The sequence below is a fragment of the Callionymus lyra genome, chromosome 10, assembly GCF_982586985.1.
Source record: "Callionymus lyra chromosome 10, fCalLyr1.hap1.1, whole genome shotgun sequence".
NCBI lineage: Eukaryota > Metazoa > Chordata > Actinopteri > Syngnathiformes > Callionymidae > Callionymus > Callionymus lyra.
The window spans coordinates 20,200,363-20,449,528 of NC_141827.1; the positions used below are offsets into that span (position 1 = coordinate 20,200,363).

General features: G+C 39.0%; 5 protein-coding genes across 8 annotated transcripts; 1 reads left to right on the forward strand and 4 right to left on the reverse strand.

Moving 5' to 3' along the window:
• Positions 1-4,147: 4,147 nt before the first annotated feature.
• dyrk3 (dual specificity tyrosine phosphorylation regulated kinase 3) lies at positions 4,148-13,981 on the reverse strand. Of its 3 annotated transcripts, none has more exons than XM_087800942.1 (6): positions 13,401-13,981; positions 9,822-9,931; positions 7,496-7,611; positions 7,122-7,425; positions 6,611-7,027; positions 4,148-6,278 (listed from the first exon to the last, which is right to left on the reverse strand). In XM_087800942.1, exons 1-6 carry the CDS (start codon positions 13,441-13,443, stop codon positions 5,553-5,555), a joined length of 1,716 nt encoding a protein of 571 aa, XP_087657068.1. In that variant the 5' UTR covers positions 13,444-13,981; the 3' UTR covers positions 4,148-5,552. The 3 variants fall into 3 exon arrangements, with proteins under 3 accessions (XP_087657068.1, XP_087657067.1, XP_087657069.1); XM_087800941.1 differs by having other exon boundaries at positions 7,496-7,659; XM_087800943.1 differs by lacking the exon at positions 13,401-13,981 and adding an exon at positions 12,639-12,669 and having other exon boundaries at positions 4,149-6,278; positions 7,496-7,659.
• A 3,428-nt stretch (positions 13,982-17,409) lies between these two features.
• On the reverse strand, positions 17,410-48,899 carry rassf5 (Ras association domain family member 5). Its single transcript, XM_087801264.1, has 6 exons — positions 48,233-48,899; positions 32,885-33,006; positions 20,706-20,819; positions 20,313-20,634; positions 20,128-20,243; positions 17,410-19,113 (listed from the first exon to the last, which is right to left on the reverse strand). Exons 1-6 carry the CDS (start codon positions 48,831-48,833, stop codon positions 18,970-18,972), a joined length of 1,419 nt encoding a protein of 472 aa, XP_087657390.1. The 5' UTR covers positions 48,834-48,899; the 3' UTR covers positions 17,410-18,969.
• A 2,509-nt stretch (positions 48,900-51,408) lies between these two features.
• On the reverse strand, positions 51,409-64,332 carry ikbke (inhibitor of nuclear factor kappa B kinase subunit epsilon). The gene is made up of 21 exons (XM_087801660.1): positions 64,192-64,332; positions 61,773-61,933; positions 61,570-61,707; positions 60,166-60,295; positions 59,912-60,093; positions 57,542-57,702; positions 57,329-57,439; positions 57,082-57,261; positions 55,897-56,093; positions 55,776-55,834; positions 55,621-55,712; positions 55,437-55,538; positions 54,404-54,458; positions 53,956-54,068; positions 53,819-53,895; positions 53,714-53,753; positions 53,516-53,617; positions 52,106-52,202; positions 51,915-52,006; positions 51,781-51,852; positions 51,409-51,716 (listed from the first exon to the last, which is right to left on the reverse strand). Exons 2-21 carry the CDS (start codon positions 61,860-61,862, stop codon positions 51,665-51,667), a joined length of 2,142 nt encoding a protein of 713 aa, XP_087657786.1. The 5' UTR covers positions 61,863-61,933; positions 64,192-64,332; the 3' UTR covers positions 51,409-51,664.
• A 678-nt stretch (positions 64,333-65,010) lies between these two features.
• srgap2 (SLIT-ROBO Rho GTPase activating protein 2) lies at positions 65,011-116,252 on the reverse strand. 2 transcript variants are annotated; one of them, XM_087801659.1, is made up of 23 exons: positions 115,802-116,252; positions 86,373-86,565; positions 81,783-81,945; positions 79,515-79,577; positions 77,728-77,943; positions 77,360-77,488; positions 75,947-76,168; positions 75,765-75,866; positions 74,826-75,023; positions 74,656-74,740; positions 74,343-74,370; positions 74,132-74,162; positions 72,882-72,942; positions 72,727-72,804; positions 72,518-72,652; positions 72,351-72,456; positions 72,039-72,263; positions 71,229-71,308; positions 70,834-71,014; positions 69,086-69,223; positions 68,804-69,011; positions 68,619-68,729; positions 65,011-67,475 (listed from the first exon to the last, which is right to left on the reverse strand). In XM_087801659.1, the coding sequence occupies exons 1-23, from the start codon at positions 115,866-115,868 to the stop codon at positions 66,933-66,935; spliced, it is 3,363 nt and encodes a 1,120-aa protein (XP_087657785.1). In that variant the 5' UTR covers positions 115,869-116,252; the 3' UTR covers positions 65,011-66,932. The 2 variants fall into 2 exon arrangements, with proteins under 2 accessions (XP_087657785.1, XP_087657784.1); XM_087801658.1 differs by having other exon boundaries at positions 70,834-71,032.
• Positions 116,253-117,341: 1,089 nt separating this feature from the next.
• On the forward strand, positions 117,342-120,901 carry LOC148070917 (protein FAM72A). The gene is made up of 4 exons (XM_087801498.1): positions 117,342-117,866; positions 118,168-118,245; positions 118,577-118,701; positions 119,213-120,901. The coding sequence occupies exons 1-4, from the start codon at positions 117,715-117,717 to the stop codon at positions 119,302-119,304; spliced, it is 447 nt and encodes a 148-aa protein (XP_087657624.1). The 5' UTR covers positions 117,342-117,714; the 3' UTR covers positions 119,305-120,901.
• Positions 120,902-249,166: the final 128,265 nt, after the last annotated feature.

Genomic DNA, 249,166 nt, shown 5'->3' on the forward strand with positions numbered 1-249,166 from the left:
GCAAGAGAAAGCATAAAGTTATCAGCGACAAGTTCTAGTTTCAAACCTCAAGCTGTGATCAAAACGCGATGAATTTCCTGTTTATTGAGGAGCGTCTTCATCCAGGAGAGACTCAGAGTAGAACACAAGGACATCCTGTCACCGACCTATATATAAAATGTTAAGGTGGTCAAAACTGCCAACGGAAGTGTTGTGAACTACAAGACGCATGTTTGAATGTGAAAATAAATCTATATTTTTGTCCTTAACTCCAAGAATATTCCTAATTTCCTCACTTCTGGAAGTTCCCACAAATATTGAATGTATTCGAAAATCTCATTTTATGAATAAAAGACACCTGTTCTGGCTCTCCCAAAGACACTGTTTCTTTGGGCTACACTACTCAAATCCTTGCAGGAGCCAAGGCCCAATCCCATTTACCCACTAAACCCTCAACCTTCGAGCTCGACCCTCAATCTAAACTCACCCTCAAAACCAACTTGGACTTGGAAATGTGACACTCTTAGAAAAAATGTACATCATCAGCAGTCGCCCACATCAGTCGATGTGGAATTATGTCATGTTTGGCAACAACAGAACCGGCCACTTGTATTGATGTCATGATCTATGTTTTAAAGTGGAGTAGAGTTTTTCAACACAGAGCCAAACTTCTGGATCAAAAGCAGGTTTGTGGAAGACACAGCAAACACATATTATTTTAGGTTAGCTTGCCTCCAACGGTAAAACAATAAAATTATATTTAATCATTAGTCATAAGGTCTTTAATTAAGCGAACATTGACTTATTTATGTTTTTTGACCTACAGTAAGTTTAGGTTTTAAATAATATGGTACAGATGCATAGTTTAAAACGTTAAACGTTTGGTAAGTTTGTGTTGAAAACGTAGATGCAGTATTGGTTTATGTGCTTTTATTTGTTATTTGTCTCAAGTCCTAACATTCTTTCATATGATTTATTAGCTGTTTTTGGTAGTAAGATATGCTCTGTACATACAAAACATACAGTACACATATTAAAAATACTTAAACGACAAACATAAATAACAATAATTATAGACAACAATAGTTAATAAATTTAAACCATAATAATAAAATTAAAATAAAAAAGTATAATAAATACTTATACCAGTTTAGAAGTGTGTGTGTGGAGGAGTGCGGGGGAAGACCATCTGTAATGGGTTTACTTCAGGAACTCCGGTTTCCTCCCACAGTCTAAAAACATGCAGAGATTAATAGAGCATTGCAACCTGTTGGGTGTGAGTGTGCATTAACATTTGTTTGAGTGTCTTGTGGTAAGCCAAGTAAAGCTGTCCTCTGCCTCTCACCCTTATTAGCTGGGACAGGTTCCATCCCCTCCACGGCCCTGAAAAAAGGATCAAGAAGCAGTGAATTCAATAGAATTTCATTGAAAACCTTTAAATAGAAGACATTTTAATACACAGTTTATATTCTATGTTAGTGCATCAACAAGAATGCCGGCTTCAGTCACATTTACAGTTCATTCACTTTTCTCCCCCGTCTTGTAAACGTAGCGAGGAAGGAAGAGGCATTAGAAGTTCAGAGCAGAGTGAAGCTTAGACTCGAGCGAGAGTGTCTTTGTGTCTAACAGGATTAGTGTAATCGTCTTTAACATTGATGGAGAAGAATGGAGGCTTTGTTAGCGAGTGTAAGACAATTACGATGGGGGTCATAGTAAGGATGTCTCAGGTCCAAACACCGTAGAAAACATGTGTACATCTGATATAATTGCTGCTTTGTTTCTCCATGCCTGGTCGGACCGAGCGACAGGTGGTGTTCATTATCCAGGCAGAAGTGTTGCTCGACTGGTTCCTCCAGCTGATGTGTACTGCAAAACTTTCCTCCCCTCGGGTCACCAGCTCTCAGGTGGTAAACATGGATGACTCACCACAGTTTCGGGATGCGTCACGCCGCGGGAGGATCGTCTTCTCTCTGTTTGTGTCTCCCGTTTGCCTCCCGACTCAGCGTTCTACTGCGCAAATGACATCATGTTCTGAGACGCGTGTTGCGTAACTTCAGGATGTAACACAAACTGTACACAAAGCAACTTTTTTTTCCGTGTCATAAAGTTCAGTTTAATTACTCTGTTGAGTAATATTGTGTTTTCTCTTATTCATCTCTCTCATCCTCACTCTTCATCCAAATATCTGAGTTCTTTAAACCCTGTTTGATCTCGACACAAATCACCGTATCATCAGCAAACAGCATCGTCCACAAAGACTAAAATTCCTCAGTTTTACCCCAATTTAAGTAAGTAAGTAATTTTTTATTTGTATAGCGCTTTTCCAGACCAGGGTCACAAAGCGCTTAAACAATCAAAATATTCAATAAAGTATATACTTTAAAGGTCAAGATAAAACTGATAAGACAACAGAAGTTCCAGAAAATCAAGGAAAAGCCTGAACAAATAAAAACGTCTTAAGATGTTATAATTAGTGGTGTTCTCACTACAATGATCGGTCAAGAAATCAGGAAAAAACAAGAAATCTGATATGTCCTCGAAAACGTTTTGAAAGTCCAAATAAAGATTAACTAAATAATTATTATTGTTATTGTGTATTGTGTGACACAAATCACTTAAATCCAGACCAGGAAAAAGTGTAGCTCTTGGGCCACTCGCACCTATTTACACAGTCTATAAATTAAAATAAATTAAACCTTTATTATTGATCTTGAAGACAGATTTCTGACATTAAACTAACAACTTTATTTTTTAATGATACACAAAAAATGTTACTTTATTTTCGATTATAGATACTTGCTTTTTATTTCTTGTCCGTCTTTGTCTTACTTTCTATTGTCATGTAATGTTTATTGACACCAAATTAATAAATGTATTTTTGTATGACATTTTTCAACCTTATAAGCTACATTACATTAATTAATCTATAAGCCAATAAAAAATGTTTTTATTTCATGTAATAATTAAACTTGATATTAATGCCAGCTTTGATAAAACCAAGTTAAAGGAGTGTTTGTACGTAAGGTCTCGTGACTGAACATCAAACAAGCAGATCTGGCAGCACGTGCTGAAGAGTGGGAGCAATAAAGTTATAAATCAGCTTCTGTACGATCTAACGTCTAAGCTCACGTGTGGACTTCAGACAAACCGAACCCTCGTTTTATTGGTGAAGCTGCCATCTTGTCTACGGTTCTTTAGATGAGCTCATCCGTTGGCGGGATGAAAAACAAGAAGCGTCCTCGGACTTAGAAACGGTGACATTTCCTCTTCAACAGAACGTCAGGCTGGTGTCAGGATCAGATGGACTTGAAGTTGTGTCACAGGCGACTGACGGGCGTCCCGACGCTGACCGAGACCGCCACCTGATCCCAGCATGAAATCCAACTCACTAAATAGTGGTCGAGTGTTGAAAGAGTAGTCGACTGGGGGAGCCATTGTCTGGTAATAAAAAGGCGCTGGGGTCGTATGTCAAAAGCAACACAGCTTACAGCTGGTCGACGACATCGCAGGAGGCTCAGGTGGAGAGATGGACGATTGTGTTTCCGTCCTCGTCCTCCATGCTGGCAGAGACTAGGAGGGTCTAAGATAAATGCTGCCTTTTGTTTTCCATATTGTAATGTATTATACTTATAAGGATCTATTACAAAGACACCGTTTCTTTAAGTGAAAGCAAGATAAGGTCTATCAAGTTCAACCCTAAACCCAATAACGTTTAACAGATATGGAAACCTTTTTTTCTGTTTTGTAAAGCGGTAAAAATGTGTAGTATATATGGTAGCTTAGCTCGTGGATAACAGTGCAAGCCGCAGTTGAAACTTCCCACTCAGTATGTAGTATTTTATAAGATAACATTTCTAATTTAAATGTAATGGTATTTTATGACTGGAAAACAGTGAATGTTTGTAACATTATATGTTTTAGAAATGAGTTTCAAAGTCTCAACAAAGCCAAAGAAAAAAAAAAACATAAATGTTCCAAACTGTGTATAACAGGAGTTTGCCACATTTATAAATGTGAGGTGTAAACGGCAACAACAATGGTACCATTACAATAAAGTTTTACCTTACCTTACCTTTCTATTGAAAAGAAATTCAACTCAAACCACAAATCACTCCATTTTTCATTTTAACTCATTTTTTTTATTTTCTTAGAAAAAAAGATTCTATTACAAGTTCATTTGGTTGCTGAACAATTTCTCCTCGTCACTCAGAGTGATTTTTGATTTCATGCTTGGACACCAAACAGCCTCCTACTATCGCACGTCAATAGTAAAACATAACAGTACACAACTTTCTTCTTTTGCATTTGATATTCTGGAGAGAACAATCAAAACCACTTCTATAAAAAAAATAATAAAAAAAAAATATTGAGATAATAGAAATCCCTGACGTTTTTTTTATTTCTTCAGGAGACAAGGGGCTGGAGGAGCGAGTGTTGTGGTCCATGTATTTCTTAAAGTGATCATCAGAACAGCACCATAACATAATTTAAGTATAAGAGGTCCCCTTGCCCACCAGTGCGGGTGAGGGGCAGTGGGGGGAGGAGAGAGTAATCTGGGTCACATGGTGGAGCGTGGACCATCCATCGCTTGTGTATGGATCTCTCGCTCACTCACTCACTCACTCACGGTGACGGGAAAAAGTGGAACAGAGCGCGATGAAGGGATGTGAGAAGTATGTTTCCCTGAGAAACACCTCTTTACTCGGTACCATCGTTATTTAAGATAAAGGGCTCATGATCAAACGCACTTAATCCCACTGTTCTTCCACTCATCCTCCAGGCGGGCATCTGCTACTTTTGGCCGGACATTCATAGACATATTTACTTTCCAGACATCCTTCTAACCTCCATTGTGAGTATGTGTGGGACGTATTCCCGAGGCTCCCACGTTGCACATTAGTATCAGCATCCACACCTAGGTGATAAGTGGAGCTTCCATTTCTGCTGTTTTCAATTTAGTGACTTTGGAAGAAAGGGGGGGGGGGTTGGTTGTTACTGGGTCATGTTGTACTCGGTCCATGTCTCACAGCGGTACCACAAAGCTTAAAGCAAACATACATACAGATGTCACATACCGAGCCGACATGCAAGCACAGCAGGGGGGGGGGGGGGGGTCGGACAATGGGAGTCGTCGCTCGTAAATGTTTCCCATTTTACAAGGGGGTACTTCTGTCGCGCGAGCACACCGTTTCAATATTTGTCCGCTATACATAAATCTCCGTAGCCCTTTTTTTAGAGTTCCACACCGACGCCTCCCTCCGGAGAGTGAGACAAGTGACAGTGCAGGTGTGCTTGAGTGAGACACTCGCCTGAGGACACACACACAGATTATCAAAAAAAAGAGAAAAAAAAGTCACACAAGTACGATCCAGAGCAAACCTGATCAAAGGCCGTGTTGAAGGAACTTGTTCACTCTTCATTGTTCTGCTAAAAAGCTTGTGGTGATCGACACCGAGTACAAAACAAATCAACCAAACGAGTTTAAAAGCTTTTGATTCATCCTGAACTCTGGCTCCTCCCGAGGAGCAGAGGGTGTCAAAGGAGGAAAGGAGGTTTCTGGACTCTCTCTCTCTCTAGCTGACCAGTTTCGGGAGGGCCGTGCGGTGAGGTATGGTGTCCCCTGTGCTGCCGAGCAAGCTGCTCCTGAGTTTGTTGTTGGCACCTGACGAGCTTAACGTGTTCCCCCCTTTGGCCATGATGGAAGGAAAGGAGGTGGGGTCTTGCTCAGAGTGTCGTTTGACCAGAGACCCCTGCTGGCCTCTTTCGCTTCCCATCGCCGACTTGAGCAGCCGGCGGTACAGCCACGGGTGTCGGAGGGCCTGGCTCGGGGTCAGGCGACTCGCCGGGTCCCACTCCAGACACTTTTTCATGAAGTCAATGAAGGTGGCGTCGACGCAGCCCTTGAGCGCGACCGTCCAGTTCTTGCTGCCGGGCGGGCCCCTGACTTTACCTCGCCGGTAGCGAGTCCCGGTGAGCGCGGGGGCTCCGGTGTTGACCGTGCAGTAGCGAGGCTGGCCCTGGGAGTTGATGAAGTTCTTCGTCCTCTTGCCCTGTTCCAAGATCCTCTGCGGCGGGATACCCAGCAGCTCCATACAACAGGCCAGCTGGTCGCCCTCGTCCTCCCCGGGGAACAGGGGCGCCCCGGTCAGCAGCTCGGCCAGGATGCAGCCGAAGCTCCACATATCTATAGGTAGGCCGTAACGGGAGCCGAGGATGACCTCGGGCGCCCTGTAGAACCGGGACTGGATGTAGGTGTAGACCCGTTGATGTTCGAAGCAGCTGGAGCCGAAATCGATCACCTGGGGAGGAGAAGCATGGTTGGTGTCGGACGAATCTCAAACGTGAATCAGGTAATGACGAAAAAGAAGACGCAATAATGAGTCCTGACAATGTCTCACAAGGAACAATTTAGTCAGAAGAAGAATTTTGACTAGAAACTCTATTGGTTCCGAGGTACCTTAAGGGTATACAATGTAGTTAATTACGATAGGCAGAGGGTTCCCAAGGAGCAGTGGTTAGAATCCAAAATCCAAGTGATATTTTGCGAAATAGAAATGATTCTTAAACTAGTGAACTGTCCATAGATCGACCGGCACAGGCAGAAAATCTCAAAGAGACAAGGGAGGCTCACCTTAATGCCGCTGCGACCCGGTTGTTTCAGCAGGATGTTTTCAGGCTTCAGGTCACAGTGGATGATCCTCTGCTTGGTCAGGCTCTCAAGGCACTGGAGGATGGAGTGAGCGAACTTCCGGACCAGCGGCAGAGTGAAACCCTGGAACTTGTTCCGCTTGATGAGCTCGTAGAGGTTCATGCTGAGCAGCTCGAAGGTCATGCAGATGTGGTTGCGGAAGGTGAAGTGGTCCACGATGTGCACGACGTTCATGGTGCCGTTGGTGTCGTGCTTGCGCAGGTGCTCCAGGATGCGGATCTCCTCCAGCGCCTGACGGTTGAAGCGCTTCTCGTTTCGAACCATCTTCAGAGCCAGGACCAGCTGCAGTTTATGGTCGTACACTTTGGCCACTTGACCGAAGCTGCCTTTACCAATGATCTGTTGGGACAAACCAAAAACCATTTGTTAGGAATTGTTAGGTTACTTGGTCTGGAAGAAATGGTAAAATTAGGGATTCCGGTTGGGTACTTACTTTAAGGAATTCGTAACGGTAGGCCAGGTGGTCGTGTGCAACGTTAATGTAGCCGCCTTGGTCGTCATCGTAGCCGCAGTTGTTCAGACTGGCGGCCACACCGGACCTCTTCTTGGCATTGACGCCGACATAGTAGACGTTGGGGTACGACTGGATCTCCGTCTGCTCCAGTGACGTCAGCTGTGCTCGGTAGAGCCTTATCGCCTGCTCCGGCGTTATAGGGACATACCGCCTTCCCGTACTCCCACAAGTCACGGCGGATTTCTGGCCGGCGGGTTCTTCGGATGGTTTTCCTGAGACGGTGCTGTGACACACAAGAGTGTTATACGGCTATAACTGGAAAAAAAACATACACGTGTGTTTTGGTTTCTTACCCTTCAACAGAGTGCAACTTCACCGGACTGAAATCCAGAGTTGTTCGAGTGGTTTTGGCGGTTGCTGCAGTGGAAGCGTCATTCTTGTTGTCTTCATAGAGGACTTCGATCTTCACCTGAGGACGTGCGAAATGATGATCCCTGATGACAGCCTTTTCTGCAGCCTTGAGGAGGATAAACAGAACAAAGTTATTCAATGGATGCTTGGTTGCTTTGTAAGCTGAAGACAGAATGAAAAGATCTTTATTTAGTTGGCTTGGTTGGTTGTTTAAACCCTTTGTAGTTTCTACTTTCAGGAGACTTTGTGTTCGAATACTAACTAATGTAGAGAAAGGTTGTTTAGTTCTACATCCTGAATCTTTGAATCAGGCAGACCTTATCCAAGTTTGGGCTATTAGGTCTTGGTACCATCTAACATCACTTTTGAGAGTTTCCTGTACCATAAAATGTGTAAACATGATGGCAAACCAAAGTCCCTCTGATTCATTCATCATTCATTCATTATTTCGGTCACAGTGTTTGCACATGGCAATGATAAGAGTTGATGATTTAGGTCCAATAAAGGGGATAAAGAATCATCATTGTTCCTACAGTGTAAAACGTGATCTTGTTTTTAATAATAAAACTTAAACAATCCCTCGTCTGTCAACAAGAAAACCCACGTGTGAAAGTCATTATGTCACTCAGAATAGACGAGTGAAACACTCAGTCCTGCTCTGCAGGTGGTTAGATAACAGTATGATAAGACCTTTTAAATAAATTAAGCATCGTTTCCTTATGGCACGTTATAATCACAAGGATAAACAATGGAAAAACAACAGTCACAACATTTTGTAATAAAAGCCTGATTACACCTTCAATATAACAATATCAACTTCTAAAAATAAGACTTCATGAGATCTAATATAATGCGTCATAAGATTATAATAATGGTCAACAAAGTTTTACTCTCCTCTTCTTTTTAAACCCATTTATCATCCCCCAAGTCATTTTTCCCTAAACTGTACTTAAAGCTTAAAACCACAGGAGATTTTGGAAATCATTGAGGAGCCAATTAAACGTTCAGATGTTAACAGGTTTGCGGGCAGTTGACGGAGATGAATGGCAAAGTCGTGCGACAGACGGATTGTGGGACAGACGGAGTGTAATCTGCTGTCAAAAGTATACCTTTCACCGCTTAAGGTGACGTGGACAGAAGCCTTAAGCAGCGTCTCTCTCTGTCATTCACTGAGGTTATACGCTGACCACAATCTCTCCCGGTCACAGACGACTTTAAAGACTCGTCCGTCGAGTTACACTCAAGACGAAGACGGTACCATGATAGTAACACAAGACTTAAAACAAGTACAAAAGATGAAAGTCCCTCAAGCGCACTGGTGGACGATTACACAGTAGAAGGGGGAGGAGGATGACGATGGGTGGTTTTTTGTGGGTCACATTTTCAAGCCCAGTAAACCTTTACGCTGACGTGAAGCCAACTCTTCCTCCTCGGGAGGCATTAGTGCAGCGTTGCCAAGTGACTTGCAATTGTAGAAGATTGGCCGAGTGCGAGGGGATTAATTGGGATTGAAAAGATTATTGTCAGATATTGGGCATAGTTTAATCAGGATATTGAAACGATGGCCGACAAGTGAGGCTGAACAAATAGTCCAAATCATGGCACAATGGCCAAATCTGGACCACCATGAAATGAAATGAACCTCACATATAATTAGAAATATACATATACATAGGATGGCCTTAAACTTTTGCATCTTGAATGAGTAACCTATTTAAAGACAGGGGACCCCAATACTTCAAGGGTACTACTGTAGATTACAATGGTACACTAGGGAAAATACCTGGAATACGAGTCTAAAACATCCTTGTACATCTAATAATCTATGTTTTTGCTACTTGTAATGAAGGTTATCTACGTGTGGATGAACTCATAACTAGAAACTACCCAAACTAGAAATGTTTGTTTACTTCAGATCACGAAAACATCTTCCCAAACGGATGCCGAAGTGCCTTCCTGTTCATAACAAACAAATGGTTCGCATCAACGGAAATTAGGCCACCTAAATAATCGACTATACTACGACCAAATTTGACCCAGTCATCCGAAAGGACCTCAAAAAACCCTCTGGCGTCAATCAATTCAGTGCACATGCTACTCTGTCTGAACACAGTCTGGTCTCTGTGCTTGTGTTGAAGTGCGGAACAAACAGGAAATGAACAGGAAAACCGCCAGGAAGGAAATAAACCGAGCAACAGATCACCCGAATTAAACGCTATTTAACAAGTGCAGGAGGGAATGAGTGTGTCATTGTGTGTATATACTTACAGTCTGTTTGCCCATCTGTGGCAACCCAGATTGAGTGATTGTATCTGGTTCATCTTTCAGGATGTGGTCCATTCTCAAGTATGAGTCATACAGACCGTCACCATGGCGGGCTGTAGGGACAGATAAAGAGGATCAATGCGTGTGATCGGCTGCAAAGTTTAAAACATCAAAGCGTCTCGTCTGCAACGGGATTGAAACACAGTGCCGACCAGACACCGGCTCATTGATCCGGTCAAATGACCTGATTGGTTTGATTCTCTGGCCGATACCGGGAGTCTGGCAAAAGCACACACTTGGAGAACATGTGTCACACTCGTTGTGCATTAGAGTCGATCAGTTGTGTTGCCAATACTTTTTCAGGGCTCTGACCAGTCCAGCTTAGAGGTGGCTTAGGGTCCCAGATTGCCAGCTCCGAAAGCGGTATTATCGTCCTAATGGGGAGTAACAGACATCGCCATGACGATGGCATCTTCCCCGTCTGCCCATCTGCTCACTCAGACGTCAGGTGTGCCTTCAGAAAGAGCCCACCCGGGCAGCGTGTGTGGTATCTGCTCGATACTTCTACGAGCGCCGCCATGTGCTTGGCGTGTTTTGTTTTTTCCAGCCACCCCGAGAGAGTGTCGTAACCATGTGCAGGTGCGTCAGCGACCGAGTCCCAGGTTAACGCTCACCAGCTCTGGGACAGATTAGACCTGCTGCCCGGATACAGACGCATTAGAGGCGAACAGCGCAGCAAACAGAGGCATTAGTGCTCGACACGAGCGTATTATTGGGCGACCAGTCGCCCATTAGCTCAGTAAAAAAAAAAGACTAATTGCCCGGTGAAAGCCCGGCCGCTTAAGGAGCATCTAATGTGATTGATTTGACATGAAGCACATCAAGTCTGTGTGCTGACGGCAGCACCGCAGAATGTTTACGTTCATGTTGGGAACATCCAGACAAGGAAAGTAATAATAAAAAAATAAAAAAAAAAAAAAAAATAATCCATTTTGGTTTCCTAGTGATCTGCAGTTGGAATACTCTTGCGACAAAGTCATGGCCCAGGGCGGGATAATCCGGCCCAGTAACTCACTTTATGAGGACATACGAAGACAATGTGACAAAAACACAGAGATGCTTCAGGCTAGCATTAGCATTCAAGACTTTGCTTAATCATTTTTAAGACTTGGGGGTGTTTTGCGATGACACTTAAAACAAGCTTTTTAGGCTGAAGCTGGTATTTATATGAATGTATGGATTGGAATGTAAATAAGGTTAAATGCGCATTCCGAAGTTTCTAATAATCGGATACATTTTCACCAATCGTCCTGGTTGATCTGGTTTGTATTTATCCGCTCAGAAGTTTCTATGATACACTTATTTTTTCTGTTTGACTTTCATAGGTTTCCAGGCTGGTTAGAAGGTCACCTTGCAACAGAGCGACATCTCGTCACGAACGAGCGAGAGCCTTCCAAAACCATAACAAGACCTTTGTTGCTTTTCTAGTGTTTTAGATCCTGTCGCTCACAGCGTCTGTGGCCAGAGCCTCCATTAGGCAGAATCAAAGACATCGACGCCCACATCAGGACGAGCGACGACCCCGGCCTGACCCTGTGATCCTCCCCTGACGCCTATGATCCAGATCACCAGCAGATACACGACGAGTATTGCCGATACTCGTGCGGCTGTAAGGTTTCTACACCTCATTCTTGACATCAACAAAAGATATTGATAACTTCTTTTTCGTGAGATTTTTACGTGGTGGTGAAGTGAGCACTGACGTTCACCGTGAAAGATAAAACCATGTTTTTAAATCCATCAAATCAAAGTTTATTAAGTTTTTAATTCTAACGTCTAACAACACAAAACATAGGAATGACAACATACTTCTATGCACCGGTGTTCATGCACATGGTTATTATTATGGGCGCAAGTAAAATATCAATACAATTTTTTCATGATACTGTGTCGATATTTTCAACTGAACTGTATTGATACAGAATCTTTTGGATTCAAGTTTTAATGTCTTCATTTTTTATTTAGCTCTTTCTTCATTGTTTTACATTTTAATAAAGTGTGTGTAAAATAAAAATCGATTTTATTTACAATTAACATGCAAATAGTCACGAAATTTGTTCATTTTTGTGTCGCGATTGAACTTCCGGCCCCTAGATAACAGCAGTCATTACTTCCTGGCTAAGGACGAGAGGATACAGTTGACTCCAGCTGCTTTGAAAGCCAATGTTTGGACAAATAAAGAGTCAAGTGCTTGGGAAAATACTACAAATATATCCTTGTTCCTTCAGTATCCTAATATATTGCAATATATTGTATTGTTGCCCATGTTTCGTGATTTGTATATTATCGCCAGATTCTTGCCAATACACACCCCTAGTTAGAATTTTTTTTTTGTTTCAGGACAGTTTTTTGATGCAGAAAAGTTGTGCCCACCACTGACTTCAAATGACTTTTATATATATATATATTATTGATTTATTTAGTATTCACTGCAGAAGAAATTGATACATTTTCCATGATCTGGTTTTTCTAAACACGTTGACGCCTAAAAAGAAAAAGAGTTGTGTGTATTTGCACAACTCTTAAAGTAGTTTCGGTCATTAAAGCAAACATGTATTGATTTGAGTGATGACTTTACAACACACTTCTACACCTACACCTGTCTCCTGCAGACACTTCAAACTACACTCACGTGCATCATAAAAACGTGTTTGCAAAAAAAAGTCCTTCAGTTGAGGTCAAAGGTTGCACCTCTCTGACGAGGACTCGAATGTAAACACCAGCCACATGTCGCGTTCACGTCATGACAAATAAACTTACTAGTTGGACGTCCAGACTTCAGGACGTTTCACGGACAGCCTTTTAAAAATTAACGCATGGAAGCTCGTGACTGTGCATTTAATAAAAGTTGCGCCTTTAACTCGCGCGCCGCAGTGTTCCGTCACCGACGTGACGTCATCGATAAAGGACATCAAAGCAGACCCTGGTCAAGAGTCAAAACTTACAAAACTGACAGCTGCACGTTTGATTTTGAAGTAAAAAGTGGATTTGATATTATTTTATTAATTTAAATAAATAAGCACCATCTTTAAATGTTTTCGTTTCAAACGTAAAACTATAAACTGAAGTACTCCGTGATCATATCATAAAATAAGATGATAATAACACAAAAAATAACGTTTTAATATCATAAAATAACGTGATAATATCATGAAATAATGTTATAATATCATAGAATAACAGGATAATATAAAAAAAAACAACGTGATAATATCATAAATTACATTATAAATTAACATTTGGAGGAAATAAGCGATTACTCACCTAAAATATATCAAAAATAACTTGTTAACATCATCAAATAATGTGATAATAATTATAAAATAACAGGATAATATCATACAACAACAAATATAAAATATCCATGTATGCATCTATTTTTAATTTCATATTAAGATTTTTTTTTGTTGTTGTCATTTTGTTAGTTTAGCTTGATGCATCACACACACGTCCGAAACTTTGGCCCCTTTGGGAAAAGTTAGTTTAGTTTACGCACTACTAAATAAATCAATCAATAGTTACCTGGTGCGATTGGACCCTCGGGTTTCCTGCTGATGATCATCATAGCTGCACTTCAAGTGTGATGCCAGCATCCAAAAAACAAGAAGATCACGTGACCAAAGTAAAAAAAAAAGAGAAAAGAAACAAACAAAACTTCGATGGAGTTCAAAGGAAACTCCGTTCTGCAGGGTTTAAAAAAATAAATAAAAAAAAGTTTAACTATAAGCTGCAGTGGTCAGTGGTCTGCACTGGGAGTGGAAAAAAAAAGAAAAAAGAGGCGGACCGGGTGGTTTTTGGGGGGTTCGTTTCCCCTCGAGCTAGCCTGCCTGCTAGCTGCGGCTGAAGCACCGCTCCCTCGCCGTGTGTCGGTGCAGAGAGTCGAGCAGGAGCCGCATCACCGGAGCTCCGAGTCAGCAGCTCAAGGCGGGACCAGAACAACTCCGTGGAGCCGCGGAGAGTCGCTTCTCTCCAGGGGGGTCAGCCTGGCTTCTCCTTCTTGAGTGTCCGCGTTATAGTCGCCGAACCCTCGCGGTGCGTGTGTCGGGTGAAGCGGGTCAGTTGTGGTCAGAAGCAACAAAAGCGGCGGTGGTTTGGTGTCTCCGAGTCCACTGCAGGAGTTTCTTATTGGACGAGCGCTCGCCTTGTTGCTATGGACGAGGAGAGGGGAGGAGTGAGGGGGGCGGGGCTTAGGCTCGTTTGCCCCGCTGCGACCACCGGGGGGCGCTCTTTTGTTGTCATTCGGCGTTTTGTCGGTTTTAATAACGTTGGTTTCTTATGTTATGTCCTCGTTCTAATTCAATATTTAAAATGAGATCCTATTATAATGTTATTAATTAAATTAACATTTGGTGAAAATAAGTGATTACTCGCTGTAAATATGGAAGTTAACATTAGCTGTAATGCTAACTAGATTTTATATGGTCATTATCAATTGGACGTTCCTTACTAATAAAATGATATATTTATTATATATATGAGAGGAAAAACAAAATTACTACTTACATTTTTTTTGTTGAATTACAATTTTTCCCTTTTCAAAAGTCATGTTCATATACTGATTTACAAATATCTAACATGCTACTTGTTTGCTACTGATATGAAAGTGATGATTTCATTTAATAGATTTATAATATCACAAAGTATCATGATGATGATATCTTAAGATGACATGATAATATCATGAAATGAAGTGAAATAACGTGATGGGTATCCCAAAATAACAGGATAATATCCTGATATAACGTAGTAATATCCTACCATAACGCAATGATATCATAAAATAACGTTAACATAAAATAACATGGTAATATTACAAAATAACGTGAAAATATAGTCAAATAATGTAATACTATTATGATATAAATGGAAAATATCAGTAAATAACATGATGAATTAACCTGATAATATCATGAAATAACGTGATAATATCATAAATGACATTATAAATAAAGATTTGGAGGAAATCTGTGATTTCTCACTGTGATAATATCATAGATAACAGGATAATATCATAAAATAACATGATAATTTAATGTACAAATGTAAAACTATAAACTGAAGTACTCTGTGATCAAACATAAAGTAAGATGACATAATAGCAAAATAGCGTGTAAGTATCATAAAATGAAGTTATAATATCACAAATAACATGAAAATATGTTAAAAAAAATAACATTATAATATCATAAAATAACGTGATAATATCATGAAATAATGTTATAATATCATAGAATAACAGGATAATGTAAAAAAAACAACTTGATAATATCGTCAAATACATTATAAATTAACATTTGGAGGAAATAACTGTAAACATTACAATATCAAAAAATAACTTGTTAACATCATCAAATAATGTGATAATTATAAAATAACAGGATAATATCATAGAGTAACGAGGAAATATAAAATTTCCATGTATGTATGTATGTATGCATCCGTCCGTCCATCCATCCATCCATCCATCCATCCATGTATCTATCCATCTCTCAATCCATCCATCCATCTCTCAATCCATCCATCCATCTCTCAATCCATCCATCCATCCATCCGTCCGTCCTTTCATCCGTCCATTCATCCGTCCATCCATCCATCCATCCATCCATCCGTCCGTCCGTCCGTCCGTCCATCCATCCATCCAACTATCCATCCATCCGTCCGTCCATTCATCCGTCCATTCATCCGTCCATCCATCCATCCATCCATCCGTCCGTCCGTCCGTCCGTCCATTCATCCGTCCATCCATCCATCCATCCGTCCGTCCGTCCTTCCGTCCATTCATCCGTCCATCCATCCATCCATCCATCCATCCATCCGTCCGTCCGTCCGTCCGTCCGTCCGTCCGTCCGTCCGTCCGTCCGTCCGTCCGTCCGTCCGTCCGTCCGTCCATTCGTCCGTCCATCCATCCATCCATCCATCCATCCATCCATCCATCCGTCCGTCCGTCCGTCCGTCCGTCCGTCCATTCATCCGTCCATCCATCCATCCAAGTTTCCTTTTGTTCTGCAAAGGTGTTGGTTTCACTCCCAGTGTTTCAAATGTTAATGCCAGTGAGAGTGAAAGTCTAGTCTCAGCAAAGTCAGTCTCAACTTTCCAAAAATACTTTTAATGTCTGGAAAACCACATAAATTCCTCCGTGGAAGGAGAACCGTGTCTTCATCTCTCAGACAAACTCCATGAGAATGAAAGTTCAAACGGAGACGTTGAATAAATGTGATGGCGACAGGTTGAACCCTGTTATGGATTCATGGACAGATATAGCGGGGAGAAGCAGTGGGGCTCCGTCTGACCCCAGATGGGGGGGGACAGGCTAAACCGAGAGAGTGATACATGTCCGTCAGAGGGTGACCCTAAACTTAGCTCTTTCTCCGAGGTGAGAAGAGGGGCCCGTCTATATCGGCCGCCATAAATAATCGTCCTGACACACTTGCAGACGACCCCCTGGACCTCGGCCCGGTGTGAAGGCCGCAGCGTCCGTGCGGATTATTCTTAGCCGGAGATGCAGCAGGGCGACAATGACTATTAATTGATCCTCCTGTTGCACTTTCCTCTCTGGAGAATTTCATGTGAGAGTGTGAAGATCTGCTCCCATCACAGGCTGTCAGTTCACAACCAGAGAGGGACCAGGTGCACCCGCAGAACCTTGTTTGGGTTTAGGGGGGTCGAGGGTTCTGTTTGGTGGGTCGTGACGGACGGCGACACCTGACAGCTCAACAACGTGTCACTTTAAAAACACTTCTATCTGTTTAAAACAGGCTTTTTATACTAGTTAGTTAAAAAACTTTTCACAAAAGTTACTGTAGATCTCACGCTTTAGGTGATGTGTCGCCACCTGCTGGTCATTCTGAATCAACAGTTTTTGTTGCCGTTAGTTAGAAATGCCGTTATTTTTGGTGACATTGCGATGCGTTAATATGTATTATGAATGAAATGACTTATTTTAAGAGCACACAAAACCATATCAATTGGAACCAGAATCAGAAAACTATTGCTAGTGTTGTAAGTACAAAACAAGGAATTTGATTTGGTGGCATTAAATAAAAATAGATTAATAAAATACAATAAATAATCAAAATAAAACGACAAAAATATTATCATAAAATGGCGTATCAATAATAATTAATATATAATAATATAATTACATTACATTTAATTAAACAATATTCATGATCCGGAGATCATAGATAGATAGAGATGTTCTGGTCCGTTGTGATCGTGACTTAATTAACATTTATACAACATTCATATATTTATTATTTAGCATTTATAACCAACAACGATATCCTGACGCATGTTTCCAGCAAGCAAAAACTTTAGTAGGCCAAATAATCTACGATAATTATTATTCTTCAAAAGATTAGTGGATCCAGATGGCAATCCAGAAAAACCACCATATTGTCAGTTTGTAACCCTATAAATAATGACTAAAAATATAATCGTAATCCAGTCTCCAACAGACGGACAGACACACAGACACATACTCTCCTTGGCAGAGGTGATGCACAGAAACAGAAACGGACATGATGGAGATCACATTTTTTAATCATGATGTTTTGTACAGTCTATCAATATACGTATGTACACATCTGTACAGATCAAACAAAATATGTCGCTTTAAAGCATTAAATCTCAGCATCTGTAACATCCGGATGGTAAAATAAATAACACACATATCGTGAGAACGATAAAAAGAGGGATCAAGGATGGGAAAAAAAAAAAAAAGTGCACACATGCCACAGTCCATTGAGGCACCTGTGCGCAGAAGAGAGAACACATGAAGTAAAGGCACTGCCAGCAGGCTCCGGGGCGCTCGTGATGGTGGGACACATGCATGTCTCCGCGACCCTACATGTGCGACTGGGATGTGGAACCGCCGTCTCACACGTACACTTTGATCGTCAACCCAGCGAGATAAGGAAGTGCAAATGGCTCACAAACACGATCCAACATTATTGATGCGCACACACACACACCGGCCAGAGAGGGGGAATGCTGCGTCAAAACACCTCCAGTGTCTCCGACACATCATTGGTTCAGATGAGGGCGTCTGTGCAAAACTAACTGGATTCAACTAAACCTTCCAAAGAGACGCGTCTTTGGACGAGTCTGGGACAAGTCTGTGTGGAAGTGAAATCACAGTCGTCGGGAGAAGGCGATCGAGGCGAGGTGGACTGATTGTGTGTGTGTGTGTGTGTGTGTGTGTGTGTGTGTGTGGAACAGAACTCAACGGCACATTTCAAGTTAGAAAATTAAGTTGCTTGAGCTTGTCAGACTCCAGACTTTGACTCTTTGTCTTCATCATCCTTCAAGCCTATCTGTGGACCTACGAATTAAACCTAACATTTTTTAGATTTATATCAACACAATATATTATTTGTGAGGAATTGAGTTGAAATCAATCTTCCTCACTCGGGGGGGCGTCTTTAAAATCCTTTAACAATGCATGGCCCATTAAACTGGCCACAAAAAACATGGTTTTTGATTTAGAGATCATTTCAACCCAGCGCCTCAACTTTCGGTGCAAAATCATCTGGATTTTTCTTTCAATTGCAAATGATTCATTCAGTAACAACACTTTCCAAAAACTCCTCGACTCGCATGTAAAGCTAAGAATGTGAGAAAAGCACAAGATCCTTCATTTCCTCTGAAATAATCCAACTTCCTGTGGGATCGATGGAGAGCTGGAGGAATGAATATGGATGTGATTGTCCGTTCTTGGGGCGACGAAGGTCATCGGGGGGGAGATTGAGCTGAGAGACTCATGCATAAGTAACACTTGCAGTAGCAGCAGCAGAATGAAGGAGATTCTGAAAACACTCCAGTTGAAGGTTCATGTCAAACTAGTACACGGTGATGATGAAACATCAGTCATACCTGGACGTCCACCTCCGTCCTCAGGGTGTGAGTAGATGTGGGAGGGGGAGAAAAAAGGGGGGAGGAGTCTTGAATGCATCCTGAGAAAATAGGAGTTTGTTTGTGTTTGGCTAAGAAAAGTCACCCCTGGCTCCACTCTCCGAATAGATCGGGTTCACGGGTGGATCTAAAGTCGGGTGTTTTCCCTGCGAGGTCTTAAGGTGTTAGGTGACAGGGGTCAGGGGTCAAGTTGTTCCAGAGCCTGCTGTAGCCTCCGTCTGTACGCCGCGTATTTTTGCTCCACTGTCCGCACACGCTCCGCCTCCTCCTTTTCCAGGATGACCAGGAAGTTCTGGAGTTCCGGGACGGAGAACGCGTGCCACTGTTGAGGAGAAGTGTCGCGTTATAACAACACTTTATAAATAGCATTTATTCTGAACTGTTGTATTCTCGGAGGTCATTGTAAACATGCAGACAATGTTGTTTTTAATTCTATTTAAAACAAGTTGAACTGTCCTCTAATGATCCACACAAATTCATGCAGATGCTTAGGATTTTACAATTATTATTATTATTATTGCTTCTATGAAATCATTTTACGCATTTTACTGAAAATATTCATTCCAAAAACATTTTTTACATTTAAATTATTAACTTGAATGTAATTTTACAAGCATGGTAAGCATCGGTGTTGCAAAAATACTGTTCAAGAATTATAACCAGATAGTTATTTAAAGAAGGTAGAGAAAAAACTCGAGACACACAAATCACAACAAAGTTCTATCGTTTTCTATTTTGGAAGCATTTCAAAAAACATTTCTTTGTATTTAACAATTATTTTAGACAAATCATCATTTGTAAAAATGCATGTTTCCTAAATTTTGAAATTACGATAATTATTGTTTTTTCTTCATATTTTCTGTATGATTAGTTGCATTTTGAACAGAGAAAACCGAGGACAACATTGTGGTGCCAACACTAGGGGGAGCAATAAATATTTTCAATATTAAATACTGGGGATTTTATGGTGGGGGCGTTAACCTTTCATTTTACATACATGTTACATGCTTGCTGTGTTTTCGTCATCATGAACATGAACATGATGCTTTAACAACTTATTTTCTGCTCGTAGATTCTAACTACCATTATTAACAAGGTGGAAACAAAGGAAGAAGGTTCTGCACTTATTTAAGAAAAACAAAGCTGAAAACAAACGATTTCCATTCATAGTTTATTACACTTAATTTTAAATATAAATGTGGTTCTTATGCATCTCTTTCTTGACGTTTTCATATTCTTGCAATTTTACTTGTTTGGAAAGTAGGCTTTGATTTAGAACTGATCGTAACCAAATGATGGATGTTGGACTGATGTATTGGACTTGTGACTTCCTCACCTCCACCTCTCCCGTCTCATTCTCCTTCAGGGCGAAGCTGAGCTGCTCTGGATCAGGACCGGCTACGAGGCGCAGAAGAAGAGGGCGCTCACACAGAGGCAGCTTCTGGAAAAGGTCTGTTGGAAGAAACAAAAAGTAAGTACATGTGATGACCTCTAAGGGCGTTTCTATCCAGCTCCACTCGCCTTGTCCGTCGCGGTGCGTCTGTCTGTATAGTGCAAACTTCCGGGGATTGTCTAACACCATGAACTTCTTCAGCAGGCCCTGGATCACCTCCTTGGTCGTGGTCAGAGAGCTGATGTGAAGCTGCTTCACACAGTCACACGGCAGATAGAAGGACGCTCTCTTGTCGTCCTGGACGCCGTCCGAATCTCCCGGACCGTCGGAGGGTTCTAGAGTCTGCTTGGGTGCCCCTTCCGTGTCCCCGGTTCTCACAGCCGGAACCGTCACGGGTCGACTCAGTCTCAGGTGGACTTTAATGAAACCCGTGTACAAGCCATCTGAACCCTGAGGAACATCAAGTATATTATTAAAACGTCCTCGTTTTTTTTAAATTTTAACCAGTAACTGTTACTGACCAGTTTCATTCCATTTTCAGACACGTGAGAATTATATTGCTCTATCCTGGATCGCACATCTTCCTCTGACAGTTCTTTAGTTCCTCCCGCCTCTTCCTCCTTCGTCTCATTTCTCTGCAAATGAAAACAAAAATTCATTAAAGCACACGTGTCAAACTCACAAACCAGGTTACATTTCCAGCCAGTGTAGGCAATGTGGCTCAGAAATTTGCGGAATATGCAAAAACTCAATACTAATTTAAAGTCACCAAATACCTGATCACCTCCAATGCAATGGTTTTACAATCTGAAAACGAAAAATGAGTAAAAAATAAATAATTAACTGTATTAAATTGGGTGGCAAAAGGTAAGCGTTATGGGGTGATACATCAAACTGTGTGGCAGGAATTAACCATTTTCCAGAGCTCAGGAAATAGAATAAAAAAGGTACTAGTTTAATCAAAGTATCATTAATTAACTCTCTTAAAACTCCTAATGTATATATATTTTTTTATAGATATTAGTTTTGTTCATGGTTGTGACCCTGGTCTAGAAAGGCGCTATATAAATAGAGATTATTATTATTATTATTATGATGGGCGAGCGGTATTCGATTCCACCAGCAGGTGGCGCCCTTTCTAACGGTAGCTAGAAGAAGGTAACCGTGAAGACAATGCAGGTATAAATAATGGTAGATGAATACATGTGTAACACATACGTCCACAGACTCCTTGTCTCACTGTCGTTTGCATTAGAAGAACAATTCAATAATCACGTCCGTCAACCACCGAGACAATCTTCTCCTGTGATACTGATGTATGAGCGACAAACACACTCCTGACTTCAAGCCTTATGAATGAATGAGGTAAACAAAGACACGTCATTTTGACATGTGAGAAAAGAGAGGAAGGGGTAAAGAAGGATGAAAGAGTGGTTGCTGAGCCAGCCTTAGCAACACACAGTATGACAGAGTTATTTTTAGTACAGTGGGATGCATCCTCTCCATCTCACAATAGAGTTTTTTTTTCCCTTCTTCTCCGGTTCGTTTGCATTTTCTGGGCCATATGTGTGTGTGGGGGTATGTGTGTGTGTGTGTGTGTGTCTGTGAAATCAAGGGAAACTGACACAGAGAAATCCAGGCCAGGGATGGTATCTGAGGGGAAGTCCTCAGGACGTTTGACGGATTTACTCAAATCGTGTCACGGAAGTGTGTATCCTTGTGAGACTTTTTTAGAAATAAACAAAATGACAGTTGATTTTGAGAGGAAACCAGACGTTGTGACAACAGTTTCGATGTTAGTAAAAAAAAAAAAAAGCTTTGTCTGTCAACGTTTTTGAAACACTGCTTGTACACTCAAGTACTAGACAGGAATCATCTGCAGGTGATGAAAGTGAAACCTTAGAAAGAGGAAACAAAAATGTGGCTACGATGCTAAAATGTCAGTTTGAATTCTATTCTATACAACAAAGTACACAAACATAATCAAGCTGTTGTAATGTAGTATATTAATTTATTTAAGTAATCAAAATTAACTGTCAAATATCGAAGAAACAACTCTGTTCACGCAGCTGAACAAAAAGGTAAAGTTAAACATCAAAGGATTAAGAGCGTCTTCTTTGACTTTTGGTTGTTAAGTTTTGCAAATTAAGAATATTACAACAAAATCTAACCTCAAATTAAAAGGGACACAGTTTACGCTACTGCACAATAATTAACCGGCAAATGATTGTAATAAATTGTAATTAAACAACTAACACAGTTCACACAAGTGAACAAAAATTAACAGTTAAATATCACAGTTAACCATTGAACATCAAAAGAGTAACACATTGTACACTACTTTATGTCAATTGTGATGTCATCTATTGTTTTAATTTAGGGTTGTAGATAAATAGGGGTGTAAGAAAATAATGATATAACGATATTTTGCAATATTATTATTCACAATACTGCATTGATATTCAATAGCAATGTATCGATATTTAAAAAATATATATAAGCAGCGGCTCACTGACAGATACTGGATGTTGCATGTTGTTTGAGATGTTAATGAACATTGTTTATTGTTAATGTAAGTTTACATTTGTCAATATGTTAAGAAGCACTTTCTCTAATCAAATGTGAAAATGAATCTTTAAAAGAAAAATTAAATTTTTGTTACTACAGTATTGCAATATATCGCAATATAGTGTTGTTACTTCAGTATTGCAATATATCGCAATATAGTGTTGTTACTACAATATCGTAATATATTGTATCGTCACACATGTGAGTATCGTATAATTGCCAATACACAGCCCTAATAAATGTTTATCTTCTCCGTTTGACCAGGAATTCTTTTTTTGATTGCTGCTTTTAAATGATTAACCAATTATGTTTGCTGATGATATGTCGATGTGTACTAATATAAAGGGGAGATGTAGGTTTGAGCTAAAAGAGAGAGGAATCACAGGAGAGGTAGAGAAAACAAAAATATTTAAAGTAAATGGAAGTAATGGAGCGATGGGGGAGGTGAAGAGGAGAGTGACATATGCCAGTAAGAGAGGGGAAGTTTCATAGGACAGTCGTTATTGTCATGATGGATATGTAGAAAGATAAAAAACAGAGTTAAAAGTATCAGAGATGAAGATACCAAGGTCATCATTGGGAATGTTGGGAATGGAGATTCCAAGTTGGACTAGTAGTTTTTTCCTTAATAATTTATCAGTACAAGAGGTAGTTGCATTGAAAGCTTTCAAAGGTACTTCCTAAATCTGTTCAATGAGGAAGAGACGTGATACAATCTCGTGTAAAGAATTTCTAACCATTGGCAGTGACTCCGACCACCTTAAATCACTACTAGACAGGAGTAAAAACAATGGAGTGATGATTAAAAGGCTCATTTCGACAGAAAGAAAAAAAAAGCGGACGAGGACCTTTCGAGGAATTCCTGTATTTGTAAATGCACCATAGGCGGTGCCCGGACCTCCCCGTCAACAAACCAGAGAGAGTGTTGGAGCACAATAGAGGGGGACAATAGTGCCGTTTCCTCCCTTTAGGGGCACTCCCTAAAAATCGGACCCACTCAGGATCACACAAGATCAAACAACACGACTCTACACAACTTGAGAGAAAACATCACAAACAACTTGAGAAATAAATAAATTCCAGGTTATATTAACCTTCAAGAAATATCCCCCAAAAAATAACATTTAAACGTGTGGAGAGTTTATGAATTGGACTCAATTGGAAAACATTTAGAGTGTGTGACACTTATATGAGGGAACTGACACATTTTGTGTTGAGGAGATATTCTAGAACCGTTACATAACACGACACACAGGCCTCAGGGCGACACGAGTAGGTGCTGATGCTCTCGCTCAGATGAGATCAGACAGGGAAGGTCCAATGACTGCTAAGTAGCGACACTTCTTGCAGTCGGTTTCAAGCCATTCAGTGTGGTTTTGTGCACGTGTAGTGATAGTTTTTTTTGTCATCTGTCTCTCTGCCTGGTTAAGTGTTTATTTACATCATGTGTATTTGATCTCAGATGTTCCATGTCTTTTGGTCGACTGGAGAAGTAGCTTTTTGGCAGCTGCAGGCCAAAGTGGGGAAAACATATAATCTTTTTTAAATCACACGGGGATGGAAGACTGATTTATGATACGCTGTTTTAGAAGAACCCAATGTAGCACTTGAGAGATTCACTAGTAATAATTTAATTTGGGTATTTATAAATCCATGTGCTAATTGGTACCAGTAAGTATCTGGTATAATAAATGGTCAAGATGTATAAGAGAAAATAAAGTGTTTATGTTAACGCCTGGTCTCGAAAAGCGCTATATAAATAAATATTACTTACTTACTTACTTACTTACTTTATTAAGACTAAAGACAGTTGATGGTTCAAATTGTGGAACGAAAAAACAGCGCGTATTATAGTGTGAATGGTTTAATTCATATTTAAAAAAAAATAGCAAGTGTTATCCTCATAGATGCCGATCCTCTTGGAAAAAGGCCAGCAATGCTTTTCATTATTTGGGCTTTGTAACTTTAGCGTGTGAGCATCAGTCTCAACCTGATCGTCTGTAATGGATCTTAGAGTCTAATGTTACCTGAAGATCATGATGTCAAACGCACACACCTTCCAACAAACGCACACAAACACACGTTCAGGTTGTTGTGTTAAAACCTTTAAGCATTTGTATCCAGGTCACCCGAGTTGATCTTGATTAAGAGGCCGTAAAATGGACTAAAACACGTGCCTAAGATAAACTGTATTCTCTCTAAAAAGAGTTTAAACAGCTAAAGGGTAAAGAACAAGCAACTTTCTCTTAAACGACAGTACTACTGGAGTTGAAACTTTTACAACTTTTAATGTCCCTCCTATATTGAAGCCTCGACATGACATAAAACCTTAAATAAGTCTGTATTTTAAGTTGAGTTTCTCAGTTCCTGCATGATGTCTTTACTCATTGAAACACATTGCAAGTGCAAGATTTAGGCTGCTAGCCTAGCAACGTCGGCTAAAAAAAAAGAAGCTTAAAATAAAAAACTTGTTTGATTTTTTTCTGGAACAATTCCTCTTGTCGAGGCTTACATACAAGATGGATGTTACAGACGAACAGTATGGAGGTATTTGGATGTTTTGGGTGTTTTTAAGTGCATCATTTTTGACGAAGATGAACCTGAGCTCCACCACATTAAAATAGACATACATAGTTTATATATTATATATTATTTTAATCAGACTCCCTCTCAGTGAACTCATCACTGCACTTACTTGCATTCAGCTGAGCTATTACCATCGTTAAGAAAATACATTTCAAATAATTGAAAAGCTCCTCCAGAAATTATTTAAAGTTTCGTGGGGTTGTACAGCCCAAAATAAAAGTTGTATTCAATTATAAGCTAAAGGTTGAATATAATTGAACATTGTCAGACCCATCATGCATTTGAAATTGAATCCCTCCCTGACCTACAACTCTAAAAGCACGTAAAAGGTTTATGTGGAGCAGAAGCCTCAGCCCCGGAAATAATTCAGAATGAAAGGACGTCCCTGAACTCTCCCATTTTCTTCCCCGTGTGCCTTTTCAAGTAACCAGCCGACTTAGCACACTGACACAAATTGAAGGCCTCGTATATAAAGTCCCTCCATTCAGAGCACATCCTGCACATCTTTGCATATCTGCTTTTCATATTCAAACTGGAGGTAAATGGGAGAGCGGCTGCGGGAAGAAGCACCGCAGGGCCGCGTATGAGGGATTCAAGGAAGTTAAAAAGCTCTGGTGTTCTTTAGCGGACAGTTAAATTGAATCTCAGACTATCATCTTTAGTGTGTCAATCACATCTGGAGCTAATCCACTCACCAGTCCTCAGCAGCAACAGTAACTTCCTGTCGTGACAACAGTCTAATGCCAGCATAGTAAAGCTTCTTTTCAAGCGGCGTCAAATCCGTCCGTGTACGACATGATTTCCACTGGACCGTGACTTGATAATTGTGCTTCAGCTTTTTTCTTTTTACTTCAAGAATGTTAGGACCGTTCTCTGAGAATGCATGTCATGAAAATGGATAAAAACACTAGTAAAAGTGTGATCACGGCTCAGACTTACACTCAGAAAAATGTATTTAGATCCTGTCTCTATGGATGCAAATGTTAGCATTTCAACCAAAAACACTAATGGATTCTTAGTTCATGTGTAGAACGGATCCATGTCTGCAAATGCATCTTATAAACGTATGCATGACGGATAAATGACAGGACCTCGAGCCCAGGGCTATTATTTATGAATGATTCCGGCGTACAGTACACTGCAACCAACCGCTTGGAAGTCAGGGTTTGAGACTGTTGCCATGGAAACCAACGGGTTCGCCACAGCTAGTATTCATCTCCACATTTGTGCCAAATTGTTACGGTTGCCGGGATGAAAAAAAACACTCGCAGCAGAAACCAGGTCTCGGTGGGATTAAAACATATTTAAAAAAAACGTGTCTTTGTTTGAGAGGCTGCATCACAGCTGCTAACAAAAAAGATAACAATGAGTTTGTAGGTTGATGGTGCTTAAGCCTTTATAGACCATCCCGTCACATTGATGGGATTTTTTAGGTAAGATAACCAAGTTACAGTCATTCTGAAAATCCCAAGTGAGCGCAGTTGTGTTCCCGCAACCGTAGACCCAAACATAGACAAGCTTCACCTCTACATGCGTCAAGAGTTAGACAGGATTCTAAGGCAAGAACAGCCAAACGGTTGTTGTGATTAAAGACGTTCGTCTTTTATGCCTTTAAAAGCTCAATCATTAAAGGAGCAGAAATGAGGGGAAAAATTCTGCTAAATACACGCAGCTACGGCGATGATTTCACTGAGTGGGAGTGAGATTAAGAGAGAGAGCCGTGTGTCATAGAGCGCATTTGGTAAATCAGTGGGGCGGAGACTTATTCATTTTAATGAGAAGGCTTATTGCTTATTGTATATTAATGACTAAGAGGCTCCGTAAACCAAAGAAATTCAGTTCTCGCTATGGAACAGTTACAAGTCCTATCTCACAAGATAAAAGAAATGCGCAAGTTTGACTAAAAAACTGAATGATGGGAGTGAAAGTTGTTTGAAGGTCAAATGTTAAATGTTTATTTTGCTAATTCATGTAATTATTAGGGTTATTACTATCTTATAAATTTGAAAAAAAGTCATTGTTTACCATGTACTTCTTAATGTTGTAGAGTAAAGCTACAAAACCTTGTGGAGTAATACAACCAACACCTTTTGGAGTAATAGTACCAACTTAAGGTGTTATACTATCAAATCTTGCAGAGAAATACTACAAAACGGTCATTATACAGTCAAATAAAAAGCTAGTCTACCTGCCCGTAAACATAGAAGTATTACACTCATTTCACACATTCACTGCCCACACAAACATCAACACTTCCTGCTGGTACTTCTGCTTTTCTGTTAACCGGTTACTTTTTCCATTTTACTATCCAAAACCAATTGAATCAACACAAATCTATCCCCCAAATCTTCTCCGGTGCTGGGTTCGGTACCTTGACGGCGGGTTTGGGTTTGCGGAAGAACGAGGTCTTGGCGGTGAAGAAGGTGAAGTCTTCGCTCTCGTCGTCCAGGCTGCAGTACCCACTGCTCATGCTGTTACTGCTGGTCATAGAAGGGCTGGACACCGTGCTGACGGTCATGGAGAGGTCCTAGTGTCGCCTTTGAGACTTCAGGAAGTCCTGGCTTGGTGGAGATACGAAGAGCTAACGATTGTCTAATCCAGAGCTATCCTGTGACGATGCTTCCGGAGAGTTTTCCCACCTGTAAGAGTGGACGCAGGTGAACGGAACTCTGACTGTGAAGCTGCCACCAGAGAGCAGACCAGGAAATCTGAGAAAAAGCGCAGACGTGTCACTTCCTCTTGAAGCGCTCGTGTCGCTCTGGTGTCAAGCCATATATGCTCCTGGTCACTCGGCGTCGCACAGGCATACATCCACCTGCCTCGCACACAAACACATGCTGGTGTCAGCGTCAGCTTACAGCCAGGTCTCAGGTTATCCCCGATAACCTGAGAGTACCCGCTAGACCAGCAGAGCGATGCTCAGGAAGGTACGACGGCAAAACCACATCCTGCTTTCTTCTGTTGTCTGTAAGAACTCAGCGTGCAGACAACAAAAAAGGAATGGAACAAAAGCTGCAGGTACAATCGGGCAGCTCAATGATCCTGGTCTGCGAAAGCGTCCGCTCATCCCCAAGAAGCAGAGGAGCTTCAGGCTGCAGCAACAACTCCTCGGCTCTGCTCTGCTCTGCGTTGCTTTGCCGATACCTCCAGAGAGACAGATGCCTCGCTCGCAGCCTCTCTTCCTCTCTCGCTCGCCTTTGCTCAACCATCTGTGGTCGAGTGCGTTATCAGCCGGTAAAAGCTCCCTCCCCCCTTCAGCCTCGCTCTCTCTTCCTGCGAGCGACTGCAGAAAGCTTCCCCTCGCAGAAGCAGAAGAGAGAAACGAGCAGAAAAATCAGACGGAAATGTTGATGAGTGAGTGCAGCGGTGCTGCCTGCTTCACACGCCCATCTTGAACTGTCATTTTAATACATCATTCCGCCTCAGACAGGAAGAGACCACAGGAAAAAATGAGAGCTAGACATGTCGCAAAGTAAATTCTTAAATCCTTTTGTGTCTTGAACACACGTGGTTTTTTCTAATTAAAAGACACTGCAGGGTTTCTCCCCAGCGGACCTTCAGATCTTTGGTGAGGGGCCAAAGCATTTATTACAAACAAAGATTATCTTGTAAATATTAGTTGAGGGAGATGAGTGCAGACAAGAGGCGGAAAAAAAGTTCACTCTTCTTTTCGACCTCTTTATTAAACTAAGATGAACATGTAGGTTAGTAACTAAGTGAAGGTTATTTGTAAAGCGCCTTTCTAGACCAGGGTCACAAAGTGCTTTAACAATCAAATCAATACACAGTTAAAATATATACTTTAAAAGGCCGAGACACGTAAGACAAATACAGTCCCAGAAAACCACGTAAAAGCCCAAGGGTGTGGTCTGGAAAAGCGCTACAGAAATAAAAATTACTCACTTACTTACATATAATACAAGTCAATTATATTGGTTCAAATTAAACTAATAGCTACTACAACTAGAATAACTTGCATGACAATAAGAGGTAAATAAAAAAACAAAATAGTTGGTTGAAAAAGCCACAGTACATGTTTACTAAATCGACAGAATTGCAGAAAATGATTTGGGGAGATGAGGAAGAAAATCTAAAAAGAGGAAATGCCTTGAAAGTTCAGTATTACATAGGTTAGAAAACACATCAAATAGATCAAAATGTTTGATTGGGAATTAATTTTTGGAAGAAAAACAAGGTAAAAAAGCAATATAAAGCTTAAATATAAAGAATACGAATAGAGTTTTTTTTTTTTAGAAAAACACATTATCATTTCCTTCGTAACTTGAATATTTCCACTATATTTATATTATTCAATTTAAAACAAAAATCACTTTTTTCAGAATTTTAATGGAAATATTGTTAGTTCTAACAAAATCAATATTTTGCTAGTTTTTCATCTGTAGTTAAAATCTAGGAATAATGAGGGGCTGCTCTGGATGGAAATTGAAGTGACCTATAACCTCAGATTGACCCGTCAATCTGCTCCCATATAACCCTGTGTGTGACCCCGCATCAAAACCCCCTAACTCTCCCATCTGAGCTGGACTTGATGGATGTGACGCAGGTTTATTGTTGGTACAAAGAGTAAATAATTCTGAATCTAATAATGAAATATTAAACATGAAAATTAATGTTACGGACAGAGCTTGAATCATGAAGTCCTCCATCTCCACCTATTTTCATCCTCCTGTAGTTGCACCTTCTTGTCGTTTCTTGGTATTCACTCTCAACATGTCCGAACCATCTGACCTCCTTATATTGTCTCCAAACTTTTCCATTTAAGCCGTCCCTCAATTTTACCAAAGTGTTCCACCCAGCCTGCAATCTCTTCTTCAACTCCCTTGATAACTTTGGATCGATGGTACTAGACGGTGCGTCAGCAAACTGAATGATTTGAAGTCTCTCGCACAGTTTAACCTTGTTGTGTATGTGAGAGTTGGGTTTTTTTATTCAAAAAATATATATTTATGGCGTTTAAATCACATTAATTTTTTTCCTAGCTCTTTTTAGGTCGATTGTATTAGATTTATTGTGTATAAAATAAATAAATTCGATTTTATTTTTATTTAAAAATAACATTATTCACGGCGTTTATTCATTTTTCTTTTTTAATCAAACTTCCAGCAGTCATTCAATCCTCTGCAGCTGAAGAAACAATGAAATCCTTTAAGATCCTGGCGTTGACTGAGGACGAGAGGGTTTGTATGCAGCCGGCCACAGCTGCTTTTAAAAGCTTATTTTTGGGCATATTCTTGCCATTGGTTCTATTAATACAAGCACAAGAGAGTGGAACAATCAAGATGTCAGCAAAATTCAGCGTCTCCTAAAATTGTGACGAAAATAATGCAAGTATATCGAAATATGTTGTATCTTGAGGTGAATATATTGTATCAAATCGTATCGTGAGATTAGTTTATCGCTAGTTAAGACCCCCTTAATATATATATGGAACAACTCTAATATAGCAAAATACACATGCGTAAATATATATTATTATTCTGTTATAAAAGTGGGTTAATAGAATATAATTTTAAATTATGCATAAACAAACGTTGAAATCTGGAGCCATGTTGTGTCTAAACCCCAGTGGGACTACAAGATGGCCAGACTGTGTGTTGACGTTTCCCCGGGCGTTTCTCTCCACCTTCAGGTTCGTGTCAGCTCAAGAGTGATGGCCTATCTGTGTAATCACTCAGGGGGGAGAGTACAGCCCCACTTGCACACGGAGCAATACTCCTGCTCGCGACCGATCGATGTGAGCGGGTCAGCGGGGAGATCCATGAGCGGTGACTGCGGCACGTATCGGAAAAGGTGATGCTTTTCTGCTGATGCAAACACTAACGGTCTGGTGAGTAAAAACGAGCGTTCTCTCCCACACACACAAATAACTTGCTACACAGAGCGAAAGGGGGGAGACTGCAGGAAACACAACTGTCATCTCTGCTCTCATCTAACGCAACTCATCGCTCGAATAATCTCATAATAGTCTCAGAGCATGCCGGGTGTAAAGAAATCAGCCCTTTGAGTCTTCGAGTCATTATCTCTAAATACTCATTAAGATGCACGGCAATTAAAAACCCTGATGTAGAATCTTCCACTCCGGATATCTTTTGCAAGAGCGTCCACTATGCAACTATCTGCATTAGCACACATTTCTCAGCATGTTGAGTCTCTGAATGACGACTGTACCTGGCATGACACCAAGGTTCTAAATTTGTGTCATCATCCTGCTGGGTGTTGATCCGCTGCCAAACTCTGCAGCTCATATTCATTTCAGCGTGCGTGATGGACGGGCTGCGCGTGGGCGAGCGATGCCAGAAAGCGGCATGTGGGCTCACAGTGCTGCACGCATGACAAAGACAATGAAGATGAGTGGCACAATGTTTTACTACTACGACTACTACTACTACGTTCAATATTTACAGTAACATTGAGCATATATGTCACACAACACTGGGGGAAATACTGTAAATGTTGAACGTCCTCCTGTCATTCTAAAAACTGACCCAAGGTATGATCAGAAATCAGACCCAGGCCTCTCCTGGAAGCAGCCATTTGATCGAAGCTATTATAAATGAATGTCCCATGTCTGCAATGAAGCTGCTTCCAATCGAATAACGAATCCGTACGATAGAAGTATTAAAAGATCATAAAGATCAGGGGGTTGTGGGCCATTTGACTCATGGTGCGACTCTACCACTGGGAAGCTGTTAAACACTGTAGATATTACCATATTTCTAATGGTTAGATGACTCCCACAGACATACTAACAGAAGGCCAGCAAAAACCTTTTAGTCTTGCTGCAGTGCATGCTGGGATGCTTCAACACAAATGCACCACAATAAAATGTGTGCGTCACTGAGGTTATGCTTCCGCTCGCTGGCCATGAGTTTGTTTTTAACCAAGAACCAAAAATGTTCTTAAATCATGTACACCGTTTTGTTGTGTTTTTTAAGTCATAAGAGTTTTGCTTCTTGGTGTTAATTTGGGTTAATTTGTGCTCCTAAAATATAAAACATCATCAAATGGAAATAATGTACTATTACTGTAAGAAAATCAAACAGAGAAAACAATATATTGTCCCCAAATGTATTTAATCAATATCATTCTCAACCTTTTTTGGGGGGTAGGGGACCTTTTCAGAGTGTTGCCTGCCTCTCACCCTAAGTAGCTGGGATAAGCTCCAGCAACAGTGACCCCATTAGGGATCTTGCGGTTTTTTGTAGCATTTGAACTATGGTTATAAAATAACTCAGTCAGACTGCAGGGGGCAGTACAATTTGAAATCTCCCACCATGAAACATGATTTGTGAATACAGATTGTGATCAGGACCAACATTCCTTTACTTTGTTATACCATTCACGCGTTTTTAAATACTATTAATATACTGTTATTTAGCTAAAAGAGGGATTATCACAATTCATAAAAGATGTTTGTTATTTGTTTACCTTGTCAGGACTTCACAGGGGGGAAATGTGTGTGTTTATCGATCAATAATATATATGGTGATGATCTTTAAAAAACAAAATTAAATCAAGGACTCACTCTGCATCTTGTTGTGAAGCAGTGTTTTCTGGGAGATGGAGTCTCGGCGGGCTCTCGGTGCCTGCGGTTGCAGTCCAGCTGAATGTGACTCTCACACTCGAGGTGACACGTGTAGCTGCAGTCTGGGAGACATGAAATCAGAATCAGGTGGGAACATAAGTCAGTGGAGAATAAAAACTTTCAGTGTACTCGGATTCTGACTGACTGTATGAGCAAGCGGCTCCATCTAGTGGCGATAATCAATACCGCGCCGTTGAAAATGGAACACGACAGAATAAATCATGAAATAAACTTAAACAGCTTCATCTGCAACAACAACAAAAATACACAAGTGCAACTCAGAAAGTCTAACTAAAATTCTCCAATGAAAGGACCAGAATAGCTGAACTGTTTTAGTTCACCCCACTCATCATTCTTAGCTTGAACAAATGTAAATACACTTCCCACTATAGTTCACTGACAGTCTTGGCACGTAGACCGGCTTTTAGAGGTTCACTTTATGAAGACACAATGTCCTGAATATTTGGCTCGCTTGCTTGTCTAAAAGAGCCATATTAGTGACATCTAGTGGTGGACAATTTCATCAACGTCACTGTTCATGTTTACATTTCAGAGATAACCAAACTGTGACACAACAGATGAAAGTCTAGTACAAAACAAATATATTTTAATGTTTGTCTTTTTGATCCGTTAGTTTTATAGAACGAATCTTGGAGAGAAAAAGTAAAAAATACTGGTAACTCTGTGGTCAGTATAGAAAACAATAATGATTATTGTCAAAATGTGTATATGTTTTTTGACTGGACTTAAAATTCAAGCACTGCTGCCCACTCATTTAGTCTCAGTCTGAGCAGGTAGTTGCCATGACAACATGCGGCACGATTCGAGAATATACCAATATATATATATATAGTATATATACTGTATATAACATGAACAAAAACATTTATTTTGTCTAGTTTTCTCTTTTTTTTTAATCCAGAATTTTAGAAACCAAGCCGCTGGGAAAGAAGAGCGACACAGATTGAGAGGAAAAATCCTTTCACGCCTTGGGCTGGACTTGACAGACAGATTGCTCTCGGCAAAAAGGAGAGGCTTCGGATTCAGCTCATCAGAGGTTAAGGGTCGCAGCAAGACAGAGAGGAAAAACCAAGAGGAAATGAAGAAAGGAACTCCTTTTCCTGCACTGTTCATCATCAGCCAATTAATCTCTCTTAATCAGACCCAGCGGGACGATTGTTCGTCAGACACCAAGATAAGTTTGTGATCATCTTAAAACATCTGTCGAACATATCTGCACTGGATAGGCGTCGCTGCGTAAAGTGGACACAGTCGATGAGTTTGTTTAATGCCGAGCTCTGACGCTCGTCACAATTCATCTTAACTACACTTTTCTTTTTAAACGTGTGGTGTTGATGGCTGACGGCTAACGTTCGAAACGCCCAGAGGAGGCGACGTTATTGTGAGGATGTGCCGCTGTCAGCGAGTCATGCTTTATTCCCACGGGAACCAGTGAGACGAGTCATTTTTGTCTGGAATATTTTTCAGTTGTGTGTAGACAGTAGTTCTGTGTGCTTCCACACAGCTGAAATTGAGTGAAAGTCATTATGAAATAAAAGTGATGACTACATTTTATTTACTTTTGTCCATAAGTAAAGGATTATGAAGCATGTAATGCCCAAGGAAGCTATTAATGGGTTTTAAACTAGAACTTTAGAGCATTTTAAAGTGATAAGCTTCATTCAACAGATAGAGTAGACAAATTAAAAATGAAATTAACTTAATATAACCTAAAGTAGCCAGGAAAAGTTGCCACAATAAATTAAAAACAAGTATTACACAATTAACCAGATCAATGTCCACTTCAGACTGTGACTATCCCCAACAACTCCTACACACAAAAAGCTACTGCACTGTTGTAGGAGGAATGAAAACAGCTCTAGCAGCAGCTTCGTGTCAGTGTTAAGACCAAAGTTGAGTCGAAATGAAAGAGAAAGTAAGCCGTCATGTGAAATTCTTCAGCGGTAAAAAACAAATTTCTGGATTCCCCCCAAACTTTTCAAGCAGAAGTCAACTCTTGTGTAAACTAAAAAAAAGAGAAAAGATACTGAAACAAAAACGTTGACTGTGATCAATATGATCGCATGAAACCTCCTGACTTTCCATCCTCACATGCAAGAATTACCACTTCCTTAAAAAAGTTGTTTTTGTATAAAACTCTGCTCAAAAGTACCCTTTACTTTTAAGAGCTTGAATCCCAGGATTTTCACTGCAATCACCTGATTTACTATAAATGAAGGCTTGTGGAATTATTTTGAAAATCTGTTTTTATAAGACAGTCTGGTTATATATAAATGTTTGATAGTTCTGAGCAGGACTGCATTTGGAAATTGGATTTTAAGAGGACCAAAAAAAAAGATTACCATGTTTAAGATCAAAACTTCTGTCCAAAAAGTTAGAAATCCATTGTTTATGAATGAAACCCTTTTATTAACAACTCCAGTTAACACATGTTTAAAACCTTTTGCTTGTCCCAAAGAGGCAGGATTTGCTCTTCTTCAGGTGACAGAACCTGTGGCAACTTTCACTTAACATTTAATTTTAATCAAAATAAATGTTTTCAATTAAATAAATATTATAATGAGAAGTGTTTAAATCATTATTCTTGAATAATCTGTCTTGGTTTTAAACATCAGCTTTTAGAATTTTAAGGGTTTTTGATTTCTGAAACACATTTAGAGTTCTTCAAAATGAAAATATTTTTTAGATATTTATAGTTTATGCTTTTGTTCTTTAAAATGTGTTATTTACATACCTTCACCAGTGTCAAAGTGAGTGAAAAAAGGCACAGGGTGTAATAGTATTGGGTCCGTCCCGTGGTGAGATATTATGGACAACACACATTTATATTTTTTACTTGTATTGTCGGAAATTAACATTGTGTTTCAGAGTTCGTATTGTCCATTCAAAATATTAACAAAAATATAGTCACAGACGAAATGGAGACGAAACAGCGAGCACAAATAGAGGTGGCGATTAAGTGATGATACGTTTTTTTCCCATCAACACTCATTCATTAGTGTTGTCTCAACAAGCAAGCAGGCGGTTGTGTTGTGTGTCGTCGTAGTTCACTGACATGGCGTCACAAACGTTCCATTCCAGTCCGACTGCTTCCAATTCGACACCGTCTGAAGACACCGAAGAGTCGGAGGAAGAAACATGGCGAGATACACGAGCCTAGACCAACAGTAGGGGTTGGGGTGCGGGGGGGGGGGCGGGGGGGTTCAATAAGTGGTGGTTTTCTGGACGTCCAGTGCTGCACTCGGGTCGATACCGGACCACCACGAGGGACGGCGGTATAGGAGGAGCTTCGATTTCAGTGAGTTAAATGACTTCAATTGTGCTCCCAGAAGCACGGGAACATTAAGTCTGGAGCAGATCGATCGTTATGTTCGTCTCTGGATGCGTGATTCCACCGGTGGCCAGAGTAATTTCATCGTCTGGAGCGAGCGATGCTCTCACGTGTCGTCAGAACCAGACACAGGGAGACAGAAGCTGGCGGATGTGGGTTGTTGTTTTTTTTTTGTTTTTTTTAGTGCGGGTGAGACATGGGTGGGTAGGAACACAGATTAGCAGTCTTCCTCAGGTCATGGAGGACGTCTGTGCGGAGTCAGATAGAGACATGCTGGGAGACAGCTTGGCAGTTTCCTCCTTATCAAGCCAGGAAGGGATGGGGGGGCAAGGTAGCTATAATTTGGGGTTGAGGATATTAACACGGTGGCTAATGAACCCACCGGGAGCCCTGAGGGGTTTAGAAGGGGATTAAGAGCAGCTTTGGGGGTCTTTGTAGGAACCTTAGTCAGTCCTGATCCTGCATTTAAAGCAGGTATCCATCTCCCGCTAGGAAGCTTCATCAGTATTTTAGTTTTGTCAACTCCTGATGCTTTGGGAATTGTAGCTCTCAGGCAACATCAATGACTACTTGTTGCTGTAGCTACATTTATAACTCCTGTCAGCATCTCCACCTTCCTGGTCGTGACTTCATCTCTCTGGACAAAGACTTAACCAAACAAACTGAGGGGGGTCTTAATTGGTTTTACCGTCCTGAGCTGCGAACGCATGCAGGACATTACACACTTTTTTTTGGACTCGATAGCATCGTTGCTCGACGATTTCATGGTGTAATTTCAGATGAATGCTGAAGTTGGACGTGGGTTGAAGATAGCAGTGATAGAGGGACAGTTTGCTCCAGGGAAGACGAACCAGGGCCGTCATTAAATGTGACATTTATGAGGAAAAAATTAATCCGACTTAAATGTCTGAACATTTATGCATCACTGATATCTTGTATTGTAGTCTTTTGCTCGCACACAAATTATCCCCAAAATGTATACTGACAGAACTACACTTCATGAAGTGCGTTACTATGAAAACACTTTTTTTATTATTCAAAATAACCATTTCAGGCAACATTTAAGCCCTGGTACCATTAAAAAAACAGGTTTGGCAGATATATAACATGAACAAAATCAATCCCTGCATTATTACAAAAGTCTTTGGCCCTTTTTCTCAGAATGCATATTTCATTTTAGTAAATATTCAGAATTATCATTACATACAATCTCAGATTCATACAAAGTAGTCTGTGAAATGGGTAAAGATTTTTGGATACAGATTAAGGTTCTTGTGGGACACATAAACCTGACCTGTTGAGACAAATTGGACCCCTGAGCCTTTAAACCAATTCAACCCATCGATAAGTCTATTAATTCTTAAAAAAACCCCTGATAATCTGAGTTTGGGTCGATTTTATAGTGCACGATAAACTCAAACTTTCTCGTGGGAAAACCAATGAATTCTTAGGTCAACTGCAGCATGTTAGTAAGATTGATATAATGCAATTTATTTACTTGTAATGGAAGACAATTATACTTGAAAAACAAACCTTAAATTAAGATAATCAACGCTGATATCACAGATGTTTTATGAATATGTCACAAACATATTCACCTGACACTAAACTCAAGTTTAATGTGTCGTTTCTGCATTGTTCATCTTCACTCTCGAGTGACGCCGTTGCTGTTAAAAAACCCACAGTCATGCTTCAGAGCAGCTTTTATCTTTCAGGGAATACCACCTAAAAATATCTGCCATCTTTTTTTTTTAACCGCAAGTTTTGTGACGATGCGTCGTGACGCCGCTCCGACTCCTCTGGGACATGATTTCTGTGCTGCTCACGCAAAAAAAACCCTGTGGTTGTCAATCATCGAACAGCTACTGATAATGAGCCATCAGTCTTTGTCCCGATCGATACGTCCGAGTCACTGAGCAATGTCGTTCCCATGTTGCTCCCCTCTTGCTTTCTTCTAATAATAGCACGTCTATTTAAATCCTAACTGTAAAATGCATTAGTGGGTCTTTGGGAAAAAGCTAAAAATCAATGTTTCTCCAGCAGTCAAGCTTGTCTAGGACGGTTTTAAGACTCTTTTTTTTATCTGCCAATTCAATCTTTTTTTTTATCCATTTTGTGTTTGTATCTCTGCTGCTGCACAAACGGTTTACTGGACTTTTCTCACCTTTCATACCACACATGACTTTTCACACAACCTGATGTGACACAAAAAACGCTCGGGACAGATCTGCTGATAGATGGAGAAAGGGAGGGGCGACCCAACAAACAACAAACAGAACTGACGGCGGTGCAATTTAGCTATAGGTGGACACAATGGCTAAATATTTTGGCTCTCATTCAAGAACCAGAGCCAAAACCTGCTTGGCCCGACCCTGGAAAAAAAAACCTCACCATTCGCAACACTTTTTTTTTTTTCTTCCAAAAGTGGCTCCATACCTGATGTGGGTAGCAGTGATCCATTTGAGGAGGAGCGACGGATGATTCTCAGACCGTCACTCCAGGAGCGAGATTTAGGCAACCTCTTCAGCAGCCGACCCAGTCTGCGGGACACCTGTCCGAAGCAGGCGCTGCCCACCTCCCCCTCAGAGTCCCCCTCCAGGTGGTAAGACACGCGTCCGAAGAACGACTCGCTGATCCCGAACGCATCCCTGGTCCCCATTTCGACCCCCTCCTGCACAACAGGTGCTATCTGTGCCACGGACGGGTCATGGCACCATCCTGGGCGCACCGTCCTGTGCACGTTGCCCTCGCTGGTCCTTCTGCTGAAACTCCCCTTCTCCCTGTGGGGGCTGCTCCAGCGCCAGCCTCCCCAGTGTCCCCCCTTGCCATCCCAGCGCAGCCACTCCGCCACTGGCGCCACGCTCCGAGTGAACAGACCCACTTGCTCGGCCACCCCTTCACCTTTGATCCACGACACCTGCTAAAATGCACTTTTCACCGGCGACTGCTGACATGAGTTCTGCTCCGATGCTCGATGGTTCTCGGGTAAATCACTTGCTCTCTCTCTCTCATTCTCCACTGCGGTACCCACACTCGCTGCAGTAAAACCAGGCTTAAAGAGACAGAGACCCCATACGCACCATCCCTGCCTCCCCATTCACAAATCTCCTTTTAGCCGTCTGTTGCCGAAAGTGGTTCATGCGTTCACGCCGAAACCTCAACCAAACAAGTCATAATGACGTTCCCGAACCCACACATCCGTCAACGACACTAAGAGCCCACTTCCAGAGTGACTCATCATGTCTCATCCCACTTCATATTTTTATCGGTACAAGATATCGTTTGTGTGTGTGTGTGAGAGAGAGTGAGAGATACTGGGAGAATATCTTCTGCCCTACTTCCAAAATAACACAGTACTTGTGGAGGAAGTATCGCTCTTCTCTTCTGCCCACGTAAATCATGACCCAACTATATAACACAAGTCTGTTACATAACAGTTGGATCTTAAAAATATTATATTAAATCTCCACAAACAATGACCTGTCATTGCGACCCTCAGCACCTTCCTCTGCAGGCACCATCCACCAAGGGCAAACTAAATATAGCCCACCTTTAAAACCTCCTCTGTGCTGCAGCAAGGCAGTGATGTGTGGTCAGCAATTTGCAGATATATCTTGAATTAAAAGAAATGCATGGTTGCTAATGTTTTTGCCAGCTACTTTGACACGTATACACAGCTTTACAGAAAAAATCCAAGAAGAAGCGGGGAGTCATGGGTGACAATTTAAGTAAGTAAGTAAGTAATTTTTATTTGTATAGCGCTTTTCCAGACCAGGGTCAGAAAGCGCTTAAACAATCAAACAATACTCAATAAAGTATATACTTTAAAGGTCAAGATAAAACTGATAATACAACAGGAGTTCCAGAAAATCAAGGAAAAGCCTGAACAAATAAAAAATAAAAATAAAATAATGTTATAAACAATCTTTGGGGAAATCTGATAATTATCATGTGAAATACATTTTTAATATAATTACCATTTAACACACAAACACATTTAAAAATCGTAAACACAAGTATTTTAAACTCCACGTTAAAAACGTAACATAAGATGTTTCTTAAAGGAGTCAGTAGATCATCAAACATAGAGGGAGAGGAAGATCGTTCCAAAGCTTAGGAGCAACAGCCTGGAAGGATTTCTCTCTTCTGGTCCTGAATCGTGTTCAGGAACCATCAGTAGATTCTGATCCACAGACCTCAGAGCCCGAGCTGGGGTGTAAGGCTGGATCAGATCACTGATGTAAGGAGGAGCCTGACCATGAATAGATCCGAAAGTAAGAACCAGAATTTTAAAAGTTGATCCTGAAAGAAACTGGAAGACAGTAAAGAGTTTTAAGGATCGGAGAAATGTGAGTTCTTCTACTAGAGCAGGTCAGAATTCTCGCTGCAGAGCTTTGAATCTAAAGGTCTTTAAGGTCAGTTTTTCTGCCTTTGGAAGTTGCTATATATTTGTTGAAACTGATAATCTCAGTTTAATGTTGTTGTTTTTTATAAATCCGATTATTACCGTCTGAAAGGTGTTTAGTTTCAAAAACAGATATTCTTTCTTATGTATAATTAGCATGTGACTCTTGATATGACAATACACTAGTTTCAGTCAAGTTGATTAAAAATAAATAAACTAAATAATAAAAACTTGAACTAGGAAAAATCAAATGTTGTGACAACATCTGCTGAGATAATATTGAGTTTCTAACCGAAAAGAGCTTCAAATGGAGAAATCAGCAAAATTTGGTAGAACGAGTAGTTCAGTGAGGCAACTAGTTAATCTTTACCAGAGGTTCTATACAACGGTGGGAAGTTATTGCGTAAAGATCTTTTTTTTCTGAATAAAAACATTGTATAAAAGATGCTTTGGGGAATGATTGCTCTTCCGTGATAAAATAATAAAGATAACTAGATTAACTAGCGGTCAAAAGGTGAACCATCCAAAAACACATTTGTACTTTCCTACCTCAGTCCTTGGATAAAACTTGGAATCAAAAATAAGGTCTGCACTGATCTGGCTCAAAGACAACAGCTCTGGTGTTTTGGAACAAGGAGGTCATGAGCCATTTAACAACAGCCATGTTTTTGTGCTTCATCCAATGCAAAACAGATGAGAAGGCTCTTATGGACTAAAGGAGGAGGAAAAAAGTCTCCTCTGGAGAGAGTTAAGGAATGCTATGGAACATAAATAATACACAAGAAGGGCAAGTGTTGGTCGGTGGTTTGCCTGAGAGTCTGCAGTCATCAGTAGATGACCTCAGTTAGTGGGTGACCTCACGTGGGCTAATGAACGCTTCATGAATCATCTTTTCACGGCTCAGATTGATGATGTTAACACTGTGGATTCACTCCCTTGTGGACCATGTCAAGCATAAAACCTAACTTGTCGGTATAGTTCTAAACCTGCATCGTGGAAAGAATTAAGTTGTGATGATCCCGTCGTTGAAGCGTGACGTCAACTGAACCTCAGAGCAACACGGTTTACATAACATTGTTATGCGTCTACAAACGTACAAAACAATCAAGAAGTACAAAACATCCTGACCAGAACTTCCAAGAATTAAAACAAAATAATTGTTTTATTTTTATGTTTTAATGCTTGTATGCTTTTGGCAGCTATTCATTTCTTTATTCTGATTTTCATATTTTATTGGTTTATATTTCAATACAGTGCGAGTAAAATAAAATAATTTATTTTAATTTTTTATTTACAATTAAAATGCATATATTTACGACATTTGTTCATTTTGTGTTGCAATTAAACTTCTGGTCACTAGTAGTCATTACGTCCTCCACAGCTAAAAGAAGAATGAAATCCGGGCTCCTAGATCTTGGTGATGACTAAGGACGAGAGGATACAATTGACTTCAGCCTCTTTTAAAGGTGATTTCTTTGGTTTTAAAACAAATGAATGTAGTCGAGACTTCGTTAAGAGTCATGTGGTCTGTTAATTCTGCAACTTGAGAGTCAAGTACTCGGACAATACAAATATATCCTTGTTCCTACAGTATCACGATATATTATACTGTTGTATCATGATACGTAATGTATCGCAATCATTTGCCAATACACACCCCTTTTAATGATTGTATCATGGATATCAAAGCACACAAATATGTTGTTTATTATAATTAAATATATAATATACTATCTGTGACAATAGTTTTCTATATCTGATACTAAAATAATCAATTAATCCTCCAACTGTTGATAATTCTCACACACCAGATGCTTGTCATCTATAAAGAGTGTTTGATCCTTTAATGGATTTCATTCAGCTGTTGATACGAGATTAATATTCACATGCAAATGTTTAAAATCCAGACGAGGCTGGGTTAGTGTGTGTTATAAATCTGTAATCTTCAAACACACGATATGAATTGTGTGAATATCAAACGGCAGGCGTGGAATGATGCCAGTGTGTCAGCGCGATGGTGCCACGGCAGCAGGGTGCCTTCAAAGCTTTAATTAAATATAATCTGATGTCTGATCTGTCTGCCAGTCTGTAATCCCAACCTCTAGTTTCCGCAGACATAATCCCTGGCAGGAGACACTCACAGTTTGGATTATGGAGGCGACTGTACTTCCTCTCTGGTGCTCCTTGTGTTGGAGTGTGTTGCAGTGTTATCAGCAGGGAAGTGAAGACAAAACATGGTTTCAGTTATAAATGAAGGTTACATTTGTTTTGCGGTTGTTCAAACTGTATGATCCGTCATTTTTGTGTGTTTGGAATTTTGGCTGTAATGTTGAGTTACCATATGGGTTTTCTTTAAAAAAAACAAAAAAAAACCCATCAAATTTAAGATAAACCACTATTGTAATTAATTAATTATCCTTTTATCTTATAAGGTTGTATTTTTGGTCATTTATGTGCAGTTCTGGAAGTACATCATACATTTGAAAAAGTATTCTAAAGACTTAATTGTGACCAAGTAGGTAGCATTACTCCGCGAGGCTTCTAGCATTACTCCGCGAGGGTAAGTAGTATTACTCTGAAGCCTCTGCAGTATTACTCTGCAAGGTTAAGTAGTATTAGGACGCAAGCCCATGTAGTATTACTCTACAAAGTTCTGTAGTATTAGGACGCAAGCCCATGTAGTATTACTCTACAAAGTTATGTAGTATTAGTACGCAAGCCCCTGTAGTATTAATCTGCAAGGTTCTGTAGTATTAATACGCAAGTCCCTTTAGTATTACTCTGCAAGGTTCTGTAGTATAAATACGCAAGCCCCTTTAATATTACTCTGCAAAGTTCTATAGTATTAGTACGCAAACCCCTGTAGTATTAATCTGCAAGATTCTGTAGTATTAATACGCAAGCCCCTTTAGTATTACTCTGCAAAGTTCTGTAGTATTAGTACGCAAGCCCCTTTAATATCACTCTGCAAAGTTCAGTAGTATTAGTATGCAAGCCCCTGTAGTATTACTCTACAAGGTTCTGTAGTATTAATACGCAAGCCCCTTTAATATTACTCTGCAAAAGTTCTGTAGTATTAGTATGCAAGCCCCTTTAGAATTACTCTGCAAAGTTCAGTAGTATTAGTATGCAAGCCCCTGTAGTATTACTCTACAAGGTTCTGTAGTATTAATACGCAAGCCCCTTTAGTATTACTCTGCAAAGTTCTGTATTATTAGTACGCAAGCCCCTTTAGAATTACTCTGCAAAGTTCTGTAGTAATAGTATGCAGGCCCCTTTAATATTACTCTGCAAAGTTCTGTAGTATTAGTACACAAGCCCCTTTAGTATTACTCTGCAAAGTTCTGTAGTATTAGTACGCAAGCCCCTTAATATTACTCTGCAAAGTTCAGTAGTATTAGTATGCAAGCCCCTTTAATATTACTCTACAAGGTTCTGTAGTATAAATACACAAGCCCCTTTAATATTACTCTGCAAAAGTTCTGTAGTATAAATACGCAAGCCCCTTTAGAATTGCTCTGCAAAGTTCTGTAGCATTAGTACGCAAGCACCTTTAATATTACTCTACAAGGTTCTGTAGTATAAATATGCAAGCCCCTTTAATATTACTCAGCAAAAGTTCTGTAGTATAAATACGCAAGCCCCTTTAGAATTGCTCTGCAAAGTTCTGTAGTATTAGTATGCAAGCACCTTTATAATTACTGTGCAAAGTTCTGCAGTATTAGTACGCAAGCCCCTTTAGAATTACTCTACAAGGTTCTGTAGTATAAATACGCAAGCCCCTTTAATATTACGCTGCAAAAGTTCTGTATTATTAGTATGTGAGCCCCTTTAGAATTGCTCCGCAAAGTTCTGTAGTATTAGTATGCAAGCACCTTTAGAAATACTGTGCAAAGTTATGTAGTATTAGTACGCAAGCCCCTTTAGAATTACTCTGCAAAGTTCTGTAGTATTAGTACGCAAGCCCCTTTAGTATTACTCTGCAAAGTTCTGTAGTATTAGTACGCAAGCCCCTTTAGAATTACTCTGCAAAGTTCTGTAGTATTAGTATGCAGGCCCCTTTAATATTACTCTGCAAAGTTCTGTAGTATTAGTACACAAGCCCCTTTCGTATGCAAAGTTCTATTTGTCTGGATACCTCATGGAGTAATACTACTTATACTACTGTACTTAACAACACCCCTAATGGAAAAAGGTTTCCAGATAAGGAATCAAATCTGCACCACTTAAGTAAAGTGATATTTCAGAGTTTCCAAACATTCCCAAATGTTCAAGCCCTTCTTATTTTACCATGTACAATTATGCAGTCAGCAGCAGCAGCAGTGAGAAGCCATACAATTGAATGACAAAACCGTTCATGTCAAAACTCATCATGTGTTAGTGAAACAGTTGTACCCGTTCATTTCATTTCATTTCAGTGAGTTACTGTGAGAAGAAAGAATCAAACTGATGACAACCAAGCCGGCGTTTATGAGTCACATTAGTTTGCAGGAACTAATCCTACATCAATGACACATGCGGTCTTTGAGGACAATTTTAAAAAAAAGAGAGTAATACTATAAAATGAGTTTTTAAGCTCATAGACTTCTAAACTGTCTGCATGACGACATTAGTATTTTATGAGTCACTGTGTTTGTTTTTATAAGCTACTCTCAACACACTCCAGGGAGCAATAAACAAACAAGGATTTCACACCAAAAAGAGGTTTGATTGACAGCCTGTGTACTAGGATGAGGCATCCTAACATCACCCCCCCACTGAGGCCGAGTCCTCCCAGGGGTGACATAACTGCTGGTCCGACACAGAGCGGGGGGGTGGGGGGTGTAGCGCGAGCGGACAAAAGACATGGAATGATAGCTGTTTACGGTCGCTGCTGCTTTGTTGCTCCCTGTCATTTGCAGGGTGTAGTTGAAAGGAGATTGTTTTCGCTTCTCTATTTCGGTAGTTTTCGGTCGTTTCCGACCACGAGAAAAGGACGGTGGTCAGAGCCGGAGGGCACAGGAGAGCTTGTCCGTGATGTGCCACAAAGAAAAACCCATGACTTGTTCCTTGTGAGAACTGTGCTCCAGTAATCTCGACTCTCGCTCCAGTGGGCTCCAGCTGATAAGTCAGTGAGTCGGACAGCTCCGCAGTGCAGGACCGACTCATGAGCTCTCACCCTTCCATCCCTGCTGCCCTCGCGTGTCACCCCCTCGCTCTTATATCATCCATGCACTTGAGAAAACGTTCAGCTCACAACAAAACTAAGGTTTTTATTGCATTAACGTGTCCTCGGTTTGTTCTTTTGTTCTCTCTCTTCAGCTGCTTTATCGCTCTGGAACCACGGTGACACAATGCCAACTCAGCAACACACACTTGCACACACACATACACACACACACACCGCTTGAACACTCGGCACACAATTAGATTAAGACGCAATAACGGGTTTCAAACACACACACACCGGCCTCAGCTCGCTCGTCCGGCACATACATGTTGACTTTTTTTTGCTTAAGAATCTCAGTCCATGAATATCACTTTCATCCGCTGCCGACAAAAGACGCCTCTGGAGGCGAAGCTGCGAAGACGAGATAATGTGCTTAGCATGATGACTTTTGTTTCTGGAGGAGGAGGTTTTACAACGTCCTTCGCTGTCATTCAGGAAAAAAAAAGGGAACATAATTATGCGAGCAGGACCGTAGCTGAAGGCAATGGAAGACCTCGGAATATGTTAGAGGAATTATGTTTTTAACAATATTTGAGAGCCTTTTTTTAAAAAAAAAAAGATGATTTATTCTGCACAAGGTTTATCTAAATGACAACTGAAGTAAGTAATTGTAATTTATAAAGCGCTTTTTCAGACCAGGGTCACAAAGCGCTTAAACAATCAAAACAATACTCAAAATGATATCTTGAAAAATAAGACAACATTTATTAGGATATTTCCCTTTATTTTCATTCATTTATTTATTTAAAACACTTGGTTATGAAAATATTAAACAAAGTGTTCACAGTGAAGATACAAATTCATATTAAATAGAATAAATATTACGAGTTGGAAAAGTAGGCCAAAATTAAATTGTATATTTAAGTAAGTAAATAAGTAATTTTTATTTGTATAGCGCTTTTCCAGACCAGGGTCACAAAGCGCTTAAACAATCAAAACAATATTCAATAAAATATATATTTTAAAGATCAAGATAAAACTGATAACACAACAGAAGTTCCAGAAAATCAAGGAAAAGCCTGAACAAATAGAAACGTCTTAAGATGTTTTGAAAGGAGTCGGTAGAAAAAGAACAGTTCTGACGAGTCTAAATCCTATATTATCTATTCATTATTTGGCCCAACGTTTTTTAAAACAAAAATTATCTTCCAAGTCTGCTTATCATTTTGAGCGAGACATATAGACGTCCAGATAACACGTACTTGATCATTTGGCCTCGAGTTTTGACACTCTGCCAAAGAAAAGAGCAAAACATGCAAATGATAGTTAACTTGAATACTATGATTATGATCATCTGCTGCGTGACGTCACCTAAAGAAACATGCATTTGTATTAAGAACAGGCCATTATGCAGACTTGTTATAAATAATGATTTTATAAAGCGTTTTATTTTATTTGTTACACGTAGCATCGTATAATGGACATAATTCTACGGTCAAAATATTAAAACTTGGTTTCAAAATATGATAATTGATCGTGAATAATCCTCTATATGACATGAATAAATGGTCTCTTAGTAAAATACTCAAAGGTTTAAGATTTATCTTTAAAAACATAACAAGAGTTATGTCATTTACATTTTAATGGATATTCTTTTCCCATTTTGTACTGCGGACCAGTTATATGTCAACATTATATTCACAGACTTATCTTCAGATAGAAAAAGTGAAACATAAAAATCATAAAACTGGATTAACAAGAGCTGTGGACTGAAGATTTTTGTGTTTCCATCCATGTATATTGGATTGTACACCAACAATGTACCCTATGTGCATCCTAGTTTTCAAGAGACTGTCAGTGTGAGCTCAAGTTTGAGGGTTTTTTTTCATTGTTCATGTGAAATGAGTCTGAAACATGAATTTTGTTTCCAAAGAGTTTGTGTTTTACTCACTTTCACTATTCACAGGTTTATTATTTTTAGTTAAATTGACTGAAAACTTGCTTTTTGATGTGTCAATAGTCACAGGCTATAGTTTTGTCAGAGAAATTCTGTTTTTTTCATAGTAAAACATCATAAAAACATCATAATAATGATCAATAGAACAGAAAATATAGCAATTGTTTAAAAGTATGTGTGGCCTGAAGACGCACAGAACAAACGCCTCACCAGTACCAGTCACTGACACGGGGGCTTTAAAGTACATTTTGACACATTTCAACATTTTAATAAATACTTTTTTAAGTACTGTTAAGCAATAGTACAGTGACATTCAACAGAACTACTACATGTCGTCAGTGAGGGATGCACTAAAACCTTAAATCCCTGATAAAAACACCAGATATACTGTATTTTGGGTGTCATTGAACGCATCATGTACTCACTCTGACACTCCAGCGCCTGTGAGGTGACCAGTCTCCCGCACGCGTCACACCAGTCCTGCGCCACGGGCCTGGCCTCGAACCTGTGACCTTCTCCCGTCTCGCTCCTCACCCGGGGGTCCATCATCGCCCCCCGCGGGAAGATGCTCCAGGCCTCCCGACGGTGCGGCTCGCTGCGCGCCAGCCTCACCACTCCTGTCCTGCCCTGCGTGACTCGCTCCAGCGGAGGACCGCCGAGGTGGTTCTGGTCCAGAACCAGGCCGGACTCGACGCTCTGTTCGCGGCTGAGGAGCGTGTTCCGCTGCCGCCTGTGAGCGCCGGTCGTCCCGGGGGTCTCTCCGCTGCGACCACCTGAGGCGTCTCTGTCCGGTGTCCGTGACGCGACCGGGGTCACCGGAGCCGCGCACGGTACCGGTGCCGCCGTGACGCGCGCTTCCGAGTCTCTCTTGACGTCAGTGGGTCCAGAACCTCTGCGGAACATCATCCTCTCCCAGGAGGACTTCCTCGGCAGCGGGACTTTCTTCCTGCCGCCCGTCGCTTTAAACACCCGCAGTAACGGTTCCGAGTCCAGCCGGTGCGAGCCCACGACACTCACGGACGCCATGGTTCCGTCCAAGCGTGTGTGTGTGTGTGTTTTCGTGTGTGTGAGTGTGTGTGTTGTTGTCGGTCTCGAGCTCGTGCTCCGACTGTAAACTCCGCGCCAACGTGTAGTGGTGACGTCACGAAGCAGCTTTTAAAAGGGCCGCGTGCACGCCGCCCCCCCCTTTCGTGTGCGCGCTGATCCCCCCCCCCCCCGCCCGCTCTGATTTGTGAGCTCGCAGCCAATCACGGACGTTTGTCAAGTTGACAATTACAAATAAAGGTTAAGATGTTGAAACTTTTTTTTTTATATAGTTTTGTTTGAGAGAAAAATCACAGGATAAGAAGGAAAACACGGTTCATGTGAACAAGTTTCATCACGTGTATGAATTTTAGTCAAGAATTAACTAAATAAATACTATTAAAATCATGTTTTTTCTTTTAAAGTACGACTCTGTGCTCATCTTTCTAAACCCTCCAGTAATGATTGATCAGTGCCAGAATAAATGGTGAAGACACAACACAAGTTAATGTATTATTTATTTAATAAAGATATTATTTATTTATAAATAAATACTCGTGGATGGCTTTTAAATTTAATTAAAATTCTCTTAACTCAGTAGCTGGAACTTGAAAGAATGAATGAGAATATGTTTAAATGTTTTTACGAATACTATTTTCTACAATACATTTCAAAGTTTCGTGATTGAATAAACATTTGTTCATGTACGTTTTTCGTCGTTGAAAAAAAAAAGCATCTTAAGATAATTATATTTTTCATGTTGACTGAACTTAAACAACAAACGGACAATAAAGTATATTTATTATACTTTAACTATTTTTTTTATTTACTCACTTAGCAAAGTAAGATACCAATGTATCTATCTTCACTTGTTAAAATAAACCGTTTTAATTAACATAAATGTATAATACATTTTAGAAAAAGGGAAGGTTTTGTTGTGTTTTTGGAGCATATTGATTTAAAAAAGGATATAAATAACTATTTCTAATAAAACTCTCCATTTGTATCAGTACCATTGACGCATATTTATTTTATGATGTAACAAATTGCATCATTATTTGAGTATATTTTTTAGGTCCCTGGTGGAGAAAACTCTTTCTGTCATACATCAAATCTATATTTAAATACGCTTTTGTTGTAAAACTGTAGTTAAAAAAACACCTTTTCATCAAATAAAGCTCTTCTTGAACGACTTAATCAGTGCTTCTGATAACTCCGTCATCTCTGTGGGCTTTTTAAACTTTCCACGAGCACGTCACGGGTGACACTGAACCACAGTGAGAAGAAAACCCATGAGGACGCCCACACCGAGAGAGACCTTTACTCCCTGATCCGGCTCATACGAGACCGTCTGTCTTTTTGGTGAAGAGTGAAAGCTGACATGACATCATCACTGTTGTGATCTAATATTGACAGGAAAGAGTGAATCATACCTTTTTTCTAATGTCACCCACAAGAAGGCGAGAGAATACTGAAGTCAAACATTCCTGCTGCTGTGTTTACCTTGAAGAATCAGAAACTTCTCTTGATTGTATCAGCTGTAAAAACTGACACAATCACTGGCAGGAAACGAAATCAAAAGGTCTGATAAAAGGAAACGCTCTGAAGAAAAGCTTTTCCTCGTTGAAAGAGAAACTAAAACGCTGACTCCCCGTCTGTCGTTTACTGCCGCCATCATTTTTAAAGGCTTTAAAAGCGACATCATTGATGAGGTGTGCACTGAACTGCTGTAATTACACCATCGATCAACCCCTAAAAAAGTGCTGTGGATTCACATCGGACGGCCTTTATCGAAGTGCGACCAGCCAGTGAAAAAACAAGACACTGATGTATAGACACCAGAAGAGTACAAAGATATTTGATAAGTACTCATTAAACGGGGGTTTAAAGGGGGAGGAGCCTATCCCAGTTACCTGGGACGAGAGCCAGGGGACGACCTAGCTTTTTTGTTGCAGGTGAGTCACTGATTCAGGGTTTTAGGGGGCAAAAGATCTGCTCAAGGTCGGCCAAAACACCCTGTGCATCGCTGTGTATTACATGTTATTGAAAGGTGTGTCGGGAGCAGTTACTATACTACTGCTTTTACTATAGTATTTCTATACTGTTAGTTATCCACTGTGTAACTGAAGTTTGAAAAAAATAATTAGACATTGTAAAGATTTCAAAAATCAAATGCAAACTGATGAATTTAATCTTTCAACTATTTTCTAATAACAAACCTTTCCTCTTGGACTTTTTATTTTTTCTGTAAAAAGTTGCTGAATTAAATTTGAAAATAACATTTACTCAAACAAGTTTTTGAGAACTACGAATAAATTAACTCATGTTTTTTCACAGTAAATCAGATTGAAAATGTTCTTTCTGGCTCTGCCTAGTGTCAGAATAGTGTAACTTCAAACCCTCATTTGGCCGTGACTTTTTATTAAGCTAAATAAGCTGCAATTTTATTCTTGTATATACAAGTTTTTTTCAAAACATTTATTCAACTAACTTATATAAACTCGAAAAATTACACACAAAAAGTAAATAAGTGTTATGTTGAAACGTAAATGAATAATAAATACAAAATACATTTGTTATTGCATTAGAACCATTTATACATGATCATACTTTGACATTAGGAGGGCCGCATGAATACAGTCAAAGGGCCGAATTACAGCCTGTACATTTGTTTGCTTCATATGAAAACACTGTCTCTGACTCACAGCTTTAAAGAGGTTTGGTGGTCACATGACAATCGAAGACTCTGTCTACACATGTATTTACATTTTTTCCCTAAACCTGATCATAAACCTCCAATCTGGAAAAGACACAAGACGGTCTGAGGGCGAATGTCAGAGGGTTGAAGGCTGCTCCAGAGATCCTGCCGTCTTGACGGATCCAAAACTACAAAAAAAACAAAAAACAATTGATTAAATGATGCAAGTCCAGTACGAGTCGTTAAACGTACCTCTCTATGAGGCTGTTATTACACTCCAGCTCTTCCGCTAAGATTTCCATCTGCTCTTTAAGATAGTGCATCCTTGAAGAAACGACTAGAATGTAAACACGCCGAGCGTCTCCATGTGACCTACAAACACACACCTGGACACCATCTGCTCCTTGTCCTGCAGGACTCCCCCCTGCTGATGTCCTTTTCCTGGAGGCTGCAGAGCGACCAGGATGCTGTCGAGGTACTGAGACAAGAACACGTCCTCATCATCATCACTATTAATCATAGACATTTAAATATATATATATATATCTTTAAAAAAAAATGAAATTAAAGCACTTACTTTGCTTTGCTGCTGACTGTTGATCTCCAGGTCTGCCAACAACCCAGTGGAGAACAAACTGAAGTCTCTCAGTTTGGTTTGAATTTCCAGAAGTAGACTACAAATGTAGAAGATGACACATTGTTCTTGTTGTGTATTCAAAGTGAATATACTAGAATAAAAATGGCTTTTATATAATCTGTCAGTTGGAGCAGTATTTACAAACATGCCAATCATATATGACGGCTTTAATAGTAGCATTACTCCTTTATTTCTACAGTTGCAATAATTTTCCTAAATTTGGGATCAGTCGTCCAGATTAATGGACGCAGGGACTCGAGGGAGAAAAAGAGGAGAGTGCAGGCAGGGTGGAGGTGATGACCGAGTTCAATAGGACTGCAGTGAGACCTGACTCGATGTTTATCTGCTCCGACACGAAGACAGAGGTCGTCTTCAGGAGTGAGTAGGAAGGACAAGATTAGAAGTTTATTTCGGAGGGACGGCTCTCGCACGATCGGAGGCAGTGAGTGAGTTGAGGATGGATGTGACTCGGGAGGACGAGATCAAGATAAGGAGGAAGAGGCCGACTTGCTTGAGCAGCTTCTGATTCAAAGTTATCAAATATTTCTTGTTACTGTGAAAAAATGTGTATATTAAACGCTCATATCCCATCAGTTATTATAAATGTATAACCAATATGCATGTATAACTAATACAAATAATGTATATAATTATTCAATATGTTGCAGGAAATAACTATTTTTCGTGTTTTTCTTTAACAAACTTGTATTAAAGATAATATTCCAAATAACAGTTTAATCATTTTTATTAGTTGCAAATTAAACAAAGCAGTATGGAGGGAGTAAAAGGGACTTTTGCCATTATAACTTTTAAACATATTCTTTAATATCTCTTTTAATTTAAATAAAGGTATTAGTAGCTACAGAGATGTTGTGTTATTGTAGGTTTTATTAGACAGAAGTTTTTCTCTCTGTCGACTGCAGTGATGAGAAACAAACGGTTCCTGTGCAGAAGCAGGTTCACATAGTGTTTATTGTCATAAACAACTAAAAGTATCCTGTTACTTTATAGTACATTTAAGAAAGTATTAGCATAAACTTCATCTTATTTTCTCCTCTATTCTGTTCACCTATTGAGAAGGATTTATTAATATTTTATATACGTTGCTACCAAAATGTTATCAGATTATTTTGAAATTTCTTTCAGTTACAGGTTTTAAAACAGATCCATTTCCACACCAGATATAATTATATTTGATTCTTGATGTCTGAATGAAAGAGAATATTTATTTGGTTCTCTCAATTCAATCTAATTGTGCATTGTAGCGAGAGAATAATATTACTATTGTAAACGCTCAGATAATTCACATCTGTTGTGCAGAGATTGATTTATGAACGTTCGTTTTCTGACCTGTTCCACGCTCTGGCGGAGTCCACCAGCTCCTTGTACCTCTGGACGCTCTCGTCTCTAAATAGAGACTTGACGCGCTTAATGTCAGAGGACAGGTGGAATCTACGGAGGGGGGGACAGTGAAAAGTGGATTACAGGAGAGCTCAGAATAATCCAACCGGGGCGAGAATGTGGGCCGGGTTAAAGCCGAACACATACTTCTCAAACTTGTGGATTTGCTCATCGTTGTAGGACAATTCTGTGGGAAGAAAGGAAATCAATAGCAATCCAGACATAAAGCAACGAGAGGCGTTTAACACGTACTGCCACTCTGTCTGTCTTTGCGGTAATGCTGGTGAGTTGCTGTGATCTTCTTGGAGAGAAACTGCATTTTCTGACAGCTGTAGAGGAAGAACACCATTGAGAGAAGTTCTAAGGTGACAGAGGGACACGGCATGTACCTTTTGTCACAGGCCAAGCTCTCTGCTAGCTTAGCATGCTCGATCTGCAGCCGGTCCAGGCGCTTCTGGAACTCATAGATGTGTGTTGCAAAGACAGGTAGATGTTGACTCACCTGTTGGAACATGCATACAACAGCCAGATAAACATATCTGTAAGATCTTCTTAAACTTGTTGTGCGTGGTGCAAATGATGTCGAACCCTGACCCGCAATATTTCAACTTGAGCTTCGTGATAAATTAAACATGTTAAAAAAATCAGATAAGGGACTAAAAATAATCATAACTTCTATGTTGTTCAGGTCTTTATATAACGTTCCACCCTTTTTTCTGTAGAGAATATTGAACAAATGTATTGTATGGATAGATGTACGTATAGTATAAAGTATTGTCCATTTTTTAAATTTACTGACATTTAACATCTTAAATCAAAACATGGTGCTTCACTTACAAGTTTCAATTTCTGACTGTTGTCACTGCAGCCATTCTGGGAAGCTTGGCCATGTCTGAGAACCGAAAACACACAATTGTGAACATCCTACATTTCCAACATGTTTTGTTAGACATTCACATCACACAGTATGAGACACACTAACTTCCCACCTTCAATTGTGACACAGCTTTTATTAACCGATATGTTCGTTTGTATATTTTGAAGAGAGAAATTTACTAAACCTCCAACTGAAGAACAAAGTATTATGGGGTGGTAAAATATGTCACCATAGAGTGACTGAAGCTAGCACTGGTAGCTAAGCTAGCAAGTAATAATGGGCTGACGACGCTTCATGAAACCAGTGCTGTGTCTCAAATCGCATACTAGCGTACTCAAAGTTAGTATTTTTAGTGCATAAGTGCGTCTCAATTCTTAGTATGCGAAATTTAGTGCGCCATGCACACTAAATTGGCGTACTAAAATGCCCACAAAACTGAGTATGGTTTGATGGACACTATCTACCCTAAACGGCTCCATTTTAGTGACATTTTAAACAGAAATTACAATATATATATCCATATATTTTCATATACTTACAGGTGCATTTTCAGCAGCAGTAGAAGGATGACACGTCTTCGGTGCTGATACCAGCTTAAATATCTCACTAATATTTCGATTCTGATATTTTTTCTTTATTTCTTTTTCCAAACTTGCAAAACGTGCTGCCAGCAGGTGTCGATAGTGTTCCTACAGCTGGTTGCAACATCGTTAAATAGAAGTAGAAGAAGAAGCTGTCGCGTAATTTCCGGTTAGTGTGTAGCGGCAGTGTTTTATTTGAGACATAGTATCTGTTGAGAATTTGCGTACTAGTTAGTATGCACACTATCCTGATGCATACTAACTTCTAGTATACTAAGAGAAGTATGCGATTTGAGACACAGTACGTGTCATGTTGTTGAGGTCAGTAGGTGGCGCCATCAGTTTAAAAAGGGTGTGATGTTTCATTAGAACAGTTGTTCAAAACAAAAGGTAAAATCTAGTTTTGACTCACAGTGAGTGAAGTTTGTTGTCCATGCTGAGGCATGTCTGTAGTCTGATGGTAATCTTGGAGATACTGTGCACGGCTTCTCCGCACTCCGTGCGTAACCTCATCCTTGAAGTGCAGAGAAGACATGTTTAGACTTGAGAGAATCTATTATGTGATGTTGGGATATTCATAGCCAAGAGTCGGTCACATGAAACTGTAGAATCCATCCAGGAGCAGCTCTCTGTGCGTGTGCAGCGTTTGGATGATTCTGTAATACTGATGGGCCACTCCTACCACCACCTACGGATAACAAAGATTACTATATTACAACAAACGTGAAGATAAACCTGGAAGTTGTACCACCTTAGTAAAGTTGTAGTCCACTATGACATCAAACCTGGGCGGGATCACCGGGATCTCAGCTGCAAGTTGAAGCACATATTAATTAACATGAATTGATAGGATTTAGAAAAGTCTGTCTCACGTTCTCTCAAGGGTGGGTTGATGTGTTCCACGTCTCCGTCACACAGCACGATAAGAGGTCGTTCAGGTGAGGTGTGAGGAAGGTTGATCACCTTCATGCTGCCCTCTAGTGGAAGCGGATGTCCCAGGTACAACAGAAGCTGCTGTGGGATAGGAATGCCAGTTTGAGACGCCAGGTCCTCAAAGAAGACGAGAACTCTGGATGAAACAGAAAGAAAATAACAATAACATTTAAATTAGTTTTACCCTTTAAAGTTTCAATCTGGTTCATTTTGAATTATTGTTGCAGAAAAATGTGCCAAACATGAGTCCAACATAAATGATTTTAATCAATATTTTTGACTATTTCATTTAACAGTTTACATATAAAAAAAAGTTAGAACTCTATAAAGACAAGAACATGAAAACTCACTTGGTTTCATTTAACATTTCAAATGTTGAAACCTTGAATGTTCAAAGCATTGAATTACTTTAAAAAAAAAAAGAAAGAAAATTAATTTCTATTAAACAGTTGAATAGATAATTTTGAAAGGCTGAATAAAAAAAAAATAAAAAAATAAAAGTAATGGAACTTGGAAATTGAAATGTAATTCTAATTTAATAATAAAAAAGGGGTGTTTGCCGCATTTTAAATTCAATATAAACACGTTGGTATAATAGTGCCAACAGACAATACCAAAAGAGTACCAAGCTACTTGAAAAAAAACTTTCAGCCAATCACGGTGATTCTTTTATACCAACAGATTTATATTCTGGTGTAGTAGGACCAGAACCAGTAACAGAAGTAGCCATTACGTTAGCTATATGCGTGATTTCTAATGAGAAACTGTTTTTAAATAAAACCTTTCGTTTTGTAACTGAATCTGAAACTGCTCTGTGTTTTGACAAAAGTGCTGATGCGAGCCTGATGATCACAGAAGATACAATAAACCTTAAAGGAGTTGCAGCAATTTGAAAAGTGCATGTCAAATCCTGTGACGGTCAAGAGGATCTTCACAACAAGAACTATTCGTTCTCCCAAACATCCAATGACACTTTTGAAAATATAGTCAGTTTTTGTTTCTCGAAGTTACAAAGAGTTGTGTCTTTCAACTTCAAGCCCTGGCTCCTTAGCAAACTTTTGTAAGACAGTGATGAAATAATTGAATATTTCATCTAAACATGACCTCGAACACAATGCACTCACGTGTTGTAGTGATGTATGTAAATACACTGAGCCATGACCAGCTGCGGCGCGAACACATGGACCGGATTTCGCTGCATGATGTCCGTGGTGGCCGTAAAGAACTGGTCAAAACCCCAAGACCTCTCCTGGTCTGCCTCCAGTAAACCGGCCAGGATAGGAACCAGCAGCATCCTCAGACCTCTTTTAAGGGGAAACGACTGGTTGAAGATCCACAGAAGGTTTCAAAAGAGTTGAGAAGGTCCCATACTGTGAGAGCTGGCAGCTGTGAGGGAGGTTGTAGCACCACTCTATTGGGCCGTTTTCTACCCGTTGTGCTCCAGCGATGGCACCCATGGGTTTCTCCGTCGTTATTTTGTGCCTACGGAACAAAGACCTCCTTATCTCAGCCTTGTTCAAATACATTTAGACACCATTTTTATAAGAAAACTTAAACTTTTAACTGAAATGTTCAGCAGCTTACATGGTTTTCTGATTCCTGCGAGGACCTCCAAACGGTGTGAAAGGCAGACTCCCCGTCGCAGCATGGTAAAAGGTCACACCTATACTCCAGAGGTCAACGCTAACTCCGTATGACTTCCGATGAGGGTTGCGTAGAACTGCACAGTCATACATGTCTGGATGCTGCACAGAGAGAACAGGAGTTCATCGTTTGCACACTAGAGGGCGGTATTGTTCCGTTGATAATAATATAATAATAATAATAATAATCTCTAATATGACACAAGGTTCCCTCCACAATGATTGTAAATAAAATAAAAAAATATATATATATAGGAATCAAAGTGTCTGAAATATTAGTACATTTATTATTCACACACACACACACACATGCACACGCACACACACACACACACACACACACACACAAATGATTTCCATTTGCTAAATTACTTACTTACGTACTTAAATGCCAGAATTATGACAACAATAATTTTTTAGACATTTTTTTTCTTGAAAGTCATAAGGTTTCTGTGCCTGTAAACCGTTCGGTAAAGCCCTGATGATTATGTCATGTCATAGGAAGCTCCTGATAGGTTTATTAACAACATATGAGTTGATTTGAGTCACACCTGTGGATGCATTTTAAGGCACACCTGAACCTCACTGCTTCTTTGTGAAAATATCATGGGAAACTCAAAAGAAATCAGCCAAGACCTCAGGAAGAGGATTGTGGACTTGCTTCATCCTTGGGCGCCATTTTTAGACGCCTAAAGGTGTCACGTTCATCTGTTCAGACTATTATACGCAAGTATAAACACCATGAGAATGTCCAGCCATCATATCGCTCAGGAAGGAGACGGTTTCTGTGTCCCAGTGACGAACGTGCTTTGGTTTGAAATGTGCAAATCAACCCAAGAACCACAGCAAAAGAAATAAAACCATTACTCCCAGAGAAACAAAAAAAAAAGCCAGAATACAGTTTGCAAATGCACACATCGACAAAGATCTTAATTTTTGGAGACATGTCCTGTGGTCTGTCGAAACAAAAATGTAACCGTTTGGCCATAATGACCAATCGTTATTGGAGGCAAAAGGCGGAAGCTTGCAAGACTGAGAACGCCATCCCAACTGTGAAATACGGGGGTGGCAGCATCATGTTGTGGGGTTGTTTTGCTGCAGGATGGACTGGTGCGCTTCACAAAATAGATGGCATCATGAAAAAAGAACATTATGTTCAAATACTGAAGCAACATCTCAAGACATCAGCCAGGAAGTTGAAGCTTGGGCGCAGATGGGTCTTCCAAATGGACAATGACCCTGAAGCATACTGACAAACTGGTAACAGAGTGGCTTAAGGATCACAACGTCAGTGTTTTGGAGTGTCCATCACAAAGATCTGACATTAACCCTATTATAAATTTATGGGCAGAGTTGAAAAGGCATGTGCGAGCAAGACGGCCTACAAACTTGGCTCAGTTATACCAGTTCTGTCAGGAGGAGTGGGACAAAATTCCTGCTAACTACTGTGAGAAGCTCGTGGAATGATATCAAAAACATACCGTTTAAAGGCAATGGTACCAAATACTTATGACCTTTGAAAAAAACAAATAAAATGGTCTAAAGAAATGATCTTTGTCATTCTGGCATTTAGCAAATAGAAAATATTTTGATGAAACAGGAAACATTTTCGATTACATGTCAAAAACAAAGACAAAAAAAATGTGTATGTGTCTTTTTATACAGTGTATGGAAACTTCTGGTTTCAACTATATATATATATATATATATATATATATATATATATCAATATATATCTTGAGGGAAAGGGGCCATTTATTTAAGATCGTGAATATTTGTTATAAGACATATTTGTTATAAATAAGTAATAACTAGCAGTAGAAGCACAAGATGTTAATGTATAGCCGATATGCAAAAATAACCTTTATGTCAAACCCGGGTGTATAAATTAAAAATGTTATTGCATTATTTGTTGTAAGTCAAATAAATGACTAAAAATATATATTGAAGTTGTCATTTTACTTTCTTGTTGTTTTCAATAGGTGTTAACAAGAGCATGATATTTACACACATTATTGTGTTTGTGGTTTTGTGTGTAAATAAATAAATTACAATAAATCATTATATACACACACTATTGAGATATCTATATACATGATTCCTTTTTTTTTTTTTAGTTTTATTCAATCCAATTATTTTGTTTGAAATAAAAACTATATACAGGTATATATATATATATATATATATATATATATTCTGATTTATCAATTTTTTAAAATATAGAATATATATATTAAAAAAATATATTGACAAAAATATGAATATAAATTTTGAAGCAGTTTTTAATGTCAGGAGACAATAGTTTTCTTACCAGATACTCCTCAGTTCCATAGACTGACACAAACTTCTCATCGTCCTCAAGTTCTCGGGCGGCGCCGAAATCCGTCAGCTTGTAAACAGATTTCCCGTCGTCTCCGAATTGCCGCATAATGTTTCCTGGTTTGATGTCTCTGTGCACGACTCCGTTCTCCCGCAGGTGGTTCATCCCCTGAACTGAAGCGGAACAAATCTATCAGCTGGGCAGTAAAGCTCAGAGTTACAGCGATCAAGTTCTGGCAGGCTCACCCACACACTGCAGAACAGTGAGGAACTCGGGTTCAGAAAGGCCAAACGCATTTTCAGGTTCTTCAAGGAGACTCAGTAAACTTCCACCGGAGCAGTACTCCATCACCAGAACTTTCTGTCGGGAAGGAAGCTAGGGAACATAAGATCAATATTTATAATTGCAGATGGTTATTTTTTCAGCACCAGTGTCAATGAGAACCACATTTTATTGTATGATCACAAATAAATATACGACTCTGCAATGACAATAAAATCTCGTCTTCTCAATTGAGATCCTGTTTTCTTCAGACCTAAACTTTGTGACGCTTCTCCTCCTACAAATTTTATTTTGTTTTATTTGAACCGTTCAAACTTTTATCAATTCAGCTTGTTTCCGAAATGGGGGCTATGTTCTAGCTTTCTTTTATCTCTTCCACTCTTTCTTTTATTCCTCTTTTTCCACCCAATTCATTTCAATGGGGAAAATCTTCAACTCATGTTTCAACTCATTCCACTTTGACCTACTACTTATACTTTTACTACTAATTCCACAACTACTTCTGCTACTACGACTTATACTTTTAATACTAATTCTACTACTAATTTTAATGTTCTACTACTTATACTTTTACTACTAATTCCACTTCTTCTACTTTAACTACTAGTTCCACTTCTTCTACTTTAACTACTAATTCCACTACTACTTGCACAGCAGGGTCAGCATTCACACTGCATTTTCTTCTGGAAATGCACTCTTTCTAGTTTGGCTTCCATTCTCGTTGAAAATACTAAACTAGAAAGAGTGCATTTCCAGAAGAAAATGCAGTGTGAATGCTGACCCTGCTGTGCAAGTAGTAGTGGAATAAGTAGTAAAAGTAGAACAAGTAGAACTAGTAGTAAAGAAAGAGTGGAAGAGATAAAAGAAAGCTAGAACATAGCCCCCATTTCGGAAACAAGCTGAATTGATAAAAGTCCAAATCGGATCAAATTTGTGGGAGGAGAAGCGTCACAGAGTTTAGGTCAGAAGAAAACAGGATCTCAATTGTGGGAAGCATTCACACTAATAAAAGCCTTTAGTGTTGCAAATTAAACTTCACAAGTCTATTTCAGCAGCAGAATTAGATTAAAAAAAATAGTACAAGGTTTTTAGGTGAGGTGTGACGACTTGAAACATTTCCTGAACTGAAAATATATTCCACATTTAACAAAAAAGAAGAGTAGAACCACACTGGCTGTCAGGATCAAGTGTTAAAATGAATGTCAACTAAGATATGACTTTACTTCGTCATCATTCTGATCAAATATAAACCTCAAGGTCAGCCTTGTTTGCGACTTTGCATGTTCAGCAACAAAAGAACAATGCGACAGACACTTCTTGCAGCGATAAAGAGGCAATCAGTTCATGAAACCATGTGGTTTTTCTACCTCCTCCACAGCATGCAGCCTGACAATGTTCTTGTGGTTGAGCTTCCTGAGCATCTCGAACTCTCTCATCTGGACCTCCTGTGGCCGCGTGTAGCTCACGACGTTGAACACCTTGACAGCCACCAGCTCGCCGGTCCTCTTCAAAAACAAAAAACATGCCAGGAGAAAAATCAGGGAGGAATTGATATGGTGTGTGATTTTACCTTGTTTCGAGCCTTGTAAACACTCGCAGTGGCTCCCTGGCCGAGGACATCGTGCATCGACCACAGGTGGTTCGCTGTACTCAAAGTCATCCTTCATGAGATAATGTATGGAGTTTCTCCCCTTTTTCCTGCTGCTCCAATCACCCCTGTCTTCTGTGAAGCTAACAGAAATGCATTGTTGAGATTTTCTACTGACAAAATTAAATTAATCAGAGAAAACTCGCTCCCCTTTTTTTGTGTGGAACCCCTGCTGTCACTGAGCCTGTCTCCACCTTGTGGTCCTCCTTTAAGCTTGTAACTCTGGCTGATATTTCGACACTGGTGAAATACTCCCTACATCCTTCTGTGTTGGTTTTCTATTAAAGTGTTTGATGTTATTGGCCCCTGGGTTATCAAAATAGTAAACCTCTACCTTTCCACAGGGTTTTTTCCCCAATTCATTTAAACATGCGATTGTGGAGCCTTTAATCAAAAAGCCAGGCTAAGACCTGACAGACCTCAGTAATTTATGGCCTAATCTAAGCTTCCATTCTTCAAGATCTTAGAAGGTGGTGTCTGAGGAGTTGTATTTGTTCCTGGATCAGAGCGACATTCATGAGAAGTTTCAGTCTGGCATCCACAAACATCACGCTAGTGACGACATGATGTCGGCTGATTTGGGTCAAAATACTGTTCTGGTTCTCTTGGATCTGTCCTCAGCCTTTGACACAGTTGATCACCAGATCCTGCTGAGAAGACTGAGGGATGAAGTGGGACTGTCTGTGTTACAGTGGTTCTCGTCATACCTTTCTGGGCACAGTTTTAGTGTATCTGTGGTCTGAATCAGCGGACCTGTTGTGTGGAGTTCCTCAAGGTTCTGTTTTGGGTTCTATTATTTTTGCTGTACTTGATTCCCCTCGGTAAAATCATTCAGAGTTCCTGATGTTTTTTACCACATATTTGCTGATGACATCCAGCTCTACTGCTCTTTTGATCCAACTGAGCCCCAGAGGCTGAACAGCTTAGTTAGTTAAGTCAAACAGTCACTAAGTGAAAACACTTTGCAGGTAAATGTGGACAAAACTGAAACTCTGGTGATTTCTCCTGATGATAAGGTTCCAGGGTTGAGTCAGTACTTGGGTGACTTAGGTCAGTCTGTCAAAGTGAGCCTGAGAAACCTGGGTGAAGTATTTGACAAAGACATGTCTCTAGTTCAACACTGCAGAAAACTGACCAGAAACTGTTTCCTTCAACTGAGAAAAATCTCTAAACTTAGGAAAATAATGTCACAACACGATCCGGAGCTTGTAATCCATGCGTTTATGTCTTCTTGTTTAGAAACAGTTGTAACAGTTTATTTTCATGTCTAAAAAAGAAGGAGTTGTCTCGTCCGCAGTTAATACAAAACTCTGCAGCGAGAATTCTGACCCGCTCTACTGTAGTAGAAGAACTCACATTTTCCCGATCCTTAAAACTCTTCACTGGCTGCCAGTTTCTTTCAGGATAAACTTTTAAATTCTGGTTCTTACTTTCAGTCTGATCCAGCCTTACACCCCAGGTTGGGCTCTAAGGGTCAGAATCTACTGATGGTTCCTGAACACGGTTCAGGACCAGAGGAGAGAAATCCTTCCAGGCTGTTGCTCCTAAGCTTTGGAACGATCTTCCTCTCCCTCCGTGTTTGATGATCTACTGACTCCTTCAAGAAACATCTTTAGACATTTTTATTTGTTCAGGCTTTTCCCTGATTTTCTGGGACTCCTGTGTTGGTCTTATGTGTCTTGATCTTTACAGTATATATTTTAACTGTGTATTGTTTTTGATTGTTAAAACACTTTGTAACCCTAACCTTTACTTACTTACTTACATTAGAATACCTTAAAATGCATTTTGTAATTCATGTCAACCACTTTTTTTTATTAAAATTTGCAATGACATTTTCTCAACATTATTTAATTTATCTTAATTCCGAGGTTTATTTGTACAATTAAATTGCGATCGCGCAAATGATTGTCAAATATACAGCATATTTGGTAATGATAGATCTAAAATAAAAGCTTTATTTGACGGTAATGGTCTCGAGAATGACACCATTTAATGATATATTTGTTATTATAATTGACATGTTATTATAATTGTATTTTTATTTAATTTAATAATTTGGCAAGATAGATCCTCAATGGACTGAGACAGGAGCAGGTAGAACAGTAAACAACCCACTTTTATTTATTTCTCAAATATGTCAACTCGCTAATGTTATAATGTGAATTTTTAAGCAAGAAAAATAAGATTTAAGTTAGTTATATAGCTCGTAGTAACACCAGTCTAAACCACTGTCGTACTATATTGATATGAAGCCACTGTTGAGAACACGTTTCTGTCATTTTATCAACTTTAAAGTCTATTTTAGCGATTGCACTTGAACTTCCGAGTCGCTTCATACCTGCACCCTCAGCTCAGGTACATGCGAGACGAAGGTGGACTTTAACTGCTTCAGAACCGGGTCAAGATCCGGAAAGATTTCGAAGAAACTTTCACTCGAGGCTCCATTATTGAGTAAAGTTTGAGGAAGTGTCAGAAAAACTGACTGTCAGCAGCGGAAACACAGCGCGGTGCGGCGTTCAGGTTCACTTCGAACCACGTACGACATATTCAAATATTGGGCGTCACTCATGCTGGAAATATTATTTGTTGAAAAAAAGAGGTAGAAATGATCCTCGTTTTTTTTTTAAATTTACAAATTGCAGGACATATTTGTCGGTGTGTTATTTATTATTTAAACTATTTCCGAATTCCGAGGGAACTGGAACGCACCTCTGAGCAGTGACGGTCAAGTACCCGGATGATAGGTACAGACTCTCGTAAGTACTATTTGTAGAGCGATTTTCTTGTATATATTTCATTGTTTATACATTTAATTAGAAAAATATAATCTAATTCAATTTTCTATTAGTCTTTATATTATTAGGTCGGACTTGTGAAAATGATTTAACATCATAATAATAACGATCTATAAAAATAAATAAATACAAATTTAAATAGTTTTTGTAGTATTATAATATGTATTTTTGACACGTTGAGGTTGGCATGAATTCAGTTAAAGGGCTGTCGAGAGAAGACACATTTTTATCATCATATTAATACAATAATTATTATTTAATCTTTTTCGGGAGAGTAAAATGTGGTTAAAAAAAACACCAACCAATTTAATTTTTGGACAGATAACAGACGGATACAGTTTAGGTAAAACATACTTGGAGACTTTATTGCAAGCAATGTTTATTAAAAAACAGATCAACTACAAGTACTACACATTATACAGTATAAGGCCAATTTGATTAAACATCTATTGCTATTACTGTACAATATTGTACCAAAGAAAAAAAGAGTGTACCTCTGTAATGTACAACATTGTATATACAAAGTACATCTGAACACAGGATTCTCCAGTAATACAGAGACAATTATAAATAGATCTGACATTACAGTCTTGTTTTTTGTTTCGTTTCTTTTCTTCTTTTTTTTTTTAAGTTCTGCCAAATAGACACAAAAATTCATATTTAACATAATAAGTCTGACAAATCATCCCCACACAGTTAGTCCAAGCCACGTTGTTCAAGTGCATGATTATTGATTTGAGATCGAGGAGAAAAAAAAACAAAAAAAAACACACACCCACATCGATAACCGATCCAACACACGATCCCTCCAGTTGTCGTGATGAGGTAAGAGCAACACAAAGAACATCAGGTAATACACAAAAAAATATACAAAAAAAACAACAAAACATTTACAATAATAATCCTGTCATGAAGCACGTGGGAATGTTTTCGTTTTGGATCAATATATTTCTAATCTTTGGGACTTTTCACACCTCACTTCATTGGCACTATTAGTGTTTAGAATTAGTGGGATTTTTCCTTAAAGTAAAACGCGCTCTCATTCATTTCAGAATTCCCTTAACACATACTCAACATGCACACGCATGCATGGATCCTGCAGGACTATAGAAAACAGGAAGTAAACTGGATAAAGAAAAAGCAATAGGTGAGGTGGCTGGTTGTGCTTTACATGAAACACTCCTCTTCCCGTGCTTCCAGCTGTGATTAATAAACATACATTTGAAGTAAAAAGGAGCAAGCTTTTTTTTTCTTTCTTATATATATATATAATGGCCCTTCGCTGGTATATCAGAAATGTAACCTCGTGCTAAGAAACCCTGAAAGGTGTTTAGCTTTGAGGTCAGGCAACTGTAAAAAAAAAAAAGAAGATTTTTGTCCAAATAAAAGTGGAGTTTTTGCACAAATGATCCACAAACAGTGAATCAAAAATGTTTTAGAATTTAATTTAAATGCTTGTTTCCAAGTGAATTAAACCGAAAAATGCAACTAACACGAGGGTCACATGATCTATGGAGCCGAGAGATTTAAACCTTCAAACTTGGAATGCTACGTCACAGCTTCTTTGACATTTTTCTGTCGACTTTGGTGCTTTTTAATCATTGCATCTGGGCTCGATAGATAAGACCTGGGACCCCTGCCTTGTCTTTTTTTTGTAGATCATCTGTGCAAAAAAAAAGCACACAAAAAATCCTGGAAAACACCAACGTCTTTGAACTCATACTTAGCTGCCACAAAAAAAATCCAAGCGCATCATGTAACACGTGTGCAGCTGCAACAGAGCTGCAGGACAAAAAGCCTTGTTTTATTGCTATGGATGAAAATTGGGAGAGTTTGCTGTCGTCGTACAAAAAATTGGATCGTCACACTTTGCTGAAGTGCGTTTGTCTCAACAGTTTCACAGAATCAAACACTCGTTACAGGATCAACTGGAAAAAAAATAAAAAAAATAAAAAAATGAAAGATCTCGTCTACTAGACAGTGATTTTTTTTTTCTTCCCCCCTCACAACATATAGTCTGAAGCTCTTGCAAACCCACTCACAAATGTTTTCACAGTCCTGAGTCATGTTCCCTTGTGAAAGATTTTTTTTTTGTTATAAATCCAGTGATTCGTCGAATCTCTCTCGTGGAATCAATGCCCTTTTGTTTCGGCTGAAAAGTAAACTCAAGACACGCTAAAGGGAACATGTCGCTGTGAGTGAATGCTACACATGAGAAGTGGTAGATTTTTAGAAGAAAAATCAGTGTTAAAGATTTCTATGAAGGGGGGTGGGTGGTGGTGGGTTACGCCGGACAGGATTTGTCGTTAGACTGGGGTTGAGGGGGTGGAGGAGGGGCGTGAGGGAGAGAGTGACCCACGGGGGGCAGCGGAGGCGTCGGCGGGACGGTGGACGTCGGAGACCCCATGGCCGGGCTGCCGCCGCCGCCGCCCTTCGGAAAGACCACGGGCTTGGGTCGTGTGGCGGGCGGGCGCAGCTCCCTGAAGGACGGGACGGAGGAAGACAGGGAGGAGGAGGACAGGGACGGGGAGGTGGCGGACGGCAGGGGGCTGCGGGGCTGGTTCTTGTTGGGCCTGAAGGAGGACGGCACGTCGCTGGCCGACGAGGCGCTGCGCTGGAGCGGGTGGGCGTGGTGGGCGCCGCCCTCGCCGTCCCGGAACAGGCGGGAGTGGAGCGGGCTGGACGGCTCCGACACCCCGCCGCCGCCGCCTCCACCCTTCAGCTGCTCCAGCGTGTCCAGGACCACGTCGGGGGTGTGTTTGGAGGTGCTCTGTCGCTCCAGCTCCCGGAGCTCGCTCAGGGCGGAGCTCATGGCCGCCTCGATGTCCTGCAACGCATCAGCTTTAGACGGTGTATGGTGGGCTTGGGTGCCCCCAAAAAATACTGAACTCCCATGATGCCTTTCTACACATACTGTACGACTCGATGGTCGCTACAATACTATTATTCATTTCTACTTCTATATTTCTACGTCAAAAGTGACAGATGTGGTCGGATGGCTGGGCGGCAAAGCATTCTTTACCAGCTGTTCAGCTCACCGTTACTAAGAGGGTTGTCGCAAGGGACGTTGTAGGTACAAATTCTGTCCCCCCACTTCCTACGTGATGACGTCACACGCGGCATATGCGAACGTCTCTTTAAAATATTTTTTATGGGTTAAAGAAACGTCAACAGAACGTTTACATGATACTTTTTACCACATAAAACATTTATATTGACAAAAAGATGATCTTCGTCAACATAATCACTTTCCGTTCTTTCATTTCCTGGTCTGACGATCATGTGACTTTGACATCAACAGGAAGTGTCCGCGCTACATGTGACGAAGCTGCTGATTGGCTGAAGCTGTTTTACTAATAAAAACGCACAACTCTACAATGCAATACAAACATTCGACATGTACACTTAATAATTGATTTAAATCGTGAAGAAAAAAAATCGAAATGAAAACTAAATAATTACTGAGGTGTTTATGAACAGGTAGAATAAGTTATTGAAAGGGAAATATTCTAAAACGTTTTTGTCATTTGAAAAGCGAGTTTTTCGGAACTCGAATGTTTGTATTGCATTGTACAGTTGTGCTCTATTATTAGTAAAACAGCTTCAGCCAATCAGCAGCTTCGTCACATGTAGCGCGGACACTTCCGTTAGTGTCAAAGTCACATGATCGTCAGACCAGGAAATGAAAGAACGGAAAGTGATTATGTTGACGAAGATCGTCTTCTTGTCAATATAAATGTTTTATGTGGTAAAAAGTATCATGTAAACGTTCTGTTGACGTTTCTTTAACCCATAAAAAATATTTTAAAGAGACGTTCGCATATGCCGCGTGTGACGTCATCACGTAGGAAGTGGGGGGACAGAATTTGTGCCTACAACGGCCCCTCATATTCATATAAACATTGCTAATATAAACAGGTGTAAATTAAACAGTCAATACTTAAGGAGTTGGATGAAGCTGCGGGGTCACCTGTGAGCTGTGCTCCACCTGAGAGAAGACCTCGGGCTCCAGGGGTCGGTGGTTGCTGAAGCTCTTGGAGCGTCCAGCGGGGGTGCTCTTCCGCAACTGAGGACTCTCCACCTGAAACCACAACGACGACGATGTGAGTGACGCCGATTCAAAAGGGTTCAGGAGAGAAAGAAGTGTTTTCGTACTTTGGTCTTGAGGGACGAGTGTCTGGTGACGGAGTTGAGGATGCTGTGAGCGCTGACCGGACGCTTGTCTCCCGTCTCCTTCACCAGAGCGCTTCCGACGGGGAGGGACGCCGCCCTCGCTCCGGCGCCGGCCCCGGGATTGGAACCGTCGCCCTCGGAGCTCCTGAACGCTCTCCTGATGCTGCCGGATTCTGGCCGCTTCCTCATTCTGTTCAACACACACACACATATATAAATATATCATTTAATTTCATGACCTCCCTGAAGTAAAGATCGACGCACTTGTTGAGATTAGCCAAGTAGACGTCGGCAACGTGAGCGCCGGTCGGTGACGCGGCGCTGCCTCTAGTGGAGACTCTCTCCTCCAGGAGCTCCCTGGCGTCCACATCCGGCTTCGGACTTCCTCGACCGGCATCGGTCCTGGAAAAACAAGAAATGAACAGTGACTGATCACATGTTGCACAACAACCGGATGAACTTCAAACAGTCTGAGGACAAGTCTTCACTCGCTTAATCACCTGCGACAGGTTTAGTTAAATACACTTTAGATTCTTAAGAGCGAGAACACATTCAAATACTAATGTTAACATTATAAGCAACAAGGCGTCTTCCTAAATATATTCATCATATATCATCTGATTCTATCATCACTGTTCTTGTGACATTTTGACATTTGACGGTCGATCCGAACAGGAAGTACCGGTTTGTTATAAAAAAGCTGTGGGGATTTCCAACTGATTAAAATGGCAACTCTTGATCAACAGTTGTTTTTTCAAATGAACCTTATAAAGTATCAATATGAGCCTCAACCGGTTCGTCAAGAGTATTCATTTGTCATTTAATCAACAGTTTTAATGTTCCATCTGGTGAGAGTTTTAAACACATCTTTAATTAAAGGAGGATAAAAAGGAGAGAACACAAGCTTGTTTATTTTTGGAACTATTTGCTAATGTTTTTTTTTATCTACAACATGTAGTCGATATTCATGAGTTCAGTCAAGTTCGAATCAATCCCTTTAACATGCACCAAATTCCACTTGTTCGGAATCTATTTTCACAAGTTCTTCACAATCATCATGGAAAAGACACTTAATTAAAGAGACAAAAGGACTGCTAAAGAAAGAACAGTCTTTTTTATAATTTATACGAGCAAATTAAACTTAATGTGGAACTATTTTGATGCAAGTGAAACCATTCTATACACACAACGACAGCGACACAGAACGTGATGTGGCTCCAGAAGGAACGAGACCCGATTGGTTAAACCCTGTGGATTATTATTTTTTAACCTATGATTGTAAATAAAATCAAATCAAATGTTTATCCTCTAATTGAATAAATCCACACGAACAAAATGTAAAAAAGTAGGTCAATGTTGACCTAATTTGAAGAAGCTAAAGGTTAGAGGAACAGGAAGTAGGCAAATGTTGTCCTTGGAAGACCTTGGAACATCTTTATCTTTAGACTTAGATTGTGTCATCTTGTTCTTTCTCTTTATGTTCTTGTTCTTATTTTATTTTGATTTAATTTTATGAAAAATTGCTGTATTTTCTGTGGCTATTGGAAAAAAACAATTTACCTTACTTTACCTTACCTTAAGATTGTCACAGGAACAGTGACCTCACCCAAACTAATATCAACCGAAAAAAGATTATGCCTTGAACTCACCCTAACATGTTTGTCGCTACATACTTTTTGAAACAGAAAGTGACTGAATGTCTTCTGAGAATCTTAGTATTTATTTTGTTTTCATGTTGTCACGAAAATATTATTTTAATAAATGCCTTGTAAGAGAATCCAAGTGTTTTTTTGCCGCAATCTCTTCTTCATGGGGCGACATTACACTTTAATAAAGTTTGTATTTTTTGTCTTATAGTTGACATGAAAATTTGCTGGTAGTTAAAAGTGTCATTGAAATAAAATCAATTTAAAGTGTTAAAAATAAAAAATCCAGCTATACTTATTCTATTAGATACAATTAATTTAGGACAAGGCGGGTTTAAAATAAAAAGTCACATGAAGTGGTCTTACATGTCCTGGACCACGATGTACTGATGGGGTATGAGTCCGTCCACCCCGTTGTGTCGTCCCTCCCACCAGTCGTCGGAGGCTCGCTGGAACAGAAGCAGAGACGCTCCCTTCTTGAACGACAGCTCTCGATTGGTGCGCCCCGAGTAGTCGAAGCGAGCGACGGCCTCGATGGGGTCCGACTCTGAAACAGCGAGCGGGCCTAGGGTTCAGAGGTCGATGCACGGAGGGGGAGGCGGTGCGGGAGCCGCGGGGGAGACAGAGGGGGAGGGAAGCGAAGGTTAGCAAGTTAGTGCGGCTGGGGTGAGCAGCAGAAGCACAGTGAGCACGTTGTTGTTGTCAGGACGGCAGCCGTGGTGTCAGAAGCAGAGGAAGTGTCATCGTGATGTTGAACTCACCATCTTCACTGTTGTTGCGGACGGACACGGTGTCAGGCGCCGGTTCCTCCACTAGGGGGGGCTCACAGTGTGGACTATCACTGCAGTGGACAGAAGAGCAGCTCATTAGATTTTTACATGCTAGGAATCAGAAAAATGGAGGGAAAACTATTATCTGTAAAAAAAACAACAACTTTATTTTATCTTATATATCGACTTATTCATTTTAATATATTTTAGAAAGTTTTTCTTAATGTAACTGAAGTATAATTCCTGTTTTAAACGCTACAAATATATAATATATTTAAAATTGTCATTACCACTTAAATTATTATAGTCAAACATCTGTTACAATTGCGTGTTAGGACACACAAAACCTGTTAAATGTCCCGCAAATCAACAGAAATTACTGAGCGGTATAATCTCTTTCTTAATAATAACAGCCATGAAATCAAAACAGGAAAACACGTATACAAATTGAGTTTCATGGCCTTTTTCCTTCATCAATTCCATTCATAGGGTACATTTGGATTCGATTAAGAAACTGCTCTTGAATAATGTACATTTTTCTCCAAATCTTTTACACTTCTACCTCATGCCTGCTCTGCCCTCTACAGGCTGTTTCAATGGGGTACCTCCTGAGGCGTCAGGTTGTAGAGGGCAGCGCACTCATTTGTAGAACCACGTACTGTAACTGGGATGTTTAATGTGCTAAAGAAAATAATCTTAACACTAAAGTGTATTTGAAATAAAAACAATATTGTAATAATTAGCGTCAAAATGAATTGATATCAAGTGCAATCTCAATACGCTCTTTTATCCGGCTCTCACCAGAAGTCGTCAGCAGCTCCGGGGATCATGTAAACGGGACCCGGGACATCTTGAGGTCCGGGGAAAATGGTGTCGTGGTGGATGATGATGGTTTTGATGAGCTCGTTGACGTGGGCTTGGCAGGAGACCTGGTCGTTTCCCTCCGGAACAGACATCAGGGTGGGGCCAAAACAAATGGCCAGGTTGTACGGGTCCATCATGTTGTCTTCGCTGTACTGGGACAGACTGACGGGGAAAGAAGAACGTTGGAGCGGGAGATGAGTCGTGTCATTTATTGATGGCGGAGATGACGCGTGACCTCAAGACACTCACTGATTAAGGAAGGCGAACAGATATCGCATGATAATCAGGGTTTTGCTGGGCAAAGACTTGAGGACCTTCTTGACGTGGAGCGCCCGCTCCTGAAGACTCTCCATGGCTGGAGAAACAGAAGCTCGTGAGATAACTCAAAACAAACACAGATCAGAAGGAACACTTACAGACACAGGATATGAGGTCATGGAAGACTTCCTTTGGGAAAAGGGCGTGGTCCAGTCCTCTGAAGTAGAGCTTGAGGACACCGGCGATGGAGTCCATGTCGTGGTCGTTTTGGTCTCCGGCCAGAGGGTCCTCACCTAGATCCGTTTTGGGAGGAGGAAGGGTGTGAAAACAAGATTCTATTTTCGTCGCGCCGGATTATAATCTCTACCTCTTTCAAAAGCATTCTTGATGTCATTGACCTCCACCTGAGAGCCGGACACACGGAAGATCCCCTCATGCTGCAGGCCTTTGGAGGGTCCAAGACACGTGACATTAACAGGGGTCTGAGATGAACCCTAATATTCTCAGGGAAATGATCCTCACCGTGGTGGCTGATGAAGCGGATGCAGCTCTCCACCATCAGTGGAATGGTTTCACCTGAGTCCTAAAAAACACGGAGGAGAGGAATCACTTAATATAGTCGAGGACAAACAGGAAGCCGGCGAGGAAATAACAGCCAAGTTAATGTCTGAGGGGTTTACACGCGGATCCGCTCTGACACATCGGAACAGACATCGGGGATGTGGAGAGGGGGCACTACCCTGCTGTTGCTAGGAGACTGAGCTTCTCCTCTTTGTTTGGAGTTCCAGGGGTTTTGAGATGAGAGTGTTACTCACGGTGAAATATTAATGGAGTGATCAAAAGACAAAGGCAAAATTTGACGCCGGTTAAGAAAAAAAACGAAATTATAAATAGGATTAAATGGTGGTGGTGGTGACACGAATCGACCAGAAGGGGGCGCTATAAAGATTAACCCTAGTAAGTAAGTAAGTAAGTAAGTAATATTTATTTATATAGCGCTTTTCGAGACCAAGTACAGAGATTCAGTGTTGCATTCAAGAATGTGCCTAGACTGAAACCTTGCAGGAGCCAGGGTCTTAAGCAGGAAGATTTTTACATGAAATGATACTCTTTTTTTTTAAACTGTACTGTAAAGAAGGGGACGTTTTAAACTGAACAACACACTTGCTAGCTTAGCTTGTCGTTAATAATGCTAACTGCAGTCATTTTAAAGATTATATTTTAAATTTTTTAAATAAAATATTATTCCTTATATCAAATAAGGGACATTTTAATGAAATAATACCATTATATTCAGGCACTAATTGTAAAAAACTAAACAAATAGGTACATAAATGTTTACAAAAATGTTAATACTGGCGTAATAAATAGATTTCATTCTCTTAAAAATGTAGGCATATATACGATGAATACCTAAAAAATGTTTGTCCTTAATATTATCATTAACAGTTTTTACTCAGAAGTTTAGGTGGTTTGATAGGATCATTGTTAGCAATACAATTTTCAATGCGAGAGGAACCCTACAAAATATTTTTGGATCCAGATGGTAAAACAGTTATTTTGAAAACAGACGGACAAACACAAAGCCTCATGGGACTTAAGATGCTTAAATATTATAAAATGTTAATTGTAAATGCATTTTATTAAATACTTAAAAGTGTCTACAATCTGTTGTAGTAAATAAATACTTAAATGTAATGAAAGGCTGTGACTATATTTGCTTGACTTAATAATAAACTCGATCATCAAAGTAAGAATGCAGAGATGATTACCTGCTTCCTGACAGCAGAGTTTCTTCGTCCACTGAAGAAGAAGAAGAAGAGGGAGGAGGGGAGAGAAGTGAAATGCTGTCATTTAGGCACACAAGTGTTTGTAAACACTGACACGCGTGTTGAGAATATCTATAAACATCGACAGGGAAAATACAAGTCCTGGTTGCCGAGAATTCAAACAGTGTGTGTGTGTGTTGAGATGATCTTGTACCTGGCCAGGCAGCAGTCAGTCTTCTGACCTACAGGAGGAAACAGGAAAAGGTTGTAGAAGTTATAGTAGTGGTGGGACATGTGAGGAAACGGGGGGGGGGGGGGGGGGGGTTGCAGGCTCCACACAATTTAAAAGTTACCCGTACAGTTGCATGAACCTTCCCCATTGAGGAAGAACCCCTCCCCCCCTCAACTTCCCGACATCAAAACACACAGCTGCATCCACATATCCTTTTTTTTTAAGAGCTTATTCGAGGTAATTTTGGCGCTCCGGAGTCGAAGGTATGAAAGTTACATTATGCAGCCCCACTCACTCTCTCCCAGGGTCTTCTGGATGAGGTCATGCTTGGCCTCCAGCTTGGTGATCAGGTTCCTGCCTTCCAGAAACTCTTTCAGCTTCTGCGACACACAAATGGTGAACAGAATTTTAATTTCAAGGAAGATTAGACACAATAAAAACGGCTCATTTTTCCCCAAGTCTCACCGTGAAGTAAAACTGCTCCGTCTCCTGCTGATTGGCTCGTCTCTTGGCCAGGCTGGGTTTGCTGAGATAAGACTCGCTGAACGTGGACTTGACCGACTCCATGCTGTTGCTGTGGTGGAAGCACTCGGAGACGTCGTAGTCCTCCACGGTCACCATGTCCTGGATGGTGGACAGTGTTGCCTCCATGGTCTTCTTCACCTGCAAAGATGATGGAAAGGTTATTTGTAACCATCCGGTTTGGTCACAGAGGTGTGGCCAACATTTTGATTTCTTAGATTTATTCATTAGTATCTTTGTTTTTTTGCAACCAGTGTATTGTTTTGGTGAGAACTTGGTCAGAAATGCTGTATTAAAATAATGTCTCGAGGTTTACTCAGCACCAAATATTGACACTTGACCTTGTCCCTCCTTAACCCTTCTGTTATCTCTGGGTCAAAGTGACCCAGATGCCCAAAAACGAATGTGTTTGTGGTATCCCTTGGGTTGCCTCAGTATCAAGGTGAACTACTTACAGTTTTTTTGGGGCATCTATGTGAAAATCATGTCGACAACACAAGACATAAAGAAAAACAAGTAGCCAATAATGTCGCACAAAATGCGGGTCAATTTACCAAGTGTGGTTGTGTCTTGTCTTGTAAAAGTAAATAAGTAGAAAATGGATTTTTAATAATGCAAAAATTGTAGGATAAGACATGTATGATTTGGAAGTTTTTATTAAAAAAATCAAACACATCTTCAGTTGACAAGGTAGAGATAATATGTAGTAAATGATGTCTATCTATCTATCATTGATTGTTGATAAAGTAAGTAAATATTTACCACTAAATTTATAGATTCAAATCATGTCTAATTAGGGTTGACTGGGTGGAAAAACTTCAAATGATAAAGAAAAGATTTTAAAAGAGATCATTCCAGAAATGTAATTCAACAGTTATTTACCTCTTCATTCTCGATCTTAAGTGTCGAGAGGCGAGATTGTAGCTGCTGACCTCTTTGGTTCAGGTCACCTTCCAGTGGCTGCTGTGCACAAACAACTCCCATCTTTTGAAAAAAAAAAAAGGATATTAAAACCCACTGACCTCTGATGTCTTAAGCTAAAAAAAAAGCCCGCAGGACTTTACCGTGTCTCCCATATGGGACTGAAAGTCAAAGCGGGCAGGGGGACAGAAGACGTTGTTGTAGGTCTCCATCAGCTTCTGTTTGTCTCCGTTGGCCTCTAGACTCTCGGAGGCGCCCTCAAGGGTCTCCAGACCCGTGTGCTTGGACGTCTCCACGTTCTGTTCGGCGGACAGATACGTCCGGAGGGCGCGATGTAGGCTGGCATGGTAGCCGAGGTCACAGCACTGGGGAAACAAGACAAGAAATTAATTATTTGAATACATTTTAAGAAGATGTATTATTATAAATAATATATTGCTTTACCGTTTTTTTTAAAGATAAATGATACAGCAATATCGTAAGTCCTCTAAAGTTTAAAATCTAATTTAGATAATAACAAGATCTAATTTTAAAGATCCAGACCTCATATAAATGTCATAAACCTCAGTTGTTGAGATGAGCAAAGAACAAAATGGCTCCAATGATGCAAAACAATAAAACAAATGGCTAAACATACAGAGCTGTATACATCAGTTCACTGAGAGGGGGTGAGTCAGAGGGAGAGACTTGTGATGTGCAGATTGAAGAGCGTTTATTGAGCAATAAAGCTATTTTAATTGCGTTAAAAGGCTAGTTGAGCAGTGTTGTTTCACATGTTTTCAGTGAGTCACATTTGGCATTGAACAACTTCGACACTCAACTACTTTTTTATGGTATCAAGCGAAATAAGAGGCTGAGAAAAAAATGATGAAAGCTTTAGAACTTGTTATATGATTTATAATATATCCTAGGATGCATTTTGACTTTATTCATAGGGTCAGCTGTAACAGGTTTGAAACAATGAATTTCTCTACGGAAATCAAAAAGTATATATATTTTTTTAACGAAAACCGTAAAAAACATAAATAATATAAATATATAATAAATGAATGGAAGAAATGTTTCTTTCCTTTAGTCCTGAGCCATAAAAAGAGGAAATGGAACGGTCGTCATCAAAACTTAAAACATATTAAATTGAAAATTCTGTGTACCATTAAAGTCCTACTTAAACCAAATACCAAGCATCTGCTTTCAATTTTAGATCAGAAAGTATTTCAAGTCCAAACACACCAGCTACAAACACCTAGACATTGACAATTATTTTTTATCATTAAGAAAAGCTAAATAATTAAAAGTTCAGGAGTAGAAGTTTTTCATTCTAAATGTGGAAAAAAAAGAAGAAGTTAATATTAGTTAATTAAGTGCATTTTATCCATTTCATCATATCTAAAACATTTTAGGTTCATAAAATTACACTAAAGCCGGACTTCATGTGGATACTTGTGGTGATAAAAGGGTAAAAATAAGAGAAACAGAGAAAAGCTGCGTTAAAATAAAACGGACTGCACGCAAGGGTCTGCAGTCTGACCACCAACACGAACGACAGCCATACTCACGTCAATGATGTCGGAGAGGTCGTGGATGTAGTACTTGAAGACGCAGCTGTTGGTCGCCTCGAGGGCCAGCAGGTACTCGTTCCTGGCCTTGATGGCCTTCAGCTTGTTTTCCGTGTACTTGGCTTGCCTCTGGGGGAGAGATAACCAACAACAGGACGACTTAACAAGATAGAAAGAGAGGAAGGTTTTTACTCATTAGGGTCAAACGCCTGGTATTGATCACGGACAACAGGAAGCAAAGACAATCTTGCTATGACAGGCCCCGGTGAACAAGGTTAGCCATCATCCTGATAAATCATTCATGAGACGCTCGGGCGTCATAAGTCACCGTTGGCAGGTGGAGCAGTTTGTCTTCTGCAACTCCTCACCTTCTCTTTCATCTTCTCAATTTTCTTGACACTGGAGCGCCGGATGGGTTTCTCGTCAGCTTTGATACTGGCCAGCGTGTCGGGGGAGCGAGGCGTCTGTCGGTCGTCTTGTCGGCTGGAGCGACCCATCTGCTTCTCCTCCTGCTTCTCCGCGTCCTTCAGCTTGGTCTCGGCGTTGATGCTGTCAGTGTTGTACATGTGGTACGTCTTCATCACCTGAGGCGAGGAACGCAAACGAAACTTTCAGCTTTATATTTCCCAGCATTCATCATTCGTGATCATTAGCGGGATTCCACAACATCACAGGAAATGAGTCTCGCACACACACACTGGTAAACGTGGTGGTCCATATTTACCATGATGACTTTAACACATGAAAGGAGTGCATGTGTGCAACGTCAGCCTTATTTCAGTGACCACCATCAGAACCATCATTATACCGACAGAGTCATACCCTCCTTCGACATGTGAGCAAGTCACTCAAACCAGATCTATTTCCATCTCCCACTTTATGCTGTAATTACCGAATAAATCGTGCTTTTATGGACCTGCCTGCAGTGAAGCGGCGCAAAAGTAAAAGTTAGCCACAAACCCAGACAGGAGAAACTGGGCCTCTGTTCCTTTGGCTGCTCAGTGTAACCAAACACTACGACTCCTCTGACAGCGTGAGAAGCCCCGGACAACAGAACTTCATTGAGAGATTTCAATTATGCTACGATAATCTGCGCTTCGACCTCTTAACCTTTGTGTTGCCTCTGGTGTCAAGGTGAACGACCTCTCTGGCTCGAGGCTTCCAGAAATACATACGCAGTGGTGGAGGTCGTTTATCTTGACCCAGAGACAACACAAGGGATAAAACAATTACATTTGTTTTCGGACCTTCAGGTCACCTTGACCCTGAGATAACACAAGCGTTAAATAGCCTCTGATGCTCTGTGACTTAGAAGAAGATTAACATATAATGTTGACATTACAAAACTTTAAATTTGATGTTGCTAAATATATACATCACAATAAAACTGCAATTTTGGCTACAGACACATTTCATTGCAGGGGGCCAAGGCCATTAAAAAACCACAACAATATCATATTTAAACAATAAAAACATAACTTTATTGTGAACTATGTAACAACTGAACATCTATCGATATTTTGTTTACGACTATCCCAACAAAATGTTGGAAAAAATAAAAACAAAATTATAATAACTTGAATGGTTAAATGTTTAGGTTGGGTCACGGGGGGGGGGGGACACAGGTGAGCCAGAGATCATTTTGCAGGGACCATCTGTAGCACCACCATTGACTACAGTTACAATTTGGGTTGTTTTGTATTCTTTATTTTTTTAATTGAGCAAGACTTAATTGAATCTAAGCATTTTGAAAATGTACATTATAAGCAGATTATACATTGTTTTCTTATGCATTTTGTTGAAAGGGTTAAAAAGAATAAATTAATAAGTTAAAATACAAAATCATCGATCAGGACCATGCATTACAACAGCTCAGATTTGAAATAAGCCAGGAAAGGTTTAACCCGATTACATTTCCCTGAAGTCATAAATTGTAAGGAAGATCAAAGGTGTAAAAAGTGCGGTTTATTGACCGGCTAGTTGGCCTGAGCACACACGTGACCTTTGAACACAGCGTCGCTGGATTAACAGAGGAATCATGAATCACATATTTGAGTGATTAAAACATGACACAGGCAGACAAGAGGGAAAGAGCTGGAATAAGGGCATGACTTACGGCTTCATTTTGATTTAAAAAGATAAAAATGAAACTTACCGAGTAAAGTTCATTTAGAACTTTCATCAAGTCCTCTTGCAACTGCACACCGACCTCTTTACTCTAGAGCCGGAAAAGGAAAATGAAGAAGGTTATTTGAAGCAGCACGTACCGTTACTTATTACAACCACGACTATACAGAGTAAAAGAAGACCTAATTGGAGATAAACTAATGCCATTTCTTCTCTTGAAATCTTGTTGATTAAAGAAGGCGTCTGTCCTCTTTGGTTTTCCGAACGAATACATCTTTAAATTAGTGTTTTGAGCAGGTATACACAGAGAAAAGCTCATGTATTTTACCGGTACGGACACAAAGTTTCCCAGCATCAATCAACAACTAGATTATCTACTAGGAAACAAGAAGGGGTGTCCGAGTCCATCAATAATCCTGATTAATGAGGAAGAGACTGAAGCTCACATGATCAATAGTAAGTCACGGAAAAACAACAGCTGTTCGTCAAGACCGTATTGTGGAGACGGACACAGAGATTAAACATTAACACGGAACTGACTGATATCAATATTTTATCAAAGAATCTTCACTCGGTCGTAGCGGATGAGGCAGATGTAGCAAAGGATTGAAAATTGAAAATGTTTGAGGGATAACTTGGCTATTATAATAATATCTAATAAGAAACTTAAACTTACCAAATATCTCTGTCGCTCAAATAATGTTTCAAAAAGCATTAAAAAAAACAATCAAAAAGGGTATAGTTATATTTCTCATCTTCATGATAAACATGTTAAAAGTGTATTTAATTTTTCATTTAATGAAATGTATTTAAAAACATAAAGCACAGATATCTAAAACCTGGTAGACAGGAAATATATTATTAGAATATAATTGCCTCAGAATTAGTGTTGACAAATGTTAACTTTATTTTTATTTTTCTACATTTGACTCAAATGATCCAGACATCAGTTAGCATCATATGAAGGGAGGAGTCTGAAGAAAAACATCATAAAAACTAAAACTTTAGAGCTTCAGGATAATGCTCCATCTCACACAATAAATTGATTCCAGACCAAACCACAGGTATTTAAGTCCAACATCCAGCATGTGTTCATATTGACCTGAAAGCCAAAAAGCAGCAGAGAAAAGTGGAAAAAAATTCACATGTGATAGCATGGACAGTTTGTCACCGCATGTTGAGCATCTGTGCATTTCTTGAAGGACAAGGAAAATGGTAAAAGGTCAAAGGTGACATTTGACTGCATCTGTTACGCACAAGGAAGAAAATCGTTCACAGGTAAAAAGATCACAAGGTTGGATCAGGAAAATGATGAAATATTTTCTTTCTCCGAGACCTTACAAGATTTGAGGTCACTAAATCTGGTCCCTACTGTCGATGAACGACATGAAGGAAGATTTAAAGATGGTAGACATTAAATTCAATCGGTCAGTCATCAGGCGGGGATAACAGATAAATGGACGAAGAGAATCGGCCAGAAGAGAAAACAGATGCCAGGCAGCCACAGAATACTGTAGAAGTAATAAAACTCATCACTTACGTAGTAGGAGAGACATTTTTACAACCAGAAAAATCACTTTAACCTCCGACTTCTCTGACTTAATTGGTTAATGATAAACTCATTTTTAAAACCTATTATTAAAACTCAAAATAACTTTGTCAGTTGAACATCCAGACGATACATGCAAGTAAAAGATGGATTTACCAAACTTAAAATGAAAATAAATTTGCTAAATTATTATTAAGATTTTCTCTAAGAGTGTGTTTCAGCATTTAGATAAATCAACAAAACCAAATACAGTTTCATAAATAAAACAACTATCCTATTCTTACAATTGTTCCATCCATAAAAGATGAGCAACTCAAAAGATGAGTGCATTTAGACGACATTAAAAGTGCAACATGATGACAGAAGTGCAAGATGAAATCATTCGTATCACGGCTGGTGAGCTGAAAGCTTCTCTTGCTAATACAAACGTCATCCTGATGTCATTCCTCTAACTTGATTTCACAAACACTCCTGAACTTCACTGGACTGTAAAAGTGATTTAATAGACCAGAAATTGAATTAAATGCAGGGGAAATTTTATTTTAAAACTGGCACTCGGTTGCAAATTGAAAAGCTGCAAAAATAAAAGTAGGAAATGGGTAAGAAGGAAAAAAAACTGTAACGAATTAAGAAATGAAAGGCTGTTTCCATCAAGCCTTTATTTATTGACATAATGATAACCATTAAAAAAGCAATGTTTGGCCTACATTCATCGTTGCTATAGCTTCTGATGTCTTTGAGTCTTACCTTCTTAAAGAGGCGTCCTGAGTCCTCGCTGATCTGTGCGAAGCGTGGGATGATGTTGTTGAGGTAGAGGTCGGACAGAGTGGCGTGGTCACGGCTCTCTCTCTTGACCTGAAGCAGCAACAGGTTCCAGCAGTTGACCGGAGACAAAAAGTTTTGTTCCTTTCTGCAGAGAGAAAAAAAAAAAAGACAAGGTGTTTTTAGGTTTGCAGGGACATCGAGCAAACTGATACTTTAACAATATAGTGAATGAGAAGTTATAAATAAGCTCAGATGCTTGAAAGTTATATTAAACATAGTACAAATCTTGAATTAAATGTTTTATCTTTGGAAAATGTCCACTACAAATATTTTTTTTGCAAGAGAACCATTGCTAACAAGTGACAAATCAATATGATGATTAGTTTTTCTTAAGATGATCAAGTTTTGATCAAAATGTGGCACGAAAATATGTAAAATAGCTACTAAGTATTTTAATCGGTGCTACAAAAGAAGAAGTTCAGTACCCAGCCCTGTGTATGTAACATGTCCAAATTACACTCCAGAGAAGCTTGTTACATTTAACATAGTTCCAAGATTATCTTTATTTGTGCCATCGATCACAGCTTCTGTCTTAACATGTCTACTGAATTATAATCAAGTGAAAAACTCAACATTAGTATTAGGGTCACTGTTACTCCTCATGAGTCACCCACACACTTTGTGCCGAAAAGAAATGGACTAACAATTGGAAAACAGACTGGAACGGAAGAGTAAACACAACCTTCTCTCTCTGACCTCCTTCACGGCGAAACACAAACACATGATGCAACACAAACCAGGGATTCAGCCAGAGTACAAAACTCAGCGGGGGGAGACGGATACACCCCAATAGAACAGCTGTCACATAAAGGGGAACGATACTTCAGAGAGTGGAGAAAGATCGACTTTAAAGACCGGCTTTATTTATTGAAACAGTTGTTTTTGCTACTACTCTTACAAAGTTCACAGTGACTGGCGTGTCGGGGGGATTTCCTACAATACGTTACTATGGACAGTCCAGTCTTTGATCTCGAGTACTTTAGGTAGAAAGTCTAAGACATGTAAGTGCTCATGAGCACATGAGGTCAAACAGAAAAAGATGGTGTTTGACCTAACGCTGAGGGTGGTGTCTGAGCGCGAGTGGGACCAGATGAGTCACCGTCCATGATGCCAGTACTGACCGTCACTGCTCGGATGGTCACCGACTGAGTAAGAAATGAGGACGATGATGAATACAGGAAGAAAAAATGTGAAGCTGATCAAATCATTCTCAAGTTTATCTTCGCTCTGTCACCATTTCCCCTCTAGTTGCACAACATTGGGCAGAAAAAAAAAACAAGATTGCAGTTCCTCTATTTGTCAAGTCAAGCGTCCTTCATGTGATCACCATGGTACCGGGCACTAGGCAGAATATCCCCCTCTCTGATCTACAGCTATCACAGGGTAAATACTAAAATGTCAACGCTCCATTGAAGGTCACACGGTGCTGACTGGGAACCCAGACTCCACAGGTCAGATGTTACCAGTGCCCTTATGTGGAAGGAAATGCTATACAGTCATTTTCCTGCCACATGACATTAAATGAAACTTTGCGGTCGGCACAAACAACATTGTGCTTGTCAAGATGAGTATCATTTCTTGGTGAGTTTCACACCTTATTTAACATTTGAACATGGTGGTTTTTAATGGCAATATCCAACTTTCATGATTGCCCATTTCATTTATTCAAAAGGATTGACCTCAAGAAACCAGGGACAAGTTCAGTAGTGACCCAGAAACCAAAAGCAGAACAAAACTAGCAGTAAATACATCTAAGAATACTGCATACACAGTTGAATTTGAGGATGGTTTAGAAGTCCTTTTATATTATATGTTTTATACATTCACTTAAATACACTTAGTAGAAATATGTAAATAAAAAATGTTGATTCCTATACAATAGGACTGAACGGAAATAGGCTATATTATTATCACTGATGTCATTTCACTTTAAACAGCAGCACAATACCGAGATAAACAAATATGTGGGGAAATCCAGTCCCTAGCCAAATAGGGCCCCATTATTGGTCTTTAAAGAGCCACACATACCACATCACAGTCGACCAAAAGTGAATGATGAAACACTTTGTGACAAGGCAACAAAATCGTTGAGGTTTGCGGCAATGAAATCCCTTTTTTTGGTGGCTATTTTTAGTTAATTTAAATCTTTTATAATACTGCAACGTAAAAAAGGATACACAACATAATATAAATGCACGTATATACACCAAAAATTGTATTGCCTAATTTTCTGACTCTAGCAACCCAAAAACAAGATCCTTGTGAGATGGAAAGTGATTTATCATACTTATTTAGTTGTATTCTGTTTTATAAGGTAACGTTTTGAATCGTTTACCCTATTTCTATCACCTCTTTGGCAAAGGTAATGACTAGCTGGATGTAGCTCAGATGGTACGAGTAAATCCCAGGGAGAGCAATAACGAAGTTAAGCAACTCCAATTGATTTTTTTATGACTACCGATATGAGATCATGCTTCAACATTAACGACTGCAAGGAGAGCTGCTGATTTTATGAACAGAACCAGGCAGAAGTTTGGTCAAATAGTCTGATATTTTTTTCACTTCTGGGATCATTTTTGAAATGGCAGCATAGCTAGTCAGTTTAAAAACTGCAGTTTAGCACAAATCTTCCTAACCTTCCGACCCCCGGCCGGTGCAACATGGCGTTCTTTAAATAGCAGAAATACTGGGGGTCTCTACGGGATTCCGAGCGACTCGTATGCGCAGTGCAGTGCAACACAAAAAAGGTACACATAACCACCGAATGACTGGAATTCCAACGTGGCAACTGGACTCACAGAGGAAGTAGCGGGAGAGGGACGAGCAAGGAATGATCAAAAGGTGGAAGCAGTTTGGTTAAATTATATCATCTTTCAGGGTGAAAAGACAAATCTAGTACAGCTGGGATGGATAAGCGCTCCCCCCTGTTGGGTTTCAATCTCCCCGATAGAAAGAAAAACTGTCTCTACATCGACCAGAGCTGCAGGGGCTGTGTGTCCTCCTGGCTGGAGCGGGGTTTCGTTTGGAGGACTTATTGATCCTTTTTTTTTTTGGCTTGTTTGTGTGCCCGTCAGCTGCCATGTTCACGAGGAGAGGGAGAAGAGAAGAGTTTCGAGAGGAAAAAAAAAAGAGGAATTGAGAGAACAAGTCTGAAAGAATCCACAAAAAGCAATCCATAAGAAATCACGTGTCCCGTCAATAATCAAACGCCTTCTGGACTGTGAGTAAGCAAGTGTGACAAAACCACAATGGTGGAGAAATGATCCATTATTAATGAGATAAGCAGAGATCACAGACTCTCTCAGTCACTTATCTGAGAGCAGTATTAAAGATGTCTGCACTGCTAACCAGCCACCGGCCTTCATATGGACGCAGTGGAGCGATCAGGGTGACACATCAGAAACAGCCTCTGGGCAAGGTTAGATGAACTTGGCATGACACCGCGGATCAGTCGGAGCACAAAATCACCACCTGGCCTTTTCTGGCTCGAACGCACGCCCGCGATATCATGACCACGAAGACAATGTGGATCAGTTTGTGTAACGTATTATGTCGGAACATAATTGGTGGCCGCAAAATACAATGCAATATCGCTCTTCTAGTCCAACAAATCAAAGAAATATTAAGGTAGTACATTCTTCAGGAAAAAATATTTGGTCTAATAATGTCAGAATATAAATAATGTCCAACACAAAATAAATAAAAGTTATTCTTTTCCATTAGCCACAATAAGAGACGTTCTTTTTTAGGAATAACTAATCAGTAAATTATATAAATAACCTGATGAGATATAGAAGATAAACTGCTATTTACCAGTGGCCACAAACATTTTTTTACAGTCATGTCCTAGGGCCAAATAAATAAATAAAACGCAGAGTAGACGGGTATTATTTTATGAATTACTCGGGTAAACTCAACTCAATTTAGGGGATAAAATAGGGAAGTTGGTTGGTTTTAGGGTTTCTATCCATCTATAATAAATCCATTTCTTAATCACTAAACAATCAACACATTCTCTAAATGGTTAAACAAATATGCACAACACACTATTGTAGGAAGTGCAAATTCCAGTGGTACTATTATTAAATTAGATTTACATATTTGATGCTTTGTTGTAACGTTTGGCAAGAAGTAGTTTCAGACTTTTTAAAACAGCTGTCCGGGTAAGAAAGTGGGAAAAATACTCCAAGATCATGATTCCATTTAAATAATGAAGTAATACATTGATTTATGTATGGATTTACCAGTGAGTCTGGGTTTTATGGAAAAATGAATTTAATCAAAAACTCAGTCCAGATTAGAATTAAGGTTTCAGTTTGCTCAATGGATGTGGTTGTGATTGCAAAATCCAAGTGATGTAATTCTGCTTTGGAATCAAACGTCAGTTTATAGGATGTTACATAACATTACTTTAAATCCAGATTGGTATTATTATTTAGCAATCTGACAAGAAGAAATTTGTAACATAGGGGCAAACGTTAATAAAAAACATTGAGCACCATCACAACTTACTTTAAATGATGGTCCTTGGTACTGCGTGTCTTCGTGAGGAACCTCTCAGCCAGCTTCTCCATGTTGCGGCTGTAGTCCATCTCAATCTCCGCTTTCTTTCTGAAGAAGTCCTGCAGGTCCTGAAGCAGCTGCACCCTCAGCTCGCACTGCTGATCCAGACACTTGAGTTGCTCCACCAGCTGGGCGCGGATCTCTGTCGGAGAAGGAGGTGATTGTTAGTCTTTCCGGAGGGTGCCAAATACCCAATTGATTCGACGACAAAGAGGTGCCATTATTCAGAAGCACAGAAGCCGTTTGCAGTTCACAAACTGTAGAGAGTCGTCTAGTTAGGAGGGAAATCCTTTCTTAACCCAAGTGATGAATAAGAACAGGTGAGACTCACTTGAATAAAACAACCCATGAGTTTAAGTCAGTTAACTTCTAGCCAGACCAAAGGAACTCCCATAAACTTCCTCCGAGTACAAAATAAAACAATGAGTTTTCAATTTGCTCTTCATCTTTGATGTTGGTCTTATTTGTATGCAGTGACCCACAACAGTTTCATTTATTTATTTTATTTAATGCACCAGGCCTTATTATCCATTTTTCGTAGAGCAATTATAATGCTACCTACATGCCTGATGTTCAGTTGTTTTTAGGTAGGACCATCCCGAATACTAATCTTTGCCTGGACAAGGCTATTGTCTCTATAATGGCTTTTCTCGACTTGACTGTACCCGGTTTGGGTTGCATTTTCACCTGCACAGTAAGTTGAAACAGATACTATTGGTTCAAACTTTGGTTCCAAACAAGCTGGTAATATAAGATGACAACGACTGATTCGTCAGTCAGTGTGACTCACAACAAAACAAACTAACCCGCCATTGAAAATTAAACAATGAGGGAAAGACTACCGTATGTCTGTCTGAAAAGTTGTTCTATTGTTTTTGGATGACGACAAGCACTATTTTGAACAAGTGGGGATTGAACAGCGTAGTGAAAAACGACATCAGGCTCTCTTGGTCTGCACTAACTCCTCCTCCCAATTGGAAATCGCCAGCACAAAGTTTCTCTTATGCTAACTAGCATTGCACAACTTTTTTTGATTCAGCGAAACTCTTATCAAGTTACGTAGTACATTAACATGTATTAGAGTTGCTCATCTTACATCTAAACAGAGAAAACGACTCAGGTGCCGCCTGGTGTTTGACATCTTGGGTATCAAGAAGGAGCGTTTGAATCAAATTACTGCAATATTGAATGATAAATAATGCTCATAATGGCTGACATGAAAGACATTCCGGTACTTTCCTGACAGCCACCAGGCAGGCTCCAACTTTGTCTGCCTCTGAAAACCAACTCCCTTTCTCTCTACAGTGCCTTGAGAAACAGCCGTGTGTCTTCAACCACATATTTATGTACAAGTGCGTGCATGACCACCTATCCTCTTTCTCACAGAAAATCTCTGGAGGCGTCCATTTATCCCGGCTTATCACTTTTTGTTTCCCTTCTCTGCTTATCCAACCGGTCTCCCAACTGGTATCAAATTAATAGCGAGTGCACTTAGTGTCGACACTTACGAAACATATTCAATCGCTGGCAATGAAAATATCCTCCGGAGAATATATACATGTACACACATGCATGTACACACCCTCCTGACACAAATACACAAACTAATGATAAACCGTTTCAGTGCCGACAACTGACAGTTGAATGATTTGCCGCTTTTTGAGCGTTCCAAAACCCGCGCCCACGTAAAGAGATGGGGCGCAACACCTTCGAGAAAGTTGTTGTCCTACCTTTGCAATACCTGCTGTAGATAAATCGGATGGTCTTGGCCTCCATCCTGGTTAAAAAGGTGGTTCCAAACCAACTCTTTTTTGAAAGAGAAGCCCACAAAACAGGCTGACAAGAGTCGGGCAGACAGTGACTGTTGATGCTGCTTTTGTGTTTTACAGCTGAGAGTGCAGTTTTCGCGTGACCACAAAGAGAAGTGGGATATCTAAATGTGTCTGCGAGGCCGGCCTGCTCCTCCCACCCACTCCGACATAAACAGTTCTAAACGTTGTGTCACCCCGCCATCGGCCATTCAACTCCCATATTGCTTCTCTTAAACCTCTAATTGGCCACAAACACCTTACGTTTAAGATAATAACCAGTCGTGGATGTTTGCTCCGACAACATGTGCTGTTGTCGTGTCGTTTGTGTGCTAAAGCAATTTGCACAGCATGTTCGTCGGACAACCATGAGTCAGTGTTTTGACCACTTCATCTTTGAGACAAGAGATTTGTCAACACACCTGATGCACAAACACTTGAAAGTAAATACTGTATATCAAACTTAAGGCCCAAAGACCAGATCACTTTAAGTAGGAGTGGTTGTTAAAAATGAAATTCAGTACTAATTTAAAGAGCACTTCAACTAGTGTCTTGGACTATCATAGTACCACAAAGATATTAAAGACTTAATAGTGTACATTTAAAAGGGGACATAATGTCATGTTCTGACTTCCCTCTTCTCTGATACCCCCTCCTCCCCAATCTGTACTTGGGAAATAACCAAGAGGAAGTCAGAATTTCTTGTTTAAAATGACATCAGAGAAGATGTTGGTGCTTCCTGGGTCAAAAATTCAAAAGTCCAAGGAGTATGTTTCCTCCCACATATTATACTGGTATGATTTATTAGTTAGCGCTATCCATTATGTGTTGAGTAAATGTCTGAAAGATAGGGTCAGTATAGCAAAGCCAGCTTGAGTTTTGTCAATTCATGGTAAGGGTTCGCCAACTTCGGTCTTGAAATTAACCAATTCAAGGGGACCTGGAAGGCGTTACTCGAAATTTTCGCCTAAAACTGGACCAGCAACAACAGTCTCCCTGATGTCTCCTGGGTCCACCCCAGGTTTTTTCAGTCACTAACCAAAGTTCATGGCTATGGATTGAGCAGCAACTCTCAGGCTTTCCTTTTGGCTCTGTTCTGCACCGACCCATCTGTAGATCTCACGCTCACTCTTTACCTTACATGTGAACAAGTGCTCCGTGGAACAAAGATCCCCCCCATTGGACGTATCACACATGTATGAGAACCATGGTTCCAGATACAGAGAATGAATTATAGCTGCTTATGTTTTGCTGCATTTACAGCAACAAATTAAATAACTGGATACTGACCAACAAGGGGAGAGACTTTTTCCAATGGTTTTAAACTACACATTTAAAACCCTTATTGATGAAGTTGAATGTTTAAGCTTCGATCAAAAAATATTTGCACAGATATAGCAATAGAAATATCAAAGTCAACAACATCAGTTAAAGTTGATTTTAAAGAGGCTTTTTTTCCCAGAGAAAGAAGTAAACATAATACTAATATTAAACTTCTCTCTGCTATGGTCATCATCTCCTGAGCCAGTGAGAAGTGAACTGGAATGTGACGCCACCACCCCCTCTTAAAAGCCTGGTCACATTTTCCAGGCAGCCGATCTTCAATTCGGGATCTGGAATTTTACTTTAATGATGCTCTTCGCTCTCCTGAACCCTCGGCTTCTTGTCCTCGCTGTTCTATCGTTTCCACCATCACCTGTTTAACCAAAACATCGAGCGAGGATGATATACAAACCCGGAAATCTTTTCCCCTCGTGATCCTTTTTTTTCCTACAACTGCGAACGGTCGAACAGATTGAGGCTGGGAAATATAATCATTTATTGCCTTCACATGATTTCAAAAGCAGGTTGATCTGGATTATCTTTAATATTATTATGAGAGAATAACATCCAGGCTAATAAAATATAATAAGCTGCATCGTGAATGAACTCGGATCAGATATTTTCTCATATCCATGCTGCAAAATAAATGAGCGCGTTTTTTAACCCACGAGAAATGCTTCACCCTGAAATGCCCCCCTTGGTCATCCATTATTGATCAGCTTTCACAAACTGACCCAGACAAAAGAAGGATGGAGATGATGCACGGTGGCACTAGCGCTGTAGGCAATGTTTTCAGTCTCACAAATCTATTCTTAGTTAAATAGTAAACATTAAAGGAATGGGGTTTTTTTTCCTGTAGCATTTGCCAAAATAATCCATTATCCAGGATGGTCCTTTTTGTGAAAAACCACGACACCTTGAGTGACACACGGCTAGAAATGATCTCTCACACACACACACTTTCTAGACAGCAACGTGGCTTGGCACATCCTTTCTGTCACAATGAACCACAGATGTCCAGCTCAGGACGAGACACTTTACCCTAGATCTGTCCTCCAACGTTTATCAACTGCTGGTGATGACACACAGATTGATGTCTAGATATTCTCCTTGACAGTAGACACAGGAAAATGAATCAAAGTGTGCAATATTTCTATCAATATCTTCGCATATTTTAACATATAATTGTTTGCCGGATAAGGAAAGCTTAATGATACATGGATAAATGCAAACTAGCACCTGGGCTTAAGAATGTTAGATTTTAGCCAAGATGACAAGACTTACCAGTTTTGACTTAACATGCATGTATTTGAACCTGATACAGTGCCCATTACTTTGTTTTATCATTTGACTTAGGTTGAAATCTGGAGCTCCAGCTTGAATCTAGGAAAGTTTAACATGACTTGTAGGGCTTGTGTGGATCACAGATACTACACTACAACCATGTGTGTTAATCCATCATTTTGATCAGTCTCTTTAAAAATGTAAAAACATTCATAAATTGGCTTATTTCTTAAATATATTCGATTAAATCAAGTGACATTTAATCATGATTAATCCACAGTAATCCTGTAATCACTGGTAGTTCATCAGCAATCAAATTACAAATATACTATATATATTTATATATCTATATTACTGATGAGAAAATTTACAGTAAGCCAAAAACAATTTTTAATACATGGAAATTGCTTTATCGATTTGTTCCATGTCAGGTTTTTTTTGTTGCAGTTTTAGTTTTTCAAAACATATTTTCTTACAGAAAAGATATCTAATTGAATAAACCAATTCTTATGAAACTCTGTGCATTTATATTTGCCCCACAAGCAATTCCAAATAAATATAAATATAAATAAAGTATTAAAAAGGGGATGTACTGTATAGGCCCAACACAAAAAGCGATATTGGTTAAAAAAAAAGAAAAAAGGTTTGGTTTCCATTTTATCTGCGTCATGCCGCAACCACAGTGTGGATAGGATCATTCAGGCGGGAAATCAGTGATAAAAGTTAAGTGCATCCAAATTACATCATAAAAAAAACTGTTAAAAAACCAGATATCTGGCTTGAAAACAGAGTAGATTGGTGTGTAGCAAACTGAGCTACAACTAAACCTTTTTCTTGCAAGTCATTGAGGGATATTATTAGAAGTCGATCGTTTTATTATTGTCATTTTATTTAAAAATGTAGTATTGGACTGTGGATAAAATACTGCTCAATAAAAACTTTAAAAAGGTTGTATATAAAGAAAGAGGAAATACATTTTAATTGTATTCATATAATTAATGCAGTATTAAAATATATTGAACTTTGCTTGATTACATCAGTTTCTCCAATAAGTATCTTTATTGGCCCATGACTTTTGTCTAGTTTAAACATTTTAACCCAATATTTCACAGATTATAAAAGGTTAAATTAAAAGTGTAGTCCCACATAAAAATAATTGAGTTGCACAGTTAAACATGTAATATGCATTATAAAAGTAGACTAAATGAATACTACAAGTCTAGAGCTGAGGGGGCAACATTTAATATGGCCTATTATTCTACTTCTGCGTGTTTGATAGAGAACTCGCACACAAAGTGTTTATGCAGCACGGTCTGGTCTTTGCAGCTCCGGGGGCTGATACTGCAGTAGAAAGCGTGGAGGAGAGGAGGGGTAGCACCGAGGGGATCTAATGGTTTTGAGTTGTACCACCGAGAGTTAATACTATTGTCCCTCGAGAAAGAAAGAAGCAAAAAGAAAAGGAGAAAGAACAGAGAGTGGCGTTCACGGTGAGTAAAGGGGGTGTGGGGGGGGAGACTGGCTCACTGTGAATAATATGTCTATTCATTCTTGTACACACAGGAAGAGAGGACAGAGAGACAGGAAGTCAGTAGAAGCAGTTCACTGCCAGTAGGGAGCACACAGGAGGGGAGGGTTTTACTAAAACAACGGCAGGAAGCGTGTGTGTGTGAAGATGGAGCGGAGCAGGATGGGGGGTTACTCCGAGGTGGGGGGTTCAACATGGAAGGGGTTCAGAGATACAACCTTAAGAACCCCCCTACAGGGGGGCGAGAGTTTGAGAGACGCGCTAAACGGGTCGTTCAGTCGACACCAGCACTGTTGCAGGTAGTATTTTCAAATAGGATTCTTTAGTAGGGAGGAATTTATTAGTTCCAGACTCGCCGGCCTAATGCTGCTGGACTGTGCAGCACACACACACACAACCGCACACACACTTCTGAGGAAGAGATAGAATTACAGTACTGAACGAGGGAAAAGACATCGGTGGAATGGAAGGATTCCAGCCAATGTCTTTTCCTTGGGTCTGTACCTTTTCCACTAAAAACAAAAACACACACACAGATTTCCTTTTCTCACCCAGAATCTGAAAAATGTCATGAAAAAGGAGCGTCTTCTTCAAGAGGCAGGTCAAAATTCTCAGCTTTAGACATGGAAAACCCAGGAATGACCAAACCACAACTCAACACGGAGGAGGAAAGATATTTGATAGATCTTTTAGGAGTCATTTGTGATTTATTTTCGGTTTTCTGCAACTCAAAACCCCCGAAAAAAGGACAGAACTCTACACTATAAAAGGCAAAAAGTGTCAGAATCGTGGGCCCCGGGGCCAAATAATGAATTAAATGTGGTGCTAAAGAGAGAAGCAAGTGGATATTTTGATCATGAAACTTGATGGGAGGGTATTTTATTGGAAAATGAAGAATCCTTGTATATGTTGAAGTACCAGGGATTGGTTTTATGTAGTCATTATATTCTCAAAACGAACTTAAGGTAAGAACAGTTAAAATAAATCAGTCCATCAGAGTCTATGTTTTACTCACTTTCACTACTTCACAGTTTAATTTTTTTTAGTAAACTGGACGATGCAAGTCTTTGAATTACTTCACTTCACATTTTTTTTCAAAAGAAAACACATTTGAGACAATTACAATCAATACAACAGAAATTATATCAATATTTATTTTCTTTGCAGCACAGAAACAAATGCCTCTCAGACCCGTACTGGTCTATTTTGACTTTTCAAAAACTGATTTTTGACACCTCTGGCTCTGAGGGATTAAAACCAACACATATAGACGGTTAACAAAGACTACGAGTGCAATATTTCAATTCAACAGGCCGTTAAGTTTTACGAGGAATAGACAAATGTTCGGCAGGCTTTTAAAATTTCAATGTGGTTTTCTTACAAAGCGACTAAATAGTTCATCACGAGTGTCAAGTGAAAGAGCGAAATGCCTGGTAAGCCAACACACATGCCAACTTGAACACCCGCTTGTGATTATAGGAGTCTCTTGCTCAAGAGCAGACCCGGGCAAAGTATGGATTAGGGGCCATATATGACTCTTGACCTTTAGTTTTCAGTCCATCATGCGTTCGGTGTGAGGTTTTGAAACGTAATGTCAAATTTTAATTATTCATGAATTAAAAAATTATAATTTTAAAAGTTTTTTTTTTATTGGCAGTTTATAAACCATGTATATATTTAACACATTAATAGAAAATTCCTCTCACATTTACTGAAAAACTTCAAAGAATATTTGTATTAAAATTAAATAACTATTTTTACTCATGTTATGATACAAATGGATAATTACACTAAACAATATCCTTATTTACAGTTTTCATATTGTTTAGTCATCTTGTTATATAAAGGATGTTTCCGTCTTTTTTTTAGTTTTTATTCTCTCTGTCGGGTCTATTGAGCACAGGTATGGTTTCTCTTGATGGTGTGATAGATGAAGATGTGACATGGGCTGACAGGAAGTTATTTACGGGGTCGAAACCTGGCAGGGGTGAATTCCTTTAGAGCTTCTCTTCACCTCTCTGGTCGGATCAAGAGGTCATTAAACCTCTACAATCACTTTATCAGCATGTGAAGGAGTTTAGCGGACAGTAACCTGTAAGATGAGAAGTGTTTTTGGATGGATGTGTGTGTGAGAGCAATGTGGGCCCTCTTAGGACCGCGGGTCAGAGGTTATAAAGCTACTGGAGGAGGCAGGAGTAAAAAACCCTTTAACACACTTTCTTAAGTGACATCAGCAGCCCTTTCTAGGATTTTCATGCTCTGGTTCTTCTCACAGCCAGCGCACGAGGCTGGCAGACTTACACGAGAATGGGGGGCTGGGTGGGTGAGGGGGTTCCCTATGCATAATGAAAAGACTGCTTATCAAAAGTTAACTAGCTATAGCCTGCTTTTGGAACCCGGTTTGTGGTAGGGGGGGAAGGGTTGACTTCAAAAGAGCCAAACAAATAAATTTTGTTTGATTTCCTCTGTATGGTTGAGCCTATCAATTATTTAGACATTTGAACGTCAGATGACATGAAACATGTATGATCAGAGAAGTGGAAGAAGAAAAAAAACACGAGCAAATCTTGTCACAGGGCAAAAGTAAATGAAAGGATCAGTTATCCAAAACATCACTCAAGTGTGGAGTCATTAGTCAGAGATCTAATTGTTCATCAGGAATAAAAAATGGCTCCTTATGTTCTGGTTAAACAACAGCCCTGTCGCAGCATGTGCGCTTCAATTCCGTCTCCCCGCGTGAGAGGAAGTAAAGCCGAGGAGAGATGAAGCTGCTGGAACAGACTGAAGCCCAGATGGCCGTGTCCGGCGGAGACAGGAAATGGAGGTGACACTAGGTGGACCGGTCGCCTTGAGGACGACACACATAATATTTCTAGATGATTTGACTGGTGCCATCTGCCCGAGAATGGTGGCAAAGGGTTGCCAGACAACTGCTTGCATCTGCAGCGTTCAAGCCAGGAATAGCAGGATTTCTCCTCGCCGACCCAGTCTCTGCAAATTCTTCATGCATATCCGTGATTAATCAGATTAGCAGTTGGTTTGGAGAAGTGACTAATCTGCAACACAACCAGAGAGAATCCCGCCAAGTCTGTCTTAGTCAAGGCTTGTTGCCTGCTGCGTTTTACCACCATCCCAAAAACATGAAGCTTGTTAAAGATTAGAGGCACAAATCGCAGTACAAAATTAAACTTGGGATACTTTTGAAAAAAAAGAGTCTGAAAAGTTGTATACTAAATGTTTTGCTTTAGACTTATGCACATCATAGCTACCTTCATGTAAACAGCATCTGTATTGTGAAAGTTATTAGAGTAAATTGCTAAATGGTTGAAACACTGCCGTTGGGTTCATTCAGTGAAGTGATAAACCAGTAATTTGTACATAATGTGAGAGGTGCAATCCCCTTAAAATGTTGTTCACAAAAATGTTCACAGATTATTAGTAATAAACTAGTAATATTAACAAATACTTAAGGTATTCTGAATATAAACTCTACCAACTAATAGTGAAAAACTACTGCTATACCTTGTTACCCTTCCCACATTTGTAATCTTGTACTCATTTTAAAAAAACAACTGTTTGAAAATGATGATGTCATAATAACCCCATCTCGCTTGTTCAGGGGTGCAAAGCTCAATCACAAAAGGGGCCAAGGTATAAAATAGTTGCGGGCCGACCAAAATGGATATGCATCAAACAATCTTTACCAGGAAGTACGAGTCCTATTGCTATCCTTTTATTTCATTCTTGGATGCCCCGTCTATCTTGATCATGTTCCAAATCAATACCTTCTATGATAATTCTACTCTTTGGTGATCTCTTCTTTTCATAGCTTATCTTAAACACTGGCATCTTCACGAGTCAAACCAACAGGTACTTTAATGTACTTATATTTCAAGCCACGTTTTTATCTGCCATTCCTTGCATTTGAAAGTTGTGCTCGTCTTTCGATTTAGAAGTTGTAACTTTATGATGCAGTGGACTACACATTCGAGAACAGCTGTTAAAAACTATTCATATTTGAAGCAAAGTTTTATTTTCTCTATTAATATTGTTGCTATATATCAACAGCAACAGGCTAGGAACTATGAACTATGAAGCCAGGTTGTCTTCTCCATGTCGGATTATAAAACACTATAAATAGGCTCACATTGTTTCCAGCACTTTGTTTTGGCCGTGTTTTTATGAAGCACTTTATTTGTAAATGGCAGGGTTGTCTTCAAGTAGATAAGGCAGTTAAATGTGTCAACTGTAACAAATATGCCCATCTTCATTTACGGCCGACCATTTATCAATATTCCAGTGGTTGCGGTTCCTTCCATCCCTGTTCCTTGATTATACTCATCCATTCCTCTGTCATCGTTTCCTCTACCCAGACCCATCTTCCTGCATCTCTCAGAATTCAATCTCTTAACATCGATGACTCATGGGGACCCTGAATGGTTTAAAAAGAAAAAAGAAAACAACCTTTTTCAGTCCAGTCTCCAGGGGAAGTACTGGTGGTAGAATAGCATCTGTCCGTCATCTGTGCAAAAACATCTTGGATCGCACAGATACAGAGTGAAAGCCCAGTGGGGAGGAGATGCAGAGATGCATGATACGAAACATGTGTACGTGACAACAGAGCTGGTATGCGTCTTCGCACAGTCCGTCGTTATCACCGCATTTCTAGAGACATCAGAGGCGTGCGGTAGGAAAATGGTATGGAGATGCAGATAGAAGATACAGCCTGAGTCGAGGAGGAGAGAGGGCAGCGGCAGGAGTTAAACGGCTGCAACTGCTGACGGCTGCCGATCTTAATCTCGGCACCAGCGACTAGGGGGGGAAATAGTAAGGGGGAATGTGTTGTATCAGACAAAGGATTAGACCCAGAACAGCAGTCAATACCATAAAAGATAAGGTTGTGTCATTGCTTTTTTTTGGGGGTCGGAAATGTACCAAGGTGACGGTAAAAAGGTCTGCGATGGTGTCAGTTTGATAACCAGGTATATGTGTGCTACCTGAATTGAACCTTAACACATTTCTTCTTCTTTATTTATTTTCACACCTCTTTATGCTGTCCTTTTTGCTTCACACATTTATTTTCAATTTCATTTTGTGATATTTTTTCTCTTGTCTTGTTCTCTTGAGATTCTTGTCTCGGACTAGAACTTTTTTTCTCTACCCAAGTTACAATAACTAGCTATAGCTAACACAAGTGTGTGCTATATGTCAGACTAATCACCTAAAAGTACACAATTTGAAACTGGCTCATCCACCTCAATTCATGTTTTGAAGTTTTTCCTTTAAACATTCTTAAACTTTTATATATCTCATAACTTCTAAAATTCCCATTTTACCATCAGTCTGTCTTTTAGTCTGTCTGTATGGTGTCATTGAGTGCTTTAAAGGAACCTTATGAATTAAATAAATTATTAATATTAGTAGTAGTTAAATCCAAAACATTTGACTTGTCATTGGGTTCATTCAGTGAACTGATAATCTGTTGCATGCCATGTTTAAAATGTTAAGACTAACTATAGTCTCTCAAGATGCTCTTGCTAATTAAACAAATTGGAAAATTGGTTAAACCTTGAGTAGCCTAAATGGATTTGGACTTAAGGAACGCAACTGTTTTATAAGACAATTAGGAACGTCATGTCTTTAATCAAAAACATTAATAAAAGCTAAGATTTTTCTTATGAATCCAAGGGGAAATTTCAGATGATGGCGTCTGCAATATTTGTACTATTGTACACTGAATAAAGTTAGACAAAAAGATGACATCATTGTGTACTTAACACTTAACAAGCAAACTACAAGGCATTGTTATTCCAACAAGAGACATTTTAGCATCAAATGAAAAAACAGCTGAGTCAGGAATACGTGGTGTGGATACTGCAGTAACTATGCCCTTTATTCTGGCCTACATTTCACCCCATTCATTCACCTGCTGCAGCAGAGAAGCAGCTTTCGCTCACTAATGCTCATACACGTTCACGTATGCATTTGCAGACGACGGAGAGGCGACCTTGCTGTGTAATGATTCCTGCCGAGGCGCTGAAAGCTGCAGCCATCAAGCCTGTCAATGATCTATGGGTACCATTTGCACCAGTCAGCAGTGGAGCAACCATCCCTGGGCACAGCCGACATCAGACCCATCCAAGGAAAGGATTTCTGGTTTCGCTGGTGTGTGTCCATAACTGGGAATTGCTTTAAAAGCTCACATTGAGGCGGTTTAATTCCTCACACCATCATAGATCGTATATAGAACTGGAGGAAAAAGCGTAAAAAGGGAAAAGTGGGCCAAGCTGCTCATGGCTTGCCCAAGGGATGAGAACAACTCACCACCTCAGCATACTGCAGCTACAATGCATCGCATAAGTAACTCAACTGGGGAAAACTTCCATCACACTCCGTTCCTAAAGCACAGATGGGCTTTCTATTTTCTCACAATAACAACTTCATCGAACCTAAAGATACCTCAAGACATGAATGCTTGGGAATGTACGAGTCGGAAAATACAGCTCAACTTCTTCAAGGATTGGGTTCATGAATTTCTTGCTTTAACTTAATGAACGGTAAAAGTGAAGGTACCTTTATACTGAGGTCGGTTTTGACAGTCGCCTAAGTAATTTGGTTTAGGTGGTGGTTGTGGGTTGATTTTCAAGGTTCATTCAATGAGTCAAAAACTTGGATTTTTAAAACACAGCACACAAGAGAACCGTGAATGTGATTAAAGAATTTGTTCATTTGAGAAACATTGATTGTGGAAATACTTAGCGAGGGATTAGAGGAAAGGAAGCTGGATGATCGTCACTGGTGAGTTCAATTCATGGTCGGGAAAATTGTTTTAAATAATCCAGTTCTTGTATCATGGAAGTTCTTTCATTTATTTCCCCATAAATTGAATGTGGAATGTTCTACTTGGCTCAGGTATGCACTGGTCCTTGGCATTCTTCGATAACAAAGCAAAATCTGTATCCAAATTACCTGAGCTTCAACCGGAATTTAAGCTCCGGCTGTCATTGGATTCATGAACTCCCAACACTGCACAGAAGGATTAATCAGTGTGAAATAGGTTTAATAATTTATTAGAATATTCCTCTCAGTAAGCCCCTTTAGGCACATGACCTACATAAGTAAAAACTATGGGTGATATCAAGTCCCTTTTTCTTCACAAAATACTTTTATTTTAGCTTTACCTTAAAGGATTGCTGCCCTACTACTTAATTCGTTACAACCTGTGTATTCCAATTAACTTTATTCGATTTTGAAATTGGTAAAAAAAAAAACGACAAAGAATGACCATCATGGGAAACAGCGGTTTGACTCATGTTACTAAGCCGAAAACCATCCATAAAAAGCTGATGGCACAACATTGATGTCTCCGAAGGGCGGTCAAAAGAACGGAATGCTGCCTAAGGTTTATGGATTAAAATAAAACGGTGATAAATTGTTTTGCCCGTTACCCGCTGAAACTGAAATCCTTTTTTTGAGGGCTTAGGAATTCAATATGACAAATACGCTACTGCTATATTCACTTAAGGTCTGGAGGATTCATTACTGCGTCTGTGGTTTCTTAATTCAAGTCAATTATTAAGAGAAACGTCATCAGCACTTCTTGTGTCCTATATTTTATCTTGTGCAAAATAACAATCTGAATAAGAAAAATGCATGAGTTGCAAACTGGTTTGTCATTGACTTTGACAAAGGCTCTGGAACTGATTCAGCATCTTGTTACACTCACAGTACACATGTCTTATCTGCTAAACATAATTGGTTTTGGATTGTCATTTTGTTTTTCTTGAGGAGTTTATAATTCAGTCTTGTTCACTTCCAAGTAACTCAAGACCTTCAAAGAAGAGTTAACAGTCGTCAAGCTAGTAGTCAGATCTTAGTTGATTTAATACATTTTAAAAAATTCAAACTGAGGCAATAATTAAGATTTAAAGAGGAAATAGTTTTTTGGTTATTTTCATAGAAGCATGGTGGTCAACGAAGACTGCAAAATCTAAATGCGCTCCATTCGTAAGAGTTAAAGCAGAGATCTAGACTGAATAGAAAAAACAGGGGTTGAACATTTCAATTGAAAATGATGATTCAGAAAGTTTGGATGGATCCCAGAAGAAATTGGACGAGAGACGCGGCAGAAAATAGAACACATTAACAGTGTGTCATGAGATGAAAGTAGAAGTATGTGAGCAGAAAAAAGAAAAATGATATTGAGTAATTGTTGACAAGGTGGTGGTCGATCATTCTTTAACATTGAATGGCTAAAAATGTTGAATTTCATACAGAACCTGGACGAGAGCCTGAAGCAAATCTTTCAAAAATAAAAGTAAAAAGAAAGAAAAGCACATTTGTTACAGTGGGAACTGGATGAAACGACATTCCTGCGAGACGCAAATAGCTTTGAGGATGAATTTGTAAATGAAAGCAAGGTGTGTATCGCAGACATGAGGTTGGACGTGGGGACAGCTTCATCGCATTGATCAAATATTCGTCTGACGATACAATGATTAGGAACAGCAAGTCCTGCACAACACAAACCTTTGGCCTTGTTCGCATGAGAGTACATTTCAATTAGTATTATCTATAAAAGAAAACAACTACTACTATTATTAAGGGGTATTATTCAACAGCCCTGTATCCATTTTTTTTTCTTAATTTCTTGCTAATATTTTAACTTTTCTGTGGTTTACAGTTCAAAATTCTGTGTGTAAAATAAAATAATAATATGCAAACATTTGTTGTTCATTTTTTGTTGCAATTAATTTACCTGCAACTAGATGGAAGCAGTCATTCTGTCCTTCGCTACTAAATTAACATTTTAACCCCACGAGATCCCAACAATGACTGAGGACGAGAGGATACAGTCGACTCAAGCAGCTTCAAAACTGATGCTTAGACATATTTTAATTTTTTTTAATTGATATGACTTCATAAATATTAAAAATACATTGTTGTGCCTAAAGTATCGCAATATATTGTATCATGATACATAGTATCACCAGATTCTTCCTAATACATAGCCCTTATATTATTTTTTTCCGGTAATGCAAAATAAAAATCTTGAAAGCATTTTAATTGGTCAAGTTTAAGGTAAAGGGTAAATCCTACAATGTTTTTTTTTCTACAAAAGTGCAGCACAGCAACTGATCTAATTCATACTGACATGAGAACAAGATGTACACTGACAGTTCAGATTTCCAAGAGGTCAAAAATATAGACTCCAGAAGTATCAGAGGACGAGATAAAAGAGCCAACATTCTCTTGGAAACATAACCCTTAACCCCGGCGAAAACCTGCTCCAGTTCTACCGGACACATAACAATGCTATCTGGAAGACGTAATGGACAGTGGTGATACCATGAGAACACGCCTCTGCAATGAGGGGAGAGTGGAACATAAGGTCACTGACCATTGAGATCTGTGTGTCAAAGAAAGGACTGTGTCAGAGCAACACAATGAGATTGCTCACTGAAGGGGTTGGCCACACCCTTGTTCCCGGCTTCGGCCTCTTTTTTTTTTTTTAACTATCCTGGAGAGGTGAAAGAGATAAAGAAAGAAAAGGAGTGGACGCAACTTTATACAGTATTAAACAGCACCACGACAACAAGCAACACTCAGTGATGACCTGAAGAAAATCTCTATTTTTTGGATAAGTAAACGAGTGAAATACCTCAGAAAGAATGCTCATCTAAAGCCGAGCGCCTTGCTCGATCCTTTTCGACAAGTGCACTAGAACTTATAACACCATCCCTGGACTCTTTATTGTTTTTAAAATGTGTTTTGTGTAGTATAACGACAACTTAACATGAGCTGGAATGTGAACTACAATAACATTCATCTTAGTTGTTCCAAGAGGTTTCGGATAAATGCCTGAATCTGCATATAATAGATGGATAAAGAATATGTAACTTGTTATGTACAAGGCTTTAAAAACAGGTTCTCAAACTGTTCGGTTACGTTCTTATTAAGACTGGGCCGCAGACTGAGGTGGTCTAACTAGCTAGATGTTTTCAGGTACGTCTTGGTCAAAATCTGATTTACAGTTTGTCAGTTTTCTCATTTTGATTTAAGTTAATATTGACAATTTGTGATTAATTTGACTTCGTTTTTATCTAGTATATACTGTAGTCAAAGCTAAATGATTCCAAGTGATTTGATGTGAAGATTGTTACTCCTTAACCAGCTTTATTGTACAAAGATGGAATCTCTTGCTTAGGCATCAAGTAAGTACCAAGATACTTTTACTGGGATGAAGGTTCCAAAACCATGGGTTACCATACAGATGAACTAGGCTGCTACTTCACTTCCAGATATCACAACTTGAGTATAATAGTATTCATTCAAGTCACCATGTCGAGGGTACATGTATATCAAGAGTAAAGAAAGAAACCTAGTGTGTGTTGCTGAATTATTAATAATGCGTCAGTTGAAAACCGAGATTGCACTCAGCACCGTTGTAACGACACACTTGTCTTGTGAGATGTTCATAACGTATTTGTCAAAACTATACGCTAGGATGTCAGCCCACAGCTGCTGGTGGTGATGAGCAGAGGTAGACGTGTGAACCACACCTTCAACTCGACGCTATCCATTTCCAGACGTTTTCTCTCAGAAGGGAGAAATAATTCGGGGAAAAAAAAAGATGGGTGTTGTCATTAGTACAATTTATTGTTATATCCTCTCCTGTGAAGAGAAACAAGAGTGCTCTCTCCATCTATTCCCGCCTGTGTTGTTTTTCCTCCTTTTCCCTTTCTTCTCCGCGGAGGAAGCCTGTTTGATCTGCAAGAGTCCTGCTGTTTGGATTCTTCAGCTCACTGGCCTGAACCCTTTTTCTCCACTTCTTAAACTCTTTCACTGGAAAAAAAAAAGTTCCCTTCTTCTTAGAATCGAGTGTCATCCCCCCTCTTGAAACAAGGACAACAATATAATTCATGGATTCAAAATGGCGGCGATGATGTAGACGCGGTCAGAGGCCAGCTGTGCCGTGTGCATATGGACGATGTAGAACGAAAAGTATGACAGCGATGTGTGACACTCGCTAGGACAGTAGCCATCATTGTTAGCCACAGCAGTCCTCAGGACAACAATGGTGAGAGATACAGCTCGGGACCTGACTCACACATACTGTAATCCTTCTTGGTCATTACGTCCAACAATGAGAAACAATCACCACAAGTGCCAGTGTGTTACGCAGAGATACAATAGCCCCGATAATTAAGGCCAAGCATGCAAACACTGGTGATTTCGTGTTTATCCGTTTTTCAGTAGAAACTGGCTGGATTTAAAATCCCAAAGACAATGTTCACATTAGAAAGAACAATGATGAGCCACAAATGCTAACAGGCAGCCAGGGAAAAGTTTTCACAAAGATACTTAAGTTGCGGTCGTGCCTTGTTGACATGATAAGCACATTTTTTACATCTTTTCTAATTTAAAAAAAAGTGTTGTGTTAACATGAATGATGCACTAAAATTATCGAACAACACATTAGGCCTGTGTATGATGTACGATCAATAATCCTCCAAATCAATACAGTTCTATCCAGCTATTCATTTATCCATCATTATATCGATCTATGTGGCCAACAGTTCAATAGCATGATTATTCCGACCAATCCAGAAGGCATCTGTCCACGTGCGACATGTAAAACAAATATAAGGAACGTTGAAGCATTTGTACTAAAACTGCCACAATTGACGGAATTATCAGCTGAAGTAGCGCATCTTTCTCTTGTATATACAAATGCACATTATATACGTTTGTGTTTTGGTCTTAAACAATGGTGCAACAAGTGTTTGGAAAGAAGACATTTTCTGAATTTGCTCTGGAATTATCCAGATTATGCAGGTTCTAAGATTGTAGATTGTGTGTTTATTTTTAAAAAAGTAAACATGGTTGGAACATTCATTTTTATAAGAATGTCGTCAGATATTGTGCCAAGAAAAACTTGTGGTTTGTTATTCATTGGAATACGATTACGACAGAGAGTTTAAAGATGTTATTGTGATGTGTAGAATGATAAATTATTCAATGATAACTTCACAACGGAGTCTCTCATCTGCAGTCTAGGGTGGGAATGACCCACAGCAACATGAAAGGGTCTCGCTCATACTCCAACAGTGGTGCCACCCACTGCAACCTCAGTGCACAGAAGAAGGCCAGTGGCAAGACAACATTTCACATGTTGCACGGCCAACACAAAGCATGTCATCACAGACAAAGGGAAGAAGACGAGCAGCAAACTGAGGGGGAAAAAATGTTGAAAAGAGGATCTAAAAATATGTCAAAAGAGCCTGCAATCAAAGTGATGAGGTGATTGATGCTAAGCTTCTTTGTGCCAAAGGGCATCCCCCCCCTCTGCCCTTTTCCATTCTCACCGTGTGTCCAAACAAAAAATACTTGTCATCCTCAAGCTCAACACAAGCTACGACAGAAGTCTTTCCCTTAAACATATAAACAATCTGCTCCAGTGTAAGACAAGGCAAGATCCACTTAAACTTGCGCAAACCCCTGTCCCACATGGACCAGTGCACAACAGGAATGAGTATGTGTGTATACGCATGTATGAGGGGAGGGATGTTCCAATTTCCACTCTGTCTGAAGCACATGGACTGAGTCGGAATGTGAAGGGGGAGGGAGGCATCAGAGTAGTAAAGGGAGGAGGCAACGGCCGAAATCTGAGAGGGGTATCCCACAGTGGAGACTAGCACATGGTCCACACACACACACTTTTGTGGGTCCTTTCAAATCATCAACCAAACAAAACCTTTAGTTTGCAAAGAACAAATAAACATCTGAAACAAGAAAAAAAGTATATTTATTCAACCATTAGATAGATACTTTATTCATCTCCTTAGAGAAATTCGCGGTTACACATGTTAGCATGAAAAATGACGATATATGAATAACTGTCTTGATTACAGTCTCTTTTCCATACAAAACATACATAATAAACATGGTCCATGTTTCAAAAGAAACGATTTAAATCTATAATAGGAGTGGATCATATATCTAGCTTCTATTTAAGTATCACGAAAGGTTTTTACACTTTTGATATTGGCATGTATATGGAAAAAGAAAACCCTTTTTGTCACATCTAGTGACTTACCTACACCATGTGCCAAGGCGCTACTATGGCATTGTACCTGAGAATATGACTGCCATCTAATAGAGTGGACAAGAATTATTTGAGCATCCACAGTCTTTTATAAGAGGTACGAGACGCTTAACTAAAAAAAAAAAAAAGTCTATAAACTTGAGAAATATACCTTTGCTTTTCATGACAAACTGTGATGAAAACCCCAACAACAAACTGCATTTATATAAAGATCCAAAAAGTGTTGGTAATCTGGTATAAGTAAATAAGTAAGTTAGTAATATTTGTACTAGATCTTTTAAATAAAAAATAAATAAAAAACAAGTCTTTATTTCTAGATAATCCCACCTCGCTGCTTCAAGTGCATAAAGCAAACTATGTAATCTTAATTCCGAACTAATCATGACCTTTTCTAAAGATTGGACTGCAAAGGGCATTCAGAAACATTTGGTTAAAAAACACAGCATCGATATGAACACTAGAGCTGCAGTTGATCCAACAGAGCTGAGTCAACAGAGCGCCCAGTCCATGTCAACAAAAACTCAAACTTAAGAGTATGATTTATAACATGGTCGAGGAAAACCACTGGACAAATGTCATTTAAGATGTGAGAGCAGCACATTTTTAAGGGGTTGAAATAGGTTGGACGCAGTCAACAGCACCAGGTGAACCACTTGCTGTCACAGAGCTCAAACTATCTCTGGTATTTGAAAATGACAGACTAGAGGATTCGGCAGCCGCAGGACACCCAGACCTGTATCAGAGAAGAAAACAAACCTCGTAAACCTCGTGACAAGGTGTACAAAGGAAAAAGCTGAACCACCTCGGAGATAGGAATCTCGCCTTAGGTATGAGCCGTTGTTTTCAACTGTCACGACCAGTTGAAATAAAGTCTGAGTTTATCAGCATCTCAAACAAACACAAACATACAAGTACATTAAAGACTAGATAAGGACCTACGGTGTGTACCAACGTTAGTTTGACAAAGTGTGCTCTAATCCTCTGTTGGCTTATTTGACCACACTCGTGAGACTCAGCCCTCGGCTTGTCAACACCGATAATCAGGTTAGTACTTTAAGAGCCTCGAGATGAGACATCTAAGAAAGGGATTAAAAAGACTTTCATCTTATCGACTAGTTTTGATAAGCAAAAGAGATTTACTGCATATTTTAACTCCAAGGATCACTACGAAGCAGATATTTAAACACAATAATTGTGCAATGGTTTTTTTCTTAGAGTTGGAAGTGCAAAAGTGGCTTGATTTATATTCTTAAAGGTCCAGTACTATCGTTGGTTAAGAGGGTTTATAGGCACTAGTTTTAAAGTAATTTGGGCAAAGTTTTAAAATACATTTTTATTGGATTTCTTTGTCTATCTCAATCAAGAACAAGAAACTTAAAATGTGAGTCAGTAAGGAATTAAAATACTTAATAGAGATATGGTTCTGTCATCAGCCATCATCTCTTGAGCTCTTGAAATACTTACTTGATCCCACTTCTGACACCAGCGTGACTTATTACAGAATTTGATTTTACTCCATTTAAAAAAAGCAAAAATACATGGTAATTTAATAAGTTGATTGTACGCATTTATCCATAGAAGTGTGCAGCAAACTCAAAATGCTTATTATAAAATAATGATACAATCATTTATTAAATGAATCTGTCCAATTGTGAGTCAGAAACAAAATTAAAAAATATTTTTAAACTTCAATCAGATCGTTTTGTGCTTTAAGATCCTTCTAAAGTCGACAGAACTTCCCTCATTAATTCTCACGTCGCTCTGTATCATTTCCACTTTTGATATGTCACCAGGCAGATATGCTTTACCGGTCATTCAACAAAGCTTCCTGTTTTGTTGCCTCGAAGTCGAGGTGCAACAAGATCCTGATACGCTTTTTAAACGACTATATCTGCAGAACATCAGGAAACATGAACCGACTAAATCTAAGAATGCTTGTACGACACACACGTGTGATGTTTCGGTTTCATGATAAACTATTAGGATTAAGCGTATAGAAGGATAATATTTTCTATGACTTGAAGCATCAGTCAGTGTCGATGCTGCGATCCAGCGATATAGAAGTGGTGCATCCACCTAGCAACCGTGCAGAGAACACGGTGTCCTCACACGCAGGGACACTACTGGCAAAGAGGAAAAACGCTAGATAGTGTGTGTGAACGCACGTGTGATGCAGATCCAGCTGAGAAGAAGTGATGAATGCCTTCATTAAAAGAGCATTAGAGGCGGCGTGAACCTGAACAAGGGGCAGCATGAAGAGATGCACAGCTCCGACGTGAGCGTTTGAGGGAGGATGCAATTAGTCCAGGATTGTGATCCAAATGTTAATTTTCGCACGTTTGATGAACTCAAAATGAACAGCTGCGTGGCGGGATGTCAAAAAATCAACACAACAAGTTGGCGGGTGAACCCGTGAACATTTTCTGAGGAGCCTGGATTCCTGAATTAAAATCGGGGTCAGGAAAAGAACAGGTATGACAGACGAAGAATAAGATTGAAAAGAACATCTCGAACGCGTTTGTGTGTCAGTGTGTGTGTGTGTGTGTATGTGTGTGTGTGATCCGTGGTATGGTAACCTGATTAGCCAGACCCCACAGGGAAGACAAATCTACATTATTATTTCTCATTTTCCCTCCACTCCCCACAAACCCAGAAAAATGGGGCCAATTCAGTAACCCTGGCAACCGACACTGGCGACGAAAGAAAAAAAAAAAGCCGCTGATGGAAAGGGTGAGCGAACGAGAAGAGAGATGCAAACTAAAAAAAGGCTATAGCAAGTGCAAACTCTTGGTATACCTACTGTGCTGAACAGATGGATCAGGCAGCACGAGGTAGCAGGGTTCCTCCTCTGTTTCAGACTCTACCTCTTTCCCTCCCTCCCTCCCTCATCCACACCCCTCCCTTTCTTAGTTGGACTCCTTTCTTTTTTTCCCCCTGCTCTCCGGCCACGTATGAAGGCTGTTCAAACAAAACCTGTTTCCTCTGGCGTCCCTCGAGAACATTGTCCAACCTTTCTACTGTTGCGTTTTCTCTCCTTCCCTTCGCTTCGGCTTCTCCCTCTGTTTATCTACAGCTGGACACCAGCTCGATGGATTGTTTTACAGAGGATATGAGTGGGCTTCTCACTCCGAGTCCTGCTTTATATAGATCCTGCTGTTTTCAAAGTTGTCCTCAACCAACAAACACAAACATCCTCCACCAGATGGTTCGGCTACGAGGCTGCTTAAAATTTCATGATATTCAGTGGAAACATTTAATTCAATAGAAAACACACAGGCTCATATTTTGGACAGTAAATTGGCAAAAAATGTTTTGATTTAAAAATGCACATTTCAAGGGAACAGTTGAATTATGTTAAACCCAACGACTAGAAATCCAAGGTAATGATGCTACATGAGGACACTCGTGGGTGGAGTTACGCCCCTTATGGTTTGTTAAGTGAAGCCTTCACGATTTGGTTAGAAATGGGCTAATCTAGAAGTGACTCCGCTTTCCTTGTTTTTTTTTCTACATTTATGATGGTTCCTCATTTTCACTTGTATGGCTTCTATGCGCTGCTGCTCACAGAGCCAAATCCAATGAGATGTAGCAGTTTGGAAAATTTGTCTTACAATTAAATGACAAAATAAATCAACTATCGTGCCACTATACCTATGAAGTGTGTTTTTAGTGTAGCAGCTAGCATCAATGGTAACATTAGTCCCGCTTTGGAAACTTGGCTTTTAACTCTTGGCAGAGGCATGCTCCGTCAGTGTGCTTTTCTCATACATTAAATAAGTTAAACTCCATGTTGATATGAAGATGTGTGTTGAAACCGTTAGTGTTTAGCATTAATATGAACACACAAAATAAACGATTGGTTCAGTAATAACCCATCCACTTTAAACTCACAATTCATTTCTTTACCTGACTTAGAGAGCTGCCATACATTTCTCAGTTATGACAACTGCAAGCTTTATTTCAGTTGCTACTGAAAGAGAACTGCCAAACTGTTGTAAAGATCCAGATGCCAATGAGCTGCATTACCTCAGTCCAGTCAATGGAAACGGTCATGTTGAAATTTGGTTTTATTTCACTTTAGGAAATATTGCATAAGCGTTACACAAATCTGTAATGGAACCTGCAACACTGTGTCATAGTTCACGGGACGAGTCTCAGAAGGAACAAATGATTGAGTGAAAGGATGAAAAACACCTCATTGGATGCAGGTAGGGGAAAAATAAAAGAATAAAATAAAAGGAAGTGAACAGCATGACACAAAGGATGCAGTCATTGGTTGTCCTGCTGTTGCTGTGTGTGTGTGACAGCTAAAGAAGGTGAAAATTGAATAAAGGAACCCTAAAAGGGGTCATGGCCCCTTTTTATTTCCAGAGGCTCTGGTCAGCCACATTTAAGTCAGGAAATGTGATGCAGATAGATTAGCTCTACCTAAAGAGTATAAATCTTTAACTTTATTGGATAAACAACATCGATTGTGGACGGGGTTTTTTTTTTTACTTCCGGTTACTGTGTGATGCATCAAGACTAAATTGTATTGTGGATTTTTGCAAAAGGGTGACTTTTCAACCAGTTATCACCAAAACCACCAGGTTGAAGACAGAAAAAAAAAATAAGGAAAAAAATCATCAAGAAAAAACAGTGTTCCGAATAATATGATAATAAATGCATTTCAAATCTTTCCTTTCTTTTTGCAATATCCGAAAAAACAATTTCATCCTGGACCAATTTTACAAATCACTTAGATTGTTAACATTTAAGTTTGCCAGATAAGTAGGTTTTGTAAAACAAGGTTTGAGTTAAAACAGTTGAAATAAAACCTACAGTTAATCATGCAAATATCAACCCTACCAATAACTTGCTAAATTAAAATACTTGATCATCATAATCATAATATCCATTAATTTTTTCATGGACTAAAGTAATGTAACTTATTTTTTTAAACAAACTAAGTGATGTGACATTAGCTCCTTGGTGGACGTATGCAAGGTAAAAGTGCTTTATCTAGATGACGATACTTACGGGGAAATTGTTTAAATCTATGTTGTTTGTTTTATCTATGAAGTTAATAATTGTACGTCCCTTGAAACATTAATACCGCGCCTCAGCAATGCCTTTTAGATAATCATGAACAAACTTTTCCACACATTAACACACAAAAATTTCAAGAAGAATCCAAAGCACGAGGAACCATCTGTTGCCCAATCAGAGCATCTGGAACATCTGGCACCAATGACCAGCAGTCATCCAGAAGGTGAACCTTGGCCTCTCCCCTGTGCTACTCTCACCTTGGTTATATATTCATCATCTCTTTTGCCCACACTGTGTTTGTTTTTCCCCACTTCGGTTACACTAATGTACAACAATGAGCGACAAAGAAAATGCTCTTTAACTGTATATCATGAAATCGGATCCATTACGACACGCGTTCCCAGTTTGTCTGAAGATTAAATACTATATTAATTCAAGAAACAGTCAAGCGCTCCTAAATCAAGCCAATGTGTTTCCTCTCAGGTGTCGGAGAAGCCCCGCGGCGACATGTCATGGAGCCGGAGAGGAATCGGCTGAAGCGAAAACAAAAATCAATGGGTTACTCTTGCTGTGTCAGCTTGGTTGCTGATGCAGCAATTGAAGCCGTAAACCCCGACAACGCTGGGATACCGTATCAAAATAGAAGTCGGTAATTTACAATCGAGAGGAAATTTCTCAGGGATTTTGTTGGGCCAGATACAAAAGAAGCAGGATCAGCTAGGAAGTGAACACACTCTCAGGACCCATCGGTGAGTTTAAGCCCGAATACAGAAGCTCGTCCTTCCTGACTGATTACAAAAAAGCCCCGTCAGCGGTTTTAATTCTGCCCGACCACAAAAGCACCACACTCTCGAAACCATCGAGACACAAGTAAATTACATCTTTGCGGGATGGAGCTGTGGTTGGCGACTGCACCACTAGACTCACATCTAATCGACACAGTGTTTAACACGCTCTACAAACGGAGCTCGAAAAAGTCCTTCAATTGATTTGCTTCAAGAGGTCTTTTGCAGCATCTTCTGAGCACATCCGCCAAAGCTGGGTTCAGTTCTGCAATAATGTTGCAAGACTCTTACGCCTTAACTGATTTTTCTCCTCTTTCACAGCAGAAAAGGTCAACCGCATTGTTCGAATAATGGGAACTATATGCATTTACAACGCTCCACTAACAAGATGTCAAACAACTTTTCCAGTTGTTGGAAGTAGAGGTCAACCATGACTGAATATTGTCATCTACAAGCCACTATAATGTAGCAGGGAAGTAGATGAGATGCATCGTGAAAGAATCAAGATAAAAAAAAGCAAGCTAAAATAACTTACATTATATTTTATACAATACCTTTTATTTGCTTCTGATAGTGGAGTTTGGTGTATTTAACAGCTTTAAACAAATAAACTGACAAAAACAAACCTTAATATACTTTATAAACAAATGAATTTACTGAGAAAACAGTATTCTTGAATCTATAACACAACTATACGACCTTTTTTTTGTAACCGTTTGTTTGTCTTATTCATTTCTTACTGTACGTTTATTAACCCGTCATGATGAATTATGGTCTGTGGTATCTTGTTAAAGAAACGAGACTGCTGGGACGAAGCCATATCATTTCTTTTCCAACCGAAGAAATCAATACCAGTTATTCAACACACCAACAGATTGAATTTCTGTACACATCTCTTAAGCCGGCTGATCAGACAGACCATAAAAAAAAAGCCTGATCAATATCATAAACATGGTTAGCAGCACCTACAACATCACATCTACAGTAAAATCATCGCTTGAATAGGGAAATATTTTGCTAGAGAAATAAGTTATACATGTTAAAAAAAGTGTTCTGAGATTCCTGTGCATATAAGCAACAAGTTTATTCATAAGGTGTTTGGCTGCTTTAGGGATGAAGTGGAGTTCAGTTGTGTTAGATATGAAGATTACTCATGGTGTCACGTGAGGACATTTTTTAAATATTAAAGGGACAGGTAATGTGGTGAAACGGTGTCGGTTTGAAGATGGTTTTGATGGCTTGTAGACGACAATATTCATTGGTCATGGTTGTTTCTTCTCGCCTGGACTATTGTAACAATTTGTTTTCATGTCTTAACAAGAAGGAGTTGTCTCGCCTGCAGTTGACTCAGAACTCTGCAGCGATTCTAATTCTAACCCGCTCTAGTAGAAGAACTCACATTTCTCCGATCCTTAAAACTCTTCACTGGCTTCCAGTTTCTTTCAGGATCAACTTTAAAATTCTGGTTCTTACTTTCAGATCTATTCATGGTCAGGCTCCTCCTTACATCACTGATCTGATCCAGCCTTACACCCCAGCTCGGGCTCTGAGGTCTGTGGATCAGAATCTACTGATGGTTCCACGCACACGGTTCAGGACCAGAAGAGAGAAATCTTTTCAGGCTGTTGCTCCTAAGCTTTGGAACGATCTTCCTCTCTCTTTGCGCTTGATGGATCTACTGACTCCTTTAAGAAACATCGTTTTTATTTGTTCAGGCTTTTCCTTGATTTTCTGGAACTCCTGTTGTGTTATCAGTTTTATCTTGATCTTTAAAATATATACTTTATTGAATATTGTTTTGATTGTTTAAGCGCTTTGTGACCCTGGTCTGGAAAAGCGCTATACAAATAAAAATTACTTACTTACTTACTTAAAGAGAAGAGACATTGGATATATATAGTGAAGAGAAATCGGTTAAAAGAAGCCACATTTGGTACAAGATAGGGAGTCTTGATTTGGCCACAAGAAGACAAAAAAGAAGGTATGTATGAGTAATATAATTTTCAAATGAACTGCATCACCAAAGAATGCAGTGGGTTTGCAGCTTCACTGTTGACCTAAACATCCACTACTGATCCTATGGTTGGATCACGAGGGTCAGTCAGCACAGGAAAGGGTGTGACACTCTTTCTCCAAGTCATGGGAGGATTTTATATTATTTTCCCATGTTGCTGCAGTGAGTGATTCAGAATAATGACTCCTTCTCTCTGGACGATTATGACATAATTTGGCCTCTCGCAGATATGAGGAAGCATTACAGACATGCGTACTGCCCGACACCCCCCTATTAGAGAATCACCGTGGAGGCTAATGACAGACTGTCTCGGAGAAGGCAGACTGCTGGGAATGTCACCGCAGACGTACAGCACCTGGAGACATCCCTGCACAGATGGGAAAAAATGCATATGGCTCGCACAGCCATGTGGAAGGGCAGGTTCACCCTTTCATCTGTCGAAGCGGCACTATGGTGTGGACAAATCTGGCTCGGAGGGGAGGGAGGGGATAGAATGTCTGTGTACAAGAGAGTCACTGACAGGAGGAATTGAAGAAGAGGTCAATCGACAAACACTGAGTCCATAATACGACAAACAACTTAGCCAGAACCGACAGAAATGACAGGCAGTGGAAAGTCGTACATAGAAGTAGCACCTTACATTGGTTTGAAATTATTCTTTCTTGACATTTTCCGAGTATTGTTTTGATTGTTTAAGTGCTTTGTGACCCTGGTCTGGAAAAGCGCTATACAAATAAAAATTACTTACTTACTTACAGTTCATCATCTAAACCAGACCTGGTTCTATCAAAACAATAAAATAATAGTTTTTAGCGTGATTTAATGTGTTATAGTGTTTATGTTCCTACATTTTTACATGTCATCCTTAAAGCCAAAACGTTCTGGCTTATCAGTTTCTTTAAATGACATCATAAACGGAAGACGGTATCAATCAAACCCTTGCAGGAGCCAAGGACTCAAGCAGTAAATTACCCACACAATATAATATATTTGCTACTTTTGGTGGCTAGATAGGGTCCATAAAGCACAACCTTTCTAGCCTAGAACAAATGACAGAAATTAAAACGGTTACCTTTTTTGTAATGTAATATAACTGAAGTTTTAGACCTAATGGTAAACTTGCTAGTTTAGCTAATTGATATCAGTGCTAATTACAGTCATTGTACAATGACATTTACATTAAAAAACAAACAAAACAATTACAACAATAGTACGGGTGTTGTTGTTATTTTATTGTTGTTATTTGCAATTAACATGCAAATATTCTCTCCGTTTCTTCATTTTTATGTTACAATTCAACTTTAGGCAGTTGATATGTACTACGCCTGCTAAAGGAACAACAAAATACTGCGTGCTAGGATCGCCTCCAGAAGCTTTTAAAAGCCGATGTTTGGACATATTCTGGTTTTTAAACAAATGAAAGCAGTTACGACTTAGTCAAAGAGTCATGCGGTCTGTCGATTCTGCAACAACAGACTCAAGTACTCGACAATACCACAAATATATCCTTTTTCCTACAGTATCGCAATATATCGTCGCATTGTATGGCCAATTTTTTTTACAATACACACCCCTAAAATATATGTATAGGTCTTGTCCTAGATTATATTTTGTAAAATGTTGAGTTTTATGTTGACATCAGTTTGATTGGTTTGTGCACATGTTTTCTTTTTAGCTCTTTTACATTCCAACCATTCATTTAAAAAAAGGGTAGATCGTTTTATCTCGGGATCAAGAAGACACTGAAGGAATCCTGCTCTAAAGAGGTGTGACAGGGCAGGTACTGGCCCATCTAATCAGGTGATCTGTCACTGCAAAAAGGCTGTGGAAGAAAAAAAACAAAAAAAAAAACATGCTCGAGCTCTTTCACATCCCTCCTTTTTTCCACCCCCCCCCCCCCCCCCCCACCCCACACATACCACATCACCTATAGATCAGATAAGCTGGGGCTGTCACTGTGGAGTACCCCTGCCTGACGACAGGAGCATCCACCAACACACCAATCAGCCTGTTAACCACTGAACGCCCCTTCAGGAAAACCTCCCACACCGGGCGTCCTTCACCATCAACGTGGGTCCAAAAACCTTCTTTTTTTTTAGGTTGATCGCTTTAAAAATTGTAACATTAAGCCCTAGAACACGTTTGCAGCAGGAGAGACACCAGCAGCAGCACAGACACACCGGAGACAGAGTGGGAGAGAAAACGCCCTGCCTTGTTCCAAGTCGAAAACCCTCTCTGACAAATCTGCTCAATAAACACTCTTCTTTCAGTTGCTGGGTCAAATAAAAACATCACCCACGAGTGTGTTTGCAGTCCATACGTGCTGCATTAAAAAAAAAGAAACGATCACACCCCTGGAGATCACGAGAATCCATTTATATTAAATTGGACTATTTTGGCAGCACCGCCGTGGAAATGTATTTAGCTTTTTAAAACAGAATATATGTGACTGATCGCTTCTTTTTTTTATGTAGTGTAAAAAAAGGGGTTTAAAAGTTTTTACCTTTAACTTGAGTTTCATATTCGGCCACTATCTCCTTGTCCTTTCGGAATTTCGCCGGAGACGTCATGGCTGGAGATCAAGCCTTTTTTTCCCCCCTTTTGGTCGCAAGTCTTTTTCAGTGTTTACCGCCAGAAGAAAAAAAAACACCTTGTTAGAGGAGAAGAAGACGAGAGGAAAAATAAAAAATGCTGCTCCTCAGCGTGACCGTGGATGTGTATTGTCCTCGTTCACTCAGGGCGCATTGTGAGTTTGGCGCTGCTGCTGCTTCAAGTCTCCACGCAACTCTTCACCTCCTCCTCCTCCTCCTCCAACAAACCGGTTTGGGAGCAAACAGCTTCCAGGGAAGAGGAATGCATTCCACCTTAAAACGACGATAACTCCACAGAAAGTTCCATGTGTTGTTCGGGGGGCTGCTGGAGTGGTTTCTTCTTCACACACACAGTTGCAGGAGTAACAAAAAAAAAAACTGCGCCCCCTGAATTTGAGCAAAAAGAGGAGGAGAGATGGAGGGGTTGGTCAGCGCCCACTGCGCAGGACAGGGAAGGATGCCCTCATGCTGCAGTCCGAGTTACACCTCCATGTGCCAGAAGTATAAACAAATACAATATTTACACTTACTTTTAAAGTCAAAATAACAACCCTGGATAAATAAACGATACTAAAATGTGTGTGCCTGGAATAATAATTAACACTGAAATAGCTAAACCAAGTTACGGTCAATTTAACTATCTATACATTTAGATAAACAGAAATTAAAAGTACATTTAAGTTGTTGTGAACTTTTTTTTGTTTGTTCTTCGTCTACAGAATAACTTAAATGTAAGTAATAAAATAATCACACGCCACCTGCTGTTTCGGAGTATGTACCGCGGCATCACATATAAGTAAGTGAGTAAGTAAGTCATTTTTATTTATATAGCGCTTTTCCAGACCAGGGTCACAAAGTGCTTAAACAATCAAAACAATATTCAATAAAGTATATAATTTAAAGGTCAAGATAAAATTGATAACACAACAGGAGTTCCAGAAAATCAAGGAAAAGCCTGAACAAATAAAAACGTCTTAAGACATTTTCATGACACCTTTCATAATATCAAATGAATTGTGATTATTGTGAGAAAATAATCATTTGTATTGATAATCATTCTATAGTATATCTTTTTTGACATCTTTCAATAAATAAAACAACTATTACCTCGTGTTCTTGCAGAAGTGATTTTTTTTTTTGGCCAATTGTATTTTAACAACTAGAAGGTCAATAATTATTTGTATTCGTTTTTTTTTTTTAAAATAATTTGTACCCCTTAGTTTTGATATAGAAAAAAAAACTCTTAGACACTCGCGAGGTCTCATTGGACCAACGTTTTAAACTGACATTTTATTCGACGAATAGGGTCTCCTGGGTTGAGTCTTACAGTTGGCCAATTAAAGTTAGCGTTTACGGGCCATTTTACGCCAATGGCGTTGCTTTAAATGTGCGGCTGTCCAATCAGCGTCGAGCCATCGGTCGTTCAAAGATAATTTCAGGAAGTAGCGTTAAATAGCAGGATGTTGTAAACAAAGCTGACAGCTATTCTGTTAGCTGGATGTATAAACGAGTCGAGCGAATTGGTTTAGCGATGCTAGATCGTTTTTGTGGGGATTCTTGCTAATAATTTACCCGTTTGTCGAGTACATTTTACTCCTCGAGGCGTTCCTGGAATTAGCTCATCGGTGTATTTTCGTTCATTTGACAGGAAAGCCTTAGCTGCTACACCGGCTAACTCCTTAGCATTTAGCCTCTAAAGTTTGCATTTATATTCAACAGTTCTTTCTTAAAATAGGCCCTGTAGCATCTATATTTTAACACCACCTCCTGTGTTCGATATCCGACTAGCAAAAAGGAAGATAGGTATATCATAGCGGTGGAAACCATGTCTACATCCAACGCTAATTTCAAAAACAAGTGTGTGAGCCACGTCAACTGTATATTCTGCGACAGTTTGCTCTGCACAAGAGGCATGAAAGCGGTGCTTCTTGCGGATACTGAAATTGAGCTTTATTCGACAGATATTCCCCCAAACAGGTATGTACTGTAAAAAGCTGTTTTAAAACTACTATTTGGTGAAGAAACTCAACAAATAGTCAAAAATATTGGAATGTTTTGGAACTGAATAACTGATTATCTTTAAGATAATATAATAATAATAATTGATATGATCAATATGTTATGTGATATCCATGTTTGTCAGAACTATGTTCACCTGTCAAACCGGCAGAACTTCAATTTGTCTTTGTTGGATTATTAACAACTGTTGTACAATGTAAACCAGGTATAGGTGTTAACCTTTCTCTCTGTTTTCTTTTCCACAAATCTTCTTCCAAAGAACTGTTGACTTTGTAGCCAGCTGCTACTCTACTGAAAGCTGCAAATGCAAACTGAGAGACATCGCTTGTCTCAAGTGGTAAGTAAAGCTCTTTCACCCTCCAGGGTTTGTTTTAGCAACACCATCTGCTGTGCAGAAAGGTTAGTATCAGACGACAGGGAAATGTAGCCTTTGATCCATTTCAACTCTTGGTGTGAGCAACAGTTTAGTTATTGTTATCATGCTTATTTTCAACGCCATTGTCCCAGAACACAAAATGATGCTTTTGTTTTGGTTTGTTTTTACTCTCTTTTGTTTGCTGATGTATACATCTAGTAAACAAACATCTGTTAGATAATAGACCCACAACAGTGAATGTCCTAAAATGCTGACAAATGATTCTTCTTTATTCTCTCTCTCTTTGCCTCAGCGGGAATGTTGTGGGCTATCATGTTGTGGCCCCGTGTAAACCCTGCCTGCTTTCCTGCAACAACGGGCATTTCTGGATGTTCAATAGTGATGCAGTTTACACTCTTAATAGGCTGGATGAAACAGGTGGGTTCCATCTTGTTTATCTCACAACAAGTAATGAAAAACAACAGTTCTGTACATGAAGCCTTGCCCCCTATTTTGGTTTCCATTAGGATTATATTTGCTGTTAATGTCTTTCGTTATGAGCATACGTCAGGTGGAAAAGATGAAAATAAAAGGGATGAATATAGACGTGGAGAGAAGAAGCCGTAATCAACTATTTGGGGTCAATTTTCTTTTGGAGAAATTGAGTGATGCACCTTTTTTCTTTACCAAAAAAGATTAAACAAACATTAACATTGTATCAAGACGCATACAAATGAACAACAAAAACAACAACAATAATATTAAAATATTTATTAAATAATAACTAATTATATTAGATGCATAAATAATCTAATAATAATCTACTCTCATAGTTATTTTATCAATACATTCACCAAACTAATATAAAACCATCACATATTAAAGCATGTCCTCTTAAACAATTTAGTTATGGTCGTCTTTCTTGTAAAGTTTACCATCATGTCCGTAGGTCTGAATCTGCTCCTGTGGGGCGATCTGCCTGAGCTGGACGACAGCGAGAATGAGTCCAGGAGCCCATCAGAGGAGGAGTGCATCAGGTAGAGATGGAAAATGGACAATATAAGAGACCCTGAGCGACACAGAGGGACAGGAAGGACTAGTGGAGCCTGTTGCTGATTCAAGAGAGGCCTTAAGGAATAATTTAACGTTAACTTATGTATGATAAAATTGTACGATGATTTCACAGCTGATGTAGAATATCTGCAGCACTGCTGGACAGACTGGACTTTGAATACACATGCGTGAGCACAGCTATTAACGCCTTCATGAACTATGTTCCCATTGCTTTTAAAATAGAGCTCTCCACTTCACTCCCCACTGTGAGACACTTTCTTTTCTCATGATTTTATTTTACACACAACGATTCTCTGTCAGTTATTTTGGTGGGACTTTGATACTTGGAAAATATATCGTTGTTGAACGATGTTTCGTGTGCTGGAGGTTTGAAAATATTCCGATTTGAATTTTTCTTCCGATGTTGATACAATCCTCATCTTGAACAAGCTGGAGTGACAACGTGTGCTAGAAGTGAACTTTTAATAGCATTTTCTTTTCCTATAATTTGGTGAAATAGCACAACTAATGAATGTTACAATTCCAATCTAAACGGATGGTACATCGAAGCCTCATATTTGTTCCTACTTCATTATACTTGATATCCTTTTTTTTGGATTATAACTGACGCCGATGGTTTGTTAATCATTACCAGTGAACGGTGGCTTGTGAGACATTTGGTTTCCCAGATCTACTTTCTGGACATTTTTATTTTTCCTCAATTGAATTACAAATTTAAACAAAATGAATAATCCGACTTATGCTACTTTCAGCGATATTGTAGCAGCATTCTTGCACAAATTTAATTATGGGAGGCAAATTTCCAAATAATCCTCCCTCCCCCCTACCGTTTATGCTAAAAGTCATTCAGCAAAAATCTATATTTAATCTTTATTTTTGACGGTGACATTGCAAGAATGCTCCCTAGATCACTATCTGTGCCGTTTTGTTGAACATTCTTCTGTCCTTAAATTAATTTAATATATCGTCAAGTCTTAAGATTGAAGTCTTTATTTATTTATTATTATTAGTGACACCCCGTCAGAGACCATCTGGTGCTTTTCTCGACATGCATCATTTATTTATTTAAAAAAAGAATGTTACATATAAGAACATTTACATATTCTTTTCTACACGATTGGCCTGTGAAATATGATTAAATTATTTTTGTGTACCTGAACGTGATGGCCGCCACCACTTGCACAAGAAATTCTCTGGTAACTGAACTATTTATTATTAAAACCAAATGTATAACCGCACCGTTTTATATGGTTTACAAATGTTTCTGTTGGTAGTGTGACGTAGATTTATTTTCTCTTGTAATTCAACTATTCCCTTTTGTGATGTAGTGCTTTTATTTTGAAAAAAACAAAACATTTTTACCTCAAGAAAGGTATCGCTCATGAGCTTCCTCTGGCTAGGATAACTGTAAAAGGATAATCGAGACAGAAAAAAGACACAAGTGGCTGTTTCCGATGTTAAATTAACTGCTGCGTATGTATATTTTTGAATTGCACTGAAACTGCATTGATGATTTTGTTGTTTTGTATGCTTGTTTAAATTAATAAACTTTTTTTTCCAATTACTTTTCCTAAATTATTCTGTATCATTATCATTTCAGAAAAATGATACAAATTGTTATCATTATCATTTCAGAATAATGATAACAATTTGTCTACAGAGTCCGGATGAGGGAGGACTTTAAAGACCGGGTAGAAATTTCAAACGTGTCTTATTTTCATTCCGTTTATTTCCTGATCAGAGTAATGGGGGGGGGGGGGGATCTTGTCCCTTTTCCAGCTGCTTAGGGCGAGTGGCGAGGGACACCCTGGACAGGTTGCCAGCATATTGCAGGGCAAACTCAAACCTGAAGACAATCAACCTCTTTATTTTTCTGTATTGTGGGAGGAAACCAGAGTGTCCAAACCCCAGATACGGAGGACGTACGTTTCCTCAAGTCGGAAGTAAACCTACAACCTTCGTGTCGCTTCTGTCGTAACTAATAAAAGATTATGTCCATCCAACAGGCTTGTATCTGTGCACCATTACTTTGTTATTATTACAGTGTTTAATAGTCTTTCAGTTTGGTAGGGGCGAAAGGAAACTTGACTTTTTGTCAATACAAATATTAGAGGAATATAAACAATAATATATATATATATATATATATATATATATGATTCATGTATGACTGAACAGAAAATAGAATATTATCTCAGTTCAAGGTGAACGACCTCCCTGGCTTCCAGAAATACATCTGCAGTGGTGGAGGTCGTTTCATGGATTTCATATCCGTTATATCAATCACGAGGGATACCACAAACGCATTTGTTTTCGGGCTTTTTTCCAGATTTAAAATGGAACAAGTCGTCATGTTTTGACTGACTGCTGTCTTTAAAGTGTGTTTGTTGACAGTGTTTGTTTGTGTAGAAGATGGACAGACGTGTTGAACAAATGGCTGCCAACAGATACTCCAACAGCTGAATGGTAAATAGTCACACGATGAGCTGGTTTCATGAGATGTTTTAGTGGGTAAGTCTCGTGGTTGGTGTTTGGATTAAAGGTAATTAAAGTCGACTTTAGCTGTGAGCTTCGTAAATAAGATCATTTACAAACGGCTGTGTCTATTGTGACTATTTCTATGATTTATTTTGTTACAAATGATAAAAAATGTTAATTAATGAAAATATAAATCAGACAAAAAGGTGGTTTTGCTCAAGTTGAATGTTTATATTAATCTGGAAATGTAGCTGCTAACTCCCAAGCTATCACTGAACAATAGCCACTACAACTCTCCAGTTAAAATGAAAAATATAACATTGAGAGTGTAAAAGCTTTTAGTCACGAGTTGTGACTTGTATTTGAGTTAAGCGGGTGTGGTAGAAAATGCCTTTGAGCTCGAAAGTCAAACAGTATAAAAGGCACGTCAACATGTGAACATGTTATGTTCTTACTTTCAGATCTATTCATGGTCAGGCTCCTCCTTACATCAGTGATCTGATCCAGCCTTACACCCCAGCTCGGGCTCTGAGGTCTGTGGATCAGAATCTACTGATGGTTCCTTGAACACGGTTCAGGACCAGTGGAGAGAAATCCTTCCAGACTGTTGCTCCTAAGCTTTGGAAAGATCTTCCTCTCTCTCTGTGTTTGATGATCTACTGACTCCTTTAAGAAACTTCTTAAGACATTTTTATTTGTGCAGGTTTTTCCCTGATTTTCTGGGACTCCAAACACTCCTGTGTTTGTCTTATGTGTCTTGATCTTTAAAGTATATATATTAACTGTGTATTGTTGAAGCGCTTTGTGACCCTGGTCTAGAAAGGCGTTTACAAATAACCTTTACTCACTTACTTGTTTAGACTCAGTCAAGAAGGTTTATAAATAATGTTTGAGACATTTTTCACGTTACACAAACACTACATTCGGAGTCAAGTCCGTTATGAAAAAGTAATAAATGGGTAAACTGAATCTCAATAATAGATAAAGAACTATATCTATTCATCCATCTGTATATTGGAAGTAGGTGCAACTAAATGAATCGTACACGACCATGTGGAAAAGTCGCTTGTGACTCTGCTACCCTCTGCTGGTGGTAGTGTGTAAACACAATCAGACAGTATGACGTGAAGTTTTTCTTGTCGCTTCATACGCGAGTGTTGTTCCCTCCTTCTTCCCTGTGTCACTGAGAAATGTTTTATTGTTTAATCGAACATATTCGACTGTTTTTTTTATCACATATTTGTTCAGGTCCATTTAGATTTCAGTATTCGACATTCCGTCTATTTAATGTTTTTAAACCACATAAACGAGAACTTATTTACTGCCTACTACTGGGGTGTGGGTGCTGGACTCTCAAGGAGGGGAAGCTTTAGATAGTGCCAGTATAACATGAAATTAAAAATGGAAATATTGGAATTTGAAAATTACAATGTTGGTTAAAAAACAATAGTGGATTAGAAAATAAAAATGGACATGAAAATAAGATAAAAGATAAAACGGATCGAATAAATATATTTGATTGATCTATTCCTCTATTCCTGGCACATAACGTTCAGACCTCAGTCTCCCTGAATCCAAAACATCTGAAATAGATGTTAGATTTGTCGCTATTTTATTTCTTCCAACAACCAGAATGTTGCATGAAAAACTATAAATTTAGGATTTTCATGACATTTACTTTAAAATCAAGGGATAACCAAATCAAAACCATCAAAACCAACAATGAAAATAACCTATTATTCTTTTAATAATGTACTATTTAATTTAGATTTTAATTATTTATCTGCGATTTTGAAGCTCTGTCTTTAAAACATGTATATTATAAATGTATAATGTATAAACAATTTCCCAAAGGAGACCTCCTGAGGGATCAATAAAGTTTTACCTTACCTTACCTTATATTCGTGTAAATTATTAATTAATTCATTACATTGAATAAAACAGAAATTACACTAGGTGCGGTGCCTTAATAAAAATAAATTAATGTTTGTGGTATTTTTAAAACACGTATAGTTCTTACCATTATTTTTTAATAAATCCGATACTACCACTGCTCAATATTCCTATCATTACTAACACTTGGTCCTGGTAGCTCTTCATACTACTCGGTTGAACTCCATGAACCTCCTTTAGTGACCGCTAGATGTCAGGATTGCACCATTATTATATAGTTCAACTGACGCGTGATGGAAGGTGGATAAATACTGCGATGGATTTCTTCATCTGAAATCACTACCTGTAAATTCAGTTGCTAAATCACAAGCAGTTTTTAACAAACCAGACAATTACGTATGCAATTCCTCTTTTTATCATTATGTTAAAATTACATATTTACACAAAACGTTGTGTTTGTTCATTAAATACATTTTAGGCGTTTTTTTAATTTATATAAATACAAAATATCTAAATGAATTTAAATTCGATTGTGAGCTTTTGTAAATAAACAAATATATTTTCAATAATTCAACAGCATTTTCTTTTTTACTGTGTGACATGAAATGATAATAATTATCATTATGTGTAACTGCCAGAATGACATGTGGATGTCAAACCAGGTCACATTTTCATCATCATCATCATCATCATCATCACAGCAACAGGAGGGTTTTTAAAAATCCTGGTCACCGCAAGTGTCAACACGGCTGCACATCCATTCAAGACGCTTAAATAAACAACCATTTCTTTTCCACATTCATGCTCTTTGATGGCTGTTATCACGCCTGTTTGAAACGAACAATCCTCGCTGTGTTAAATAATTAGACGAATCAATGTAATGTGATCAGTAATCCACAAAAAAGCAAAACAAAAGGTAGGAGAACAATGGCGTCAGAAGATAGCAGGAGTGTTTGAGCAGAGCTGCAGGTGTCGACGGACTCTCTCAGTCCGAGCTTTTCTACTTGTGTGCTGGAGGAACTTCAAACAGGCTTCTTTGTGTTGGACTCTTCTGGGCCCTCTGATTACATGGAGGGATAAGAGTTGTTCCTTCACTGTAAACTAATGTGGAGAATCAGAGAGCACTAATTAAGTCATGAGGGATCTCAGCATCCCCGGCCTGGATCTGCTCCCCGTTGCCCCGGACCACTGGGACTCAAGTTAACAAACCAACAGCAGCATCAAACGTGTTTGTTGTCAGATGTTTGTCCGGTTCGAGGCTGCTGGATCTGTGAGGAGGATGAAGAAAGAGATTATCTCCACCTTTTTTCTCACTTCCTGCCATGAAAGAAGAAATATTTCCTTTTCTGATTTATTTCTTTATTTAGAAAGTATTTAAATTACTGTTGTAATGATGTTTTTCTAAATGATTTACTCAAAGAACAATTCCATTTAAATGAATTATTACTAAAATATTTATTTTCTTTTAAATATAATGTATGTTTAAACAATAATAATCTTTTACGATTTTACATTTGTGAGGTAAAAGTTTACGAATCTTTCTATTTACTCCCTTTTTTTGATGATAATGAATAATTGTTATATCATCATTGTTTTCTTCCACAGTATTTTGTAATATTTTCTTTTCTTAAAACTGATTTGATCAAATATAAAATCAGATAGGTATACTTTTTATCTTCGTTATTATTAAAATGTTTTTTAAAGATAAATATTAAATATTAATCTACAAAGAGACTTTATCTTTCATTTATAATTATTTAAAGAGCAACACTCACGTGTTTCAAATGTTGAAGTCTTCCTCTCCAAGATGCAGTAAGTTTCTCATTATGATGATGTTTTGAAGTAATTACTTTATAAAGATCCCCTCGTCTGAAATCTGGGCGAACGAGAGGTTACGAGAGCGGAGTCCATTCTGATTTAATAATGGTCTTAACTCCTCCTCCAGCCAGTTGTAACCACGCCCCTTTATTGATACAATGAGTCCCCTGGATGTGGAGACTTCCAGGATTGATGACACGTGGTGACAAACCTTGATGCTTGACCTGCACAGCAGATTGGGTGTGGTTATGAAAAACAAGATTTGATCTCCAGGAAAACGTTTTTTCAGTGGGCGGGGCTTAAATTCATTTTCTAATGTATATATTTCAATGAAAAAAGAGTTTTGTACAAACGGACACATACTGATGATACAATAGAGTTCCAACATCTGTTTAAGACACACTTACATCAACAAAATAGTTGCCCTTTAAAATAATAATAACATATTTAATACGATCTTTGTATAAATAAATCTGCAGCTTCTCATATGATTAGGAAAAAACATTCAAGGTCCAAGGTTGAAATAAAAGACTTTAAAAAAACTGTTGATCAACAACGTTATATCAATGATTTTTGTCTGTGTTTTTACAGTTTAAATCAATTTAAAACACTAACAACTCTCATGTAGCATGGATAGGAAAAAGTGTTTGTGTTGAATTGAAGCTTCTAATTAAGTCAACACGCGGGTGTGTTTAGCTGCTATGGTTGGACTTGAAACAGTTCCTGAGTGATACCCAAAAATGTACCCAAAAAATACCATAAAATACAACTTGCCATCTAACTTAAAAAAAAACTTTTCTAACCCTTTTTTTTTTAAATCCATGAACTCTAAAATTGAGTCCAGGGTCGCACTCTTTCAACTCTAGACGTCCCATGATGCCACTATAACACTTCCAGCCCAGAGTGATCTTCACAACAGTTGCTCGCTCACTCTCCTTCTACTCTTCTGGACCATAGAAACCATCGCACTCAGGTGTGCGTCTCTTGCTGACACACACCTCACCTGTTACTTATATTTTAAAACATACAGTTTGTATTTCAGGTTCTGGAAAAAAAACAGATTGCTTTGTTTGAAGGTATTTGTGGTGACAAGTGTCGACTCAGATCACATTATGATAATAAGTTAAACGTGTCTGATCTTTTTCCCCATTTCCCGAATTTCACCCTAAACATCTACAATCACATTACACTGCCCAAATAACAATCAGTCAAATTTAAAAATCTTGCTCGAGACAACTCAAAAATGGACAGAACCAAGGTTTGTTTGTGGCACTCCAGTTTCCTCCCACTGTACAAAGACATACAAAATTCAAGTGACCTGATATGTCATTGGGATTGTGTCTGATTAGGCTTTCTACAGCTGGTTCAGACTGGTTTTAAGGGTCGTATCTCACCGCCCGACTGCCGAACAGATAAGTGGCCGTGGCTGGGAGACTTCAAATTGACGACTACTAGAGACGTTACAAAAACTACAAAGACGTCTCAAGCAAATCTCAGTGAAGTCGCGGCGACTTCTGCAGAGGCGTCGCTCTGGTTTCCGAGTCGTTGCGACTGCCGTGGCAGATCGGTCTCTGTGATCTCGCCGTTGGTGACATCGTGGAGACATGGTCTCAGGAAGCTTGTGGAGAGATCTTTCGAGACCTGATGGAGACTTGAAACATCTCCCTGCAACCCCCACATGACTTGACAGGTCGGTAAGATAGGCCCTTAAGACTCTTAAACTTTGGAAACCAGGGGCCTCATGTACTAAGGGCTCGTACGCACGAAAAAACATATTTTTCCACGTCAAAGTTCATATGTATCAATAAGGAAAAGAAGGTCGCGTACATACTTATTTACTCCTCAGATGCATGTCAGCCTCACTAGTCACGATGAGATGTTCACATCAGAGTTACATTAACGATCAATATTAAATAAAAAATGAACACACACACAAGTGTTTGTAGTTACACAAGTGGATATTAAATTATTCACAAACGTACAAATACGTTCTCGTTCACCAAACGGATGATCTGTATTTATTAAGACAACATCAATCATTCTATACTGAATATTATATTCTCCTATTTTACGCTATTCAGATAGAATTTAAAGGAATTTTAAGCTTGTTTTCATAATATAACGAACAAAATGATCAGCGTCTGATCGCTTCAAGTCTTTCTCCACGAGAGTCACAGACGTTCTTGTGAAACAACATCACGTCAGATTGATCGAAGTGAAGCTGCAGAAAGAAAGCAGCTGAAGCCGGTTCTCCTCATGTGACCGTCACCGTCTCATGATTTGTTCATTTGTTTTATGTTCAGTTCATAAATGAAATAAGAACTTGTGTGTGAAGCTGAGACGATCAGACCATCTTGACAAATCATCTTTCAAACAAGACCCTGATCATCTCTGCAGATAAAGTATTCGCGTTAATAACCATGTATGTGAAAAATAAACATTTAAACCGGAGCTTGCCTGCACTCATTTAAATTTATGTATGTAATCCATATCAGAAATGTTTTAAAGGAACATTGAAATATGATTTAAATATGCAAATGAGGGCGTAGAATGGGACGAACGAGTCTGCGATTAATTCCAAGTTTATTGGAATGTACAGAGGAAAGTTTGTGTGCAGATTCATACATCCGAATATTTTTGTACTTGCACCATTTTCTGGATTTGAATGTGCGACCGTTTCTAGTAGAAAATCCACGAACTTCTTTTGTAGGATAGAGTAGATAGTAAAGGCTATGTGGCATGTCTTTTTCTTGTATTTTGCAAGAAAAAAAAAGTTTTTTCTTGCACCTGATCAGTCTATGAATGGTATTTTTTGTCTTTTCTTGAAGTAACTTCAGTGCGTCTTGTGACCAAAGAAAACCTTTCTTCTTACATGACTTTAAGAGGAACGCCAAAGAAAAAAAGGAACGTTCTAGATGTCCAGGTATAAAAGATGCTTGGATAATAAATGCATAAGAAGATTTTGGGGTTACTAAAAGAGAGGAAAAGGGGGGTTGACGGACAGTGGTGCCCCATAGAAAAGGTTGATCAGAGCCTTCATGCAACTGGGAGGTTTAGTAGGAACCTACTGGTCCATATAAACCAGTGGAAACAGCCATTCAAAAATAGTTGTCATTGATAGGAACGGTTCTTCTCTCTTAATTTGGACAAGATCTCAAATGTATTCTGTGAAGGACGGGTGACCTGTCCAGGGTGTCCCCTGCCTCTGTGAGGGGAATAAGCAGCACAAAAATGAATGGGAGACAAGAACGCTATTGGATTCTATTGATGAAGGTCAAAATAATCTCTCATGGTTAAATCCAAAGTTAAGTTTCCGCGGTTATATTTTCAAATGGAACAAACATTTGCTTCTTCTCTCACGACCTGAGCTCACGGGTAGAGCTGTGAGTAAAACATCTAACCTCATGTTCATTCGGATTTATGTGCTTTTTAATTGATGATCAAATGATTTGACGGCTGCCACTCGTGGAGGTCAGAACTTGCTCAACGGTGTCACATCTCAAGAGAAGTGAAAACATGTGACCAAAAATATGCCTTAATGACATAGTTATTAAATATCATATTTTGAATTTGTGCTAATATTTAACCCCAACCCATTGAATATTCAAGTATTCACATTTTTGTTGCATCTCTTTTAAAACATGCATGAATCAGGTCAACATACTTACATTAATATTATCCGAAACAAAATTACATCTGCTTATTGCTATTTGTATTTTTTTTATTAAAACTCTATTAACCGGTGAAAGAAGCTTTAGAATTTGACACAGAATGTGAAACTCAGAAGAATTTGAACTCGCGGCGCAGGCCAGTGTTCCGTCTTGTTATTTCACATGTAAACCCATGAATGGAGACGTTGAAGTGGAATATTGTATAGTTGCTGATCAGGACTCTGAAAAGAAACCGCTGAAGCATCATCACTCTTGTTTGTTCTCTGACCTCCGCTCACTATGAAGAGACAGAACTTAGTGGTGTTTGTGTGTGTGTGTGTGCAGAGAGATTTGAAAAGCGTTGTAAGTTGTGTGTATGGGATTGTGTTTTGGTAAAGCCTCTCTGAATGGGCACCGATGATTGCGATAATTGACCAAACACGTGCTTAACACGCTTTTTTTTTCTGTGACTCGTTTTTTTTGTAACTTGTCCTTGTGATCACCTTCTCTTATAATTACCGACTTTTTTTTCTGACGTTTTATTCATCGCTTTGTAAATGCATAAACTTAAACACTTCACCCAGAAAAGACTGTTTAAACTTGCTTTAACTAGGTTATTTTGTTTGTATCATTAAAAACAATGTATTTTAAACATGAAAGAACCAGTTAACGCTTTTTTTAATTTAACATTTAAAGAGTTCAGACTGTGTCCCTTTAAGTCATGCCGTGTGTGTGTTGTATGTGTGTTTGTGTGTTTGTCGGCGTGTGTGCATGTCGGGGGAAGGGAGAGTCTGGTAGAAACCTTTAATCCGGGTGCTGTCAGGCCCAAACCCGGCTTGACGTCCCATTGATGTGGAACAGAACAAAACACAGGGCCCCTTGCTAAGCTCCCACTGACACACACACACACACACACACATGAAGACGCACACACATGCACAAACACAAACACACACAGGGCCTCCTTCTGCAACCCCTCGCCTGGGCCCCCACTCAAACTTAGGCAGGCATTCCACAACCTATGGCGAAGTAACACACAAGCAGAAACACTGACCCAACACAAACCATCCTTATATCACAATTGTGCGTCACTCCATGTAGGACGTGTGTGTCTTCTTGTTACCATGGAGCAGCTTATATTTAAATATACAATCGGAATAGAAGTCTAATTGACTCCATTCATGCGCATAACTTGTCAAAAGTTAACGAACTAGCCGCGATCACGATGAACTACAATGAGTTCATTAAGTGAGTCACTCACAAATTGCTTCTTGTGCATTTTCAACGCGCTTTTGGACAAAGTTCATGAGCCCCTTATGAAGCATTAGCAAGGAGCTTCCATGCACTGTGACATCATGAACCCTTCCTTAACTAGCTTGTCCAGTCACATTAAAATATGCTTGATTAGATAGATGGATGGATGGATAGATAGATATGAAGGTATGGTAGGAAGGTAGGTTGGTATGTAGGTTGGTAGGAAGGTCGGTAGGTAGGTAGGTAGGTAGGTAGGTAGGTAGGTAGTTAGGTAGGTAGGTAGGTAGGTAGGTAGGGAGGAAGGTAGGTAGGAAGGTAGGTAGGTAGGGAGGGAGGGAGGTAGGTAGGTAGGTAGGTAGGTAGGTAGGTAGGTAGGTAGGTAGGTAGGTAGGTAGGTAGGTAGATACTGTAGGTAGGTAGGGAGGAAGGTAGGTAGGTAGGGAGGAAGGTAGGAAGGTAGGAAGGTAGGCAGGTAGGAAGGTAGGAAGGTAGGAAGGTAGGAAGGTAGGTAGGTAGGTAGGGAGGGAGGAAGGTAGGGATGTAGGAAGGTAGAAAGTAAGGTAGGTAGGGAGGAGGGAGGTAGGAAGGTAGGAAGGTAGGAAGGTAGGAAGGTAGGAAGGTAGGAAGGTAGGTAGGTAGGTAGGGAGGGAGGAAGGTAGGGATGTAGGAAGGTAGAAAGTAAGGTAGGTAGGGAGGGAGGGAGGTAGGAAGGTAGGAAGGTAGGAAGGTAGGAAGGTAGGAAGGTAGGTAGGTAGGTAGGGAGGGAGGGAGGAAGGTATGAAGGTAGGTAGGTAAGGAGGGAGGTAGGAAGGTAGGAAGGTAGGTACTAGGGAGGAAGGTAGGAAGGTAGGTAGGTAGGTAGGGAGGAAGGTAGGTAGGTAGGTTGTTAGGTAGATAGGTAGGAATGTAGGTAGGTAGGTAGGTAGGTAGGTAGGAAGGTAGGTAGGAAGGTAGGTAGGTAGGTAGGTAGGTAGGTAGGTAGGTAATAAACACCCTGGTACGTTGAGTACATAAGAATTGTGATATTTGTATCAAACAAACTTTGTGGCAGTTGTCGTGGACAGAGAGTGAAAGAATTTCCCACTAAAGTTGAACTTTTTTCTCGTAAAGTTTGTCGCCAAAAAGGTGCAGGATGTGACTGTCACACTGTGAGTGTGTATAAGATGGGAGATGCTGGAACAAAAGTTAACAGAAGCCAGATGCTTCTGTGTGCTTTGGCAGTAATGAAAGTGTGTATCTGTGGTGACAACAAACTGTTATTATTGTCCTGCCGTTTGGACGGATCCCAACCCGCAGCGACTCTGTTTACTGTTAGCAGAGGAACAGAATAGTGTCTGGTGGAGACGTGGAAATCTAAGGCAGCTCTTTGCAGTGCGGCTGTTCTCTCAGAGGCCTACAGATGGGGCTGTGGGCGGCAGATCCTGCAGGACCACCTGACCCACTTTTGACCTCATGTTGGACTTCCCTGGTGAACGAGATAAAAGCTTCAGGAATTCACAGGTTTTGACTTTCTTCGGACAACTGCGTCTTTTGAAAACCATACGAAACAAAAAGGTCAAAAGATTATTTTTTTCTGGGATTTTAAATATCAATATAAGTTCGGAAAGTGTGGTTTGGGGAAGGCAACAGTCCTGGGAGGCCTCAGCAATCCCAACCAAAATGTTTTTTTTATTGACGGGAAAGAGCAGTCGGGCCGACAGCAGCGATTGGCTGTAATTGGTCGGCAAGTCAGCGGCGTGTTTGAAATACCCCACATAAAGTAGCAGCTTTTTACAGAGCACACACAGAACCGTGCTCGGCGCTGTTTCTTCCTCCCACCGACTTAAGAGAAGCCAGATGGGCCACGGGGAAGCAATCACCCCTCTATTTGTCTTGGTGCTGATCAGGTTAGTGAAGTGTTCTCGATCCCGGCCAGCAGTCTGCACACTGCTGCCTGTCGTCCCCGCGGCTCGCTGCACTACATGGACTCCGGCCAAGCAGCCGCTCAGAGCTCTCTTTTGGAATGTCAATATGGTAAACAGCAGCACAGTTGGATGGAAGAAATGTTTTATGGTCTTTAATAAAGAACAATCATTAGGAATTCCAAACCGTCAGCGTCTTATTCCGCTCGTTTCCCACCAGCTGCACCAGCGATCCGTCTCGTCTTTTTTAAGTGAATAGGATTTATTTTTATTCTGACTCGGATAAAAACAGTCATGGATTATTCTAACCGTCCGCAGGTGTGCGAGTCTACATTTGTCTATCTGTGTGATCTCATTTACAGTAGTGGAGATGCTTCATGAAGGATTGCCTCAGTTTACAGGTGCAGTAGATGGCGCTGTTGGCTAAAAAAATGACTGCTGCTAAAAGCGATCTACATTGATAAAGGATAGCATCTCACGGCTGATACAGGGGTCCTACATGGATCTTGTTGTGCAGACATGAACTGCTTGACTAATGATGGTCTGATGAAGCTTCATGAAGCAGTGTCATTATTTTCAGTGTCCACTAGATGGCAGACTCTGCACTTATCCTTTGTTTTGAAATGTTCCAATGAAACACCTCATAATTTTTAAACTGAAGGCGCCACCTACTGACCTCTTAACAACATGACACTGCTTCGTGAAGCTTCATCAGCCTGTCGCTACTCTTTTTGGTGGTAAAATAGGGCCTTTCTACTAAGTTGTATGCTTGCTAGCTCAGCTAGTCGATGACAGTGTTACTTTCTCTTTTGTGCTTCAAAATGTAGCAAATGTTCAATAAAATAGCATAATTCAGAATTTTCTTAATAACAATATAGGTTTTATGAAATTAAAACATTGATCAAACTGATGGCGCCACCTACTGATGTTTAAACAACATGACACTGTTTCATGAAGCTTCATCAGACCATCACTAGCTCAGACTAAGCCTGATTTTTAGTTTTTAGCCTTATTCATCCGCAAAAGTGACAAAGGCAGAAAAAATGGTCTTGGGCAAACAACTCCCTCATTATGTGCTTTGTAGCTTAAAAAAATAATAAGAAAGTTACAGCCTTTTTAAAATGCCCACTATTAGCCCTTGGCCTCTTCCTTGACAGTGTTCACAATCTATTACAATTAGGCATAAATAATGCTAGCAACCTGTTAAGTTCATGGAAGCATGTTTAAGGGACAAAACAATATGTAAAACTGAATAACATGAATTTTTAAATTAAAAGTATTTGTTGTGGTTTTGTGTCTTGTAAATACAACAACAGAGATTATGCAACAGGGGTAATATTCTAGTGGTCCCTGAAGCTTTATCAGCATCACTCATTTCCAACTTCTTTCCTTTCTTTATCTACAGTATAGTCACATCGATCTTCCTCATATAATCCTTCATCCATGAACGTCGTTTTTTTTTTTTTTTTTACTTCTCCACCTCCAACCTCCAAAAATGTCTCTCTTCGCCACGGGTCCAAACCATCTGTTAGTTTGCTCTCTCTCTCTATATATATATTTGAATCATCATCTTATTCAATCACAGATAAAACACTGTTGTTAATCTGGAATGAACAATGACTACACGTTTGTTATACTATAGTTAAATGGAAACTTATATTTTAATAATTTATATCTTTTTTATTCAAGTTTTTTTCATGTGAGAAGCAATACAAGTGCCTGAGAGTTCCTTCAAAAAACGTCATAAATCAAGATAAAACTACACAAAATAAACAAACATTTAATCTTCGGTAGACAGACAGACAGGCAAACAGATAAATGGCAGTGATCATGTTACCTCCATTGCGAGGTAATACAAGTTTAAACAGTAAACAGTTTATTAAAGTTGTTGATGTACCTGAATATTTTTTATGTCTGAACTGATACTTTGTTGTTTAATCTCTTTACTGTGGGAGCTTCACCGCTGGTGACTGGGTCAATGGATGGAAGGTGTGAGGGAAGCGAGACGTGTGCGTGGGGTTGAACATTCCTCCCACTGAACATGCAGATGGTTTGGATTAGAGCAAACGAAATGAGCACCAGACACGGAACAGTGACAGTGAACGAAAACCTCAATGATGCACAAACACACACCGACACAAACACACGGCGTCTCGACAGCGAGGGTTAATGGAATGACGGAATCCAGAAGGAATTCTCTGAAGGACAAAGAGAGTGCACTGTTTAGGTAGCCTCTTAAGTTCCCTGAAGGTACTTAAGGATTTTTTTTTTTCCTTTTGTAGATCAGTTTTAGCGAAAGGGAGAAATGGATCCGTGTGAATATACACGATTAAAATTCATCTTAAAAAACATGAAGCTGGAATTTATGGTCGGCCGGCCCTTCGGTGAACCCGAACCGATGACCTTGTCTGGGGCTCGTGACCTTGAATGAGGCGCTGGCTGAGAGCTGTCTCCACCCAGATGCTCGTCTTTGCTCACTCGTTCTCGGCTTTTTCCTCGGCAGTCCGAGCCGTTTGCAGCGAGAGTGGGCTGGCGGGGAGGGGACGGCGAGCACAAATGTCAGCGAGACATTAAACAGAGCGCGTCTGTGTGCGCTCTCACAGGCCAACCTGTCGGATTTCCCGCTCCTTCGTCCCTCCACCCTCGCTTTATTCGTTTCTCCACAGACCAATAAATTCATCCTCCACCCATCATTTAGTGTTTTCTCTATCAACTCCGCTGTCTCGCGATCTGTCAGTGGGAACTAAATAGTTTTGAATTCAAAAACTAAAAATGTTTTACCTCTTTTCAGGTCAACAAAAAAAAAAGAAAAGTTTGAATAGAGGTTGATTGAAAAGATTTCTCAAGGGAACAAACTCAACCGACAACAGGAAAATAGATGAAAGGTAAAATAAATAGTTAGACATGTACTCAGGAGATGTATAAATATGGTTCTGAATGCGGGGTATTCAGGCGGCGGGTCAGAATAAAACAAGCATGTTTTGCAATTTTCAAGCAAATCCATGGTCACTACCTGGTGAATGAAACCAGCGTCTCATTCAGGGGAGGAGGAGGAGTGAAGCTTCAGAACCGTCCTTGTGCCAGTCAATAACATGTTTGGTTCAAAAGTCTTGATTGAGATGATATAAAAAAAAGAAAATGTTTTTAAGATGATTTCTATAAACATAAACGAAGCTCATAATTAGTTGATTTTCAGGTGGGAAAAAAACAAACTGTATGTGTGCAAACCTCTGCTTCTAATCCAACAATATTCAACATTTCAAAGTTATTTTATGATCATACTGTCTGAAATTTTGAACACTTTTGACTTATATGTTGTATAAGATCTTTTAAGCTGGAATTTTAACAACGTTATTCAGTACATAACGTTCGGTATTTTGTACCAGACCCTTATTAGTGTTCCGTTAGTATAATTTTGGAGCTAGAATCTGGGCGATACTATACGTATCAAGATACACAATGAAACCATTTATTGCGGCTCTGTAGGTACAGTTTATTTATTTGTAGTATTGTCTGAGTACTTGACTATGGTGTTGTAAGATTCACAGACCTCTTGACGAGAGTTCTACCTTATTTTATTTGTTTTGAACCTTAAATAGTACCAACACATGAACTTTAAAAGCTGTCAGCTGTATCCTCTCAACCTCAGTCATCTGCGCAATTTCATTGTCCCTTTAGCTGCGGAGGATGTACAGACTGCCTCCATCTAGTGGCCAGAATTTTATTGGCAACACAAAATTATACAAAAGCTGTGAATAATTGCATCTTAATTGTAAATAAAACCAAACAAGCCCAAAAAAATTTTTTTTTTCACATTTTTAAAATTGATAAAAGCTTTTTTCACCTTTTCTTTTAATCGATACAATGCTATCGAATATTGATATAGTATTGTGTGTGATATATCACTTTATTGTTCAGTCAATATTATATTATTTATCACGTTTGGTATTTATAATTTAGACAAAGACGTAGCAATAAAGTTAAATCAAACCAAAACCAGAATAAGGAGGGATATCTGCATCGCTCTTCAGTCTGGTTACGTCAGAAACGATGCGTATCGTTACTCATCCCTCGAGACTTGAGATGGAAATCATTATCAGCAGATAGTCCTGGCTGTGACGTCACTATCGGCCATGAAAAATCCATCCGAACGTTCGAGCACTTAACGTGCGAAGATGAAAAGACGTGAACGCGTCAAACTAGCATCCATTGTGTTCAGGTGTGTGTTGCAGTGATCCGCTGCACCTCACCAACCACACCTGTGATCACAAGTGTGTGCAAACATGCGCCACTGACAGCCTCGCACAGAAGTCCCCGAGCAGAACATGGCAGCACACTAGTGTTTATTTTATTGGATGTTTACTTGGCTCTGTAAAACATGCCACTCAGGAACCTTTTGTAGACTGATGTGCCCCAACCCTCTCTCCTCCCTTGCTTCCCTTTTTTCTTCTCCCTCGCTGTAAACAGCGTGTATTTATGTGAGCATTTCCTTCACTGGATGTGTAATCCATCCAGTCAAACACTGTAAACAACATCTCTGCATGTTTATAAGCACTGCTCAAGCACTCTAATGAATTTACGGTAATGCCTTGTTCTGCTGCTCCTGCACTGTGTACGCGGGTGTCAGCTACGACACCAACTCTTTCTTTTTTTCCTGCGTCGCGGACACAACATCATCGTAATCACGGTACATGAAGAAAGAAAACAGCCACATTTAACTCGTAAAAAAAAATAAACCTTTTCTTCCCTCGATGGTTTCAAACAGCTTGAAAAAGTTCTGACAGACGGCGGAGAAACAACGTGCCGCCGCCGCGAGGTCCATTAGCGTTCTGTTCCACATGCCGGTGCCACAGCAGATGTCTTCATATTCAGGATTATATTCTCATGTTAATGCTAATAATGGCGGTGATTAACTCGCTGCCATCAAGGCGGCCACTTATTAAAACTCCTCATTGTATAGCTCCTTCCGCTAATGAAGACAAAACTCTTTCATCGCTGCAATTAGCTCGGATCACTCGGAGATACAGCCCCGTGGACTTTTATTGCACTACAACGTATGCTTTTTTTTTTTCAATCTTCTTTCAATTTTCCTGTCAATCATGGCATCATCTCCCGCTGGCGTCTCAATTCATGAAGCCTATAAAAGCGACCTGACTTTTATTTTTTGTTTTTTGACATTTGCTCTAGTGTTTCAATGTTAAATAGCAGAGCTGTACAGTTTTATCGCTCCTCGTGTCCCTCTAGAGTCGTGAAATGTAAGTGATTTTCCGTTTACGGTGCAGGACCCGCTTTAAAAAACAACACAAAAGTTGTCAGCGCACATCCTGTAGCTGCAACAGACATGAACAACTTGGAAAGATGGGACTTAGATGAAGCTTAAAATAGTGTTTGGTTGCTTTTATTCTTATCATTTCGTCATAAAAATGTCTGACATTTGCTTTCAACTTTCACAAACTGTTAAAGTAAATTTGCTCTCATTTCAATGTCAGGCTACTGTCTTTCCGAGCAACAGGGTCACACAGTTGTAGTTCTTATGTCGACTGTAACAAAGTATATTAAAATAATGAATATCTTTTCATATTCATTCTTGCCTATAACTTAAGTGTGATATATTTCACATACACAACAGTAAGTAAGTTAGTAAGTAAGTAATAGTTATTTGTAAACTGCTTTCTAGACCAGGGTCACATAGCGCTTGAACAATCTAAAGCAATACACAGTTACAAATACATACAAATTAAAAAACACTAGAGTTTAAAGGCCAAGACAACATAGAGACAAACTCAGAAGTCCCAGGAGATTAGAAAAAGCCTGCACAAATAAAAAGGTCTTAAGATGTTTTTAAAGGAGTCAGATGTAAATATGTTTCCTTAAGTTTGACTCCATCAAACACAGAGAGAGAGGAAGATAATTCCAAAGCTTAGGAGCAACAGTCTGGAAGGATTTCTCTCCTCTGGTCCTGAACCGTGTGCGAGGAACCATCAGTAGATTCTGATCCACAGACCTCAGAGCCCGAGCTGGGGTGTAAGGCTGGATCAGATCACTGATGTAAGGAGGAGCCTGACCATGAACAGATCTGAAAGTAAGAACCAGAATTTTAGAGTTGATCCTGAAAGAAACAGTGAAGAGTTTAAGGATCGGGGAAATGTGAGTTCTTCTACTAGAGCGGGTCAGAATTCCTCGCCGAGATTTGAATTAACTGCAGGCGAGACAACTACATGAAAATAAACTATTGCAATAGTCCAAACGAGAAGACACAAAGAAAAAAGGTTTGAACCCCCCTCCAAGGAATCAACAAATAATGCAGAAGATGGGTAACGCTAAATCTATTGCTAGCAAAAAGCAGGTCACACTGTATTCGCATTCCTGTCTTCCCCTTGACTCAAATGATATTAGATGCTTTTTGAAAACTGGAGTGTGTTAATACATATGTCACTTAGAATGCTTTTTTAAAGTATAGTATTAAACTAAAAACAAATGAGCTAGAGCACAATATACCAAATAAAAAATTACAAAACATAAAAAATCCTGACAAATGAAGAAAGATTTAAAGAGAGCAGACGAGCTAGAGGGATGACTGTGAATACTGTAGATAAGAGGAGATGGTCTGGCAGAGCCCATGACTTCTTCCCCCCCCCCAAAAAAAAGGAAGTAGCTCATCCGTGTGTACATGTTACCTAATTTGACTTTTTATTTCCATGATAAATTGGAAATACTATACTGAAAATACATTATAATAATAATAATTGAAATATGATATATTTTGATCTTGTCAATTTTCTTTTAAATAAAAACCAAAACATATATAGAACTCCTATTGTACAGAGAGAGTGAATCTTCAGCGGACTCCCTGAAATTATTAGTTAATGTATTTACAGAACTCTAGGCTCCACAGGTGGATACATTTTTCATTTTTCATCTATTAGCCCATTTGATTTTTTGATTGGCACAAATCAAGATGTGGAGAGTATTTTAAGCAATATAACACAGTATTTCTAAGCTATATAAAGCATACAATTTTACCTCCAAGCGTATTTATAATTGAAAAACTTTTCAGACACTCCCCCAGCGTAACTTTCCCATCTGCCCTAGCATTAATTTCTGCTGCTTTGAGTCTTTTGAAAGTTTTCCCGTGACCTCCTGTCACGAACGTTGGTGCTGGTCCGAGCATACATTAATACATCTACATAAAGAACAGCATCAGTTGACTGTACCCTAATGAAACAGAGCAACAGTTTCTACATCAGCTAATCTAAAGCATGTTTGCACTGTTGCGAGGACTTTTTTTTTTGTTCCTCGCGTTTGGTTGATTTAATTATTTTTCATGCCCGTGTGTGTGTGTGTGTGTGTGTGCGTCTGAGACGATGCCATCATAGCAGCCTCTCATCAGCGTGGACAGGTGTTATTACATTGAAATGAGAGCAGTGATGTATGCATCTGTAATGTGGACCAGTTCTCTTCCGCTTGATGGAACCCGACGCTCCTCATTATCTTGACGTGTCCGGGGAAAGAACAAAAGCAGCAACATTTTCACTTTAAGTGCGGCTCGTCACGCTATAGAGACGTTGACAGCTAGTGACGTGTTCATTTTTTTTTTATAAATGATTCTTTGAATTCAGACAAATGGATTCAGTTGAGAACAAATAAAAGTGGTAAACATTTTTTCCCCGGATCAAAAATGGACGCATCAGTTGAGATCAAGGGAATGACAAATTGAGTTTGTTCACCGAGGAAACAATGTAGTGCACATACTAGGCAGCTGCATGCCATGGAAGAAGGTGTTACACATGCTTCATGCGTCCTGATCTATACCGTCAACCGCAGTGGTACCAGACCACCAGACAGTACCGATCAGTGACGCATTTGATCTGGAGCTACACAGAAAGAAAACATAATGTGTCTAATTTATATTGTTTTAAAACTGTCTGAAAGGCCTTTTATTTTATTCAGAATGTATCTAAAGTACCATCAGTTTATGACTCTATACAGCACTTGTTGCAGAGAAACCAGCTGATTCAGCATTATGGAAAGATTCAATTCAATTCAATTCAATTGTCTTATCATAACGAAGTTATCTCAAGACACTATACAGTTGAAATAAGACTATAGTTGATTAAGGAAAAATAGATCCCAGCAATTCAACAAAGAGCAAGAAGCGAAACACTGTACAGTGAACTATGGCGAGGAAAAACTTCCTTTTAGAAGGCAGAAACCTCGAGCGGAACCAGACTCATTGTTGACGGCCTGCCGCTTTGACCGGCTGGGAGGAAGGATGGGGGGGTAGACAGATGGATAAGGAGAGGAGTAAGGGAAATTATAGTGAGAAAAAAAGAGGAGAGTGTAGGAGAGTCCATGGAGGTGCTGGAGAGAACTCGGGATCTGATGACGTGGTGAAGATCCTGGATCAGCAGCAGCTCTGGAGGTGGAGCCCTGGGGCTCCGGGAGAGAAATAAAAAGGTGTGGGTTTAAACTGCACAGGTGATGAATGTAATGCAGAATAGAAGGATATACAGAGTTCGGTGTCTAAAACTCCTCCAGCATTCTCAGCCTATAGCAGCTAAGATAAACAGTTAAGTTAGTTATAGCAGCTAATGATAAACAGTTAAGTTAGTTATAGGCTTTATCGAAAAGTAAGATTTTAAGATCGTTTTAAACATAGAGAGGGTGTCTGCCCTCCGGACTGAAGCCGGTAGTTGGTTCCACAGCAGAGGGGCTTGAAAACTGAAGGCCCTGGCTCCAAATCTGCATTTATTACCTTTCTTTTTTTGCATGTAATACTTTTTATTTTTTATTTTTAATTAGCTGTTATTATCTGAAGTCCAGTTTGTAAAATATTGTCGACATTAAAACAGCTAACGCAGCATAAAGGGTTTGGGCGCCATGAGCTACAGAAAAACACAATCAAAATGTACAATAAGTACGTTGTGTGTAGATATTTGCAAAAACCTCGAAGTCTGCTCCATAGAAAAGTCTGTATAAAGTCTATTGTTTGCCACTGTATTTGAAAAATGTAAGTCTTTCGGGCTATAAGAGGTGGCTCTACAATATGTTTAAAAAAAAAAATGTAGTCAACTTTAAACATTTACCAACAAGCAGTAACCAAAACATCAGTTTCATAAAAATATAATTGACACCGTCTTATTTTTAGGGGGTAAATATTGATCTAATTACTACTTATTATTATTATTTATTTCATTTATTTGCTTATTTGTGGCTTTCTGGAAAACATTTTTATTATGTTTAGGCACTTGCAATTGACACTTTTTTTTACGAACTGACCCCGGTCCCATCAGAGAAGAGAAAAATGATGTGGCCCTTACAGGAAAGAAGTTAGGGGACCCCTAACCAAAAGCATCGTGATGACTCTCTTCCTCATATAACATCATGCTCAGAGTGATGCTTTGATAATATCTAATGGGAAAGAGTTAATCGAACTTCAATATCTTAAGATTTAAGGGTTCAAGGGTTTCGATGAAATGGTGGCGTGGCTAAGGTGGTGGAATAGTTCGTCAATAATCGGTTGTAGTGCCCCTCGGCAAGACATCTTACACAACTTTCTCCAAGATCACGGTGGGTTGTTTGGTATAGTGGCAGCCACACTTAGGTCAGTCTACTTGGGACTTGACACCACAATGGTTAATGTCGAGAACAATAGATCATGAAAGAAAACCATTATTATATGAGTTCAAGTAAAGATCATACTCAATATCCTCAACAATCTGCAACCAACCGTTCTAACCTTAAACAAGCAAACACAGTAAGAAATGACAGACCTCAAGTACCTCAGAAGTAGAAGGTAGCTACACCAGATAGCATCGGGAAAAGCTACATTAGTTTGAGACTCTCAGAAGTCGCTTTACAACTATGAGATCTATTGCTACTTGACGCAGTCTTGGTTCAAAGTGGAATCATGGCAACTGCATGGGGAAACCAGATGGCAGTCATGGCGCTTTGGACATATGAATAAAAGTCCCCCCCAGTTAGTCTAGACAAAGATCTTAGAGTAGAACAACATTAAACACGCAAGGCGGAAAAGGACCATCTAGATCAGGGGTGCCCACACTTTTTCGATACCAGAGCTACTTTTAAGTACTAGTTCCAGGTACTTTCCAAACTGTGTGGACAAGACAGCTGGACGACCCCAGACCACCTCATGCATTTATTCAAAATATGTAAGTAATTTGTACCAGTGAAGGTTTTTTTTTATCTTAATGGTATCGAACATATTTCTAGTATCGGGTGTTTTCCCGATTATTGGTATCAAATTTAACATTTTAGAATTGTGAAATTCTTTGGAGAAACAACCTCAGTTCCCAGAACCTTATTCGGAATTAAACCATTAAAGTGTCCATTTGCACAACAGGAACTAAATCTAGGAACTCAAGTGGTTCATGGAAATGTTGCTGCAGCTAAATAGTGTGATAGTGTTTTTTGACAAGGCGTAAGTTTTGAAGAAACAGTTGACATGGATGATCAACTTCATTCAAAGTGGCCAAACTTAAAAACAATACAAATCAATTCAGACACCGCATTAGAGATTCTTTGTGCAATTTTAACTCAACAAAAATCTGCTGAAAAGTAGAAATAGTAGCTCTTTCTCTATGGTGATAAAACTAAGCGACAAATATTTATTGTTTACAGCATCAGCTCCAGGTCTTATCCAGTCCACAGGTCCCTGCTGCTGATTTGTGGAACAAAAGTATTAATTATGCTTTTATATGATGTTTTCCCACCCAGCGTTTTTGTCGGGGCCATGGAGACTCTGATCGCAGACAACAAGCAATGATAGAAAGAAAAGGAAAAGAATAAAGAGAGGCTTTTGTCACGTAAATAGACGGAGGAAAACAAAGAGATGCACAAACCTTTACAAAGGCGTTTCAATCCAGGAGAAGTTTGTTCCTGAGGGAGTCACTTTGCTTCGGCTCAATTATTCCTGTGTCGCTCGAGACGCCGTGTTGTTCACCTGTTTGTTCTTGTTTTGTTTACTCCTTCTCTTCCCACTTCCATGACATTTTTGGTTCATAATCTCAATGACTTATTCAGTCGGTCGTTTATTTTCGCTCCCTGGTGAAGACTTGGAAAGATCTGAAGCTTGACAAAGAAGAAAATAAGAAGGTTGCAGGTTCTCATCCAGCGTGTGACCTTGCTGTGTGGAGTTTGTCCAAAAACATTCAGAGATGGATTGAATATTATAAAGTGTGTGTGGTTGTGTGTCTTCTTTATTATGCACTATGATCACTCTAGTGCAGGGTTTCCCCTGCCGCTTCCCCTTGGTAGCTGGGATAACCGTTTGTCATATAGTGTCATCAATCCCAGAAGTCGTCACCTACAAGGGACTTGTATAAACAAAGCGGGCATGATTACAGCTGGCTGGAAGAGTGAAGACCATTATTATGTCATAATGGACTCTCGTAACCTCTTATTCGCTTAGATTTCAGGCGTGGGAGAAATTTATAAAGTACTACCTTTAAAACATGGTCATGGCGCAAATTATGTAAAATGATCTCCTAAATCACATGTTTCAAATGTCCTTTTCAAGATGCAGTAAGTCCCGCATCATGACCATGTTTTGAACTTATTACTTTAGAAAGTTCCGCCGTCTAAAATCTCAGCGAACGAGAGGTTATGAGAGTGAAGTCCCTTCACTCCTCCTGAAGCCAGCTGAATCACAACCCGCTTTTTTTGATTGATGACACAACCTCGATGTTTGACCAATCACAGCAGAGGTGGTGTGGTTTTGGTAAATACAATTTTAGCTAAAAAAGAAAAAAGAAAAGTGTTTTCAGTGGGCGGGGCTTAAGACCATTTTCTAATGTAAATATTTCAATAAAAAGAGAGTTTTGTACAAATAGACACATACTGATGATACAATAGAGTCCAAGATCTATTTAAGACACACTTAAATCAACACAATAGTTCCCCTTTAAAAAACTAACAAACAAAAAAGTTTAAATGTGATTAAAAAAATTAACTTTGAACATGTATCCTTTGCCATTTGTTCTGTCAGTTATTATTTTTGAGGCTTAACTTTTTGTGATGATGTGGGTGCATGAGATACTTTGAATCACTGTCAGGATTCATAATAACATGTTGAATGTTAATACAAAGAACTGGTTTCTACCGTTTAAAACGGGACAGTTGTCATTATGACACAGAATATCGATACCTATCCCTCGTTTTAATCCAGTTAACCAGAGGAATTAGTTCTGAATAGACTATCTTTACATACATAATTTATAGTGTCACTCATATTCGTTCAGCACTCTGACGCACAATGTTCTATGAGATGTCCGAAAACCAATTTAGGTCGTCACAAATGTACACCTTTTTTTTTATAAGAAAGGGAAGGAAAATAATAAAGATGATTGAAAACAGGAAAAAAAAAACCCTGCAGTTTTCTAAACTCTGATAAAGCATAAAACATGTCCCCGCTTCACTGGAACTGATGTGAATAACAGCAGAGGGCAGCTCGACTGTATGAGTGAATAAAGAATACACATTTACTGCCCTTCATCCCTTTATCTCTGGACGTGAAAGAGTCTTTTCACGTGACTGAGCTTATTCGGTACGAGAACGAGCATCCAGTTTGTGTGTGTTCGCTCCGGCAATTGTGCGGCACAAAGGTGAACCAACTGATTTGTTGCAGTGGCTAAAATAATAGAGCAATTTCTTTCCTTAATGCTCGCGGCCTGCTGTCCACACACACACACACACACACACACACACACACACACACACACACACACACACACACACACACACACACACACACACACACACACACACAACGGTCTGCAGAGAACAGACTGTTCGCTCAAATCGTCCTCAAACGATGAAGTGCTGAGCAGATCACATCAATCTCTCTCAAGAGAAATATTATTTTCCTCCCTCCGCTCCTTCCCACGTGGGCTGGTGTCTGCGTCTGTGCGCGACGATGTCCAGCGAGTCAGAAAACTCACTCCGAGATCCTAACAAGGTTGCACAGGTCGATCAAAAACAGCCGACGAGATCTGCTCTGCCACGTCCGCCCCGCCAAAAACATAAAACAAGCCTCTCACTGGCTGCACATCAATTACGCCATCATTGGTGCGGGTGATGGAGGCCTTATTTTCACAGCAGCTTAAAAGGTTTTTTTTTTTTTTTTTTTTACAGCAACACCAGTGGAGTGATTTACACTTTTGACCACTTTTTTTTCTTTTACGATAATGGCAGCACTAACATCCTAAAATAAAATCAACATTAAATGAATCTCTGTAATTGATGGCATGTGACATCAGCATAAGAAATGGAGTTTTTAAAAAAACTTAACGGGAGTGTAAAAGAAGTTTAATATTTCGTCCACTTCCACTCTCCTCCACACTAATCTCTGTATATGAGCTCAGGAAGAGAAAAGCTCTCGGTGTGTTCTGGCTGTTTTAATATCTGTCAGCTTCATCCTGTGCTCCTTTACTTCCTCTTCTCTTATTTTGGCTTCGCGCTTCCTCTTGTCGCCATATTTCACTCGTTTGTTTGACTCCTCTGTCCCTGTCTCCATTCCCTCTATCAGTCCTCGTCAGTCCAGGGACGGTGTGAGGAGGTGTGTGTGTGTGTGTGTGTGTGTGTGTGTGTGTAGTTGAGGGAAAGGATGATGAGGTCTCGGCTGTTTAGTGAGCTTGTCTTGGCATCGCTCATTTCGCCCGATGCTTTTTGTCAGAATGAGCCGAGCGTCTTGACAATCTTTATAAACACGCTGATTATTGCGAGAGCTATTGAGTGTGTGTGGGTGTGTGTGTGTGGGTGTGTGTGTGGGTGTGTGTGTGTGTGCTATAGTAAGTGACTGATGCCCAGGATGCACCTGTGTTTTAGTATTGACTTCCAAGCCCGCAATCTATTCAATTACATGATTCAAATTAGCTGCGGTAAGAAAAAAGCGGAATGATGGGTTTGTGTGGTTTCATGTTTATAAATGTATTATCGAATTATTGTTTGAGCTCATAGCAACAGTCCGGTGTGTACTTTGGAGGCCTGCCTTCAACATTTCTAAATGTATACTAAAGGAAATCAACCGTTTCTTACTTGCATTATTACACCTATTATTATTATACATGATTAAATGTCAACGTAAACATGAATTCTAACAAGAAATAGTAGAAAACTCATTAAGAGCCAAGTTGCACGAATTATAACATTAATTATATTACATTTTTGTAACATAGATATGGTTAGTTTATTCACAATATTACCACACTCTAACAAATAATATATATAGATTTATTTATTTATTTGACTTTACAATAAAAGGAGAGAGGTTTTTAATTGAATGCTATACTTACTATCCTAACTAGTCGATAACAGTCATTCTTATGGTGAGAATTTTGTATAATAGTGAAAATTAGATATTCAATTATTTTTATGAGAGTAAAACAATATGATGATATCTTGTAAAAATGCTTGTCATCGATTATTTTTACATTCCTAGAGTTTTGTAGAATGACCCAGATTGCTAACATGTTCCAACAACACACGGCGACCAACAGATAACTGACCTCTGGTGTTTAGCTTAGCTTTTAGCGCCTCATGCTCAGCTGCAACTAAATGTACCAGAGCTTTACTAGTCATTTTTACTTTTCTAAATCTGAACCTTTAAAGGCTCAACTCAATCTCACAGCATCAATTCATCTGGATATTTACCTGGTAAATAGCAGGAGAGACGCTATAGCTGAAGTAAAAGTTGTCTGCTAGCTCTAGTTAGCCGATCCTGCTAGCTCAGCTAACACTGCTGTTAGCAGCTAGCACCAAACCGCCCTCAAAGAACAACATTTATTCTTTGATTAAGTTATTAAGATATTTAATGAAAGTATTTAATGTATTCTTGTTTTTCTTCTCCGTTCATGCTAATACAATTATAAACAAAAGGGATGTGGGACGTAACAATATTAAAAATGAGTAAGATTAGGTAAAAAGTGGGAATCAGCCATCTTGAATATAATAATGCTGATAATGTGGACGCACAATGTTAAGATTAGATTAAGATAGAAAAAGGCTGACTTGTTGTAGCCCACTCTTATGGGGATTTCAGAAAAGAAGAAATCAAAATAAAATAAATAAACAATATTTATTCTTAATTTGTTTACAGTAGAATTAAAGATATAAACTGTTTAGAAGTAGAAGTGTAACTCATTATACACATTTTTCAAATAATTTCATTAATTTATATAAGGTTTAAGATCATTATGTGATTAGAAAATATTTTCTAAATCTATATGACTGACAAGCTCCATTAAAAACGACGTCACGTTTTCAAACTACGTCTGACAGAAAAGAAGAGCAGCAGAGTGTCAAAGTTTGAAGACTTGCCAGAGTACATTCAAATAAATGTCACGCATCAGTGTTTTCCTTTCATGATTAAATCAGATGCCGGCCAACTAACTCAACCTTGTAAGTGGATGCATATTAATCTTTAACAAATGTGTTTGTACCTTTCCAAGCCCTCGTCTTTTCATTCCTCTAATAGCTTTTATGTCTCAAGTACATTACTTTGATTATTATGATTATTGTTATTGTCCAAAAAATGTCTCTCCTGGCTCTCTCCCACACTCCAAATCCGGGAAGCAGAGAAATTGAATATTGCATTTCGAAAGCCAATTTCCACAACAGGATTACGCAAATCAGCCTTTTTTCGCTTTTCACCCTTCGCCACATTCATTCTCGGCTCTTTTATCCTGCTCAACCCTGATGCATCTCTTCATTTGCCAGGTTTACTTAACTCATTTGAAGACGTCTCTTCTCTCCACGTGTTTTTATACCTCGTATTGTTGCTGTGCTGCCGGCTGTCGACGGCACAAATGTATTAATCTGTAGAATTTACAGCATGAGAAGCTACTGGACCACCCGGCCTGGACTTTAAATTTGGGAGGTCCAACAGTAAAACACAGTGTGAGACCCGCAAAAGGAAATTACCCAAGTGAAATTAAACATAAAATATATTTAACAGCAGGTTTTCTTTACTTTCGATCAAGTTGCTGGATTTGAAATACAGTTGATCCGGTCTTTTTTTTTTTTCAGTCTCTGATTATTAATAGACTTCGCAGAGCTAAATTGAAAAACAAAACATGCACATGTGCAAATCTTTTATTTTTCACGCTTCCAGGCATGTGCTTAGGTCAGTATGTGGACAGTGTTGTTGTAGTAACCTGAGGCAGCGGCAAACGCCCAATGTACCCGACACATTTAATCAGCTCTCTCTCACGCAGACACACACAAACACACGCACATGTGTGTACACAGACACACACAGATGCAGAAACACACACACAGACACTCGATAAAACTTAAATAGAATATCACACAGTGGTGGTTTAAGATTTGGACACAGTCATGGATTTGTTTGACTTGTTGCACAATATCTTTTCCAACAAATCATCACATTGAATGTTTCTTTTTCATCGTCATCTGTCACTTACTTTTCTTTTCGTTTACTCTGAAGGATTGCATTTTAAAGACTAAAAAAGCTAATTTTGATTCGTGGAGCCGGTCAAAGTTCTGAGTTCCATAACCTAACCCACAACCATAGACTTGTTAACTGCCCTAAATTGTAATATTCCATTTTTTAAATTTAAATTCCAATATTTCTTTAAGCATTTGAAAATTGTTGATGGGAATATACTCAAAGCTAAAGCAGAACTACAGAAAACCAAAAATGTGATCTTCTGTTGCCAACATTTCCTGTGATTGTCTTAGAAAGACGTTTATCCCTAGAAAAAGAACTCAAAAATGGTTAAACATTGACAATCATAATACGGCTTTTTTGCAGATGTTAACAAAACCCATTTACGAAGACGTCACCCTGATGTAAAGGTCTTGAACCCCTGATGATCGTAGGTGGAAGACAGAAAGGCTCCCAGGTAAGGGACTGGATTTCAAGTATCGGCGAGGTCTCGTTCATGATATCGGTCTTTTGTTTTGCAGAAAGTCGGGCCACATAGACACCTGCTTAGTGATGTTCTCGGGGGACTTGGAATAATCTAGGACACCCTGTGTTACTTGGAAACATCTTGTTTTACCAGAAAGGATCGGGTTGAGGCTGGTAAATGTTACTTTAAGTTGCTGAAGTCATGACCTAGAGACCTAGAGAGTAAACCTAGAAACAACTGAAACATTAACACACAGCTCATTTCAGATGAGTCTGCAAAAAAAATCAAATTAATAACAGGTAGTTCCTGTGTTATTAAACTTGCTATGTTTTGATAAAATGCATCATCATAACCACTCCACCACCAGATAGTTGGCATTTCAAGTACAGTACAAGGACTAAAATAAAACTTGATTTATTGAAGTGACTCAAATATATAGTGGGTTAAATAGTCAAGTTTTCATCTTTTGTTAGTTCTAAAAAAAAGGCCAGAACGTAAGCAAAAGTGTTGAGAAGTAGAGGTGGGTTGACAAGGCTTCGTGAACCAGTTTCCTCATTTCTCTAATTCACTAGAGGGCGCTGTTGGCTTGAAATTGATGAGGGTTTCATTAAACTAGCTGTAATGCTTTGCGAAAATTCATGAGCAAATCATAAACATTCATCATAATTTACTGTTTTTAAGTAAAATTTTCTGTCATCTCTTCATCGTCAACCAATGCTTCATTGAGCTTCATCATCCCATCACAAGTGTGAAGATATATGAAACCTTACATACGACACAACACAATAGCTTACCTAAAGTTAAATACAGGAGTGGGTTAATATATTTACTTAAAGGTCAACTAATGAGAAACTCCAACTCTCTTGACTCACTCAAATGTTGAAGTCTTTCTCTCCAAGATGCAGTAAGTCTCTCATCATGACCATGTTTTGAACTTTTTACTAAGTTCTTCCCGTCTAAAATCTCGGCGAACGAGAGGTTACGAAAGCTGAATCCATTATAATGTAATAATGGCTTCCCTCGTCCAGCCAGCTGTAATTGTGCCCCGCTGTGTTTATACAAAGAGTCCCTTGGAGGTGGATACTTCTAGTATTAATGACACGTGGCAACAAACCTTGATGTCCAATCACAGCAGAGTGTGGAGGTTATGATAAACAAGATTTATCCTCTAGAAAAATTGAGTTTTCAGTGGGCAGGGCTTAAGCACATTTTCTAATGTAAATATTTAAATGCAAAGAGATTTTTGTACAAACAGACACATACTGATGTGTACAATAGAGTCCAGCATCTATTTTAAGAGACACTTAAATCAACACATTAATTAAGGCCCAGCCAGTGAAAAAATGAAACCTTCCTAAATCCAAACAGGAATAAAACTACGAAACACAAAAAACGTTTATCACTTTGTTGGTCAAAGACAGAAAAACTTTTTTTCAACCATCCTGTAAGTTTCATTGAAAACTAAAACTAAAGATATTTTTTCAGGACTCCTCCAGCAGAAGCAGAGCGGTAATTTATTTTTTCCTGGTTGCACAAGATGCAGAAAATGTTAACACAATCTTAACACAAAATAATGTTGAGGTTTCCAGCTGTCTATGCTATTTATTTAACAAATCTGATAGTCATCAGTGACTGTTGTGTTCATTCCACCCCCAGCTGGACAGAATGAGTAATGAAACATCGGCCAGGGGAGGAGGAACAATCGTGCAACTTGCCCTGGTGTGCAAGTCCAAAGTTCTCACGACACCATACATGAAATAATCTAACTCTATTCTGGTCCTGATACATGTTCAAGTCCATCCACATAACCAGCTCTTCTGCTGAAAGCTTTTCACTCTCCTCTGTTCTGATAAACAGGGGAAAAAATAGATCCTTGTTAATCAATTTGTAAAAAAAAAAGGAAGCAAAAAGCTGATAAAAGTAAATCACATTGTTGGCAAGAACATCCTTTCCCTCTCCAGAAACAACCGTAGTTAGTTATATCACCACGGTCTTCAACTCTCTCAGTTGTCAACAGGAACCTTTATCCGCCGTCTATTTCATCACGGACTCTTCTTTTTTGTTCTATTGTCCACAGGGGACAAAGAGTAGCATCAACGCACATTTCGATATAGATTTATTGGTGCTTGATGGTTTTCAGTGAAGCTTGGCTTTGTTTTAAGTACCCGTGATGTGAAAAACATGAGATCTTCTGCACCTCTCGTAGGCATTTCTCACCCTCTCCACTTTCCTCTCTGCTTGTTTACAGTAAGCACATCTGAGGAGGATGGTTTTACCTTTTATGGCCATTCTTCATCCACGGTAAAAGTGCGCTAATACAGCGGCATGCTACCCCCCCCCCACCCCCTTGTTTTGACCTTCCTGATAGGAAGCGTTCCACCGTCTGTCATCGGCTTTGTGTGGCTGGCCAACCATTCAAAGTGCTTTTAAATCAGAATAAATAGTGACTTTGGTTTGTTTTCTGTTGAAAAAAGCGGCTCTCAGAAGTGTTTAGGTTAGACCAGGGATCGCTATATAAGGCACACACATTTACAGGTGCTTTTGTGACGGACCTATTCAGCTGCGTGAGTGAAAGAGAAAGCGCTGACATGCCGCATTACACAGGCATTGTGGGAAATGTCATGAATCAAAGCAATGTTAATTAATTTGTGAAGACAGCATTAACTCCTTTTCTTACTTAAGCTCTGTAATTCCACCTTACACACTGTAGCATCAATTAAAACCCTTCAGACCTTCTCCGCGGAAGCTCTTGCTGTCAAGGCCGACGTGCCGGCAAAAAACATTTTGGAGATTCCTAGCTGTCGCCGTCGGGCTTGTTGTGAGGGTCATTCTCTGAAACCGGTGCCTTTTGTGTTCGGTTTATTTCACCGGCTTTCAAGAATTTGTTTAAAATGTATTTAGAAGAATATGAACTGTGAAGTTAACGGCTTTGAAAATATCAAAAAATCGTTTGTTTAAATGTTGTTAATTGTCTCAACTAATGTTTGAATGTCATTGTAAATAAATAAATATAAGTTTTATTCATATTTAAAATGAGGTGAAATTCTAACAAACAATAAACTTCAATGTCACACAAGCTTTTTATGGCAATAGTCTAATGAAAACACTACAAAGTTACCTTTTTTCTTCTGGATTTTGGGTTGAAATGTTGAATACACTTTAACTATCAATTTTTGAACAGTGAAAATAATTTGTTGTTGCTGTTTACACCCCCCACCATTAGTTTTTGGTTCATCAAATGTGGTCCTTTCCCCAAATGTATGCTACATAGATTTATTATAGTTGTTTTTAATTAAAATGAAATCATTTCTGACAAATCTGATTATGGTCTCCAAAGGTCCCCCCCAAATGAAACAGTGTCATTATTTTCAGAGCCCACTAGATGGTGATAGCATCACATCATTTTCAAACTGATGGCGCCACCTACTGACCTCTAAACAACATGACACTGTTCCATAAAGCTTCATCAGCCTGTCACTACTCTTGTTGGTGGTAAGATATTCTTGCTAGCTTAGCAAATCAGATTTTTTCACATTTCAAAAGTGTGTTAATGTTTAATTAAATATCATAATTCATAATTTCTTAATAATAATAATATAGTTTGTGAAATTAACACTCAAAATACATAAAAAAGTATAAAAACAGTCAAATGTGTCACACAAAAAGACACTTTCAACGTGACCCCTAATGGTCTCACGAGCAGTAAAAGCTCATGCAGTATAGATGTGCAACAACAACGACTTGCCACAGGGTGTGTGCTGCGATCTGACCCCCATTATCACGGAATGTCAACATGTGTGTGTGTTCGTGCTGGTGGAATGCCAGTGTTAAGGGCCTGAGAAACAGCCATGTGCAAACAAACACTGGCTCGTCTTTCCATTTGCCCTCCTTTGGTGCCTATCACTCACACAAATACACACTCCGGCACACAAACACACACAGGAACAGAGACGGCGTAGTTGCATGGGAACTGTGTTTATTGTCTCAGTGTTAACTAACGTTACCGCCATATCTGGCCTCTGTAATTAGATTTACCTGTCCTTGTTTTTCTTTCCTTTCATTCCAGCCTTTCCTGATTCTTTCCTTTCATCAAAGCTGTTTTTCTTGAGCGCCGCTTCAGAGGGGTGCCTGAGAACTTCTCATAACACACAGGTTTGATTTTAATTACTGTACTTCTTTTCTTCTTTTTTTTTCTTCTTTGCTGACTGTGTCACCTTTTTCTCCAGTCCAGGGAGACTTCACACTTTATATTCCCCTGCCGGATTATTTGCGATAAAGAGCAGCACCCTGTGGTTCTTCGGGGATCTGCTGTCGCTCCTGCCATGAAGTACCCTCAAACCCACCTGAGGGGTGTCTTACCTTACCCGTAGGGTTTGTGAATCGTGCTCTGGTTGTTCAGACACGCAGCTAAATAATAGACTGCAGTGTTGAGCGTGAGGGTGTTGGTGTGTTTTCCCCGCTGAACCTGAAGTGACTGTCAGGGGAGCTGGTGTGATCTCTCCATTGTTGTGTAGACTTTTAATAAAAGTCAGAACTAAACAATACAACTTCAACCTTAAATCAAGTTCACCAGAGGAGTCAGAGTCAATTACAGATGAAGACAAAACATGATTTATATTTATTTAACCGTCGAGAGAAGTGCGTCTCAACTGGTGGGTCGTCCCCAAAAAGTACATTTATTTAAGATTTGACTGTATGTCGGGTTAGATTAAAACTATAAAATTGATTTGACCACTAGATAACAATTTTCTTTATTGTTATTGTTGAATATCAATTCAAGTTGTAATCAAAATCACTCTTTTTTTTTTATAAAGGACTTATTTAGGACATTTTACTATTCTTGGGGTTTGTCTTGTCCCCCAAAATATATTTTGAAAACATTTTTTAAAAATACATAATAATTTAAGTAATATACAATAAAATTAGCTTATCATGGCAAAAAAACTTTTTTTCTTCATCTCTTATTCTTACGTTTTCCTAACATAATAATGCTGTTTTACCTCATAATACATAATGATGCCCTTAAATCTTATATAATAACCCACTCCTGGATTCCATTTTAGGTACGCTATTGTGTTGTGTAGATTGTGAGGTTCAATACATTTCAATAATATAATCATAAATAATAATAATAATTGAAAAGTTATATCCATCCATCCATCCATCCATCCATCCATCCATCCATCCATCCATCCATCCATCCATCCATCCATCCAACCATCCATCCATCCATCCATCCATCCATCCGTCCATCCATCCATCCATCCATCAATCCATCCATCCATCCATCATTTATCCATCCATCAAATCTGCACTAAGCACGCATTCAGCTGCTACTAAAGCCTCCTGGTTCCAGTCCGTGGTGTCAGATTGTTCTCTTTGCTATACTGATGAAGATGACCTGATGCATTGAATTTTGCAAGCTCTTGGGTGATTTTCATTTCAAATTTCCTTCTCTATTGTTTTCTTTCCGACCTACGGTGTTGTTCAGTCCTAAATTATTTATTCTTTTACGTTTTCTAACCTTTCGCTCCGAAATATTCACAAATGTCTGAGTAGTTGTTCCGGAGAAAATGTTGACGATTACAACGTTAATCAATGTAATCGATAAGACGTGAGTACGAATATGAATAATCAGTTTTCAATGATCACCTAAGCTGGGTGTTTTAAATGACTAATTGATATAATGCAGTTAAAAATCACATTTTAAGAGTGAACAGATTTGAAAGATGTAGGAGGCCATGAAAAGGCATGTGCTCACGTGTCTAATGTAAGGTCAGGAAAGGTTAAGGGTCGTCTTTTTGCAATTCACTCTGGCGGATTCGCGATAACTTAGACGTGAATCAAGGATTTAAGTGACGCGCGGTGATTCATATTGAGCCACTTCAACCGCAAAGTGTCTTTGGCTGATTCTGTTTTGGAAAGAAGTGAAAATGAGAAAGCCATGGGATGCCAGCTGTGAACTCCTCTTATGGTCGTGTTGCAGTCGTGTGTGGTGTGTACGTTTACGTGGGATTTGCCACTTTGTTTTCCCTTCCTGAGTTTAAGGCCTTACATGGAGACAAACAGGAGGTGCATGGAGAGACAGGTTCTTGTATATTCGTCCATGCATGTATGTACACAAACCTGCGAGGCCCATGGGTGACAGCTACCATATCAAAGGTTCATTGAGCAAGGATTAAATATCACCCCCCCCCCCCCACCCGCTCACTTGCAGAGGTTTGGTCCTGTTTAGAAGTGACAACAATAGCCAGCAGAACATTAGACTGTCACTGGAGGGCTGAAATCCAGCCGGCCACGCAGTGAAGCGCACGCGTTTTAATCTCTGTAGTTTAAATGTGATTTGCTGGCGGCAACTCAAAAGGAGCATCTTTTTCGCTTCTTCTTGTGGGCTTTTTTTTTTTTCGCCTTGTTTTCTCAGACACATGCCTCGGAATGAAAGACAGGAGTGCAAGAGGGAATAAAAAAAGAAAAGTACTGCCCCCCCGCCCCCCTTCCCTGACTCCTTCACCCTTCCTCTTCAGCCCTCCCCTCCAGGGAATGTTTTGGGGCCCAGCTCATATTTTGTTTGCACAATGCATTCCTGCAGGCTCTTTATTTATGTCAATCTTCCTTTTGATCAGAGTCCGGTTACCACCGGTTACCCATTCGCTGCTCCTGTGAGTGAAGGAACCCACCTGTGATGCCGGGCTGTGTGTTTGTGTGTGTCTGCAGGAGTCTGGGGGCCGGGGCCGTTTTGCAGGCCCAGTTTACCGTCAATTAATATGGCTAAATGATTCGCTCACATGGCAAAGTATTTATGTAAGGCGATCTGGCTGGTGGCGGAGCTCTGGACATCTGGCGTTGATCTATGCCACAGATGGTCCTACCTGTGGACGCACACACACACACACAAAAACACACACACACACACAGCAAATATGCACCTCTAGTGGAGTGAGTAGGAGTGCGCGCAAACATCTGCTGCAGCTAAACATTAAACAGTGGAGACAGCTCTTTCAAAGAGATGCATGTTTAACAAGAAGAGGAAAATAATTAAAAGAGAAACATGAAATAAAGAAACAAAACTGAAGCTGTGACTTTTTTTCTTTTTTTTCATGTGCTCATTAACAGCACAATCGTTACATTAACACATGTGCTGAATAAATGTGCCAACGGTTCCCATAATATCTGCGCTTTCGTTCCATTATATCGTCTGTCCTTGGCGGCTTTGGTTTCCAGGCATCTGTCATTAGGTTGTGGTTTGAGAAATGTTGCCTGCACCTGCCTACTGTGGAAAACATTATATTGCGAGATGAGTCTTTGCGTTTCAATGCAAGGAAGGAAGGAGAAGAATCTTTTAACACTAGCACAGTTCTTTAATAACCAGCTGTACAATTAATGTTCTGTTAATCAAAACCTCCATAATGTAATATACAGAGACACAGACTGCTTAAGTTACACAAAAAAATGTCATGATGGAGGTGGGTTAGGAGTGGGTTTATAGGGGGATAGTTCACCCAAAATTAAAATTTGACTTATTTTCTACTCAACGTGATCTCGCCTACGGAGTTATCCCTTCCTATTTGGAGAAATCTATGTCGATAAGACGGCCGCGACCGGCACCAACTTTTCTTCGTCCTTCTAGTCCAAAAACACACACTAAAAAACATCTAAATACCTTTATGGTGCTTTAATGTCCCTCTTGTACTGACACCCTGTCATGAAGAAATTTAACCTGTATTTTAAGCTTGTTTGTACCAGAAGCTAAAAAGCTAACATGTGTAGTAGACACTGGGAGCTTAACAGTTTTTCCTGTCTCTGTAGCATGTTAGCCTTTAGCTTCTGCTACAAACAAGCTTAAAATGAAGAATGATTAAAAGTTTTCGAGGCTTGGAAAATTAAGTCAAGAGGGAAATTTACAGACGAGCACCATGATGGTCTTTGAATGTTTTAAAGTTGAGAAGATCCGTAAGTTTGATCGTAAAAATGTTACTATAAGGATTGTGAAGAATACATAATGTAAGTCTAAAATTGCACTCAGAGAGTGTATTCCTCTGCCAAATTTATGAAATCAATAAATAATATCCATGATTAAAGATTACCATTTAGTGAACGCATAGAAGACAAGACATATGACCTGTAGAGTTTAGGTTACAGGTCAGTGAGAAATACTTCTAAGCATTCCTGGATCCAGGTGGAACTACAACAACAACAACATGTAGACAGAACGGAAGATAAACTTGATCATGGAATGGATGATTACAGGGTTGAACAACAAACAGGAAAGTCCTTATGACTCATCAGAAGAGAGTGCAGACATGGTGGAGATGACTGTGAGGTCAGGAGTGAACAGGAACTAAGAATGTAAAAAGAATGCATACTAAGTATTTTCTTTATTTGAGGCTAATTTAAGTTTGATGTTTTTCTTTTTTCCACGTTCATTGTTGACAAACGATTTTTTTGTCAACTAAAACTACCAAGATTTGAAAACTTTGATATTAATGGTTTAAAATACTGACAAGCATTGTTTTTGTGGGCTTTAAATTCTTATTTTACTGGAGTACCTTGAGTTTGACATGAGGATAAGGTGAAGATACTGACGTGAGCACCAGACAAAACTCAAGAGGTGATGAGCCCACTAGATGGCGCTCTCTCTGCTGTTTATTCTTTGGCTTTTAGCAGCTATTTGTTGGATTGAAAATGGTTCTAACTGATATCGTGCTTTCTCTGGCTCTCAGCCCCTCAAACGCTTTGGACTAAGTCACCAATTAAAACACAGATTCAAACACCGATGGGAGTAGGCCGCGACGCATATTCAGAAGCAATCATGAAGCTTCGTCAACCCATCACTGGTGAACCAGGTCAGAATGTTGCTGGTATTTCTACGTGACTTGTGTTGTGTTGTTGCCTCATTCTACGAAGTAATTTTTTTCATGGGGCGGCGAGATAATGAAAGAAGCTGATATGAAAAAGAAAAAAAACCTCATAGAAGTTTGTTCACGTAAGAGTCTGTAGATTGGACGCGACCGCTCGCCGCCGTACATTCTTCCTCATCTCACCTCCGCTCCATCTTTCCATCCAGAAAGAAGCCTCAAGAGATGTGTGTATCCTCTTGCTGCCAGTATCCAAATAATTAATCCAAAGCAATTACTCTCCTCCTTCATCTGTCCGTCGGCCCGCTAACAAAACATTTCGACACGTGTCCTCATCACTCCCCTTTAATTAAGGCAGCACTATTTATCACTCCCCTTTAATTATCCTAGCCTGTTTATCAGTCCGCCTTTAATGGAATAGGCACCAGAGAGATACTCGTAACACACACAGAAAAAAAAAACATCCCGCTAAGCTTTCCTCGCTTCTGCCAGTTTTGAACTTTAAAAAAGCATCGAAAACAATTAGTCAAGGAAAGAAAGCAGAATGAGGAATTGGAAATGATGGGGGGCTGGTGGGGGGGAGAAAGTGAAGAGCTGAAAGAAAAATAGAAGTTGTTTTCCTTCCTCTCCGCGCAATCAGGGTGATGGCCACAATCACATGCTCTGCTGTGCTTTTGTTCCCTTAGCAGAAAGCTTCCGCAGACTCTCCGCAGTTCACACTGAGTTCAAACACACACTCGCACAGCCTCATGCAGACACACACACACACACACACACACACACACACACACACACACACACACGCACGCACGCTCGCATGGTAACTAAGATCAAACACACCTTCACAAAAGTTCTATTGTTTTCAGTAACCATGGTTTCCTGTCAGGTTTAATTCCTGGCAACACGTGTCACGGGACAGCCACTCACGGAGTCGGGGAGGGTCCCTGGTACACTTCATAAAAGTCTTTGACCATGAAACCCCTGAGTTATACGTTTCATAACTTCAGGTTCTACGAATTGGTGCGAAGCCCTCTAACTGCTTCGCTACTGGTTTATCCTCGAGGCCCTGCCTCTGTCTCTGAGAAAGCTTAATGAACTTGCCACCCAGCTGGGTGCAGCCCACTTCCTATAAGAGGTGGGGAATCCCCACCACACTTCCTCCTACTGAAAACTCAGCTGAGAAAAGGTGGCAGCTGGGCGACGTGATTAGAGGGCTTCGCACCAATTCATAGAACCTGAAGTTATGAAACATATAACTCAGGGGTTCTATGTCATTTGGTGCTCCGCCTCTAACTGCTTCGCTACTGGTTTAAACCAAGGCAAAGCCCGATGGGATTGATGTACCCCCAGCTGGACGCCACTCCTGACTGTAGCATCACTAGGGCCCCGCCGGCCTATGATCCAAAACCACTGGAGCTGCGGGCTCTAGCGAAGGTTGAGGTGGACGCCAAAGAAGCGGCTGAGCAGAGTCTTCTGCTGCAACACCCTGCAAAAATAGCCACTGAAGCTGCCACACCATGGGAGGAATGTGCCCCTTATACACCAGAAACAGTCCACCAGCTGCCTCGTAGGCCTGGATAATGGCCGATCCCACCCATTGAGAGACCTCTGAGGGGAGACCGGCTCACCTAGCCAACATCTACTGTGGCAGATAAATAAGGCTTCAGAGCGAACGAATGAGGCCATGCGCTGCTAAACAGGTGAAGGCGATCTTGACCCTGGTCCAGATGAGGCGGCGGTTGGAAGGTCCGCAGCGTGAGAGTTGTGGCCCGGAAGGGGGAGTTGAGAACCTTTGGACAGAACCCTGGGTTCGGTCCCAATGACACTGATGACTCCTCGACTCAATAGGAAAGACACTAAGGGGTAATGAGGAGAGCACAAAGTAAGGTTTGGAGTGAAACGTTAAAAGACAATATGTCACATTTGCATCAAGCCCAGCCGCACCACCCTGTGAGCTGCTGCCATGAGCCCCAGGAGGGACAGAACAGCGCCTGCTGACGTCACACTATGTCAAGCTTCCAGCAACTGGGCTTTCAGTCGGACTAATGGAGAGAGCACAAAGCTAGCTCGCTCTCTTTGTGGATGTCAACACCAGAAGGAGCGAGAACTCAAAAAACGAAATGGCCAGTGGGACTTGGTCAAGAGGCTCAAAGGTCAGGCCTGCAAGAGAATCCAGCACCAGCTGGAAATCCCTCTGAAGGGCAGGAGGGCCTCATAGGAGGTCGAAGCCCGTAGGCCCCCCTAAGAAACGCACCACCAGAGGGTGGGTACGCGCCGAAGCACCCAACGTGCCTCGTTGCTATGGCTGATACGAACACTCTCAGTATCGCCACAGTCCTTCCGTTATCCAGCGAAATTGGCTAAAATTGACGGACGGCCCTTGTTGCTCCTGTCTTTATTATTTGTCGCAATCTTTATTTCCAAGTCTGATTTCTGTTTAACAAAACAATCTAACAGGTGCACAAAATTAAGGGCGTTTAATTATTCAATAAAATGTAATTGAATAATTAGTTTATCGGTATTTGTGTTTTTATAAATATATATATATATATATATATATATACACCTTGTTTTATTTTTTTTTACTTTGTACTGATTAGGATAATAACTTTATGAAGACAGTCTTTACTCATATATCAATCTTTATATCTAACACAATAATTAAAAATAAATAAGCAAAAAAAAAATCACCTATGTTAAAAAAGATCTAATTAAAAAGACCAAAACTGAAAGGTCAACCAATGTGTTGAGTTAAATTCCTCTAAAATAGATGTTGGACCTCTATTGTATCATCAGTGTGTGTCTGTTTGTACAAAACTCTCTTTTCATTGAAATATTTACATTAGAAAATGAAGTTAAGCCCCGCCCACTGGAAACTCTTCTTTAGCATAATCACACAAACTTTGCTGTGATTGGCCAAGCATCAAGATTTGTCACTACGCGTCATCAATCCCAGAAGTCTCCACATCCAAGGGACTCGTTGTATAAAAGAAGCGGGCCGTGATTGCAGCTGGCTGGAGGAGGAGTGAAGCCATTATTACATCATAATGGACTCCGTTCTCGTAACCTCTCGTTAGTTAAGATTTCAGATCGGGGAGAACTTTATAAAGTAATAACTTTAAAACATGGTCATGATGAGAGACTTATTGCATCTTGGAGAGAAAGACTTCAACATTTGAAACACGTGAGCGAGTCAGGAGAGTTGGTTTTTAAATGAATTGCTCTTTGATTACAGATTACTATATATTATTTGTTTTAATCCCTTGACAACATAGTACCTTATTAAGTGTCTGGTAGGTATCCAGGGTGTTCATCTGTCAGACACAGTTTCTAAATAATATTCTATTATTCCTATTATTAGATCCACTCCAGACACCTTCCCCTCCAGCTGTCTTCATTATCGGGCCTCGTGATTGGATGCAGGTGTGTGTGTCGGACCTCCCCCACCACAATGTTGTCGGTGTGGTCCATTGCTGTGGTTTATTATCTGTTTAAATATAGATAGATATTTGAATGATTGAGGTACAAATGTTGTGGTTATGTTAACATTTAAAAAAGACTGTGACTGAAACAGGTTTGTTACATGGTTCCTACCTCAACAAGATCTAGTGGGAAGACTACATTTAAAACAGGTTTCTTGTTTCATTTATATAACATAGTTCAGTAACATTTAACTAAGATGGTTAAAAAGAATATTAGGTTTAACATAATTAATCTGCACAACGTAATGGAGTCTTCTTATTGTCAGCCCATTTATTGGTGATACTATGAACTTAATTTAGAGGCTATAAAACATAGATTGCTGCTTTTGTAGTAAAATATAAATACAAAAAAACAAAAAATACATATATTATATTCACTTACTTTCTTGCTGAATTATTAAGCAAATCATGTTCATCCAAAGACAACTATCAGTTTAAAATATTCCTTTTGCACATGAAATATCTTTAAAAAATGTAAATTATTATACATGAAAATATTACATTTTACATTACAGTAAATTTGGAGTTAGTGAACTAAAATTAATGTATGATAAGATAAACATATTTAAAATATAAACAAATAAATTCCCATATTTCGTCAAGCTTTAACCAAAGATGACACAGAAGTACATTTTCGTACAGTTGCGGTGATTTGTTGTGTGTTGTGTGATGTGATGATAAAGCTTCATAAAGTATCATCCTTGCTCTCAGAGTCCACTAGATGGCACTCTTTGCCCATATTTACTGCTTCATGAAGCTCAATCAACACATCACTGTCGTGTCGAAGTGTATTTTTAATACTCATAAAATCATCTATAATTAACATGAATTGTCTTGATAAAAAAATGAAAGGAAATAAAACTAGTAAGACGTCCAACTTAAATAATAACTTCAATCCAGTGGGAATAGCGAGAAAGAAAAGGTGTAAATTGCTTTTTTTTCTGAGCTCCCGTGGTTTTAAAACCTATTTTCTGGCCCCTGACATCGGCAAGAAGCTGTAAAAACCCGACTTTCAGTTCGTCATTGATCAAGTTTTTGTTATATCGCTAAATTCTTTTTGAGTTTAGCAAGGCCTCACATTATTTAATAAAACATTTTATCCGGCCAAAAATACACCACTTGAAAGAGAATATTTGTGTATTAAACTCAGATAGACAGTAAAGACACATAGATTGATAACTTGTTCCAAAGTCTGTATCACGACAAACCCCTGCATCAACACTGTGGTAAAAGTCCGATAAAAAGACGAAAAAACAATGTGTTACATCTACATTCCTTCTCACTACAATTTCCACGTCGTTGTCCATCAGCTCCAAACCAGCCTAGACAGAAAGGAATCCCACAGGAGGACCGAGGCAGGTCCACAATCACACCCGGGCTGCGAGCTCCTCCCCTTGAATCCACAAACTCACAGGTCGGGGTGGTGGGAGGGGTGGAGGGGGAACCTCGGCCTGGGAGCAATTTAGTCATTGTAAATGGTAACCACACATGAATGGGACGTGTAGCACGTCCTCTCGCTCCCGCCCAGTGTTTGCTCACAACTGCCTTAACCTTTACCTACTTTCCTTTTTTTTTTTCAAGGAAAATTCAAATTTTTTTTTTTGGTTGAAGCATTTGAAGTTGTGAGGACTGAACACGATGTCCTCGACAAGCACACATCGACACACCAGGCTGGTTGGGGTCAGAAGTCTGGGTGTCACATTCTGTCATTGTAGATTAAGTTATGCAAAGTGAGGTGGTCGGGCAGCCAACCCCCAGGGCTTAACAAGCAGGAAACACTAATTGGGTCGGCTTGCTGATTGCCATAATTGCTACTGTGTGTGTGTGTGTGTGTGTGTGTGTGTGTGTGTGTGGGTGTGCGTGTGGGTGTGTGTGTGTTAAGACGACAGAAAAACCTGAGAGGGAACATTGCAGCTTTTAGCAGACCCTCCAAAGAGGGGGGGAAGGCGAGAACATTTCTGCTGATTTAAAAATAGTTAATTTATGAATGCAAATTATGACCAAGGCGTCATTATGGTGGAATATGAAAAAAAGAATATGAAAAATAAGTGACGTAAAATACATTGAAACCAGTGTTTTTTGAATATTTATTTATTGGTTTTCAAATTTACGGTTTGGTTTCGACTATGTGTGAGAGTTAAAGTCTTAGCTGACCAAAAATTCAAAATCTTTTCTATTTTCAATTCACACTCATGTCGCACTCAAGAGTCGACCGTCTACACTGGAAGCGTTCGCGATATTTACTTAAAGTTTACATGAATTCCTAATGTCAAGGTTTCAATTCAAGATGGACGTTACAGACGAGCAACATGGAGGAACTTGGCTGTTTTTTAAGTGTCTTTTTGGACAAAGACAACTGAGCATCAGTCGCTACATTAAAATGAACAAACATTTTCGTCTATAACTCTGACTCTGAAAAGGAACAGATTACTCTGATAATAATCCCAACCCTTAGTCGACATGAGGGTGAGTAGACTTTTGGGTGGACTAACAGAATTGGTTGCTAATAGTTAGCAACATTATTGACCTTCAAATGGTGAGATTATTGAAAAAAAAAAATCTTAAATCCGTTTGGGTCACTCTTTGTTCCGCTCCTAGTTTCCCATATTTCCTTTCAATCTCAGGAGTTTCAGATAAGATGCCCAAGTCACCTAAAAGGTTCTCTTTTATTCAAATTCAATGGATATTGTCAATATCCAGTTGCAGTAAGAAAAAACAACATATCTTAACCTGTGAGTTTTTTTATTTTAACCTTTTTAACCTTTTTTTTTTCTTTTTTTTTCTTAATCCTTTACAATCCACTCCCTCACTAGTCCTAGTTAATCTGGTGGAGTTGGAGTGTTTGTTGAGTAAGACATTGTGTCAGAAAGTGGTTTTATTTTAAGTGATAATGCTAGTTTTGGAAGTGTCGTTTCACATTTTTAAAGCACGGCTCTCACTAAAAACCATGAATGAAGCGGTACTAGTTTTAGTTGAGGAACGTTTCAAGTCGTACCACACACACCTGGACACTGACTTCTCAACAGAATAACAAATAAAAAGATTATAGCGAACGTTTGTTTATGCAATTTCAACTGCAAACTTTCAACTGCCAAGTACTGAAAAAGCAACTGGATTAACTGCACTTTTTTAAGGCAATAATTCTACATAAACCTAGGCAACCTGTACAAACTTGTAGTGAACGTTGCAAAACAGGTTGTAAAACCTCAAAGAGGAAGTTTTTGATGTTTTTGGTCGACGTACAGTAAATCATTTCAAATGGTCAGAATCTTACACAAAATAAAAGACACAGGGAAGTTGAGTTGAGCCGCTTTTTTCCAACAGGTCACCTTAACTTATCAAGCGGTTCACGGAAAATAGGATGCGCTCCATGTGACCCTCAAGTTTGATTTCATGTCCGTCGGCAGCTTTAATCAGCACTCCACACCCATGAATGCAAATGAAGGTATTTCCCACTCACATTATTCAAATAAGGAACATTTTCCTGATTGTTTGGTCCCTTGTCCTTCGCTCTGAGAAGCGTCCTGCTGGTCAGTCCAATCAAGAATGCTAACAGAGAGAAGTGAGGACTCGGTTTTTTTTTTTCCCGCATTTCTTCAGTGTCGCCCGCACACACACACACACACATATACGTGCACGCCTTCGGGATAGTTCCACTTGTGGCGCCGATTCCGACTCCTGGTTGCGTGACTAACAATGCTCGACAGAAGCCTGTTTTCCCTGCCTCTGTGCAAGTGCTCTCAGCAAGTGTGCTGGATTTTCGGGGGTTTAGCGTCCCACCGAGACGGAATAATGAGTATATGTTTCTAATCTGTGTGTGTGTGTGTGTGCACGGTAATGAGTGTGTGTTGCTAATCTGGGCCCTAAGAGACCCGCGCTCCGTGTTCCTCCCGACTGTCCTCGCTCGTCTCCGGCGCGGCTAATTTCGCCTCGGCTTTGATGCGTCCTCCTGCGGGCCCGCGGTTTCTCATATCCAAATGCAGGGATTAGCCGCCTTTTATTCTCCAAAGCCCATCTCATCCTGTTCTCCATCGCTTCGTCTGCTTCGCCCCGTCTTTTCCCCGACCCTTTGGAAAGCGGGCGGCGGCGGCGGCGGCGGGGACTTAACAACCTGACAACAACTGCTTTGTTGTTGTGTTTTTGTGTATCGGTTGTTAGCTTAGGCGCTTAGCCTTTTGTGGGCCCCGTGTTTGCTCGTGCGTTCTGGGGATACGTTGTCAAAAGGGAGCGGGATATACGGGAGATTTAGATAGGGATGGAAGGAAGGCGATGGTGTTTCCAGACTCATTAGGAAACAATAAAGAAGAAGAGAAAAAAAGAGTTACATTAGAAAATGATCGCTGCAGTTATTTCCTCCATGTTTGTGTGTAGGTGTGCGTGTGGTTGTGTGAGTGTGTGTGTGTGTGAGGGGAGGAAGATGGCAGGTCTCTTGGCGATGCTCTAAATCCCTTTGTAGAGACAGGGACTGTCACTTCTGAGCGGGTGTGTGATGAAAGTGAGTGTTAAGCAGTAGACACAGTCAGCATGCTCCCACAGAGACGCACACACACACACACAAATGTACACTTGTGCGCACACACACAAATTGAATAAAAAAAAAAAGTCTCTTGATGATCTTTCAACTGATCTGCAGAAGTGGCTGAGGCAGCGACGACACCTCTGGGACTCTTTCCGACGGAGACGCACACAACAGACGCACACACACCTGCTCCCGGCTAATGCACGCTGTCACATTGATTGTAGTTAATTTGTTAACGAGGATCACAGCGAGGGTATCGACCTGACGGGTCAGGTGAGAGGAGGAAGTGATTCACGAACACCTACCAACTCTCATCGGAAACGGAGTGCGATCACCTGATGCTACTGTTTTCATTTCTCTCGTCACCGGAACCTCTTCTTTCGGTAGTCGATGGTAAAACAGAGGAGGAGCTGGAAGCAGATTTTTAACGTTTTTTAAGTATCAAACATTAAAGTGATCACAATTTTTTTGGCTCACCCTTATGTCATTTATGGGTTGGGATTATTTTCAGAGTTATAGGCAAAAAAGTATGTTCATTTTAACGTAAGTAAGTAAGTAAGTAAGTAATATTTATTTATATAGCGCTTTTCGAGAACAGGGTCACAAAGCGCTTAAACAATCAAAACAATACTCAAAAAAGTACATACTTTAAAGAGCAAGATAATACTGAGAAAAACATAGGAGTTCCAGAAAATCCAGGAAAAGCCTGAACAAATAGAACGTAGTAACTAAAGCTCAGGTTCATCTTCACCCAAAAAGACAAACCTTAAAACAAGAGAATTGTTTTTTTAACAGCCTATATTTTAAGCTTGTTTTCAGCTGATATTGCTAGGCTAACATTATCTTCGTCCAAAAAGAAAAAATTAAAAAACATCCAAATACCTCCATAATTTTGTGTGGAGAAGTTATGGAAGACAGATTAAAGACTGAGTTAAAGTGATAGTTCACCGAAAATTCAAACTTCACTCATTTTCTACTCAGCCTCATGTCGACTAAGGGTTGGTATTATTTTTAAAGTAATCTGTTCCTTTTCAGAGTTATAGACAAAAATGTATGTTCATTTTAGTGTAGCCACTAGAGCTTTGTTTTAGTCTTAATCTTCGTCCAAATACATCCATTCTTGCAATGATCTGTAATGATCATCTTGTATTGAAGCCTCGACATGAGGAATTATTTTGAAAAAAAAGGTAACAAGTCTATATTTTCAGATAATTTTTAAGCTAACATCCTAACACTTGCGCACTTCTGCTACAAACAAACTTAAAATATAGACTTTTTTTAATGGAATAATTCCTCTTGTTGAGGCGTCAATACAAGATTGACATTACAGACAAGCCGAATGGATGTATTTGGATGAAGATTAAGACTAAAACAAACTGAGCTCTAGTGGCTACACTAAAATGAACATACATTCTGAAAAGGAACAGATTACTCTAAAAATAATACCAACCCTTAGTCGACATGAGGGTGAGTAGAAAATGAGTGAAGTTTGAATTTTGGGTGAACTCTCACTTTAACTCAGTCTTTAATCTGTCTTCCATAACTTCTCCACACAAAATTTGGCCCATAATGGCACCTGTAGTAAAGCCCCACAAACTGTTTGTAAACATTTATTTCCGATGTGATTTTCCCTGCTCAAATCTTTTGGCTAAAATACAAACATTCAGAATCAGAAATAGCTTTGTTGGACAAGTACATGTTAACAATACATATCACATTTTTGTGTTTGTGACTATTTTGTGCTGACAAAATAGGTAGAATACTAATAAAACAATTAATATCATACATATCCATACAATATACATAGAGTAATGTACAGGAAAACATAAATTAATGAAATGCCTTGTTGGGATACATTTGGCCATTGGTCCTTAAATTTGACATCTGTGCTCAAAACTACAAGCCATATTAGTAAACATTTGTTTTTTATTTTTATAAATCTTCTTCTTCACTCTTGCTCTCCATATGTTCCACCCTGCCTGCATGTTATTCTTCACCTCCTTTCTTCAACAGCACAGCCAAGTTGTTTTATTGATTCATGTGCAACGTCATGGTTCCATTTTTCTTTACATTTAATTTTTACATATAGTCAAAAAAGGGCAGCACATGACTACTTAACATTCCTTCAAAAGAGTCCTGGATCCAAATGGTGATTCAGAACTGAGCACACATGTAGTACCTGATCATTGTGGTGTGTGAACTTGGCGATGATAAGCAAGTGCTTTTGAATTTATTTATTTTTTTGGGGGGGGAGTATTATGTCTGTTAAACAGGGGAAAAGACCCTCATTTCTGCTTTCCATATTTTTCTCTACTTCTTGACATCATAAATGTTTGAGGAGAAAGTGTCATTTAAAATGTCTATTCTTATTAGCTGCAAAATACTCAAACAAATTTGATAAAATCATGGTCCATTATTTACTCTGCAGAACAAGCAGAGTTTCCTGTAGACAATGCTAGTGTAGGTAAGTATGGTCTTAAACCCCTGCTTCAAAATCACCCAAAAAAAATCAAGTCTTTCTGATAATTCTGCCCGATAAATGTTTAAAATATACTTAAGATCCACGACGAAGTTACAGATTAAAGTGCTTCTTAAGAGATGAAGTCAAAGCATGTTTTAGATTTTTTTTTAGAATTGGATCCTTAATGAAGTCTGTTGCTTCATTAAAGCAGAGAAAAACCACAAGGCTGCTTTCCAGGTGGTGCATTCATCAGGTGTTGCCTAATTTCCCCGAAACCGAGCTTCCACTCTGACCCGCTCATGCTCAGGAAATGGTTGAAAATCACAAGGAGCCACAGGCGGGGCGGGAGGGGTCGTCACGCCTCCGCAGTTAGTCATCATTTTCTTCCTTCTGTTTGATCTGGCACCAGGTGAGTGGGCGAGCGCTAATGTGCTCAAACATTTCAGTCAACACCCATGGAGGGAGAGACACCGTGCAGATGTTTTTTTTTTTTTTGAAGAATCAATGCAATCCACTGTAATGTGCTAAACAAAGGTGAGTCTATGTTGTCCCCCCATGTGCCAGCAGCTGCTGCCAGAGCTAAGATGCTGGCAAAGACAATAACTAGGGATTCTTTTTTTTTCCTCCACATGGAAAATCATATTGAAAGTTCTGTCTAAAGATGAAAATAAACCTAAAAGTAAAATAAAATCTGAATTCTTGTGCCATAATGTCTTTGTCGTGAAAGTTGAGATTTTGTACAGGATCTCAACTCGCTACTTGATAGGCTTGATTGGTGATTGATTGAAGATATTTCATTGTAAACTTTTTTTTTATCTCTGGGTCAAGGTGACCCAGTGGCCTAAAAAAACCAAATGTGTTTGTGGTATCCCTTGTGTTTTCCCTAGGACAGGATGAACGACGAATACATATGCAGTGGTGGAGGTCGTTCACCTTGACCCAGAGACAAGACAAGGGGTACCTCAAACATATTTGTTTTCAGGCCTTTCGGTCACCTTGACCCAGAGATAAGGATTAACATTAAACATTGTCTTCTCATTGGGAAAAATTTAGAAATTATTTTAAAATTGCCATTTTTGGACAAAAAGTGGGCAAAATTGGTAAAACTACAATTCTATTTGTATACATTAAATAAATGTATGATTTCTACTGTAGTTTTTTTTATCCTATTGCAAAAATCTTATGACATGTAACATATGGACAAGACGGCTGCCAGTATGTAAAGCACAATTCAGAGGTTAACTTACAAGGAGACCTAGTGTGTAGTCAAAATGAAGAAAGATTTAGTGTCAGATTTACTAGTATATAAACACAAAGGGAAACTTATTCAATTGGCTACTGGTTATTTCACATCTTATGAAGTCTAAAAAATATATGATTTCATTAATCATTTCTCAAAAAGTCTATATTGAATTGTTGGGATATGTTTTGGGGTGTTAGTCTACATCCTCTAGATCTATGGCAGTCTTCGATTGTGGATAAAAATTGATTTATAGCTTCATAAACCTTATTTCATCACGCACCTTCATCTTTGACATTGACATAAGAGTCATACCTCAAATTGTATGTTTTGACTATCAATGTATTTAAAGTTATGTATTCAAAATCTTTAACCTGCCATATTTAATAATCGGAGTCCTTTCGATTGGCTGACCAGCTAAATTTGTTTTTAACAATCAATGGATATAGAAGAAGATCATTTTAAAAAGGATTAGCAAACATGGATTTCCGGCAATTTTTTTTATCTGTGAACATTATATTGGTGACATTCAGAGATACGGCAACAGGCGCGCATCAATTGCATGTATCAACACAGTTTGTGATGGATTGTGCATGGATAGGTGAGGCACTGCCAGACTCCATTTTAAGCAAATTGTTAGAAATCTAAAACCTGGACACTGGATCAAGCTTTGATCTGTTTACATCAGCTAAAGTTGTTTCTTATTGTCCAGAATGTCTGTCCTTTGTCTGGACCATTTCAGATCCAATTCAGTCTTCAATTGAGTCTCTAAATCCACTCCAGTATATAAGTGCATGATCAGCCACTATCACCCCCCCAACACCCTTATGTGTCATTTGTTCTGTGTGTCATTGTTCTGTTGTGCCCGTCTGTGTCTCCCGATTCTTCGCTCTGTGTTGACTATGATTGAGGGTGACCTCTGACCTCGCTGGCTTTATGGAATTCCATACATAGTGTGTCTGTGACCCCGTGGCCTCCAGCTGCGCTCTGATTCTATTGGCTGAAAGGCTCGCTGTGCCTCACAGCAAAGTCAGAATCGGGAGGTCAGAGGTCAAGACATGTGGAAATGAGGCAATCGAGTACAGTCGGTCTTCAACGGGCGCGGCCACAATAACTTCTTTTATAGACACATGAGAAAAGATGAGAAGAAGAAAGGAGCGTAAGAACGTGAGAAAGACAAAGTAATCTGCGGGGATTCATATTCTCTAAGAGAAAAACAGACTCTGGAGTGGTTTTGGTCGAAATAAGAGCTCAATCTGATGAACGTATGAGGGTTTGATCTTAAATATTGCGAGAACACATTGAACATGATTTTTTTTTTTTGGTCATTTATTTCTTCCTTAGGTAATTTAGTGACTGAAAATAGTCAAAAGTGTATTTAACATTTAATCCTCTTCAACAAGTCTGGAAAAAAATGTCCAACAAAAAGAAACTATATTACCTTATTAATTAATTTGAATCACATCCTATTACATAACTTCATGTAGAATGTGCAGCGAGAGGAAGTGGAGAGATGATAAATGAAGGTCAGTTGAAATAGTGAGAGGGATTGAGGAGGAGGAGAGGAATGTATGAAACCAGTTTTAGTATCCAGAGTAAAAGACAGAGATGAAGGGAGGTGATGAGGAGAGTGCAGGCAGGGTTTACACGACTGGCACGGGTCATCTGTAAGTAGAATACCAATTACGGTGAAATGTTTTTATAAGCTTTAAAAGACAGTAGTTACACCTGCTGTGATGTCATCTTTCGGACATGGACAGGAAGCAAAGATACTCATAAATTCCTCCTGATACTTTGTGTTGCTAATGCAACTACAACTACTTCAATAGCAACTTTTTTTTTAAATTTTTTCGAAAAATGTGTTAAAGTGCAAATGTAAATTGATCATGGTCTTGTTGTGTCAGTAAAGAGACTTCTGTCTATATATATATTTTATATTTTTTGCCATTTCAACTTTATCTCTGTTACGCTCTGGAAGTATCTTTTTTGGTCTGAACTGCCGAGGCACTTATGTAACGCTTTGTCCTTCAACCTCAGGCTCTGACTTGAACTAATTCAAATACATGCAAGGAAAAAATGTAACAGAAATCTAAAAGTAGCAGTGAAATTTAAGTGTTTTTTTTCCCGCCTGTTAATTGGTGTTTTTGTTTCAAACTGTGGTATCATGGTAGGGGTATCACTGACCAAATATGCTGTGCATTGTTGCAGTCTTACCACAACAACCATGGACTCTATTTTTCCTGGAGTTGGAGTACAACGTTAAAATATAGCAAAATAAAAGCATCCGGTAAGTTGTACAGATCGCCAAAAATCTCTCCAAAAATTAGTTCAGGCTTTTCCTTGATTTTCTGGAACTCCTGTTGTGTTATCAGTTTTATCTTGACCTTTAAAGTATATACTTTATTGAATATTGTTTGGATTGTTTAAGTGCTTTGTGACCCTGGTCTGGAAAAGTGCTATACAAATAAAAATTACTTACTTACTTCCTTACAACCAAAATTCAACGTCGATCTGACAAGATAACAAAAGAACAGCATTTTATCTTGTTTGTTGTCTTCTGTCTTTATTTTTTCAAACGATCACATATTTCTTCACACTGTATTGCACAGCCTGGAGACTAGAGCAGTAATAGGACTTGTTTTGTGTTGTCGGAAAACCTCACGAGGAACAGGAAAGCGTTTACGCTCAATTAAACTGACACACTTGACGTGTTGCTGCTTGAAGTGAGAAGGCTAGAAGACTCCAACTAATCCATGTTCTTGAAGAGTTACAGCTCAGCACTTTCATCAACTCTGAGTCAAACCGCCAGCATAACTGTAAATATTCAGTTAAAAGGAGACACAAACAAACCAAAATCCAATTTTTTAGAAGGCAAAACCAGTTGAAGTGAAGAAACCACTTCTCAATTCTCCATCCATGTTGGTCGACATGACCAGACCAGCGTTAATTGAGGAAATCATGGTTTTATCACTCCATCAATCAGAAAATACTGTCGATACATAATTGCCTCCCGGATTCTTAGATTACTATAAATCAAGCCGGAAACGACTTAACATCCTCCGTAAAACCTTCACAGTCTCAACGGAATTAAACTAGAAAGTTTAGGACGTCGAAGGCACTAAAATAGGATTTTAGCACAAGAGGACGAAAGGGGTCGATTGAAAGAAGTAACACAGAAGAAAAGGATAAAAGGAAACACTTTGAGCTCAGGTGGATCGATGCGTATCTTGAAATATGATATATAAGTAATTCAATTTAAACTATTAAAAAATCTGATATAGTTTATTCATCATATGGTACACAAGTAGCAAACTTACGGCGTAAAGGCCACATCTAAACCAGGGGTCCCTAAACTTTTTTTGTGTGAGGACAACATAACTGTTTCCTGTCTCTGTTGGGAGGCCGGGGTCAATTTGGAAAAGAAAAAGAGTGACCATCGCATGAGTAACTAAACGTTAAAATGTATAGTTTTTCAGAAAATCACACGTAAACAAGACGACGCTTTCTGGGTTCCTTACAGAAAAAGGTCTGGGAATATATAATAACACATTTTAGGCCCAAACCACCCAATCTTAAAGACCCAAAAATATAAGTAGGTATAGAATATAACAAAAACTGACATATGGTCTTGATTTCTATTAAGCTACTCTAAAAAGTAATTTACCCCTAGTCCTTTATTTTGTCACAAACTGTATATGAAAGAAATGCCTGTAGTTCTGGGACCACTGCTCCCACCAAAATCCAAAATACTGTACATATATTTCACAAAAAAATAAAATAAAAAGTACCTCTGATGCCTGTTGACATTGTGAGTCGGAGAACTTGAGTAAGACCAGGTCGAATCCAAATGGAGCAAAAACCTAAAAAAGTTGGTTGGATAAGAGCTAATATGATCAAATGAATCTCTTCTTGAACTCAAACGTCCAAACTGTCCAAAAGTGGAAAAGTCCTGTGATGATCTCAGTAGTTCTTCTGACACCCAAACCCTTTGTCAAAAATGAAGTGCCCTCCATCTTCCAGACAGAGGAAGGTGGGGGGACGAGGTGAGGCTGTCAACGGAGGCTGGAGCTCCACGGCGGGGCCGCCTTGATCAGCGCCCGGAGTCGGACACGAACATGGAACACTCATCTCCGTGACGCCGGGAGAGGACAGGCTGACAGACAGGCTCTTCCGTGTCTTTGGATGTCCTTAGAAAGCACAGGTACAGGAGTTAAATAAAAGAAGGGAGACTCTTTTGTGACAGATATCTCACTTTTTTTATGACAACTCTTCTCTGGGAAGAATCTTATATATGAGCTCTGCAAGTATCTGTATTGATGCTTGTCTCAAACACTAATATAAGAGATTGTCCCAGCAAGCCAGGGATTTAGCATCTTAAACAACTATATTTATTCAAAGATAAACCATCAGGTAGACAAAATATACACCAGAATATCTCTTGTTGGACCAACTTTGCTGCTGGCTTCATCGACGAGCATCACTCAGTCCAGCGTCTCAGATTTCACCTGCGATCATATTTCTGCTCAGAAATAGTCGACATACCTCCATGCTTAGTTTATGTCTGTGAAGAGCGTGTCATGTGTAATGATTCTAACAGCAGCTATCAACAAAGAAGCGGTTAGAAATGCTTTAGTTTCTAGACTTTATCAATAGTTGAAGAACTCAATAAAGGTTTTACATTGATAGGTTTGTTTGGGGATAAGTTTTGTATAAATCATTTATGTGTTGTGTGTGATAAGATGTGCATAAATAAACGTTTGTATTAACTTAACTTGTTTTTACACAGTTGTGAATTGTTGAAGGAAATATCAAACTGTCCAATAATAGTTGACAAAACCACTGTAGTAAATAAGTAAGTAAGTCATTTAATTTATATAGCGCTTTTCCAGACCAGGGTCACAAAGCGCTTAAACAATCAAAACAATATTCAATAAAGTATCTCATCATACCTTTCTGGGCGCAGTTTTAGTGTATCTTCCAATCAAATGAGGTCTGAATCGGCAGATCTGTTGTGTGGAGTCCCTCAAGGTTCTGTTCTGGGTCCTTTATTGTTTTTGCTGTACTTGATTCCCCTCGGTAAAATCATTCAGAGATTTCCTGATGTTTCTTATCACATTTTTGCTGATGACATCCAGCTCTACTGCTCTTTTGATCCAACTGAGCCCTCTTTCTTCCTAGTCCTGCACAACATGCTTGGGACCTTAAAAAAGTGTTTTAAAACCATTTTGGTGAACATTTTACTGTTATCATTTTTCTGGAACCCAAAGGCACATGTAACTTATTAGCGATCCTGCGTGATTGGACAAGTGACCTCAATATCCTGTCTCATTGTATAGGGTGTACCAGCTAGTAAATTCAATATCTATTCATTGACTGGTATATTACAAAGTCTGTCTCTTTAAAAAAACAAACATTACATTTATTTTCTAATGAAGTTCGATTTTCATGACATTTGCCATCTCGGTTATAAAAGGTAATGACTGGATTTTGATGGTGTTCTTCAGTTTTATCAGAATGTAGGTATGTTTTGGAGATTTATATTTTACTAGTATGGCTGCTCCAGTTCATTCCAAGTACATTAAGAATCGGCCTAAAAAAAAACAAAAAACACACAATCAAAGACTACCATAATAATGTGAGAATAAAGTGATAAAATGTAAATAAAATATGATCCTTTCGAATTTCTGATACAATAGTAGAAAAATGAAAAAAAATCCAGAAAAAGTTTTATTTGTTATTATTATAAAGATTGTTTTAAAATAAAACCAATGTGGAAATGTATTAGCAATAAAATCCATTTCCCTTCTTTATTTTCCTTGTTCATTTATTATTATACAAAAACAAATTAAATAAAAAGTTATAAAAAAGAAAAAAGTTAAAATGTAAAAGTAGTAAATGTGACATTTTTATTTGTAATATTGAACATGTGTTGTACAAGTGCACTATAAAATATTATTTTAAATATTACTATAGGTTTGCCGTGATGTGTTCAAAAATGCATGACATTTAAAAATAAAACTCAGGTAATAAGACACATATGTTTTTGTGAAGTTTACATTGTGAGTTTGGTGTTTATTGTTGTTATTAAACAAGTTTCTGTGATCAATATTAAAACAATGTTATTTGTGTTTACAAATTTTACGATCAGTCCATTCTTATTTATTTAACTTTTTTATTTATTGTTCTTACCTTCTTTCTTTTAATTGATAAATGACAGCATCCAATCTCACACTTGCCCGTACAAATTTGCCTTCATCCTTTTTCGACAAAAAATGTACTTTCCCTAGTTACTAGCTATGTTGAAAGTAATGAGTACTTTAAAGTAAGTGAATTGCTTTCGTTAGAAGTAACTAGTAACCATAACTAAGATTCTAATTTAAAGTAACTTATCCAACACTGCAGATATCACTGGTCTAATAGAAAAATTCTGGAATGCCATCAACATCCTGGCACTGTAGTCAACAAACAAATTAAATTGATTCTATTATTAATCAGATGTGTTAGTTTTAGAAAGGGACATTTCTGGCCAGTAAGGATGGACTTAAGACGTTTTTATTTGTTCAGGCTTTTCCTTGATTTTCTGGAACTCCTGTTGTGTTATCAGTTTTATCTTGATCTTTAAAATATATACTTTATTGAATATTGTTTTGATTGTTTAAGCGCTTTGTGACCCTGGTCTGGAAAAGCGCTATACAAATAAAAATTACTTACTTCCTTACTTACTTAACTATGTATCAACATATTCAATGCATACATGGTTAAATAAATGATTATTGACTGTTAGAAATGGTTAAAAATCCTACTTTGTTTTAAATATCAGATAACAATGTTTCAACGTTGATTCAATGTATTTTTCGTATCAGGGTCCAGTCTGACACCCGGTTCTTGAATCATTACGTTTTTTTTAAATTTAATTTAATGGATCCTTTGTTATGTAGAACTAGCTCCTTGGCAGAGGTACGCATCGCCCTAGTGCTTTGTTGGTTTTGTATTTAATTCCGTCAGTCGTCTGATCCTTCGTTTCCCAGCAGGCAACACTGATCCTAATCTGACCAGAGGCTCTTCGTGGCTGAAATATCCTCAGGTTTTGGTCCAGGGGCTCGTGTGAGTGCCGCCTCACGGCTGATTCCGGCTCCCACTGTCCTTACATCACTCCGGCGGTGAATCCTCTCCTAGCGTTGGTGTTTTCTGTTGCTTCTCTAGCGGGATTACTCTCCTCCGAGGGAGGGAAGGGAGGAAGAAAGCTGGAGGAGAGAAGGTCCAAGAGAAGAGCCCTAAAATAACTGTCATGCGAGTGGACAGGCAGTGATTAAGGATTTAACTGATCATCCCGGGGCTGACAGTGAACCAGCTATTATCTAGCAGGAATCAAACGCTACTCAAAGCCCTGGGAGGCTCTCTGCGCCTCTCAGCATCTCTCAGCTCCTCTCAGAGGCCCGGCCAACATGAAAGGAGATGTCAGGGTCTGGCAGCTGACAAGCCACGGAGAGAGAGAGAGAGAGAGAGAAAGAGGGGGAGGAAGAGAGAGGGAGAGTAAAGTAATGAGATCTTTATTTTGGCCGTTACCTCAGGGACTGTTGATCTGTGTTGTGGTGATGTTCGCAGCGATACAAAGGCATGCTCTGTTTGTTTATGTGGGAACTCTGTGTCTCTGCCTGCACACGTGTGCGCGCGAAACATGCCACTCACGATGAAGCGCCGAGGCGGCCGTTGGCCGAGAGCCGCGGCGGGCGACGAGCGACGGGATCTGTCGTGGGCCGAAACCTAAACTTGGTGTGATGTGGCGAGAACGCGAGAAAGGAAACGAGTAAATTGGTGCGTGTGTGTGTGTGTTTAATGTTGGTGTGGTTACTCTGTTTGTGTTCATCTTCATCAAAGGCCTTTCCATGACACAAGAGGCTTTACACTTGATCCCGCCGCTGATCTCTCTGCTGAAGTATGTGCTTCTGTGTGTGTGCGCTCCTGTGTGGGTCCGTGTGTGTCGCACTAAAGCCCTGGAAATGTGCAACCTGGATACAATGACAATTTTGATAACATAAGCGCTTTGTTTGGCGCGGAGATTTATTACAGTCGGAATGAAAGATGATTTGTCTGTGAATGACTGAACATTTACATTTATTTAAGGATCAATGTGTTCGAAAAAAAAAAAGCTCATTGACATACATTTCCAACCAAATATTTGTATCTGTGACCCTGATGTCATTCTTCTCAGAGCAGAGAAACACTTATTTAGCAGCCCTTAACAGAAAAAAGGAGACGTCATTTATACATTTATTCAAAAACATTCATGTTTTCCTTGTTGTACAAATGCCCTGGATTTCATATCAAAAATGATAGTTTTCTTTTTTTTTTTTTTTTTTTTAAAGTATTTGATGCTTATCTTTCACTAGACAAAGATACAAGTTCACCTCAGAATGACTTCAGTCAGCACTGTTCACGACAGCTAAGCTATGAAATATAACATTCAATTCATTTACAGTCAAAACTAAATGTTAGTAAGTAAAGGTTATTTGTAAAGTGCCTTTCTAGACCAGGGTCACAAAGTGCTTTAACAATCAAAAACAATACACAGTTAAAATATAGTTTTTAAAAGGTCAAGACACATAAGACAAACACAGGAGTCCCAGAAAATCAGGGAAAAGCCTGAACAAATAAAAAAGTCTTAAGATGTTTCTTGAAGGAGTCAGTAGATCATCAAACATAGAGGGAGAGGAAGATCGTTCCAAAGATTAGGAGCAACAGCCTGGAAGGATTTCTCTCCTCTGGTCCTGAACCGTGTTCAAGGAACCATCAGTAGATTCTGATCCACAGACCTCAGAGCCCGAGCTGGGGTGTAAGGCTGGATCAGATCAGTGATGTAAGGAGGAGCCTGACCATGAATAGATCTGAAAGTAAAAAATTGATCTTGAATGAAACTGGCAGGCAGTGAAGAGTTTTAAGGATCGGGGAAATGTGAGTTCTTCTACTAGAGCAGGAGAGTTTTGTATTAACGGCAGGCGAGACAGCTCCTTCTTGTTTTGACAAATGTCATTTCTTAACAGTTTCTCTATATTTTGGGGTTACGGGGTGGTTAGTTGAACTTAACATATACTATCTTACTATGCAAAATATATAATAAATCTTATCAGATTTTGTTAGAACATTGCTGTATAAGACCTTGGATCCTGTAAAGCAGGGGTCTGTAAAGGGCAGGGATGGTGCAGGTCTTTGTTACAACTGATCAAGCAAGTACAGTTTAACCAATTAGCTGTCAGCTGAAGCAACACCAGACTGTCAATCAACTGATTACACTCCTAAAATCCTGATTGGGTTAAAAGGGTCTTGGTGGGTTTGTACAAAAACCTACACCCACTGCGGCCCTTTGTGGAACACTTTGGAGACTTTTGAATGATCTCATCAGTTGTCTTAAATTTCACTTAAAAAAGCAGTGTCTTTGTAATGACCAGAACACATAAGCGTAAAGGGGATTTAAGTCAAAACTGTGGAATGGGCTTAAATATTTGTTTTGATGTGAGACACTATATTATTTTCTATTTATATTATAATTGTTTTTGAAAATATTTAGCAAAGTAATAATGACTCCATTTTCATCATGAAATGATAATTTATCAATACATTACAATCCATCTGACTCCCTTTAACTAAATTCATATTGTAGCAGATCCAGAAAAAGGCTACAAAGTTTTAAAATAACTGATGTGGAAATTGCAACACATCGTGACCTCTGAGCAACAACCTGGTTCTTAACTTCAACTCTCATATAATGAACTTTACCGGTACTGGATCAAGAGGTTGGTATTGGACTGGGTGAGTTATTTAAGTAACCGAAAACAATTTGTGAAGTTGGCAGAATATGCATCGCCATGCTTGCACGTGGCGTCCCACAGGGGTCAGTATCAGGTCCAAAACAGTTCTTACTTGACATAAATGACATTTGCAAAATTATTTGCAGATAACACCAACATTTTTGTTCTGGTGGGGGATTTACATGAACTGCTGGGGAGGATCACTACTGAAATGGGCAAATTGAAAATGTGGTTTGACAGAAAAAAATGATCATTAAACTTAAGTAAATCAACATTCATGTTAATCAGCAATTGCAATAAAAAGTACAGATACAAGTAGATGGGCTGGATATTGGAAGAGTATATGAAAATATGTTTCTTGGGGTAAACATTGATGATAAAGTAAACTGGAAGGCTCATATAAAACATGCACAAATCATGCACAAAGCAATAAACAATCTTTTTCCTGGAAATATTCAAAAATTGTTCTTTAACAGAGATGGGGGTTATAACCTGAGGTTTGAGCTTAATTTAAAACATCAGCGAGCACGTATTACGTTAAAAAATGGGTTGGATGTGGAGCTTAAGCAATCTACAAGAATTACCCAGTTTAAAAATCAGTACAAACACGTGGTTTTCAGGAGGTACAGGGAGGAAGAAGGGCTTTACAATCGGGTGTTATCGTTAATGATTGATGTACTATTTATGTGCTGTATTTCCTATATCCTTTATGGACATGTTGAGTTCATATTATTATTGTTTTGAATAAAGTTATTATTTTTTTGACTAATCTCATTCGTTTTGTTTGTTTGTTCAAATTCAATTAAAATAGTTCAAATTCAATTAAATCATAAATTAAATACATTACATATAAATTTCTTCTTTATTTTCCTCATTAATTCCCAGATGCAGGTTTAATTCATGGCACTCCTATCGTTTCACAAAAATGAATGAAAGATAATAATAAATAAATAAAGATAATAAAATGCACAAAACTAGTACATTTTACTCAAAACAAATAGTTTTATGTTTTCTTTCAATGTTCATAAAGTTTCTTAGGCTCCACACGCGCAGTAGAAAACATTTAAATGAAAATTAATTAAATTTGAATGTAAATTTTGGTATGTTAAAAGTTGAATTTGTTGCTCCTTCTAAAGACCAATGAGTAAAAATATGATAGTAGTAGTCTACCTGGGAATTTGTTTCAGGTAAGCTACCAATTAGTTATCTGGACCAGGACTTTTATTCCAATGTTAATATAAATACATGTTATATATATTTAAATGGACTTTATTTCCATCGGTTTCTGGCTCTAGGTTCACATCCAGACCACGTCCCTGTCGTACTACGTTGAACTTTTCCTGGAATCCTCATAGACCGCCGCATTTTCCTTGCTTTTGTTGGACACTCGTTGCACATTCTCACACACACACACACAAGCTCAGATGCTCATGCACTCATGAGTGCTGTGTTCCTTCCTGTAGTCCCTTCACACATTAGACCAGCTCTAATAATAAAAGTGAGAGGAGTCAGAGTGGATCCTTTGAGTGTTCAGTTGAGGGCGGGTGACCCACTTATCCATTCCTCAGGCTTTGTCTGGGCCTTTGGGTTAACCCACTTACCCACTCCCCAGGCTTCTGCAGGGCCCTGGAGTGAAGGCCGGCTCCTTTTCTCATCAAACAACTGCTCTTAATAAAGGCCTGGAGCTGGGGAGAGTCAAGCTCACGGTGCGGCGAAAAACTCACAACAATGTGTTCGGCCCACTTGCAGGAACGTTGATTATTTTGTCAAACTGTACCTCTTTTTTTGCAGCACCTGAGATCCTCAGAAGTGAGTCTGTATTTCTGCACGTATCAGCCGTGATATCTCCGTCCGTCTCCTCCGCCACCGAACTACATTTGCATTTTAATGATGTCAATGTTTGTTCAAAAGCACGACAGGCGCTCAGATATGACAACATTGAAAGATGTGGAGTTATACCGAGGTATTACAGCCTATCCCTGCACGCTTTGTGTAGCGCTAACATGATGGACGTTCACGCATCCCGCGTGTGAAAACCTTCCGTTTCATGCTTTTTAATTCAGCCGACAGAAGACTCTGGATCAGGGAATCTGAAGAGGCAAAAATTCAATATCTGACAAAATGTTAGATTTGCATCGTGTACATTCACATCAACGGAGCGAGATAATGCAACTATTTTTTAAACACATACCAATTTTTACACAGTTGATGGCTGTATCGCCAAATTCATGTTAGTTCTTAAAGTACTTAACTAATGTGTTGAATTAAGTAGATCTTGGACTCTATTGTACTCATCAGTATGTGTCTGTTTGTACAAAACTCTCTTTTCATTTAACAGGTTGATCAGGAGGGCTGGTTCTGTGGTTGGAATGAAGCTGGACTCACTGGTGACAGTTGCTGAGAGGAGATCATTGAACAAACTACTGTCCATCATGGATGATGACAGTCATCCTCTGAACACTGTCATCAGTGAGCAGAGAAGTAGAATGAGTGCACGAATGCTCCTACCCAGGTGCAAAACAAATAGACTCAGGGACTCATTCATCCCTCGGGCTATTAAATTGTACAATTCTGAGTTTGGGGGCAGGAGTGGAGAGAAAGTATCTGGATGTTCTGTTCCATGTTAGTCTTTGTATCTTTGTCTTTGTTGTTTTTCTTTCCTTGACCTATGTTCTTTATCTTTATCTTTAGACTTAGATTGTGTCATCTTGTTCTTCCTCTTTATGTTCTTCTTATTTTATTTTTTATGTAGTATTTTTTATTGTTTATGAAAAATTGCTGGCTATTGGTAAAAAACAATTTCCCAAAGGAGACCTCCTGAGGATCAATAAAGTTTTACCTTACCTTAAATATTTACATTAGAAAATATGCTTAAGCCCCGCCCACTGAAAACACTATTATTCTGGAGATTACATCTTGTTGACCATAACCACACCCACTCTGCTGTGATTGGTTAAACATAGAGGTTTGTCACCTTCTAATCCCAGAAGTCTCCACCTCCAAGTAAGTGAAGCCATTATGACGTCATAATGGACTCCGCTCTCGTAACCTCTTGTTCGCTGAGATTTCAGACGGGGGAGAACTTTAATATAAAGTAATACCTTCAGAAAATTATCATGATGAGGGACTTACTCCAGGAAGACTTCAACATTTGAAACATTTGAGTGAGTCAGGAGAGTTAGAGTTTGTATTGGTTCTAGCCTTTAACTGGCTACTCTTTTGGACGACAACAGTTCTTTGAATACAGCTATCAGATGACTGAGGTGCCTTGGAATCCTCGACTCACACAAGTTACTGCGTTAAACCACCTTTAAACTATGAAACAAAAATATTACTTCATAGCCAGCGAGTGTGAAGGAAGAAGGGTGAAGGAAGAAGAGAGCCTCACTTTGGAGGTCTGGAGTCACTTTTTTTTTATAATGACACCAATCAACCGTATTCATTATTTTACTCCATAGTTCCTCGAAAACACCATAGGATGTGATTGAATTAAAAGATGGATGTTCCACGGAAATCTTTCAGCGCCTTTTTTTTTTTAATTGGCGGACATTATTAGAAAGATAGTTGGTTAGTTTAGTCATTGAAAGAGGGATGGTCCAGGTCAGAGCAAACAAAGTGCTTCATGTGCTTAAATGAAAAGAATAAAATAACAAAGTCAAGGTGCAATGGTCAAAATGCCAGATGTGTACTAGAGAAGTGCAGGTCCAGGCAAAAAAAACGTTACCACCGCACAACTCAACTTTTAAATTCTCCTTCAGACAATGAAAAACCTTGAAAAAAATGCCTTAAAAAAAAAAAACACCTCGTAAATACATTTAAAGTAAAGTTTTGTATTGCCCACAGATAACAATCAGACACATACAGGAGGAAACAACATACATTAATGGAAGAATTCTAAACATAATTAATAAATTCATTAAATTGCCTTTTTGTTGTCCCTGTACCAGGGCCGGGTCTAGACAGGCATGTATGAGGGGGCAGCCACAAATCTTGAGGGGGCATTGTGCTGTTACTTACTTACTTACATGTAAGTTTGAGGGGGCACAACATTTATTTGAGGGGGCCAGGCCCCCTCTTGCCCCTGCCTAGACCCGGCCCTGCCCTGTACTACATGGTAATTTACCGCTCCTGCTTGTGCTAATGCAAGCATCTGTCTGTTACTAAAGGAATTATTCAGTAGTTTTCTTTTCATCTGATTTGCCAGTGGATTTCAGGATGCTGACATCTGTGTACAGTGGGCACTTCAAAAAAATAGATATTAGCGGCTGAAATCCAAACTTTTGTGGGTTGAATTTCCCCTCATGAATCAGTGTAGACGCCTCCCTCTCCTCTCGCAGACCCAGCACTTGTTTAACGTTCATGGGACGTGTCGACAAGAAGGATATAATGGACAGATCTTCCTGCAAAGCTTTCTTTTTTTTTTGACAAGGGGAAGCACAAGTAGGATTGTTCATACAAGTGTAGAAATCTGCCTTTTCAAACTCTACAAAGACTGCACCACCTTCTTGAAAGTGCCTCAAAGGCTTTGAAACGGATGGAAAAATAGTTTTTTTTTTTGTTTCATGTATAGTTTATTGAAAAGAACAGAGGTGTCACTTTTCAGTAAAAAGCGTTATTGATCTGGATTTAGTGAGTTCTGCTGTGAAAACTTGTCTTTTTTGTGACAAACACCCGCTGATGTGAGACGCTGCAAAAGTTACCGTGAACTCTTGACATGCCTACCCATCATCCCAAGCTACCTGTTCCGGGCCCCGGCTGTCCATCCGGCTCCTCCTCCGTGGGTGAGTGGCAGGGCCCGGGATGGCGCGTAATAAATGCTGTTGTATTGAGCCCACAGGGAAACCCTACCCTCCACTCCCCGCCATTATTGTCTAATGGCCAGATGATGATGGTGGGGGGAGACACACACAGAGCCTGTCACAGAGAGGCTGATCTACTGCCCCGGCTACATACGTGCATGCATGTGTGCGACGGTGTGCTTGTGCATGTGTCGTATAGAGTCTGATATACCACTTTAGCCCCGGGGCAGAGTGGGAGTGTGGGGGTGGGGGGGGGGGTGGTTGGTGTAACAGCAGTAACTCACTCGCAACCCGATCAAGCAGTGATAAATCTTCTCCAGCCATCCTGTTTCCTGACATTCACACGTCGCCTCCGCTTCACTTCTTCAAATGCACCGAAAACCCTCAGAGCGACGTGGAGACGTATATGTGCGTCACTTAAACTGTCCCCCCATAGTGTGTTATATTACAGGGGAAATGTTTTTCATTCTTAAAAGTTTCCCCCGGACGTCTTTCTATCTTTGCCTCCTAATCAATACATTTGAATTGGATAATTTCCCATTGGAAAGATGTGTTGTTATTGTCAATTTATGTCGTTTAAAAATGAATAAAAAAAGAAGCCTTGATCCTCTTTTCAGAGCACCAGACACTCTTTTCTTCATTGTTCCAACTGAATAGAGGTTTGATGTATTTTCAGTGAATAAAAGCTCGCGGTTATATTTTTTTGAGTGAATGTACTGATGCTATTCTGTACTCCAATAATGCTCAAGGACAAACAATTTGAGGTTTTAACCAGACTCGTCGAACGCTTTTATTATTTGTGGCAAAAATATGTTTTGAATAAAGTTGCAAAGAAGTTTGTGTGGCAACACACCCCAATCTTTTTATTACCGACCTTTTTGTGATGATTGTATTGAGCGGTTAAAATCCAACACAACTTTTCAACTTGAATTCACGGGCTGAGAACACAAACTCGCTCACGTCTTGAAAGAATATGCATGGGCATGCGAGTACGCACACTCGCAAACACACACTCGTCTGCACAAAGACTAAAGAGAATACAAGGACTGGACAGTGCAAGGACATCAACCCACTTCAGACTAACCTTGAGAGGCACTGGTCCTTTCTCCTCCTTGTGGCTTAAAAATAATTTGAATACCTTCATAACACAGAGATGTTCGCTTTGAACGGTAAAAAAAAAAAACCCCGCAACATTTGGGATTTTTAAATCCTAGCTTGAAAAGAAAAATAAGACGGTATCGACATGTTCTTTGACACAACACGTGAGTAAGTGGTTGTTGAAGAATATTGCTTTTGATGATGAAACAAAAGAAAAAACATACAAAAACGTGATAAGCCGTCAGCTCACAAAACAGACATTTAAAATAAAGCTTTTGTTTATTCCGATTTGTTATCAAAATAGAGACATTTTGTTGATTTTCCACCTCAATCCAGGACTGACTCCTTCAAGAAACATCTTAAGACGTTTTTATTTGTTCAGGCTTTTCCTTGATTTTCTGGAACTCCTGTTGTGTTATCAGTTTTATCTTGACCTTTAAAGTATATACTATATTGAATATTGTTTTGATTGTTTAAGCGCTTTGTCATCCTGGTCTGGAAAAGTGCTATACAAATAAAAATTACTTACTTACTTACTTACTTACTTTCAGCATGTATATAAAATCAGAGTCATATCACTATGAATATTAATACTGTCACAACTCAGGGCAGGAAACCAAAATGCAGAGGCAGGAAACTGGAATTATGAACAAACTACTTTATTAACAAAAGGCAAAAGGCACTGACAAAAACGGCACAAAACATTTACGTACATATTCTATACTTTGAGAAAAAAAATCACGGGGAACCGATATCAGGTGAGACGAATCAGGGAGATCAGATCAGGAGCGCGAGAGGAAGTTAACAAGACAAGGATCAGGATTTCAAAATAAAACCAGGAGACGAAAGGTAATATAAATGACTGGACATGACAAATACAGAGCGTTTCATTTTCTTTGGCCAGAGCCTGTGACGAGGAAATGACAGATGATGATGATGATGATGAGGATAGCAGCAGTCGGTCCTCTCCGGGTGAGTGGCTTAAGGTTGTTTATTTGCAATTTACTTTGCGCGAGCATGTGATTCATTTAATTCTCAAGTGGATTCACATTGAAAAACAACATTCTAGTCTTACAGGGATATTTATATTTACAGAAGCAGCGACTCACTTCAGACGAGCCAAGAGGGCTCATCTGTCAAAAGAAAAAAAACTGGAGGACATTTACAGAGCGCAGGAAACATTTCTAATAAAAAGCCTGCAACCATATCTAATGGCCAGTACTCAGATGAACGGTTATTAATGTTATCAACACTAGAATTAAATAATATTATAATCCTTTTCAATACAGGAAGATGTGTACTCCTTAATCCATGGTAGCTCCTTTCATCCAGGAATGACCCATCAAACATGGTATTCTGAAACTTCATCCAGAGGTTGGCACGGGTTAATAAGGAAGCGATTACCTGTGATGGAGGGAAGAGGACATCTTTCTCACAGTCACTGTCCATCTTCAGAGGAAAGACGGAGCAAAATGTGCTCTGTCACACTGTCAGTAACATCCATGTTGCTTTGAGAATCTGTTTTTTTCTTCTAAGTGTGATGCTTTAGTTACCTATTCATTATGTTTTTGTTAAGCCTACGACACAATCTTTCAATAAAAGGCATAATCGAATCACAAAATTCTTTCAAAAACGATCAGGACAAAATCCCTTGTTCTACTTTGCCAAACAAAATTGCCCAAAAACTTTTTGTGTATCCGCACACAATCCTCAAACGATTGTTTTATTGATCTGATGTGTTTTGTGAAAGTGATTTTGTTTCTTTCAACTATCTTAAATTAAGCACATTTTTAAACGACCAAGATCTGAGATCTAATGTTTACTCTCCCTGGAACTTTCACCAGGAGGAATCGTGCTTGTCAATAATTCTTTTTTATTCCATTTCCAAGGTTATCGAAAAGAGGCGATGTTGGTAAAAACGACTCAGCCTGTGTAGACGGAGAAGAAAGTCGCTGTGTAGGGTCAGATACCTGCGCTTCTGGCCTGTGACAGTCTTCCATCTTAAATCTCTTGTCTTACCTGAGGATTAGGTGGATCAGACATTGATTGACAAATCCCCCCCTTTGTTCCTCCACCCTCCGCTGCCTCCTGCAACTGGAACATCATGTTTTGGGGTTACAGAAGAACACGGGGGTGGGAAACCTCGACTTCAGCTCGCCCAGGAGAGGCCGATGAGAGACGGGGGTCTTCTCTGCAGATGAGCGTGTGTGTGCGGGTGTGTTTGCATGTTTCATTTTATATGTCAGTGGCTCCGGTGGAAGCTGAGGGAAAGGTATGCGTGTTGAGCCCTGCTGTCAGTCCCTGCCATGTTTTACAGGCCGTCCGCTCCACACAGTGATTAGAGCTGTCGACTGTGATGTGATGACATGGTCTGAAACCACAGCGGGTGGGTGGGGGGGAGACAGCGAAAGGCGGTTTGAGGGTCAGGTGGAGATCAGACAGAAACTTTAAGCTGGAGAGGAGGTTTAAGGGAGAGACGACCTCAACAACAGCTGCACCAGGAGCTAATAAAACTGCAGTGAAAAAGGAAAATCCTCACCTGAAAACGGGGCAGCAAGTTGGGTGTTACTTAAACTGTATTACATTGGACTGAAAAAGAGATTCAAAATTCTCATATCGACTAAGGGCTGATATTATATTCAGAGTAATCTGTTCCTTTTAAGAGTTATAGGGGAAAAAAAAGTATGTTGACTTTAATGTAGCGACTCCATGCATGCCCCTCTGTAGTCCAACTTGAAGCCACGACGAGAGGAATTTTTCCAGAAAGATAAGTCTATATTTTAGGCTTTTTTTGTAGTTGAAGCTTAAAGGCTAAATGGTAAGGGGTAAATATCGCAAAATCTCCCAGTTTAGGTATTGTTGGATGCTTTCAAGTTTGTCATTTTGGACGAAGATAAAGACAACTGAGCTCTAGTTGCTATATTTAAATGAATTTACTTTTGTCTATAACTCTAAAAAGGAACAGAATACTCTGAAAATAATCCCAACCCTTATTCGACATAAGGGTGAGTAGAAAATGAGCCATAAAAAGGATACGTCTTGTGCAGGAAACTGTTTTCTTACGCTGAAAAATCAGTAGCAGTTTTAACATCAACCTGCCTGTTCTAGTTCAACAATAGCTAATAACAAATAACATAACAACTGAATTAAACATTGAGCCCACAGTAATTCACTGTAATAGTACAACAAGGTAACACGTAACAAGGTGACTTTGCAGATTCATAGTGTTGCTATTACATTTGACCTTAGTCAAAAATAGTTTGTGCATATTCTTTATCCAGAGTTCTTCTGTCATTTGTTTTTTTTAAACACCACACTTTGCTGTGTTGGTCTTTCATCTGTTTTTTTTAGTCGTTTGGATTTTTTCTCAATTCTAGAATTCTGCTCTCCTGTTGTTAAATCATCTTCTTCAACAGTGGTTGCTTACGCATACTTTACCCTGATTTACAGGATTAGTGCCCCCATAAACAGGGCAGGAGAAATTAAGTACCGACGGGTTTAAATCCAAAACGTGTGTATTGTGTTATTGCAACAGAGAGTACCTGTAATTTGAATTGTATTGTCCCAAAAGTGCATTTTTGGATTTCCCTACACTGCTTATCACACGCGAATGATGCATTTAATGACGTTGGGATTGCTATGGTACGTTCAAGTGTGTAGGATATATATTTAAACGAAATGCAAATAAATATAACTACATGGTATTTATATATATACATGTACAATCTAACAGAAAGGGGTGTTTCTAACATCTATGTCGATTGTTGTTTTTCTGCTAATTGTTTATTTTATATATCACAATTCTGAATTTAACAACTCTTTCAGCAGGCCAGTCCATTAGATTAGATTAGATTTCATACACATTATGGGCCCGTACACCGGTCAGTTTAGTTTAAAAGTGAAACATTTTCTTTTGAATATTATTTTTATATTGGAAATATTGGAAATATTAGTGCCAAATAAGCATTTTTATAACTTTTCATTCAATAAGTGTTTGACGTATTTGAGGCACTGTTTATTTATTGATGTAAGTGAGGTTAGCAGACAGTAATACTTATTATTGGAAAGCTACCAGTAACTAATGAAATACATTCTCTCTGTGTTTCAGTTTCAGCCTTTGTTACGGCCAACAATATTAATTTACGGTCCATCCCTAATCAAATTATATTAATTTGTTTCTTTTAATCCAATTGGGATTGAAAACATGTTTGAATTGTAGAATATGAAAAAATATATTTAAAATTTGAAGTGTATTTGAAGCATGTTTACCTAATTTGCTATCTCAGGGTCAAGGTGACCCGTAGGCCCAAAGACAAATGTGTTTGTGGTATCCTTTGAGTTGTTTCTGGGTCAAGGTGGACGACCTCCCTGCCTTCCAGAAATACGTACGCCCTAAAATGACACAAGGGTAGAACAGAAATTTTAAAAGAGAAAAATAAATAAATCCAATTGCAAAAAGTAACGAGATTGAGATGTTTTCATACAAAGTGTTAATTCAGACTTTGATTGATATTGACCTACATACAAGGTCTTTAGGAGAAAGAGGGAGTGTTTGTGAAGCTGAGCCACTTACCACAGTTCTTTTTTTTATCAACAATATATTTTTTTACATTTATCAGCGCCTTTTTCCAGACACTCAAGGTCACCTTACACCAATAAAAAAATTGATTTTTAAGGCAGGATTTAAAGATGGAGATGGTGAATTTTCTATCTCGCCAGGGAGAGGGTTCCAGAGACAAGGTGCCAACAAGAGAGCAGGTGGGAGGGTAGGTTAGCTGAAAGTGGAGGACATGAGACGACGGGTTCTTTGTTGAAGTGTGACCCTGGGCCAACAAGTTTAAAAGGACATGAACTTAGTCCTATTTCACTCTGCCCCCCAAATCCCAAATATAACCTCACATCCAGTCTTCATCCCATTCTTCCAAAACAAATCTTTGCTTAACTTTTTTTTTACCAATTTGGAATTCTTTTTAATTGGTTTTAAACTCCGAAAATACATTATTTAGAAGCATAAAACATTCCCTTTCCCCCTCATCTGTGACCTCCTAAATTTTAGTTATATAGTTGTATAGTCTAACACACATAATAAATATAAACAGGTAGAAAAATTTATATATATTAAGAAGTTTGAGGTGACATAAACACACAAAAATAAGGATTGTACAAACAAATAAACGAATAAGAAGATAACATTTTTAAGCAATTGTTAAGTTTTACGTCACTATTGTTATTATGTATTCCAAGCTTCTACTCCACGACTCAGTGATTGTTAGAGGCACGTAAGTCAAACTCATGGCTTGTGTGCATTAGTTAAGTCCACGTGCAAGAAAGAATCTCATCACTCACACCTAGTCTCAAAATGTACTGCCACACTGGAAGCAGATCCCAGTTTGACTCCTTTAAGCCACTTTCTTTGGCTCCGGGAAGTGCCGACCCATGTACAAAAACATCATCAAAATGTGGCAAACAACGCTCACCCAGTCTTGACGAGGCATCCATATTATTTCCTGACGATAACTTCAACAAGAACCAACTTGCTGATTCTGCCTTATAACTATTTCCTTCCCTCCTCCTCACCTTTTGCGCGCCCCGTTTCCATATGTTCTTAATCGGGCCGGAGGGAGGTTATGAAAAAAATCAACAAAGAAGGGGCGGGGGTGCTACTCAGGGCCTGTTTAGGTTTCAATCCCCGCTCCTGCTCCAATAGAGAATAAATAAACACGACTCCTATAGACGCACACACTTGAACTACCTTGGGGTTGCGTGGTCACTCAGAGCTAATACAGCAGAAAATAGTTTACTCCCCGTGTGCCGGTGCTGTTATTACTGAGGCCTAATAAGGCCCAGATGCCTAATATCAGACGTAATCTGTCAGAATAGTTTTGTTTATGTAACTTAATTTTTCCAGACAGTTGTTTCCAATTATGTTGTTTAAAAGTTTTAATTGAATTAAATGGGAGATATCTACATGTTGGGGAAAAAGTCACGGGTGAAAGCCAAAGTAGACACGAGTGGTTGCTGTTGTTTCGGCCAGTGTGTGTGTATGTGTGTGTGCAGGATACACACCTATCACTTTAGTGTTCCCATTATTGTCAAGCCTCTCAGAATTCAGGGCTGTTGCGTCTATTGTAATTATGACGTTATGAGGTGGCAATTACACTGAAATGTGTTTGACTGTCAAACGCCTACTATAATGACTTGTCACCCTGCTGTGATGAGCACATAATGGTTGAAATGGAGAGAATGAAAGAAATAATGTGGAGTGACTGCTGTGCTAAGAAACATTCAGGGCCGGGAAAAAAAAAAAGCTTTTGCATTGTGCCGAGTACTTGACCGGTTAATGACCTTAAACGAGGTATAGATATGAGGCTCAGAACTTTGTGATAATAAAAAAAAAGAAGAAAAAAAAAAGGCAAAATCTAATTGAAGCCAAAATGTCCATCATTGTCGAAGTGGCCATGAGCTCAACTGTCTTATTTGATTTCATTTTACAGATACATTATCATTCATAGTTGAAAGTAAATATATTAACACAAGAATAAAACAAGATACAGTCAATGCCTGGTTTGAATTGGTTCAGAGATCTGGTGGCGAACAGTAAGAATCATATGTCCAGCCCTAGAATCTTTAACTTGTTATTATAGTTTGGCTTAGAGAAACATACAGTGTTATCACTTTAATCTAGCTAACTAACTTAAGATAACTAGCTTAATTTTCGAAAATATGACAACAATATGAAAACAATTAGACACAAGAATATAACTGCACAAAGATGTTCCAGTTGTAGTTGAGATTATTTTCATCCTAGTTTAAACAATCCTTTCAATTCCCTTCGGAATGTGTGAAATTTAAGTAGCCCCCAAAAGATTTTGAAGGAAACCCCTTCATTTCAAACATCGGTCAAAAAAAGGCGTACTATCCCATGAGCATGAGCTTTCTTCACCAATGTGTCGATGTTGAAATTCAAAGAAAATGGTAACTGGAAACACTTTATTTTGACACATCTAAGTAATAGCTTAGCCAGCTTTTTAATCCACAGTTCATTTGTGAATCTCTCTTCACATTATCTACCAAAGAATCCCTAATTGTTCCTTCGTCCACACTTTGCCTCTGAAAAATCATTGTTTTTTTTTCACTTATTTCACTTTAAAATATCCATTTTGTTTCATTAAAAACGCTTACTAATGCTACACGGAAAGATTATGTTTTTGTACTCTCACTATGACAGAAAATGTCTGACTAAAGCAGGACTTTTGGGGTTTTCTTTTTAGATAAGTTGTATTGTCATGCTTTGATGAAACTTGAAAAAGATAAATCCTTGAAGCGAAAAAGTCAAAAGATGAAAAAATATACAAGAATGATTTATTTAAACAACAAAGGTGACAATGTATTGTAGCATTAGACCTTTGGACATCTTTGTCTACTGTTCCAGGTCAGTGACGTGCGGTGAGGTTATAAACCTGATGGGTAACTTATTCAATTGGCTACTGGTTATTTCATATCTCAACAGGATTCTTCACACACACGTACACACACACGCATGGTTTTGGGTGAAAGACGATTTCTATGATTTGATTAGACTGATGTCCTCACCTCGATGCCAGTCATAGTATATATCTGTCATCTTTGACAATATCATATGACCAAGATAGTTAAAAAAAATGTGGGATGTTAGTCTACATCCTCTAGATCTATGGCAGTCATTGTTTGTGGATAAATATTGATTTATATCTTCATAAACCTGTCATCTTTGACATAGCTAATATATTATGTTTTAATAATCAATTTATTTAAAATTCTATATTTAACCTGCCATATTTAATGATCTGAGACCTTTCAATTGGCTAAAAATCTAAATCTAAATTTGTTTTAAACAATCAATAGATATAGAAAAAAATGAATGAACTAATGAGTAATTAAAAAAAAGATTAGCAAACGTGGATTTTAAACAGTATAGAGTAAAAACGTGATGATAAAGGATTACAAGGAAAACACAGCTCATTAAATGCTCTTAATTTGAAAGCTGAATGTTTATTTCCTGATACTGAATGGCGTTTGGGGAAATTACCGTAAAGTTTAGCGAGAGCTCAAGAATGAAAAATCCAGAGCTTGACAGCATTATGATGTCAGCGATGCATTTGTTTGAATGCTGAACGTTACAAGCAGTTAAGACTGTTGTCGTAGGAACAAAGGAGGAAGTTAAAATCTAAACTTCAGTTTCATTTGGAGGCAGGTTAGCCAATCAGAGCACAGACTCGACAGTGACGTATGCGAAACAGTAATATTGACTTCTTTTTTTTACATGAAGGATAAACTAATTGTTATTTATGACATAAACATATCAATTCTATTAGAGAGAATCTCGCGTGGAAGCAAGTCAGCAAGACAGTTGGAATTCCAGTTGAGTTTTGACATTGATTCATTACTTTTCTAGCATATTAGCTTTCACCTTATCTTTTATGCCAACTAGTGCGATATTTACTTACTTTGATAAATAGAAAAAAAGCTTTTTGTTTTCAACCCAAGCGCTCGTGCAGGAATAGTCTCAAGGCATTCAATTTCTCCCATAAGATTTCAAAAGTCTAATTAAATTAAGTGTCTGATTTATGTATGCTTGTTGGGAGCTGCGACCGCATATATCAGCTGCTAAATTGACATCAAGTTGCATAAACTCTCTATAAACCCTGCGCCAAATTAAACTTTATTTTTGTAAGTAAATCTTAAGAGGACCAGCTCTGTGCAGCTCAAATGTGCTCACCTGCTTATTTGACAACTACCCACTAAAAGTATGACATAGTTGCCAGATCATAGCTCAAGGGTTTTTTTTTAAGAAGGAGGGATGAGGGGGGGGGCAGCTGCTGGAAAGGTGAAGGCAAGGTTGGTGTGCAAAAGGGGAGCGGGAGGGGGGGTTGCGACCGGCTGTCAAATATCCTTAGAAAGTAGAGAGCGGAGTATTTCAGAGGGAAAAAAAAAATAGGCCAGAAAAGAAAGACGTGTGTTCCTTTAGCGGGCAGTCCAGCGTTGCATGACTGGCGTTTCATAAACACACAAGACACACACGCAGCAAACACAGACATCTCCCGGCTCAATCGTGCCCCCATGCATTTTCTCTGGCTGGTAACTTTAGTATGGATGATTTAACGCTTAACTGCAATCAGTGTTAAAGCGTTCCACAAGGCTCGCTCAGACGTCGCCGCTGCACGCCTCCCCCCAGCCATAACAGACTGCCGGGCTGTTTAGAGAGGCTGGCTACAATACGGAGGACAGATGTGGAAAACCCCTGGCTCTCCAGACAAGGGCCTCCTTCATCCCTCCTGCTGTCCTTCACTAAAACGGAGGGATGGAGTTACTGAACTAACTTCCTGGATTACATCAAACACCCTTCTGCATGCAGGACTGCTGATCCCCCCCCCCCCCACCTCTCGCTGAACCCCCCCATTTTTCAATCCATCACTCTATCTCTTCCACAGCAGGGAGTCTATCTCCCCATCTCTCCACCCAGACGTGTGCACAAATACAACAATGTCCCACTCTGTCGACTCAAAACAGCTCCGTAACCGTCTGCTTTTGTTGGAGTCTGTCACTCCGGTCTCGGCGTGCAATCAACTGACACGAAAAACAAACCATTTGATGTCGTTTAGTTTGTCACCGAGATTCACTTTCACTCGTCTCCTTCCATCAGTCACAGTAAATGCAAGCTATTTACCTCCAATCTGGATGTATTTGTGTTGTGTTGCTCAGTTACCACGTTGACGCCTGTGTTGCATTCCATGAGTCAGTCTGTGGAACACAGCTTGTAAAAACCTTGTGGAGTGAGTCAGGGTTATCTGGTCACGATCAAAGATATGAAGGGGTTGGCCTATGACTTTGGTCCGAGCCCCGGCTCCAGCTGTGTCTTTGCGGTCTAAAACCCGCGAGCAAGACATTTAACGCCTGATTGCTGTTGTTGGTTGAGCTGGTGCTCTGCGTCGCAGCCCATTCCCGTCATTACGTGCATGAATGCGCGACAGCTAGTAAAGCCTGTACAAGTAAGCCTTAATTAATTGACACAGTGTATATAAACTGTCATTTTCCACTTTAATTTTTGGTTTAATGTTGTACTCTCACTTCCTGTTCTTGCCTGGTAATGGCACATCGGTCATCGAGAACCTGCACCAATTCCAACGAGACCTGTGTGCAAAAGGTTTTGCTGACCTGGTTAGTTGTATCCAATCACTTTCTCTGACCTTCTTATTTGGAACGTCTGTGTATTTTGCCTTTCTATGCTGCTGTGCCTCCTGTTCTTTTTGGTTTGTTTATTGTGTCTTTGCCAGTGTTTTGACATCCGTGTGTTTCATTTCATTTGTTTTTTTAAACGTTTGGAGATATTGGACTCTGGTTTTCCTTTGTTGGACTGTTTGTACTTTATGTTATTAAACAAATTGTAATTTATTCCCTTCCCGTATCGTTGGCTTCTAGTTATTCTAATATTCACTGGGTTTCGATTTCTTCTGATCGTGACAGGAACACAAATAAACAAATTGCTCTTGAAGATCTTTCATTCTTTTCTTATGAAGATGATTTAAAAGGAGTCAATCAAGTTATTTGTTGTACTACTAATTTCCTTCTGCCTTTGTTTTTTTTTGTTTTCCTGTCGCCTACTTCCTATCAGTGCTAATTTCATTTTTGTGCGCACAGCCTGTGACAGAATTAGAAACCTTGTGTAACCACAGCGGTAAATTGGGCTTTTCCTTCCTTATTTCCTGTTTTATTTGGTAGTTTCCTGGTGGTTTTTGTTGTCTTTATTTTCTTATTATGATTTTTAACCATCAGTCCCAGTTGGCTACCGTGTCCAGCCTCCACCTTTGATGAGATTCCATTCAGTTCCATCTGACTGGTTATTTCTCCTTCATACCCGATCCCTTACTTTAGTTAAAAGTAAGAAAGTGCAATAAATATGTATATTTCAGTGTCAGTATATCAGTAAAAGATCCAGAAACGTTTGTGGATGTATGCAATACACAGGTGCCAACATTGGGCCGATTAATCATTTTAATTGGCCTGCAAGAGCTTTAAAATAAAATGTAATACTTCATTAACATGCCCCCAAAACCATTGTCTGTACATTGCAAATATGTGGTTAAAAGATTGAGCTTAAAGGAACTAATTGTGGTTATGGTTCCATAAAGGTGTAGATTTAAGTGTATCTTAAATAGATCTTGTACCTCTATTGTACTCATCAGTATGTGTCTGTTTGTACAAAACTCTCTTTTCATATATTTATATTAGGAAATGTGCTTAAGCCCCGCCCACTAAAAACACTTCTTGTTCACCATAACCACACCCACTCTGTTGTGATTGGTCAAACATAGAGGTTTATTACTACGCATCAAATATACTGGCGGTCTCCACCTACAAGGGACTCATTGTATAAACAAAGTAGGGTGCGATGACAGCTGGCTCGAGGAGGAGTGAAGACTATTATTACGTCATAATGGACTCTGCTCTAGTAACCTCTTGTTCACCGAGATTTCAGACGAGAGAGAACTGTATGAAGTAATAAGTTCAAAACATGGTCATGATGAAAGACTTACTGCATCTTGGAGAGAAAGACTTTAAAATGTGAAACATGTGAGTCAGGAGAGTTGGAGTTTGACATTAGGGTGAGATCACAATTTATTTATTGTTCTTTTTTACAGCCCAGTAACAACCAGCTTTGTATCAGACAAAGTTGTACTTGCTGACTTGCATAAGTTTCTTCTTCTCTGAAACCTTTACTGTAACTAAAATAAAAAACATCTTGTGACCTGTTTTTATTAAAACGACGCATCTTATTCAACCATGATTAAATTCAGTTTTCACCATCATTTAAATAGGTTCAATCAATTGAATATTCTGGTGACGCAACTCAAGCTTTCCTTTGAAAGAATGTCCTTCACTTGTTGACCCCCTAAAGCATTTACAAATCTTGTTTCCATTGGGTTGATATATGTCTTTAAACCGTCTTTAACTTGACTCTCCCTGAGCCAAAAAAAACGGGGCACAGACGACACGGAGAAAATGAGAGAAAAGTTTCTATAGGAGTCTTAAAACTTTGAGGGATGTTGCAGTTGAGTGAACTTGAGCTGGAAGCAGCAGGTGTGCAGCGTGGAGGGGCCGATGGGGGGGGCGGCGGGCTGCAGAGGGCAGTCATTCGCCGCTGAGCCACAGAACTTGTTTGGGAGAGGGTTGTTATCTGCCCAGCCGTCTGCAGCTGTATTTACCGCCTTTGTTTGTTGTTCCCTTAGCAGTCACAGTTGTGTGTGTGTGAGTGTGTGTGTCCGCCGTGGAGAGGAGTGGGAATTTTCTGTGTCAATGCGTTAGAGGATTTTGGCAGTGAGCTTTGTTGATCCTGTCTTTGTTGATCCCGTGTTGTTGTAGCGAGTGAGGGCGAGTGGGGGGGCAAGAAGATTGAGGCATTAGCCATGGCAGCCAGGACTTAACTCTCACCCGGCGTTTGCTTCACCTTCCGAAGCCGGACCAGTGGGCAGGACCAGACGGCCTCCCTGACCGATCCCGGAGCAGAGACCGACTCTCACATACAAACAGTGTGAAAAAAGCCCTTGGTTCCCCTTTTGGTTTTTTTGTCATGCTCTCTGAAGCGAGCCAACTTTCAATTATTGCCCCTCCGGTCGGCGCAGGGCACCGTCGCTCAGAGGTGTGTGTGCTGAGTTTGTTTGTGGCCGAGAGCCAAGTGATCCGGACACCATTTTGCCTCTGACGCGGCAAGTCATGTGGCCGATTTTATGATCTCAGCCGAAACCTCTTCGACTTTCTTCTTCACTTTTTTTTGCAAGTGTTTGGAGTGAAGTGAAGAACTTTTACACTTCCTAACGGACAGCATAAACCATACAAATGACTAAAGCGGTGATGACTGGAGGCTTTAAAGTTCCACTCTGAGCAATGAGTGGGAGGATAGGATTTTCCCGCAACTGAAGATGAAGCATTAAAAAAATATTTCTGTGTTTGTGATGTAGTTACCATTAAATCAAACCTTAAAGTGATGGTTCAGAATTTAATCTTCACTCATTTCCTACTCAGCCTCATGTCAACTAAAGGTTGGTTCAGAGTAATCAGTTCCTTTTCATAGATAAAAATGTTTGTTCATTTTAATGTAGCGACTGGAGCTCAGTTGTCTTCATCTTCGTCCAAAAAGACACTTTAAAACATCCAAATACCTCCATGGTGCTCGTCTGTAACGTCCATCTTGTATTGAAGCCTCGACAAGACGAATAGTTTTGGAAAAAACACCTAAATAAATCAAAATTTTAATTTTGTTTGAAGCAGAAGTTTAAAGAATAATAAGCGATACAGACAGAAAGTAATCCAGGTAAATATCGCGAGCGCTTCCAGAGCGCACACAGTGTACTGTGACCACTGGAACAGATTACTCTGAAAATAATCCCAACCATTAGTCGACATAATGGTGAGTAGAAAATGAGTGAAGTTTGAATTTTGGCTGATCCATAACTTTAAACAACCTGCTAATGCTTCTGTACAGGTCAAAAGTTTGGACTCACCTAACAGGCTCGTTCAAAATTTCTGTTCTGGCTCACATTCGTTTCTTAACGTATTGATGGTCACTCATTTCTCTTCATTTAGAAGATTGGTTCTTCTCATAATATAATATATAATATATCAACCTGACGTCTGCTCAACACAACTGATGGACAAAACTCAATTTAAAAGTCAATAAACTCCAAAAATTACCCCGATAGGCCACACCTGTGAAGTAAAAACCTTGTCAGGTGACTTCCTCTTCAATACATCAAGAAAAAGATTAAAGTCAAAAGAAACATTGTTTCCTTTGAATAAACTACACAATAAGACATGTTTCCAGTTTTCTGTGTGTTAACTACATTATTCAACATGTATTAATGTATTATTTAAATACAATATAAATAATAAAATAAAGAAATCACATTTAATGGAAGGGTGTGTCCAAACTCTTGGCCTGTTTTGTCTGTAAATATTTTATATTATTTTTCTTTTAACCACAAAAAAATAAAGTTTATTACGCACTTATTTTATATATTAAACTTAAGCTACTTTCTAAAATAATTCCTTTAATGGAAAAGTAGCTCGATCCCATGATAGTACGATGTGGCAGAGTTGTGTCAATTTAGATTTAATTAGAAAGTGATCTCACGCCGGGGAAAACCTCCCAAAACCAACCTCAGGTGCCAAAAAGACATTACCTGAGGAATCCGAAGCTTTAATTAGGTCAATATTGGATGGAATTTAAATCTCATCAGAGCTCGGAACATTGTGTAAGAAAAGTTACTAAGATAATATTTTACTCTGAAGTCACAATTTCCACTGAAAACTTTTTCAAAGGATATTTTATTCAACGAAAAGATTACGATTTTTTTAACGTTACCTGTTGCTCTGGTGGTCACATGGTTGATGCTGAAGGTCAAACGGGTGAAAGTGTCGACTGAACATACACTGAAGTCACGTCTACTTCGGCTCTGTCTGTAACAAGAACTTCTAAATGTTTCCAAAGCAGCCTCAGACAGGAAAGTCAAAATAGATGGCATTAGTCGGCTGTTTTTCTTGGCAGCAGGTTGGTTTATCATAGTAATGAAAGACCATTTTACAATTTCTGCTTTGGTTGTTTTTAGTTTAAATTACTCAGACCTTCGACAATTATATAATGGAGGAGATAGAGAGGAGGGCTGGAAGGGGAGACAATGATTGATAAAGCAGAGCAAGATATTTTCTTAACTTAGCGGGCGCACAACAATGAGAAGATCATTTTTCGACGTGACATTTTCAGAAAATACTAGGGAAACAAGAGGATTTTGTAGTTGGTAACTCTGGTGTAATGTGTATTCCAACATGACTATCACTATGAAAAGCACTCTAGAAAACGAATGCATTATTATTATTCTTATTATTATTATTATTATTATTATTATTATTATTATTATTATTATTATTATTATTATTATTGTTATTATATATTATTATTATTATAATTATATATTATTATTATTATATAATATAATTATTATTATTATTATATAATATAATGTGCAGCCCCCACAACCACCTGACCTCATAAATCACCTGCAGAATAAACACAAGTGTATATTTACAACAAATTAAATTGTTGTTCTAAAGTGGTTTTGTTTATTTTTACAAAGCACAACTACTGGTAAAGTGAAGATGGTCCTTCCTCTAAAAAAAACCCCCATTTTTTTGGAAATAGTTAGGAAAAGTGTTTGGAATATGCATGGATTACATTAAAATTAAGTTCTTGTTTGACTTTAACAGCATTTAAATGTATTTTAAAATAGACTTTCACAGCATTTAAATTCCTTTAAAATGGACTTATACAGCATTCCAATCTTCCGTTAAAATTGTTTGCTATATATTTATACATTGAATATAGTTATTTACTATTATATTTTAATTGTGACATTAAAATATAAATTAATACTTTCCTATTAAATAAACTTTCCTATTAAATAGATTTTGGGGGTCTTATAACCCCTCGTACAGGTTGAAGATGAAGTATTTGTTGATCGACTTAATAAGATGTCGCCACATGAATAAACAGAAGTAAATCTGCAGCATAGAAATATCTCACTTTTTTTTTTCTTTCCTACTAAAATGTTCTCACCCTCTCCTGTTTCAAGTAAGCTCTTCCTCCTCGCCAGCAGTGGAGCGGTCACCTGCAGGGGATTAAGGGGGTGTGGAGGTGGTTATGGTATGTCCAGCTTGTTGAGTGATCCGAGCCACTTTTGTTTCTGTTGAAATTATCTTCATCCATGTTGAGATCATCATTTCCTGATGGTGTCTTAAACATATGAAAAAAAACCTTCAGATTTACATTTTTAAATGTTGGTAAACTGATATTTGGCATCCCATAATATGTGGGAGCGACAGGCAGGGCTTGAAAAAATGAAAATAAGTGGGAAAAGTTGTTATAAAAGTGGTTGAATTGCACGAGTAAATACTCTGAACCACCTGAAACATAATTATTCCCTTATCTGTGTCAATCACAAACCGGATGAAACGCTCTGAATCTAAAGAGAAAGTTTTGACAATAACACAGAGTCATTTCTTTCATTGTGGGAAAGTTAATTCTGAAGCTCACCGGGGCCACCGATCTCTATCTGAGAGCAGAATTTAATTATTGAATCAATTTATTTACTTTTTTGAATTCCTTATTTCCCATTAAACGAGCAGAACAAAATCAATTGTGTCTTTTTTGTGTCTCGTCTTAGAAGATACATTGTGATGGACGGGGGTTCAAGGATTCACGGTTTGATTGACTCGGCGAAGAAAAGCTACCTCATGGTTTTGCTAATGGAGCCCGGGCGGGGGGGAGGGGAGGGGGAAATGAGAGATAATTTAAAAAAGCTTTATTCCTTATGAAAATAGGGACATTCAAACAAAGACAACAAAACAAAAGACAGGAAAGAGATAGTGAAGGAAACGCTGATATTAAAACGGACAGAGAGGAGGGGGTGTGTGTGTGGGGTGTGTGTGTGTGTGTGTGTGGGGGGGGGGGGGGTGTGCGGGTGTTACTCCAGGTGTGTTCAACGCTCATATGTGTGTGTACTTGCCGCACGCTCACCAGCAATCACACAAACAAATGAATTAGTATCCCCACAACAAAGAGAGCTTGATAAATTGAGACGGTCATATCTTCCACCACTTCCTGCCCTCCCCCAATTTCCTTCTCTTCCCCCCCCCCCCTGTTTTCATCATTCATCCTCACGTTCGCTTTTGTCAGGTCCTGCTCTTCTTCATGCCATAAACACCTTATTACAGAGTCGACACCTTAATTGTATTTGCTCTTTGTCTGGCGTTCTGCTGCTTTGCATGCACCAAGACCTTGTTTTGTTCACATTACACACACACACACACACACACACAAACACACACTGGGATGGACAATTAAAGCCACAAGATGGCAAATAACAGACATGTTTTCACAACTTGTTTGTGTCCTTATCTGTTGAATGTTTCTACTGCTGACTGTTTGTTTCACAATTACCAATTAAGTTGTCGTAGCAGAATAAACAGGAAAATAAGGCCTTTGTAGTACCTGGTCAACAGCCTTTGATACAGAGTGTATTTGTGTGACACTGTAGTATTAACAGCATATTCCTCCATTATTATTGTTTGGAACAACACGAATAAGAACCATGTGTGATAAACACTTAAAGGGATAGTTATCACTAAATCCTAACTTTCTACTCCCCCTTATGTCGACTAAGAGTTTGGATGATTTAAGAGTTATAGGTAAAAATGTATGAGGATATAACAGTCACGAAGGAAAAGAAAACACTCGACATTGAAGTGTATTGTCTGTGTAGCATGTTGGCCTTTTTAGCTTCTGCTATGAACAAGCTTAAAGAGCATGTAATGTGTTTTGTGTCTTAAATCGCTTGTTTTTTCTCAGGCTAAAATCTTGTTTACCGTAACAACGAGCACTGTGATTGGTCGAACACCGATGATTGTCACGCAGCATCAAGAATCCAGAAGGTCTCCACCTCCAAGGGACTCGTATAAAGAAAGATTTAGGGCCTTTTTTTGCTGCTACAGGAGGAGTGAAGTTATTATTACGACATAATGGACTCCGCTCTAGTAACCTCTTGTTCGCTGAGATTTCAGACGCGGGAGAACTTTATAAAGTAATAAGTTCAAAACATGGTCATGATGAGGGACTTACTGCATCTTGAAGAGAAGGACTTCAACATTTCAAACACGTTTGTGCGTCAGAAGAGTTGGGTTTTCACATGAGTTGCCTTTATAGACTTGTCGAGGCTTTAATGCAAGGGGGACTAAGTTACCATCACCAAGTTTTTGAATTGGTTGCTGACATTTGAGAAGGTTTGAAGCTGGTGGATCACAATATCAAGATGCCTGGAAGGTGAGATTCAAGTGAATATAGAATTTAATTTTGACCAATAAATGGCTAAATTGTTTTGGCATTAGAGAATATAGAAATATATTAAAATGAACCAAACCATTTTTTTTCCTACTTCAAGAAGTTAGTGTAAGTGAAGGACAGATGTTTTTTTTTTCTTTTCAAATCTTTGCTAAACAAAAGATAGACATACTGTTGTCTTCTCTAATAGACTGTGCCAACAATAATAATAAAAAAAAAATGAACAAACACTTTGGCTCTTTGCATGATTAAGTTTGACATTTCCTCTGTCTAAGTAAACTCCAGTTGGGAAAGTTGACATCTAGTGACGCCTACTCTTTGCATACAATTGTGGTTCCTTCAATAGCTCATTAGCTACACCGGACACTTCACATCTTTAGGTCACTGGTTCACATCTGATGTGGAAAAACAACTTCCAGACCGTTGCAGGGTGTAACGAAGAGAACTTACACCTGCAACCCCTTTTTTTTTTTTTTTATTGGACGGCCTTCGCCTGAAGGATCCCTTAAATTAAAGTCTTGGCACTACTTAATTTATTTTTATGAGGATTTAAGTAGTCCTCCGAACGGGTCCGCTTTTACTGCACTTGATATAAAGTGACCTGAAACCTCTACTTATCCGGTTATTATCCGCCCTGTTGCAAACCTGTATACATAATATTCAACGTTCATGGCTGCGGAGCTGTGCACAGCATTTCATCAAAGCGTTACGCTTCAATTATTCATGTCGCTCCTTGTTGTTACACTACTTAGCAGTAATGTTATTCCCTCAGTTTTGTGCCTCGAAAAAAAGAAGAACAACAGCGGTGGACGCACAAATGGTTATTCGCGAGTTAGTTTCCCCTGCACCGGTGCTGCGGGCCCCGGCGTGACGACAGCGCCTCTATTCAATTAACACACAAGCGTTGCAGACGCACAATGGCGCACACACACACACACACATGCCGACGTTGAGCAGTGTTCTCTCATTAAACACTCTCATTATACACAGGAGGAGATCCCTGCAGGTGCAGTTTACCAGTGTTTAGTGTACTTCCTGCTCCTCCTGCTCTGAGATATCTTTTTCTGCAGCATTATTTATTTCACAGTAAAAAAAACCCAACAGGGGTTCGCCTACAGAGGGACGTAGTGGGGGGGCGGGGGTCTCTAATTAATGGAAAGGGGTTTCATTCATTTTAAAAACCCTTTTTTTCATTGTTTTTTTGGTGCATACACGGTTTATTATGGAAGCAAAACATCTTCATTAAAAGTGTTACCGGCCTCTGACTCCAATACTCTACAGTAGCTAACGCGAGAGCATCTGTGAATGGCTGAAGAGCCGTATTATTTTAGGTGACTGAATGTTTCTTTGTTGGGAACCTCTCATTTTCACCGCATGCTCATAGGCTTTCGCTGGCCGCTGATTGACGCGCACACAAGAAGGACCTTTATACCTGACCTATTCCAACTTTAGATAAGCTCGTTCTCAAAGTACCCGGCCGTTTTGTGTGTCCGTTCGTGTGCGTACATTTTCAGGCGGCGATAATAAGGACAGAGGCTCCTCTCAGCTGGCGATGCTGTTCAAATAGTTTCGACTGGAACCCCGGCTACTCGAGGACAGATCACTCCTTTGAGCCGGCGGAAACTAGACAAAACCTTAAAGCTGCGTTTGACAGGGAAGGAGAGATCTGGATTACAATTGCAGCAGTTTGAATGAATGATGACTATTTATAGCTACAGATTAACAACAACTCTTGATGTCGATTTCACTTACCCCCAAAAAGGTTTTGTGCGATTAGTCTGTTTGCAAATTAACTTGAAGATTACAATGATTTATTTATTTTAAAGTTGAATGAATGAAGTAATAGTTCACCTAAAATTTAAACTTCAGCAATTTTAAAGGCAAAAATCTTTATTTTAAAGGCAAAAATCGAAGTAAGTAATTTGTATTTATAGAGCACTTTTCCAGACCAGGGTCACAAAGCGCTTAAACAATCAAAACAATATTAAATAAAGTATATACTTTAAAGGCCAAGATAAAACTGATAACACAACAGGAGTTCCAGAAAATCAAGGAAAAGCCTGAACAAATAAAAACGTCCTAAGATGTTTCTAGAAAGAGTCAGTAGATCCATCAAGCTCAAAGAGAGAGGAAGATCGTTCCAAAGTAAAACTGGAGCTCAGTTCTCTTTGTCCACATATTTGTCCAAAAAGACTCTTAAAATGTAAAATTTAAATAATTTCTAATGTCCATCTAGTATTGAAGCATGGACATGAGAATTTTTTTCGGAAGCAATTCAAGATAATTTTAGCGGACGCTGAGCTTCATCTTCGTCCAAAGTGACTCACTTTAAAAACATCCCAATACCACCGTGGTCCTCGTCTCTACTGTCCATCTTGTTCCTAAAAAAATGATAAAGTCTAAATATTAAGCTTGTTTTTAGTGGACCTAAATCTTGTGCATGCACACTGACACTTGCAATGCAGCAGCTGAGATACTGACACTTTCTGCTACAAACTTATGATATACAGACCAAGTTTTTTTTTCGGAAATTCCTCATGTTCATTACAAGAGGGACGTTACAGATTGGCCTTTTTTTTGTGGTTCTTTTTGGATAAAGATGAAGACAAAGATACCTGGGAACGAGTTGCTACATTCTAATGAACATGGCTTTTCACCTCTAACTCTAAGAAGGAACTGATTGTGAAATAATCCCAACCCTTAGTCGACATGAGGGTGAGAAGAAAATGCGTGAATTTTGGCTGAGCTGTCACTTTAACAAAAGATATTGGTGGTTTTCCAGAGTAGCATCTAGCTACAGGTATCTTTCAAACATCTGTTGCAACATGTGGTTTTGAAAAAGACTGGAAGTCACCTCAGACAAAAAAACATACTTTTATTTAAAAAACATATTAATGTGATATCCTGTTTTGTTGTGGAACTTCCCGTTCTTCCTACATTTTGTTTCCTGAGTTTGTTCCCCCAGTGCATGAGCCTACCTTTTGTGGTGTTAGTTAGCAATTGTTTTTGCCCTTTGACCACTTGTTTCTTCACTTTGTTCTCCACCTGGTTTGGGGTGAGCTTTATGTTGGACTTTTATATGGACTCTTGGATTCTGGATTCTTTGTGGATCTTGCTTTTTGTTTGGATTGTTAATAAACTTACTACTATACTATATACGCTTCTATGGAGAACGTCATTTAGAGAAAAACAACTTGATCTTCAACAATAATGTCACTTTCAACACTGTACAGGAGTGAATTATTCATTTTCATGATATTCCTGAATTTGCAGGGTAAGTGGCCTGGTTGCCTTTAATTCAGAGACTGGGCCATTCTATTAGAATGACAAATCACAATTCAACCCTGCCGAGTTTTGCTAAACCAGACTTCATAACAAAAAATAATGAGCCAGTTTATTGTCCCAGCGTGATGTTGTCATCATTGCGTGACTGAGGAAACTTTGCGGGGGTGGGGTGGTAAGGCTGTTTTGGTGTTTTGGGCCTGGTAGGTACAGCAAATGTTACGATGGATGCTTCAGTGGCGCCACACTTACAGTATAAACCAAGTTTAATGTTGGCATTATATTCTTGGCCTGACCTTTAAATAAAAAAGTTATTTTATTTAGTATAAATGTTCATTTTATTTCAGTAAACCTCGCTAAAAGAAGTGTCTGGATGTGTCAAGACGGGCTAATTTTACTTCAGGAATAATTTTTCAAAATAAAAGACCTTAAATTATTTATTTTTTTTCTTTGTGTGCTGCCTGGGAATTTGGGTCCAGTGATTCGACAGGATGTTCTCAGTAGAAACTCCTGTGAGATTTGAGAAACCAGCTGAGGTGGCAAGTGTTACAATAACAAACAGAGTCAGAATCCAGATTTTACCACCAGCAAGGAGTAGAGGCGCTTCTAACGACTCTTCCCAAACCACTGATGTTCTTCTCTCCTTGCTGGCTTTTTATTCGAAAGCTCAGAGGATGACACACTTGAATACAAACAGTTTGTTCATTTGTTGCCGGACGCAGCCAGCAAAGACCGGTTTTCTGAGTCATTGAGCGCGTCATAACAGCCTACAAGGGCAGACCAACTCGCTTATCTTGGTGAGGTCACTGTATCTTAATGCACAAACTTTCATTTCTCGAGAAACGAGACTCTAACCGGGCACATTCCTTCCATTCATTGTAAGCCACAGCAAGCATGACTACATGTTTATTGTGATAAATCTATAAAAGCAACATAAATTCTTTAACAGAAACCTGGAAGGAAACTGGCTCTTGGTTGACATCCTGGTGGAGGTAAGAGAAGAATCTGGGCCTCTCTGCTAAAAGTAATAAACATAATGAACTTGACACTGTCGATAAAAAACAAAAGTTGGAGGAGAGAACGTTCAAATGTATCATTAGGATCCCACCTAGATGTTATCACCGACGGCTTGAAACTTAAAATTCCAAACTGTTGAAATAAACATGAAGTTAGATTAATCAATTTCCACAGTTGAAGAAGATATGCATATTAACAATATATCATAATTACACAACTATTCCTCATTTCTTATATATCCCTGCTAACTTGACATACTTTAATAATTCAAGATTTTCCTATTTCAATGAGAGGAAACTGTCCTGTGATCTCTAAATATGGATTAGCACCTCGGAATTCCAGCATATAAATGGATGTTCTGAGTTATGCCCCACACGTAGCATTAATACATTAATACAATACAAAAATTCCTTTTTTGGATTCCACATCCATTATATAGCAGCCCATAATGGAAGAAATAATGTCCGTCACCGGGAGAAAGAGAGAAAGAAGATTATTGGGTCACATTTTAGGAGTGCACGATGGACATTTTAATTAATTAACTCTTATTCATTTATCACTTTCCTGCCTTTTCAAAGTGAAGTGATAATCCTTCACTGGTGTGCAGCCCTGCAGTCTTTCTTCTGGGGTTTTTATAAAGAAATGTTATGGGAACTTCCGATACAAAATGATATGTTCTATACATTTTTCTTTCAAGTAGGGGTAACAGATGTTCATGTTGCAGTCTTAAATCAAGAGGCACCTTTTCAGTGAACCTACTTTACTTGCTGGAGTTCATGTGTGGATTTCTTTCAGTAAATCTTTGCATCACGTTCATTTAACGTCAACTGGTTGTCAGGACAAACCTGGATCACTGAAGCCATCGTTTACTAAACAAAGCATCATATTTACTCCGAGCAAAGAATGGATTCTGAAAAGTGCATCAATGCGAACGTTGAAAACATTTCATGGCTCCCTCGATTGTCATAACCGTGTAATTGCAATGCTGTGGCTTCACTGTACAGTTACAGTCACACGCCGCGTGAGTATTTGTTTAAAAAGATCAAGACTCTTGTTGGAATATATCTTGTTTTATCTGATGTTTTTTAATGTTTTAATTAAGACTAAAATAATAGCGAGGGCAAAAATAAAAATTATCATAGAAGAAAATATGAATGAATTATACATAATGTCAAAATGAATTTCTGCTTTTTCTTTTAACTTTATTTTTAACCTTAAATTATCACAACTTATTCAATGCTCCAATAAGTTGACTAACAATGCAATAGTTGATTTCATCAAAGTTTCGCTTTATAATCCATGTCTAACTGTAAAATGTTAAATTGACAAAAAAAAAAAAAAACGTTTTTAAATTCAATATAAAAATGTTAATTTTTCAGATAACTGATCTAGATCTGCTTTCTCTAACTTCCGTCCCATCGTGCTGATCATGACACCAGTTAAACATCTCTGCAAACAGCTCTGCTCCTACTGTTGTGACACAAGCACAAATCAATAAATTGAATTGTTAGATTTTCTGATAATTATTAAAAATAAATCAAATAATAATAATAATTTAAATAAAGCTGATTTTAAAAGATAAGTCCGTCAAAAGTAAATTCTTGCTTAGACATGCTTACCACCATTTCATATCAGACACTAACACATTTACAATTGTAACAGAAACAACTACTATAACTTATAGCTATTTTGAAAACTAATGTGAACACATTATGTTCCTCTGTTTGTCTTATGTATCTTGGCCTTTTAAAGTATTTATTTAAACTGTGTATTGTTTTTGATTGATAAAGCACTTTGTGACCCTGGTCTAGAAAGATGCTTTATAAATAACCTTTACTTACTAACTTACTATTATTTGCCCAGTAGCTGAACCACGTTAATCACATTATAAATTGCATTGGATCACAATGTATTTTTAATTTTTTATCTTTTTTTATTTTATTTTGTCATTTATTTTAAAGGTGGCTCTCACTAACATGGATCTCCTCCACGTCACCTGCTGACTTGAAAAATAAATCCATCCTTCTTTTATCAAGAACACCTCAATGTCTCTGTTGTATAGTTTATCTGTGTTATTTGGGTCCATGAACAAGTCCTTCAGCAACGGTATATATTTTGAAATATTTAGTGTCGCTGACAAGTGCTTATCCAATCACAGGAACAAACAGGAACATGTCATTCATAGGCCAGCAATCTTAATTCTGCTGGCCTCACATGGGATCTGGCTATCTGGAACGTGATTGGATAAATGCCAATGACATCACTGGCTACCTGGACCATGATTGGATAAAAACTCCAAGATTATATTTGAAACTTAAAAACAGCAAAGTAGATGTAATATAATATTAAAATTCCATTTCACACATTTTCTGCACTGGTTAAATTTATGTTTATTTATGTTTAAGATTTAATTTTCATTCATGTTTTACGTTTGCAATTCTTCGAAGAAAATACCTTCACTTACAATGGCAATACAAATAATTCTGATTCTTATATAACATACAACATACATTTACCAAAAAGTGCTTCAGCATTATTGGACTTCATATCATAAATGAATACATAAATAAAAGTTCCTCTGCAGGACAAAAGGTCAGAACAAGATGATATAAGAGTGCAGTTGGGGATCTGGATATTTAGAGATAAGTCTTCCGCCGTCTCTTTCAGAGATATGCATACATTACAACTAAACTTTTCTCCTCTTAGTGAACTTTCTTTTCTTTGTTTAAAAAGATCCTTTCGTGTGCCTGTCACCCATATCTCATTCCTCACATCACCTCCCCTTCTTGTCTCTCTATCATCTCATTCAGCAAAACAGGAGTGAAGCTTCAGCGCTGGAAGGCTCAGGATGTCAGATGGCATAAAACCTTCCGTTCCACAAAAGCTAAACCCTCCAAACCTTTGGGCTCAAAGCAACTGACGCGCTTCACATGATGCAATGGTTTTTTGCATTGATTGTGCCAATTCTCACTTGAATTCCAGTGTTTTCGTGCAGCGAGAGACACGGAAGACGAACGTGTGTGTTTGTATCGGGTTGGGAGTTGACAGCAGCGTCCCACAAGGGTTAAGGGTTTCTTAAATATGCTGCACTGTCTTTTGTTGGAGGTGATGAAATAGTGACGCAGGGTTTGTGTGTGTGTGTGTGTTTGTGCTGCTTGTGCGTCGGTGTGTGTTGGACAATGAAAGGTAGTGATGAGTCTGTGTGTTTAAGACAGTTTTTTTATTCCAACCCAGAGGAAATTATAGGTTCTCTATTGATGAGAGGAAAAGCCCCTCCCTCTTCGACCCCAGCACCTCTTTGTGTGTGTGTGTGTGTGTGTGTTTGCACTTGACTGTGTGTGAGTGACAGGGCTGCTATCTGTGCCATCACACGTGTATGTGTGCGTTAATAGAGAATGCCCCAAGATGCCACTGCCTTTGTTTGCCAAGGGCATACATATGCATGAAGCTTGTGTGTGTGTACGTGTGTGTGTGTGTGGAAAGGAGGGGGTTTACTAATTACTAGATTTCTATCATGAATATGTATGGCCGCATCCTTTATTATGGGATTGGCTTAAACACATCACACAGTCTGACGAGTGGCAGCGACAGGACTTTAAATGGAGGCTCCTGCTTTTTACAAAGAAGATACATGTATTCGGCTCTTTTGTGCCGCGTTCATTTGGCTGAATTTATACCGGCACCAAATTGGATTTTGAGTATAAATCCATACAGTTTTTCAAAAGGGATTTATTAAATCACTATGACTCTATAGATTAAACGAAAAAATATAAAATAATAAAAATATCGATTAATTATTTTTTTTAGGATTAATCTTTGCAACATCAGACAAGAAAGATATATTTACGAATGAAAATATTCAAAACTATTTCAAAAATACAAATTTAAAACAGTATGTTTTTGTTTTTTTAAACATAAAATATATACGTATACACGTACTCATGGCGTAGAATTCTCCAGCTGTAACTTTAATGATGCACAACTTTGTCTGGACGATCCTCCCGAATGAGTGGCTGAGTGTCATGTGACCACCACTGCTTCTTAGCAGTTTTTCAAATAACAACTGAGGAACTGGGAAGATGAAACAACATAAGCAACAACAACAACAACAATTTGTAATACTGTAAGATAAATCAAATATGTGAAATTAGCTTGGAAGAGTTATGTGTTGTTTCAGTACTTTTCAAGTTAACGATTCACTTTTACAGGACAGCAAGTGTAGTGTAGTGATGCAGTCTTAAACTAACCCCAAATTTCCACTGGATCCATTCCTGGTCCATCTCCGATCCTTCGTGGAGACCAGAGGAGCTGGAGTCAAGAGATCACGGGAGAACTACAAGCTCACATGGGATTATTGTATTTGGATGTAGATAGATATATTTCTGCACCTATCAATCAATGTGTCTTGGTCCATCCTCCCGGGACTTGTGGCAACGGATGTGACGTAATGCTTACAAATCGGCGTTACGCAATCGGGAGTTTGATTATTATGTTTTATTTTGAAATCTATTGGATGCTTTGTACGTTTCACTTCCTTTGTGGTGCCATCTTATCGCTGTCGATGTTGATGCACGACGGCTTTGTCATCAGGAAAAAGAAGAGTGTGTGCAACGCACGCGGTGGAATAACTTTAAATTGAATATAATGAGTCCGAATTTCTCCGGCGATCGCAACGGAGTTGGGGTAAGAATATCACAGGGTAAAAATGCTGCACTCAGGTTTCTTCATACAGTCCCAAAAAAGATGACTCTTTGCTTTCTGTCGTTGTGTGATGGACCTCATTGAAAATGAGAAATCTGTGTTCGATTAACATTTTTAAATCGAAATTTCAATATTATAATAGAACATTAAATATTAACCATTTTAACATTCTTTTAAGGGGAACTAATATCAAACTCCAACCCTCCTGACTCACTCAAATGTTTAAAATGTTGAAGTCTTTCTCTCCAAGATGCAGTGAGTCCCTCATCATAACCATGTTTTCAACTTATTACTTCGGCGAATGAGAGGTTACAAGAGCGGAGTCAATTATGATGCAATAATAGTCTTCACTCCTCCTCCAGCCAGCTGTAATCACGCCCTCTTTGTTTATACAGCGAGTCCCTTGGAGGTGGAGACTTGTGGAATTCATGAAGCGCGGTGACAAACCTTGACGCTTGGCCAATCACAGCAGAGTGGATGTGGTTATGGTAAACGAGATTTCATCTCCAAAAAGAAGGAAGTGCTTTTAGTGGGCGGGGCTTAAGCTTTTCGAATGTAAATTTTTCAAAGACATATTGATAAGTACAATTATCTAATCACTACAAATACATATCATTCCAATGTAAGTGGCTCTTATCCAATCACAGAAAAGGCGTGACATCACTAGCTATCTGAATTATGATTGGATAAAAACGCTACCATCATAGATTACATTAAATAAAGCGTAGCCAAGTGGATATAATGTAAACAACTAACATCATACATCAAAAACAAAAATGCATAATATAGAATAATATAGAAGTTAAACAAAAATATATCTTTTGTAGTAAAAAAATTAATCATTTTTTTTAAATGTATGTAAATAAATTGATAATCATATCACTTCCTTATATCCAATGATGCTGATTTGTGTGTGTATCACACGTAATATTGTCAATATCAAGCATCCCTTTTTTTAATCATATCTATCATTCCGTCTAAAAAAAACGAACCTATTGTCTGAGCAATGAATTTTCCTTCTAAGAAGTATCTAATGAAACTCAATATGCTACTTCATGTTAGATCACTTTTGTCTACGTCTCCGCTCGACTCCCGCCGTCGTTCACACGGACAATGCGGCTACGGTTCCAATTTAAATTTACGCTCATGAGATCTGACATGTATACAAAATACCAGGCATTAAAGTATTTCTCCGGCTTGTATTGTTTTTCCACATGGACAAACTCAATTACGAGACGTGTGTCTCTCGCTGGAGAGAAACCTTTTCCATGGGAGATGTGAGAGATAGAGGAAAGTGTGGAGGACGGCAGACGGGATGGAAACAATGAACACAGAAGCTCAGACTCGCTTAATGGAGGGAAAAACAAACCTCAGATTTTATTTAAACCCCCTTCTTTTTTTCGGTGGTTGATGTGCAGAGTACAGTGTTAGTTAGTTCACTGCTCTCCTCTTACATGCAGCCACCTCAAGCCCTAAAACCACACAATCAGAGGGAAGCTGCTATCTCTGCCCCCCCCCCCCTCTCCATCCTTTACCTCTATACCTCTGACAATAGTCTGGCAATCTGAGCAGAGGGAGGGAAATAAAGGAGCTGGACGGGGGTTTAAAAGAAGAGAGAATGTCAACTGTCAGTCTGGGTGTGATGTTGGAATCTGTATAAGCCATCAAACTTCTATCCTCAGAGAAAGAAGAAGGAATATAAAAAGAAGCAGCAACAGTGGCGAAAAAAAAATTAAACATCCAGGATTAGTATGGAACCAGTGGGTGAAGTTGATTAGTCACTAGTCCCCCTCAACCACCCACCCACTGTGACCCTCTCTTGGTCTGGACCAACATGCCCTGAACCGTCTAGACTAGGGGTCCCCAACCTTTTAGGCAACCCTGACCTTCAAATTAAGACGGTAAAAATAAATCACATACAATCTTGGTTTCATTTATTTTCACGAGTTTACAGGTTTATTTTACCTGAAAACCAGCAAGAGTCAGATGCTTATTTTACTTATTGCACACAGACAAAAAAACAGACAGTAATTATCAATATAACATAAATCGTATATAGCGTTTTTTTCTGTGTCTAGCGGTCCAGCGGTCCACAACCTTTTTTGTACTGTGGAACGATTAAAAATAAGGATTTTATTCACAGAGCAATGTAGAATAGAACAAAAATTGTGAATGTTTTAGTGATTAAACTTGTTTCTTTTTTCTTATATTGTACTATTGCTCATAATATTGAATATAATTGTTTTTTTTATGTGTAACTGTGTTTTTTCTTGTAAAATAGATTTTAATCTCAATGGGACTAACCTGGATAAATAACGGACAAATGAAAAAGTTTAAAAAATAGAGCAAAAGAAAATATACTATAGAATGACCTGCAAATACACTACAATATTTATTATTTTATTTTGATTTCTCTTTTATGAAAAATTGCTGTATTTGCTGTGGCTATTGGAAAAAAACAATTTCAATAAAGTTTTAGCTTACCTTACCTTACAAAGTGCATGAAAAACACATCTCACCATAACGCTGAGAGCTTTGGACTGGTCACTTCAAAATGTTTGTATGTTTGTATGTTTGACTGTATGCTGACGATGGTGTTCTGTATGTGTGTTTGTGTCTACTAGCTTTTCAGAGACTTTGTTCCAAAGGTGAGTTTGTGTTTTAGCATCATTTATATGGAATGAGGACATTGAAAAAAGAAGTATTGTTTCTAAATATTTCCAGTTTTATGCATTTTCTCTCTATTCAAGAGTCACATTTTAAAGTTATTTTAGATAAAAAATCTAAAAAAAAAAAACACCTTCCAGGCAGTAATAATCAGTAAAACAGATTATTAATTGTTTTTTTTTCTTTCCTCACGAACCAGTACCGGTTACAAACCTTTGGTTGGGGGATCACTGGTCTAGACCCCATGTGTCAAACTCTTTCTTTCCCCGCCAAGTGATTTTATAGGAGCGGATGCTCAAATTAGTGTCGATAAAGATTCATGTTGATATCCGGACCTATAAAGATGCCAGTGATTAATCCACGGAACACAGATTATGGAACATAATAACAGTAAAACTAAGATTGAAGTAAAGGAATTTGATTTAAGTCATTTTGGTAAATAAAACATTTTTCTGACCTGATTTGAAGATTTTTGGTGAAGTCCATATCACCTTCTAGATTTTATTTCGAACCCAGTGGATCTCCAGAGATAATATGGATGATGGAAGAGAGTAAGGGGGGGGGGGGGGGTCACTTTAGTGCAGCGGCTGTGGTGTAGGAGGGAGGTTGAAATAAATCAGTATGTTTACGCTCCGGAGGAACAGAGTGTTTCATTGGCAGAAGAGCACTCCAATGTCCGTTTCCTCTTGTTACCAGAAAAAACCTTTGTGCCTTTGTGCGTATGCAGGTTCCATTTCTTTTGAAGTGTGTTCAGACCGGACCTTCTTTCTTCCAATTCAAACTTTTTTTTAAAACATTTTTGGAGGTCATTCGAGTAGAAGAAAGTTTTTTGGGTTGAACAGTGAACAAATCTTTTGAGTAAAATCCTTTATTTCAAATCACAGCATCTATGAGAAAGCCTGATACTTTGTTATAAACTCTGTCGATGACTGTGTAACTGATGTGTGTTTGATTTGACACTTAAATAATGTTAATTAATTTACCCATAAATAATACAGAATAATTGGTTTTTGAGGGTTATTTGAGGGTTAAACTAACTTAAACTAAGACACAATTTCTTCACATAATTAAGTCATATACTTCACTTCATTTCTGTGTCAAATTTATTTTTGGAGTATTGAAACATCACGGCCGTTTTTTTGGTTGTTTTTTTTATCAGTGAGTCTTAGACTTGTTGTAAAAATGTGCACTTTCAGGATAAATAATAGTTAATAAAATACTGAATATAAAATTAAGTTTTGAGAGAACCACTGATTTATGTTGGTGACTTTCACCACTTTCTTTATTTGAATATATTTCACTACAATAAATAAAATCGCAAAATAAATTAAACAATTTTTATTTTTTTTTATTTTTTTAAAAGGCATTTATCAAGCATGATATTGTTTTGTGAAAATTACTATTTCGTTGTTATCATAATTATAATTTTAAAAAATCGACTTGTATTATTTTAAAACTCAAGTGCTGCGTCTTCTTTAGTGTGTTGGTCTCTGTCCTATTGCCCCCTACATCAAAAAAGGTGTATTGGCAAGAATATATTGCGATACAACACTTATCACGATACAGGGGCAACCATACGATATATTGCAATACTGTGGTAACAAGGATATATTCGTAGTATTGTTGAGTACTTGGCTCTGGTGTTGCAGAACTTACAGACCACATGACTCTTTACAAAGTCGTTACTGCTTTAAACTGTTTTAAAACTTCAACTTCAAGGCTGCTGGTGTCGAACGTATCCTCTCGTCCTCAGTCAGTCGCAGAATTTCATTGTTCCTGTAGCTGCGGAGGATATAATGACTTGCAACATCTAAAAAAGATTAGAAAGCTAAGAAAACGATAGATACAGTCACTGTCAGATATCGATAGAGTATCATGTATCGAGTACAGTATCAAATATTGCGATACAAATGTACTTCCACTTTCCAGTCTTTTTACTTATATTCCATTGAACACATTTTAAAATTAATTGTTGACACATATCATCTTTGCTTGCTCTAAATGAGGCAAAGGTTAAAACACTGCGGTCTTCATGAATGTTAACAGTTTGATTTCATGTCAGCATTGAATTTAATTCAGAGATAAATCCTTTAAAGCTCTTGGGGGCCGCATACATTTATTAGGTGGGCTATTTTTGGACCTCTGGCCAAAGCAAGGGTGTTAAACTTAATCTTTCATTTGTTTAATTTATATTTTATTGTTAATGTTTTGTGGATTTTTGTCTTTGAAATCTGTTTCATCTTAACTGTATAACCAAGGCTTTATATATGATGACATTTAATGTGATCTTTATCTGTTTGAGACCCCTGGTTGAAATCAATGTAGAGTCATTTAAATCCCTGTAGCATACAGTTTAAATCACATTATATGTGTCCATGTCTCTAGATCTTGACGAAACCGCTTCACCAAGAAATACGTGCGACAAGGGACACCATTCCATGGGTTTAAGACAGAGCTCGTCTCTAACAGCAAAATGATTCCAAAAGTTTCAAGTCAAAACGTGACAAAAAACTGGCTTTAGTAAAAAGAAAAAGAATTAACTTCAGTTAAGTATCTTGACAAGAAAAAAGTAAATGCAGTTTTGCAATTTTAATTATCTGAAATCCCATCTATAATTCACTATATTAACGATTTCACATTACTTGCAAAAATATACCAGCGAAATTAATGTTCCGCTAACTTTTCCTCAAAGTGTGTGGAGAGGGATTATCACTGCCAGCTCAGGGACCTTAAATTACTGCGGTGTTGCTTTCACCGAGTGAGGTTTTGGAGTAAAAAAGAAATGAGCGGACCAAAGCTTTTTTTTTTTTTTTTCGCTGATAGCAGGACTTAACTCTAACATGTGTGACACCGCCAAGTGCCGGCATATTGCATGATACGGAGCCCGGAGAAGACGTCTTGCACCCTCTCATCCATCCATTGTCCTTACATATGGTTCGTCTATCAGTGTCCAAACTGCCCGGAGCAGAAAGAAAGGGGGAGCGCGAGGCGGGGCGGAGGGGATCAAGCGCTCTTGCGTACAAGAGAGAGCAGAGAATGATAGCCATTCTGCTCTTATTATCTCCAATGTATCAACTTAATCACAGCTCCATTCTGGCCCAGTCCTCCCCTGGGCTCCGTGGAAGACACTGAAGGAAAATTGGAAAAGTATCTCAGGGCTGGAGGTAGGAACGGGTGGAGATGGACAGAAGAGAACAGCGGGATGAGAAGGGGGGAGTACAATAAAGAGTAAGAGACAGTGGGGAAAGAGATAAACCTGTTAATTTTTCATGGTCAGCTGGTCATAATCACAGTGTTCAGGAAGAGTTAGCCAATTTAAGTTCTGGCGTGTGTGTGTGTGTGTGTGTGTGTGTGTGTGTGTGTGTGTGTTTGTGTGTGTGTGTGTGTGTGTGTGTGTGTGTGTGTGTGTGTGTGTGTGTGTGTGTGTGTGTGTGTGTGTGTGTGTGTGAGAGAGCGGGTTGGAGATAGTGAAAGAAAGAGGTGAGATGGATTGAGCTTCATTACTAAGACTTAAGGGACTTTTCGACACCCCTGATCCAACCCCCGAACACTCCCCTCCGTCCCCGCCTGTCTGCCCAAAGTTACAGCGAGACACATTATCCTCTGACAGAAAGCTCAAGGCTATAAAAACAATTCCACTTCGTATAGCGGCCATATAAAGATAGAGCTAATGAGTGCCAGTGATATCGAAAATATATATGCCTGTAAAAAAGTTCCTTCAAATATTATTGAAAGTTTGAAGAGTTAAATTCAATTAACTAAAGGTCCTTCTGTCTCTTGACGATGTGAGCGAATGCTTCTCAACCATTATAGAGATATCTGCTAAATCATCACTTTTGTGTTCATTGTACGTGTTTTAAAACACAAACAAAACACAACTTAGGATAAGAAACATCTTGAAATATCAAAAATATTCCTCTCACTGGAGGGATCTTGAGCATCTTGTCAGGTTCACTCCGGGACGAGCCTGTCGAGAACACGCTATTGAGATTATATCTGGTGGTTTTGGGAAGTGTGTAATCTGGGTTTAAACTGCTGCCTCAGCAAACTGACCTCAGTCCATCAAAAAAACTATTTGAGAACCATTAATACAAGTTACAGTACGAAGGTCGTCAGTTTGGCCACTTTGTTGCAACTCTTGGTTTGGAGCTGCATTTGAACCTGCCGCCATTATTTCCAAGATGACGAGGGTTTAATTTATGAAATTTAATCCACTGTAGTTGTTAGTTTGTGTGTTCCTGTGTCTCACTGCTCGAATTCTATATTCTACACCACATGTCTCAAACTTATGTCCTGTCATTTCCTGTGGCTCTTTGGATGTTTTTTGTGTTTTCAAAGTGGATGAATGTTCATTATGATATGTTGACCTATAGAAATGACAGGGATTGAGGTAATGTAAGGAACAGATTTGATCAAATTCAACAATATACAGAGAATTAAAATAACAGTAAAACTGAGGTTGATGTGAATTTGTTTCTCCCTTTACATATTACATTTGTACACATACATTACATATTATCATTACACACATTTGAAAAGACAAGTCAAAATTATTTGATAGAAAACGATCAAAAAAGTATTTAATTTCCAACTGGGAATAGGACTTTATTTTTTACAGAAAGTAAATTCATTAAATGAAGATATACAATTGTTGCAATTACTTTTTTCATATTGATCTTTCCCCCGTCCTGAACTAGGATAGAAGAAAATGATACACAAGCATAAGAAAGTAAAATAAATAGAAAAGCGCTGCTACATTGCATACCTCTGCCAAATCTATTGAAAAAAGCTAAAGGGTGAGCACTTGTCAACCTTAACCACCAGTGTATAAACACTAACAAGTGGAAGTCTTGTGACTTCATTTTGTAAACCTGTGACCAGTTTCCCTCTGCATGACAGTATGACAGCTCAAGAGTAACCGCAGCAACAGGCTCCTCTCCACGCACTGCAGAACGGAACCCTTTAAGACTCATAAGATGCCATGAGATGCTATAATACAAAAAATACTTATTATTATTTATCTTTTTAGATGTTTTGTAATTATTTATTTGATTGGATTCATTTGATTGTTTTTGCATGTATGTATGGATATTTGTTTCAATTATTGTGTTATCACTGCTGGATAATAACTATCTATTTATCTATCTGACCAGCAAGAGTTTGACGCCATACATGTGAATTACAAAAATGTTAAACCTTGCTGACTCCATAACAACATTTTACATGTTATCCACTTTGAATTTAACCCATTATCAACTTTAATGAAGATCTTTCTTAAATCTGATTTATTTATACCAAACAGACAGATAAACACGTCACCTCCTTGGCGTATAGAATCTAATAAACAGTCCATTAACATTATTTTGACTTTCATATTGTCAAGATTGTAAGTCATATACAGCAGCTGAGCTCACATTATTTTTCCAACATAGAGTCATCGTCTCATGCGTCTGTAGAAGCAACTTATTTGGAGAGCAGCAGCTCCCTCCTCTCGCAGACCCTCCATCAACTATAAGCTGGTTAATAATGGTCATAATCACCATCTTCAACACACACAAACACAGTTTGGCAGCACATGGCCATGTAAGGGGAAAAACCCGTGTGTGTGTTTACACTAAAACACTCCTCGTCTGAGTGGCTTTAGCGGAGCGGGCAACCTTCTTAACAAGCTGTTTTTGTTCAACCCATATATTTTCACATCCCAGCGAAAGACAAACTATTCTTGTCAAGATGACGAATTTTCGGATCCAAGACGCTGCCTTTGGTCGTCTTCATCGTGAGCACGAGGGGAGTGTGTGTGTGTTGTGTGTATTTGCGGGTCAGAAAAAGGCGGCATTTGTTCTGCGGAGGCCCATAAACATCTGCGATCCCTTTTAAGGGATTGTTTAAATTGACGGAACGCAAAAATAAACCTTCTCGAGGAGGTCGAGCTCAGACTGATCTCCACTGCCTGTGGTGTTTGCGTGTTTGCGTGTGCGCGTTCTTTTTTAGTGTTTTCGGACGGTACTTTCGGCGTGAACCCTGCGTGACCCCCCCGTCATCGTCTTTCTTACCTTTTTTTTTCCTCCCCCTCGTCCCCCCCCCCCCCCACACTCAACAACTCAGCAGCAGAAACTTCTCCCTGTCTCCTCTCTTTTTCGCAACACTCCTTCTTTTTGCAGAGGAGTTGTTGTGTCTGGGTCGAGAGCAACATGTGGAATATATCAAGACTCTCTCTCTCTCTCACCTCTTTCACACATACTGTACGACACACACACACACACACACACAGGTCCGCCGGTGCTGCTCTGGTCTCCTTGAGAACGTCCAGCGTGAGGAAGTGGGGTGTCGTCCAACAGTGATTTAGGTCAGAGAGACGGAGGGATGGGAGACTTCTCTGTTTATTTGAAGCAGGAGCCATTACCGCTGTCTCTCGCCTGTATTTATACTCGGACAGAGACCAGACGCGCCGCTGACACGGCCGACGGCGAGTTTTTTTGCCTTTGTTCCACCTTCCACGTCGAGGGCACGAATATTATTTGACTCCGGAGGGGGATCTGTGTACAGTACGGAGTAAAAATAAACTCTGGTGATTTGTGCGAGGCTGACTTTGGAACGGGGGGCCGACGCCGCTTTTTTTTTTTTTTTAAGCGAAACGATGGCGTGGGGCCTCGATTGTGGCAAAACGTTAGACGTCCGTCGGGGGACCGCTGGCTTCGCTCCAGTCCTGTCCGAGAGCACTTGATTCACCTAATGAAAGACATCTAATCACAGCAACCGGGTCTAGAATAAGCAAGCAAGTCCATCTGCTGAGTGGAGCGAAGGGTTGGAGGGAAGTGTGTGTGTGTGTGTGTGTGTGTGTGTGTGTGTGTGTGTGTGTGTGTGTGTGTGTGTGTGTGTGTGTGTGTGTGTGTGTGTGTGTGTGTGTGTGTGTGTGTGCAGGATGAGTGAGCAGGATCGCTGCGGTGGAAACTAGTCCCACGGCATCTATTGCCGGGTCTGCTGTTACTTCAAGGTTGGCACAGCTTGTAAAAGCCTCGTTAACACAAAGGGCCGCTCATATGTTAATTGGCTAATTGGCTAATTAATTTTTGCATAAAGGCGCGCAGAGGGGAGAAAGGCTAGCTAATTGAAAGTGACTATAGGTTTAATTAGGCGCCGACGAGTTGGAAAAGGAAGGGGATGGCGGAGCTGGGAGGCGCATGCGTACTCAGACTTTTGATTTACAATTTAAAAGATCACTCTAGGTGACATTTTAGGAAGCAAATGAAAGAAAGAAATTGATATTATTTTGACCCAGAAGTCACTTTTTTTATAACCTTATAACCCCTTGGGTTATCTTTGGGTCAAGGTCAAAGCACAATCGTTCTTTCCCCCGGGTCACCTTGACCCTGAGGTCACACAAGGGTTCAAGGGCGACTAATGTGAAACTTCAACTCTCCTCACATGTTTCAAATGTTGAAGTTCTCCCCTGTCTGGAATCTTGGCGAACAAGAGGTTACGAAAGTGGAGTCTATTATGACGTAATAATGGCGTCACTCCTCCTCCAGCCAGCTGCAATCACGCCCTGCTTTGTTTATACAAGAAGTTCATTGGAGGTGGAGACTTCCGGGATTGATGACACGTGGTGATGAACCTGGATGCTTGACCAATCACAGCACAGTGGGTGTGGTTATGGTAAACAAGGTTTCATCTACAGCAAAACAGTGTTTTCAGTGGGCAGGGCTTAATTTATTAATTTATTAAAATATAGTTTTGTACAAACGGACACATACTGATGTTTTGACTTCGTTGATTATTTGACTTATCTAGGGGCAAAGCTAATAAAAGATTAATGAATAATTCACATTGAAAAACTCATTCAGTTTAAGGGTAAAACTGAACTTTATAAATCAACATATGGATCACAAAACAAATCTCATGTGATGTTGAGTATTAACTAAAATATTACATGAGAAATATAATATTAAAGATAGAAAATGTTTACTCTTGTGTAAACAGGCTAATATCTTCTAAGTATTGATTCAATTATCTTTTGAAAGAAAACATTCTTCGCTAACTCCTTTTGAAACAGTGCACTGGTGTGTTTTTTTATGTGGATTCTTCACCCGTGTTGCTTCATTTGTTTGAAAATTGTTTGCAGCATAACTCATAAAAGTTTTGAATGGATTTGAACAGATTTTCAGCAAATATTGATTATGGTTCAAGGGAAAGATGAATACATTTCCATTCCATGGTTCCTCCTGGATTCACCGAGGTTTAGAAGGTTTTCTCATTCACCGTTCAAATAAAAACATCAAAAAAACAAAAACAGATAATAATTGACTTAAAAAGACGAAGTAAAAAGACGCTGAATAACTCAGCTAGCAAAATAAATCTACTTCCATGTGACTATGATGTATATGTTCAATTATTGTTGAACATTGTTTTAGTGTTGCTAAATTCTAAAATGTATAGACATATATTTTTTTAATTCATGTGACACGTTCTCCATTATAGGCATGTGCTGTGTCAGTGCTTTTATTTTCTTATCATTCCCATATTCACAATGAAATGACCTGAAACTGAAGCAGTAAAAAAAATATATTTTAATTTAATCTCCTCTGTAGTTAAATCTCCCATTTCCTGGAACAACGACCGAAAACACGATCTGTTTTTTTCTGGAGTGGATGTTGTAATAACTTTAGTCAATGATCCTTCTAGTGTCGCTGGGCTTGTTTTGTGCACAGTAGAGCTGCAACTAATGATAATCGCTCAGTTAATTAATCATTTGTGGATGATTAATAATGTGGCGATACTGATTAGAAATGTATTTTAATGAAGGTTTTCTTTTCTTTTCTTTTTTTTTACAGATGTTTCAGAAAAAAAATCTAAAGAATCAATCCGAGAGGAATCAGCTGTGATTACGCATTCACATCCATTCTAACCTAAGTGCAATAATTGGTGCATATGTAAAACTGACACACACACACACACACACACCTCGCCGGAATGTGCAAGGCTTTCCGAACGTCTGTTAATTCAATTCCTACTCAGCGCCCACTAAAACACCACCACAAATTAAATCGGGCCGAGGGAGCAGACGGCTAACAAAGGAAATTAACAATGATGCTGCCTTCTGTATTAGGGTATATGGATTCGCTGCATGTTTGCTGCGTGTGCGTTAGATGCTGCCTCATGTCTCGGGCGCGAGCGAGGGGGAGACCAGTTTTAATCAAGAAATCCATTCCACTTTTCTAACCCCTCTCCACTTCCCCTCCCTCCGTTGCAGGCTTGTGTGGAAACAGAAGTGCTAAATTACCCCGGAGCAGTCAGACAAAAACATCTTGTTGGCTTCCAAATTGCTTTGCATGCATGTTAATTGGACAGAAATCCCTGCAGTGTATTTAGGTTTGTGTGTGACTTCTGCGCCCGACATCTGCACTGTATCTGTTTGTGTAAAGTATCCCGTCAGTGTTTGTGTGTGTTTCGGGCGAGCCGTTTGCGGCTCTGACGGATCGCAGAGATTGTTGGGGGTTATCTGTTTTTGTTGCTTAATTGTGAGGCTGATACCATCGAGGGGGTCTCGGGCCAATTCAAGTGGGCTTTCAGCCAAATTACCTCGGTAATCGTCCGTGTTGAAGTCCCTGGATGCTCGCGCCAAGACACAAGCAGGCAACTTCAGCGAGACGCGGGGCAGTTCTGACCCCGGCTTTATTTCGGCTTACGGCTCTAATTGAAATGATATTTCTTTCCGACGTAATTATTGGATTGCTGACAAGATTTCATCACCAAATTCCATTTGTGGTCAATTTGTCCTGTTTGTTTTTAATTAATGCAGGCGGCTAATGAACTCAGAGGGGATCATGGGTAAACGATCAGCGTCTTTTTCCATGTTTCCCAGTTATCTTCCCAGCAGAGGGCTTTCAAACTGGAGCATGAAATTGTTTGAAAGTAAGAAAAGGATTCCGTTTGGATGGAGCGAGCACATATTTAGGCCAACACAAGCAGGAGCCACGTTGACTTTGTAACTCCACTTTCATTAATTATGCCTCGAAATTTGACTTTTTCCTGTCGATTGTGGAATGAACACAGAGGAATTTTCTGCTGTTGATGAAGATGATGAAAGGTTTATTGTAGAGGCACTGAAGCGCTAATAAAGTTGTTTCTTTATCTATAGGCTTGTCAGCAAGTTGAAGTTTTACAACAACAAAAAAAAGGCTAGAGAGGAAAAAGAATCTTTTAGAACTTTTTTTCTTCATTGGTAAAAAATATCTTCATCCAAACAGAGAAATCCAAAGTGTTGATTCACTGGTGACTGTGACTAGTTTCCACCATGCGATGCATTTTTTATTACAAGTAGTTTCCTGGAAGCTTTAAGTCAGCATTACCCAAATAGATCAGGGGTTTGAATTGACCAAAATTTGGGAGACACCTTTCGCCCCATAATAGGCCAAACTGAATTTTGTCGTTTGTAGTGGCATTCCTCACTTCAATCTAGAGTCTAAACAGAGTGTGACACCAAGGATCATGTGACTATCTAAATATCAATATTGTACTTCCGCCATTGAACCGAATTCTTTGACAAAAATGACTCTATAAACCTACATTTTGATCAAAAACAGGACGTTAAACGACAAACCAACCTCTTTTTTTTTAAACCCAGCATTTAAATCTGAGTCAAATATATGAATGTGAAGCTCTTGTGGATACTTCAAATAAATTGCTAAGTCAGATCTGGCCCCCAAGCTACAAGATAGATAGTATACAATTATTTGTAAATTGAGCAGTGCCTTGGAGTAAAGGTGTTTGGGGGTTTCAACCAGTTGGAATCAGTGATATTTTCTAACATGTTTCCAAATTGTTTACCCTTGTGTCACCTCTGAGTCAAGGTGACCTGGAGGCCCAAGTGTCTTTAAGGAAAACACACACAGAGAAACATCTTTATTCCATTATTATACTATTCCATCGTAAGTGTTGTAAGTCCTCTTCAGTTCAGAGTCAGTACAGATGCTCCACTCTGCCACTCACTGTCAGACGCCCTCAACTCCAGACACTCCTCTGCTGGTATAAAACCTTGTGCGTCTCCACTCATCCATCCTCCAACCAGCACGGCTCTCGTTCACTCGCTGTCCTCCTGATCTTTTCCTCTCGCCCTGAACACGAAGCAACGTTCATAACACCGGACAAGAGCCAACAGAACCCAACAGATCTCTGTCCACGCTGCTCTCCGTGCTTGGATAATAATAATGACGACAACAACATGTGATACACGTGATATTGGAAGTTCAATTGCCCTCTCACCGTTGATTTGTGGTATTTTAAGAAAATTTGCATGCAATATTAATTTGTTTATTAAAGGAGCACAGCACTCCTGTGTGATCAGTAGTAATGGTCTGATGAAGCTTCATGAAGCAGTGTCATTATTTTCAGAGTCCACTAGATGGCGATCTCTGCACTATTTTCCTTTGTTTCTAACAACTTTTCTAACGAAACATCACATCATTTTTAAACTGATGGCGCCATCTACTGACCTCTAAACAACATGACACTGCTTCATGAAGCTTCATCAGACCATTGCTGTGTCTCAAATCGCATTCTTCTATTAGTATACTAGAAGTTAGTATGGTGGATATATATATATATCAGGATAGTGTACATACTAACTAGTACGCAAATTATCAACAGATAGTATGTCTCAAATCAAACACTGCCGCTACGCACTAACAGGAAATGACTCGACAGCTTCTTCTTCTACTACTATTTAACAATGCTTTCAACAAGCTGTTTGAACGCTATTGCGACACCTGCTGGCAGCAAGTTTTGCAAGTTTGGAAGAAAGAAGAAATAAAGAAAAAATATGAGAAACGAAATATTCGCGAGATATTTAGGCCGGTATCAGCACTGAAGACGTGTCATCCTTCTACTGCTGGCTGAAAATGCACCTGTAAGTATATGAATATATATATATATATGCATATAGATGATGCAACTTCCGTTTACAACGTCACTAAGATGGCAGCCGTTTAGGGTGGATAGTGTACCATACTCAGTTTTGTGGGCGTTTTAGTACGCCAATTTCGTGTGCACTAAATTTCGCATACTAAGAATTGAGACGCACTTATGCACTAAAAATACTAACTTTGAGTACGCAAGTACGTGATTTAAGACACAGCACATCACTAGTGAACGGTTTCATATTCCAGGAGGCTTCTAAAGGTCCTCTTAGTACTTCTTTGATATCAATGAATGCAACCAAATGCAACGACCAGCTTTTGAGCAGGTGGGACATCGATCATCACAGAAATATGAAAAATAAAATGCTAGATTGTTGCATTGCGCCCATTTCAAATGTGACTTTAATCATTTTAAAAGAGGGATTTTTTTTGTTGTATTAATTGCTGTTTTCTCCACATGAACTTGACCGCTGGCTCACGGCTGGAGCTGATTAAGAAATCACCTGCATTGTATCTGCCGTCGGCTTCCCCCCCTTGACTAAAGCCTGTTTTATTTATGTTCACATTTCAGCCTTCGAGCTAAAATGACATTGGTTTAAGAATTAAATCTTATGATTAACTAAATTTTATTTTTTTCATTTTTTCATTTTTTAAATTCAACCTGTTTTTCTTCCAGTTGTGACCTTTGTTCATGTCTCCGATACTCAATAACTTGAGTTGGGTTATAAAGATGTGAAGCAGTTCTAGCTTCTGAGACGAATCAAACAGACGATGATAATGTATGTTCTGTATTTCTCTCTCCTTGTACAAGTAAAATATTGGTACTTTGAACCATCTCTAATATCTGTTCCTTAAGTTTCAGCTTCAAGTCCTGGCTAAGATTGATTCCCTTTATTTTCTACAGTAAAACTGCTTAGTAATATACTGTAAGCACCGCGTGATAAGCTCATGTTGCTGCATTCAGGTACCATTGTGTACGAATAAATGAAAGTCTCAACAGAAAATGTCACAGGAAGCAGGAGTGATCATAATCTTCCCACACTCAGACGTTTTGGACCAGGATGTCGTCATTCCGACAGCAGGCCATGCAGCCATGAATCTCTAGACAGTGACCTCATATCCATATGCCCCCCCCCCCCCCCCCACACCCTACACACCCACACACACAACAAGCCCCCACGAGAAAAACCCCAAACTGTACCTTTTTGATCGTCACCGTCTGCCAGTTAGTGGAAAACAAACACTTCCTTTTCCAGCTCCCGCTCAGCGTTTTGTGATTGACACCAGAAACGCGGCGTTCTACTGTTCCCCGGCAGTTTCTTAGCTTCTGCCATGTTTCTGAGGGATTGTTGTGCGAAGAACATAAAATGCACAAAAGACACAAACACACACCCCGTTTGGCAAGAAGCTGTGCACATAAACACTTAACCCTGGAAAGATTCAATGATGGCGGATAAAAGGGTGATTTGTGTTCTGCTAAGGGAAAAATGAGTAATCCTATCATTCAGCGTGACATGCAACACAACACGCCGCATCAGTCACAGACACACACACACACACACATACGTGCAACTCTAAACACTGCCTATCAGGATGATAAAAGCGTGCCTCACCCACACAATAAAGCGTTTGATTTTTCTATTTTCCGTGTCATTCATTTTCTCTTTATACTGTCGTAAACCTCCTTCAGTCGTCGCCTTGTTTCCCCGCCGGCGTCGCTCCTGACACATATTTGTGTGTTCATGTAAATATCGCAACTAATCTTTATAAATATATTTATGAGATCGAATACCTCTGTACTGTAATTTTATGTATGCTGAGCACAGGGTTCTACTCCTGAGCACACACTCATGCACACGTCTCTCATTGGGTGGATAGCAATCCCTTGGCCTTCTTTCTTCCTGCCGGGGCATTAATTCCTGCCCATATTTCCATCTGATTATAGTGCGGTTATACCCGCAACTAATTGAACATTAAATATAAAGAAAGTTAATGAAAATGTCCTTTATCCGCTCCAAACTGGGCCTGAGAACGCATCTATTAACGCAAATTAATCTGGCCCCGGCTGGTGTTTTAGGGGGGAAGATATATGCAGAGTTTGCTGCTCCCCTCTCTGACCCATATTATGCTTTTTTTTCTCCACTACAGGACAGTTTAATAACAAAAAGTGTTCTTCTGAGTCATCTGGTGAGCGATAGTCAATGTATTTAATCATGTGAAAATGACTAAAGGCGTTTGAAGTTCACCATCCTTGAGCCTCAGAACAGAGGGTGAGTTGTTTCTATTGGTACGTGTGAAGGATCTATTTTAACTGAAACTTAATAACGGAACAAAGATTATGAGGACGAGCTCATTTGTCATCTGCATACGTAATTCTCTCCACAGTCAATGGGTTGAAACTGAAACAGATGAAACTGAAGATGTATAATAGCTGACAAAAAGTACAGAGTCACAGAGTTAAAAATGTCCCACAGAGGGTCCTGCCCATGACCTCCCAGAAGCATTCTAATGAATTACAATTGCTTAAAACAAACTGTTAAATGAGGTTTTTGGAGACAAATAATGTATTTTTCAATGTGTTTGTAAGCCTAAATCCAGCACATTTTAGTCGATTTTATCAAGGACATGGACAATGTTCCTGTGTCTGAAAAATTCCCCTTTGAATCCTCGTCTTTTTTAACCAAACTTCATTTAATTATCAATAATATGCCCTTGATCCTCCTTTTTTTTTTTAAAGCAGAATGTTTTTTGTACATAAAAATGAATATTTTTGCATCTTACATGCTGCCCTGTAATATTTGTAAGTACCCTTTGTTGGCTAGCTATTCATATACATTGAAATCTGTATAAGAGGGATTAGAAACTTCAGAGATTCAAAAATAGGATTTTAAAAAGATTCAATAACCTACTTACAAGGTAAGTAGCGATGTTGGTTAATAACCTACATTCATCATTTGGCCAATTTTTTTTGTTTTTGGTAAATTGATCCAAAACATTTTGGACAATTATTCAGTTCCATATTCGCCTTATAATTAAATCCAAGTGCTTTTAATTTATTTGTGGGCGTCATTAGGAATTCATTATTAAGTTATCATTTATATGTGAAATGCTTTATACATTTTGCTAGTAATCTGCAGATGTTTTGAGAGGAAAAGTTAAGGCCAATTCAAATTCCCTAAGAATGCAATTGGATTACTCATCTTGGTATCCGATTATTATGACAAATGACTGGAAATAAAATGTGTTTATAGCTCAAGTATTTGTTGATCATCAGACGACTATATATTCTCTTCCCCCCACGGAGCATGACTGTTCTGAGCAGTGTGAAATGGAAACTTGTCATACCATAGAAGTATAAAGTCTTAAAGGAGTTGTTTGTGTTTGTTTTATTGTGAGACGTTGAAAGAGAAACACTCTCTTTGTCTCAGTTCGGTAGGAAGAGTGATTCTAAGATTACAACTAATTCAGTTTTATATTATTACTGTTGCTAAGACTGTGTCATCATTTGTCATCCTTAACATGTTTTACTTTCCCTATTTCAAATGAAAACCTAAGTGGTCCCTGGAGGCACATTTCTAATTTAACAAATTCACTATGAGCGCTCTACCTGCGATCCAATTACTCAAATTAATTAATAAAATTGGGCAAATTGAGTAACAAGGAATCGTAGCTATTAAAAAAATACATGCTCGTAATTAGGAACAAATGCTGCTCCATAACTAGTCGCTACGACTTTCTTGTTAGTTTTACATCTCCTGGTTTCCGTCTCGATGGAAACACCCACTGAGAGCTGCCGGGTTGAAAAAAACAATGCAGATGAAAGGAGTGAAACCATGTATTTTATCTATTATATGAGTTAAAAAAAAAACCCTTTTCATTCCCTCTTGGCTCATCCCCCCCCACCCCTAGCTCCCCCCACATTAGCATCTCTCCTGGACAGTGTGGGGTTAACTAACCCGTTTAAGAGGAACCACAGAAAACAATACGAGGACCCCAAAAAAGACAATGGCGGTGGCTTTCTCCACCGTATTTGTAATTTAACATCAAAAGGCTCCTCTTCCAGCAACCTCTGAGAACCAGCGTCTCTTTAATGAAGCGCCCCACCCCCCTTAATCACATTCAAATTGGTTAGTGTTCAGAAAATAGAAATATGTATTAGATAGCAATAAATTTTCATCATTGGCTAAGCCTGCTTCTTAATTGTCCTGTCCCAAGGCTTGGGAATTTCATTGTTCGTTAGGTGCTTAAGTCCCCCATCTCATTCAGTCTCTCTGACATTACTGCTGAGGGCTCTAATGCCCAACTAATTTGAATGGGGATTTACATGATAGAGCAGGGAGCATTAAAATGTGGAGAGAAGGGAAAAAAGAGAAAAGAGAAAAAAGGGGGAAATGGCTTCTTTCACTTCAAAAGTCACTTTGTTCAAAGTCAAATGACAGTGTTTAAAGATGCTCTATCTCCCTCTCCTCAGGATTTTGGACAGTAGTGGCAAGTTTAATGGTTCGTTATCTTAGCCCCTCTCTGTCTTCCACTCGGTCCCTTCAGCCGCCTTTGTCTCCGGGACGCCGTCCACACGCTTTTGTGCGGTAGCACCATACTGGTTCGGAATATACCTTGTTTTGGAGTCGCTTTGAATTACAACACACCTCTGTTAGTTTGGATGATTTCGCTGTCTTCGCTTGTAACTCAATACTGTCTCTGTAGGGTTTCGGAAAGTTTGTGCAAGAGTGTGTATTTGTGTTGTCTTTCCTGGCGTAGCCTTAAAGAAGTTTCTGTTTTGAAAGAGCTCCCAAAATATGAATTTCCTGAGTGAAAACTCACCCAAAATTCAAATTAAATTCCAGTATACAGTGCACTGGAAGCACTTGCAATATGTACCCAAAGAACTTCCTGTTTAAAGCGTGTTAACCTTTAATCTTCTGCTGCAAACACGCTTAAAATTTAGTTTTTACAGAACAATTCTATTACAATTTTAAGTGTGTCTTTTTGGACGGTGATTTTGAGCTCCAGTCGCTACAAAAAAAGGAAGGGATTACCCCTGAAACAATCCCATAACTTAGCCGAGATGAGTGGCAAATAAGTGAAATATGAATTTTGAAATTTGAACTTTCAATTTAGTTACATTAAAATGAGTCGTTATTTTACCACTACTCATAGCCAGAAATGCAGGAAACTCTTGAGACATTCTATTTATGCAGGCTTTTTTTATTTTAGAAGTTCTTTGTCTTAGATTTTTCCTTTTGGATATATTAATTTCATCCATAAAAATAAAGAGAAAAAAAACTGGTTCAAGAAGACATTTTAGATGCACATTTTTCGCGGTGAATTCCATCTATCCATTGATCCGCCCAAGGGGCAGCAGCCGGAACAAAGAGTGAATACCGAGGGATTTCAAGGTCAACCTAAATTTAAAGTTTCCAAAAGTTTCTTTGGTCTAGAGACCAATGAAAGCCCCGTGTACATGTACTGAGTGAACATTACCTTGGGGAGAAGGTCTAGTCAAACATCTAAACCACCTCAACCAGCTTTCACCAGCCGCTCAGCGAAGAAATATAATTTCGGCATTCTTATCTTGTTCTTCTGGTAACCATCCAGAATGTGGGGTCCTAGGTGAAAGAAGGATAACAACATCATATTACAAACCCTATGATGGTCAGCCTTTAACAATTTGGTACAAAAGACAGGTGGTATAGAACCACCAACTTCTTCCCTACTCTTTTTTCCTAATATATACAAATAACTCTTCATTATCCAAGACAGAAAAGAAAGTTTTTAATCAATGTGTCAATTATTTATTATTGTTATTATTATTATTATTTATATTACAATATGTGATCCATAACCTGTTGCATACACAGTAGTTCAGGGTTGGCGAGCTGAATATAATAACCAGTATTTACTGTTAAAAGGACTGACTTTTGGCTCGAGTCAAAACAACTAAAAAACTTTATCAACCAATTTATATAGTCGGTCATCTAAGATGTGATTGGACAGAAACAAATTCCTTTGTTCCTTATTTTAACATCACACCTATCATTTACCTTCAGAAGATAAAAAATGATTAGAGTTATTTACTATTAGAGCAAACAAACCTCGACATGTGGCCGTCCAACCCTCGTGTTTATCTCAGTTTTAATTATTGTTTGCAACTCTCGGCGTATAAACACTGACATTCTTCACCTAGAATTTCCCATAATTAGTGAGTTCTGGTTGACCTGCATGTCACCGGAGATGTGCAGAGGGTCATGACTAATGAGAGACCGGGGGTCGACCTCAGACGGGGGAGTCACGGCGGGGCGAGAAGGGCATTATCATACAAGACAACACTGTAATGTCTGAGACCTCAAAAGGTTAAAGTTTGTTCGCGATCGTCCATGGGACCGATTTGTTTGGCGATAATCGGAACCGTTTTGCCAGAATCTACGGGTATCGAGTGGATCGTCTCAGACGTGGTCGAGAGAGCTCAGAGTGAGAGCGAGGGACGAACTCTGATAATCACCTGTATTGATCTGTGTGTGTTGGAGGAAAATGTGCTGTTTCCAGAGCATCCAAGCATGAATGGTTATCGATTCTATCATAAAGACCAACACGTTTCTAGACAATGTCCTTTTAGGTAATCACTGGTGCCTGTTTTCTTTCCCTTTTTTTCGCCATTTGCACTGTTCGAAGATACCTGTTACAAATGAAGGTAGAACTGAACCTATTTTTTTTTTTTTGCTTCATGTTCGAGGGGTCTCTCCACATGAGAAGAAGACTTTTACACTTCTAACCATGTTGGATGAGGAAGCTGTAGAGTAACATATTGGTCACATCCTTTAGGATATGATTTGTGAAGCAGAGGTTTGTGCAAAAAGAACACAGAGCAGTTAATAATCGACTAGAGAGGTTAAAAGGGTGTTGACAAGATGATAATCCTGCCTGTTTTTCTTTGTTTGGAGACTTCCTGATTCTCCTGCGCTCCAGCTAAAGATTGTTTTTTCTGGTCAACTGCAACATGCATGAGGCTAAGTTACAAGGCCATGGAACAAACGGCAGAACATTATCCTGCACTTCCTTTTCTCTTCAGAACTATCCCACCCAATATTCATTCGCCGCCAACAAATGACACATTAGGGCCTCAGAGCTCAGATAATGGATTGGTTGGTTTGTGGCCTGGGAAGTTGTAGGTTAAATCCCAGTTCTGGAAGAGATTGTAGTGTTGTATACCCGGTCAAGACAGATAAGTCAACTAACGTGAAAACAAAACTTTCCTGACTCACCCACGTGTTTCAAATGTTGAAGTCTTCCTCTCCAAGATGCAGTAAGTATCTCATCATGACCATGTTTTGAACTTATTACTTTATAGGTCTGCCCTGTCTGAAATCTGGGCAAATGAGAGGTTACGAGAGCAGAGTCCATCGTGACCTAATAATGGTCTTCACTCCTCTTCCAGCCAGCTGTGATTAAGCCTCACTTTGTTTATACAAAAAGTCCCTTGGAGGTGGAGACTTCAAGTATTAATGACACACGGCGACAAACCTCAATGTTTGACCAATCACAGCAAGGTGTGGTTATAGTAAACAAGATTTCATCTCCAGAAAACAAAGTGTTCTCAGTGGGCGGGCACATTTTGTAATGTAAATATTTCAATGAAAAGAGAGTTTTGTACAAACAGACACATATTGATGATACAATAGAGTCCAACATCTATTTAAGACACACTTAAATCAACACTTTACCTCCACCGGTGAATGATCGTGTGTGTCAATGGGTAAATGCTTAACTTAGTAAAACAAGCTTTGGTTCCGGAAAAAGCATAGAAAAGCACAATGCACTACTTGTTGGTCTTTCTTTCCGCGAAAATAGGACAAGAAAATAATGGACGCCGGAATGGTCCTTCATGATCCCTCGACATTGTTTTGTATACGCTAACATCTGATTCTCAGAACTTTCACCAATGTTTCCAATTACGGTCAGTATTAGATCCAAATTGGATTATCTGTAATTGGACTATCGCTACTAAAGCCCCACGTAGTTGCTGAAAGCTGATAATGATAATCAAATTTGTTTGGATGATCAAGATATGGAATTGGCTTGACTCGCTGCCTAAACCCACGAGAGGAAATGCCTAAAGACGAGAATCGGATACACAGACCGACAGTATTATATTAATAATGGCATAAGAACCAAATGAACCCTCAGTTTAGACCGAGCGTTGACCATTAGGGTTGTTTGGAGGGTACAAAAATCGAAGGCTGAATGAGTCCGTGTTCCACTAAGGTCTTGGCATTGTGCCCGTCTACTTACCCGTTTGCCTTGGACAAGATCTCCGGTAGAAGGTGAACGGCTACATGAAAGAGGACGAGTGTATCGTGGATGTTTTTTCTCTGAGAGCAACAAACTCTTTATTCTCTGTCCTTCTTCCCTCTCGATGGTTGAGTCACAATGTCTCCTAAATCCACCAGCTTTTCTCTTCTTTTTTTTTTTCCGCCTCAAAGCCTAATTCTTCATAGAGAGACGGACGCACAGAAAAAGCAGACAGACAGGCCACGAATCAGTAAGCACTCCATAATCAGGCTTATGATGCTAGTGAGCTAATAGAGCGGTGTAAATGATTAGCCGGGCTCAGTGCTGCCGAGTATTAGCCGGCCTGTCATCGCTGATAGCTCCTGGCCGCTAACTTTATCGCGATGATGAAGCCCTGATCCTGCATTAGAAACAATCAAACGATCTTGTCTCCTGATTGAAAATGGTGTTCCGATGTTTCTCCGCGGAGGGTTTGAATGGGAACGGAACAAAGATGTTTTTCTCACGATAGCTGTTTGTGATAACGACACGCGAGACAAAAACAGAAGTTGCAATGGTTTAAAAATGGTTTAATTACGGACATGTTGATGCTGCTTATTCTTTTCTTTTGATAACGGCCTGAAATAAGTAGATCTCAAGAAGTTCTTTAGGAGCTGGTTCAGATACTCTATATCACAACTGGGCAAACATGTGGCCCTTTGACTGTATTCATGCGGCCCTCAAGGGGTCAGAGTAGAACATAGACATTATTTCCGACAGCTTACAATTTAATATTGAGTTTATTATTGTATTAACTTTAAATATATATTTATATATTTTTTTCCTTTCTGATTTTTTTGATTTTACTTTTATGAAAATGTCTTGCCCGTCGAAATTATTGACATCATATTAAAAAAACAAGTTATTTTCCCAACAGTTTCTTTTACTAGAAAGGTTTATAAAAGTGTTTTGCTATAGCCAGGTTTATTTTATGCTGATATTTCTTTCTTTACTATTCTTACTTTCTTTGTTTTTTCAAAGTTTTTCGCTCATATTTTAGCTCTTCGCTCCTCTCCTTTGGATTGACGGCCCCTCACAACACTCACAGTATATAATGTGGCCCCAGAGGGAATTTAATTGCCCACCCCTGCTCTATATAGTGGGATCAGTGTGAAAAGGTTTAGGTTCCTAGAGAGCTACATTGACCAGGGCAGGGGTCACCAAGGGACACTTCATGGACAGTATTTAGGGTATAGTTTATCCCAAATTTACTCACTTTCTACTCACCCTCATGTCGACTCAGGCAGGGGGGACGGGTATTATGGACTTAAACTGGCATCTTAAAGTGTCAAGAGCCACAGGCTGATTTTAGTAAAACTTTTAACCAAAAATATTCTAATTTTTTTTTTGGCGCCTAGGTAACATTTACCTAATGGACTAGTACCGGTCCCCGGACTGGGGGTTAGGGGTTGGGAACCACTGGAGTAAGGGATGAGATTATTTCCATCTGTTTTTTTAAAAAGTGATAGGCAAAAATGTAAGTCAATTTTAATGCAGCGACAGGAGCTCAGTTGTCTAAAATGACACACTTAATAACATCTGCTCGTCTGTAACGTCCATCTCGTACTGAAGCCTCATTCATGAGGCATCATTCCAGGGAAACGTATATAAGTCTATATTTTAAGCTTTCTTTAAGCGAGTACTTCCAGTCGGTGTAGGATGTTAGCCGAGCAGCATCCGCCAAAAACAACCTTGAAAAACGTTGAAAAAGCAAATAAAAATAATAGTAATGATAAAAATGGACTGTACCACTCAACAAGGATAAGCCATCCTTATGATGCTAACATTATATTTTGGCTTCATATATTGCATTTAGTGAAATACAAAAAGGTGGAAGCTCTTAGTTAGTCAGCGACTCACCTTGTATTCATACGACGTCGATGGGAGCATTGGATTAAGTTGCGAAGGCTAAAAGTGATTGAAAAGGTCACATTTTGGGTCAATTTTTAAATATGTTATGTGGTTTTTATTGTTGTTGTTATAGAAATTGTCTCAAAACATCTATAACTAATGAGCTTAACATACAATTTCTGGAAATACAACTTGTTAAAAAAGGTTTACATTGATGTTGAACAAGTGAAATTGAATAAAATTAAATATGTTGACGCTTATAGTTAAATATCTTTGTCGTTTACAGCCTTTCTTGTGTTGGTTAAACCTATTTATTTATTTGTTCACCTCTAAAAGGGATAATCTCACGAGGATAAATCAAAGCATAATATTCCTGTTCATATGTTTTAAAAGAAACTGGACGTATATTCTTGAATATTTGATTTTATTGCACGACTTCTCATCAAGTCACATGACCTTCTTATCTGAAAGTGAAATGTATCAAAATCCGAAATCTTTTATTGCCAGAATTTGTTGCGGCATAAGAGAATATAAAATAATAAAAAGAGATTAATACAATAAAATACAGTATATTAAAATAATACAAGAGATATTACCATAAATGGCATATGAATAATTAACAATCAAAATATTACATTTATTTTTAATAATATTCATGATGCGGACAAAGCACGGGGATGTCCTGGTCCGTATCAATCTCAAGATATAAAAAAACTGTTTTAGGTTTGCTACATTTGTACACACACGCTTTTGGCTTTTTAACTTGTAGATATTTTGCATTCAATACATATTCATCCAGTTAAATCTCCTCAGTTAAACAACATCCTTAAAGATGAAGCTGCTCAGTGACATGTAACACTTAAGAAGTTTCACTTAATTAAACGTTTAGCGAGTCAATAAAGAGTTTAAAAAGTGTGTCCGCTCCAGGCTGTGACTGGTCACTGAACTCATCATTTCTATCTTTAAGCTAAACGGCTTAACGTCGTTTTAGTTAAATTTAGAACCGCTAAACCAAAAAAAAAAATCAGACCCACTGTTGTGTAATCAATAAAAGCAACAAAGGCGACCAAACAACGTTCCACAGAATCAATAAACGTGTAAAAGCACGAGGTGTGTGTCGACACACATACACACACACGCGTGCACATAGATGCAGACAAATGAGACCTTAGTGAAATATCTGCTGGGGTTTTCTGCCACGGTCATGATTTCCTCCAGGGCTGTGAAAACACTCTGCATATGGAGTCCATCTCCTCTCCGGCTTAGCTCTGAGACCAACACACACACGCAACATCAACACGTTTGAAAGGAATAATATTTCCTTCCTCGCACTTTGGGCGTGCTACCGCGGAAAAAAAAAAAAAAAAACGTGGCGCTCGCCAGACAAAAGTTTAATACAAAAGAGAATAACAGGACCTGCTCGGGACGGAATGTCATCTAATGAATATTGACTCAGTTATTCAAGACAAGGGACGTGTCACTGTGTGTGTGTGTGTGTGTGTAGCTGTTAGTTACAGTGTATTAGCAACAGCAGGGGAATCAATAAAAATGTCTTCCCCTTCATCAGACGTGAAAAGGGATTGGGTTTAGTTACTGTTTAGATGTTATCAAGCCCTGTCTTTGTGAGTGTGTGATTTCCACATATTCATTAACCTCCTTATCTGGCAGAGGCCCCGAGAAAAGCAACCAACGCTCCGGCTCACCGTCTCGCGCCGCTTTGATCGGGTCAGAGTGGGGAAGTATTGACCAGTCGCCAGCAGCTTGCAGCTATTGATTGTGACTTATCCAGCTGTTTATATTTGAACCCGGGATTTAACCTCCATCGATCGACACACACCTCACTGTCTGCAAGGTGTTCGGCTAATAGGGCTGGAACCTTTCTCGCTCTCTCTCAATCAGACGTGATTGAATTCAATAACAAAACCGCCTCATTGATCACAAATATTTGTATTTACACTCTCACCGCATCACTGATTTATTTCTTTATTATCCGTCAAATTTATTACATGATGTTTAAATTCTATTAGGCTTATATTTAATCTTTAATTGATCATTTTAAAGTAACATTGAAAGCCCACTTTTACTATTTTTACTATGAAGTCTTGATTTTCCAAAAATAAATTCAACAGATTTAAGTTTTTATATAATTTTTTTTCCCCATCAATTTATTTTTTCATTTTTGTTTCCACAATGATATCCTTTTATTTGGTATTTTTTAAATTCAGTTATTAAAAAAACGTTTCCTGGAATTTAGTTTTGAATATTTTAACGTATACCTAACTTAAGTACTGTATTTGTCTTTTAATTAATTTAATCTGACGATATCATTTCTTAAAAAATATATAATTTACAACTAAGATATTTCTTTTAATTATGTTTTATTCTTGATTTTTTTTATGTTGATTTGATTAAGATCAAATGAAGTTGCTCTGTTTTGTTATCTGTGAAATCTATTACATTATGTTGTAATTTCTTAATACTATTAAGTATTTTCAATTATTGAACTTGATTATTTTTAAGTAACATCAAAAACAATAGCTCAACATTTTATAGATATATTTAATTGTTTTTTGTTACATATTTCTTTCAATTTATGAATCTATTTTTATTTCCATTTTGATTTTGTTTATAAAACAAAAACATTTCCAGGAATTCTGATTTTAGTATTTTATCTTTAATATCTTGGTCATTTTCATTTTTGTATCTTAGTTTTTAAACATCAATGTTTTCATATTTAAAAATAATAATTTAAATCTAGAATCTAGAATGTATTTATATTGTACTCTTTATATTGTATTTTATTCAATATTTATTTTGTTTTTGTTTGTGCTTTTGCTTATTGTGTTCTTGTTTTCCCCTGAAGCTGCTGTAACTAAAATTTCCCCTTGTGGGAAAAATCTATCTATTTATCAATGTATTTAAATGTATCACTTAAAATGTAACACTTATCTTGGTTATTTCTTATAATTATGTTTGATTGTTGATTATTTTAGTGTTTACTGTTTGATACTTTTTCCTCTGTTTAATAATGTATTGTGTTTTCCCACTTAATTTGGTGTTTCCACTTTTTTTTTAGCTAATATAAAATCACTTGTCAATATTTAGGAATCCATGTTTCTTCAAATTTGGTTTAATTGGGCAGTCATTTCTCCTCCTCCATGAAAGCTCACACCTAAAATGAGCAATCATGTTTGAATGTTTGTATTTCATATTTGACAGGTTTTTTTTTTTTTTTCTTTAATTATAAAGTAAGACTTGGAAATAAAAGTACATTTTTATTTGAGTAATTATTTTCTCCGAATGTGTGTGTGTGCGCTGGGGTGTTGTCATCTTCTTTATGCCCATCTTCCTCTCTCTCCGGCTCCATTTGGAAGGTAGTAATGAGTCATCAGGGAGAGCTGATGTGAATTATTAATATTCAATCATGATGCTGTTCATGAATTAAGTGAAGCCGACGGAGGAGGGGCGGACAAAAGAGTGTCGGCGCGCTGGCGAACACGCAATTTACAGCGAATATGTCAGAACAGCAGGTTATAAAAAGTGTTGCATTTTTAAAGCCTTAAATTATATATAGAATTAAACTCATTAATATTATTTAGAATTACAATAAGTGACAAAAAATATCCAAGATTCTCTCTCTCTTTTCTTTTCTTTTTTTTTTTTTTTAAGGCTGAGCTCACTCCCCCCTTCCTCTTGGCTCCTGGGGAGATTTGAACATAAATAGCTGTCAATCATGAATGTAACTTCTCTATTGCCCCGAGTCCAAAGAGTTGAAGCTGTCAATCACTGTATTAAAAATAATAATCTTCTTGAAAAGAAATTCAGTCATGATGATGCCTCTTAAAGGGGCCTTCTTTTCCCGCTCAGTTCAGGGACTCTGACCATGGGATCCCAGAGGCACTAAAGTGAGTTTATTTTAATGAAATACTCCATTAGTCTCAAGACTGTGTCCGGCGTGAATCTGCCCTGAAATTATTGAAACAGAGTTCTGCTCCCCTGACTACGGCTACTTGCTTGTGATCCTAAGGACATAAAAAACAAACAAATTCATGTTATTTAAGTATTTAAATATAACATTGGTTGGCTCATTGAATATTTTGATTGTTTAAACATTTTGTCAGTGAAAATTCAAGATATATAGTAATAACCAAGACTTTGTAGATTTCTACCTATTATCCCTCATTTTTCAGGGTTATCAATCCAGACACAGGACAGACAGACGTACCATCATGTAAACTTTGATTTTATCCTGTTTATTATTTACCTTTCAGGAGCAATTGTTTGTGTGATTGCTATTTATTTATCTAGATAGTAGCCCTGCTGATATTTCTGACCATGGTATATTGATACTCATCTGTACCAGTGTGTTCAAGCGTGTTGGCGTGTAGACAGACATTCAGTACTATAGGTCAAGGTCAAAGGTCATCAGATGCAGACGGCAGATACCTAAATGTCTTCCATGTAAACATCTTTTTTGTTTCCAGCTCAGCAAGGTGACTCACTAGGACTGCAAATGTCATTAAATACAGCTTCTTAACCAGTCAGCTCCAGGTCTGTCATTAAAATGTAGTTTGGGCTACAAAACAATAAACCATTCGTCCTTGAACCAAATAACAAAATGTGATTTTCTGGATCATATCACAGACTTTTTTTCAAACCTGATCATGAAACAGTCTAATTAACCCTTAACCCAGTGTCATCTCAGGGTCAAGTTGACCCGGAAGTCATGCATTTCTATTTATAGAAACCAGGGACATCGTTCACCTTGACCCAGAGGCAACACAAGGGATACTACAAACTCATTTGTTTCCGGGTTACTGGGTCACCTTGAGATAAGACAATGGCTACGAATGAATACCTAATAAAAATAATCAAAATACAGTTTTATGTAACCACCCCAGTCCTAAAAGAATGAAAATAAAGAAAAAATTGTGTATCTTTCCACTGTAACATATTCTGTGACTATTATTCCGGATCTAAGTTCATGTCTGGGGAAGAAAGTCAGTTATTATATTTGTTGTTTTTGTTTTCCCAACCACTATTTATGATTATGACTAATTTTCTTTTTCAACAACTTAGATTTTCATGAGAGAAAATGTAACTGGAAGTTGAGATAAATTACCAATATTTTTTTTTGGTTCTGATCAATGATTTCATAAATGGTGCCACTATTACTTTAATTATTTTATAGTTTCCAAACATCTGAACGTATTGTACCTCATCAGAGAAAAAAACAACCTCACCAAAATGCAATAAATGAACAATAAAAGTCATTCAGTGTCAAGGACAAAGATAAAGAAGTGAAACAAAATAAGAGTTTATATGAGGGACATCTCATGTAGAGATGTTTGGAGACGAAGTTAGGGAGGACGGATGGTTTAAATACATGGAGAAGAAAGAGTGTGAAGTGAGGATGTTAAGTGTTTGGCTTGTAAAGATAGTTTTTTGAACTGGATACATATACAGTAACTTTTATGTTGATCTTTTGAATGAAGGGATTCACCTTTTTAAATGTGGCCCTTCTTGAAAAACAGTTTGGGAACCCTTGCTTCAGACAGAATCAGGATCCAGATGGTTATTTAGAAATATATAAAAAAAAGAATAAAAAAAAGATAAGTCTTTGTTAAATTTTAGAATATTATTTCCTGAAAATCTCACTGAAATCTGTTCATCGGTTTTTGACCGATGAGGTCGGTGAATGAAGACATGAAGAGATGATGGGAGTGACTAGAGGATGATCCAGAGAGGTGAAGGTGGAGGACTTGCTGTGGAAACCCTTGATGGAATATAATAAGCCTGCGTTTACGGCTCACGATACAAAATTCTCTAGATCTCGGTCAAGATTAACACCCACAACAAACATTAAAATAGCAGGTGATCCAACATTAAAGACAAACATATTTTTGAATAGACAAAACAGCATCTACGTTTCTTTAAAGGTGTTTTATTAAATGTGCAAACGTGCGTTCTTAGCAATCCTGTCAAGCCAGTGTTGGTCCAATGTTCTCCAGAGGCTGTAACAAGGACACATAATTAAATGAACTCTAAACGCTCGTCGGTCCCTCCGGCACATTTCATCGCAGCATTTAGTGAAATTAATTTTCCAGGTGTTCTATTATTTCTTAGTCCAGAGCCTTGAGACAGAGCAGAACGTTGTATTCTTGCTTACAGGTGAAAGCTCTCAATAACCTACTTTTTCACATGTTTTTTCTTCCCTTTTTTAGATAATATGAGTTCAAATAAAAATAATAATGATCAATATAAAGAGCATAGATCAAAGGTATCTATCTATCTATCTGTCTATCTGTCTATCTATCTATCTATCTATCTATCTATCTATCTATCTATCTATCTATCTATCTATCTATCTATCTATCTATCTATCTATCTATCTATCTATCTATCTATCTATCTATCTATCTATCTATCTATCTATCTATCTATCTATCTATCTATCTATCTATCTATCTATCTATCTATCTATCTATCTATCTATCTATCTATCTATCTATCTATCTATCTATCTATCTATCTATCTATCTATCTATCTATCTATCTATCTATCTATCTATCTATCTATCTATCTATCTATCTATCTATCTATCTATCTATCTATCTATCTATCTATCTATCTATCTATCTATCTATCTATCTATCTATCTATCTATCTATCTATCTATCTATCTATCTATCTATCTATCTATCTATCTATCTATCTATCTATCTATCTATCTATCTATCTATCTATCTATCTATCTATCTATCTATCTATCTATCTATCTATCTATCTATCTATCTATCTATCTATCTATCTATCTATCTATCTATCTATCTATCTATCTATCTATCTATCTATCTATCTATCTATCTATCTATCTATCTATCTATCTATCTATCTATCTATCTATCTATCTATCTATCTATCTATCTATCTATCTATCTATCTATCTATCTATCTATCTATCTATCTATCTATCTATCTATCTATCTATCTATCTATCTATCTATCTATCTATCTATCTATCTATCTATCTATCTATCTATCTATCTATCTATCTATCTATCTATCTATCTATCTATCTATCTATCTATCTATCTATCTATCTATCTATCTATCTATCTATCTATCTATCTATCTATCTATCTATCTATCTATCTATCTATCTATCTATCTATCTATCTATCTATCTATCTATCTATCTATCTATCTATCTATCTATCTATCTATCTATCTATCTATCTATCTATCTATCTATCTATCTATCTATCTATCTATCTCATCTTTCTATCTTTTCTATGTATCTCTTCTATGTATCTCTTCTATCTATCTCTTCTATCGGTCTCTTCTATCTATCTCTTCTATCTCATCTATCTATCTCATCTATCCATCTCATCCATCCATCCATCCATCCATCCATCCATCCATCCATCCATCCATCCATCCATCCATCCATCCATCCATCCATCCATCCATCCATCCATCCATCCATCCATCCATCCATCCATCCATCCATCCATCCATCCATCCATCCATCCATCCATCCATCCATCCATCCTATGTAAAGAGAATATGGATGGATGGACGGATGGAGGGATGGACTTAAACTTTATAAATCCCTCTGGAGATCTACTTTGGGAAATTGTTTTTCTAGTTCACAGCAACACAGATAGATTCATGTAAACCAGAACAAGAACAAAGATCAATAAAAAGAACAAAGTGGAAGGGATGACAACTTCTAAGTATAAAGAACATAGATATTTAGATAGATTAGAAAATCTAACAGCACGAGGAATGAATAATCCCTTTGTTCAGAGGATGACTGTCATCATCCATGATGGACAATAGTTTGTCCAGATAATATAATCATTTCTATTAGGAAAATAGACATTTGTCTGGCCCCTCAAATATGTTTGAGCTTAAATGTACAGCAGATAGTAGAGGTGAAGAACCTGCTCCCACAACACACATCATAGCAGAGCATGAAAGTCAGGTGTCGCCTTCTCCAGACCAAGCATGAGGAGATTTGCTGCCATTAAGCAGATTAACTCTGCCTTTGACCTTTTATTCAACCAATGATTTTTAAATACACAATGTTTTTGGAATTGTTAAAATTTCACTCAAGAACCTAGTAGTCAGATGAAGACAACACAAAGGAAAGCTGCTAAAAGTGAATGCTAAATTACAAAAAGAGGCTTTTAAAACATTTTAATCATATTCTCCTTGTTCCATGTTGGAATATTGTTTTCTGTAAATCTCACTGAAATCTGTTTTTGAGTTATTTTGCTACCAGACAGATGCTGGCCATCACAAAAACCTCCTCAACCGAGCTAAAAAGTACTTTTAATTGGAGGTTTTTTTTTACATTGTATTTACACTTATTGTGAAACAGGTTTGATCAGCACTAAGAAGTTGCTCATATCGGACACAGAAACAGTGGAAGAACACATGAAATGCTATGAATGAGAGGCCAGAGGTAAAAATGCTAGACTGACTTATTCAGGACAGATTAAATGAACCTTTGTTCAGTTTGCTCCAGATGTTGAGTCTATGTGTTTTATTTTTACATTCTTGGCCCGCGGCCCGTATATATTTTGGATTGGGCAGGGAGTATATAATATCAGTGGAAAATGCTGTGGTCTGGTACCTTTTAAATAACATTTCCTCCTTTTTTCTGCTGCTGTCCTGTTTTTCTTTCCATGTTGTCTTTTATTCGGGAATGGGCTCCGAGAGCCGATGTTTAGAAAAGCGCTGAAATGAGGCTGGCTGCGGGATTCGTGGAATCATTGGAGACCCCGACACACACACACACGCTGAAATTCAAGCAGTGGGTGTGAGGATGAAGTGAAGGTCTTAATAAGAAGGTCAATCGGGCAAACCCTCGTCTGGGGGTGGCCCGGCTCGGGCTGTGGGTTGTGGGACATGTAGTCATCCTAATACCTGGCACTCTCTTCTTGGCGAGTGCAGACATTTAACCGACGATTCCTCCGGGGAGCTGCATTTTGAACTTTCCTTTCCACCAATTTTGATTTATTTCAGGACAAATCTGGGCCGAAGCGGGGCAAAAATCTGCACCAGAGCAGTTAATGGAGTTGTAAAGCCGGGGTAGGCTCCGGGGAAATATAACCACAGAGCTTAAAAAGTTTTCTCTCTTCATGTCTTACGGCGTATCTATCGTCTAGTCCTGCGGTGGTCCCGCTCGCGTACGAAAGCGCCCGTGTCCACCCTCATGGTGGGCCCTGTCATCACTAATCCCGCCGCCGTATCGTCACGCGTGGGCTTCAATGATCTCCTGATAAATCATCTACCTGCTGATGCTCGTGACGCACCGTCTAGGAAGTTCATTTGTGCGTGGAAACAAGACAATGGCTGCTTTGTTTCGTCGGCTTATCAACAATTCCTCAACCATAACATCCTGATAAAAAAGTTTTACATTCATCAGGTCATCGATTTTGAAAGAGCAACAAAACATCCGTAAAGTTTAGAAGTAACCACGGTGACGCGAAAAGCTGAGGAAATGATTGCCTTCGTTGGACAAAGATCAGACTCGTAAAGTAGTTATCTTTTAGTTCATCTTGAAAAAAGGCTTGTTTGAACTGTTGGGTGGTTTATTCAGCGCATTAAACACAAGTGTTTTATCTTCTCCTGTGATTCATCAGTTTGAGGAAATACCATCAATACAAATAAAACTAGCATTAGCTTCGTTGCTAACATGCCGCTCACACGGCACCAGTTTCTAATGTTTTATTAACAACTCTTAAAGCATAATCCTCCCATATTTAGTCTTAGAATATAATTTATGATTCAAAATCTTTTTTTTTTATTGCGTTACTAAAGAAAAAGGAGGTTTCTTTATATACTGTCTTGTTTTTGTGGAGTAGCTTCTAAATAAATGTGATGATTTTTTTTTTTTAAATGTATTTTCGTGGGGAATCTTATGTTTAACGTGATGAAGTCCAAGCAAATACATCATCATTTGTCTCTTAAAACAAAAATTAAGAAAAATGTATGTATATACATTTATAAAATAACTTTAAACACCATATATTTTCATCTGAAATAATTACTAAAAACGAGACTTATTTTTAATTACACTTAATTGTTTTCTTAATTTGCAATACACATGTAAAAAAATAAACTAAATGATAATTCAGGGTTTCTGGAATTTATTTTATTAAAATGTACTATTTGTTTCTTAAAGCAGCCATTTTTTTGTCCTTAGTATTTGTATGGATCATGCATTTATTTTTTCTTTTAAAGTTCATTAAGGTTGGCAATACAATAAAAAAGTGGTGAAAATTCCTTCAACAAAAGTATTTCGATTTTTCGAATCTATGACAAAATATGCAGCTACAAACTCACTAATTTGAAATTCTGAATAACACAAAAACAATGAGATGGTAGTTAAAGCAGTTTTTAATTTAAACATTTATTCAAAATTGTTTTTTATTTTCCTGCTCAAACCTTGAATAAGCTGCTTAATTCTACCAAAGCCTGAACTAAGTTTCCCTGGATTGACTGAACACTAAACTCTGCCTATTAATATTATTACTATTATTATTAATAGAGCAGATGTTGGTCAATAATTTGATTGACTTTACATGCATTCAAAGACCTGTCAGCAGTGAGAGTCAGTTATTGTCTGCACATTTGTGGTCGGGCCTCTTGCGATAGCGTGTTAGAGCTACACTTAAGCCCACTGTTGAAGTCTGTACTCGTGACTTCAAGAGTTTATTCAGGTGTTTTCCGCTGACTGGGCGACTCTGGGCTCGGGGTGATTAAGAACGGAGTTGACGGATGTAAAGAAAAAGGGAGGGTGCATGACTTTTTCGGCGAAAACTAACAGCATTAACAACGGTGTGATCCGCGGCGAGGACTGTCACGGCGTGGATGAATGAAACCTGTTGAATGAAAGGCGGGAGAGGTGCGGCGGCATTCTGTCAGGAACACAGAGGGTGGGAGGGCGGCAGGTCAGAGGTCAGGAGAGGTCGCAGGACCAGAGGGGGGGGGGGGGGGTAGGAGTGGGAGAAAAGCAGCATCTGGATACTGATCTGTTGGCCGAGCGACGTTTGTTTAGTCTGAAAGGGAAGTGTGTTGGGATGGGAACGGGGTGAGAAACAGAATCAAAGACGTGTGAACGCGAAAGCAGGTGTGAGGCAACACTTTTTTGTCCAGAGATGCTGCGATAAAACTTGACAGGAGTTTATTTCTCCAGGCCGACTTGCTTACTTTCGCCATCACTTTCGGTCAATAATCAGGGAGCGTTCATCATTCCTCCGCCTATTTCCAAGATGGAAATCAGGTCGCGGAAACGAGCACACGCATGTCCTCTGCTTCGACGGCGGAGGAACTACTGGATGATCATCGTCGCCTACTTCTCCGTTTGAAGCGCACATCTACTCGCTCTTCAGCGACTGTGATCTGTGTTGCTCTGTGAGTACGAGTAACAGCCTTACAGCAAGGTCACGTCTTGTGATTCTAGCTCGAGGCGACCCGAGATCTGGAGTTGCTTATTCTCCTCTTCTGGGAACTCTGTTTTCCTCCTTCATGAGTCTTATAGCATGCAGAGGTTATTTCACAAACCGATGCCTCGTTTACATGGAAACAGAAACGCTTCAATCAACTGTTATTCCTATTATTATTACTATGACCTATTTGACGAGTGAGCCATATAGGTTCACAACAGTTTTTGTATGCTTAGCTACTTCTACTGATATTTGATTATCAACAATATTTTGAATATAAATTAAAAATGCCCATCACTTCGCATAAGGATAGTTGCTTAAAGTGATAGTTCACCAAAATTATAAAGTCACTCACCCCCCCCACCCCCCTTATGTCGACTAAAATTGAGATTAATCTGTTCCTTAGAGTTATAGACCAAAATGTATGGTATGCAACTGGAGCTCAGTTGTTTTCATCTTCGTCCAAAAATACACTTAAAAACACCCAAGTATTTCCATACTGCTCGTCTGTGAAGCATTATCAAGAGGAATTATGC

Coding starts and splice junctions, on each gene's coding strand:
- ikbke (XM_087801660.1), bottom strand. CDS start 61,862: ATGACTTTGAGTACAGCGAACCACCTGTGGTCGATGCACGATGTCCTC. Junction 60,094..60,165: donor CACTGTTCTGCAGTGTGTGG/GTGAGCCTGCCA, acceptor GTTCCGCTTCAG/TTCAGGGGATGAACCACCTG. Junction 55,713..55,775: donor TGGACTACAACTTTACTAAG/GTGGTACAACTT, acceptor TGTTATCCGTAG/GTGGTGGTAGGAGTGGCCCA.
- srgap2 (XM_087801658.1), bottom strand. CDS start 115,868: ATGACGTCTCCGGCGAAATTCCGAAAGGACAAGGAGATAGTGGCCGAA. Junction 79,578..81,782: donor CAGGACGCCTCTTTAAGAAG/GTAAGACTCAAA, acceptor TTCCGGCTCTAG/AGTAAAGAGGTCGGTGTGCA. Junction 75,024..75,764: donor TTAAGATCGAGAATGAAGAG/GTAAATAACTGT, acceptor TCATCTTTGCAG/GTGAAGAAGACCATGGAGGC.
- rassf5 (XM_087801264.1), bottom strand. CDS start 48,833: ATGGCGTCCGTGAGTGTCGTGGGCTCGCACCGGCTGGACTCGGAACCG. Junction 20,820..32,884: donor GCTTCACAACAAGATGCAGA/GTGAGTCCTTGA, acceptor TTTCATTTGCAG/AGAAATGAGACGAAGGAGGA. Junction 19,114..20,127: donor ATGAGACGGGAGAGGTGGAG/GTGAGGAAGTCA, acceptor TCTCCTCAACAG/TGGCACGCGTTCTCCGTCCC.
- dyrk3 (XM_087800941.1), bottom strand. CDS start 13,443: ATGATGATCATCAGCAGGAAACCCGAGGGTCCAATCGCACCAG. Junction 9,932..13,400: donor CGAGGGTCCAATCGCACCAG/GTAACTATTGAT, acceptor CTGTCCCTACAG/CCCGCCATGGTGACGGTCTG. Junction 6,279..6,610: donor CGGGTCGCAGCGGCATTAAG/GTGAGCCTCCCT, acceptor TCTCCTCCCCAG/GTGATCGATTTCGGCTCCAG.
- LOC148070917 (XM_087801498.1), top strand. CDS start 117,715: ATGTCTACATCCAACGCTAATTTCAAAAACAAGTGTGTGAGCCACGTC. Junction 117,867..118,167: donor ACAGATATTCCCCCAAACAG/GTATGTACTGTA, acceptor CTTCTTCCAAAG/AACTGTTGACTTTGTAGCCA. Junction 118,246..118,576: donor GACATCGCTTGTCTCAAGTG/GTAAGTAAAGCT, acceptor TCTTTGCCTCAG/CGGGAATGTTGTGGGCTATC.